This window comes from Amblyomma maculatum, unplaced genomic scaffold (assembly GCF_055883805.1).
Source record: "Amblyomma maculatum isolate TAMU_Amacu unplaced genomic scaffold, ASM5588380v1 scaffold_22, whole genome shotgun sequence".
NCBI lineage: Eukaryota > Metazoa > Arthropoda > Arachnida > Ixodida > Ixodidae > Amblyomma > Amblyomma maculatum.
In genome coordinates, this window is record NW_028146747.1 from 1,709,458 (window position 1) to 1,997,815 (window position 288,358).

Here is a 288,358-nt window from a genome sequence, read left to right on the forward strand (position 1 = left end):
GTCAAGTGGATGCAGCTAGCACAGAACAGGGCTAATTGGAGAAATATGGGAGGGGCCTTCGCCCTGCAGTGGGCATAGTCAGAGTGATAATTATTATGATGATGATGATACTCGAATGTAATGGTATCCATCCGCAAGTCAATGCAGGCGCAGTCACTGTTCCTGAAGCTCTGGGGTATAGAGATCCTAGTGCCCGGGTGAATGAACCTGCGGTGGAAGCTAGCAAAAAAACGATTGGAAGATTGGTGGCTTAAAAGCAGGAAAGTGACATAATGTTTATAATGCAGAAACAAAAAGAAAATAAATCGATTGATGGTATAGTTAACCAATCTAAAGTGAGCATGATAGCAACTGCTACCATCCATCCATCACAGGCCCGACGATTACGCCGCAAGTGTACAGTTGTCCATTGGGACAATTTCCGCGCCATTCTTCAAAATCACTCTGTGGAGTCGGCACCACCGCATAAAAAGCGCACTAAATGAGGCTACAACCATTACCTATGTGGAGGTTGGTCGACCAACACCGGATGTGCCTCTGCTCAACTTGTGGGCTGCTCGTCGACAAGCGGAATTGACTGCAACCAGATACCCAACTTCTGCGCAGGCACGTACAAGACTAAATTACATTACTTCTAAGGCTCGAAGGTATGAGTATGAGCGTGATCTCTCACGACGACAATGACACCCGTGGTGCGAGCAGTTCTCCACTCAGTCATCGAATGCTCATCTTTGGCGAACTTTCCATGCCATGGAGCACGGTTGTCGTCGTCCTGATGCAGCGGCCACAGCATGCTTTGCAGCAAAGTTGTCTCCGAATGATTTCGCAAGAGAAGCAGCACGCAAGTTTTTCCCCAAGTACGACGTGTTGCCTGCACCAGTTACAAGAACACACTTTTGGGGCATGCCAGCCCATGTCGATAAGCTGCCATCTGCTGCCGACACCGAGAGAATCGCGAGCTCATTCTCCATGCCTGAATTGCTTGCAGCTATAGATGAAGCCAACCGAAAGACAGCGCCCGGTCCGGACTCCATTACGTACGAGGTTTACAATAACCTCAGTGGTGATGCACTTCCTCAACTCCTTGACACCATTAACAAGGTATGGCTAGACGGCGATGTCTGGAAATCGGCTATTGTGATCCCTATTCCAAAGCCGGGGAAAGCACCAACAAACCTAAGCAACGTTCGACCTATTTCCTTAACGGCAACAATTTGCAAGCTTGCTGAGAAAATGCTCGCCACACGAATCTCGTGGTGGCTTGAACATCACGGTTTCTACCACCCGGCCCAGATTGGCTTTCGACCATCTATAGGCACAGAAGACGGATTGGCTGTCTTGGCGTCCTCAGTATTATCATCAACACGCAGCCACAATGTACGCACCGTCCTCGCCATGGATGTAGAAAAGGCTTATGATAATATCAGTCATGCTGCCATTCTGGATTCAATTGACATGCTCCATTTACCACTTAGAGTACGCAATTTTGTAAAATCTTTCCTTGAAAGTAGACAATTTGCAATACGCCTCAGTAGTGAGGCCATAGGATCATTTGTCCCTCTTTGCGGCGTACTCCAGGGATCTGTGTTATCACCAACATTATTTAATATTGCGTCTATCTCACTTGCAAGGCGATTACATGAAATTTCTGATGTTAAATTTTTAATATACGCTGATGACATCACGGTGTGGAGCACACACAACGACCTACTGACTCAATCATCGGCCCTGCAATCAGCTTTAGATATTACGTGCACATATGCATCTTCCATTGGCCTTGAACTTTCCGCCAGTAAAACTACGTTCATATCAGTCGCCAACCGCTGGGGCCGCCGTAAACTATCGGCAACACCTATTCGTCTACATCTATCCGGAACCCCACTTCAGGAAAGTTCAACAGTAAAAATATTGGGCTTAACAATTCATGAGTCAGGAACTGGAACTACCTGGCTATCTGGCGCTAAAAAACAGGCGTTACAGACACTGGGTCTGATTAGACGCATTGCTCCAAAAATGGGAGGCGCTCGCTCAGATGTTGCGAGACAGTTGGTGCGGGCAGTTGTGCAACCGCGCCTTGTTTATCAAGCCCAATTTCAGCATTTGACAAGGGCACAATGGGATCGACTTGAGGCTATAAATCGAGAGGCAATGAGGGTCATCACCTGCCTCCCTCGCATTACACCAATCGTGACGCTCCAAGAAAACGCACAACTAAACACAATAGATGAACTGGTGCAGCAACGACTTGATGCACGCAAGTTTAAGGCCACACTCTCTCACGCAACGTGCGCTCTGAAGGCTTATGCTTCGACACATTCACTACTAACACCGCCACTACCAGTTCTTCCTCCTTGGCGTTTTGTACAGCTGAGCGATAACAAGCCAACTGATTTACGCCGATCAAGAACACAGGAAACGGCGTCGTCACTTCGCGACCGGATTACGGAACAAGACGCCCGCTTGTCACATGGTTCCATTATAATTTACGTCGACGCAAGCATCAAAGCCTTTGAAGTGATAACAGCAGTTTACTGTCCTAGCAAATCTTCATGAACAAGACGTCAACATTTCAATTACCGGAACCTCCATTTTCTTTTTGTGCGGAACTGCTTGCAGTGCAAGAGGCGCTTCGCTCTGTGACCGCCATTCCCATGCTTCCCACGGCCCGTATTATCATACGTACAATGCCCTCCAGGTGACAAAGCTACTTAGACGCGTTAGTAGTAGCCCGGAAATCTGCCAGAACATACACAGTCTAGCAACTCGCATACCAAATCCAATTCGTATTGAATGTACCCCGCGTGACCTTTTAAGTGCTCAAAGCCAAGTGGACTCTGCGACCCGCCTTTCAAACTCAACATCGACATCGCCAAACCTCATAAAATGGGACAATGCCACCCTGCTTTTAACAAGAAAGGAGCACCTCCGGCGCCGTACACGTGCTCTTATACCTCCGTGTACGGTAAGCCTCGCCCGCGGTCTAATCCGTGCAGAGGAGGTGGCGCTTCGGAGGAATAGAGTTGGGTGGCCCTAACACCAGCAGTTATCCGAAAGTGGCCACAATTTCGGTATTTATATCCACACCCTGGGTGCCCCATCTGCAAGTCTAGAAATATAGAAGCTGACATCCATCACCTACTGTGGGATTGTCCAGCGTTGAAGCCAACGCGGATCCAGCACCTGGTGGCAGCTGGCCTCTCCTCCCATAATCCGCAGTCATATGCTGTTTGGACACTGGGACCGCATCATCGTTCACTCCTCAATTTCATTGCATCAGCCAACCTTTTTTCATTGATTTGACCACACCCTTCATCCATCATAACATTCCTTTTATGCCCTGAGGCAATAAACTTCGCGAAAAAAAACTGCTACCACTTCGTTTCAAAGGGGACGCTCCTATATATATTGCATCCATCGATGCCACGTACACAGTCCGGCAGGAGCATAACAATGGGTGAAAGCGTGTGTTGCTTGTTTGGATAAGAGAAATGTACATAGCTGTGAAATTTCTCGTTTTTTAAAATTGCTTTAGCCTCTGAATCGAGCAGATGCGAATTATATCGAAAATGTGTAAGCGCGTATGAGTCGTGCTTGTGCAGAAAAAAACCTGCCTATGGCAATACCGCGGAGACGCTGTGGAACGCCAGTCGTGAATAGTGGGAAGCCCTTCAAGTTAACCTAGAATAGGTTGTCGAGCTATGCTAGGAGGATGCCAGGAGGATGTCAGAGAACATGCCTGCAGTTGTTCACTTCACCCGCTATAAATGTACGGGGGACGGTGAAGACACATTTCATCGATGCTATGTTTTTCTGCGTCGCTAATCACTGCTTTTACTGTCCAACCTATGCAAACGTTGATATCTGCAAGCGTTATATTTTTCCTCGTCTTGTAGCTTATTTTATTTAATGTGAGAGGGGCCACTTCGTCTCATCTAATGTGAAGTCGACCTTTTCGGCTTTTCGTTGTCGATCGTTTTGTATTTCAACATCACATGATATTGCTACTGTAAGGAAGAAGATGATACAGCGCCGAAGCTAACGACGATGAAGACGCCGATCAGGTGGCGCGCGCACTGAGAGCTCGGACCGTCTTGTTCGGACAATTATTGTGCCTCGCTCTACGATCGCCTGTGTCACCGGTCGCTGTCGCCAGTCCTCCGAATACATCCCAATACCGTTGTCTACCACCGTCTTAACAAAATTACTCGTAAAGACGTATACCCACTACCCCGCATTGACGACGCCATCGATTGTTCGCAAGTAGCCGAGCTGTTTTCGTCCCTGGACCTGCGTTCTGGCTATTGGCAAGTCCCTATGGCTGAGTTTGACCGACCCAAGACAGCCTTTGTTACCCCTGATGGACCATATGAGTTCACTGTGATGCCGTTTGGTCTTTGCAACGCTCCTGCTACGTTTGAGCGAATGATGGACAACATATTAAGCGGCCTCAAGTGGAACATTTGTCTTTGTTATTTGGATGACATCGTCGTTTTCTCTCCCGATTTTCCGACGCACCTCGTGCGCTTGCACCAAATCCTGAGCTGTCTCACTGACGCCGGTCTCCAACTTAACCTGAAGAAATGTCGTTTTGGCGCCCGCAAGCTGACAATACTCGGTCATGTCGTGTCCAAAGATGGCGTCCTGCCCGATCCGGACAAACTACGTGCGGTCACTAAATTCCCGAGACCGACGTCTGTTAAAGAGCTGCGCAGCTTCGTCGGCCTATGCTCATGTTTTCGCCATTTTGTCCTCAATTTCGCTACCTTCATTGCACCGCTTACAAAATTGCTAAATGGTCCCGCCGACTTGTCTACATGGACCCCACTCTGCGACGATGCTTTCATTACACTCCGACGTCTACTAATTTCACCTCCAATTCTCCGCCATTACGACCCATCCGCTACTACAGAGGTGCACATTGACGCCAGCGGCATCGGCCTCGATGCTGTCCTCGCTCAACGCAAGCAAGGCTTTTCCGAATATGTGGTTACTTACGCTAGCCGAGCACTAACGAAAGCTGAATCTAACTACACCGTCACAGAAAAGGAGTACCTTGCAATCGTGTGGGCCTTAACAAAGTTTCGTCCTTACTTATATGGCCGCCGCTTCAACGTCGTCACCGACCACCATGCCCTCTGCTGATTGGTTTCCCTGAAAGACCCTTCTGGGCGCCTCGGCTGCTGGGCTCTTCGCCTTTAAGGCTTTGATTTTGAAGTGATATATCGATCGGGACGCAAACACTCCGACGCTGACGCCTTGTCGCGCTCGCCGCTGCCTTCTCCTGCACCCTCGCACTCGATATCCGAACCCTCCGTTGCAGCCCTCACCTCCCACGACCTGCCTTTTGAACAACGCCGGGATTCCTGGATATCTTCGCTCCTAGACGTCCTCACCGCGTCCTCAACGTCTTCATTCTCGCGAGCCCTTCGTCGCCAAGCTTCCCATTTTACGATCCGGGGTGTTTTTCTGTATCACAAAAGCTATCGCACCGATGGTCGCAAATGGCTCTTGGTCATTCCCCGCCATCTTCGCGCAGAAATTTGTGCCCATCACCATGCCGACCCGCAAAGCGCACATGCTGGCCTGTTGAAGACATACGAGCGTCTTCGCCAGCGGTACTACTGGCGGGGGATGTACGACTTTGTCCGCCGCTATATTCGGTCCTGTACTGCTTGTCAGCAGCGGAAGTCGTCTCCGCGCCCCTCCGCCGGCCCATTACAGCCATTGCCTTGTCCAGCGCGACCCTTTGATCGTGTCGGCATCGAACTCTATGGCCCCCTTCCATCTTCGACATCAGGCAACCGCTGAATAATAGTCGCCATGGATCACCTCAGTCGCTACGCGGAGACCGCAGCCCTGCCTACGGCTAGTGCTCGTGACGTCGCCTCCTTCATCCTCCGTCACTTCGTTCTACGTCACGGGGCTCCTCGTGAACTTCTCAGTGACCACGGCCGCGTCTTCCTATCTCAAGTGGTCAGCGAGCTGTTGGAAGCTTGCCAAACAATACAAGAACCACCACAGCTTACCATCCTCAAACCAACGGCCTCACAGAAAGGTTAAACCGAACGCTTGGTGACATGCTCGCCATGTACGTTTCTTCTGACTCGCTAATTGCGATCAGGTGCTTCCGTACATCAGTTCAGTTCAGTCGTTCAGTCGTGTCAGACTCTTCGTGACACGCCACGCTTTCCGGTCTCTCACTATCTTCCTAACATCCCGTAACTTCATCTGCAGTGCCTCGAGGATGCCATCTAACCATCGCGTTCGCTGCCTACCCCTTCTCCGGCGACCCTCAACCTTTCCCAACATCAAATCTTTCTCCAGCGACTCCTCTCTTCTCATCAGATGATCAAAGTAGCTGAGCTTTAACTTTAGAATTTGACCCTCCAATGAGCAGTCAGGGTTTATGGTCGACACTATCGACTGATTTGATCTTCTGGCAGTCCGAGGAACTCTCAAGAGTCTTCGCCAGCACCACAATTCAAACGCGTCAATTCTTCGGCGGTCAGTCTTTTTCGCAATCCAACTGTCGCATCCATACATCATAACCGGAAAGACCATAGCACGAGTTATACGGATCTTGGTTGGCAGACTAATATATCTGCTCTTTACTAGGCGGCCAAGGCTAACCATTGCTCTCTTTCCCTGAAGCAGGCCTCTCCTAATTTCATGGCTGCAGTCTCCTTCCGAGGTAATCTTGGGGCCCAAGAACAAAAAATCTGTCACGGCTTCCACTTCTTGTCCATTGATGCTCCAGGACTTGATAGGACAAGACGCCATGATCTTTGTCTTTTTACTGTTCAGTTTAAGCCCAAACTTCTCACTCTCTTCTTGTACGCGCATCAGAAGTCTCTTGAGTTCCACTTCACTTTCTGCCATTAAAGTGGTATCATCCGCATATCTAAGGCTGTTGATACGTTTTCCAGCAATCTTCACTCCAGCTGAAGACTCGTCCAGACCGGCCGTCCCCATGATGCAATCTGCATATAGGTTACATAGGCAGGGCGACACTATGCAGCCTTGCCTCATCACCTATGCCTATAACACAGCGCCTCAGGCAACGACTGGATTTTCCCCATTCTTTCTCCTATACGGTCGTGAGCCTTCCTGTCTACTGGACACCATACTTCCTTACCACCCCGACAGTTCAGAGTACACTTCTCTTTCTACTGTTGCCCGTAATGCTGAGCAGTGCTGTCAGCTGGCGCGCTCATTCACGTCGGACATTCAAGATCTTCGCCGTCATGAGAGCGATCACGGAAAGCCCGCTGCTGACGTTCCTGCCAACACCCTCGTTTGGCTGTGTGTTCCGGCTGATTCAAAATTGTCTGCGAAGTATAATGGCCCTTATCGTGTATTAGAGCATACATCACCAGTTAACTACGTCGTGGAGCCGGCATCGCCTTCTTTAGACCACCGTCGCCGCGGGCGAGAAGTTGTTCACGTCAGTCGACTTAAGCCATACTACGACCCCCTTTTCATACCCTCGCCCTAAGTCGCCAGGATGGCTCCCTCTTTCCGCCGGGGCAATTGTAAGGAAAATGATACAGCGCCGAAGCTAACGACGATGAAGACGCCGATCAGCTGGCGCGCGCACTGACAGCTCGGACCGTCTTGTTCGGACGATATTGTGCCTCGCTCTAGATCGCCTTGTGTCACCGGTCGCCGTCGCGAGTCCTCCGAATAACTCCCAATAAACCCCTCTTCACTACGAAGAAGATCGGCAGTATGTGGGGTTTAAAGGGAGAACGGTCTTCCGCCCCGCTCCTACTCCGCAGGTGCTGCGTCCTCGCTAGCGACCCGCGGAGGGGAACAAAGGGGACAAAGGACGAGGGCGACACAGTGTTACTACTCCAATGCTATTTATTGCACTTGCAAATAATACAGAGCATGCCGGCTAGCTATACATCAAAAGGTTTTCCTTGGAAGGGCAAGGCTACGTAAGAAGGACTTTTGACTCACCGGCTGGGGAATGGGGGTGCGATTTCGGCGGCGGACATTTGAACGTGCCGTGAATATGGCAGCCGGGATCTCCCGCGCGCGCCGCATTCTTCGGACGAAGCCATACCACGGCGTTTGCCGCGGGAGGCGGCGATAGCGTGCGGTATTTACCGGTCGCTTCGCCGTTGGGAACCAGAAGATGGGCGGTCGTGCACAACGGGTCCTCCCGTGTGCGCAGCGTACTCCGTGCCTGCTATCCCCCGGCGTTTGCCGGGTGACGCGGCGGGAGACGACCGCTCTCGTTGCCGGCTGGATCCAGAATCGTCCTCTCGTCTTCTCGCGGGAACCCGCGTAGACGTCTTGGTGGCGCACCCGTCACTGGTCTCCTTCCCCCAAGGGGAGGTATTTACCTCCTCTCCCAGCCGGCGCAGCCATGAAGCTCGTTGGGGTGGTGGTGGTCGGTCGCGGCGAAGGGGGAGGAAACTGGTTTTCCACAAGTGGCGCGAGAGGAGCCCTCGCGCTAGGCCAGCCATAAAATCATCCTTCACCCTATCGCCATGTTGTGCTGTCCTCTTTGCTTGCCACCACGTAACATTTTGGTTGGAGGTGCGACGTACGTCATCCCCATCCTCGCCTTGGAGCATCGACGCCATCTGTAAGCCGGGACTATCGACCAAGGGCCCAGGCACATCGCCGAGCAGCTTCGCCCTTCCTTAGCCCTTCCAGCCCAGACCCCACCAACCACCACCGCCCAGCCCCCAGCCCGAATCTGAGGACAAGGAGAACAGACAGGCCAACCAGAACCGAGACGAAGGACCCGAAAGACCCGAATGACCCGAAGGAACCGATGGACACGAACACGCAACCCCCGCCCAAGCTGCCCGACGCGACCTCGAGGCATCGGTCCTATGGATGCTTTGGTGGCGGATGGTTGAAGAGCTCCAGGACAGGCGGATCACCCACGCATCAGACATCGTGGTGGCAAGCAAGTCATTCATTACTGTCTTTCCTTGAACATCCTCACCGTCACGTCACCATCAACTTCAAGCGAACAGCTCGGTGGCCCCGGGAAGATCATCCTTCACCCTATCGCCATGTTGTGCTGTCCTCTTTGCTTGTCACCACGTAACAATATGATTGAATCAAAAATAGAATTCAATGAAGAGAAACCTTTGTATGTGGAGCAGGTTTGTCAACGGGGCACATAAGATACGCTATCTGTTTAATCAGGCAAAATTGAGCTGCGCACTATTCGCCCTCGCCGTATAGTGAATTAACAAAGCGGCATCTGGCACCAAGAGCCGGATGTAATCAGCTCGTATTTCGGACTGAAAGGACCCGCATGCGCACTGCGCATCTCGAAACCAGAAGTGCAACGTCAGGCAATACAGTTTTATCCTGCCGCACGTCGTGTGCCCCGACGTATTCTGCCGCCGATTGTACGTTTATATAGCTCATGCAGATATTATTGCTTACAAAGAACGTGCATGCACTCTGAAGGAATTCTTCCAAATGGTCGGTGACTCCTTCACTGCTACTGCTACAATTGCCCTGAACTAAATTTCGTCTTAGAACTATCAGTTCAGTTCAGTCGCTCAGTCGTGTCCGGCTCTTCGTGACCCTGTGGACCATATCACGCAATGCTTTCCGGTCTCTGACTTACCCCTTCTCCGGTGACCCTCAACCTTTCCCAACATCAAACCTTTCTCCAGCGACTCCTCTCTTCTTATCAGATGACCAAAGTAGCTGAGCTTTAACTTTAGAATTTGACCCTCCAATGAGGCGTCAGGGTTTACGGTCGACAATATCGACTGATTTGATATTCTGGCAGTCCACGGAACTCTCAAGAGTCTCCGCCAGCACCACAATTCAAACGCGTCAATTCTTCGGCGGTCAGGGTTCTTCACAGTCCAAATCTCGCATCCATACATGACAACTGGAAAGACCGTAGCATGAGTTATACGGATCTTGGTTGGCAGACTAATATCTCTGCTCTTTACTAGGCGGTCAAGGCTAGCCATGGCTCGCTTTCCCAGAAGCAGGCGTCTCCTAATTTCATGGCTGCAGTCTCCTTCCAGGGTAATCTTGGAGCCCAAGAAGAGAAAATCTGTCACAGCTTCCACTTCTTGTCCCTTGATGCTCCAGGACTTGATAGGGCAAGACGCCATGATTTTTGTGTTTGTAATGTTCAGTTCAAGCCCTAACTTCTCACTCTCTTTTTTTACGTGCATCAGAAGTCTCATGAGTTCCACTTCACTTTCTGCCATTAAAGTGGTATCATCCGCATATCTAAGGTTGTTGATACGTTTTCCAGCAATCTTCACTCCAGCAGAAGACTCGTCCAGACCGGCCTTTGTCATGATGCACTCAGCATATAGGTTAAATAGGCAGGGCGACAGTATGCAGCCTTGCCTCACTCCTTTCTCAATCGGAAACCAATCAGTAAGACCATGCCCAGCTCTGACTGTGGCCTCTCGCCCTTCATACAGGTTCCTGAGGAGACAGATGAGGTGAATTGGAACTCCCATCTCTTGGAGAGCTTGCCACAATCTGCTGTAACTATAGTAAACACGAATAGAGGGTTTGGGTCCCACTGTAGCGCTGCTAACATTAGGAGCAAACTGCTAATGTCACAGAAATCTTATGCGTTTGCTCTATTTCTTCCAGGGGCAATTTCATGAGGGTGCACATATATATACAGGAAATGAACTACCTCTCTGTTCGGGATCTTCCGGCATACCCCGTAAGTAGCGACAGCTTCGATGCCTCAGCACTGAACACTTTCTATATCCACGGATCGATGTATCGCCGCTTACGCAAGCCACATCAGTGTCGATGCGTTGAGTGATGTTAGGTGTAATGGCGGAGCCTGTTTAATGTTAAATGTTTCTGTATTGTTACCAAACAAGTTGAGATCTCGTGAAAGGTGCGCTGCACAGTTAGAATATCGTCATTCGCTGTAGCTGGCGAGCCCCATTTAGCGCGCTTCTTTGCGCAGCGAGCGTGCCTTAATGGGGGTAACTCTCTACTCCCAACTTTCCATCACGGAAAGGACGTTGTTCAGGGTCTCCGATCTGGTGGCGACTACGCAAAAAAAAAGAATAAAATAATAAAAGTTTGTATGAACCACGACCTCATCTATAAAAATAGAGGAAGTCGTGGTACGAACGCACACATCCGCTTTTTTAAGCATCCGGAGACTGGAAACGGCGACCGATGAGCTCAGTAGCGGTACCTTGCAGGAAACTGTGACGAACCGGAAATGTGGTCCGCGGCAGAAGAACGCAGTGTTTCTGCACACACTGTGACTGCCGCTTAGGAACATGTTTCTTCCGCCCGCATGCGTTGTGTGCATGCATGAGTCACATATGAACAAGATTTCTTTCAAAGGTGCAGCGGCGTTATAGGCCTGGCGTTGTTAGCAAGGGAAAGCGCTTCATACAGCGGTGTAAGTACTGTGTTATTCGCATCCTGCACTGAAGCGGTGCCTTACAAATGGCTACTTTGAAAACAGGCTTATAACCGTGCTAATACAGTCACGGGTTCTATCGCTACCCGGACGGCAGTCCAGAAGGACAGGGTTCGGGCGCTGAGGCACAGGAAGCAGAGAGCAGGCGCTTGACCAGGCAAAAGCAGCGGCGGCAACCACGCGCACTCCGCACGAACTTCGTCTTCTTCCCCCTCCAGAACTGACGCGGTTAGCGCGAGTTACAATACATTGCTAATACACGAAAAAGCAACCTTTCTCACAGGCGCCTCACGCTACCAATACTGACAGTCTACGAGCGATACCTTTATTTGTTTCCGCCGAATAGCTATATACACTATTCACTAATGTATTTAGCGGGCGGTAGTTATGGCAACCCTGTACTGGGGCAGCCGTCGTCACGTTGCGCGGTTCGAAACTAAAAGAACCCCCCAAAATTATGGTTTTAGACATCGGGGCCGGTTTTCCAGCCGCTTCGAGATTCGAGTAATTCAATTCCTCCCTGCTGCGCTTCGCTCGCTTGTCCGACACCCTAAAGCCTTTGCTATCGCTTTGCGACGCCGTCCAACCGTGCAACCAAAACCCGTATAGGCTTCTCTCTCTCTTGTTGTGTCTTGCATGCCATGATTCACACTAGAGCAGCAATGAAGTGAAGTGAAAAAGCGATCATTTAGAGTGAAATCTTGCTCCAATCCCATTTTTACGAAGCTGTTTCTGGATGCGAAAATCAGAAAAATTGGCCTTTCTGGCCACACCCTCTACGAGCAGGCGCGCTATCACACTCACGGTGCAAAGTTGTCGTATTCGTGTAGTAGTAACACAGCCCCTTCTTTTGGCCGGAGTAGGACAGAGCGTCCTACCCCCCCACACTTGCTCAAAAATTCTGTGCATCCTCCCTGCTACGTCCTGAGAGCTGCAGGAGTGGTATGAGCAGAACTGCTACGTCCCTGCTACGTCCTGCAGGAGTGGTATGAGCAGAACTACTGGAGAACTATGCTTACAAACCAGGCAAAAATTAACTAACAATCGTAAGCTGGTTCCCCCCCCCCCCCAAATAAAAAGGGCGCAGTATTTGTAACAGTTCTCGATGGACACCTGAATCGCGCCGTACGGGAAGGAATGTAGGTTAGAGTGAAAGAATAGATAAAGGAATTCCGTAGCGAATGGCTGCGATGTAATCACTATCTCCCAACACACGGAGAGCTTAGCTTTCCGCCTCCATCGAAACGCGGCCACCGTGATCAGGTTCCCGGTTATTGCGATTGAGTAGACGAGAGTAGTAAGTACAGGTTTTCCCTCTGAAAGCGCCAGCGGAAATAATCTGAGCGCCGACTTATATAATCTAAGCGCCATGTAATTTAATTCGAATGCCGAGCATTTAATCATAGCGCCAGCATATTTAATCCAAGCGCCAACTCGAATAATGTTCGCGCCAACAAATTTAATCCGAGTGCCAACGCAATTAATACAAGCGCCAGCGAATTTAGTCCGGGTGCCAACCAATTTAATCCACATGTCAAAAATGAATGTGGTGGAGGGCTCCAAAGCATGAAGCATGAATTCCAGAAATAAATAGAAATTGAGATCACATTCCAGACCATGCGACGAGTAAGCGAAGCGTTAGCTTATGGGATGACTTTCGTCAATATTATGACAAACGCACAATTTCGGCACTGAAATACTGAAGGGTACCAGAGCTGTGGCTTACTGGCTCTATATTCCAAGAGGACAATTTATCCCACAAATGTGCGCACTGCTGATTACAGAATATATACAGAATTAAAATGTCTTCGATGAAACACAATTATTTTATCACACAATTAAAAAATGTTTTAATCACCCGTATCTAATTTAGCTATATGTAATTTAATCAGCCAAACATTACACAGCCAATGCCAAAAAGGTCCGAAGCAGACGGCAAGTTTGCCGCCTCCGTTTGCTCGGTGCCGAATTGTCGTCTGTTTTTGCGCTATGCTAGGAGAATGGATGAAAGCACAGACATGTGAATTCGCTATTAGAAATAGGTGTACTTTCTTTTGCAAGAAATGGAAATGTTTTCTCAAGAGCATAAAACAAAACCTGCTAGAAACGCAGAAGACAAGAGATTTCAAAGCAGGCGGCAATTATCGCGCTTCCGTTGTGTGTGCCGCGTTGTCGTCTGCATTTGCACGACGGAGTAGAGCCGGACGGTGGTGGTTCGTACTCGTATATTATAGGCAGGTGGTAGTCTGCGTGTTTTCATTAATTTTGCATGAACTTGAAGGCGCATTATTTTCTTCCATGGAAGCTGATGAGCAGTGCCCTGACATCCTAATCGGGCACCGAAAACGGGGACCGCCGTTCAAGCCTCCAGGTGCACCAAAAAGAAAGAACAGCAAAGTCTCCGAGCATGACAGGGCCAGAATTCTCAAAGTGTCGAGGCGTAGAGGAGATGTGAAAAAATTGGCAGACATGCTGGGCATCAATTTAAAGACGGCGAGATGCATTGCAGCGAGCGATAGAGAAGCGTGGAAGAAAGGCGGAACATCGAAGAAATTCGGAAATGAGGTAGTAACGGCTCTAAAGAATATTGTGGATAACAACCCTGCTTTCACGCTAAAGCAAATAAAGCGAGCAGTGCAAGAAGAATGGCCGGGAATCGCCATCAGCACAAGTAGCATTGATCGCCTACAGGATTCGCACGGTTACGCTATGAAGTTGATGACTAAGAGGCCGATTGACCGCAACAGAGACGACGTGAAACGCAGCCGCAAAACATACGTGCAATGGTTGCAGTGTGAAGGACCTCGCTTGTGCAGGTTTTACATCGATGAGACCAACTATAGCATATGGTGTTGAAGGAGCTTCGGCCGTGCAGTGAAGGGACAGCCTGCGGTGCAGACGACGACTGGCACCAAAGGAGCAAAACTTAACATTCTCGCCTGCATGTCCGCAAATGGTTTCATTCATTGGACGGCCATAGACAATGTTCACTGGGTCGTTTTCAATGAATTTTTGAGCGACATATCAGCCCGTGTCGAAAGTGAAGAACCTGGTTCTGGAGCGGTTTTTATTTTTGACAACGCTCCAGCTCACAGCCGTGCGGAACAGGCAAGCCTGGCCAGTCAGACGCACTCGATCAAGCGGCTGCCTCCTTACAGTCCATTTTTCAACCCTATAGAAGAAGTCTTTTCGAAGTTCAAGTCGGAAGTCAAAGCTTTCCTCAGCGAGCGGAAAGACCTGGTGCTAATCACTCCTCTCGGAATGACTAAAAAGGGCCATCGGCGCAGTTTGTTGCTCGACGCTGCCCGACACTCTATGCAGCAAATACAAAGGGTAGAGTGTGCTGCTTTTGACCGCCATAACTTTTCTTTTATACGGGCAGCTTTGCATGAAGACGATATGTAAAACGTTCTGAGTTATACTTAGACCTGCATAATGTCTCCTAGAAAATAAAATTGCATTTCAGTCGGCTACTTCTGTGCTTGTACGTGCTTATAGTTTGTTGGCAACCTACGCTGCTAGGATTGCCGTCCAGGCAAATTAAGTACTGCTGCTAAGGTGACCATAGTGAGAAGCCAGTAGCTATTCCTGGCCTCGGTTGTAAGCTCCGCTGTACATAGTTTCATTCACTCTACCGTGTCGCGGCCAGACTGAAAGCAGGGGCGCGCTCTCTCTATCCGTGGTAGCGTTACTCTAAGTCTTCACGCCGAAACCAACTGTGTGTTACACTGATCCTTTTCTGCTAGTGGTGTTAAATCATGATTAGAAACCCAAACACATTTCTGCACCGATTGCAATTTCTAAGAACACCCGGCTGTTGTGTGAAGACCGCACTTGCCATCAGCATGCAGATTCAGTGCATAAGACAACCCATGATAAGCAGTGCTTAACCAAACAATTAGAAGATGACAGGTATATTTATGCCCTTGCCATGCGTCTAAGCTAAAAGCTGCAAGAGACGTGTCACAAACCGCATCTTTTTTTTTCAGCTGCACATATGGTTCTTCGTTGTTGCAAAAATATAAGAACAACGCGAAATAGTGCATGCAGATGTGACGCTTACTCGTCGCATGGACTGGAATGTGATCTCAATTACTATTTATTTCTGAAATTCATGTTTTGTGCTTTGGAGCCCTCCGCCACATTCATTTTCCACATGTGGATTAAATTGGTTGGCACCCGGATTAAATTCGCTGGCGCTTGTATTAATTGCGTTGACACTCGGATTAAATTGGTTGGCGCGGGCATTATTCGAGTTGGCACTTGGATTAAATATGCTGGCGCTATGATTAAATACTTGGTACTCGAATTATGTTGCATGGCCCTTAGATTATATCAGTCGGCGCTCAGATTATTTCCGCTGGCGCTAGGATTAAATTCAGAGGGAAAACCTGTAGTGCACCACCGCGGCATGTGCATGCGTGCAAATGTGCGCCTTTCTCTATTGTAGCTCCACAACCATAACGGAAGCTCGTTGGAAATACGGCGCCTTACGAATAAGTCCCGCGATGTGCATCCTCTGCCGTCATTATGAAACCAAGTGGCAGCCATAAATACGATATGCAGGTAAGCAACACAGCACACGATGCCGACTACTTTTAGTCGCCGCCACCAAGCTTTTCTATCAAGTCGTGCTTTTACGATTAGACGGACATTCCAGCGACACTTGTGCGGAGCCCGTTCGACCAACGCGCTCCACTGCAGTCACTTAGCTTTACTGGCCGCGTGATGTGTTTCATCAAATCTCAAATCAAACGCTCAAGAAAGCCGTTAGCTACACTGTAAAACGACATTGACTTTGCCTCGCACACGTACGAGACCACATCAAGACGTCGTAGGAATGGGTGCAGAATACCTAGCCAGCTCTTCGTTCTATAACGCCTACATCGCTCTATATTGTAAGGCACTAGCACATCTGATATATACACACACGTCCCCAGTTGCCGCAGTTGTTCGCCGACCTGGGCGGCTGCTTGGGCCTCTACATCGGTGTGTCGGCTATTACCATATTCGAGTTCCTGGAGCACCTGGTGACACTCACCAGGTACCTCTGCGACCGGTACTGCGGCTGCAAGAAGCCGCGTGCCAAGGCCGATGGGACATACCCGCCACAGCGGCAGGAAAATGACAACGTCGGTGGCCGGAAGCCATGGTCCTTCCTCGTGCGCGACCGGGAGTACCCCGTGTTGGGCCGCCCTCCGTCGCGGTCGCCCCTGTTCCGCACAGTGTACTCAAGCCCTGCAGCCGATCCCACGAGACGACCTCTCTACCTCGGATACAGCGTTCCGCAGCACGTTGACGAAGATGGCGGCTTCTTTGGAAGACGTTTCCAAGCGTAAGCTCCGGGACATCTCATTGTACATGTGCGCTGAAAATATTCCGCCAGAAAACCCTTTCGCCGCTCATAAATCACGTTAAACATCAACTTTTTTCTCTACACGACAGCGTTACAGCTCACATATTTCTGTCCGCAGCGGGCAATTGAGAAGTGGTCAATGAGTGGTGTCAATCGCTAGAGCGTGACGTAATGTTGCTGCAGAAAGAATTAGGCCAATAAGTTAAGTATATAATTAGAATACCTGGTTCACAGGAAAGGGAAGGCGCAGTACCTGCCACACTTGTTCTGTGGACACCTGAACCGCGCCGTAAGGGAAGAGAGAAAGGTGGGAGTGAAAGCGGAGACGTCAAGGATGTGACGTCACGCAACCGGAAGTAAAGCCGAAAAAACGGCACAGGAAGGGATTGGCGCGCAATTTGAAAGTACGAAAGACGAAAAGGGGTAAAAAGTGAATTAAGCTACTAGAAGCAACCGAAGCAACCAACAGCAGCATCTGTGCTTTCGCATTACTCCACTGTAGATTCTGCAGTGCTCTTTTAATTTGTTTTTTTTTTTTTTTTTTTAGAATTTGAAGTCCACTTTGCACATACATGAAACAGAGGTTATTTCCAACATCCTTCATTTGATTACGCGAAAAATAGTGGCATTTCGATACCATTTGTGAATCGTAAGTTCGCAACTGAATTATCCACATCTGGTCCGACAATTAACCGCTAGCATATTGCTATCAAAAAAAAAAAAGTCTTTGCTACGCCTGGGTATGCTGTTTATGCGGGAAAATATTCTTTTCACTAGAACCAAACACCATGTGAAAAGTCCGAATAGGAACGAACATCTGTAGCACTCGCAGCAAAAACGTTCGTTATGCTTCCAGCACATATATCCCACTACCAGTTACACCTTAATCAAACAAGCCCTCACTATGAACGCTTCTACATGTTAAATGTATCTTGCCTATACGTATCCTTGGGTAAGTCTTCGCTTTGCCAAAAGTATGTATTAACGTTAAAGCAGTGTGCGGTGTCGGTTATTCTGGGAGAGTATATCGATCTAGGATACCTCAATGAGTGGTAAGTTCTGATACATTGTACTCAACCACCTATCCTTCCTACTTACAGATCTTACATACGATATAGTTGGGTCGCAAATTTATGGGTTCATATCCAATTTGTTGCAATGCTTTGCGCGGAAATTGTCCGATATAACGGCTCTCGAAATCCTCGCCTTTTATGTTAGCAGAGAACGAACGAATGAAAATTCCTGTGCACTTATTTGAAGAAACCAGCGCTGTGAACACATGAGAGATTTATTGTTGAAACATTTGCACAGCTGCTAAGGTAGGCCCAGAAAACGTGGAGACAGAAAGGCAATATTTTGCTTGCTTTCTTTGCAGAAACATGGATTCTGTGCTGGCAGCAGTGAAGAATCATCGCAACAATGATACAAGAGATTACCCTCGGCCCCGTGTACTGTAACACATTTCGAAGTCGCGTTACCACAAAAGATTATATACATAGGTTAGAAGTCTACGATCGCACATAGGATTAACTAGGAAGCACGTCCGCTAAGTCTCTTGAGACAAAAAAAAAAAAAGTTACATTGTCTGCAGTTATAGTGGTCAATGTGCTCTATCCCGTAACCACACGGCAATACCTTTCGTTAAACCTTCCTCGTACCACCTTTATATCGCTCCCCCCCCCCCCTCTAAAGCTAACACGCTCACTTACGGTTAAGAAGAGAAAAGAAGCCTCCTAGCTTAGGCCTACTTACAAAGCACTGCCCGCCGACAAAATCTCTCCACACTCCTCTGCAGTAAAAGCCCACGCTTGAAACTATACAGCCGATAACTATTCGCAGAACGGGAAGAAAGACAGTACAACACAGTTCCGATGTACATTCCAACGTTTTACTTTCGTTCGGAGGATTTTCGATACTATCCGGGCTTACAAACTGCGAAAGGACAGGGGGCTATTTACAAGTGTGATGTGGCGCGCACTCGGGGGCGCTTGTCGTATCGCTAGGAAGCGCCTTGGGAGGAGCCTTCTTCGCGCAGGAGTTCGTTGACCTGCTGGTCGGAGATTCGGAAGGGCAGCGACAGGTCTGCCACAAGCGAGAAGTGGTCGGAAGCGTAGGCCAGCGAGGGCACCCGACCGGGTCCGATCTGATCCTCGGTGGGCAAGTCCAGCCGGGCCTCGAGCTGGAAGTCGTTCCTAGTATAGAAGATGTAGTCTATCGTGTGGCACACCTCGCCCTCGCGCCGGATCTTCCACGTGGTGTACGGGGGCTCCTGCTCACGAACGCCGCTTCCTGGCTTCACGGCGTAGCTGCTCTCGAGCGGCAGGTCCCGCTGCGCAAGCAGAGTCCTGTACACGGGCTCGCTGGGCTCGGCATTGAAGTCGCCTGCAATGATGGTGGGCCTCTGGCCGCGGTTGCTTCGGACGAAGTCGAGCAGGTCCTTGCCCTGCTCGTTTCGCAGACTGGAAAGGAGGCCGCCCTGGCGAGCTTTCAAGTGCGTAGTGACCAGACACAGCTCGGCGTCATCCATCTTCCGGCGGAAGACGCAGAGCAGCGTCACCTGGTTCGACTGGCAGGTGAACACCTCGAGCACGCGCTTCTCGCAGCGGACCAGCTCGAACTTGGCTCGGTCGTAGAAGATGGCGCAACCGTCGGGCCCATTGTTGCCACGCACGTAGCAGCAGGGGGAGTCAGGCTTGGGAAAAAAGGTGCCATCGAAGCCGACGCTGCCGAGGCTGGCACTGAGGAACTTGTAGTGGTCCACCTCCTGCAGGCACACTAGATCCGGCTGGTAGCTGAGGATCTCCTCCAAGATGCGCCACCGACGTTTGCTCCAGTCCAGGGCCGCCTCGGGACAGCAGGCAAATCCGTCTGCCTGCTCGGCCAGGGCTGCGCCCAGCAAAGGCAATATATGTCTACGTTACTACAGCCACGCATGAGGAACCGTGGCGTGATACGGAATGAAAAAAATAAAACACAGATGCTGGTTGCTGCGATTTATTTTAAAAATGCATGCATCTGCTGCAGCTTCGATTGTCATATACTATAGCAAAAAAAAAAAAAAAGAAGAAATACGTATGTGACGTATCGAATTGAGCCCTCGCCGCCAGCATTGCTCACGCACACTAGTAAGGTAGGCAAGGTGAAGCTTTATCTCCCGTTTACAACTTCAGAACGTACAGGTTTGAGGGAAAAAGCTGCAAAAGCAGCCTGACAAGTCCTAAGAACCGTTTACTGGTAGCAGCAGTGCAGCGAGATGATAATGCAAAGAAAAAACTTATAATAAATCACAAACAGAAAAAACAAAACCCAAAAGAGAAAATTCGAAACGCGTAATTCTAACAAGATACACAGGTTACATAACATCACAAAACAGGCCGAATAGAAAATATTCTGCTCAACTTAATCACACAAAATGTACGATTCACAATGGTTTTGAGCAGCGGTTATGCAGCAACAGTATATTTACCCACCAGCACAACTAAACAGCAATATGATCATATTTAGCACCAAAAATAATTTTATAGACTAGATAGCAAAACAACTAAAAATCGACATCATCTGAGATGAGGTAGGGTAAAAGTAGCGATTTGCTTACCGCAATCGGTACGGGGGTGCGCTACATACCAGTATTCCAGACTCCGCGTTTGGTAATTAAGTACATTTTCGTTAAGATTAGCTATTAAACGGAGCAGTAAGAAAATATAGCAGTAAGATGCTTGTTGCGGTCAGCACTATATAGCGCAGTGTAAGCCACCTGTCTAGATGATACATACTTGCCAGATGAAAAAGCGCGAACAAGCAACCAGAGGTAAAATGACGCGCGCTTGTTCTATCGTCCGATGGGCATTAAACATTGTGACAGCGCTGCCAATGTGAGGTCATTTTTAGCGGAGAGAAGTACCCATTTACGATGTGTTCATTACGCGCATCGGTCGCATTTCTTCAGCCCTCTCATCCGCACTACCTAAAGGCTGGGCACAGTTCGTGGCTCACCTTGTGAAAGCAGGTTCCACTGCAGTACTCGCACGGTTTCAGGTCCAGGCTGCTCTTGGTAGCGCCCCGTGAAGCTACGTTTCAACTGAGCCGGCAGCGACTGCAGCTCCTGGCGACATCGGTCAAGCAGCTCCTCGCGCGTTACGGGACGCTGTGGTTCGAGCTCAAGGTCGCAGTCGGCGCGGTCCTCGTTGGCGATCTTGGGAGCCGAAGTAAAGCTGCCCATTCTGCGCACATTGAAACACGGAAGGAACAGTAAGCATGGCCGGCAAACAGCAGGACTTTTTGACGGGTTAGTTGGTACATGATCTTGATTCTTATAGCGCTGACGAAACACCACAGGAAGAAAGACAACAAAAGGACAGAAGCGCTTCTGTCCTTTTGTGTCTTTCTTCCTGTGGTGTTTCGTCAGCGCTATAAGAATCAAGGCAAACAACGAATACCGACTAGCATGCTATTAGTAATCGAGCTTTCTCAATACACGTGCAGTGTACCATCTGTGTGATATTAGACGCCGAGATCAAATGTTGCGGCATATGCGCCCTGTTGCTACTGGGCGAAAAGGGTGCAAATGATGACAGGGTCACCGTAGTGATAGTAGAGATTTATCTTAGCGGAAACGTACTAACGCGTACGTATACTGGTTTGCCGGATCCCTCCTGTGCACGCGCACTGACCGTGATGGTTGCCATCGCGGCCACTGGCCTGCATTGGGACGCTAAACCGGTATACCTTTGCGTTAGTAAATCTCCGGCAGGCTAAATCTCTATAATGGCGTTATCCTGTAGGTTATAGCAGTGCTTGAGAGCACGCTCAAAATGTTGCCGCTCAGGCACGCATGCTTCCGGCAAGAGCCCCAGAATATAGATTTCCCAAGCGGTCGTTTGGCCATTCGATACGTATGAGATCCGCTCGTGGAGTTACATAGGTGTGAATACCTGTCACTGCGGGACCGACGCCAAAACCGCGAAAAAAAAGAAAAAGCCCGAGAACGAATGCAAGCCATCTGATTTAATGGCGTCGGTAAAGCACTTAGGGTTGTTTTGCACAGACACAGCAACAATGTAAGTATTGCTTGCAAGCTTCCGTTCTCTTAGGAGAGAAAAAAACCAAAAAGGAAAGAGAACGGAAAACAGCACCAAACAAGAAAAACCTTCTCTGGCATTAAAGCAAGTGCAGGCACAGAACAGCTTTGAAGATTAATATGCAGGTCGGTAGTGCAAAAATACAGCAATAAATAATGTCAGCGGAGAGTTCACTGACCCGAAGTAAGAACGAACCACATTGGTGTCCGTGGATTTATTTCAGGCGCCGCGCATTTCGGAACAATGGTCGTGCTACCACGACTTTTCGCACGTGTTTGTCATTCTTCAGAACAACGCTATAGGGCGAAAATACCGGAACTTCGTCTGTTTCCACGGCACCGCTCACATACACACAGGGTACTATCTGGAAGTAAGTATTTAGGAAAAGAAAAACGTTTGCAAAATAGGAAAGTCCAGGCTCAAAACTATCATGTCCGGCAAAACCGCCAGTAACGCAGCGTACTGACATTTTCGAACTTTTCGAACTTGAATGAAATTGCACGTATAGAGTTGCAAAAGGCGTACGGTATCACATCATCACAACAATGAATAATCCTTTCTTGGAATGGGAATTCACAGAAACAAATGCAGATATCACGTTTTAACAAGATATACATTGCAAAACTGTCCAACTTTTGACATCAACACTGACGACAAATGAACCAGACCGGCTCACTTGTCATCGACGGCCACTAGGGAGTGTTACTAGGGAACTGTCGCTCGTTACAAATATTATATATATATATATATATATATATATATATATATATATATATATATATATATATATATATATATATTATTTCAAAAATGACATACAAATACGAGCCAATACGACATACAAATATGAAAAAAATAACTGCCACACAGTCATACTTATACCGAAGCACTCAACGCTGTCTCTGATGCGAAACGCGATTAAACGACAACGCCTCGAGCGGTTCGCAGAAATCGCAGATTGTACCAGTTATGCTCGGATGCTAAGCGTTCATGAGTGGCGGACACCGCTAAGGGACATGGAAACTCGTGCCGGCCATAGTACACGAACTGGACCCACTCGAATGACACGCTCTCCGCGTTTATTTTGGGCCCTTATCGCTTTGTGACCCGCTTATAGCTAAGAGCAACGCAGTACACGTCACCAGCGTACTCCACACATTTGCCCCAGGATCACGCTGACGTCAAGTTCCGCGCCGGTCATGTGCCACGGGCAACTCCCGAGGCGTAAGACGATAACACGCAGGCGCAGAAGATGCGATAACGCTCACCGTACGTTCTCGTTTCGTTGCCAGATGAAATGCGTGTTCTTGCCAGGTAAGAAGGAAGAGGTACTATCGCGCTCAGTATGAGCTGCACCGCGGGAGCGCGTGTCCGAGCGCTCTGCAAGGTTGTATACAGTGGCGACGATTTCGCTGCGTTTTCGGGTTATCTGGAGAGGGTGTAGCTGCTGTTGTTGTTGTGGCTGTAGGAAGAAGAAAAAGAAAATGCACGGGCCTGCTACTGGCTCTGTAGCTGAGCCACCTTTGCTGCCTCGTGCGGGCAGAAGAGAAAATAGGCAAGAAAAAAAGGAGGCGCGCGCCGCAACCACAGCCGTCGTCCTCCACCACCGAAGCGGTGGCGGGTGCAATGACGGTCTACAGCAGATAAAACTTCCGTGGTAGGCTAGCCTACCTGTCCCAACCCCATCAGGGCTAAGATCAGCCACCTCTGGGTGTAGCTGTTCCAGCATGCGCGCTAGAAACCCACTGTACAACCTTGCAGAGCGCTCGGACACGCGCGGTGCAGCTCATACTGAGCGCGATAGTACGTATGATTGAAAGTGAAATGCTTCCCATTATTATTTGCGGACTATACAGCATCTGTCCTCCAAATAACGACATATAAGGTTCGGTTTAACGTCCCAAACCTACTGAGGCTATGAGAGACGCCATAGTAGAATACTTCGGAAATTTCGACCACCTCGAGTTCTTTAACGTGCACTGACATCGCACGACACATGAGCATTTTGTTTTGCGCCTTCATCGAAAAGCGCCCGCCGAGGCCGGGACTCGATCCCGCATCCTTGGGCACACAAAAACAACCATTAATGCTCTTGAAAGAATTCAACGCAAGGCTGTCCGGTTTATATTTTCTAAATATCGCACCACTGACTCACCATCTACCCTAATGCTTCAACCTTACATACAATCCCTTGATTCTCGAAGCAGAATACGAAGGTTAAAATGTCTTTTTCTGCTAAAAAATAATTTGTCGATGGCTCCTGATTTGTATCTTATGCCGGCAACGTCTAATGCAAGAAGAAATACACACACCGAATCATTAACACCTTACTTTGCCAGCATTAACATCTTCAAATTCTTTCTTTCGCGCGCACCATAACCGAATGGACCATAACTGAATGAAATAAGCTACCGTTATCATCACATCTAGATATTGATAACTTAGAAAAGGCCGTTCATTGACTTGCTGTTTTGTACTTTGTTTTGCCTTTTGTTTTGCAATATTTGCTCCTCCCGGCATGGCCCTTCACTCGGCCCGCAGTATAAGCTCAAATAAATAAACAGAAGTCGAGCGCCGTAACCACTGCAACATCGCGGCGAGTATAACGACAATGAGATTACATACTATATACTGGATGTGGTCTGTATATCCGAAATTAGGGCCAATAAATAGCCATGGTGCAGACAGATTCAAACTCTTTGAATTTTGTCCGAGTTTGCCGCGCATTGTGTGTCTCGCTTTAAGAATATTCAGCGAAAGCCCAGACGCTAAGGGAAATTTGGTATCCAATAGCAAAGCGCACGCGACCGAACAGTGATATTTGTTTTTGTTTTTAGCCGCATCAAAAAAAAAAACAGTAAATTTCAGTGAGAAAAAAGCAAACGCTGTAACTACCTCAATGAATCCACAGACCCAGTGCACATGAGGTACCACATGACGTCTATACTGTATGATAGTTATTTCTTGCACGATGGCAGTGTGCGTTAAAGGACTCCAGGTGGTAGAAAATTGCGTAGCCCTCCACTACGGCGTCTTTCGTAGTCCGAGTCGCTTTAAGATGTTAAACCCCATGTACCAAACCAACTAGCCAGTTATTTCCTTCCCTTGGCAGAGTGGCGAAATACAGCCAAGCGCCAAAAAGCGCTGGACGCAAGAATTACGCATTTAACGACGCTCTACCTGATCTTGCTCACGAAGCATCAGCGACAGCAACCTCTGGAAGCTCTGGGAAGAATCAGGTTGCCCGTAACGTATAGACTAAAACAACTCCTCTGACAAGACAGGATTGAACGATATCAGTCCCCGCATATGTGATATCAAAGAACCAACATCACCACCCCAGAGAAGTTTTATCTCGCTCGTGGAAATTCTGCTAAAAAAATGTCTACTCGAAAAAAAAAAAAAAGAAAAGAAGAAGCCACGGCTTCCAATAACTTTGTGACACTTAGGTATGAATACAAGTATCGCCGCCCCTAATGTACAGCATGCATCCGTTATTGCACATGAAGGCTCAAGGGCGGCTAAGAGTAGATATCACGCTCTAGTACCGGGGAATCACCATGCCTCCCACGCTTCACTCGACAGAATGGGAAAATCACGAGGCTACTGATCGCGCTGGGCACAAAAAATAAAAGGGCAAAATTCACAAAGATATCCGCCGGGCAGAACACGTTGCCCAACGACTTTGCTCGCCGTGCACCCAGATAAGGAGCCTCTCGCTGCCTTATCGAAGCGCGCTGTCATCCCTCTCAGGCAACGTGTTGCAAGTCACGGGAGCGGATGTTGAAAGGGCAGGGAGGGAGCGGACAGAGTCCGATTAGCACACAAAGCTCAAGAGTATAATGCGGCGAACATCTTGAGCACATGTAGAATGGCTGCGCCCGAGCATTTCTACCGCTCTCGCCAAAAATGGCCGGTTCCATTAAAGTGGATAACCAGAAATATAAACATGGAATAAATATTGAGAAAGGTAATACAAGGAAACAAAAACCAACAAAATCGAAACATTTCCTGTGTATACTTAGTGTGGCTGCAACCAAGCACGCTTACAAGACCTCTCCTTACCTTGGGAAAGAATCGACAACAAATTGTCCTCGGGGTTACAAAACGATGCAACACTCCAGCCACCACCCTCAAATAAAAGTCATTCTTCGTGCATGCAAAAGATTAACTCTGAACGCACTCTGGGGCGCTACTGTCTTCGCAGCGTACGAGAAAACTCTGCCACGAATTCCTATAGCGATTTGCTCTAAAGTAACAGCATTAGGCGTCGTTGCCCGATCCAGTATACCTTGGTGCGAGGCGAAGAGCCGCTCCGAGTTGTAGTGGCTGCCGCATCGTTCCCATCGGACTCAAGCGAACGAGTCAATCAACGACAACCGTCCCAGAGGTGGCACATACAAACGCGAGCCACAACTCTAGCAAATGGACTGTCTGGGCGACTGACGGGCCAACTATGACACGACCCGTTGGTCCACCAGCCCTGGCTAGAACCACGCTGAAAAAGAGGGAGTGTGCGGCAACGCCTGCGACTAAATTTAGAGACGTGAGGTGCGCGGTTATTTCTAGCGGCCCCCTTCTTGAGGAAAGAAGAAATGGATGGAAAGAGGCACAACACGGCTAGAAAGAACAAGCGTGCCATAACGCCTATGCAAATGCACGAAAGTGTTACAGGGTCATGCCGGTGGTAAACAGTGAAATGAACGGAGAATCAGCGGATGTACCGCGAGCAGCTGCGTGAGTTCTGCACAGCCACCTTCAAGTGATATGAGGAAGCTTGAGAAGACTCGATAGGCGGTGCCATTGATATACTTTAATTAGAGAATGGGGTGCGGGATTACGAAGTAAAATGTTATTAAGACGCCGAGCTTTTGGCCACCGATAGAAATAGAGACGTACCTCGTTTTTCCACATAGCAAAGGTCGCACTTGAGATTCAACTTCCATCATTCGTATTAGATACGAAAGACGCCAACTTGATGCCGTTCCACTGGACACAACGGCTGTCACGTAGTGCGCCAGAAGTTCAGGTTCGAGGTTTACCTTAGGCAATGCACCCTGCTTGCCTCGGCGTAGAGCCGTGTACAGCGTGCTGCCGTTGTGCACTGTTTGGACGTCGCAACGCGACTGCGGCGTAGTTGCGCTGGCGGTCTGGCCGAACCCGTTCTCTCCCCGGGGTGTTGACAGCGGCGAGAAAGCCCTGCTACTCATTGAGTACGACGGGAAGTTATTCCCCGCAAGGCGACCTTGCGCCGAATGCATGGCAGCTCTGCGGGGCTTCTCCATCCCGCTGTGACGTCACAGCAGGCACGCACATACACACACCGACAGCGGGGAACGTCGAAGGAAGGCGTGGTGGGTAGGCGACGGCAACTTCCAAGGTTGCGTGCGAGCGCTCCGACGACGTTCCCCGACGCATCCTCTCACTTCGGATATGCGGAGCAGTCACCCATGACGTTTGCAAGGAAACACTGCCGGACCTGTCAGCATCGCGCACTTCGTAAACACTGAGCTGGAGCGGACAGCTCAGACGGGCATATATTGAAAGACCGAGCACGGGTTGAAAGAGGATTTGATGAACGGCCGCTGACTCGCAGTGGCAGAATGTCGTAAGCGGACATCTGGGCTTTTTCACTTTCTTTTTCCGTTTCTGAGGTATCAGGGGAATGAATGCTTTCTTTCTTTTCTTGCCCGATTTCCAGCCTTAGTAAGCTTGCTTACACTGCTCAAGAGAAAGCTGATCGACGCCGATGCTACGTCAAGCGTTATAAAACTAAGTGTGGAGAGAAACTCCCCGACTCGTCATCTTATGAGTCAGCGCTTTCAAAGAAACCAGAACGCGATGTCAGCAGGTTTTGCAAAAGTCTGGTTGCAGAGTTTGGGTCTCAAATGCTTGCTACTCCGATTTCATCGAGTTAGTTCCCTTGCAGCAGTTTACGAAGAAATCGGTGGCACAAGGTTGGCTCGTGCAGATACATAAGGCGAAGCAACTATACGGTCACACAAAATTAGCAAATGTTTATCTGAACCCAGCTGAGCCCAGACCTTCGCAAATAAAGGGAATTCAGACAAACGCTTTAGGGCAACCTGAACACAGTAACTGTACTCAGTAGTTCCTAGCAGCACAGCCATATAGTTGCGATGAGTGCAGAGACGACGTTCTGAGGCTGCGGTATGTAGTTTCAGTATATAATGGCCATATGAGCACGCCGGATAACATGCGAATCGCTATTTCAAATTAAGCCCCAACGCATGGTCGCGTTACATGCGCTGCTGTTCTAGTTTAGCGTTCGTGACTTTTTTGTTCGCTAACATCACATCGCCACCAGGCGCCACGCTTCGAAGCGGGCCGTCTCGTTTCAGAGTGAATACGTCGTTGTTTGTTTTATTTTTCTTTTTTTTTTTAGTTTGTTCACTGATGGTCGCAAAAGGCGCGGCATCAAGTGTTCGTTTGACCTGATCTCACCTACAGAACTTTTTTTGTGTGTGACAATTCTGCCGTTCTTAAGCCTAAATGCAAGGAACATCCATATCGCACTCTCGTAATTGGCTAAAGAGGTCTCCTAGCTTCCACAGTGTTGCAAAGAAGTGATGAGAAATAGCTGTGTACTCGCTGACGGCTATATGCGGCTCCGCAGTAAGTACAGGAAGTGTCCCGCCGCTCATTTTCCGGAATAGGATGCAGGAGGCAGAAGGGGGGGCAGAATAAGGAGAGGCGGCGCGGGATCCGTATAGGGAGACTACATCTCTCCGGGACGCGGGTAAAAGCCCGTCAGCTGTCATTTCCTGCCTAGCCTTAGCTGCAGCCCCATAAAGTAAGTTAAAGCGGGTGGGGGCGCCTAGCTCTTTCCATCTCGTCACCTAAGCTTGCTTTCCCGCATTATGCCAGTTATGGAACTCGGGTTATTTTTTTTCCTTCTGTGATAGCTATACCCATCATTTGAAGACTCGAAAAATTACGCTTTAGTTGGGAGGTGAAACCTTTGCGACCGCTTTTAGAAGCTTCGAAATGTTATGAGCATGCCTGTGATAGACACCAGGTGACAAAAAAAAAATAAGAGTCCATTCCACTATAATCGCACTAAGCGTTTGTCAATTTGTTCATAACGGCAATGCTGTGCTAAACGTGCAGTGACAATTCAACTGTGACGTGAAGGAGGTCAAATAAAATGACTAGAGCCGCTTAGATGCAAAAGGTTCTCTGGCACGAATTTTGGAACATATGGCAAAAACGTGCAATTACTCAAGCAGTGAGCAAGTTCTTTTCTTGTCTGTGATGGACACAGCAGATAATTTGTAACACGGCTGCTGTCACTGTGCTTGACAGTATGGCAGTGACCATCCTTATAGCTTTCAGAATCTCGGTTCGCCAACTTGAATTGTAAACAGCGCGAGAAACGCCGGGGTCACACAAATGTGGGTCAAACGGGGACGACGACATTAGATGCTTTACGCTAACAGAACGAAGAAATGCCTGTTCTGCCTTACAGCCTTGAGCGGCTGCCAAATTGAACTTGCTGTGCGGGCACCCATGCGTCGCCGTTAAACTCGCCACTGCCCAAATACCCAACGGTATTGAAGGGACGACCCGACAAAAAGAAGTATTCAAGAACGACCCATATTTTTTGTGAAGAAAAAAAATGTGACGACCCGACAAAAAGAAGTATTGAAGAACGACCCATATTTTTTGTGAAGACAAAAAATGTGGTTGCTCAAAATACGCCCTTTTGCGTCCAAGTGTATACGCACTCAAAAGGCAGAGGTAGGCTAATTGTTCATAGCCCGAACGCAATTATGAGACATTTACGAACGAAAGCAGATTATTCATACAGACTTGTCGCTTCATGTGAAAACAGATTTTCGCTTCGTTAATTACGAGACTAAACGGAAGACAGCGAGTCAATAAACTGCGTCGACCACAACAAGCTTCTGACAGCGAAGCGCCAGGAAAAATAGTATTCCCGCATCAAAGGCAGCGTTTTTGCCAATGGTAACGATCCTACTTGAAAAAGATATTAACTGGCCAGACACTAACTGTCAAAGTTTCCTGGATGGGTGTTAAAGAATTAGCCCTTGGAAGTAGCTGATGCTCCGAAGCAATGTCATGGCTGTCGCGCATTCAGCACACCAACACACTCTTATCTCTCAATATAGTCTCTTGTTGGTATTCTATCGAGATAGGTACTCGTAGTGCAGATAGAACTATCTAGTACACTGTAATAGAACAGTGTTCGTCTCCTTCAGTCCGCGTCTATTATTTCCCCGTACCGTACTTCTCTGCAAGTCCTGAAAAGTCAGACACGGCGTTTTGGTCCCGAGAAAACGATCTCTGCAAAATATGCAATCACGCCGCAGGTAACTTGGGCGAAAGATGAACTTAGGCGAGAACAAAGCCGCCAAGCAGGCATACGCGTGTTATTCCGCAAGACAGCCACATTTGCAAACCACATTAAGCTGGGAGTAACCGGCAGTGTTTATGAAATAAAAACAAATTATAGGGAAACTCTTACAGACATTATGTTCTCCCCCGTTTTAGAATCATTTGTAGCAAACTTTCTCGGCGCTGCAATGCTTTGTTGCAGCGAAGTTTAGAAATTCTCAACCCGCAAACGGGGAGAAACTTTGGGCGCATGACGTAAATGACCACTCGCTCTGAGTTTGTTGCAGAAAAAAATTTTGCGCTTGCTTTCGGTCATTTCAGACAAATAGTGACCCCAGCTGTCGCATACAATTGTCAAGTGTGCTAATTAACGCGCGAGCAATTCTTTTTGCGACCGTGCCCGTGATGTCATAGCTTGATATGTCGTGACGTCATATGTGGGCCGAAACCTCCTTGCGGTTTAGGTTTCGTCGTTTTTGTTCTTTTAAAATACTTCTACTCGTTCTGAAAATACTTTTTCTTCTGTTCTTTTTTTTTTTTTGTACTGGAGAGCGGGGCTTTTAAACCATGTGTATGAACTCAGAATGTTCAAAAAACTAAGACTTGTCCTTTAACGAATGCCGCAATTATTAGTAACAAGCGTACAGTGGTAAGCAGCCTTGTCTAGAGCGCTCCGACGGCGCTGTACGGAGCAAGTCAGCGACATCTAACGTTAGGCTCTGGGTTTGAGCTATGCGTTCAGTGCGCATGCGCGACCAATCAAAGGGATGCCTGCTCACCGCTTCCTTCTCCAGCCACTCTCTTGCGATTGGCTTTTGTGCCGTTAGGGCCGCGCTGCCTGCATTTGTGAGGCTGTAACGGTCGCCAGCGCGTCGCGACGCTGCAGTGTTCCTAGAGTGTATCAAAACGGCTAGATAAGCAAGCGCTAACAATAGCGGATTAACGCGCGTTTCTGCATACACGGCGCTCGCCGCCCCGGCGATTTTCTCTTGGAGGATGTCAAGTTCCTAGATCTATACGGATGCCAAATGCAGTGTCCCATATGTAGCCAATGCAAAGACGTGATAAAACATAACGCTTGCAACGCATTAAACAACCAACAAGGCCCAATTCTCGAACTCTTAGCCTAGTGCGTGTCTGAAACGCACGATCATCCGTTATCACTCGCCCAGCCGCTTCGTGATTCGCACGAAACGCGTTGGTTTTGCATATCCAGTGCGTACCTGGCGGCATGATGGTGATGAAAGCGGGCTGCGTTGAGCATTCAAAGAATCCTTGACCAAGTCGTCAGAGAAAAACCGGCGCGAGGGGGTGCAACCGCTCATGGGCGGCTGGATAGTTGCACTAATATAGTTTTTCTGTGCATGCAAGGAAGTGTGCTGCACCTCCCCCACACCGCTTCAAGAACAGTCAGACCGGTGAAAGACCTGCGATGGTCAATTCTATCAAGTATACCCTTAAACATTAGAAGGCGACATTAAACACCCCGAGAGGCTTTAGAAACTAGCGCAAAGCGCTTCAAATGCTGTTCATGGCGCATTTAAACTTTACTGCTCAGAACAAAAGTAGATATTGCTGTTTCTTTATGACTAGGAGCTGGTGTCTGGGTGGAGAACTCGGCGGCCACCGGTTTCTTTATGTATTTTCGTTTAGCGGAGAGGTGGTAGGATTCGACAAAACTGATATGCCCAGTGTTAGCAATAGCGCTAACTCATGTTCTTCACTCTGTCACATGCGGGGAAAAAAACCGCCGCTCTCGTTTTTCGTCGGACAATGACAGCATATCACCCGTCGTTTCTGCATAAATAGCCCCGCTCTCCTGCTTTACCTTCACGTCAAGGCAAAGGATATGACCTGGATGTCTACGTCACATTGCACAGACCGCAAAGTAGGTCAAGTCGGCACTGAGCTTATCAGCATCGGAAGGGTTTCACCCGGTAACGCTGACCTTGGTGGTCAGGCTACGCTATTTCTATTAATCTCGTTGGCGGACGGTTAAGCAGGTTAACGGCAAAGTTGCACGGAAAACTCCCAACTGCGGCAAGCAGCTGTGATGGAGGCCTGTGACATTGCGTTCGCTTTCAGCAGAGCGAGAGAAGAAAAAAAAGGCAGAGCTGCAAGCTACGACGATCGAAGACCGATTCTGCACTTGCGCTTCAAGAAAGGTGAAGGGAAACAAACAAGGAGACAAAACGCCTAATCTCCTAGATCGGATACAAATGGGCAGCAAGACCACATCTAACATGACTCCTGCCAATAATTAACTACCGCCAACAAAAGCGAAGATAGACGTGTGCGAAAGAGTAAAACTGCGTGAAAAGACAGGACTGAAAAACACACACAACCACGAACAAGCTCTTGCACTTCAAATATACCAACTAGCGTCTTACAAGCGGAACACGCATGCTTTTGGTTGCTGCAGCACCGGCGCAAATGCAAAACGTTTTCAGAAAGTGAGTTAATGAAACATGGAACTATGCATTGGTCCACAGTGGTGTAGGCCTGTACTTGTACGAATCAAACTGAAGAAAGGGTTCTCAGCAGGCTCTGCGATCAACCTAAAAACCGATATTTATGAACATAACGAGCGGCAGCCAGTTCATTGGACTAAGAACGGGTTTCTGGAGACACAGAATGCCCCGAGGTAAATTGCCCATTGTACTAATGTGATGCTCTAGGATGCTAAACTCCACACACCATATAATACATTTTACCATAAGCTGAGCTAATAAAGCCCCCGAATACATCCTATAGTTGACTGGAACTTAAGCTACGATGACTGACCATCGTGGGGAGCCAAACTTACATCTGTGGAGCCTCGCGAATACCGGATTCGACTTGGCACCGTGATCCAGGGCAATCAGAGCAAGCATCGAGAGACATCACGGAGGTAAAATGCACAGTCCAGATGTTTACGAAGCCGGCCAAAACTGGTCCGTAAATATATGTCGCATGCAGGGGGGAACGAAGTACCCAGAAATGCGGCGCAATGAACACAATCACGTGAATAGAATACACAACACAGGCGCACTCTACAAACTGTAATATGAACTTTCATTTCCTCTTCACCACTCAGCCACGACTTCCTCTTCTACGCCCGCACACCTCTTCTTTGTCAACCAGATGTCTATCCAACAATAAAAGTTAGTAAGTAGCACAAACATCCCAACACAACACTAACATTGTCCAAGCATGACAGTCACAAATTCCACCAGATAGACACACACTAGAAAAAGCCATCACACATCTGCGGCTACCACGTATAACGTTCATTCCTCATCATGTAAGCCAACCTTCCGAAATATCCTCAGTACAAGTACATCCAAAGCACCTCTAATTAATAACCCTTACAAAGCCCCAAAAACTGTGTTGTATGGGCTACTAGACGCGATATCTCCTTTAACTTTTTTTCCCCAACCCACGCAGGGTTTGGTTTAGTTTGTGGGGTTTAACGTCCCAAAGCGACTAAGAAATTTCTCAATAAAAGAAACTTCTTTCCTGCGTAAAGACTGTTCCTGCTGAGCTGATGGAATGATTTGAGTTTATTATCGCCCCTCAAGCTGTTATTCTGAGATACATTTCTTGTATCTTGGGCCCTGTGTTTTGATCCTACCTAAGTATATGTGCTCGCATCGCTTCTTCGACATGCCGGTGCTACTAACGTTTATTGTCGGATATACATTTGGTTGACAAAGAAAAGGTGTGTGAAGAAGGTGTACTTCGGTGTAGAGGAGGAAGTGCGTGTTCGTATTGCAGTTGGTAGTGTGCGCCTGTGTTGTATTTTCTATTAACGTGATTGTGTTCGCTGCGCCGCATTTCTGGGTACTATGCAGCACCAAATCGCCCCTCAAGCTGTTATTCTGGGAGGGGGAACAAAAGTGCGCTGACCTTGTCTCGAAGCGAGACATGGGAACCATAGCAAGGGCGTGATTTTCTGGACCGCTTCCTGGCAACGACCGGTTCACGCAAGACGACGGAAAGCGGAGTTGACGCAAGCGTTACATAAGACATTTGCGAGCGCCTCAAGACGCTGGAACATGAATCCTGCACGCCGGACGCGAGCGTCAGTCCTTTGCCACTAAAACAAGGCAGTTACGATCGCCTAGCGGGAGACAAAGCAGCTTTTCCTGTTTCGTTGCGGCGCAAGCAACTGTTGCTATGGCATTAAGAGGCAAGACTACGTGAGCGAAGCAGCCAGCGGGTGACGTCCAAGGGTGCGGAGAACCTGGAGGCATGCGACAGTGCGCGCAACGAGTACGATGTTCATGCACCTGTGAAAATGAGACTCGGCCACTACTCGCACGTTAAACGAGCATATGCAATGCACGAACAACTCAACTTACGTCCCACCTGTTGTCAATCGCAGAGCGCCCACCGAGGCGAGCCATCGCTACAGTGCTTGCTTGGGTTCACGCCAAAAACTCCAGTAAATGCTTAAAACCAGCCTCATCAGCGGCGTCTGTCCCATGTACAGTAATGCAGAGCATCGACGCCCTTACCTGCGGCCCTGTTGCAGCGGCGCCCTGTACAGTTCCCAGAGCGCGGCAGAGGACGTGGCCTCATCGTCCTCGGAAGATGCTGCGCCGCGCGGATGCTGCAGCGATGGCGCCAAGTCCTGGCTCGGCTTGGACCACAGCTGCTCAGACGAAGACGGCGTAAACGCCGGCTTGGCTGGCCGTCGCAGAAGGTCCACAAGCGACTGTGCTAGCCGCCGGCTGCCCACCACTCTTCGGGTGCCCATTTCCTTTCAAGTATCCGATTGTGGAAGCGAGCTGGTCGAGGGTTCTTCGGCGGCCTCCGTCCTCTACTGCCCAACCCCCTGGGACTAAGGTGGGAGCCGGTGTCACAATCCCATGTCGTTGCTGGCGGACCGCGCTATCCGGGTACCTATCCAGATGGAGGAGGGCGACGTCATCTTCCAGGGCGGCCGCAGTGCAATGGAAGGGATGTAGTAAGCTGGCACTAGTAGGACGACGGCGCTCGAGAGAAGGCAAAAGCCCGACCGGCGCGCCGGCCGCGCTTTTGGCTTCCTCGACGAGCAGCCGAAAGAGAGGAGGAGGGCAGCAGCACACGTGACGCGGCGGCGGTCCTGTTGCGGTGGCGCGCACGTGAACAGCGGCTGCTCGCGGCGCAGGCATATCTGTACCGGCTGCTTCCACTTCTTTCTCTCCCGCCGTCGTACCGGGAAAAGCCAACTTGCCGCAGCAGCCAGCTGCGGCAACTCGACTTCGTGAGCGAGAGAAGAGTGCAGGAAAGAAGAAAGGCCACTCTTTTCCTTCGTACCATTTGAGCCCGGATGCGAGGGAAAGTAGGAGAGGGAGACAATGGGCGTCATCCGCGCACGTGCCAGAGCTCGACCGGCGGCACGAGACTGCCGACGGCAACGCTCACGTGGCGGGAGACGCAACCAACAACAAATGTACCCCCCTCATACACAGGCACTCCCTTTCCTCTCATTCCTTGAACTGAGCCTTCCGCACAAAGACGAGGAGAGGAGTGCCCAGGTTTCAGGTCCAACTCAAGAATTTTCGCGCTATGATATACACAGATACACAAGAAAGCAGTAACCACGTGCACAGGACAAAGTTCTTGAAATGGTAAACCAACTAGCCCCCATTGCTGCTTTGCTTTCAGGTCCAAAGACTGCTAACACCTTTTCTGAAAGTAGAAAACTGCATATTTGTTCAACTGCAAGGTTGGGACTTTTCCCCGAAAGGAACCCGAACTTACTTTTAGAAGGGGCGCAAGTGATCAGTCTATTGTCGAGAGAGAAACGCAAATCAGCTGGAGGTTCCAGGAAGCTGATGTTTTCGGTGGTTACAGGGCCAAGAAAAATGGGCAAGAAGGAAAGCGAGTGTACTGACAGTGCAATAGAAGAAAACAAACTAAGACGATATCCGCAAAACCGTCAGGAAAGCTGCTACGAAAGTTGCAACGCAACGCCATAAGTTCAGTTTGGATGCAGTAGGGGGCTTCGATAGCCGCTTTCAGGGTGCTCTCCCCGGAGGCATCTTGTGTCCAGTTGGCTGCACCCAGCTCAATGAGGCGGCAAGTGATTAGGTAATGCCAGAGATTATTGCAGATGTGAATCAAATATAGTTATGTAGCGTATAGCTCATCTACCCGTCCCCTGCCCCCGTCCCCTGCACGTGAGCAGCTGTATGCTTCCGACCAATGAGAGCAGCAAATTCCTTGGCGATTTTTTGACAGCAGCACTCGAAATTACTAACACTTTTTTGCATCAGCGTGACTTATTTACAGCTGCAACAAAGCCACATCCTTCCGTCGAGGAAAGGCGGAAAATAGAAGAGGGGGTAACAACCTGTTGTTTGCTTCCTATTTTTCTGCTGACGGCAGCGGGGATGGTATTTACTGCCTGACGAATGAATCTCACGAGCGAAGATTTTGCGGTGGAAACTAGGAAGACACGGCCTTTGCAGTCAAAATTTCAGTTGATTTCTTAACGCGCGTGCTCCGAGGAAAGGGAATTCGCGCAGCACGTTCTTCGCGGCTGATTTACGTTGGGGCAAATTGCTGCTAATCACATTTGCTTCGATGCTGATCTTATTTGTTCAGGCGGTCTGAATGTATCAATAAATGCCCGGGAAGACCTAGGGGGACGCGCATTGTAGCTGCCGGAAATTATTTCGCTTTTCTTTGAGCTCGATAGATGCAAACCGCGTTTTTCCCAATATGCCCTCTTTGTGTCGCATAAAGAAACAAATTATCCTACAAAGAGCGACGGCATATTCATGGAAATCGATATGAACGGAATGCAGTAGAGGTACACAAACGTTTCGTAGGAAATGCTCTCTTGCATCTTCGTGAACTGACTTGGTTATAACACGGGCTGCACTTTTCCTATGCCATTTTTGAAAATTGCGTTTTTTTTTTCTTGCGTTTAGTACAGAGAATACCCTTTTTTTTTTTTTTTTCCAAGAAGTATATATTTGGTCATCTGATGAGAAGAGAGGAGTCGCTGGAGAAAGCTTTGATGTTGGGAAAAATTGAGGGTCACCGGAGAAGGGGTAGGCAGTGAACGCGATGGTTAGATGGCATCTTCGAGGCGCTGCAGATGAAGTTATGTGATGTTAGGAAGAGAGTGAGAGACCGGAAAGCGGGGCGTGACATGGTCCATAGGGTCACGAAGAGTCGGACGCGACTGAAGCTGAACTGATATATTTGCGACTAATGAGTTAATGGAGTTTTGGAGAATGAAATGGCAATCATCTTTGGTTCAAATGATATCTGGGCATTTTTAACTTGAACTGTTTGTTTGCCAATAAATAAGGTGCTCATGATACACCTTGAAGCTGCGTTTGTACTACTATCACCAATGTAATGGGTTGTCTTGGTTTCCACGCCGTATTTAGCCAGAGGGCATCACATCACGAGGTCTGTTTTTTTATGGCAGGTAAGTAAAACCTCACTCATCCCACGACAAGATATTTTCCGCAGTACACATTCCTGATTTCGTCTGTCCTACATGCAGCTGATAAAACTACGTAACCGGTGAGCAGCTTGGCTTAATTCTTTTGTTATCAACTTAACTCGCGCTGAACAGTCAATTGGCTATGCTTTGCATGCCAGTAATATTGAGCTGTCTTGGTTAAAGCCGAATATGAAAAATTGAATTCGGGGGAATGGTTTCAACCGAAATTTCCAATTTTTACTTATAAGTTTATACACATCATGCATACATGATGCCGGAAGGCCTGCGGAAAAAGCTGTCATAATGGCAGCTTGACAAGGCCACAGGCCCCTGCACTGGCAATATCAGGCAGTGGTCAGCTAAATGTAGAACTAACGACAGAAATTCGCGTTAGTTAATTTGAACACAGAGAAGGAAAAACATAATACGATGACACTCAACGTTTCAGAAACTTCATTACAGGTCAAGAAGTACAAATTACATGTATTGAAATTCCAACCATACATCGAAAAAAGTCTGCATTCACAATCAACAAAACAAAAGTTATTACAATGAGAGAGATAACCCACACAAAGGCATCACTCGAAAAAGCGAGCATAATACTCCGACAATTGCTTACCGCCGGAAATGATACAATAAAAGAGAACCAGCGATATCATGATATGTTTTTTATATAATTACTAAAATGATTACGAAGTTTGTTGAGAGTAATCATTATCATCATCATTTATTATTCCCCTAAAGATCCCTATCAGGAACATTACATAAGGGGGGGGGGGGGGGGGACAATGGCGAGAAAGAGCCATACATTAGCATAAAAATAAAGGCAAAAAATGCAAAAATGTATAGCATTGACAAATTGGGTTTAAAAAAAATGTTAAGAAAAGAAGAGTCAGGCAATCGAGACAGTGAATAATAAATACGGATAATTATGTAGCAAAGCATAGCAAAGTAGCAAACGGATGGTCAAGTTACTCTCACGAAGAAACCAAAATAAATGTTTTCGTTTTCATTTTCATGCGGTTAGTCACAAGACCAGCGCCGCAAGCACTACATCGAGAGAGACGCAACATGCAAAGGGTGTCGCGACCCTGAAAACAAGGGCGAAGGCACCCTAGGATGCAGATGAACCAAGTGACAAACGCCCCTCAAAGGAAGCTGATTTTAATGACGGTGTGGCTAATCCATGGCTAACAGCCACCAACGACATGAAATGCGGCCGAAGGCATACCAGCAAGAGGAATTGCTTTTAGGGTCATCTGCAGCAGATTTGTTCGCGAATTCACAAGAACGAACTAAGGGGCTATGTTCGCAACAATATTGGAAGCACAGCTGTTGCTGACGATATACCGCGTTTGGCCAATAATAATGTTAGTGGCATATTCCGGTTCGTGATATATGCCATTGTGTTCAACAGCACGAGCAAATATGAAGCGCCAAGCGCGAGGTTAAATAAAATGCGGAGCTAACGTACCGAAGACGAATGTTTTATTTGCATGATGACTTTCGACCACCTGGGGTTTTTTAACTTGTACTTTAATCGCGCATCTTAAGAGGGCTTCTAGACAAGCAAGGAAGTGCACCAGCACCATCAAACACGGCATTCGTAGCGAACATCAGTGGAAGCGTCGCACGGAACGATAGTTTGCTGCTGGTGCTCAACAGAAACAATACTTGACTTGCCAACAAATTAAAAAAAAAAAAAAAAAGAATCGAGATCAGAGCGCTTCCGCCAAAGCCACATGCACCTCTTGCGAAGACAGTGGCCGAGTAAGCAAGAGATCGCTCAATAACTATTCGAGAAAGCGAAATGCACGCAAGAATGCCGAGGCGGGACAGCACGGGACAAACATGCGTCTAATCTAACTCTTCGATCAAAACTAGTTTACATTACTGTGCAAAACGCCCGCTATAGCGTTCCTCGCTTCCTGTATGCGCATGGCACTATTCGCACTTACCGAAAAGCTGGTGCTGTTACTTCTTCCTCAAATTGTCGAGCCAGGGAGAACAAGATGAAGGAAGAAAAACAAACATAATCGCTAATGGTTTGTGTTCAAGACGAGATCACAGAATGGAGCAAATCTTCAGCACTTGGCAAAGTGCAGAGTAATAAGCAAATGCGCACAAGGCATTGGACGAATTCCACCCCCAAATGAACGTCTTGGTTTGGGGTTTAATATAATGTCCAAAGCAGCGCCGGCTATGAAGGACGCCGTATTAGAGGGCCCCGGAAATATTTCTAGTACCTGAGTTATTTAGTTGGCACTAATATCACTCAGTAAAGATCTTTGCATCGATAAGCTAGATGCCATCTACTGTGCGATGTCAGTGCACGTTAAATCACCCTAAAGGCCCAACTCCAACGACATATCCTGGGCGTCGGCGCTCAGCGTCGGCGCTGTTGGCGTATGCAGAAACCGGTTTGTGCATGCGCACAGTACGAGACGCCAGCAAACTTGAGCGGAGCGCCGTGATCTGTCCGTGCTAGATTTCGGCGTCAGCGTCCACGCAGGCGCCGAGCTGCTCACCCGCGTAGGTCTTTCATTGGCGCACGTCTAGGCGACGTACCCCAATGAGAGGACAGGGCCGCGACCTCTGAATTTTGAATTTTCGCTCGCGCAGAGTCTTCGCGTGCTTTTTCTTTTTACTTTTTTTTTTGTCATCGCTTTGCATCGCCGCACGTGGCCGTGATGGCAAAACCCTTCGCCGCCCATCGGTTCAGCCGTGGAGGAACAAAAATCACAAGACTCGTCTCAGCTACGGTCGCGGAAAACGGGACAAATTGATGTTGCGTCGAATGGCGTTGCAGACTGTATTGAAAAGCCGAGAAAAATGCCGAAGATGTATACGTTTATTTCTGCAGAAGTAGAAAATGTCAACTTTAATCAAGTTCCATGTCTAAATTACATCTCTTAACGCTTTAAAAAGCAGAAATTATTGAGTGAATATTAAAACTGCAACAACGCACCAGCGCGAATACAAGCGTCAGCAGTGAGCGCCAACGGCGCCAGCGCCGAGTCCCATGGAGATGCGCACCGCTTGTGACGCCCACTGTGGCACGGCGCTGAGTCTGACAGCGCCGACGCTGAGCGCCGACGCCTAGGATATGTCGTTGGAGTTGGGCCTTAAAGGGCCACTGTCCAGGGAAGGCCCTTTTAGGCAAAGGAGCCCAGTGTTTCAATCAGGTACCGGAGATAGTCTGTGCAAAATTCTACAGCGACACGCGCGCCGCAAAGCATCGAAAATACAATTCAAAGCTCTCTCATGCTCTCCTTTGAGAAGCCAGCTTCACCGCTTCCTGCGCTGGCCCGACGGGCCCCGATAATGACGTACGTACCGTGAACGACGTCCATTGGTCCGTCTCGCTGACTGACGGGAGAAGGATGGGTGTCTACCGCTCGCAGCGCGCTTTTCCCTCGCCACGGCCAGACTGAATCCAGCGGCGCGCGCTCCCTCGACCGTTTTTTTTTTCGCGCTCGCGGAGAGCCACGCCCCACTTCCCGCCAAACGCGGAGGAGGAAGAGGAATTTGTATTGCGGAGGCTAGACGACCTCGAGCAGGAGAGTGAAAAACCTTTGCGAGGGAACGGAAGGAGAGAGGCATGACAGATTCGGGTGATTGCAGTGGCTGTAACTGCGTTATTAGTTACTCTTTTCAAAAACATTTTGCGGCCTTGCGTTCCAGGGGCGAAGTCTCACAGTCACCGGGGAAGAAAATATTTTCGACCGGAGGGTGGACAGTGGGCCTTTAAGAGATCGAAATTTTCGGAGCTCACCACCATGGCGGCTCTCAGTTGTGGGGATTCACAATCTCCTTCCTCCATTATAACGCCCGCGCGTAAGTAACACGCATGATTACGCGCGCTGGTAGAGAGGTCGGCTGAGGAGAGGGCACGCTGGCCACCCCCCGCCGCTTCCCGATCTCCTGCGGCGACGTTACCGCGGGTTTCCCTCTTTCCTGCCGGCGTAACCGGGAGACCTCCTCTCCCGCCGAGGGACGAGCGCGTCTGTCGCAACTCCCCTGGACTCTTCGGCGGTTGATCGCGCACGCGCGCGGTTCATGATTGCTGCCGAGGAGACCCCCGCCGTCACCGAGAATCGCCCACTGACCGCAGGCACTTACCGCAACGGGATGTGAGCGTGAAGCCCTGTCAGGTGAGAAGACTTCCTCTCACCTTCTTGGCGCGCTTCCTATTAGGTGGTTTTTATTTCACCCCCGTATGCGGCGTTCGCTCGCTACACGGCGGTTGTATTTGGGTGCTATTGATTTGCCGTGTGTAATTACACGGACAGATTAACGCTCGTTCGAGTGCGCAACTCGTAATTGTCCCCTCTGGCCCGAACCCGCCGCACTGGCGGTTTCTCGCACCGCGGGTTGGGGGTCACAGCTCTGTCTGTTAGGGCTGGCACGTCGGGGCTAGAAGACGACTGTAGCGTCTAGCCCCCCGTGGCGCATTCTTGCGAGAATTAACTCCCATAGAGTCTGAGTCGATTCGAGATGTTAAACCCTCTAAACCAGCGGTATGCACCGAAATAATATTCGGAGAGGGGGGGGGGGGGGGGGGGCTCTGCACGCAGCCGCTAAAAAATACAAAGAAAGAGCGCCAACGCCCACACTGTATCTCATTCACCTTTTCTGCTCTAACAAAGCCAATGTTTCGTTCACAGCAATCTCTGCACACATAATAAAAATCTACATTACTTCGATATCGTGGACAGAAACATTGCTCTCGATCAGACATGTATGTCAGGCTGCCTGATATTAATGTTCCTTCAATTTTGTTGGAGAGCTTGTGCCACCTTTGTTCGGGTCTCCGCTGAAGCACTTGTAGTGTATTAGGTGTTGAATTATATTTGTTTCGAGAAGAAATTGTAATGTATAAACTTGGTACGTCTCTTTGAGCTCATTTAAAGAGCCAACGTAACCCCCCCCCTACTTTGAGACGAGGCGGGATGGTACATTGAAGATTAATTGTTCAATAATTCGGGTGATAGAAAAATGCTCAGAATATAACCAGCCCTTATACATAGCATGCATTGATTACGAAAAAGCATTTGACTCAGTTGAAACCTCAGCGGTGATGCAGGCATTGCGAAATCAGGGGGTGGACGAGACGTATGTGAAAGTGCTGGAAGATATATATAGTGACTGCACAGCAAAAATAGTTCTGCATAAAGAAAGTAGCAAAATTCTCATAAGGAAAAGTGTTAGGCAAGGAGCTCACACAATCTCCCCAGTACCATTCACAGCTTGCTTAGAGGAAGTATTCAGAGACTTGGAATGGGAGAGTTAGGGATAAGGGTGGATGGAGAATACTTCAGTAATCTGCGATTTGCTTATGGCATTGCCTTGCTGAGCAACTCAGGGGATGAACTGCAAATAATGGTTGATGAGCTAGACAGGAAAAGTAGAAAGGTAGGCTTGAAAATCAATATGCAGAAGACTAAGACTAACCAATGGTCGCTTAGGGTAACAAACTGGATTCCAAGGGAAGGAAAGCGTAGCAGGGGGCGGCAGAAAGTTAGGAGGGTGGATGAGGTAAAGAAGTTCGCAGGGGTCAAGGGTATGTAGCTAGCACAGAAACGGGTTAATTGGAGAAATATGCGAGAGTCCTTCGCTCTTTAATGAGTATAGTCAGGCTGATGATGAAGAATTCGGGCATTTATCGGCATGAATCCATTACCACTGAAAGTTACACTCTTTTCCTTTGTAGGTACTGTATATATATGTATATGTGTGTGTGTGTGTGTGTGTGTGTGTGTGTGTGTGTGTGTGTGTGTGTGTGTGTGTGTGTGTGTGTGTGTGTGTGTGTGTGTGTGTGTGTGTGTGTGTGTGTGTGTGTGTGTGTGTGTGTGTGTGTGTGTGTGTGTGTGTGTGTGTGTGTGTGTGTGTGTGTGTGTGTGTATCGTAATGGTAGAAAAGCGCATGGTGTTTTCGCGCAGCCGCCATTTAAATTGCAGTATAGTATGTACTTCCTTCTACCTGTGAAACTTCACTGATTCATGTCCTAAATCGAAAGTTGTCGGAGAACAATGAGAAGGGTCGTTTGTTTAATGCAGAAAAGATTTGCCTCACCATTTCGAGTGTGCACGAATGAACCTATAGGACCCCCATTTATCCTTTAGTTCATTGGTGGCCTACAGTGATGTACATTCATTTATCATCGCGCTATTATGCTGTACTAATAATACAAATATAAAATTTAATGCGTGTGACCCGAAGTTGAGCGTGCTTCACACCTCTTTTGTCGACACCTCTTGGACATAGGTCTATTCGTGCGGATTAGTTGCAGACTTCGCGTTGTCAGTGCTACAGTGATGGACACTACGATTTGATGGAAATAATATAAAGTAGCATGTTTGTGTGTGATCGTGGGACTCTTTCATAACAAACCCGCAATGTCAAAGGTAGTTGTATGGCATGTGTCTATTTATAACCTGTAAGCGTATAGCAGCACGTAAACGGTATCTGCGGGTTCCTTTCTGCGTCCACTACCGATATGACATTGCCAGGAAATAACTTTCCAAAGCTTCCATTTATCATTGCACTAAGTGTGCCTATCTAGGCAAGCCGCCAGTTCGGCATCACGCTTGGAGTGCTCGCCACGTGAGCGTCCCTTATCTTTTGCGCAGAAAGCAGGTTTGGCTCCCGGAACGCTGCCGAAGACGGGCAAAACAAACGCAGACCAAGCTTCCTTGCTTGTAGCAAGGTGCATGAACAAGGCATAAGCTCGCTTGAATCAAGATACCCAGTTCAGACAGACGGTCCTAGAATGCGCTTCGTAAAGTGGAATTATTCATGTCACAAGGCACATGAAGTGGCCCTACGGGTAGTAGTACAGAGTGGGCGCTTTGCCAGAGAGAAACAATTGGCTGTAGTTTGCCACCCCGAGTAGAGTTGCGCAAGCAACGAATTCAAAGATTTGCTCGCCTAAGGCGGTCAGCCTCTGCTCGACTCAACTTCTGCATGGCTGACTGTGCCGGTACCGGCGCGCATGCGTAGTGGCTTCCGCGTATCGGAAGATAAATGAAGTCACTGAGCATGCGCGGCGAACGCGGCGACGGCACCTCTGAGTCACCGCGCCGCGGAGGAGTTGGCGGTGGCCCCCGCGCTCCAGCTGTGCACGGTGTGACGTCACTCCCTCCTGGCACATGCGCAGCTGGCGCGGAAGTGGCGGCACCTCTGAGTCACCCGCGCAGCGAATGAGTCCGACGCGGCTCTCCAGCTGTGCTCCGTGTGACGTCACTCGCGCCTCGTGCATACGCAGCTTGGTTCATTGGGAGCTCCGAGAAATGGCTCACCGACTAGAGTGGTGTTGCTTCCCCATAAAAATCTTCAGACTTAATACTTAAATGTGGGGATGCGAAATCCGTATATGTCCATATTGAATATGTATTCCATTTATTCATGAGCCATGGCTATGATTGTATATATGCGGTACGAACCTCTGAAGGACGTTGCTTATACATGTTGAGGAATTCTCTGTTTATATATATATATATATATATGTATATATATATATATATATATATATATATATATATATATATATATATATATATATATATATATATATATATATATATATATATATATTGTGGGCGATTCCTCTGCCCGAGGGATGCGCACGACAAACACACAGTGGGCCGTATAACAAACATATTTAATCTCACAGGGATCTTGTCGTCCGGGTGGCTGCGGGTCGTTTCCGTGGAGAGCCGGGAGGGAAGCGGGAGCGACGAGCCAGGGACCAGGAAGCGCCAGGGACCAAGAAGAGAGCGCGACGGCGGCGCGTGCCTTCTTTTATAGCCCCCTCGCGCGGGACCGGTTATCCCCGCGCGAGCGGGGAGAGGGAAACAGGCACGCGCGCAGGGAGCATTGGGAAGTGGCGCGGCCTTCGAATGCGCGGCGCGCCACGAGCCCTACAATATATATATATATATATATATATATATATATATATATATATATATATATATATATATATATATATATATATATATATATATATATATATATATATATATATATATATATATATATATATAAACTTAAAGTAGGTGACACACGGTGGAAAAAACAATACTTTAATCCGACGTTTCGGCCGGGGTCCGGCCTTTGCCAAGGAATGTAGAAAACATTCCTTCTACATTCCTTGACAAAGGCCGGATCCCGGCCGAAACGTCGGATTAAAGTGTTGTTTTGTCCACCGTGTGTCACCTACTTCAAGTTTATGACCTACCGGACCCATTCGAGCTTCAACCCCCTCCCTATATTATATATATATTACTATGAATCATGACTTATCTAGTTAGAGTACGTGATGTTCCATCCTATATACATATTCCTTAGAAGTGTTGTATCATGTTCACATCGGCGTTATGGTGTCATCCGAATTTCATGCCATGGATGGTCGCTGCCGGAAAACACTGCCTTTTATGCAAATTGGACATGTAGTTCTTTGGAATGATTAGATGGAAAAGTAAAAGTGAGGCGGTTAAGCGGGAGATTGTGCCTACTTCCTACCTTGTGTGACTGGGGAAAAAATATGGCGATACATACAAGGGGAAAAGCAAAGAAAGCCGAGTTAGAGTGAAGGGTGTGAATTAAGGAAGCACAGATGTCTTTAGAGCCGAGTGAGGGATGCCTATCAGTGCCTGCGTCTTCGCTTATCGGAGAGGCACTACGCCCTCAAGTTCTGCCGTGCAATAGGACAACCGCATGTCTGGCCTTCTGATCAGCCTTCAGTGGTGCGCCCTGAGAAGTGATCCTCCAGAGCTCCTGTTCGCATATGTTAAGTCGGTAATTAACCATGGCGATATGGCGCGGACGCAGAGCGTGTTTTTAAAGCATCGCACAGGGATCAGGAAACATTCTTGGGGTCGACAGGTGGCAAATATGACGAGACTGCTTACACTACGAAACAGAGTGCATCGGCTTTCTGCGAGCTGTTTACAAGCTCAAACACAGAACGTTTATGAGTAGCTGCGTGAAACTAAGAGAAATACGTATGCGCACCGGCCTATTTCAGCTCCGGCAGCAGTTGCGGAAATACGGCAGTGAGCTAGCAATCTTCGAAGCATGTAATATAGCGTGTGTCCCGGCTAACAGGCAAGAAAAACTAAATATCTGAATTAGGAAAGGGAAACAAGTTTCATACAGCTGCCAACTGTTTAGCGTTCCGCATGAAACTTTCATGTTGCAATTAATTAATTAGTTTTCGCAAATTATTGAATCAATTACTGAAGACAATACATATGATGTGCAACTTTGGACAGGATCCTCAAAAACCCTATTCCATTATTCAGGATAAGGAAAACTTCATGTGTATATTCATGTGTGTATGTGTATTTTTACCTCCCCCCCCCCCCCTTTCGTTGTGCAAAAGAAAAAAAAAAGCAGGTATCACTTGACTAGCGCACATTAGCCCTATACGATTGTCCTGTTCTCAAAAATCGTGATTTGAGGACACGCAATCAGCTGCGGCCGTACGATCCCGTTGCAGCGGCAGGTCGATATATCTGCGACGGTTTCTTCGCTGTCAGCCGGCGCAAGCTGAGTGCAATGTGCATCGTCAACTGGTCCGCCTCCGCTGCAACGGAGCCGTCGACGGCCGCAGCTGAGTTCGTTCCGTCAAACCACGATTGAGAATAGCACAACTGCGGCGCGCGAATGCACTAATCACGTGAGGCTTTCATTATCGCAAATAATGGAAATGAGATTTCGGAAGGAGCTCTCCAAGTTTGAAAATCTCATTTATTTTCTCGGTGCAGGTATATACAAGTGGTTTCCTTCGCCTATCTCAAATATGTTAGTTTTTATCCGTTGACTCAAGTTAGCTGGGACACCCGGTATAACGTCGCGCTGTTACTGCGTTACTGTAATCATACAATCATACACACAATCATACAACTAGGCGACAACTAGGAGTAGGTTTCCTTGTCAATAAGCATATAGCGGGTAATATAGATGAATTCTATAGTATTAATGAGAGGGCTGCAGGCATCGTAATTAGGCTTAATAAGCGGTATAAACTGAAGGTTGTACAGGCCTATGCACCTACATGTAGTTATGATGACCAGGCAGTTGAAAGCTTCTATGAAGATGTAGAATCGGCAATGCGAAAAGTAAAGACGCAGTATACTGTACTAATGGGCGACTTCAATGCCAAGGTAGGGAAAAAACAGGCAGGAGACCAGGCAGTAGGTGACTATGGCATTGGTTCTAGGAATAGCAGGGGGGAGTTACTAGTTGAGTTTGCAGAGCGCAATAACTTACGAATCATGAATACTTTCTTCAGCAAAGGGAAGAACCGGAAATGGACATGGAAAGGTCCTAACGGGGAGACTTAAAACGAAATCGACTTCATAATGTGTTCAACCCCCGCCATTATTCAAGATGTAGAGGTAATCGGGAAAGTGCGATGCAGTGACCACATGTTGGTGAGGTCCTGAATTAGCCTAAATCTGAAGAAGGAACGCAACACATTAGTAAGAAAGAAACCCATCAACGAATTAGCGGTGAGGGGGAGGGCAGAAGAGTTCAGGATCTCGCTACAGAATAGGTATTCAGCTCTAACTGAGGATGGCGACATTACCCTAGAGGCAAGGAACAATAATTTCAGAGATATCATTACTGAGTGCACGGTAGAAATAGGCGGTAGGATAGGTAGAGAGGACACCGGTAAGCTGTCTAAGGAGACGAAAGATTTGATTAAGAAACGCCAGAGTATGAAAGCTTCCAATCCAACAGACCAGATCGAATTGGCCGAGATATCAAAGCTAATCAATAAGCTCAAGGTGGCCGATATAAGGAAGTATAACATGGAGAAAATTGAGCATGCTTTAAAGAACGGGGGAAGCCTTAAAGCGGTAAAGAAGAAATTGTGCATAGGCAAAAACCAGATGTATGCGATAAGGGACAAGGCGGGCAACGTCATCACTAATATGGAAAAGATAGTCAAAGTAGCCGAGGAGTTCTATACAGATCTCTACAGTAGCCAAAATAGTCAGGACCGTAATGAGATTGGCGGTAGGGAAAAACAGTCAGACGTTCCACCAGTGACGAAGGACGAGGTCAAGAAAGCACTAGAAACTATGAAAAGGGGAAATCAGCTGGAGAGGATCAGACAACTACAGATTGGGGGGGGGGGGGGGGGGGGGATATCGTGCTAGAAAAACTGGCCACCCTGTATACGCAGTGCCTGGTGTCATTGACGGTACCGGAACCATGGAAGAATGCAAACATTATTCTCATTCACAAGAAAGGGGACTCTAAGTACCTTAAAAATTACAGACCAATCAGCTTACTGTCTGTTACGTATAAGGTATTTACTAAGGTAATCGCTAATAGAATCAGGACAACCTTAGACTGCAATCAAGCAAAGGATCAAGCAGGGTTTCGGAAACGGTACTCTACTATCGATCATATCCATACCATCAATCAGGTGATAGAAAAATGCTCGGAATATAACCAGCCCTTATAGATAGCATTCATTGATTACGAAAAAGCATTTGACTCAGTTGAAACCTCGGCGGTGATGCAGGAATCGCGAAATCAGGGGGTAGACGAGCCGTACGTGAAAGTGCTGGAAGATATATATAGTGGCTGCACAGCAGCCATAGTTCTGCATAAAGAAAGTAACAAAATTCCCATAAAGAAAGGTGTTCGGCAAGGAGACACAATCTCCCCAGTACTATTCACAGCTTGTTTAGAGGAAGTATTCAGAGACTTGGAATGGGAGCAGTTAGGGATAAGGGTAGATGGAGAATACCTCAATAATCTGCGATTTGCTGATGACATTGCCTTGCTAAGCAACTCGGGGGATGAACTGCAAATAATGATTGATGACCTAGACAGGAAAAGTAGAAAGGTAGGCTTGAAAATCAATATGCAGAAGACTAAGGTAATAATGTTCAACATCTTCGGGAAGGAACAGCAGTTTACATTAGGTAGCGAAATACTGGAAGTAGTAGGCGAATATGTCTACTTAGGACAGGTAGTAACCGCAGATCCGGACCATGAAAAGGAAATAGCAAGAAGAATAAGATTGGGATGGAGTGCATTTGGCAAGCACTCGCAGATTATGTCTAGCAGCTTACCGGTATCGCTCAAGAGGAAAGTATACAACAGTTGCATCTTGCCTGTACTCACCTATGGGGCTGAAACGTGGAGGCTAACCAAGAGAGTTCTACTTAAGTTGAAGACAACTCAGAGGGCTATGGAACGAAAAATGGTAGGAGTAACATTAAGAGATAGAAAGCGTGCAGAGTGGGTCAGAGAAATAACTCAAGTTACCGACATTCTAGTAGAAATTAAGAAGAAGAAATGGACATGGGCAGGACATGTAGGGCGAAGAGAGGATAACCGATGGTCGCTGAGGGTAACAAACTGGATTCCAAGGGAAGGAAAGCGTAGCAGGGGGCGGCAGAAAGTTAGGTGGGCGGATGAGATTAAGAAGTTCGCAGGTGTCAAGTGGATGCAGCTAGCACTGAACCGGGTTAAGTGGAGAAATATGGGAGAGGCCTTCGGCCTTCAGTGGGTATAATCAGGCTGATGATGATGATGATGATGACACACAATCATACTGCGTTACTGCCCATCATAAGCAGCCTTTTTTTTCTTTATTACAAGTCGCGCGCAAAATCACAATCAGAGGAAGAAAACTATTAATTCGTTTTATTAATGCGGCTGATGCTTATATATGGGCAGTGTGCACATGTGCCTAAACAAGGAAGAGGAGGGGAATGTGAAGATAAAGGTTGCTAAGGGGCCTGCGAATACGCCAACAAAGTTATTTTCCGCATTGTATATTGTAAGTGTCGCTGCTACATTGATCGCCTTTTTCTTTGATGAAGTACGCTTCTAAAATATCACGGGTGACTTTGTCTTTGCCCAGAATCTTAATGCTCTTCAGCCGTGGCTCACAACCTTCGCCTGCAATTCAATGAGCGGGCAAGTTCGCTCATCGTTCGAATTGCTCCCCTGCGTGTTTACTTACGCAGCGCCCTGACCGGGTGCTGCGTCAGTGAAAGCATCCACACCTGGGATGGATTTCAGATTTCACAAATGTTTCTGCATGTTTTATATTGCAGCCGTTTTGTTTATCTATTTCACCGCTGATCCTCGGACGTAACCCGGCAAGCTTTCGCGGCGCTTAAAAGCATAGGGACCGACCGACCGACCGACCGACCGACCGACCGACCGACCGACCGACCAACCAGGCTTTGAATGTTTTAGGCAGGTCAGGTGTAGCGCGACCTGACATGAGTGGATGGTGAACTGTTGAGTGGAGATTCTGTCAACCGCTACCGTTTTCGTTTAGATCAGAAGAGGCAGCGGCAAAAATTCATGGCGCGTCTCAGATTCAGAGTAAATAACAAAACTTTACTCATATAGTAAAAATTTCACTTGTGTAGTGGAGTGGCCTGTTCTAGCTACGTTCAAAGCATATCAGTCGGTTGAAAGACCGAAGATGTTTATGTAGTCTCGCGACTATTTTTAATCAAGGAAATGGGCATAAACAGTTAAGCAGAATCGTAAAGAGCGGCAAACAATAAAAACATCCTCCTTCAAAGTTACACATTGCACTTTATATTCATCAATGCATCAAAATGCGACAGGAGTCTAGAAACTTCAGTCTCAAAATCTTGCTGCACGGCTTGTGCACATAAGGAGTTGGCTTCTCGGTCTTCTCTGTCACTTTCCTGGTATAAATAATTGAGGAGAAGAATTCTGGGAAATTTTTCAAATATCAAAGAAGCGCGGACCTAACAACATAGCTGTTGTCACTTACTTTCCGGCAACTCAGTGTTGAATTCTGAAATGCTGACTGAATCAGGATCTTAAGTACTTCGAGAACATTTGTGTGTAGTAGGTGCACGGCAGCTTTTTCGAAAAAAAAAAATGAAGGTTGTCCACTAGGGCAACAAGCTATGGTTTCGGATAATGCAGTCCAGTAGAATATTGTCCTCGTAGACGAGCGAACTACATATTTACATGACAGGGTGTGCGTAGCGGCGCTGCATAAAAAGCGGTTGGTTCGTCGGCGCCGCCGTGTTTGGAGCCACGGAAAGCGAGTTGAAAAGGTCTTCAGGTAGGCGCGCTACACTTTGGCATAATGACGAATTAGAAAAAAAACAAGACAAAACTGGTATGTTTTTTTTTTTCATAATTCCTCCTTGTGCCAAAGTGCAGCGCGCCTACCCGACGATGAAAAACTAACTAGCGACCATTACAGCATTGCAGTCGAAAAATCTTAAACAAGCCAACGTATGCGTTGAAATGAAAACAGGCGAAGGCGACGAGCCGAAGAGGCGAGCCAGGCAACCACACTAACCTGGACGTGCAATCAGAATTAACCAAGGCTAACCAAGCTATGCCTAATTAGCTTTCGCTACGTATATCTTTGCATAGCCGAGCTAAGCCACCACCAATTTTTCAGTTTTCGCGTGATTCATTCGAAACAGTTCAAGATTTAGGTAACCTCCATCCAAGGTGCACAAGGTATTATTAGGAGTCAGTCGGCGTAGCATTTGAGTCTCTTTCATGTCATCATCAAGAATGCGCATGATGTTTCGTGCTGGTGAATTTTTTTAATAAGGATCACTTTCAGGTCATCATGTGTAATTACTTCTCCTTTGCTCAGTCCTGTTCTGTACCTCAATCATCTTCCTTGAGCAGAATAATTTACTTACTTAAGCAATATGCATTTATTTTGTTGCCGTTTTTCGTACCGTTTATATATGACATTCTGACCTTGTTTGGCCCATGTCATCAAACCCTGCTCACAACAGATGTGGACGCCAATGACGACAAAAAAAAATTGCGCGCAGAGGGTACACTTCGGTGATTACGTGCGATAAATGCGATGGAATGGCCGTCATGCATAGACGTACATACATGCATACATGCTATAGACGCCCATAGTGTGATCCGCAGGGGATCCCGAATACTCTCGCATCATAAATGTTTTGTCCTCCTCATCCTCACGACAGCTGACGCAAGTTGCGAGTAGCAAAGGTTTTGCAGGTCTCTCGCAGCCTCGAATGCAGTCAGTCACGCGCCTGTGCGAAAATTGGGTGCCCAGAAGCCACCGCCCTGAGCTATTGTTACAGCGACAGGAAAACATCTCCTTACGTCTAAAAGGCGGCTGACCCCTTCGCTACGTAGTCAGCCGATGTTCCCGCCTTCACGTAGTCTCACCTTTGGTATAACCGCGTCCTGCAGATGAACGAGGCCAAGCTGCTCCAGAAAAATTCGGCCAGTGCCTCGGCCCACGTCTGCGCCATTGGCCGGAGCTCGGCTGGAGACGCCGAACAGAGGAACTTGTGCAGCACTCCCCGTGAGCGTGCATGCCGGCGAGCTGCCGCACGTGTACACGCCGTTGCCGCGTTTCTTGAGACCACAGCGGCGGCGGCGCGGGCGGCTCAGAGGTCGAAGGGCTCATCAATCTGCCGGCGTTTCCTTGAAGCGTGCGGCGGAAAAATCTCGGCGAGCGGCGCTGTTCAGACGACGCTTCTCTTCGGGAAAAACAAAGCGCATGGCGGACGGGGTACTCTGTCCCCCTCTCGCAGATATACTGAAACCCAATAGAGAAAGTGAGCCAGAGATTGTCGAGCAGCGTCTCTCCTTGCGCAACCAAATGCATCTGGTTTGCTGGGACCATAACATGCCACGCCAGCAGCTTGCGCTCTATACCAGACGCTCTGCTGTGGCTCCTTACCTCGGCTTCCATAATGATCTGTCGTCCTTTGCACCAGTCTTGCATTTATTTGTTAAAGCGGTAGCGTTAAGGTCCCCGTGCCGCAGTAAAGCCGGTGTCGGCGTTGGGGTTGTAACGCCATGACCAGAAAAAAGTAAAGAAACAATGAAAGTTTTACGGAAAATCGCGTTGCCGAACACAGATCCTTGCCCCGCCGGGGTGGCGCATTGGTAAGACGCCCGACTACTGTGCCGGAGCTCCCGGGATCGAACCCGACCTCGGCGGCTGCGTTTCGATGGAGGCGAAACGAAGTGGCGTCCGTGTGCTGTGCGATGTCAGCGCACGTTAAAGATCCCCAGGTGGTCGAAATTACTTCGTAGCCCTCCACTACGGCTCCCCTTTCTCTCTTTCCACTTTCACTCCCACCTTCCTCCCTTCCCTTACGGCGCGGTTCAGGTGTCCACAGAGCAAGTGTGACAGATGCTGCGCCTTTCCCTTCCTGTGAACCAACTAACTAACCAACGAACACGGATCCTTCGCAGTGCAAGGTGAGCACGTAACCTCTCCGCCACAGAACCTTTTTTTATTTATTGTCAGTTTTTGACAAATTCAACAGCGCATTCAGGAAAGCATTCGCAAGCCCCCTACCGGAAGCAGCCGGTCCAATCCAAGGGAGGACGACCATCGTCATAACGAACCCCGAAGGCAATTTAATCAACTGCGCACCAGTCCGTACGTCCAACCCCACTCACACAGAGGAGGCAGCCATTGCACAAGTGTTAGCTACCGATCCAAACGCTATTGTACTCACAGACTCCCAAAATTCGTCCAGGCATATTACCAGAGCACAAATCCACCAGTCATGTCTGACACTATCAGCAAAACACTCTCCAAATCAGGCCTCAATCATATGGTTTCGCCCCGTTAGGGCGCTCGACTACTTTGCTCAAGGACGCGGGATCGAATCCCGGCCTCGGCGGCCGCTCTTCGCTGGAGGCGAAAAGCTAGGCGCCCGTGTGCTGTGCGATGTGAGTGCACGTTGAAAAACCCCAGGTGTTCGAAATTTCCGGAGTCCTCCACTACGGCGTCTCTCATAGCCTGAGTCGCTTTGGGACGTTAAACCCCAAAACAAAACCACGCGAAACACACGGGAGGGAATGACACCGCCCACCGGCACACCCGAGCTCTCTTACATCGGGAACGAGGAAAAAGAGCATATTACACCGCCCATAATCACCATTGCTGAACACCTGCAGGCCTACAGACAGGCCAGACAGACATATTCCACACCTCACAGAACTTTAGACAAGGGGGAAGAATACACCCTCCGCCGGCTACAAACAGACTTTCTCGTTACAACATTTAAACTCTACCAATGGTACGCCTCACTTTACACACCAGAGTGCCCATACTGTGGAGAAAAAGCGACCGCTTTTCACATGGTGTGGGCATGCCAATTAAATCCCTTTATTGATAAACTTCCTAATTTTAATTTGGAGCAGTGGGAGGTCATTCTGCACAGCGAGCCTCCCAACCAACGTTCTCAGTCTATATCTAAGAACGTTGACCCCGGCCAACAGCGAGGACTGGTGCGCAGGCCCCACGCAGGCCCCATGACTGGCTATGACGTCATCAGACGATGACGATGACGTCAACGGTTGGGCGTCATAATGACGTCACAATTATGACGCCATGACTGGTGGTGACGTCACCAGGCGAAGTTGACCCCACCGGGCGCTGGATCCAGGTGTCCGCGCGAAGGCTTTCATTTGGCGCTTCCGCGAACGCTGCCCCACACAGCATACAGAAGCAGACGCAGTATATTAAGCATAATAATAATAATAATAATTGGTTCACAGGAAGGGAAAGGCGCAGTATCTGTCACACTTGTGTCTGTGGACATCTGAACCGCGCCGTAAGGGAAGGGAGGAAGGTGGGAGTTAAAGTGGAAATGAGAGAAAGGAGGAGCCGTAGTGGAGGGAGTAATTTCGACCACCTGGGGATCTTTAGCATGCGCTGACATCGCACAGCACACGGGCGCCACTTCGTTTCGCCTCCATCGAAACGCAGCCGCCGAGGTCGGGTTCGAACCCGGGAATTCCGGACAGTAGTCGGGCGTCTTACCACCCCGGCGGGGCGTATATTAGACCTCAGCGCTGTTTTCAATTGGTTTTCAGGAAAGAAAAGGCAACGTTGCGTAGCAACGTTCAGAAAATGTTGCAGGGAGGCGATGGACGCAGTATCTGTCACGAACTTTAGCCAGTGGTGTCCCACTGCGCACGACAAGCGTTCGTGCGGCGTCTTTTATTCGGCGCTTTCTCGAACGCCGCCCCACACAGCATGCCGACGCAGTACAAAAGACATCAGCGGTGTTTCATATTGGTTTACAGAGTAGGCGCAGTATCTGTCACATTTCGCCGCGGACACCTTAACCAAGCCGTAAGGAAAAGGTGGAAGGTGGGAGTGAAAAAAGAGAAAAAGTCGAACGTAAGCGTAGCCATGCAGATGTAGCTGTCCCGTAACTGCAGACTTAACCACAAACTAAACCACAGCTATATTTTTCGTTTTGCTTCTTCCTACAGACGCAAATACAATAGCATCACATCAGCTTAACATACGCCCCGCCGGGGTGGTGCAGTGGTAAGACGCCCGACTACTGTGCCGGAGTACCCGGGTTCGAACCCGATCTCGGCGGCTGCGTCTCGTTGGAGGCGAAACGAAGAGATGTCAGTGTGCTGTGCGATGTCAGCGCACGTTAAAGATCCCCAGGTGGTCCAAATTACTCCGTAGCCGTCCACTGATTGATTGATTTATAGGCGTAGCCCTCAACTACGGCTCCTATTTCAACAGGAGGGAGAGGTGGAGGGGTTCCGCTATCAGCGGATCACGGCGCGTGCATCCCGTTCTCACTCGCCTCACTCGCTAACGGCGTCAGCGGCATCAGTCAGTCGCTGTTCGTCGTGCAACGTTCCTATGGGCCCGCGCGCTGCTTCCCGCAACCTTACGATAACTCAATTGCTCTCTTTATTCCTCCGACCGCAAAGCTTCTTTCATGACAGCCAAGCACTGTTAGTGGAGTGTTTCTTGAAGGAATACGTGTGAAAAAAAAAATAAAAAAAAAGTTGTCTGTAATTGTACATACGTGTCTTGCTCGAAATCTTTGCCTCAATCTATCGAAAAGGTGAAACAGGTGATGAGCTGCGCTCAAATTTCGCATTAGGAAGTAACGTAATCGTGGGTTATTTTTTTTTTTTCATCTCTTCTTTCTCTCTTCTGTCCGCACGAGGCAGCGGAGGTGGCTCAGCTACAGAGCTAGCAGCAGGCCCGTGCATTTTCTGTTCCTTCTTCCTACAGCCACAACAGCAGCAGCAGTGGTTGTTAGGCAACGCTGCAAGGAGCGGTGTGACCACGGCGCGGCCACCGCCACATCGAAAATGCGGCTTGGCGGTTAATGCAGCTCTTGCTATAAAAAGGACCGACGTAATTTGATTGTCCTTTTCATGGCGGGGAGGGGGATGTGACATGATTTCTGTGACAATGTCGCGCACAGGCATGCAGCTATTTTATCCCCATGTAACGCGAGAAATCAGACCTAACGAGATCTCATAGACGAATATGCTTTTGGTTCTACGTCTTGAAACATGACGCTGGTTACAAAATTGTATCACCTGAGCTCGCGTTTGTTGTGAAAGGTCTTGGTAGTCTCATATAATCTTCTGCTATGAAAGCACACAATGAAAAGTGGATCGCAACATTGCGCAAGTAATGTGTGCGATGCCTTACAATCAACTAGCGCGAAACGTACCTTGCCTACCGACTACTGCAAAACAGCTCGTACGTGGAAAGTCCATCCCGCCGCTCATAGTCTGGGCTCCGGCCCATTCTGGGCTAGGAGAAAACGAGGAAGCAGATGCCGCCGCCCGCGCTTTCTAACCGGGCAACCTCGTCTCCTTCCTCCTCAGAATTCACACCAGCCTACACTTTCAGAGAAATTACCTCTACCCGTGTAAAGGGTTAACAAGAGCGGAGGAACGCGTGTTTCTTCGCCTCCTTACGAATACCATGATGTGCCCGGCGTCACTTAAACACTTTGACAGTGCCTTCTCCGGTGAGTGCCCGCACTGCGGGGAAATGTCCTCGCATCTTTTCCACATGGTGTGGGCGTGCCCCTCCAACCCTGACTTTGCACCTAACCAAAACACCACCAGGGAGGACTGGGAGGCGACCCTAATCGCCTGCTCCGACCTGAAAGCCCAAAAGGCCTTGCTCAAACGAGCAATGGCGGCAGCGGAAGCCACTGGGGTCCCGTACTAGGGACTCCACCTAGTATTTGTAAGGGGAAGGGCACTAAGCCTGACTTCAGAGCAACCTTCATGTAACTTTATATTTTATTAAACGTTTTCACCACTACATAAACGCGTATCCATCGCGGTACTTACAAATAGAATAATCCGCATTGAATAAATAGCTTGAAGCCCATTTTATATGCGTCGTCCTCCGTTCGACGAGTGCGGCTCATAAACAGTCTGCTTTCGTTGGAGGTTTTCAACCCTGAGGTGCCTCAGAAGTCCGCCAGCTCTCAGCAACATTGCTGTTAATCCTCACAACACAGAAACGGCGGATATCGGCAGGTCAAGACAGAGCAACGCGTGTGAAGGTCAGAAGCCATAGTTTGCGTTATTAATGCTCACGCTACCTCACACGTATAAACAACGCCACGTAAGCTATTGAAGAGCAGTATATACATAGCCTCAAGGACACCGTAGTCGGGAGTGACCACTCGCGGACCCCTAAAGCAGACATATTTACTGAGCGTACAGGGAACACGATACCATCGCTGCTTTGAATACCAAAATGACGAGAATTAGGCCTGGTTGGTTATTCATAGTGGGTCACCGCGCTAACACCTAGAACAACAATAAACACTACACAGTAGCTGTGTTGTGTTTATTGCCGTTCTAGGTGCTAGCGCGGTGAACCGCTTTGAATGCTGTAACACACTGCCCCCTTTGCTTCTTCAAGCAGGCCTTGGCCTGAAAATAACGAGACTCTTTCGCATACCTTAACAATGAGGCCTGTTTTGTTCTCTTTTCATATTATATTTACTAACTGAACTGGTGATATTTTTAAAATTTTTGATACCTAAGAGTCTCCTGTCCTATACTCCACCAAGTGATCCATAGATACCCACAGACCCATATAGGCCTCAGATAGAAAACACAACGCATTTTCACGCAAACACGGATACGTGTTGTGGACGTATATATTTTATTTATTTATTTTCATACGCTGTGATTGGAAAGCTGTGAAAATGTTACGCGCAATTTGTCAGATACTTGGTGGGAAAGCTCGAGTTTCTAATCTTGTCTCCCCCGTGAACTCTTAGTCCCTCCTTTTGAACTGCGCTTGCTGTCCTGCCTGTACTGTTATATATATCGACGAATGGCTGACCCTTATTTCATTGGCAGAGGAACTCAGAGACAGCCTGTCGCATGACACTATAGCCGGATGTATTTCACGAACAGGCAGCAAATGCCAGCCGTCACGGTGATAAGGCGCGCGGTTACTGACCCGAAGTTCCCAGATTCGAACTTGACGGCGGCGGCGGCCGCGTTTTGATGGAGCTACGCGGAACGCAAATGCGTCTGTGCGATGCCAGTGCACGGTAAAGATTCCCTGGTGGACAAATTACTCCGCAGCCCTCCACTACGGCACCTCTACCTTCTCTTTCACTCGTGCAGAGTCCGACAGAGTCAGTAGCAGGCCCATGCATTTTCTTTTCTTCCTACAGTCTCAACAACAACAGTTCCTCCCTCTTTATGCGGCGCGGTTCATGTGCAGACCAATGAAGTGTGGCAGCTGAAACTGCGTTGTTTTTTTCCCCCTATAAATCATCTGAAAATTGAATTTTGATTTTAAATTGTTCCAAAATCCAAAGACGCCGATCGGTTACCACGACTTCGTGGACAGACCCCTTCCATGTAGCTCTGCATAGCAGATGAAAGGAGAGTTGATATGCCATGAGCGGATAAACTACGGTGTCATGAAGACCGGCCGATATCTTTGGATTAACGGCCTCCTTCGACGTGCGTCTGCCGTTTCATTCTTTAGTTACAACCGATTACATCTGCAGCCTCTGCTCGCAACACTCCTCTGGCCACGCGCGGACAGCCTTCGAGGCAGCTAACAACCGAAGAGGTCAATTTTCTTGGCCCGTGACCTCCCCCTTTTTCATGGTGCGGGAACCCGTTTAGTACAATGAAACATGGATGCGCATGCGCTCTATCTATGCTTGATTTTCTTTTCATCTCGACATCCTTATATTTCTCTTCATACAGGGCAGGGTAACTGTAGAGTCACCAATCTCGATAGAATACCGCAGCAGGCGAAATGCGGGTTCCCGTCTCCGTGCGAACCATGTGTTGTCATGGTCACGTTTTGAGAGCCCCCACCGCGAAGGGCTGGGCATACAGTTCAGTTCAGTTCAGTCGTTCAGTCGTGTCCGACTCTTCGTGACCCTATTAACCATATCACGCCACGCTTTCCGGTCTCTCACTGTCTTCCTAACATCGCATAACTTCATCTGCAGCGCCTCGAGGATGCCATCTAACCATCGCGTTCGCTGCCTACCCCTTCTCCGGCGACCCTCAATCTTTCCCAACATACAGCTGGGCATACAGAATCGGATAAATATATTCGTCCCGGTTGAACGGTGCTTGTTTCTAGGATAAACAGCGACAGTGCGAGAACAATTTTATGGCTGCATTTGCCTTCTTTCTGAACCCTTGCCTGTCGAGGGTGCGCGTTCCACGGAGGCACGAGTGGTAAACGGCACCTCGGGGCCGCGCGAGCGAACCCAGGATTACATACCGCGTTTTGTTAACGTAAACACCGTGCTTTCCAGGTGACCGTTCCTTTTCACCTTTTGAAGCGAAAGCTTCACTGCGCCAGCTTTTAGAGCCGTCAGCGTCACGGAGGTTTTCACCTTCAAGTGACCGTCACAGGTACTGCGCTTTCGTTTTTTATAAACCAATTCACTGTGGAGGTGAAAGCTTCCCTACGTTAGGTATAGCAGGTCTTCGTGTCAGATTAAATTTGCCCTTCATGTGACCTTGACCTAATTAAGAGTGGGAGTCAACTATCACGTGGTGTTTACCCAAATGTATACTCCGCCTACCTTTGACCAAAACCTAATTTGAACCGAGAGGCAGCCCTGGGTTTTGTGCGATGTCCGCGCACGTTAAAGGCTTAGAGGTGGCCAAATTACTCCGCAGCCTTTCTTTTTCTCCGCTTACACTCCATATTCATTCTCCCAAGTCTGACAGATAAAGCGCCTTTCCTTTCTTATAACCAATATACAATATACAAGAAAAATATGAAAACATGGTCTTGACTGGTTGGCTGTAGGTGTCCACAATTCCGTGGCGTTCACTCAAAGTATGTTCCTTACTTTCCCCAAAACATAACATAAAACATACAAATTATAAAAAATACCGCGGCTTGAGCAGCGGATGTTAAAGAGGCTATCACTTCAAAACCCACAACATTCGCTGTATCACTAGATTCAAGCCGTGCTTAAACCCTTCTATAGTACAGGTAGGCAACTTGGTACGGCGGCACTTGCGACAAGATAGAGTCAATGGAAAATGTTCAGAGTAGCGCAAAGGTGCCCGCGGGCGCCATTTCCCTTCCAGACCACCGGGCCGCTGTCTGAACGGCGAGTGACCGCATCCGTAGGTTTGGAACATGTTTTTAAGCTCAGCAAAACGGGAAGGCTCTGGCACGTTTACTCAGACAGTGCCTGATTGTGCGGTCGCTAACTTTAATACCGTAGTCAGCAATCGAGGGAAAAAAATAAGTGTGTGGGTGGATCGGCGAAAACTGCGGTCACCTGCTATTGGAAATCCCTTTGAATCGACTTGTTTTCTACGCGCAGTGCTGGGGTGTTACAACATTATAAAACGACGGAGTGGGAAATAGCATGGTCAGCGAAGGTCGCAGGAACGTGTAGTTAAGTCCTGAAGAATGCAGTCCGTCGGCGCCGGACATGGTAAAACACGGAGCGAGGTGCGGATCGATGAATCGCTTTGTATAAGCAACACAAAGGGAAGTTCGCCGAGACAGCGTAAACAAAATAACATTCAACGTAGTATCGCCAAGAACGGCTTAATCTGTTGGAGCATATTGTTTTGCGCGAACGTTTTCTTTTGTTTTTTTGCGGCGCCGTCATTAGGCGAACGAAAACTAAAGCACTGGCCTCGCCCATTTTCAGCGTGAAAAAAATAACGGCTTTCTATATCATCGCTATCACCGCGCGGTTGTGAATATTGTACTTTCATTGTTTCATGGTATCGCCTGATGTTTCATCGCCGTACACCTTGTGCCGCCAATTTGCCAGAACCTCGCTCATTAACTGCCGTCAAAAATTGAAATGGCATCAACATCGTACATTGTTGGTTAACACACATTGTCCAGAAGTCGCCAGCGGCGAACACACAACAAATATTGTTGGTTGGTTTAGTTTATGGGTTTAGCATCCCGAAGTGACTTAGACTATGAAACACCGTTGTGGAGAGCTCCGAAAATTTCCACCCCCTGGGTTTCTTTAACGTGCCACTATAAATAAATAGCTAATAAATCTGTGCATAAAGCTTTATGTACGTTTACATTAACAATAAAAATAAAAAAACGAAGAGGTGCGCGCGGTCATCGATCCGCCCACGAACACGCGCCCATACGCTTTCATGCACGAGTAGAGTGTGTGATATCGCACAACTGAATATCTGCTGCCAGCTCGTTAGATATTTACCTTACTACGAGGGTAGCTTTTGCAAAATTCCTAAAGTAAAATGGATGCTGCACATTCCTGTGCTGGAAGGTAAACACATGCATATATACTGCGTTGGAAGGTAAACACATGTTGCGATCAGGCGCACCATGTTCACGTTGAGTATTTCCTACGCTTCTTTCGCGGCTAAATGAAAACAATTTGAAGCCAATGAAACAGCGTATCTAGCATAAGAAGGCGTTCCTTGAGGCAGGAATTTTTGCCCGTTGGTGCTGTGAAGCCACACTGATCACCAATGCAAATCACTTTTTCATTCAGGAACAGAGAACACCCCTTTTCTAACGCAGGCCTGGTGCCGCACCCAAAAGCCCAACATAATCTCTCACGTGTACACTGCGAGAAACAATCGAAAAAAGAGGAACTCCAGTACAAGATACGTATTCCGCGCGCGCGCTTGGAAGGGATATGGCGCCGTGAGGTCACGTGACGCGCATCAGCCAGTAGGCGAGCAGGCGGCGCGCGGAAAACGAATGCGGTACTCTGAAATTTTCCAGGGACTCTACGACAAGACAACGGCAGGCCATCGCAGCAGACCGAGCAGTGTTCTGGGATTCTAATCGTTAGTACAGTTTTCGCCCTTAGTGTCACACTCGGAGGCAGAAAAAGTGCAGTGCTTGGTTTCACCATCTTAGCTCGTAAGAGTTTAACTTCTCCATTTCGCCAACTGCGAACCACGCCCACCGAACGGCCCGTATGCAACCAGTGAGCTTGTGATCAACAGTATAACGCACTGAAACAACGCCCCGGTGAGTTAAGTGCCTTTCTGACCGGGCATATATGCTTAGTCTCTGAAGTAAAGTTTCGGTTTTCAGACCACTTTAAAAGTATTTGCGTCACAGTAGTAGACACGATACTGTGCGCAACTCGTTTCTCCTTATCCACTCTATCACTGCATGCACACAGTTTTTATGAAGGACCGCACTGTCGTCGTCTCTCAACCACGTGCACCCATTATATATTGCCTCAACAGCACTTATGTAAGTGAGCCGTCGATTATTCGCTCCAAGGCAAGCCTGGCCGCCACACGTGCAGCTGCCGGGCCCGACCGGCACGCGCCGGAGATCTTGTGAGGCTCGCTTCACGCTGAAGAGCAGCCATCGAACCGGATAAATTACGCAATGTGGGCCAAGAACAAAAGCTACCGGGCAAGATAAGCCGGAAATGATTTCCTATCTGCCTGCTTTCATTTTGTGTATATTTTATTTTGTTACCTTCCGCCTGGCCTTCCGGCGCGCCCACTGAACCAGAAACGAAGCGGTGCCCGCGCAGGAAGGCCATATAGTGTACACGCTGCTCCCCGCTCTTGCCTGCCTTGCCTGCAGCGACGAGTGCACCTATGCAGGCGAGGAAGTGGTCTTGAAGCGCGAAGTGTCCGGTGGATCATGAACCCCTGTTTTGCAGCGACGCGCCCGACCGGAACTGTGATTATGTTGCACGGGTTCGTTATGTAGGCTATTCAGGTGTTTACAAGTATGACCCATCTTCTGTAATTGCGTTTGATACCCCTCTCCTGGTTTCTCCTCCCGGAACGAACACGCGTGAGGCCCCTTCCGCTAGCCTACTGGGGCGGGTTTTTTGCCTCTCTCAATGCGGTGCCTTTTGTTTGCTGGCATATGTGATGTACGATTCGAGAGAAAAAAAAAAAAAAAGATATTATAAATGCAGTGCGCTATACAGTAGTGTTTTGACTGACATCGGCCTGCTGAGCTTGTTCCCTGGGCACTAATTAACACGCGAGTGGGATTGGCGTTAGGTGTTCCATTACATCCACACAGCATTGATGTTATAAAACTATCGTACCAGCATTAAGCGCTTCGACGCCCTTTTCACATGACATGAGCGTAGTTCATTGTCGATACCTTTCGCCACAAGAATGTCTGCGTGCAAGGATATTCAAGATTCGGGTACTGGTGACAGAGTTATTTTACTTTATTATTAGTTATTAGTTGTTTTACTCCTTGAAGGGTATCACAGAAACTAAACGTAATGCAACTTCCACAAGAGGATGGGAGCGTCCTCCTGCATCAGCGGAGCTCGCTGATGCAGGAGGTTGAAAAGAGGAAGGAGGGAGAGGGGGAGTAAATCTTTTTTATAACCATGACCATGCAATGAAGATCTTCTTGAGCTTGAAGACCTCAGAACATGCGCGACAAACAAAATGGTATGCAAGAGAACCGAAATGCAGCAGTAGAGCGCGAAAATAAGGATATATTTGGAGATTATTAATATCAATATTATTATTAATATTACATTAATATTAATATTAATATAATAAGTACCAACTCGCCCAACAAAGTATATTTGGAGAGTCGTGCAAAAGATGAACCGGAAAGGGCGCAGTGAGCATTTCTATTTGAAAACAAAGGAAACCAAAGGACTGCAAAGAAGGCGCGAATAACGCATTTAAATGTAGAACACACAGAAGGACGCTCAAGCTTCGCCTTAAGTAGACACGATACGCCTTTAAAGGGACAGAACACTGGCCAAAATATGTCATGAGATTATGGTGGAGATGAAAAGATCTTGGCTCATATAGTACAAATCGAGGACTACACCGAGTCGGAAAAAACTACAGAACTGTGTCAAAAATATGACAAAATATCCTGTAGTTCTGTCGTAACCATCAAATGTTTATGTAGTTCTGTAGTACTTTTCTGTAGTTCTGTAGTTTTTCTGTAGTATATTTCTGTTGTCTGTAGTTCTGTTGCACTTTTCTGTTGTAACTACAAAAATGTCTGATGTTACTACAGAATGTTCTGTTGTCACTACAGGTTTCCCGTCAAAAACCGCACAGAAATTCTGTCGTATCATCAGAAAATTATCTGTAGTTTTTTCCGACTGGGCAATATCAAAGGAAAGAGGCTTTACAATTTTAATTTGTCATTGAAAATCGCATAAAAACAACCGAGGCGCTAACAGAGAAACACTAGTACTTTCAGTGTAGCCCACCACGTGACTACATGTTAGCAAAATATCGCTGATTTTCGTAACTGCACATTGTTCTCTTTTCTTCTAGGAGTGCTTGCCATAATTTATTATATTTTGCGCTCTCCAGTGCATCCTTAAATAAAAACCACCCCTGCTTTCGCACCGCGAGAGGTATGCTTTCAGGTTTCGCTACTAGATGGCGCCACAGTGTTTGCAATTTCGTGAATAAAGCAATGAGAGTGCCCACTAAACCTTTCGTCGACGAGGGCGTGCGTTATTGTTCCGTAACAGCATTGAGTGTGAAGCTTAAAATGACTTTACGAAAAAAATGTCTGATTACTGTCTGGCGAGTGAAAGTTATATTTGTTTTCGGTGCGTCTTTTTTGTCGACCACCAGTGGTCATCGTGGTCGCTGCTCTTGGTTTCCAGCATCGGACTACATAAAAACGGGCGCACGCATTGATCGAAAAATTCCCAGTAAAAATTTTCTACAGCGTTTCTAACAAAATCGTTACGGAATCGAACATTTTAGACATCAATCTTTCCACTGTGGCGAAAAAAAAATCGAGACCTAAATTTCAGTGTTCTGTCTCTTGAAGATCGCCTTTTCATTCCGCGAATTTCCCTTTTTTTTAAGGCTTTCGGGGAAAGGAAGGCGCAGTATATGTAATCAATTTGGCTTCGTTTATGTCGTTCAACGTTCCACAGCAACTCAGCTATGAGAGACGCCGTAGTGGAGGGCTCCGGAAATTTCAACCACCTGGAATTCTTTAACGAGCACATGTCGCACGTGCACTAATATCGGTAAAGACTATGTCAAGATTGATAACAAAGAACAATGTCTTTAAAAGAATACGCGGGTTCGAATTCAAAATCCTGATCTAGGGGGTCGGAAGCTCGGAAAGCGCGCAGGCGGCGGCGTCGGCTGCCTCATTCGCCTCGAGACCCATATGAGCAGGAGCCCATACTATTTTCCGGTGAGCGGGGTACCCGGCATAGCTGCAATTTTGATGTAGTTAGTAAACTAAGTATGGAGCCCAGCCTTGCTCGACGTTCCGACAGGCCCCTCGCGAGTCGGAGATAGCGAGTAAGGCCTATCTAAGACGGAAGAGTGGCTTATACTCCGTCTCTATACCAACACTCTGCTGTGCCCGGAAACACTAAAACATTTTATACCTTCCTTGTCCGCACTGTGCGGAAAAGTCTTCGGACATCTACCACATGGTGTGGGCTTGCCCATCCAACCCAGCTATTCCTCCTCACCCCAACTACAGTCGGGACGACTGGGAAGCGACCCTGCTCGGCTACTATGACCCGTCGAGCGCGCCCGGGCAGCGGCCGACGCCACTGGGGTCCCGTACTAGGGACCCCACCTAGTATTTGTAAGGGCAGGATCTTCAAAGATCCAGCTCATGCGTACCTCCACCCCTTTTGAGTCATTAAACGTTTTCACCACCAACGCCACCACCACCACCCACAAATCTGGCAAGTACTCGCAGAGTATCACAATCAACTTACCAGCATCGCTAAAGAGGAAAATATATAACAGTTGCATCTTACGTACTCAAGTATATGGGGCTGAAAGGTGGAGACTAAAGAAAAAGGTTCTATTCAGGTTGAGGATAACACAAATCAATTGAACGGAAAATAGTAGGTGCAGCGTTAACGATAGGAAGCGTGCAGAGCTAATAATAGAAATAACTCGAGTCAATGGCATTCTAGTGGAAATCAAGAAGAAGAAATGGGTATGGGCAGGGCATGTAGTGCGAAGAGAGAATAACAGGTGATCGCTAAGGATAACAAATTGGACTCCAATGGAAGGAAATCGATGCAGGAGCGGCAGAAAGTTAGTGGGCAGATGAGCTCAACATGTTCGAAGGGGTCCAGTGGAGGCAAGTAGTACAGGTCGGGTTAATTAGAGGTATATGGGAGAGGCCTTCGCCCTACAGTGGTACACTCCGGCTGCTGCTGCTGCTGATGATGATTATGATACCGCACAACACACGGGATCCTTACTTTTTGCCTCCATCGAAAAGCGGCCGCCGTATACATATATATTAGCCGGAATTCGATTCCACATCCTTGGGCCAGCAGTCGAGCGTTCTAACTACTGCAAATCAGAGGCAGGGTATACAGTCGGTTCGGATACCTAAATAGAAAGTGAAATGGACACCGCTCTGAATGCTGCACAAAGAACAGTGCATCGAATTCCGGCCTCGGTGGCCGTTTTTCGGTGAAGGCGAAGAGCTAGGCGCCCGTGTACTGTGCGTTGCAGTGCACGTTAAAAAACCCCAGGTGGCCGAAATATCCGGAGCGCTCCACTACGGTGTGCCCCATAGCCTGAATCGCTTCGGCCTGTTAAGCTCTATAAACCAAACCAAACCAAATTTTGATACGAAACCATGTACATATTTTCGCGCCCCAAACACAACGCCGGCTTTTCTGCGACACTAAGCACTCACGCTATCCCGTTAAACATTCGATGCTTTGAATTAACATAACAGAGAACGGACGTGAAAAATCGCGGGCTTAACTATCGGCGTTCGAGATTACGACACCAGGCGTTGGGTGACGATCATTCCCGCAGAATGAAAGACGCATTATCCTTTTATTACACCCGGCCAGTGAAGCGCCGCTCCTTTCTCAATGCGAATAGTGGACTCACTTCACCGAGTGTTTTTGTTCCCCTGGCTGCAGGTACCTCGCGTAGTTTCGTCAGTGCGTAACTGCACAAGCAAGGCTGCGTACTGTACGTAATCCCAGGTGAAACGTTTTATGCAACGTAAGGTAAAATGTGTAGTGTGCTCTATCGCAGCTAAGCATGCCTTAAGAGGGTCTAGAAATCGAATTGATGCCCCGCCGGGGTGGTGCAGTGGTAAGACGCCCGACTACTGTGCCGGAGTTCCCGGGTTCGAACCCGACCGCGGAGTGGCGTCCGTGTGCTGTGCGACGTCAGCGCACGTTAAAGATCCCCAGGTGGTCGAAATTACTCCGTAGCCCTCCACTACGGCTCCTCTTTCTCTCTTTCCACTTCCTCCCTTCCCTTACGGCGCGGGTCGGGTGTCCACAGAGCAAGAGTGACAGTTACTGCGCCTTTCCCTTCCTGTGAACCAATTTAACTTAACAACTTTGGGAGGTTGATGTTAGGTGCATTGTAAACATTTGGTACAACGGCCGCACCGGCTCCTATTGCCGACAGGTGGGGAGGGAAGGGGGGGGGGGGTGCAGAGCGAATTTATTCACAGGAAAGGAAAGGCTCAGTATCATTCGCACTCTTAACCGTGTCGTAAGGGAAGCCTAGAAAAGAGGGAGTGAAAATAGAATGGAGTGCCACGAAATTTGCAACATTTTGTCGTTCTTTAAAGAATATTGCCCCGCTCTAACAGTTCATATGTAAGGCCATTCCAGAGTCAAGTCATTATTAGGAGGCACTAGCTGAAATATGCAGTGGGAGCAAATGATGTCAAACGAGATCCTCTAACAACTATTTAGTACCATAAATTGCGTACAGATCAATAGAACAGGCTATGTGTGTCGGAAATTGCGCTTGCCTCTCCATCGAGTATGTCTGTATATATAGCCTTGAAATATTGCTTGCTTGCCTTATTCGTGTGTGCCACGAGCAGTGTAAGCGCGTTGCGCAAATATGGAACATCACGGCGATCCACCGTGACGGCCCCACTAGCGAAGCCCTGACCTTTGGGCCCGCCTTATTTAGGGGACAGAAAGGCTCAGCATTTACAACTAAATTCATTGTTTGCAAGCAGCTGAATGGTGGAGAAGAACGGCGGTTTGTGTTCCTTCAGCATTATGAAAGAGCGCTGCGACGAAGACGAGAACAAGAAAGGATATATCGACGGCGCTGATGTCGAAAAGGCATAATACAAATGATGCCACAATAATGGCTACGCGTGCGAGCATATTCCATCATTCTATAATCCATCAATAAATATTGCTTTTCCTGCCGGCCTTACTCGGTTTGTACCCTCCGTGCATAACGGTGGAAAGCATCGCACCTGAGAGACACACGTACCGAAGTGACGGCCTTTTCCGGCTCCAGCTGTTGTCATCCTGATGAATTCGAAGTGAGCTCCTCAAAGGTTAGAGCAAAAGATTGCTTCTCTTCGCGTTTACAGTGAGTGTATATCTTCGAACATAGATGCCCTGTGGAGGACATGGTGCCTTGCTGGCAGACCCACCAAGAAAAAGGACTTAGGATGACTCGAGGTTCTTCAAAGAAACTGCGGCTAACCACCTTAGATCCCTCTGGTGACTACCAAATCGACCGTTTAGCACCACGGGATTAAACGGTCCTCAAGCCACTCTGCTGCACAGCCTTCGCGAGGGGATGCGTAACAGTATTCCGCCATGCATGGATGTGCACCATGCGGTGTACGTGGGGGTCTGCATTATTAAATTGTGTGGTGTGCAGATTGTAATATCGAGAGAGTGCCCTGCTTACATGCCTTAAGGCGGCAGCACGCTACATGTTAGCGCATCGTTTAGACGCGTGGCTTGAAGAAGGCTCCACGGCGGCTGTAAAGTTTTTCGAGGAACTCATTTATAGCCGGAATGGCGACAGCAGCAGTCATTGTGCTCTTTGTGTACGTGGCAGCACAGCTATTTTAGGTCAGAGTTTGGTGCTGCAAATAATTTTCGAGTACTGTGCACCTCGGTAGGGAAACCGCTGCAGAATTACTGCAAGATGGACTCCACCGTTAGCTAAAAGCAACTCAACTCCACTCTCGCTGACTTTGTCGCTCTGACGAAAAGCGAAAAGAGAGAGAAGCAGACAAGCGCAGGATAAAGTATCGATCCTTTAGGGAAACACGGTCGGAAATATCAAGGGCAACTGAAAAAAACCAACGCTACACGCAAGTACATGCGCTCAAGCATATGCCATTTATCAAAGTACACCAAGGCGCACAACCGTCGGAGGAACTCCATCTCTCCCCGATTTCTTTTTTTTTTCATAATCACTGTATATTATTCTTTCCCAGTCAGTAAAACTACACAATGCAAGAAATTGGCCTAGCTGTAGAACCTCTGCGGGGTCTTGTGCCTGGAGATTACAAAGCAGGATGAGACTGCAGGTCAACGTCGAAAAAGCAAGCCTTGGAACAAGCTGATGAACGGTAATAAACAGATCTAGGTACGTATAAGGAAGAGGACACACGAACGCCTCATCTGCCGAAATCTTTCTACATCACGGCCTGTTATTTCCCTTGGGTGACAGTAAGGTCAGACTTAAGACAAATGATTGGCCTGCGCGTGATCACATTCACCAATCACTGCGACGATGAAGCCAATATTCCTTATAGCGAAACCTTAGTAGGCACGTAGTCACCTTTTTTTCAATACTACAGTGTCTCAATGAAAAGTGTTCCTTATCTTAGATCTGCAGATATCATCGGAGGCTGTCCTTTGTCTCAAAACAAAAAATGGGTTCTCTGTCCGCCGCGAAGGCATTCGTTTTCTTTTAGCCACGTTGTGAAGACAAATGACTTACGTCAGCTCGATCTTTCTGTAGCCCACGCCTCTGTCCGCCCGGGTTTGCTTGGTACCGGCGCCGAAGCAAACGCGATGCGAGGCTATCATTGTCATCATGTTGCCAGACTTCAAGACCAAAAAAACACACGTATTTCAGTATCCTGCGTTCAACAAAAAGGTGCAGTGTTCTAAAAAAACACGAGCAAATCGGAACCACGAGATACAACCTCACACATGCAGGGCCATCAAGGCCGAACCCTGAACTTGCAGTGAGTAGTGTAGCTGAAGAGGAGCAACGCCGGGAGGAAGCTCGGTGCCTCGCGGAAGTGCAGCGACTCGCAAGTCTTTCGCCAACACGCTTCCTACGCGCAAAAGCGCTCACCTGACAAGGTACAGCAGCAGAGACTTGGAGGGCGACAGGGAGCCCGCAGCCAAGTCGATGCGTCCAACACTCTCGCAGCGAGGCATGGTCGACCAGCAGCTGCCGGCGGGATCGATGGCTTCAGTGGCGGCGACGCGGGCCGGAACTGCTTCTTCCGCGCCGGCTCCCGAAGCGGCTGTGCTGCAGAGCGTCGCCCGTGCGCCGCCCGCAGAGCAGCCTCCTTTCCCGGCCAAACCCGCCGCCGGCGTCAGCAGGCCGGTCTCGCCACCACCCGCCCCGCTGTAGCAGCCGAGCATCCTCGCACGAATCTCCACACTGTGTGTACGGCACGACGAACGGGACCAGCTCAAAAGCGCTGCCGAGATTACTGCTCGAGGCGCTTTGGCGCACTCATTCAACACTATACTCGTACACGCCCTAATGCGTTGGCCAATTCTGTGGCACCCAGCTCATATCTGTACCCGACCGACGTTCGGAAAGGCACGTGGAGACGTAGCGTACGTTACGTACGTGAGATGACTTTAATCTGGCGACAACAGTTGACCACGCCCTGCGGGATAAACCCGCGTGTGACCATTCATCGATTCAGCGCCGGATCATCCTCGCCAGCAGCCTAAATTACCGAACAACGGTGTAGCAGCTTAGCCCATGCAGGTATTGCCTCACTTAATAAAAATCGCAGATTGTTACCCAGAAGCTCGTTTACATGGTCGCTACGAAGTTCGTATACGGCAAATCACTTGCACTATAGATCAATATTATTCCCTTAACGCAGTCCGTTAAGCAGCCTGTCACTCCTCTGAGGACCATTGCGTGCGAAATGTGACATACACACAAAAAAGAAATCCCAGAAGCAGCTATCGGGAAAGAAGCGAATTAGCGAGTTGAAATTAATCGTTTAACAAGGGGAACAGTGCTCACCGTTCCTTCAGCCAAAGCGCACAGTGGTATTGTAAATGAGACTCTCCTGCCGTCCGCAGCCACTAGCATAGACGGGTGGACTGTTCGAGTGGTCACCGACTCGAGTAACGACCCATATTCGATGCCGTTCAGCAGCGATTGCTGCGTTCTGCATTTCGCTCCGCTCTGCTCCATTTAGTCATGCTAGGATTAACAGGATCTGGGGCACGATCTTTCTACCGGACGTCAGGCTCCAGATGCTGTCTAGAGCGTTATCGTTAGCTGATGGGAACCCAGAAGAGGTCAGCTGGGCTGTGTTGGAGGGAAATTTGGAGTTCGAGACGTCAACGTGGATATCTGGCGCTGGTGTATCTAGGCAGTATTTAGGGGTACGGGTGGAGGAAAGTATCGGCTCGCGTGGAAGAATTGGGAAAAGGAGATGTCTGATTTCTTCAGATCAGACTTCTATAATTTGAGCGGAAAGAGGGCGAAGTGGGAGGATCTCTTCTCTAGTGAAGTGCAACTCATTCGAATCATTCATGGGGCATGCTAATCTCCATGGACTAGCATTTCCACCGCGATGCTCCTGGTCGATGAATCCTCATTTTGTATTTATTTGTGCCTAAAATTGTTTCTCTTGCCCAACTCAGTACTGTCATTCTTGTATCTATCCACTCTTGCGTGGGTCCGAGCAGGTTTTATAGTGTTTGTAAAAAAAAAAAAAATGTCTGTCTAATGCTAAGCTGTCCCAGAATGTACCCACGCATCGGTTTCCAGCTGAAGCTAGGCAAGTGAGCAAGCACGAGTGCGCACGCTGACAGCAGCTGGGTATCCCCACTCACAGCCCTGCCCACATGCGCCGCAGCATGTTTTACGCCTTCAACAGGATGTGAACTGCGTAGATAAAGATCTCTCCCACGGAATACTACACCGTATAGGAGCGCAGCCAGCATAAGAATGGCGGGGAAAAACTCCTCTGTCGCAGGGTGCGAACTGAGCATGCACGAGTGAGCAGGATTCCCGAAATTTTTGTTCCTGGCCTTTTTGCCTCTGTACAGCACCTTTGCGACAGTTCGGGCATCGCTTGAGGTTCGAGAAGCCGCGAGTCGCTTTTCATCTGATTTACATTATCAAGTGTTCGACCTTTGTTCTAATCACAGCATCTGAAGCGAACGAGGCCTTGTCTATGATATCAATGAACGAAGAGGTCCCGGTTTAAACGCGTCAGCTTTTGTAAAATCCCTTACGATGTACATATCACACCTGCGTCCACATGTTCCTTATCTCTGTGTTGCTAAGGGCTGTTCATTGGAGCGTCGATTTACAGTACGATTAAGACTAACGACCCAAATCGGCGAGTAGTTAGGGAGAAACTAGTCAAGAAAAAGAGAAAAGTGACGCTTACGCATAGAGTAAAAGTATAAGAAGCGTCTAATACGTACGCTCCTTAAGATCGGAGGAGAAAGGCGGATGATGAAATATGAATCGAGTGCTCCGTTATGTTAAAAAAATCAGACACGCAAGCCATGAGCATATATAAAAAAAAGCGCAGAACTCTCAGGCATCCATCTCATTTAGCAGTCCTGTCATGCGGAAATGCGATTTTCTAGGGCTGCCGACGTAATATGCAACGCAACTGGGTGGCAGTGTCTGGCCAGTTCAGTATACGCTCTTGGGCAAGAAAGATTGATATTGCTGTCAAACACTGAGATCGCTCATGCAAACTGGAAGATGCATTGCGACATGCCACCAAGCGCTCTGAATTTGCGTGGGACATCAAGTGATGATCAGTCGTTTATCATCATTGCATCCTTTCGTACGAAGCTGAAACTGTTGCCTAAAAATTATCGAGTCGCGGGTTAGCGAGTACTGAGGTATATTGATCTTTGCTGATGCAGCGGTTGCGCCTGGTGTTACCAATAGGAATGCACGGGCTGGATTCCCTAATATATAGGTATTGTATGTGTAACATATACTTTGTGGAAATGTCACCCGTGGTAATTTCGGCTCCACGTCTTCCACTAACATTGCAAACTATTGTACCGATATCGTATCACCTTCAGCTTAACGTGAGCATTAAATATGATACCACAGCTTTAATCTTTGTATCAACAAATTGTTATCAACAGTTGCTATACTGTACATAGTAGCCAGAGAAACTGCAGCAATAATGATTTGCCCAGCAGTCCATAGCATAAGCATGACTACTTACATAAGCTTCCGATGAAACTTATAAAATGTACAATCATCTGAGGTGCTCTATATTAATTAAATTAGCTCCAACAATACCTACCACGTCTAAATATTGACACCGAGGGCACATAAAATGAATCTAAATTATGCATGTGTGAAATCATCTACTAATCCAGCCCTTGGCTTTTATGACTGGCGCCCGAACAGGGAAACAAAAAAGGATTTTCTGTTTGCACTTATCCGTCAGGCCCATATTTACTCACAGACCGGATAACAGACGCGCGACACTTTAAGCCTGGTCTCATAAGCTTCCAAGAACAGGAGGAGTGATAAAATGCATTTATAATGTCCGTGGCTTGCAGTGGAACTGCATTAGTGGAAATCTTCTCCACTGGCATGCTTTCCCCAAGGTTTATGAGGAAGTGGCAACTAAAGCTTTACACTATAGAATGACGAGTTTGCAAAACAATGTCCCCCTCCCCTCCTCTGTTTTCCTCCGTCTGCATTGTACTTTATTTTTAATCATAGAAATTATATTGGACCCTTCTTTCTCCGGTAAAGTTCAAATTTTTAGATTTTATCGTTCATATAACAACTTTTACTAAGTAGGGTTACACCCATTTCCTACCCCTAGGATGGCTCATGGAAATGTCTATTTATGAAAACAAAGGGAGTGAAATGACGTCTAGAAGCTAAATGCTACACTAAACAATTTAGCCCTGTTTGCAGCGCTATACATTAAGACGAGTATTTACTTGCGGACGTACGTGGCCAGTCTGAGCACAGTCATTACAACGCTTGCATTACAAGGGTCGCCCTTATAGTCATTGCACTGTTATATAGGTATCAGCAACACTGCTGCCAAGATACTGATCAATATACTAAATCTCAGCGGTGATGTTGAAAAACAGAAGTTTTACAAAAATGGTGGGGACAAAACACATAGGTTTTGCATAAGAAGACAGTGTGGACTACATTGAAAGTCGCGACATCATCTTAGATGGAGTAAACAGGACACATTTCTCATTTTTGTTTCTCTTATCTTTCCATCCGTCTGCCAATGTTCAGGTTGGCTCACCCCAAAGGCACCGCTTCAACTAGCTCTAAAAAATAATACAATGAACACGTAGCGCAGGACTGGCGCCAACTACCAACTGACGTTTGTTGTCCCGAGCTTTTGTTCCCCACATGTCTAGACTTCACGACAATGCTGTGCACTGTGCAGAGGATACTAGTAATATATGGCACGCTGCGTATACAAGCAGGTGGCTTCGAGGCACGCTGCGTATACAAGCAGGTGGCTTCGAAAAATGCCCGAGTTGGTAGTTGGCGCCGGTCTTGCGCTGTGTCCTCATCCATTGCACCAAACCTACGGTTATGAACATGTAGAATGCATTTCGCCCAGAATCAATGTATTTGCAGAGCCGAATAAACAGCGCTGGCAATTATATGCGAACGCAAATTATAATGAACCGTGGGTCACGTCATAAGGCTGATCGAAACAAGATGGAGGGAAGTGCGAATGTATTGTTGACCACGTCACTGATAAGACCTAGTTTTTTGATGAGCTTGCTTGTGCATATTAGAAAACCGCAGGATCCATACAGCTATTACTAGTAAATGTTCCCCTCTATAATTATGTTCCCTCACCGCGAAAAAGACATAAAATAACATGTTAGATCAATATGAAAAAATGAAAAAGAAGAAATAGTTTTGATAAGCGTAGAAAATCCTTCCAAATTTCGCCAAATATTAACCCACAAAGTTTACTGCTTTTAAAGGTAACAAATAGTGCGCCTGTGGTGATGCAAATCACTAATCAGGATCTCTTTGGAACTCCACTTCATGCAAGTACCTACGAAGTTCGACTTTATTTTTCTGTTATAGAAAATACAGGTCATAAAGAAACAAATTAAAACAACGCCTCCCAAATATTTTACCTTCTTTAGGCGAACAATCGAACAAGCCACACCCCAAAAGCAACGATCCTTATCAAAAGCGCTCACTTTCCGGTCAACCATAACAACGTGCGTATTAGCCATAGGATGAAAAGCGTTTTCAATCACTGCGTGCGGCTCCAAAAGTGACGCCATTTATCACAGAAAAAACTTCCATACAGCTGTTGATGGCTGTCGTTGCGTTTTCGTAATCCTAAATCCATCATATATGCTTGCAGGGTCAATGAAAGACCAAACGTTTTAGAAATAGCACTTGCTCAAACTGCATGCGGCTAAAGAACAAAGTGAACGAATAACTGAAACTCACGCAGGTTAAATTGTTGAAGAGACCCCTTGACGAATAATGCAGACAGAGCTCGTGCCTTGGAGCACACGTCACATGACAGCGCTTTACGAACTTAGCTGTGTACAGGGCCTCCGGGGCTTTATATACGGCTGCCTGTCCGCGTCGCGAAGGAGGCAAAATAAATGAGCCGACGGCTCGTATACGAGTGCCCTATAACGCACCCAGCCTGCGGCGACCATGTAAATAGACACGAGATTAAAAGAGTGTTCTCGAAGCCCGGCCTAGCCAGAGGCCCCGCGGTCCGTCTGTGTTTCCATTAACGTATCCACAGTGATGGCTTCAGTACTGAAGGGAGAGGGCCGCACCTAGACTACAAGGCTCCAGATCCACCTTTGGCGAGAGTGCCATGCGTATAACGCCCTGCTGTGATGAGAAGAAAAAAAAAAAAACAGTAAAGGTGAGAAAATGAGCCGACGACAGGCGGGATGAGAGCCCTTGGGCGAAAGTGTCTTGCTTCGCGGCAAGGTTCCTTTCCAAGGTCAGAGTGCGGAGCGCGCTGTCCTGGAAGACATTGAACCAGGGCGCCTACTCAAAACAAGCGACGCCAAGCGAAGGTCAACGCGCTACTCTTCCGAGGCCGGAAGTTTACGGTTTTGAGTCGTAAAGACAAGACGAGGAAGGGCTTGTCGTCCGCTCATTTGGTCATGGATTGTTCGCGGTAGTTGATTTGAATTTTAGTATACGGGTGTTATGAGAAAAATGACGTCGCTAGCCTTGACGATATATACATTCGCTGACGGCGAAAAGATTGAGAGTTAATTCGTAATTCTTATGAGTGTGGTCTGTCGGAGTAGAAAAACAAGCAGTGATTTGAGGAGCCGTCACGGAGCTGCGTGTGCTAAATGCTCGGGTTGAGAGACAAGGCTGAATAACAGAGCGCAGCTGAACCTTTACAGGGCATTGTGGTGGATGCAGCGGTGTGACCACGTGTTCTTCGACCGGTGGCACTCGCTTGCATGCACGATGGGAGAAGTCGGAAGTACTCAAAATCCCCGGTCCTGGAATGCAACACCACAAAACAGCCAAGGCATAACAATTCCTGGGTAAATTGCTTCCAATATTGACTTGACGCAGGTAGAGACTGAAAGTACACGCGTAGCAGGCACAGCAAAATCAACGCCGAACGTAGTGTTTCTTGATGCGCGAATCGACAATTATAAAGTGAAAGTTGAAGAGGGTGTGTCTGACGACAAACTGCACGGTTTTTGTTCTGATGACTGCACAAGCTGGATTGCAAAGGGTAAAAGAGAGCGTCATCCATGTAACTGATTTTGATTAAGCGGAGCACAGAAGTATTGTCGACAAGGTATATTTTTCCTTAGACCAATTTAAAAGGGATGATAGCGTCAATATCATGCTTTTAAAGTTTAAAGATATCGTCTTCCTCTGTGTTAACACCTACATTCGAACAAGACAAAAGAGAAGGAACAAACCTAATCCCGGGATTGCTCAATACATTATACAGTTAAAACGGAGAATTAGTCGCGAAGGACAGAAATTGAAAAATAATTGTTGCTTAACTTCTCATTTATCAATCCTCTTCCGAGAAATGCTCAGAAAAGCAAAAACTAAATATTACGAAGACACGTTAGCTAATTAAGTGAAAAATCCTCCTAATCAATTTTGGCGTCATGTACGTGTCAGAGAGGCGACAACTAGGAGTACGTTTCCTTGTCAATAAGTATATAGCGGGTAATATAGATGAATTCTATAGTATTAATGAGAGGGTTGCTGGCATCGTAATTATATAGGCTTAATAAGCGGTATAAACTGAAGGTTGTAAAGGCCTATGAACCTACATGTAGTTATGATGACCAGGCAGCTGAAAGCTTCTATGAAGATGTAGAATCGGCAATGCGAAAAGTAAAGACGCAGTATACTGTACTAATGGCCGACTTCAATGCCAAGGTAGGGAAAAAACAGGCAGGAGACAAGGCAGTAGGCGACTATGGCATTGGCTCTAGGAATAGCAGGGGAGAGTTACTAGTTGAGTTTGCAGAGCGCAATAATTTACGAATCATGAATACCTTCTTCAGCAAACGGAAGAACCGGAAATGGACATGGAAAAGTCCTAACGGAGAGACTAAAAATGAAATCGACTTCATAATGTGTTCAACCCCCGCCATTATGCAAGATGTAGAGGTAATCGGGAAAGTGCGATGCAGTGACCACAGGATGGTGAGGTCCCGAATTAGCCTAAATCTGAAGAAGGAACGCAACAGATTAGTAAGAAAGAAACCCATCAACGAATTAGCGGTGAGGGGGAGGGCAGAAGAGTTCAGGATCTCGCTACAGGATAGGTATTCAGCTCTAAATGAGGATGGCGACATTACCCTAGAGGCAAGGAACAATAATTTCAGACATATCATTATTGAGTGCGCGGTAGAAGTAGGCGGTAGGATAGTTAGAGAGGATACCGGTAAGCTGTCTAAGGAGACGAAATATTTGATTAAGAAACGCCAGAGTATGAAAGCTTCCAATCCAACAGACCAGATCGAATTGGCCGAGATATCAAAGCTAATCAATAAGCGCAAGGTGGCCGATATAAGGAAGTATAACATGGAGAAAATTGAGCATGCCGTAAAGAACGCGGGAAGCCTTAAAGCGGTAAAGAAGAAATTGGGCATAGGCAAAAACCAGATGTATGCGATAAGGGACAAGGCGGGCAACGTCATCACTAATATGGACAAGATAGTCAAAGTAGCCGAGGAGTTCTATACAGATCTCTACAGTAGCCAAAGTAGTCAGGACCGTTGTGAGATTGGCGGTAGGGAAAAACAGTCAGACGTTCCACCAGCGACGAAGGACGAGGTCAAGAAAGCACTAGAAACTATGAAAAGGGGGAAATCAGCTGGAGAGGATCAGATAACTACAGATTTGCTGAAGGACGGGGGGGATATCGTGCTAGAAAAACTGGGCACCCTGTATACGCAGTGCCTGGTGTCATCGACGGTACCGGAACCATGGAAGAATGCAAACATTATCCTTATTCACAAGAAAGGGGACTCTAAGGACCTTAAAAATTACAGACCAATCAGCTTACTGTCTGTTACGTATAAGGTATTTACTAAGGTAATCGCTAATAGAATCAGGACAACCTTAGACTGCAATCAAGCAAAGGATCAAGCAGGGTTTCGGAAACGGTACTCTACTATCGATCATATCCATACCATCAATCAGGTGATAGAAAAATGCTCGGAATATAACCAGCCCTTATAGATAGCATTCATTGATTACGAAAAAGCATTTGACTCAGTTGAAACCTCGGCGGTGATGCAGGAATCGCGAAATCAGGGGGTAGACGAGCCGTACGTGAAAGTGCTGGAAGATATATATAGTGGCTGCACAGCAACCATAGTTCTGCGTAAAGAAAGTAGCAAAATTCCCATAAAGAAAGGTGTTAGGCAAGGAGACACAATCTCCCCAGTACTATTCACAGCTTGTTTAGAGGAAGTATTCATAGACTTGGAATGGGAGCAGTTAGGGATAAGGGTAGATGGAGAATACCTCAGTATACTGCGATTTGCTGATGACATTGCCTTGCTAAGCAGCTCGGGGGATGAACTGCAAATAATGATTGATGACCTAGGCAGAAAAAGTAGAAAGGTAGGCTTGAAAATAAATATGCAGAAGACTAAGATAATGTTCAACAGCCTCGGGAAGGAACAGCAGTTTACAATAGGTATCGAAATACTGGAAGTAGTAGGCGAATATGTCTACTTAGGACAGGTAGTAACCGCAGATCCGGACCGTGAAAAGGAAATAGCAAGAAGAATAAGATTGGGATGGAGCGAATTTGGCAAGCACTCGCAGATTATGACTAGCAGCTTACCGGTATCGTTCAAGAAGAAAGTATACAACAGTTGCATCTTGCCTGTACTCACCTATGGGGCTGAAACGTGGAGGCTAACCAAGAGAGTTCTACTTAAGTTGAGGACAACCCAGAGGGCTATGGAACGAAAAATGGTAGGGGTAACATTAAGAGATAGAAAGCGTGCAGAGTGGGCCAGAGAAATAACTCAAGTTACCGACATTCTAGTGGAAATTAAGAAGAAGAAATGGACATGGGCAGGACATGTAGTGCGAAGAGAGGATAACCGATGGTCGCTGAGGGTAACAAACTGGATTCCAAGGGAAGGAAAGCGTAGCAGGGGGCGGCAGAAAGTTAGGTGGGCGGATAAGGTTAAGAAGTTCGCAGGGGTCAAGTGGATGCAGCTAGCACAGAACCGGGTTAAGTGGAGAAATATGGGAGAGGCCTTCGCCCTGCAGTGGGTATAATCAGGCTGATGATGATGATGATGATGATGATGATGTGTCACAAAGGGATGATAGCTCTTATAACATTGTCGTCAACCATCTGGTGATCACGAATCCTGAAGTGATAATGAACGCTTACAATAGTCCTTTTTTTTTTTTTCAGTTTGTCTTCATCGCCTCATCAACATCTTTGCAATCAGGTTTGTTATCTCAGACACAAGAAACTGCAATGCCATACACTGAAATAACCTAGAAAGGGGGGTTATCGCTTGTTTTAAATGTCAATGAAAAAAGTCTGTTAGGCCGGACAACACTTCAAACCCCTTTTTGTGCTGGTATGCTGAATGAGTCAGTCATTATCTCATAATTATATTTAAAACCTCACTTGAGCATGAATGGGTTCCTAATCACCGGCTCATCGCTGAAGTAATCCCTATATACAAAACTGGAGAACGGAGGGCAGTTGAAAATTGCAGGCCAATCTATTTACCTTGCGTCTGTTGCAGAGTTTGGAGCATCAAAGGCAATCAATACACATCATGAACCACAAACGCTTTTTCTTTTTTTTAAACCAGCATGGGTTTCGACAAAACACTTTCCACTGTAACTCAGCAGTTGAGACAGGCAATGATTTAGCCAAGGCACTGGACAATAAGAAATAAATTGATGCAATATGCCTATTTCCAAGGCTTCCAAGACAGAGTCCATCATAATAACTTAATTAACAAGCTAGCACTAATGAGAATTAACAGCGAGCTAGTGCAATGGATAGCAGCATATTTTACCAGTAGATCCCTGTTTTCCAGCTTCAAACCATTACTACACGGCGTTCCGCAGGGAAGTATTCTCGGGTCGCTGATTTCCAACCTATATATCAACGACCTTGTTAACATAGACTTAACCACTACATTTGTTGTTTATGCCGATGATACAAGCTTATTTTTCTCACATCCCATTTTACCCCTGCTTGTTAAAAAAAGCGAATGAAGTGCTTGATCTACTGAACACTTGAAGTCAAATTATTTGTTTAACTATAAACGTCTCGAAAACAAAATCAGTTCTTTCTCGGCCTAAAAATAAGCCAGTTAATTTAAATATTGTCCTTCGACTTGGTCTTTCGGTCATAGATTTGGTACCAGTAATAAAAACGTTAGGTGTTTTTTTTTTTTCAATAGAATCTGCAGTGGAGCGCGCGTACTGACCTTGTTCACTCCAGCCGAACAGTAGGTATTTTTCCACACTTTCGTTACTTTCTGCGAAAGCACATTAAATTGATCTTATGCAACTTCCTTTTCACGTCCACGTTAACGTATGGTTATTTGGTATCGGAAAGGACGACCTACACAAACCTGTCCAAAATCTATCGACTGCAGAAAAAAGCTGTAAGAATGATTTCTAATGAACCTTATGACGCACACACACAACCTACATTTGATGACCTTAGATTAAAACCATTACCGAACCTATTCAACGCAGTTCTCTTAAAACTTTATTATACTTATAGCCTAAATATGCACCCTTTCCTTGAAACACTTGTGACCCTGCCTCCGGTCGAAAAAAACGTATGGCACACGAAGCAGTCAGGCTTAGAAGATTCTCCATACCCGTACCAACTATGGCCGCCAAATGTCGATATACATGCTATCACAAGATCTTAATTCCTCCGTTAAGACGTCCAAATAATCTATACAACGGTATATGTCCTCAAAATATCGTTAACACGTGCAATTATGTCCCACCCATTATTAGTCCTATCATCTAAATGTACTTTTGTGTATATATAAAGCCGTCGGTATGCTTATTATTGGCTTTTCCTTGTTTTATTGCGTTTTTGTCCACTGCTGCATTGCTCTGTAAGCGGGGTGCTACCCTTCATCAAGTCATCACAGGCTTTTTTCTAGCGCCCTGTAGTATCACGATCATTGTGTAATCAATGTGGCCGCTAAATAAAATTATTCGTATTTGTATTTGTATCTTTGCAAAAGACACACCCACACCTAAAACAGAGCTTCATACTTATGAGAGAGGACAAATCAATATGCAAACAGTGGAGATGAACTAGCAATAAACTATATCTTACTTTCATATGCACCAGACGCGAGAAATTACGAGGAAATTTTTTGTACAGTTTCGCAACACATCCCTTTCCACACCAGCATCATCCTAGGAGAGACTGCACTAGTCCAGATTTCCTGCATTTTTGGTTTCCTAAAGGAAGCAATGTTCCTATACAAGTTACATATATACTAAAGAACGTTTTAGTTATTATGCAAAAAATAAATACATTAAACCTTGTTCTTGGCGCATGGCAGCATTAGTCGCTTATGTGCCATAAAAATCAGCACAACGCTGTTAGGTATACCTTTGTTAGCTGTACTATATGAGAAGCTTTTGGTCTGAGAGAGAGAGAGAGAGAGTGATTTTAATGGTACCAGGAGATGTCTGCCTGGTGCTAATCCTACTCCTGATGTGGGTTACAAAGAAGGGAAGGCGAAGAGAAAAATGAATGAAAAAAAAAAAGTTGGTGACAACTCATACTCGAGTACGCTTTCGGTTTGGTGTGGTCCTTATTCACGTGACAGCTCTGTGATGTGGCTCTAATGCTCCAACAATAGGAAAGTGACCTTTTCAGAATTTTAGAATAATTTTAAGGACTGTGATTGGTTTGTCCTCTTTCATAAGTATGAAGTTCTGTGTCAGGTACGTGCGGATGTCTTTTGCGAAGATTACATAAACTGTCCTCCATGGTGTGTTTCTGATGACTACATAATTTTCTGAACATTCTTTTTTGAATATTTTTGGACATTTAGCGCGTTTCTGAAGGCGTTGCCTTTCATTATGGGGCCCTCAAAAACCATCTGAGGTTAGCTTTCTAACAAGGCAGGGAGGGTGTAGCGTGGAAAATCGCTCCGCCGGTCCTGCGCTGCGCCGCGGACTTGAAAGGCGAACTGTTCGAACTAGCTGCTGATCTGAAACACTGAGTTGTGCATGGTCGAAGCAGAATGTGGCTAACGCTGAGCACTGCAGCAAGTATTTATCAATTTCGCGCCCGGTTAGATGCGCAATATGAAGTGTCGTCCTCGGCACGATTTCGCCAGTGGTACTACGTGTTACGCACCTGTTGCCAGACTAGACACGGTGAAATCCCCTGCTGATCAGTGTTCGATCATTGCTACCGTCCACAGTCGAAGTACATATACATATGGGTACTAAAATATTGTATAAGACAGTATGACATCCTACCTTGTTCCAGTGCGCTGTGGAGTTCTCCATTGCTCCAAGGACTTGTCGCCTTTTATACAGCAAAATTAATCTACTTGGTACTTTTGCAGATTGTCATTCAGATGGCGTTCAGTTTCAGTAGAGTTAGTTGTTGGGCTAGTTGGAATTCTAGATTTAAGGACATAGTTTTCAGCGCAAAGGCACGCGGCCAAAGGAAAGAAAAAGAAGGGAGACTAGGGACGAACACAGCGCTGACTCAGAACTGTTTATTTTTCGACGCACACAAGAGTTATATACAACCAAACGCGCAGGCGCATACCGTGCCAGGGAAAAGATAAACAAAACGAAACGCATCACACCTTTTATCTCAAGAACTTAGAAAGGAAAATCTTTTCTGCGTTGTACAAAACAACTGAGGTATCGCTAACACAATCTGACCCAGCCCTCTGAATATAATATGCTTATATCGTTTCACGGGTGGTTTTTAATTTGCTTTTGCTTAAAATCCTGAAATAGAAAACAGCGGTGTACAATCCTTGCAAGTAGCGCATGCGCGACAAGGTTAGCACCTTTCTTAGTCTTTAGATCTCTTGCGTCCTCCCTGAGCCGGTCGTTGATGCAACGCTTTGTTTGTCCGATGTACGATCCGCCACACGTCAGGGGAATTTCGTACACTACGCCAGTGGCACGTTCCGCGAAGCGGTTCCCATGCCTCTTTTTGCATCCGGGCTTTTTATTATCCCCGGTGATGCGTCGGGCCAATTGGCCAAGCTTCCCAGAGGCTGAAAAGACCAACGGCACGTTGTGCCGCTTTGCCACCCTCTTAAGGCCATGGGATATTTTGTGCACGTCTGGCATCACTTCAGGCCTTACTTTAGCCTGCAGAGGGATTATTGCCTCCTTCTCAGCTCTGGGCTTCAACCTCTTCAAGAGCGTTTCTGCAGCAGAGACAACAACCGATCCAGGGAAACCAGCAGCCTCAAGCCTTTCCAATTGACACCTGAAGCTATCTTGCATATCATGTACACATTATTTTGCGGAGCGCAGAGTCTAAGCAGAGTTTAGCGATCCCTCTCTTAACAATTTTTGAATGGGATGACGTATATGGCAACAGCTCTTTTTGTGCTCTAGGTGAGTACGCTCAGCAAACGTGATCATTATTGAACCTGATTCTTAAATCCCAGAATTGCAGGCAGGCATCAACTGGGAGTTCGTACGTGAAAGTGAGCCCCCTGCTATGCTTTTGAAAACATTTGAAGAAGTTGTAAAAGTTGAACTGTTACGTACTCAGTACGTAAGGGGGGGTTGTTTATTTGTAGCCTGAGCGGTGCGAGTCAGCAAGGCACGCCAGCACACTAGCTCATGTTTCTTCTCCTTCTCACCAGTCTCTTCTTCCTTCTCTTTACGCTCCGAGGCACGTGACAATATTAAAGCAGTGCAAAAAGATGCACATAGCGCTTACAATAACCAAAACAAATTCCGTCGTAACTTTTTCCTCAAAGAAAACTCAGCTATGAAAAACCTGCCTTCCAGGACAGACATCGCGATAAAACTAGCAGGCGCCGTGGCTGTTATAAAACCTATTGCATATATCAGAAGCTGAAAGGCAGCTTGCAGACAACTCGTTTTACCTTCTGGATAGTGGATAGTGACCCGAGCTGCCATTTCAAAACTGTTCTGGAACGGTTGCAGAACTAAAGATGGGTAACAAAGTTCATAACAACACGTTCTAGTCACTCATTTCACCTTGTCCTGACTCCCGCCCTAGGCAGATTTTACTTGCTACCTCAGGTTAACAAACATAACGGACCTGGATGCCCTGTCATCTTTGGAACAGGAACTGTTACCGAAAAAATTTTCAGGCTCCAGCTTCATTACTAGAATTCCCCCCACGTTTCAGTCCTTCATAAATGATGCTACCCATTTCTTGACTGATCTTACTGATATCAACAATCCGAAAGGTGCACTGCTTGTAATATTAGATGTTGCACCAATATACAATCCCCACTGTGACTGCGACGACATCCGAGCAATAGTGCTGCAGGTTTACGAAAGGCGAGGCCTATAGGTACGGACATTAGCTGTCATACGCTTTCTATTTTATTGACACTAATCCTAGAGCTTAATAACTTTGAAATAAATGGCTCGCACTACGTCCAGATTAATGGCACTTCAATGGGGAGGCGAATTGGTCTCAATTGCGCTAACATAATTATAGGTGTGCTGGAAGATTTGTTAGCTAACTACCCGTTAAAACCATTTTATTCTAAGAGGCTCATTGATTCGAATTTCTAATCTGATTAGCAAGGGTGGTCGAACCAAGGCGATTACGTGAGGCCAGATTAGTGGATTTCACTTCTGTAGTTTTCACTGTTACGGGAACAAAATCTTTTCTAATGGCCTGGACTGCTCTCGCTGAAAAGTTATCACTTGAGATAACTACAAAACCGCCCTCTTTATCTGTTTGCAGGAGTCGCAGTTAGTTATTCTTACAGCACAACGGGATGGCTCCAGTCGACACTTCCTGGCGTCACGTGGTATTTGGGTAGCCAGACTTGAGAAGGCGCCCTCCAGTAGACACATGTCTTGCTCCTCTGAAGTGGCTTTTCTTGAAATTCGCCGGTTGGTGGCGAAAAGTTCATGCGGCGGAAGAAGGAAATTCCAGCTTTCAGCAAACTGTGGACAGTGTTTTATCGTTATTCAGAGAGCACGGGGAAGGCCTAGAATTTACACATGACCTGCCTGTCAAGAATTCATTACAGTTTTTAGACCTGACAATTGAGTTCTACGGTTATCGGGTGCTATGCCCCACATGCAACGAAGCAGCTACTGCCATTGGATTCCTCGCATCCTAAGCTTGTAAAAAAAGGGATTGATTCCCTATTCCTTGATTCCGCCCTCAGAAAGTCATGCCCTCACAAAATGCGGGGTAGCTTTAATCAGCAATTGGCTAGGCTTTTGACAGCCGGGTTCTCTCGTTGGCTCGTGAAAGCCATGGCCAAAAGCCTCCTACAAAAAAATAAAAACAAAAGATGCTGGCAGAGCTAGGCCAGACGCCCACCGAGAAGCAATGAGACCTGTAGTGGGGCCGTATATACACCACGTGGCCCAAAGTTTGAAAAAGGTTGCTAACTGCCATGGAATACTAGTGCTTTTTTCAGCACCGAGAAAGCTTGGAGGCCTTTGCTCTCGTACCGAGAAAGAAAGCAGGGAACGAGGCTGCACAGGAGACCCTATGTAAAATGCGCTGAAAGCCTGGTCTATACGAGATGCCCTGTCCTACGGCCACTCTTACATAGGACAGAGGCCAGTGTATAAATGAGCGAACGAGAGAGCATGGACGAAATGTGGAACAAATGAAAGAAGGCACGCGTTTGCTGAAGCACATTACAGAGTGCTCGTCCTGTGATTGTGAGCCATGTTATTCTGACGTGAGCATCCTTAGTAAAAGTAACAGCTAGGGAACTGCATGATCGAAGTATTTTATATCAGAAAAAAAGCCAGCTCGTGCATAAGTGACACATCAATTGCTCTGTACACGGCGGAAGTGACATTCTTGATCGTGGGTTATCACGTTAAATTTGATCTTAGGTGGCGTGTCCACGCATGTGACGATAAAGCCTGTATATGTATGTTTCACGTGTTAAGTAAACTAGCTGGAAGTAGCGCTTCCTTCCGTAGTCTTCACTGTGTGTTATTCGCGCCTTTAAATATTGAGAATGGAATGTAACCAACTCGCCCAGGAACAAGTTCTCTTAAACCAACATTTACTGGAAAATATAGTGACAGGCCTCAATATTTGTCGTTTGAGAACCGACAATATAGGCATTTGAAGTGTCCCTCATGGACAAGCTCTTCGTTTGAAGTGGATTCGCTCTGACAAACGTGAGTTTGACCGTAATTGTGCTGGTCTGCGAAATGCCTTGATTAAGCAAGTGTCCAGCAAAACTTATTGATGACCCAATAGAACGCGCAGGGCATCTTGACCGCAAGGGGCTCCTCCGAAAAGGAAAACCAGCTCGTAAATCACAGGTAAATCTGGTGGTGGTGATGATGGTGATGATTATGTGGCTTTCTCCTTTGCATTGGGTGGGCGCACAAATGCACCCTAGCCGTTGTTGCACGATCCCCACGCTGCACGCTACTAACGCACTCACCGCCGTCTACCACTGTGGAAGAAACCTCTGCGATATTTATAATTTCTTCCAATATTAGTCCTACTTTAATGACTGGATTCCACCCATGCAATAAACAGCGCTGTAAAGTTTGCGCGCTGACGACAACATCTTTAAGGCGGGGGTCCCACGGTGGCCATCTTCGAATTAGTTCAAATTCTGCCACCAGGCTACGCCACTGATTCAGGACTGAGAAAGTGCCTATCGGCCTTGCCCCCAGTTGGCCGAGGGACCCAACCTTTGCTTTGTAGAGAAGCTTTCTTTTGTTGGAGGGTGGGTTTTCAAAGCCCCAATCTTCTCCCCGCCGTGCGCAGGGGGAAGCGTTCACCTGTTCTTAGCTTGACTACAGCGGATAGCAGGACTGCGGAGTGCTAGCTTGCCTTACCATGGCTGAACTTGAGCGGCGACGCGGACCGCCGCCGCTCGACTCGGCCATGACCGAATGTGCGTAACGTAAATGAAAAGTACCAACTCGTTTTGTTGTTGTTCACTGTTCTGGATAGAGTGGAAGCTTGAGCGAGTTGATGATACATCGTCGACATATGTTCACGATAGCTCAAGTGGATACCAAAAATGGAAAGGTGCGATATGATGGAAGATATTTATGTGGCCCTTGTATACTATACTTTGACTCACAAGAGATTTGCACCACTGCTAAAGGCAGGGGCTCCCTGGCCCATTCAAATGCGCACTGTAATAGGTAATTGTGCTCCGACGCACCCCTCGAATCGGCGAGGGCGACAGTGGGAGCACAATTGCCTATTATAGGTGGTGTGGATAGTGGTTATTCAAACAAAAGGAAGGAAAAGAGTGCTGCCGGCCGCTTCAACTGCTATCTAAAATCTGAAGCGCCCAAGCTGCAGCCGGCGGGAAAGCAAAATTATGGGGAGAGGAAAATGAGGGTAAGTGCAGAGGGGAGCTATAGCAAGAAAGTACAGGGGGAGCTTTGTACATTAGTTACAAAGTGCAAAAAAAAAAAAAGGGAAACGCGTTTGCCTCGCTCGCGCGCAAGTGTCGAAGTGCTCTTGGTCCATGGCGCCCGGGCCCTTCGCAGTACTAAAAACATTTTGTGAGACGAAGTATACATCTTTGGTGGTTTCGTCATGAACTCTGGCTGAAATCGACACCTGTATTGTCTTTCCTTTGATACCCATCTTTTGAGCTATTATCACTTTTGAAGTTATAGCATTTATAGTAGGATATTCTTGCGAGCTCTCTGATGCAGAACTACTTTTATCAAACGTTATTGCACATAATAAAATTGCAATAAAGTCGGTTTCACTCAACAGTAATCATTTTCTGCGCCCCCCTGCGCCGTGCGCATGGGGAAGAGTTCACCTGTTCTTAGCTTGACTACAGCAGTGCATCCAGCCTCACTATCCAAATGCGGAGGGACTATACTTTCGATACTAATAACCTCCTTTCCATGGATGCTCAATGCGTAAAACTGAGTATACAACGGCAAAACAGACACAATGTTTAGACACTGCTTTAACAACCACAAAGCTCACTGCATGGCCTCCCCAACCTTCCCATATCCAAGCACGTTAACATAACTAAACATACTATTGAAAAATCTCATGTAACCAGTAAAAATGTCAAGCAAAAAAAATTTCTAGAGGGCACTTTGGACCCTTCGAGTGCGATGAGGCGGAAGCCATTATAGCGCGATGGATCGTAGCTCTCCACTACGACACCTCTATCTGCCTCTTTTCTTTCACTCCCACCTTCCTCCCTTCCTTTACGGTGTGATGCATGTGATGATGATGAAAAACATTTTTTTATATATATACAGAGAGGGTACACGAGCTGTCTTAAGGGGCCGCCCCTTACAATTACCAGGTGGTCTCCCTTTTACGAGTGCCCATTGGCGTCGGCCAGAGCCCGCTCGACCAAGGCTCGTTGCGCCGTCAGGTGAAAGAAGCCGAGCAGGGCCGCCTCCCAGCCCTCCCGGGAAGAGTTGGGTAAGCGGGGTTGATTAGTTTCTTTCTTTTTTTTACATGCCCACACCATGTGGAAAATGTCCGAGGACTTTTCCTGACAGTGCGGGCAAGCGGGGTCAAAGTATTTAATGACTGCCGTGAACAATAAAGTTTGGTGTAAAGGCGAAGAAGAATGCACTCCGCCTTTGTGAGGCCTTTGGAAGGCTTTGGATGGATTGAATGGCTGGATTGTTAGAATTGAATTATTTCTTTGAAAGTATAGGCGGGATTGGGTTCGGAGTCCGGATCGGTGGGAGATCAGGTTGGTGCCCGGAAAGTGAGCTCGCGGGCGGCGGCATCGACCATTTCGTTTCCGTCGAGGCCAGTGTGAGCCGGAGTCCAAATAATCGTTCGATGCGCGGGGGCACCAAGATAATCGCTGTTTTGTAAAATTTTGCTGCCGAACTGCGATATGTACCCCTGCTCGACATTGCTGCAGGCACCCCTCGAGTCGGTCATGATGATCCGTGAGTCCTGATCGGCGGCGGCTAGCGAGATGGCAACCCCTTCCGCGCGTGCTATGTTATGTGCACAGAAAGTGAATCTGTTTATTACAGTGTTTTGATGAACGACTGCGGCCGTGTACGACCCCCCAATGTGCCGGCCGGAGACGTCCACGAAGAAGACTCCATGTTTGTGTCAGTAGTGGCGAGCCAAGGCTTCCGTCCGCGCGAGCTTGTGATCTGTTGGCCGGAAGAGGGCGCACGTGCAAAGCATATCTCCAGATAGCGCGCCTACAACAACAGGTGGCGGAACTCATGCGGTCTGTTGACAGAGTTGACAGTTGACAGCCGTGTGGTGCGGACGCGTGTTCCATCGCTCCTCCGATTGCATGTGGCTACCGGAAACGGACGGACTGGCGACAGCGGGAGCTTCCGAAGCGTCAAATAGATGAGTTCTTTCTTTTATTATCTTATTTCTTTTTCAACTAGTTAGGTTAGGTGCGGCCTAAAGAATAAATTTTAGCTCTTGGTCCTAGCGGCCTGGTTTTTCGTGCCGGCAGCTAGGTTTTCTTGGCGTTCATTGTTTAGCTATCTTGTTTAAATAGATATTTTTCTTTCTAGGCTATTGGAATTCGCAGATTTGGTTTTTAACGCGTGTTTGCTAGTCGTTTCTTGTGTCTTCTTTTGGCAATTTGTATATTCTAAGAATTCGTAACAGTTATAGTTCAGTCGATGAGCGCTTAAGATGGTAAATCAAAAGAAGGTAAGGTGTACTCAGTGTGAGGCGCAGGTTAATCTCAAAGAAACGCGTTTTGATTCTGTAGGTGAAGCGGAAGGCAGCGACTTTTTGTGTCGATGTTGCGTACTGAATGCACGTCTAGATAGATTTGATCAAGAAAGGGGCAGTTTAGTGTCTCGTGTGGAGGATTTAGAACATGAAGTACGTTTGCTAAGGACGGAAAATCAGAAACTGCTTGGACAGCTTACTCAGATTGAAAAGAAAGGGGCCGACTTTGTCCTTGGAACCAACAAGGACGAACATTCCAATGCGGGCCACGTGGCTGGGGCCAGCACTGGCATGGAAGGCATAAGCAAAGTAGGTCAGGCGGATCTGAACCGTCAGAGTTATTTAGAAGCAGATAAGACGCCGGAAAAAAAGGAAGAAGTAAGGAAGAATCAAAATCCCAGAGACAAGGACACAGATAACCGAAAGCAGGAGCCAACAGTTGGGAGAGGGAGAGAGAAGGCCCAGGTGCTTATCGCCGGAGATTCTAACATGAACAGGTGCAAGCGAGATATCTTGGAACGTGTAAGGGGTGATAAGAGAGTGTTGGTTGGAGCCTTCCCAGGGAGAACAATGAGGGATGTACTAAAAGAGAGTAAAAATAGGCTGTTGAAGGATTCCGCCGAGCGCAGTATGGTAATAGTAGCCGCGGGTCTAAACGATGTCCTAAATGGTCACGCTGCAGGAGTGGTGGAAAGTTTAGCTAAGAGAGTTGACGAGATCAGGGAGATAGCACAGCAGACGCAGATAGTTGTATGCACAGTACCAGAGGTGCTAGGATTGAACGGAAAGATGGAAAAGGACGTGGTGACAGGTAATCAGGACATAAGAAAGTTAAGCCTGGAGAAGCGGTTCGAAGTGGTTGAGGTAAACAGGGAGGTACATAAAGCAGGTTTTTGGTAGGGCTTTTCAGCGAGATGGCATTCATTTTAACAGAAGGGTCGGAGCAGAGATTGGCTGGCGCTTGGCAGGCAGGGCTGTAGCTTTTTTAGGGGGTCCGCGAGGACTCCGTGCACAGAGGTAGTTAGAAGGGAAGCAGAAGAAAGTGTAATAATGGAGGCTGAGCCCCCAAAAATGGCAAAGAGTAGGTCGAGAAAGAAAAGTACAAAAAAGAAATTTAACACTAGGATCAGCTACATAAACATGCAAGGAGGTAGAAAAAGAGCGAAATGGCTAGAGATAGAACAGCAGTTGAAGGACGACAAAATAGGTGTGTACGCTCTTTGCGAGACTCATCTCAGGGATCTAGAAGATCCGCCGTTTATAGAAGGCTACGTCTGGAAAGGGTGCAACAGAACGAGAACGGAAAGAAAGGGTGGAGGCGTAGGTATGTTGATACACCAGGGAACAAATTGGCAAAGAATTAAATCATCTTGTAAAGAACATATCTGGGTTTCAGGAACCATTGCCGGCATAAGGACATGGCTAGGGGTAGTTTATTTAGGAACAGGACATCAATGCAGGCAAGAAAACAGGGATCTTGTTGAATGTCTCAGTGACGATATAAGCCAGTTTGGAAACGGGGCCAATATTATTCCGCTGGGGGACATGAACGGCCACATCGACGATCTGGATGGATACACGGATTGTAACGGGAAGCTAATGCTAGATTTCTGCGAGCGACACGATCTAGTTATAGTAAATAGAGAAACAAAATGTGAAGGCCAAATCACGTGGGAATTCCGCAACAAGCAGACGACCATTGGCTATTGTCTAATGTCGCAGGAAATTTATAGCAAGGTCACAAAAATGGAAATAGATGAAGAAGGGGAGTGTAGTCTGGGAAGTGATCATAAACGTATTAGTCTGCAGATGGGGCCCTTGATGAAAAGAGAAATGGAACTTAGACAAAACGTAAACCAAAATTAAACGACGATCAAATAGCGCAGATAGCAGCAGACATAGAGGAAGCAATAGAGAAAAGCCCCATGGAAGACTGGGATTATGAACAGGTAGAACTACTCATAAGGAGTAAAATTCAGGAGGTTAAAGTAGCAAACCGCTGGAATGGAAAGAGGAAGCCACGGAGCTGGTGGAATAAGGAAATCAGGGAAGCTATTGAACAACGACGGGCTGCTTCAAGGGAACACCGAATGGCAAAGAAAGCACAGGCTTCTCAGGAGGAAATCGACCAAAAATGGGAATCATATCGACAAAAGAAACTTCATGTGCAGGCCCTCGTCCAAAGCAAAATAAGACAGTCCACCGATCGCTGGATGGCTGATATACACGATGCCTCTAGAGGCGGAGCAAGAAAATTCTGGAACCATATAAGCTGGCTAGGGAAGAAGAATCAAAGAAAGCAAAATCGGATTCAAGATAACGAGGGAAATTGTTTAAAGGGGGACAACGCAGTGAACTACATTACATCAGTTATAGCCGAGTCATTTAAGACCGACGATAGGGTAATCTCCGCAAATCAGGAAGCAACACAAGGTAGCAGAATACAAAGCACCTTAGAACTAACCAATCTAAACTGGAAAAAGGCAGAAAAAAATATTCCTAAAAACACATCTACAGGAATAGATGGAATTTCGATGAAGCTGATTAATGAACTCGGTCCAAAAAGTAAGGAATCGTTGTTAAAAGCTTTGGAAACAGTCATAGCGATTAAGCAAATTCCGGACAGCTGGCGGCAGAGTAAAATGAATTTGATTTATAAAGGGAAAGGAGAATGGATGCACATAAAATCCTACAGGCCGATTACCATAACATCTGTAATGTACAGGTTAGCCATGCAGGCGGTGAAATTAAAGGTGCAAGCATGGGTTGAAAGTAACAAGATACTCGGAGAACTTCAGAACGGCTTTAGAAATGGTAGGCGCTTAGATGATTGCCTGTTCGTGCTTACCCAATGCATCGAAATATCTAGAGTGGAAAATAGACCTCTGTATTTGGCCTTCCTGGACATAAGCGGGGCGTACGACAACGTAAGCAGGGAACTCCTGTGGAACATATTAAAAGAAGAAGGTAGCGGTTATGAGATAATAGAGTTCCTACAGGAAATATACCGGGATAACAAAGTAGAAATTACGTGGGAAGGGATAAGAAGTACGGAGGATGTCAAAGTATGCAAAGGATTAAGACAAGGCTGTCCTCTATCACCGGTGCTGTTCATGCTTTATATGATAAACCTGGAACGGAGGATACAAGACAGTAACCTAGGTTTTAACCTGTCATACAGATTAGGTGGAAAGGCGGTAGAGCAGCGCCTCCCCGGTTTGATGTATGCAGACGATATTGTGCTGCTAGCTGAGAGCCTGAAAGAATTGCAAACTCTAGTTAAGTATTGCGGAGACGAAGGGGACGCTCTAGGCTTCAGTTTCAGCGCAGTTAAGTCGGGTCTGATGATTTTCAACGGCTCAACTGATCAGGGTCTTAAAATTCAAGGCATTGAAATACCTAGAGTAGCAGAATATAAATATTTGGGGGTATGGATAAACGAAGGATTGGCATACATTGGAAAGCATGAGCAATCACTTAAGGCCAAAGGGCGAAGGAATGCCGGGATAATGAAGCATAACGCATTGTGGGGATACAATAGGTATGAGGTATTGAGGAGTATTTGGAAAGGAATTATGGTGCCCGAACTTACTTTCGGAAATGCGGTTTTGTGCCTAAAATCAGAGGTACAGTCGACATTAGAAACAAATCAGAGATCCGTTGGACGATTAGCACTAGGTGCCTACGGCAAAACTACGAATGAGGCGGTACAGGGAGATATGGGCTGGGCATCGTTCGAAGTACGGGAAGCTCAGAGTAAAATATTATATGAGGAACGCCTGAGGAAATTGGACAGTAACAGATGGGCAGCTAAGGTATTTAAATACCTGTACCTAAAAAGCGTTGACTCACAATGGAGGAAAAGAACTAGGAAACTAACTAGTAAGTATGCTAGTAACAAGGACGGAGAAATAAAGAGCATTAAACTACAGGTGAAAAACACAGAAGGTAAAAATTGGATAAATTCGATGGAAAAAAAACAGAGTGTGGAATTATACCGAAAGTGGAAAATGCAGATCAGGAAGGAAGATTTCTTTGATAACTCAAGAGGCAGTGCCCTACTTTTTGAAGCTAGATCAGGGTGCCTTAGAACACGCAGCTACAAAAAGAAGTTTAACAGTGGAGATGACGCATGTGCTGTATGTGGAAACTCCAGTGAAACAATTGACCATATTATACTCGAATGCAATGGTATCCATCCGGAAGTTGATGCAGCCGCAATCACTGTTCCTGAAGCTCTGGGATTTAGAGATAACAGTGGCCGGGTGAATAAACCGGCGGTGGAAACTAGCAAGAAACGGCTGGAAGATTTGTGGCTTAAAAGCAGAGAAGTGACATAATGTTAGTGATGTAGGAGCAAAGTTTAATAAATAGAGTAATGGTTTAGTTAACAATTCTGAATCAATAATTAAGATATATGGAGAAAAATGAGCATGATAGCTACTGCTACCACTTCGTTTCAAAGGGGACGCTCCTATATTCCATCCATCCATCCATGCCTCCCCACGATTGAAAGGCTTCCGTCGCCGACACGCTGTCGCGGACGAAGACTTGGAATCCTGCCTCGAACCCACCCTCGAACCCATGCGCTCCATTTCCGAAGAATCTTCTCCACCTGTACCATGCCTACCGCCCGGACAGCAACCACCCACAACTTAAGCGTCCTACAGTGGAACTGCCGCAGCTTCCGCCGTAAGAGAGCCTCACTCCAACAATACATTGATTCTCTCCCAAACCAACCAGATGTCATCGCTTTACAGGAGGTTAACAACTCCGCAAAACTCATTAATTACTCCACACACCAACGCACTCAAGCAACTTGAATTATGGTTCACAAGGATTATACTGCACTTGCTTTAGATCTAGAAGAAGATGATGATGTAGTGTACGACTTTGTACAAATCCTACCTAGACACCGCAAAGGTACGGGCACCTACATTCTCAACATTTACAGTAAACCCACCCAAATTGCCTTCCCTTGCGCCTGGGTGTTCACAAAGGCACTCACTGTCGCCCAAGGAGCTCCGCTCCTTATTTTGGGCGATTTCAATGCGCAACACCCATCCGGGGGCTACCCGAAAGCAAACAAGAAAGGCCGCATCCTAGCAGACACCACATCAAACCTCATGCTTACCATGCTGAACGACCCGACCCAACCTACTCGACTTGGCAACAGTGTCACGCGTGACACCAGTCCCGATCTCACACTAACCCACGGCGGTAAAGCTTGCCTATGGGAAAACACACTGGAAATTTTAGGCAGTGACCATTTCATTCTGATCATCCATCTTGCAAGCAAAACGCATCGACATATGCGCGGTACTGCCAAAATCACTGATTGGACCGCGTTTCGAAAAGAGCAAGCTGACCTTGATCACCCAGATATCAGTGATTACGCTTCCTGGACATCGGACCTTAGGCACCTGTCCTCTAAGTACACCCGAACCCTGAAAACATCTTTAGACCGCCCTGCTATTGACTCCCATCTCCTGCACCTGTGGGACGCCCGCAGAGGCCTGGTGAAACATTGGCGTCACCAGCGCCACAACAGAACGCTCAAACGCCGCGTCGCAACCCTAACGCAAGCTGCAGAGGACTATCCATGGAACCTTGCTCAATCAAATTGGCTGACAAGATGTGATTCCCTGAGTGGTAACCTTAGCTCGAAACAAGCTTACTCAGATGCCTCATTGACCCAAACAACTCCAAAAGCGACCAACGCAAGAACCTTGCTAGGGCTCTACATGGTTACCACGGCTCCAATAGAGATCTCGTACAAGCCATCAAACAAAAGTACTTCTGCACCACAGAGTGTAGTTGAGTCTAATTGGAGTAGACTCCCCGCACCACTAATGTATCGCGAGTCGACACGGACCCCCTCCCTCCCTATAATGGGCAGCCAAACGAGGAACTAGATGCAGAATTCACCGTCAAAGAAATACAGGCCGCCATCCTAGCTATGCGCAGAGGCACAGCTCCTGGGAAAGACAAGATCACGGTGGGACTCCTCGCCAATCTCCACGACGCAGCCCTCACGCAGCTCGCGAATTACATTAACAACTGTTGGCGCATGGGCCTGCTGCCAAACGAGTGGAAGACTGCGGAGGTGCACTTCATCCCCAAACCGGGCAAACCCATAAATATTAACAATCTACGGTCCATCTCCCTCACCTCCTGCGTAGGGAAAGTTATGGAGAAGGCGGTACACAGGCTCAACCGATATCTTGAAGAAAACGACCTGTACCCACACACCATGTTCGGATTCCGGCCTGGCCTATCCACCCAAGATATACTCCTCTAGCTTAAGGAAGAAGTCATAAATCCCCCTAACAAGCCTTTCTTCAGGACAATTATCGCTCTTGACCTCAAGGGGGCGTTTGATAACGTAAAGCACCACTCTATTTTGGAAAATATGAGCCACATCAATTCTTGTGCAAGGACCTATGCATATGTAAAAGATTTCCTTCACCGTCGTACCGTCTGCGCCGACCTCGGTCTGGCAGAACCCAGCCAAATACAGCTAGGCACACGCGGCACGCCACAGGGTGCTGTTCTATCACCCTTACTTTTTAATATTGCGTTAATCAAATTCCCAGTCCAGCTAAATCAGGTATCGCATCTACGGTACGCCTTCTACGAGGATGACATCACTATTTGGACCACGGCCTATTCTACCGCGGAAATCAAAGACCGCCTTCAAGAGGCCGTAACCATCGTGCAAGCCTACGCCGCTAACTGCGGCCTTACTTGCTCCCCGAAAAGTCGGAGTTGCTGGTACTACACAGCTCCCGCCAACGCAGACCCACTGTTGAAGTCAACCTCAATGGAAACCCAATACCACAGAAGGACACCATCAGGGTTCTAGGGCTTTGCATCAACGACAAGGGCAGAAATGTGTACGCCCTCACTCGGCTCAAAAACACCAGTCTGCAGGTTGCGCGTATGATAGCCAGGGTCACTACCAACGACAGGGGTATGCTCGAACAAGACGCCCTGCGCCTGGTTCAAGCATTCATCATTAATAGAATTGTGTATTCGACACCGTATCTGCACCTCAAAACGGGAGACTATAAGCAAATCGACTTCATTATACGAAACGCAGTTAAAAAGGCGCTGGGCCTGCCCCATAAGCACTTCCACAGAACGTCTTTTGCAATTAGGGGTGCACAATACAGCCGAACTCCTTGCCGCCCAACGTGCCACCCAGATAAATCGACTAGCAGCAACCCGCACGGGCCAGACCGTTCTTATGGACCTTAACCTGACTAGCCCGCAAGGTCTCGTACAAAAACAGGCTATACCGCCCGGGTGGTCAGACTCGTTCATAGCCAATCCCCTACCCCGCAATATGCATCCTCTGTTCCACCAAGGGCGCCGGAAGGCGCGGGCCAAATACATCCAGGAAAAGTACGGGACGGACACTGAATCCTACTACGTAGACGCAGCAAAGTCAGAAGCGGGGTACACGGTAGCGGTTGTGATTCACCAACAACAACTGGTTGATGCCCTCACCATCTGCGATGACAATATAGAAATGGCGGAGGAGATGGCCATTCCTTTAGCCGCCACGCATATCACCTGCGCCTATATAGTAACAGACTCTATGGCTGCCTACCGCAACTACATCAAAGGGCGAATATGTCCCCAGGCTGCCAGAATATTGAAAAATTATGGACACACCGAACAAGACAAATGCCTCGTCTGGACACCGGGACATCAAGGCGTGGAAGGGAACGAGTGTGCCCATGCCGCTGCCCGAGCTCTCCTCCCCCGGGACTCGACCCCTCCATTCTCCACACCACCCTATCCCGGCCCTCTGGCGACGTATGCGGAGAGGTTACAGCACTGCAGACTCTCTCGCAGAAAATATCCACCCCCAGCCAAGGGGCTCTCCAAAGCGGAGGAAGTTAGATGGCGACGCCTACAGACAGGTACATATAACACACCAGCCCGTTTAAACATAATACACCCGGGTTCTGCGACCCCAAATGCAAATAGTGCGGGGAAAAGGCAGGCCTGCACCACGTGGTGTGGACCTGCCCACACAATCCTCCAGATGATCCGAATGCACTCCCAACAATTGAGGGGTGGGAGGCTGCCCTATCCAGCTCTGGACTAGAGGCCCAACGGGCCCTCGTGACACGTGCGCGGGTAGCAGCGGCAGCCGCTGGAGTCCCGGACTAGGGACCCCACCTACACACCCCCTCCCTTAAATATACTTAATAAAGTTTTTCACACACACACACACTCTGTTGGGATAAGTACGCGCTCTTCAGAATGTAATGAGCAGTGGATGCGTAGTCGGGCAACGAGACGGCGACCCGACAGCGTTTTAGACAGTCTTGTGTATTGGCTGTCTAAAACGCTGTCGGGTTTTGTATTGTAGTGTCTTGTGTATTGGCTCCACAGTCAGAACTCAGCATGGTCTCACTGATTGGTTCCCGATTGAGAAAGGAGTGAGACAAGGCTGCATACTGTCGCCCTGCCTATTTAACCTATATGCTGAGTGTATCATGAGGAAGGCCGGTCTGGACGAGTCTTCAGCTGGAGGGAAGATTGCTGGAAAACGTATCAACAACCTTAGATATGCGGATGATACTACTTTAATGGCAGAAAGTGAAGTGGAACTCAAGAGACATCTGATGCGTGTACAAGAAGAGAGTGAGAAGTTTGGGCTTAAACTGAACATTAAAAAGACAAAGATCATGGCGTCTTGCCCTATCAAGTCCTGGAGCATCAAGGGACAAGAAATGGAAGCCGTGACAGATTTTCTCTTCTTGGGCTCCAAGATTATCCCAGAAAGTGACTGCAGCAATGAAATTAGGAGACGCCTGCTTTTGGGAAAGACAGCGCGGCTAGCATTGACCGCCTAGTAAAGAGCAGAGACATCATACTGCCAACCAAGATCCGTATAACTCGTGCTATGGTCTTTCCAGTTGTGATGTGTGGATGCGAGAGTGGACTGTGAAAAAGGCTGACCGCCGAAGAATTGACGCGTTTGAATTGTGGTGCTGGCGAAGACTCTTGAGAGTTCCTTGGACTGCCAGAAGATCAAATCAGTCGATATTGTCGACCATAAACCTGACCGCTCATTGGAGGGTCAAATTCTAAAGTTAAAGCTTAGGTACTTTGGTGATCTAATGAGAAGAGAGGAGTCGCTGGAGGAAGCTTTGATGTTGGGAAAGGTTGAAGGTTACCGGAGAAGGGGTAGGCAGCGAACGTGATGATTAGATGGCATCCTCGAGGCGCTGTAGATGAAGTTATGTGATGTTAGGAAGATAGTGAGAGACCGGAAAGCGTGGCGTGACATGGTCCATAGGGTCACGAAGAGTCGGACACGACTGAAAGACTGAACTGAACTGAACTGTGTATTGGCTCATCAAGTGTGCTTCTCGCAGTTCATTAAAGGTGTTCACCATCCCCAGGCCAAGTAGGCGCTCGTTGGAGGTGTTGACCAGGAGGCTGAGGGCACGCTTGTGTATTTTACGGAGAATGACTTCTAGTGCATTCTCGTCAACTTTTCGCAGGTGGAGGTATGGAGCCGAGTATAGGACTCGACTGGTTACAAATGCATGCGCCAACCGCAAGGCGTCTTTGCATCGTTACTCCCCGCGCTTGTTCGAAACCAGGCGGCCCATGCGGCCCCCTTACGCAATTTGGCCAGTGTTGTGTCAGCGCTACGTTGTTTGTGAATATAGAGGCCCAGTACTCGGATCTCGTCGTGTTCGGGTATGGGTCCACTGCTAAGGGTGAGGTCGATTTTGGTGGTGCACTTTGATGAGGGGCGTATGTGCACAAATTCCGATCCGGACGGGGAGCACTGAAGGCCGCAACGACGGGCGTAGTTGTCTAGAATGTCCGCCGCTTGCTGCAGGTTGGCCTCCATTCCTCCTACCGTGCCGTGTTTAGCCCAGATAGTGATGTCGACGGCATACAGCGCCTGCTGGATGCAGTCGACCCTCGCCAGCTGAGCGATTGAGATTTCACTTGAATGTGGCGACATCGAAGTTTGCCACCGCGTTCGAACTGGGGGGGGGGGGGGGGGGGGGGGGGGGAATGCAGATGCTGCAAACATAATGGTGCAATTTGCCCGCAGATTCGTTCGTGATGTCATCCTTGAGAAAGCTGGAAAGCAGAAGATAACGTCAGAGGATATTGAACTTGAACCGAAGATACAAATCTTTATCAATGAGCCCTTGAGCCCTTCAATTAAAAAACTGTTTGGTGCAGCAAATGCGAAAAGAAAGAACTGAAGTGGAAGTACGCATGGACTCGAAATGGCAAAATATATGTGCGCAAAACGGACACCTCAAATGTCATTGGGATCACCGAACTGGATGATCTGCTTAAAATTACGTAGTTGTACCTGCTGGCATCCAAACTAAGTGCTAGTTCCATAACATGGGTTATGAACCACGTGAGGTTAAGCATTTGGTTAAACCTAAAAAAACTGCTTGGTCTTTTTTCCACTTAAACATTATATCCTACAAAGAAGATGAATTAACTATTCTACTGGCTCTCTCGAAGTTCCACTCACAGTTATAATGCTGTCTGAAACATGGTACACTTCGTCGTCGAATGTGTGTCACCGTGTGGGATATCAGTGCTTTTATCAAAACCGAAAATATAAATGAGGAGGCGGCGTCGCTTTTCTACTTAAAGATAAAATATCTTGTGAACTGGTCGAGGAATACACGGCAACAACTGCTGATTACGAAGTGCTCACTCTGCGAAGTTCAAACCAACTTTTTTGTGTCACTACAGGCCACCATCCGGCGTCGTCAGTCATTTCTAAGCATTCCTCGGAAATATTTTTAGGTATGCATCATATGAATCTTTAGATATGGTTTTAGGTGGTGACACCAACATAAATATGCTTTCAATTTCACAATCACAAAAAGGAACTCCATTCTTTAATTGCAGTGAATGGTTTCTTTAGCTTAATAACAAAGCCCACACGAGTGACTTTAGAAAGTACATCTTTATTAGATGTGTTCATTACAAGTATTGACACTAATTTAATAACCACAGGCGTTGTTTACACATATATTAGTGATCATCTTGGAATCTTCATCCTAGTAAACAAGCCTGTGCATGTTAACAAAAAGAAAAGGCGAATAATTTATACACAGTCTATAATTAAAAACATTTTGATTGCATTTGTCATGCTATTAGCCAACAAACTTGGAATAATGCTTTTGAGGCGGATAGTAGCGATACTGCTTACTACAATTTCATCACATCATTTAAAACTATATATGACGCGCACTTTCTACTAAAAAAAGGGGACGCGCCATCTAGGGCTAAGAAACCTTGGGTAACGCCTGAGTTGCTCCAAATGATAAAACATAAAAATTGCTTGCACGCACAGTTTGTAAAAACAAAAGATAAAAAATTGTTTAGCCAATTCAAAAAGTACACAAATATTCTTACATCAAAACGGGAGATCGCTCGAGAAGCTTATTTTACAAATATATTTTGGAGCTCGACTGAACAACGATCGGATGTTACCTGGAGGAAATTAAATTCCTTATTACAGCCAACTATCCATGATACTCGTGATAACTTTCAGCATGAGGGAAAGCGTATTTATGACACTGGCCTAGCTGATGCTTTTAACAACTTTTTTATTCAACAAGCTTCTCAGAGTCAAATTAAAAGTAGTCAAGATTGCTTTGCGTTCTTGAAAGGAAGCAACAGGTCACCATCACTTTTCTTTGCTCCGTCAAACTGCGCAGTTTTCTCGTGTATAAGCACAATAGACCGATCCCACCGACCAGTTTCACGACGCCGCCGCTGCCGCGGTGCATGCTGATAGATGTGGCCGCTGCGCTCGCCTGGAGTGCCTGCGTGCCGCGTTTCCGAACCATTTTTAGCCCCTGTGTATGCTCGAGTGCATTGGAAAAATTCACCTGTTACGTTCCTGGATGCCATAACAATAGCACAAGGGAAAAACAACTCCGCTTTTAAGTGTAGCTTGTTCGGTCGAAAAGCCGTCGGCGCCGTCATTGTCATAATTGTAGTCGACAACGCGTGTCGAAAATATTTGGGGGCTGCGGCAAAAAATCGTATCATGGTGATTTTTAGTTGTAGTGATTTATCACATATTGATGTGTGATTGGTGATGATGAGTTAATAAAATCATTGTAATTAATTGAATTTTTGGTGAATTGGATAAAGAAAAAAGTAGAAAAAGGGGTTCAAAGGTGTCAAAATACTTAGAATGAAAAGTCAATGCTTGCTGATGCTATCTAAAACATTTATAAAATGCAATTGATCAATTGTCAATTGAAATAAATGAAAAATGCTAAATACGAAAAAGGACTTGGTAGGTGCAAAAGTGCTCGGAATAGAAAGCCAATGCTTGATGATGCTAATTAATAAACTTTGGAATGCGCAATTGATCAAATAATTAACTTTATTATCATGGTGGTGCGTTAACACCTTATTTTCTTTATCGACGTAACGTGCTACACGGGCACTTGCAACAACTTACCCAGGTCACTCTTGCCAAAACTCAGGTAAACTTTCACAGCTCCACTGTGTCAGCGGTATCTCCGAAATCTCACCGTTTTTGCGCGGACACAAAGGCACGTCAACTAGTCTACTAGAAGTTAGTAGATATTACTGTTGCAAAGGTCTGTTACCAAATATCGGCTTTGTGCAAAATCCAGATGACAATTAAAACACGAAGGACAGGCGCCACAATTCAAAACTGTCGCCAACCTCCATTGCATCCCTATGGCGTTCGTCACTTAGCTAAAATAACGTAACACGCATCGCAAAGCACGCGCGTGCTAAAACAAAACTTCCAGACAATCGTTTTCCATCAAACTATTCATACATGGCTCAAAGATTGGATAGCACTTCGCAATCACTCGGTAACAACAGAAACAAAATTAAGGGATCACTTTAGCTCCGCCGCTATGGCTATGACTCGAAAGCGTTTCACACACATCAATGTTTTTCGCTTTCATTTTTTAGTTTGTCTTATATTTGTTTTTTCAGCTTTTTATTTCAATTTTGTTTTTATTTCTCTTTATACATTAATACTTAGCAAAACAGCTTTCTACATTTGAAAGGATTTTTCATTTTGTTCAATTATTTAAAATAATAAATTCATAACACACATTCTAAAATTTCTTCATTAGCATTTTGACGCATTGACTTTTCATTCTCAGCATTTTTTAACCCTCTTTTACCTTTTTAATTTTTTTCAATTCGTTTTATTCATTATTTGATTAATTACACGCACTAACTTCCCTTAATTAGCATACTCAAGCATTGGATTCTGATTCCTATCATCCTGACACCTTTAGGCTCCATTTTCGCATTTTAATTTTTGCAATTAGTTCAAATTATTGGTTCATCAATTACACAGTCTAAATTTTCTTAATTAGCATCATCAAGCAATGACGTTTCTTTCCGAACAGTTTGACATCTTTGAACCTCCGTTTTTGAAATTTTTCATTTTTGCGACTATTTCAAATAATTGATCAATTACGCACTTTAAATTTTCTTTATTAACATCATAAGGCATTGGCTTTTCATTCTCAGAATTTCAACACCTTCGATCACGTTTTTCCAACTTCCCTTTTTTTTCAGTTCTTTCAAGTAAATAATTGATCAATTGCAGGCTCTATATTTTCTTAATTACAGTAATCAAGAACCGGATTTTAATTCTGAGAACAGCCCCTCCCTTGTCTCTCAATAAAGTTTTTCCGTCAGCCAGTCATCATTCTGAGCATTCCGACATTTTTGAACCCCCTTTCTCCAATTTTTTCATTTTTCAATTACCTAAATTATTTTATAAATTACACTCTGAATTTTCTTAATGAGCATCACCAAGCATTGAATTTCATTCTGATAATTTGACACTTTTCATCGCCCTTATTTCAAATACTTTTGTTCATTTGTCATTGTTTTATTCGTCAATTAATCAGTTAATTACAATTATTTCTTTAACTCGTTATCGCCTATCACACACCAATCGGTTATCAATAACTAGAACCACAAATTGCCATGATATGATATTTTTTGCTCAGCCCCCGATTATTTCCCACATGTGGTGCCGGCTATGCCGACGCCTTTTCAACCATACAAAGCGTATATGCCATCGCTAACAGAACAACAGGATGGTTAGAAAGTTTACTTTGCATAAAACAGCGCAATTTTCTAAAATAATGACTCGACAAATATATTGTCACGTAGTGGTGACGAGGTCGACGACACAAATGAAGGGGTCGATGATTGCACTAAAGAAACTTTATTTGGGCTGACTTGCGCCCGCAAAAGAACTAAGCAACTTGGCGGCGGCGATAGAATCAAACGAGCTCGTCGATCGTCGAACACAGAATGCTCGTCACACTCGTCAACGCTCAATTTAAAGGCTGCACAGAACAACCTAGATAACATCGCAAACAGCTACCAGCACGGGCTGGAACATTGTGGAAAGACACCCGAGTGGCCGGAACCTTCGAGACAGATCTCGGCGCATCTTGCGCTACAACAAAACTGATAAAGGTGTGACTGGCAACATCGACCATTAACAAACAAAGATAACGGAACTGATATGCGGTCCAGAATCAGTGATAAGCCTGCATGCCGGCGGCTGTTAAAAAACAACAAATACTGTTTTGAAGGTTTCGCGGCAATATCTCGGCGGCGAAGTGTGAGAAATGTGCGGTAGGTTCATGTGAAGCGGTGATTCCAGGAGTGCAGTGGCATGTGCACGTGCTGACCAGCGGACTACAAATAACATGGCGGCGGACAAACTTCCGGGAAACCGGCGCATGCGCAGATCGGTCGGTGGGATCGGTCTGTTAAAGATAGTAAGTCAGTGGACACAAGTGGCCTCCAAATAGCGCCCATTAAACACGTTCTTCACCTTATATGCCCAGCCATTGCTCACATTTACAATTTAATATTATATACCGCTGTGTTTCCGAAAAAACTCCGAACAGCTCGAGTGATACCGGTTTTTAAAAGTGGTGACAAATCTTTGATCCAAAATTACCGCCCTATATCTATATTACCGGTATTCTCTAAAGGTATAGAGAAGTTACAGCATGGTAGATTCTTGTCACTTTTTAACAAGCATGATCTCCTTGACTTTCAGCACAGTTTTCAAAATAATTGATCTACAGAAACAGCGCTACTTGCACAAAAAAAATAATAATAGATAATTTTCAAAATAAGGAGCTAGATTCAGGTATTTACATAGATTTCACAAAAGCGTAAGATTTATTAAGTCACAAAAGTCTCCTACCTAAAATGGAAACCGCCGGTATCCGCGGAAAAGCACTAGACTTAATGGAATCATACCTCTCCCATATAACACAGTATGTAGACTTTAAAATAACTTCTTTGTCTTCAGTACAGAATATCTGCGCAGGAGTCCCCCAGAGAAGCATAATGGGTCCGCTTTTATTTTTAATTTATCTAAATGATATTGTGCATTGCGAACCTGATAGTACATTTGTATCCTACGCCGATGATACTTCAGTATTCATTTAAGGGAAGTCAGAAGATGATATTGAAGAAAAAGTAAGTAGAACAATTGATGCATTAAATACATGGACAAAATCAAATTTCCTGAAGGTTAATCCTAAAGGGACTAAAATAGTGTTGCACTTGCCAAAAGGTAAGGTATTGTTTAGGCCACTCAATGTATGTTTAAATCGTTATCCTGTGGAGATAGTGGATTCTGTCAAAATCCTTGGGGTCATGTTTTCAAAGCCCTTGAAATGATCATGTTGATTATATCAGATCTACAATATCCTCAGCTGTCGAAGATATATAGCGCCAGTGCACCATTCTTCCTGTCAAAAGTAGGATGTTGGTGTATAACTCTTTAGTTCTATCTCTCTTACAATACTGTATTATCATTTGGGGTATCACTGGTATCACGAACATGACCAAATTGCATCTTCTCCAAAAAGGAGCTGTGAGATGCATTGCTGGTGTTTCTTATTGTTTACCTACGAGTGACCTGTTTTTAAAATAAGAAATTCTGCCAGTCTTCCCTTTCCACGAATACAGACTTTTAACGAGCTTTAAAAGTGCTTCGCTGAGCAATGAAAATTACTTTGGTAATTTTGCAGAACTTGCTAAAATACCCACATCCCACAAACCAGAAATAAATAAATGTGGTTAATTTCTACACCTAGAGCATATTACTTCGAACAATAAATCTCTTATACGCTGCCCCTGCTATTAAATAAATTAAACAAAGAAATGCCTGACCCTTTCCAGCATTCAAATACTGTTATTAAGAAATTTTTTCTGAACACGTTTGTGTTGACGCTGCACCTATTTTTGTGTTGGTACTTTTTGCTTCTTTTTCTAAGGTACGCTCTCTTGTTTTGTACTGTAATGTATAGGGCAGAATTTATTGCCGCGTGTCTGATGCAATGCAATTGTGAAAAAAGGGGCAGTTCCTCTGTCAAGCATTCAGCTTTTAGTCCTGTCTCCCTCTCTAATATAGCGCTGCAAATCTTCTCCCTCCCTTTTAGCACTGCAAATCTTTTAGTAACTATGAACCAACAAGCCCAGCTTGGAGGATTGATTGATTGATAGATTGATGGATCATAGCTAGATTCAATAGAAGTGGCGAGAGGACCGCTCCTTGCGGGGTCCCACGCGTGCCTAGTTCGTACGGGCCATGTTCGGTGTTCGGTGTCCTGAATCCGGATGTATGATTGTCGATCAGTGAGAAATTGCCTAATATAGTTAAAAGTGGTTTGGTTGCAATCTGTTAGGGAAAGATCAATATTATAATTATCACCATCATCATCAGCCTGACTATACCCACTGCAGGGCGAAGGCTTGTCCTACATTTCTCCAATTAACCCGGTTGTGTGCTAGCTGCATCCACTTGACTCCTGTGAACTTCTTAACCTCACCCGCCCACGTAAATTTCTGCCGCCCCTTGCTACGCTTTCCTTCCCTTGGAATCCCGTTCGTTACCCTACGCGACCATCGGTTATCCTCTCTTCGCACTACATCTCCTGTCCATGCCCATTTCTTCTTCTTGATTTCCACTAGAATGTCAGTAACTTGAGTTATTTCTCTGACCCACTCTGCACGCTTCCTATCTCTTAATGTTACCCCTACCATTTTTCGTTCCAAAGCCCTCTGCGTTGTCCTCAATTTAAGTAGAACCTTCTTGGTTAGCCTCCACGTTTCAGCCCATAAGTGAGTTCAGGTAAGATGCAACTGTTGTATACTTTCCTCTTGAGCGATACCGGTAAGCTGCTAGTCACAACCTGGGAGTGCTCGCTAAATGCGCTCCATCTCGATCTTATTCTTCTTGTTACTTCTTTTTCGTGATCCGGATCTGCGGTTACTACCTATCCTAAGTAGATATATTAGGCTACTACTTCCAGTGCTTCGCTACCTAACGTAAACTGCTGTTCCTTGCCGACGCTGTTGAACATTACCTTAGTCTTCTGCATACTGATTTTCAAGCCTACCTTTCTACTTTTCCTGTCTCCGGAGTTACTTAGCAAGGCAATGTCATCAGCAAATCGCAGATTACTGAGATATTCTCCATCTACGCTTATCCCTAACTGCTCACATTCCAAGTCTCTGAATACTTCCTCTAAGCAAGCTGTGAATAGTACTGTGGATGGAGATCATGTCTCTTTGCCTAACACCTTTCTTTATGGGAATTTATGGGGAAGATGCGTTAAAATAATTTTGTAGATGACATTGTCGAAAGCCCCCTTCAAACCCAAAGCGAATACTAGATTATTCTTGAGGAGATAATCGATCGGGTTGAGAATTTCCCGGTCTAGTTGAAGCAGAACATCCTGTGCGGACCGGTGTGGGCGGAATCCGGACATAGTGCCTGCAAAAACATTTTCTCTGTCTAGAAACTCAGACAGCCTGTCGTGCATCATCGTCTCCATTAATTTTCCCACACAAGAAGTAAGGGAGATAGGGCGGAGGTTGTCTGTGTTAATGGTTTTACCAGCTTTGGGAATGAAGGTGACTAGTGCCATCTTCCAATCAATTGGGAGTGGTGTTTCTCCGAGCCAGATGGAGTTAATGTAAGCGAGAAGTGTGGAGTATGCTGAGTCAGGCAGATTCGTAAGTACTTTGACTGTAATTTGTTCCTCGCTTCATTTTTGCTAGGGCCGCTTTCAGGTCGTGTATCTAGAACAGTTGGTCCAGCTCCGCGCACTCGGAGCCTGCATACGAGTGCGCGGACCCTCGGGGTCCTGTTCTGTACAGATATATTGATCTCGGAGTTTGCATGCCAATTTTGAGGGGTCTCCATCGAAACTGTGAATGGCTCGTTGTAGATGTTTTTGTGTTTCTGCTCGGGTTTGGGTGGGGTCAAAGAGACGCCACGTACTCTGCTTTGACATCTGTCGCACCGCAGTGTTGCATCGATCCATCCAGTTAGAGTCGGCGAGTTGGGCCGCGTACTGTGCCGCTCGTTTGGTGAGATTGGCGAACACAATCGTCCGATTGTGTTTTTGCCGGCACCATCGGCAGACAAGGCTTTGCCGGGCCTCCCAGAGGTAAAGGAGGTGGTTGTCCACCTGGAGGGTTGCCTCTGAGAGTTGAATTTGGGTTTCGGTGGAGCGAAGGGTGGAGATAAATTGCTCTGACCAGGCTGGGTATCCTTGCTCCTTAGTGGGGGTCGACTTCATGTATTTTTAGCAGAATTTGGTCCAGTCAGGTGATTTTGCCTTTGCGAAAAGTTTTGCTAATGGGAGAAAGCGAATGATTGAATTGAGTATGCAGTAATCGCTGCCGAGGGTTTCCTCGGTGTTGACCCAGTCTGCATATTGAATATTTTAGTGAGGGTAAGATCCGGACACGTGTCGCGAGTCAAGGAATTACCCGCTCTAGATGGGTAGGCATGCCAGTGCAAAGAGTAAAGCCCAGCGTGGACATAAGTACCGCCACCTTACATCCAGGCTTCTCTTCCCGCGCGTATTCCCAGAGCGTGCTGGGGGCGTTAAAGTCGCCCACAATTATTAGAGGATCCCTGCCCGCAACCTTTTAAACGCGGCTAAAAAGGTCTGCGAAAGTGTTGTTGGCCAGTCTCCGGGACAGTAAGTGTTGAGAACGTATTGATGCGGGTCCTGTTTTCGTAGCGCGAGGAAGATCACCATTACGTATGAGAATTCTGTTTTGATATCTAGGTAGGTAAACGAGGTTGGCCGTGTAATTTTTATGCACGCAGATACAGGAGAGGGGGTCCTGCAGAAATGTAGTATAATTTGTAAGGATGGCGTCAGTCCCTGGCTTCCGGAGGGCTATCACAGTAGGAAGGTGCTCGAATGTTTTGAGGAAAAGCCGTAGGTCGGCCAGCTTATTTTGGGCTTTAAAACCTTGACAGTTCCACTGGGGGTGGCCAATTTAGATCGAGGGGAATTCCTAGGTTTAGGTGTGCCCGCCGTGATCGGTAGGAGAGGTAGGTTATTGCAAAGAATGCCTGCCATCATGATTTTCTTTTTGACGGGGCGACATAACTACTGAGGGCTGGGAGCCTCAGTAGGCATGATAATCTGAATTGGATATGCACTTGGTTGCTCAATAGCGCAATCTGCTTCAGTGTTTGTCTGACTGCGATTACCAATTTTACGTCGGCGTTGTTCCGACTTCGCAATGTTATAGCTTTGATTCCCTCCAGTTGAGGAGTGAGCCGATTTTGGACAGGCTTAAGAACGCTACCCGTGATGGTCAAAACAGGACTCTGCTTTAGGTCTTGGATAGCCGCCTGAACTGCAAGGTTTACTTGTGGAATAATCTGTTCCAGCATGAGCCCGTTTTGTTCAATTATCATTTTATGCTGTTCTTTAAATTTAGTTTCCAGTCTGTTAAGACGTGAATCTATGTCATCTGAGAGGGGTACTATGGGTTTTAAGGCGCTAGTGCAGCCTAATATTTCCGACCCGGACTCCTGCTCCTTGTCTCAGCTCGCCGAGACCTGCATAGACACCGGCTCTCGTCGTGGCGAAGCGTGCACTTTCAGAGCCTAGTTTTTACCGCTCTAGAATGCCAATCCGTATTCGTAAAATTTCTATCTGTTTTCTCATTTCGGGTTTGGAAGGGGTGGGGGAGGTAATACCGGGAGACTGAGAGGCGAATCGTGTCCCACTGCTCAACTTTTCCTGTTGGCTTATTAGCGGCGGAAAATCCGCTGTGTCGAAGGTTGGGTGCTTCACCACGCCCCGACATGTGTAGTGCTCGGCTTGAGTTGCCCATTACTGTTTTCTTTGGATCCTCGTGGTTTTTTGGCGGAAGTCCTCAAAAGTGGTGGAGGTCCTCCTTGCTTGCGTTGGTCCGGTTGTCCATGCTTCTTCGGCGGTGGAAATGGCTTCTCCGCATTCCTGAATTTTTTTGAACAGTCTGATGAGCCAGTGAGAAGGTGTTCACCGCAGATGAGGCACTCGGGTTGGCAGGTGTGCGCCAGTGGGCCCTCCGGGATGATGTCCACCGTCGCACCACAGGGGATGTACCGCTGATCGTTCGGATTGAGACCCGTATCTACTCTGTGGCCCACCGTACCATACCGGTAGCATGCCAGAATTTTTCTCTTGTAGCGACGCACTGGCACGTTTTCAGAAAAGTAGTGAATGAATCTTGGAACGCGGCGTCCCTTGAAAATCGCCACTGCAACGTTAGATGCTCCCTGTTTCCGCACGTACATGATTTCACCGTCGATTCATTATAGCTTGTGCCGAAGAGATTCCGAAGTTTCCTTGTCTGCAATTGTGATAACCCCCTTGCAGGTTTCACCAGCCGATTTTATATGTCCGACAAGTAGTAGTTTGCGGTCCCTGATCGTTAGCGTTATATCCTCGATGAGCTTCGAGGCCAGCGTTTCTGTCTTCACTCCAAGTACAACGATATTCTAATCCCACACCGGCCAAACGGACACGCTGGCGTTCGCGGCACTACAAGTAAGACCTTGTACTGCAGCGCCGATCGCACCTGTGCCTAACGCAGCACGGAGAGTCATAGTAATTCTTAGCTTCAGCACAATCACGAACTCCCCCGGCCGGATCTGAGGCGTTTGTGTCGGCTTCCATGGCGGCAGCTTCTCTCCTAACTTCTGTGAGTTGGGGGGGGCGGCAGCTGGAGCCAATCCTGCTTTGGAAGCCTGTTGCTGGGTGGCGGCCACCAAGCCTCGCGGCTTCATTTTAGCAAGCTTCTATCTCATTTGGCGAACCATAATCTGGAGATATTCATCTTCTCCAGGTAAAAGATCTTGCCGTGCTTCCCCAGCCTCGAGGTCCACCCACTGCATTGTAGTGAGATCATAGCGTGTCTTCGCGTTCCCTGCCCTGGTTAACGAGCCTCTGGCGTCGGCCTAGCCCCGCCTCGTAGGCGTTAGGCTTACGTAGGCACGGGCGAGGTGTGAGCTTCAGTTAGTCATAAATTTCCGAAACAATTGGCCTACCTGGACAAAATATGGTATCCAGAGGTTCTTGATGGTTTCGCGGAAACGCTGGGAGCTATTTCGGGTGAATATCCTGTGAATTTCTTGAACACGCGTCAACTTTGTTCAACAGAGCCGACCTAACATGCGTCCGAGCGCCACGAGCGCAGAACACGATCTCCCCTGGTACATGCGTCCGCGGACAATTGTGACATATACTGCGCCTTTTCTATCCTGTACATCAATTTCAAACGCCGCTGATGCCTGCTGTACTAAGGCCTCCTAGACATCTGGGTCTGTTTCTGTTTGCCGCGTGGTGCGGCGTCCGAGGAAGCGGCAAATGAAAGGTGCCGAACGGATGCCTGGATCGGATGCCCGGCGGGGTCAGCTTCGTATATGCATGTGAGGTGATGTGATAACAACTTCATTATTCCACCAGATAAGGAGGCCCCTTGTTCCTGCCCCCGGAACGCAGTCCTAAAGGACGAGAGCCGGACCTACGCGATCGGAAGCAGGCGAAAAGGCCTTGGTTCTTCGCGGCTTCTTCCGTCAGGCGGATGGCTTTTTGCTGTGAAGCAGGGACCTCGCTCCGCAGCAGGGATTCCCAGGGTTTTCTACAACTTATATTTGTTTTAGCCCACCTCCGCGATCGGAAGCAGGCGAAAAGGCCTTGGTTCTTCGTGGCTTCTTCCGTCAGGCGGATGGCTTTTTGCTGTGAAGCAGGGACCTCGCTCCGCAGCAGGGATTCCCAGACTTATCTACAACTTACATTTGTTTTAGCCCCTGTGGAGCTAGCACATTTCCAGATTATGTGGTCGAGGGTCGCTCTCTCCCCACAGTGCTTGCACTTATCGCTTTTCCTATCGTCCATCTGGACATACTATGCCCAGACCGGTTTTGCGAAGTTCCCAGCTCGCAGGCCTTATTGTTTCGGCTTTTATCCGGTGGTGGCACCACTCACTTGCTTAACCATAAACATGCAAGGAGGTAGAAAAAGAGCGAAATGGCTGGAGATAGAACAGCAGTTGAAGGAAGACAAAATAGGTGTGTACGCTCTTTGCGAGACTCATCTCAGGGATCTAGAAGATCCGCCGTTTATAGAAGGCTACGTCTGGGAAGGGTGCAACAGAACGAGAACGGAAAAAAAAAGGGTGGAGGGGTAGGTATGTTGATACACCAGGGAACAAATTAGCAAAGAATTAAATCATCCTGTAAAGAGCATATCTGGGTTTCAGGAACAATTGCCGGCATAAGGACATGGCTAGGGGTAGTTTATTTAGGAATAGGACATCAATGCAGGCAAGAAAACAGGGATCTTGTTGAATGTCTCAGTGACGATATAAGCCAGTTTGGAAACGGGGCCAATATTATTCTGCTGGGGGACATGAACGGCCACATCGACGATCTGGATGGATACACGGATTGTAACGGGAAGCTAATGCTAGATTTCTGCGAGCGACACGATCTAGTTATAGTAAATAGAGAAACAAAATGTGAAGGCCAAATCACGTGGGAATTCCGCAACAAGCAGACGACCATTGCCTATTGTCGAATGTCGCAGGAAATTTATAGCAAGGTCACAAAAATGGAAATAGATGAAGAAGGGGAGTGTAGTCTGGGAAGTGATCATAAACGTATTAGTCTGCAGATGGGGCCCTTGATGAAAAGAGAAATGGAACTTAGACAAAACGTAAACGCAAAATTAAACGACGATCAAATAGCGCAGATAGCAGCAGACATAGAGGAAGCAATAGAGAAAAGCCCCATGGAAGACTGCGATTATGAACAAGTAGAACTACTCATAAGGAGGAAAATTCAGGAGGTTAAAGTAGCAAACAGCTGGAATGGAAAGAGGAAGCCGCGGAGCTGGTGGCATAAGGAAATCAGGGAAGGTATTGAACAACGATGGGCTGCTTCAAGGGAACACCGAGTGGCAAAGAAAGCACAGGTATCCTAGGAGGAAATCGACAAAAAACGGGAATCATATCGACAAAAGAAACTTGAGGTACAGGCCCTATTCCAAAGTAAAATAAGACAGTCCACCGATCGCTGGATGGCTAATATACACGATGCTAATTCTAGAGGCGGAGCAAGAAAATTCTGGAACCATATAAGCTGGCTAGGGAAAAAGAATCAAAGAAAGCAGGATCGGATTCAAGATAACGAGGGAAATTGTTTAAAGGGAGATAACGCAGTGAACTACATTACATCAGTAATAGCCGAGTCATTTAAGAGCGGCGATAGGGTAATCTCCGGAAATCAGGAAACAACAGAAGGCAGCAGAATACAAAGCAGCTTAGAACTGACCAATCTAAAATGGAAAAAGGCAGAAAAAAATATTCCTAAAAACACATCTACAGGAATAGATGGAATTCCAATCAAGCTGATTAATGAACTCGGTCTAAAAATAAGGAAACCTTGGTAAAAACTCTGGAAACAGTCATAACGAATAAGCAAATTCCGGACAGCTGGCGGCAGAGTAAAATGAATTTGATTTATAAAGGGAAAGGAGACAGGATGCACATAAAATCCTACAGGCCGATTACCATAACATCTGTTATGTACAGGTTAGCCATGCAGGCGGTGAAATTAAAGGTGCAAGCATGGGTTGAAAGTAACAAGATACTCGGAGAACTTCAGAACGGCTTTAGAAATGGTAGGCGCTTAGATGATAGCCTGTTCGTGCTTACCCAATGCATCGAAATATCTAGAGTGGAAAATTGACCTTTGTATTTGGCCTTTCTGGACATAATCGGGGCGTACGACAACGTAAGCAGGGAACTCCTGTGGAACATATTAAAAGAAGGTATCGGGTATGAGATTATAGAGTTCCTACAGGAAATATACCGGGATAACAAGGTAGAAATTACGTGGGAAGGGATAAGAAGTACGGAGGATGTCAAAGTATGCAAAGGATTAAGACAAGGCTGTCCTCTATCACCGGTGCTGTTTATGCTTTATATGATAAACCTGGAACGGAGGATACAAGACAGTAACCTAAGTTTTAACCTGTCATATAGATTAGGTGGAAAGGCGGTAGAGCATCGCCTCCCTGGTTTGATGTATGCAACGACATTGTGCTGCTAGCTGAGAGTTTGGAAGAATTTCAAACTCTAGTTAAGTATTGCGGAGACGAAGGGGACGATCTAGGCTTCAGTTTCAGCGCAGTTAAGTCGGGTCTGATGATTTTCAACGGCGCAACTGATCAGGGTCTTAAAATACAAGGCCTTGAAATACCTACAGTAGCAGAATATAAGTATCTGGGGGTATGGGTAAACGAAGGATTGGCATACATTGGAAAGCATGAGCAATCACTTAAGGCCTAAGGGCGAAGGAATGCCGGGATAATGAAGCATAAGATATCATGGGGATATAATAGTTATGAGGTTTTGAGGGGTATTTGGAAAGGAATTATGGTGCCCGGACTTACTTTTGGAAATGCGGTTTTGTGCCTAAAATCAGAGGTACAGTCGACATTAGAAACAAATCAGAGATCCGTTGGACGATTAGCACTAGGTGCCCACGGCAAAAGTACAAATGAGGTGGTACAGGGAGATATGGGCTGGGTATCTTTCGAAGTACGGGAAGCTCAGAGTAAAATATTATATGAGGAACGCCTGAGGAAATTGGACAGTAACAGATGGGCAGCTAAGGTATTTAAATACCTGTACCTAAAAAGCGTTGACTCACAATGGAGGAAAAGAACTAGGAAACTAACTAGTAAGTATGCTAGTAACAAGGACGGAGAAATAAAGAGCATTAAGCAACAGGTGAAAAACACAGGAGGTAAAAATTGGATAAATTCGATGGAAAAGAAACAGGGTGTGGAATTATACCGAAAGTGGAAAATGCAGATCAGGAAGGAAGATTTCTTTGATAACTCAAGAGGCAGTGCCCTACTTTTTGAAGCTAGATCAGGGTGCCTTAGAACACGCAGCTACAAAAAGAAATTTAACAATGGAGATGACGAATGTGCTGTATGTGGAAACTCCAGTGAAACAATTGCCCATATTATATTCGAATGTAATGGTGTCCATCCGGAAGTTGGTGCAGGCGCAATCACTGTTCCTGAAGCTCTGGGGTTTAGAGATAACAGTGGCTGGGTGAATAAACCGGCGGTGGAAACTAGCAAAAAAACGACTGGAAGATTGGTGTCTCAAAAGCAGAGAAGTGACATAATGTTAGTAATGTAGGAACAAAATTTAATAAATAGAATGGTGGTTTAGTTAACCATTCTAAATCAATAATTAAGATAAATGGAGTAAAATGAGCATGATAGCTACTGCTATACCACCCCATTTCAAAGGGGACGCTCCTATATTCCATCCATCCATCCACCTGTAATTATCGAGAATTGATTGCTTGAACGTCCTTTATTGAATGAGAAGGCTCATGGCCATGGATGGGGGTAAAGGGTAGTAATCAGAATCTTCATTGTTTAGGTCGTCACTCAAATGATCCATACTTGGCAAATATAATCTGTGTGTTAGCATCAGTTTGTAGAAGGGAACGCTAGTTCAGGCGGTAGGGTTTGATCTCGGAGCGTCCACTAGAAAAAGCAGGGCAATACCAGAGTAGATGAGATATGCCGCCGCGCGTTAGAGTCGTACAGTGGGGGCACATAATAATTTCCTCTGTATACCGACGCCAGCAGGCCATAATACGTGGCGTGTAAGCCACATGGGCGATGAGCTTATTCAAATTGACTTCTTGACTTCAGGTGAGGTGGGTTTTTCGCGTAAAAGGTGGGTCTGGTGTGGCCACCTGGATGCGATGCTGACTGAGGCTACGAAGACTGGACCGAGTATAGTGCATAAGGGCTAGAGAAGGGGTGTGTCGCCCGCCCAAGGTCGAGTAAGGATGAAGTAAGGGGGGTGGGGAAGTAAATGTGGACATCCCACCTGCCAAGGTAGCCGCGGCGTGTACCGCCGCATTGCCTCCTGATGCGTCCGAGTGACCTGGAGTCCCCTGAATAACGACAGCTCTGGTCGCGAGTTGGTGGCGTTTATGGAGGCGCTGCATGGCCGTAGCAGTTGCATCTTGTGAACCCGGAGTAGCGCTTTCCTTGTAAGCTTCATAAGAATCAGTAAGAATACGTATTGAACCAGTTTCGGTGCAAGGCACTCTTGACAAAGCTCCCCAAATGGCGAGGAGTTCAGCATGAAGAGGGGTACCTTGAAGTAGGTGGCAGGCATAAGCACCTGAAAGGGAAGGGTTGTCATCGCATACCCAGCCCATAGATGCAAATTCACTTGTAGTCGAAGCGTCGGTGTATATGTCAGTCGTATCAGGGATTCGCTCTTGTCGGTGATGGGCAGCGAGAAGCTCCCGGGGAATGACAAAATCGCGGTTTATAGGTCGGCGATGGAGGCGTGTGACCACTGGCATCTCCCAAGGGGGGAGAGATGCATATAGGGCTGATGTTTTATCGTTACGCTGTTCATCCCAGGTCAGCAGGCGACGCCCTTGGACAGTGTTCTCTAGACGTATTCGATAACGCGTCTGTGACTCCGAAACGATGGTAGCGAGCGGTGGAAGAGCGGCCAAGCGCTCAAGTTCAGCTATAGGAGTGTGCTTAGGTAGACCGGTAATAGTGCGTAGTGTTACGCGATGAAGGCGTTAGACCTTAGCGAAGTCAGTCGTCGACAGTTGGAGGACAAGTGTGCCATAGAGGATTTTTCCGACCGCCGCTGCTCGGGCCATCGCACGGGAGGCATGTTGCCGCGCACCGCCGTGCCGGATGGACAGGCGACGAATAGTGTGTAGCAGTGCTGGCCTAAGGCGCTGTTTCTGATGAACCCATTTATGGGGACTGTTGTAGTTGCATACTGGGGTTGGTTTTTGTTTTCTGTCGATACTAATCAATTCTGTTTGATGTGGAGCGAGTTCGAGGCCAATTTTCGTTAGTGTATCTTCAAGACAAAGAAGGGCCGCCTGAAGTTCAGTCTGTATAGAATATTTCTCGACGTAATCCGCTGCCTCTGTCTAGACGTTAATATCATCGGCATATATAGCGAATTTTGTACTTGTGCCGAGTTCCTAATTCTCGGCGACGCGTGTCACGGACAAGTTGAACAATATGGGTCCGAGAATGGAGCCCTGAGATACACCCCTATCCAAGTAATAGGTTTCGGGCACCCATCCCGGAGCTTTGCCATGTAGCTGAATAGGTCTAGATGTCAAAACATTGCAGATCCAGATTTGGGCACGAGTACTAGGAAAGCGTTTGGCGAGTTCCTCCAGGATAACCTCACGGCGAACATTGTCAAAGGCATTGTGTATTGTATATCGACCGCCAGGAGATAGGTAGCGCTTTACGATGAGCTCTATTCAGAACTCTTCGCAAAAGCCAAAGGCAGTCATGAGTTCCGAGGTTAGGGCGGAAGCCGGCTTGAGCTGGATGAAATCCAGGACTGACGTATTCAATGTAGTGACTAATTCGGGTATGCAGCAGGCGCTCGATGAGTTTACAGAGATTTGAAGTCAGGGCGATTGGACGCAAATTACTAGGAAGTCGAGGGCTTTTGCCAGTTCTCCGTAGAATTTTGCAGACGCTCGTCCATGTTCCGGCAGTCAGGCGGCTCCACAGTTACCCGAAAGTAGAGATCTCGGGCTAACTCGTTGACTGCTTCGTTGCCAGGAACAGACACGTGTGCAGGGGTCCAAATTAGACTTATTTTCCTGTTTGGTAGTCTACTGGCCAGAATCCTTGCCGCTCTCGGTGAGACCCTTCCCTTTCCAAAATTCCAGATGGCTTTCTTGCTATCGCTGATTATGAATTTGGCTTGCGTTCTGACGCAAGCAAGCGCTATTGCGACTTCTTCAGCCGTTTCCGTGTTGCGGCTTCTAATGGTGGCGGCCGATACCGAGGCACCTGGGCCGTCGACCACTAAGGCGACCACCGCCCTCGTTTTGCCAGTGGCCGCGTTCACGTACGCAACCGATTTGCTGTCTATCGAATCGAAGCGTCTGATTGGTGCTTCTGCTCCTTCTCCTTCCTCTCTATGTTAAATATTGGATGCATGTTGCGAGGGAGGGGAGAATGATTAGAGTTTCTCTACAGTCCTGCGGGATGCTTGATTTTGCTCGTAGTCCTCTATCTGTCTGCAGGCCTATACCATTTCGAGTATAGTTCTGCCCGTGGTCGTTAGACTTAATCTTTTCAGCTGCGAAATTCTGACGGCCTCCGCTATTTCGTCCCAGCTAGCTCTTTTTTATAGCAGTGCACAATAGCTGGGACGTATATGCATGAATCGCCTGGTGACGTGATGACCGGTCGTGATAGTACATCGCGCGCCCCTTGTCGAACACAACGAGCATTTCATTCAACGCATCAAAGTTCACCGGCGTTCTTTAAAATTGAGGTTGAGGGTGGAGCGGTGGCTGCTCCTTGCCTTACGGGGCTGGGACTGGTAGGTCACTATACCGCTTGCGGTAAGGGCTAGCCTGCCACTATATTTTATCTGTTGTAGGCCATCATTGCTCTCGCTACCCTTTCGGGGGGGGGGGGGGGGGGGGATGACGGCTGTTGCGACGCGCCTTTTTCTCCCTCTTCTTTTTCTTTCTTTATTTTCTCTTCTGTCCGCATGAGGCCACGGCGTGCATTTTCTTTAACTTCTTCCTTCAGTCGAAACAACAACAACGTTCTATAATTCGTTTACATGGAAAGAAAGGCGCAGTATCTGTTACTCGCGGAATCCCGCTATCGTCCTCACGGAAGACAAGGGGAGTTATGAAGAGCGTATCACGATCCGGGGCGTGGCGCGACTCAATATGCTGCGACGCTATCAAGTCGCGCTACGCCCCGCATCGTGATACGCTCTTTGCTACCCTTAACATCAGGGGTATGCTTAATCCTCGGAGGCAGCAGCAGTTAAGGCATCTGTTAAAGAAATGGGGCGTGTCTGTAGCAGCAGTTCAGGAAACAAAGTGTTCCTCCGAAGAAGAGACGGAAGCAGCTCTCGAGCCGTTTTTGTCGGAATATAACATTACTGTTGGCCACGCTAGAGGCTTGTCCGGAGGGTGTATGCTATTTCTGGTCAAAACGCTAGAGATGACAGCCATGGCTTATTGCATAGATGACGATCGGGCGACTTATACGCTGTGACCTTACAATTTCAGGTGTGCAGTGGCGAATTATTTGTGTTTACGCCCCCGTAAAGCAGCGATATCGACGGCTTTTTTTTCTGTCATTAGTTAACCATGTGTGTACAGATCGCAAAATTATATTGGGAGATTTTGGTGTTTGTAGGGATGAGGACCGAACAGTGTTATGTAAAGGCCCGTTTACACTAGGCCAATAATCGGCCGATTTCCGTCGGCCGATGGTCGTGAGCGACGATATTCGTGCCGTCGGCGAGTTCGTCACACTGCACAGACGCCGACCGACCGCCGATCGTCGGCCGACAAGCGAATCGGTGTCGCGTCGGCGTCTCGGCAGCCATCGGCCGATCCGCGTGTCACATACGGCGACAACAGCGCCGACCGCACGCGCTCATAGAGAAAGAGATTGGTAAAGAGCGGACACTCCCATAGGGCCCAGCGGCCCATTTGACTGTAGTGCACCAAGCGGCCGGCGGCAACTGCATCCGGTCTTGCTGAGGGGCGCGCGATTTGAATGCTAGCCATGCGCTGCGCCCTTCCCTGCCCTTTTGGCGCATCATTTTGGTTTTAAATGGTCTGCTATAACAGGAAAAATAGATTCCCAGTCCTCTAAACTGCCCATCAACGCAGCTCCGCCACAGCCTTTGCAAAAAAAGAAGTGCAGAAAACACGCCAAGTGCTTCGTGAAATGAATTTATTTTGCTGCATACAAAACACGAGATGCAACAGATGTAGACGGATGCATTGACAATACTTGACACACATTAGGCGATGTGCACAATACAGAAAAATAAAAATACACAAGGTGAGAAACAGCACTTAGGTAGAGACAAAAAATAGCACAACTGATTTCCGAAATATTTCAAATGATATGTAACAAAACAGGCATTATACATAAACTACGCAGTCCCAGTCGCGGCAACCTTAGCAAGGGTAACTTGTATTGTCCAGGGCAGAGAGGAGAACTGACGCCTGAGGAAAGGCCACACCATTCACTCGTCGCATCTGCCGCGCTTCGGCTGCAGTCCGTGGGTCCACGCAGTGCTGTTGGAAAAGGAATGAACATGGTGCAGAAGGTTGCAATGAAATGTAAGGCCACTGCACCGCGCACACATCTGTGCATGTGGGTGGGTACTGAAAACTTGGTGAGCAGCAGTTATGGTCCAGAACAGAAAAGCTGTCATTCGTAAAATTGATACAAAAGCTACTCTTGCAACGTAGAGGTCAGGAAATGCAGGCTAACCGAACCTATCTGAAAATGCATTTCTACAGAGCTTGAAATAACAGCCACTAAACTAACAATATTCTTCAAGAGCACTGAACAGCTGAAGCAATGAAGCTTGCCACATAATAAAACATTTTTCACTTTAACGTTGTCCTGTTAAATCTAACGCGACACCACGCAAAACTAGCCGTTCGCAAAACAGCGGCCTGGCCTCACCGCGGCCGGCGAGCACGCCATGTTGGCTTGCCTTTCATACGCGACTTTGTGAAGCGCAGACCACCGCGCTGAGCTAAACTGCCCGAAATGCCTCGCAGTTTTACAAGAATGCAACATTTCTCACCTTGCGGTTGCCCTGTTAAACGCGACACCACGTAAAACTAGCCGTTCGCAAAACATCGCGCCATGTCACATGTCATCGCGGCCGGCGAGCCATATTGGCGAGCGCCTTGTCATGCCTGTTGGCTGCCCTTCATGTGCGACTTTGTGAAGCGCAGACCGCCGTACTGAGCTAAACTGCCTGAAATACTGCGTAGTCTGACAAGAAAGTCAAGAATGAAACGTTTCTCACTTTACCGTTGCTCTGCTAAACGCGACACTTAGCAAAACTAGCCGTTAGGCAAACTGCGTCACCATGGCCGCACCGGCCGGCAAACACGCCATTTTGGCGCAACGGCGTGCCTTGGTGCCTTCACATGCCACTTTGTCAAGCGTTACGAGCTAAACTGTTCGAAATGAAGCTGTTTCCCCAGAACACAACATATTACACCTCGGCGTGGTTGGCAACCGCCAGAGTTACGGCGTAACGAACTGCGCCTTAACAGCCGGCGCGCCTGTTCACGAGCTGTTCACCGGCCGGCATGGTCAGCGTAAACTGCTTGAAAAGCAGCGTAGTTAAGCAAAGAACGTTGCTCCCTTGCCGTCGTTTTAAACCGCTGTCGTTCCGCGCAGCAGCCCACGAGAGGTCTGTGCCGCACAAGCGCGGCGAGGCACGAGCACACAACCGCTCCCTTCGACAACTTCTTGTCGTCTGCTCCGGCGGGTTACCGCTGCAGCGAGTGCAGTCGCGCGCGCGTCCGCGCATGCGCACGTTGGTGCCGCCATCCATCAATCGGCGGCAGCGCAAAAAGTCGCGCGTCATTTCCTGGGGCCAGTTTTCGCCGAGTGACCGCTCTTCACCAATCTCTTTGTCTATGACGCGCCGACGGAACCCTCTCCAGCGCGCGCGGGAAAACAAACCGTGCGGAAAGCGGCCGGCAAAGCATCAAGCTGTCATCGCAGTCGCCTTTTCGGCAGGTACAATGAATGAAGTGCAAGCAGCGACCATTGTTGCAGCAGCCGTGCTGCTGCTAGAAGCGATCGAGCCGCCCTAGAAAAAGCCAAGGACGTGCTGGGTGCAGCCATTGCTACTACAGCGCAAGCAACAGGGCGCATACGAAAATTTGATGCGCGAACTGGCACTTGAAGACAGCGAATCATACAGACGATGGATTCGTATGGACACCAGCGCATTTGAGACCATCCTCGCGAAGATCCGGCCCCGCATACAAAAAGAAAATACCTTCTTTCGAGAGGCGATTCAGGCAGGGGAGCGGTTGGCTATCACCCTGCGGTATCTTGCAACTGGGGAGTGAGCTCCTATGTACTACTTGCGCTCCAAGTTGGGGGCATTGAACAGCTTTGATATGCAACGTATTTTGACAATGCAACCAAATTCAGTGATTACCTCAGAACCGCCGATCCTACTGTTTCTGTGTATGCCTATTTTCATTTATTCATTCTGCAATCACGTGCAGGGGTTTTAGCACAGCGGGAACACATAAAAAAGAATGCAGTTCAAGGCAGAGGGATAAATGAAAACAACACCGTGTTTCAACAATAGAAACATGGTAACAAAGAGCACCAAGCACGATAAAACGTCTAATTACAAAACATATAGACAATCTAGAGGTCGCATTCAAATAATTTCAAGGACCGCTGGAGAACTGGATTGTTGGTGAATAGGCTTATTCAGCGACAGTTTTGAGCAGAAGTGCGTATTTAAAGGTGTTATTTGGGCAAAAAAGTGGTTATTGTCAGATTATGGTGATGACTTGTGACATGCCCATGTGAAAAGAAAGTAATGTTTACAAAAATTCATGTTTTATTGTCAGTAATTACTTGGTACAAAAGTTAGTACACGACGCACAATTTGTGTTAAGTAATGAAACTAAAGCTGCTTGTGCTTTTTGGTAATGCGCTGCCCCATGCTTTCCATAAGGTGTTAAAGCAAACAGCTGTCCTTGCACACTTCCAAATTTGTTTGTTGATTTTTGTTTTTGTGTATGGGTGCCAAATTATGGCAGCATAATCTATTACGGGAAGTAAGATGAAGGATAGAAGCCAACAGTTGGCGAGGTCAAGGAAAACAAACTGTGGGTTGTTTTTTTTTTTACTTTAGTATGGACCTCGGTTAGTAATATAATCCGTGAGGGGGAAAGATAATTAAACACAATGTAGAAGGAAAAATAATGCGCTTAAGGTGGGAACTGAACCCACTACCTGTTTTCATTTATGTATTATAACGAGCCCCTCGTTTCTTCTTCATTTATCTAAAAATAGGATGGACTTTTATGCAATAGACGGGCACTAAGAGTTTAAAGTATAAGGGCCCTTCGAATAAAAACCAATTTCACGTTAAGCATTAGCTATCACATAATATAGTTTTTTATTATTTGCTTTTGCCTCAGGGCATAAAGGAATATATAAAAATGAAAAGGCTATAAATTGAAAGAAAAAAGTTGGCAGTTCTAATAAAGCACAAGAGGGAACGATGATGAGGCCTCTGCGTCCATGCAGTGGAAGACAGGTTGTTTAGCGAAAGACCCCCTACTGTCAGGTGCCAAATTCTCATCAGATTCAGTACCGGGCAAACCCACAACAGGTTATATCTACCTCACTATTGTGTTAGTTACAGACAGGACACCCGGGATGTGGATATAAATATCAATATTGAGGCCATGCTCGAGTTACAGCAGGTTTATTTCAGTTAAGATTGTTCGTAATCCAAAGTTCTATATACTTAATTTGGTACACCTTCTTGAATGTTTTGGTTTGGTACTGGTATTTGAAAGGTACTTTCTTTCGAGTTAGTTCCATTAAAAATTTAAGGCATTTGGCAAGAGTCACTTATTACTGAATTCATTATTTAAAACTATTTGGTCAGTAGCATTTTTAACCTCAGAATAAAGAGCACAGTCATCAGCATGCATATTAACCTTAGCAGGAATGTGTTGTAGAAAACCGTTAATATAGAAAAGAAATAATAGGCGTCCAAGCACAGAGCCCCAAGAACGTCGGAGTCAACCAAAACTTCATTGAACCCGAATAAAAGAGGCAGAATTGAAGTAATGATATTATTGAAATTCACACAGGCAAACCAAACTGTCACCCACCTAACTGCATTAGCACACAGTATGTAATCACATAGAAAAGTGTCCTATAGCTGTGCATAGTGCAACCTTTTCAGCATTCTTTATAAAAAGAAATGTATAGTTGGTGTAAGAAGTTTAAAGTCACACAACACTCAAATGTCATATTTACCTCCACAGGTGACAACCAGATGTCATTGCAGTTTGCATTTTACGTTGCCCACAGCACCATTTCGGGCATAGCATTTGAAGTTTGCAAAACCTTGTACCACGTTCTCGCACCAGAGGTCGTGAAGGTAAATAATTTTCACATTTATTTTCAGCTAAGGCTCTGATGTACAGCTGCTTGAGGTGCGCAAGTTCATCGCACAGTGTAAGGAATTGTAATGGCCCTGGAGGTTGTGCGATAGCCATACATACCTTTATGGGGCATGGTTTGCGGGATAAAGTAAACAGTAAGTAAATCTCTGTTGCAGCAATGTGCGTCTGTGTCATTTCATACAGAACGTAATTTAAGCAAGCATCCTTTGCATGCTTATATTTTTGCCCATGACAGGCTACTTTATTGACAGATGTTAGGGTGGGCAGACAAAAAGATTAAAGGCCAGCCCTACCATACTGAAAAGGGACCTTAAATTACCTGCACAAGTACGCACTGAGGTGAACGTAATGTGTGTACAGCATGGTAGATCCACGGAATCTTGTCAGTGTGCAATGTGCACATTTTATTCTGTCACAGTACTGCTTGACTGATTTTTCTAAAAAAATTACAAGTCTTCTTTTAGCCTCCCACAGTCGAAAAATACATTAGCATGCCATATTTTGAACCTATGAATTGGCTGCACTCAAATTAGGTTGGACGCCAAATTTGACCATATCTAATTCTACACAGTGCCGTTTAGTGTGTCCAGAGTGTAAGTTCCGGGCATGCAAACAGACGCTTTCTCCACACACTTTCTGCAGACACTTCTTCTGCATATGAGGCTAATAACTGTTATGCACTAATAAAGATATTTCTGTTCCAGACTCCGGAAACACACAAGGAATGTAAAAAAGTGGCTCGTGGCTTCGAAGACTTATGGCAATTCCCAAATTGCTTTGGTGCTCTGGATGGCAAGTATGTTGTCATACGACAACCCCCTAAAAGTGGAGCTCAGTTCCGCAACTACAAGGGCACTTTCAGCATTGTGCTGATGACCCTTATTGATGCGGAGCTAAACTTCATCTTTGCAGATGTAGGCGAAAATGGACGGGTTAATGACAGAGGAGTATGGTTAGCCGCAGACCTTCGCAAGAAGATTGAACACAATGTGGAATTTCTACCACCACCCACAGTTCTCCCACACTCGTTTACTCCAGCACCATACGTGATTGTGGGAGATGAAGGCTTCGGCCTAAAGCCATATTTAATGAGGCCGTACCCTGCTGCACAGCTGCAGCATGAGAAGCGAATTTTCAACTACAGGTAGCAACCTTCTGTACTAAAGATCAGTTTTCATTTCTTGTATACATTTTTATTTTTCTTCTTCAGGGTGTGTTGAAGAATTTAATTGCAGCATGAAATTGCAAAGGCAGGAAGCAAACAACTATGTGAAGCTGCACTGTTATGGGGAAATTTTACAAAACTACATCTAATGCATTTTAGGCACACCAAGATCTATGTGCAGGGTTGATAAATTTTTTCCGCCCAAATGTACTTTTACCTTCCTACCGCAATGATATAAGATGGGGAAGTCTTAACAGCGCTTGCTCACTCATCCGTTAAGCACAGCTGTGCAGCCACATCTTTTGCTACGATGTTCTTGCTTCTATTAAAGGGTACACAGCAATCCCTTTCACAAGCTGAGATAAGTATTATGCTATTAATTTATTTTTTACAGACTGTCTAGAGCCAGACGTACAGCAGAGACTGCTTTTGGCATCCTTGCCAACTCGTGGGAAATGTGCAGGGTGCCATTACGGCACAGCCCCACAAGATCGAAGTACCTTGTACTAGCCACAATTGTCCTCCACAACTTCCTACGACTAAGGAGAGGAACTCGGCAGCTCTACATGCCTCCTGAGAGCTTAGATGTTGAAGACATATTGACTGGTAAGGCATTCTTTTTACTATTACAAATATGTTTGATCAAGAGAATCAGCATGCCCATTAAGTGCTACATGACGTCCTACTCTGTTCAGGAGGGGGGGGGGGGGGGGGGAATTGGTAAATAAATATAGAAGAAGGGTTCGAAAAGAGTGTTGTCATTGAATATGATTGTAGCATATTAGTCCTTTATTGTAAAAGTATCAAGCTGGCACTGAAACAGAGGTTATAGCAAATAAAAGCAATTGCAAATAAAAGAAAATGGGAAACTTCAAAGAGAAAATTTAAGGAAAGCGAATTAGCAGCAAAGGAAAACCATGGCACAACTGTCCGGGGGGGGGGGGGGGGGGGTAAAAGTGGTCTTTAGGGCGGAAATGACCCTCGACAAAATGACTCATTATAGAGACGAAAAAATAAACACAAGGCTGCATCCAGCGTGCCAGGAAACTTCCGATGTGCTCGCAAGTGGCCATGATGAAGGAAGGTGCGGAGAACTGTGGGAAGGAAGATAAGTCAAGAAAAGAAGACGAGGGGAATAAAAAAAAAGGGAGAGAGGGGGCAGCTCAGTGGGTTAAAGAAGTCGCAAGAAAAAAAAATGTCATCTTAAAGTGTGTTAAAGATAAATGATTTGTGTGATGGACCTGGCCCACCCCCAACCCTTACAACATGCTGCATTTTGAGAACCAAAATATGAAAATTCAATTGACCAAGTTCAAAAGAGCCTTCACACAGTTCACAAATTGTGTGTTTACCACTGCCACCAGAATTGGCTTGCAAATTCTTTAAATACCAATGGACAGTCAAGATTTGGATGCTTTTATCATGGTAATATGTTGGTTCACAGTATTCTAACATCTATCTTTTTTTTTTGTAATATCCAGAAACATGATTTGCCTTTATGAAGGCGAAGCAGGCAACTTGATTGCTGCTGCATGTTCCATTATGTATATTCATACAGTGATAGAATGACAGAGCAATAAGGGCTGCTGCACTTGGCACATATATAAAGCGTACTGTCAGCAGGTAAGGAAAATATTCAGGCTTTGCAATCAGCTGGAGCCTTTGCAATCAGCAATCAGCCTTTCTGCCTTTGACCTTTAGTGGTTGAAACATGCATTATAACGTAAAGCCACATAATCTGTTTGAATATTACTGTCACGCATGCCCGTGCATCATAGATTACTTGTATGACTGCAACAAAAATGGAGTATGAGTACTGGTTTTCACATTGTTTCAGTCATTTCCTTTCTCATGTTTGAATACTAATAAATTTTGCATTCTATATTTCATAATCAGTGCATTTCCAATTGCAGGTGTCTTTGCACAGCTGCAAACCATGGAAAACATATTCTCATTATTTAAGGATGCACATGTAGCCGTACGAAGAGGCAATAATGAAATTATTGGCTTTTACCGTCTAGTGCAGAAAAGGTCATCAAAATAATTAATTTACAAGACCATGCTAATCGGGGCAGACAATAAAAGAGCCTATGTCATTAGAACACTCTTTGCTTATTTAAAAAGCCATAATAAACACACCTTTCCTGGGTGCATGGGAGCTTTAGTTGCCTGCAAGCAAAGAAGTAAATAAAACCTAACACACGAAGCTTTGCAGAATTGTGCCTTGGCTGGGATTTGAAATTCACTGGCTACAGGTTCTATCCGAGCGGTTGCTCAAAGGTGGCTTCACAGGCTCTCCAGCAAGATCTACGAATGCAGGTAGTGATGCTGCTGCATTTAAAAATGTGTACTACTTCTGAGCAGGTGATGGGACCTGTGGAGACCTTATATGTGGTTCAGCAGGCTGAGTAGATGTTATTAATCTGTAAGAAACTTAGCGTGCACTATTGAGCTCGAGTTATGAACTGATGTACTCCATAAATATCTGAAACCCAATATCCATATTATTCGTCTTGTGAGACATTTCTGGTGCTGGTGAACAAGTATTGTAACCCAGCTGCATACAAAACAATAATATAAGTGACCATTCAGTAAAAGGCTTCACTGCTTTCTACAGGTGATGTTCGAAGGGGAACATGGCGAGAGACAGACAGCAGAGCAAGTGCCATGCAGCCACTTAAGAAGACTGGGAGCAATTCTTGCATAACATGCTCAGAAAGTCAGAGAAGACTTCAAGGAATATTTTAACAAAGAGGGACAAGTCAGCTGGCAGTCGAATTGTGTGGCTAAGTATGTCTTGTATGTTTTCAAACATTTATTATAGATCAATGACACTCACGTCGGTAGTGGTCCAGTGAAGGGACATGCTGTACTTCACTAGCGACTGATACGTCTGAAGCATTGCCAGCTGCCTTTGAGGCCCCGCTGGTATTTGTCGTAAGGTGTGGGCTAAGAGTGGGCCAAAAGCATCGCACTCATCCCTTTCAGCCAGGCTCTGGCTCCTTTCAAGCACACCCACAGCTGAATTTAGCAGCCGTTTCCGCTGCTCTGCCTCATTGTCTTCATTCGTTCTTTTTCCCCCTGCCCGCGATAGACTTGGAAGCCTGATTGCTGTTTCCTCGTCTTGAGTGGCCTCTCCTTCTGAGGTGCCTCCATTCGGATCAGCGTGACGCCTTGGTGTGACAGCCTCATCGGTCTCCAAAGGGTGCTGTGGGCTCAGCTCTAGCTGGCTATCCACATGCTGAAATGAAAGCAAAGTTTGAAAACAGGGTCTTTCCTTCATGCATGTTTCCTGCCCACTTAAATATACAGCAGTGCAGGTTGCATATCATTCCTACTTAATGTTTACAGAGTAATGAGTGGCTTCCAGATTTATATTTGAAGAAACACAGGTCCAATGAAACACTTAAGATTTTGAACGTCGAGACTCCTATGGGTAGACATATCTACATTTATTTTAACCTCGCATCAGTAGGTGAAAAGAACATATCAGCATTCATTGAGGCCACGAACGCCATGTAAAATTCTAGCAATATAATGGCAGTAATAAATGAAACTTGCATCTTAACCCCAAACAGTCTGCTATACTGCATTCAAGTAAAGAAAAAAATGTGCTAAATGATTCAGCATTAAAGTATAATTATGAACAGTTTATGGATCTCTCTTTTATTCTTCATGTAAATAAAAACAGTTTGCGGGATGAAGGTTCGTGCAAAACATTTTTGCACAACTAGACAAAGAAGGCTAATAAAAAACATAGAAACTTGAGAACATATATGTGCTGTAAATTGACTGAAGATAAAGCGCACGGGAAGACGCACACAAAAGAAGAAGACACAGGACACGCGCTAACTCACATCTGGTTTATTGCAGCAATAACAGCAAATATATGCTGAAAAGGGGTCATGCGCAGTGCATAAAAATCCCATAAAGACAGAGGAAAAAAATATAAGGAATATTACAAAACATTATCAAGGAATATCACAAAACCCGATCAAGAAAACTGATCTCTGCCTTCCAGAGCCGCACCGACGTATCGCTGACACACCTATCTCTCCTTTTCCCGATATGGAATGCCTCCAAAAGCTCACGCGCTGTCTTGTCTCGGCCTCTGCCCAGAATCTTAATGTCAGCCAGTCGCGGCTCGCACGCAGTGCAGTTCGCGCAATGCGCTGCCAAATTTGACCCTCCACTCCTTAAAGCCCGCAAATGATCCCCTGCTCGATCATTAATACAGCGCCCGGTCTGGCCAATGTAGGCCTTCCCACAGGTCAGCGGGATCTCATAAACGACCCCCATGCAGCAGTCGACAAACCGCTTGGCATGTTTTTTCTCACAACCGCTCGGTTTTCCAGCACGCGAAATGCGTGAGCAAAGCTCCGCCATCTTCTTCGGAGCGGAGAACACCACCGGCACGCCATGTCTGTTCGCCACTTTCTTCACGTGGTGCGCAACCTTATGCATATACGGTACCACAACAGGTTTAGCCGTATTTCTCACCGGAGCAGTTTTCTTTCCAAACATGGCTCGCTTGGTTTCCCGGAGCAGGGCTTCCGTCACTGACATAATGACCGCGCAGGGGTACCCAGCAGACAGCAACCGCTGTATTTGCCTATTAAAACTCGACTGCACAGCATGCGGGCACGACTTCGTGAGGGCAGACCCTAAGCATTGGCTAGCGATAGCTCTTTTAACAGTTTTGGAATGTGCCGAAGAGTAGGGCAAAAGTTGTTTCTGTGCCCGCGGAGCGTACAACCAACAAACATGATCATTCCCTAAAGTAACGTTAATATCTAAAAACTGCAATGAACCCTGTGAAGGAAGTTCATGAGTGAAAACCAGACCTCTCCCATTCTGCCGAAAGTTGTCCAAAATCCCACCCACCGCGTCAGTGTACATCGAGTTTGGTAGCTTGTTAAGAACAATCAGAAAATCATCCACGTACCGGAATACCTTTAGAACACCTTTCCCATTAAAGCTCTGCTCAAGGGCGCGGTCAACAAAAGCTAAAAACACATTACAAAGAACCGGGGCAACACAAGAACCAATACATATCCCTTGTTTCTGGCGATAAAATCTGTTCTCAAAAGAGATAAACGTAACACTAATATAAAACTCAAGCAAACGCATAAAATTATCCACTGTTAGACCACTAGAGTTCTGAAATCGCACAACCCCACTTTCTTCAATAGCATCTCTAACAGCAACGAACAGCATCTCTAACAGCAACGAATGTGCTGTATCTTCACAAACCATGACTGGCAAGAGAGGCAACGCTTCATATATGCCTGTCTCCATCCTGTTTCTGCCCATATGTCTACATGCTTTTTTTTTTTCGATTTTTGTTCACTGCCAGCAGCAATGCCCTGTACACAATGTATAAAAAATACTTCTCCCCAACAACCATAAAAATGTAAAAACTTGCCTCAATTTCCTCTTCCATTTGCATAGTAGCTGTGCTCGGTTCTGTCGGGCATCCACTTGTTAAATACAAAAGCCGTCTAAAGTGTACCCAGCGCGGCTCGTACACATCGTCAGCGCTCCCTCCTGAACGAATTTCAATTTTGCGCTTTTCACGAAAGAACGTTGTTCGCATGTTAGCGAACTTTGTGCTTACTTGTGCAGCTGAATAAGAAGTAAAAATAATGTAGCATAAATTCGGTCCAACGTACCTGGGCGACGAAAATGCTGAATCTGTTGGAATATTTCATTTTTCTAGTAGGACTCGATCGCTGGGCTAACTGCATGTCATAATTAGGCTGAACAAAGTTGAAGACATGTATAACAGCGGTAACGTTATGCAAAGTGAATATATCAGCACTAGGAGCATACTCAACAGGACAGAAGCGGCAACACCATATGACAAGGTAGAAAAATACCTACACGTAAACTTGTCTCCAAACGCTCTTTTAATTCTCTTCGATGGTAGTGCCGGTGCCGAACATCCCAGATTATGCGGCGTTCTTCTATCAGCGATATTAGCTCGGCCTCTTCTTCCAGCGTGAAAGGCGCCGGCTGTGGCATCGTTGCGACAAAGCTCAGGAAACGAGATAACCCTCGCCAAACGCACAGTGAAATTGCCTGCACGCTCGCAAGTGCGCTGGTACATGTGCACATGTAAGCTAGTGTCGATGCCCATAGGGAACTGTATCTGTGTTTTACTTGCTGCTCGTGCATTTTTAATACAATTTGGGCCGGAGCTTGGTTCGGTCGGCGGCTGCTTTCACTCGGTCGCCGATTTGGCACAGAAGCGTCGGACGACGGGTCTCATCGGTGTCCTCGGTCGGCGACACTGTCACACAACGATATCTTCAGTCGTCGGAGGCGTCGCCGTCGTCGTCGGTGTAGTATGACTAGCTCGTCTGGCAACGACGCCGTCGGCCGATTCGTCGGCCGATAATCGGCGTCGCTGTCGCGTCGGCGTCGGCCTAGTGTAAACGGGCCTTAAGAGATATGACCCTAGTGCTGCATTACTTAACGATTGGGCTTGTGAATATAATCTTGTGGATGTGGGGCAGGAAAAAGGCGACAGTATTAATTTCACTCATTTTCAATTTTTCTTTAGTACCCGCCTTGACAGAATTTGTTTCTGCAGACACGCTAGCAAATGTGCTTGGTTACTGGGTGTGGCCCATCTTCTGTGACCACTGCATGGTTTCTCTTCAGGTAGGGAGGTAGAGTCGGCACATACTTCACTCTCGGTGGGAACTGTGGAAGATGAATAACTGTCTGCTCTCAGATGAAATTTTTAAGCGGCTATACCTACTTGTTTGAAAGACATGTGGCCACGTTATGGGACTGTCAGGTTTTCAAAAATGGGACTTGTTTAAACAGGAGACTAAAAACTTGGCAATTGAAGCCTCTGCAAGAATCAAGTTCCTGAAGAGACGTGAGCTTGGGCGCACTCTAACTGAACTACATGAGGCAGATAGGGTTAAGCCGGGTGCCTATACTGAAGAAATTGATAACATAAAGGCAGAGCTTCAACAATTTGCGACGGAAAGATACAAGGGGGCCCTGATAAGATCAAGGACCTGAAGGTCTCTTGACGAGCAATGTTCACGTCGGGCCCTGAGTGATGAAAGAATGCTCTTACGAAGGAAATATTGGAAATTCAGTATGGTGATTGCACATACAGGGATGCTCCTAGTATACTCGCTGCTTTCTATGACAAATATCGAAAGCTGTTCGGCAGTTGTGAAGATCCAAATCAGGGTTCCGATTATAATTCCTTACTTGAGAACTCTTCTCGACTAGCCAATGAGAAGTGTACTGTAGTAGAGGGACCCATTACTTTGTACGAAATTAAATCGGCCATTTCAGGCCTTCACAGCGAAAACCCCGCTGGCCCAAATGGTATTATTAGCGAATTCTATAAAACATTTTCGCCTTGCCTAACGCCTGTTTTGATTAAAGTTTTCCAAGCATCTTATTATGTGGGTTTCCAGCCTCCCAGTTTCTATTCGGGCCTAACAATATTAATTCCCTAAGCATATATACTAATCGGTTGAAAACAGTTGAAGGATATCGTCAAATTTTCCTCTGTAATGTTGATTACAAACTTTTTGCCAAAGTTCTTTGTTGTCATCTCCATCTGGCCATTATAGATTTCATAGGTTCGCATCAGGTATATGGCATCAGAGGATGCAGTATTCAAAAACACACATCGATATTGCACATTCAGTAATTGAGACAGTATCAGTGGAGACGGGCCAATTAGCTCTGATTCAAATTGACCTGGCGAAGGCGTTTGATAAAGTTCGGCACGATTTCTTGTTCGCGGTCTTGGAGCATGCAAACATTGGTGACGTTTTGCTCAAAGGCAAAAGGCTGTGCTATATGAACTCGTATATAAGACTAATTGTTAATCAGGAGCTAACGAACCCAATACCACAGGAATCATCTGTTCGTCCAGGATGTTCACTGTCTTCGCTGTTTTTTGTCTTATATCTGGAACCCTTCTGTCTTAGTATAATTAACAGTGCAGCCATCAGTGGTTTCTCTCAGGCTCAATTTGAAGTTAAGATTTTAGCCTACGCGGACAATATCGCCCTCTTTTGTTCTGATAAAAAGAGTGTACTTGAGGCTTTACAATTGATTAAACAGTTTTGCGATGTATCAGGCGCGGCTCTTAATTTAGATAAATCCAAAGGCTTTTGGTTGGGCAATTTGGACACTAGACCAAGCCTGTTTGGAGGCATATGCTGGGACTGTAGTCCTCTTCAGTAGCCAGGGGTTCCGCTGCAAGAAGTTCGCAACAGCGCATCCTACTGGGATTCACAAATCATACCTATGCGACGACAACACAGGCTTGGATGGGTAGAGAACTTTCAGTGTTTGCTAGGGCACAGGTCCGTAACATATTTTTGTTTGCAAAGCTTATGTATGTCCTTCAAGTCCTGCATTCTGCGAGGAGGAAGGTACAAGGTATACACAGAATGTTTGCAACATTTGTGTGGCGCTCTCAATGGGAGCCCATGCGGCGTGACAACTTGTTCCTTCCCTTAGAGTTTGGCGGAGTGGGCCTTGTTCACTTGTTTGTGCATCAACTTGTTTCCCGTTTTTCCTTTTTCAAATCGGCAAACCACCCGTTTCTTGTAGCTGTGTTTATTAAGCGTCTTAGTCCTCATTTGCTTACTTATTCGCACCGACTGGGCACAATCGTGAGGGGCCTTTGTGGGGATTTCTTAAAGGGTCACTGTCCAGGGAAAAACCTTTCAAGCAAAGGAGCCCAGGGCTTCGATCAGGCACCGGAAATAGTCTGTGCAAAATGCTACAGTGACACGCGCTCCGCAAAGCAACGAAAATACAAATCAAAGCTCTCTCATGTTCTCCTTCGGAAAGCCAGCTTCCCCGTTCGCTGCGCTGGCCCGTCGAGCCGCAGCAATGACGTATTAGTCGAAAACGACGTCCATTGGTCCGTCTCGCTGTCTGAGGGTGAAGGATGGGTGTCTATCGCTCGCTGCGTGCTTTTTCCTCGCCACGGCCGGACTGAATCCAGCCTAGGTGGTGTTGATCCGGCTACGCGCTCCCTCGCCCATCTTTTTTTTTTTTTTTTTGCGCTCGCGGAGTGCCACACCCCACCTCTCGCCGAACGCGGAGGAGGAAGGGGAATTTGTCTTGCGGAGGCTAGACGACCGGGCAGAAGAGTGAAAACCCTTTGCGAGGGAACGGGAGGAGAGCAGCACGACAGAATCGGGTGATTGGGGTGACCGTAGCTGTGTTATTAGTTACTCTTTTCAAAAATATTTTGCGGCTTTGCGTTCTGGGGGCGAAGTCTCACAGTCAAGGGTGGAAGAGCGGGCTAGTTGGTAATTCATCTTGGAAATCAAACTAGCGCACTTCAAAACAAAGACACAGGGTGAGAACGACAACACAGCGCTGACTTCAACTGGTGTTTATTAGAGAGTGACACAATATATATATACGAAAAGTGGGCGTGAAAGAATTGATAACTGCTGAGTTTGCACGTGGCGTAAAACACCGAACGCAAAGTTAAAAGGCGCACGATAACAATATAGGTGAAAGCAAGGCAGAACGGCAGGGCTATAAAAAATAAAGAAGCGAAAAACGGGGAGGCATGCATGCCTCCCCGTTTTTCGCTTCTTTATGCCTCCCCGTTTTTCGCTTCTTTATTTTTTATAGCCCTGCCGTTCTGCCTTGCTTTCACCTATATTGTTATCGTGCGCCTTTTAACTTTGCGTTCGGTGTTTTACGCCACGTGCAAACTCAGCAGTTATCAATTCTTTCACGCCCACTTTTCGTATATATATATATATTGTGTCACTCTCTAATAAACACCAGTTGAAGTCAGCGCTGTGTTGTCGTTCTCTCCCTGTGTCTTTGTTTTGAAGTGCGCTAGTTTGATTTCCAAGTCTCACAGTCACCGGGGGAGAAAATATTTTCGACCGGAGGGTGGGTGTCACGAAATCGGCGCACATTTTTATTCAGCCGGCACGGCGCGAGGTCCGCGAGGCGTCGCTTGGAAAGGTCGAGAAAAGCCTCCTTCCCCGCGCGAGAGAGCGCGTAGCTTTGTACGCATCGCCGCCGCCCTCTTTCCCATCACCCGGCGATCACGCGGGCTCATCAAGCTGGAATATGCCAGAAAAATCGAGAACCTTCTATGGGACCTAGCCAATGACGACGCGCGGCTCGACGGGAGGAGAAGGGAGCGCTCTAACGAGCGAAGCTAAGTGTGCGTGCGCGCTAGCTTTGGCGCGTTTTAACAGACAGACGCGGCGCGCCCTATTTAAAGAGACCGCGCCGCTTGTGTAGTCAGTCAGTCAGTCAGTGTTTGCGACGTGGTCGTTACTGCTTCGACTGGACTCCCGGGGATTACCCGCTGCTAGCAAGCCCACGGACCTACAAGGGAGCGGCGCTCGTGTGGCGGCCGCATCGTGACTCTTGAGGCGTCGGACTGCAACAGTGCCTGGTGAACAATTTGGTGTTTTTTATGTAACTCTCGTGTTTCATTTGTGTTGTAAAGCCTCTGTGTTATTGAATAGCTCTGTAGTTGCATGCTTAGCGTTTGTTTTCCTGTGAACCTCTCGTCTGTGCAATTTTAGTGTTTGTGTATTCCTCTGTATCGTCTCTTGCTATGTATAAAGTTTGTTTTCTTTGTTACTTGTGACTCCGATCCTTACTCTGGCTTGAACCGGCGACAGCTGGGCACCAAACAGCCACCCCCTTCTGTCACTACAAGGTAGTTGAATTCCGGCGGAGCTTGTCACGCAGGTCGAGGGCATCTCCTTTGCGACCGGAACAGCTACCCCCACTCACTCTAAGGGTGTCTGGGAGTGTGCGCACCGTTAAGGGCGCATCGTTAATAATACCCCTAATTATTAACGGGCGAAAGTGGGCAGTGGGCCTTTAAGGATGTTGCTGAGACTTTCAATTTTCTCACTGCACGTTTCTCTGTAGATTACCTGTATAGCCTCTCGAGAAAGCAGATGACCCAGGTTCACACTGAGTCTTTGTTCCCTACACCGTTGTATCGGCAGCCTTATCTGGGGTTTTCAGACACTACTGTTCTAAAGCGTATTAGGCAAATGTGCATTCAGGCAGCTGCAAAAACGTTCTTTTTCCAACTATGCACAGCGACGTTGCCTCTCATGACATTTCTTAGATAAGGAGATGTGTGGGCCCTGGACAGATAATTGCCGTATCTGTAACGTGCCTGAGACAATTGATTGTTGCTTCATTCTGTGCAGTGATGCTATGCTCTTTTGGGACATACTACAAAGAACTCTTAAAAAGGACATTGAAATTACACCATATACTATTAGGTTTTTGCCTCCTGACAAAAACTCTGTCGTGTCTTACGATCTATTTGTGTTGATGTGAATATTCAGTGTTTGGAAAAGCCGTATGATGGACAGGCATGCCGAGCCACCAAGATCGTCCAAATCCGTGTTTCGGGAGCAGTGTGCTTTGGTGAGGAGTGTATATGCCGCACGTGAAGAACGTCCAAACTGGATACCCTATCATGATGTATGTGTTTGCCTCTCCGAATTTTGATGTTTTGATGATGGTGCATTGTCGGGCTAGAGATATGGTGGGCTCGTATTCAGCAGCCCGGCAACTTTAGACATGGTCAAGTTTAAGTAAGTGGGGTTTGTCCTTTTTTTGTTTTACGAAAGTTTTCCATGCAATAAAAGAAAAAAATCCGGAGCGCGGCGCAGTTGGTAAAGCGCTGGGCTGGGAATACAGGGGATGGAGGTTCGATTCCCGTTAGAGACAAGGTTTAATAATTTATTTTTAACCCTCGCTCTCAAAAGCATGACACCTCTGCTGACAACGTTCTGTCGACAACGATGAGGCATTAAAGACTTTCGCCTTAATATCAGCAAAAAAAAAAAAAAATCCCCTACGCTTTCCTTGGCCTAACTGACGGTTGGTTTGCTCTTTCGTGTATTATAACGCGCCCCTCATTTTCACTTCGTTTTCTGTTTTTTAGCTTACAATGGTCTCGGTTCTGGCCGTCATGAAGCCATAGGCAGCGCAAGAGGGTTCTCGCACAGGGCGTGCGACGTTCCACGTGACTTTCGAGGTAACACAGAACAATCAACCTCCGCCGCTTTGTACCAGGCGCTGCTGGTGAACACTGTCAAGGTTCGGTTATAGACAAAATTAATTCCAAAGAAAGCAGAATGCTGTAAACCGTCGATATAGCTCAGTTGGTAAGAACACCGCATGCGATATTCGGAGGTCGTGCGTTCGGTTCCTACCATCAGCGCATTGTTTTTCCTCCTACTTTGTATTTAATTATCGTCCTAACAAAAATAATTACACTATCTTCAGGGCTGCAAAGATTCGTTATCTTAGTTGCTGTCCTTTCAGCTAACGAAGGCCCATAGTATTATTTTTACTCAGCGTGGAACCTCCCGAAGCAAAACGTGGGCTATGACTATGAGAGATGCCTTATAAAAGACGGCTCCGGATTAATTAATTTCGACCACTTGGTGGTTAATAACAAGCTCTTTTATTGCATAGAACGCGCTTGTTTTTCTTTTAATTTTGCCTGCAACAAAATTCGACAGCCGCAATCGGGTTCGATCACTCGGCTTTGGGATCAGCAGCCGACAGCAGCCGCGGCTGGTTCGTCGGTTATGAGTTTGCGCTATGCAGCGAAGTAGGAAGAGAATAGAGAAACCATGAAGTTGTCTGGGAACGCCAGAAAATAGCGCTGTGGGCACCGAAACACCAGAATTCGCGGGACGGCAGATAGGCGAAGTAGCCATATTATTGTGGGTCCTGAACAGGCAGCTTGAAAATAAACTGCCCGCCCGCTATGGCATATGTACACTCAAACACGGCCGTCGTCTACTGGGAGGACATCCCGAATCAGGGGAATTTGCCTTCTTCGCGGATCCACCAATCTGCACAATTTTTTTCACTGTTCGTGCATGGCTTACTACGCCTTACGTCTATGTCACATGGCGTAAAACACGGCCATTAAACTATATCCCCAAGAATTGTTTTAAGCCCTGCAGCTAGGCGACAGCTGGAGAAAGGCAAGGAGCGAAAAGGCAGCACACGATCTCAGCAGAGGATCACTTTATCTCCTTAAAGGTGGTTTTAAACAGTTTCAAACGAACAAAAAACTAAGCTCGCTTGAATGGCGTAAAGGCTAAATTATAACTTCCCTGAAGCCCACACGCAGTGATGGGTCACAACGTGGATAGTCAAAGTCATCATCGCAAGGACTTCTTATCCACTATCGTACGGCCGGTCGATGGAAGCGTACTATATGCAGCCTGCAATGAAGTCAGTTGCAGGAGCCATAAAACAAAGCGAGCGTTCTTTAGGTTGTAAGGCTTTTCCGCAGCTGCCTGCATCTGCATCGCGCTCTTCCGAAGTTACGCGTGGCCCGCGTCAGCTGCTGAGCCACGTTGAGATCACCTAGACATGAAATGTTGTGGATCAGACACAAGCCTCTCTGCTCGATTAAATGAGCTCTCGCACTTGCGACATTCGAAATGACTGGCGTGAGCAGTTTTCAGTCGCATATTGCAACAATTGCAGCGCCATCCAGGCACTGCTGGTTGCCTTTGAGCACGAGGTAAGGCTAATATGTGATTGTAGCGTTTGATTCTCCTTTTCGATATTGCCCTGTTCAAGTCAAATATCGGTAATTAGTTCTGTGCGCGTTTAACAAGGTATACGTTTGTGCTTGGAATGTTTAACGACGAATAGATTTTGGAATGAAAGAGGCGTATTTTCAAGTCATGTCGCAACATTTTTTTTCTCTCCCTCATGAAGCAAAGTAGCAATTAATGTGGAAATGAGTGTTCCGTTCTTTGATAGTGGAACCACGGCCGCTCGATGGAAGCGCACTGGGTGCGGCCTGCTGCGTCGCGCCGCCGTCAATGGGCAAGCGCGTCCTTGGAGAGTTTACAGTTGCGCCCGCTATTTCTGCTGAGGGCGCCACTGTTCGGGGACACGTCGCCGCCGGGGTCGCCGGCTCTGAGCGCGCGGTTTGCTTCCTTTCTGGGCGCGTTCGCCTCGCGTCTGCGTGGTAAACGCAAACGTTTTTGTGTGCGCGTGTGCAAGCACGTTAACGTTGTGTCTGGATGCGTTTTTTTTAAGGCGAAAGCCGTTCTAGGCTCTTGGAGCGAAAATCTATGCGCAGAAGCTGTGCCTGTTATCTGTGCGTCGCATCTGTGCACTGGTGTGCCAGCCGCAAAAGCGGACGTGCAAGGAGGGAGATTAAGAATGAAAATGATTGATAGTGATAGGTAATCAATAAAAGTTATAAATCGACATTGATAGAGGTAATGGCTAATGCTAATGACTAATAATGGTTAATAATGACTAAAATGATTTGTAATGACCAGTATATCAAATATACGACATGTAATGACCGCAATTGATTAGAAATGAGAAAGTGCTTAGCGATGTGTGGTAATGACTAATAGCTAGGCATGACTCATTATTACTGTTAATGACTACGAAATGACCAATATATGAAACGACGACATGTATTGACCACTGCTGTTTCTAAATGAGTAACCTGCTTAGTTATGTGTAATAAGGACTACAATGACTACGCAGGCAGACTCATGATGACTGAGAAACGACCAATATATCAAACGACGACTTGAAATGACGAACTGTGGCAAACAATGAGAGGCAAATGATAGGAGAAGAGTAGGCTTTCGCCGTCCTCCGCTTAACAGACATCTAAGAGACCCTCTAATTTTATCTGCTGAGCTCGCTTCAGGCAAAGATAGCAGCAAGGAGTGGAAATGCACTCGCTTCCTCTGAAATGAAAGCGGCGCTGAGGTTAAAAAGTCCAGATGCTGAAGCATAATTCCCTATCAGCTGCCATTGAATTTGCTACAAGGGACAGAGTAGATTGAGATCCTAAGTGGGATCTCTCCCGCATCACTAATGTATCGCGGGTTGCTACAAGGGACAGCAGATTGGACTTGTTGGGGATTAATTATAGGTTAACCGTGCAAACAACGTGACGGGAACACAGGAGAAGAAGACGGCACAACCGCGCTAGTTGTGTCGTCCTCTTTTCCTGTGTTCCCGTCACGTTGTTTAACCTATTTAGCTATCAGGGAGCTGGCCAGTGAACTAAGATTTTTAACGATGTGTTGTGAAGCAGATGAACGCGATGAGGTAGCACCAGAAGCTTTTCTCGCAGGTTCTGTTGTGAGAGCATATAAGAAAAAGCTTCGAAGGTTTTTTTTTATATAAACATGCAATTTGTTCTAAATTTTGCCGCGCTAGTCTGCGTGGCCTTGCAAGTAAAGGAGCCTGTGCATACAACATTTGTTTATACTGCTGAGACTATTTGAGCGGATGCGATAAAATGAAAAGCCATGTTCCACAGAAAATACGGCGCCCGCTCTGTCGGCGGAAAGTCGGAAAAAAACCTCTCTGGTAAGAGGAGAGGTGATATAGCCAGAAACCTTTGGCGCAATGAGAACACGACATGTTCAATGTGGCAGGAGCTGCCAAACCAGACAGAGTCAATAAGATGTAAGGGTGAAATGGGAATTATTGAAAACAGGACTCTTATATCCCAAGTCAGGCACACTATACTCCTATAGGGCACGTTCGTACGGCTTCGGTAAACAGGGGTTTTATATAGCTATGTGTAGGGTGCTATTTCATATAATGCGGTGGCTTAAGGCTGCATTCTAATGATATGCGACAGAGGCAGTAATTACGGAATACGGTGAATAAGCAAGTAGCAAAGTGCGGTCACTCTAACGATGCTCCTTAAGGAGACTTAAGAACCCCAAGTTTTGTTTATCACTACCAGGTTGTTGCTTAATTTCTGCGATATTTAGTAATGGTTTTGAGGCGACATGCCAGTCGAGCAAAAGCCTGTTGCAGGAAATATGAGTCAACTGGACCAGTTACAGGTTAATGAAAATCAAGGACAATGGAGGCTTGATGTACCCCGCAAAGGAAGTAATCAAGCTTTGTTAGCTTACGAGCACCTTCATTAGCAGGATGATGAAGTCTGGAGAAGTCCGGCGAAGTAGCAAGCTGTGGAAACGTTTGGTTTCAGCATTGGTTTCGCACTGTACACAGTACCTGCAGCTAATCTATAAAAACAATGATTGTGCCCATGCTGAGGCCCTATGCAAGATATCGTTAAATTGCTGCCCCCACTGATAGCGATCTGGGCTGGAAATGTCAACAGTGGAGCGATGTTTATGGCTATGGGATAAACGTCTCTCAAGAAAGGTTTTCCGTATGCAATTGGTACTTCCTTTTTTTGTGTGGCCATTAAATAAGCGTACTCGGCTGCTCGCTGAATCTCGGCTGCAGTTGCACTCTGACGCGTGAACTTTCTTGTGATCAAAGCTAATAGTTTCACAACAGCAACACTCGATGCGCGTTCTTCCATTGAAAATTACGAACCAGCAAAATTGTATGGGTTTGCGAGCAGGCAATAAAAATAGTAATAAAAACTTTCGGCGCATATACGTGGCCCCTTGAGGCAGACCGGCTCTATCAAGCGCGCTTACTTTGTCCGGTCATTGAAAATGCGGGAAGCCATGACGGATAGCGTTCTGGCGTACAAAGTTTAAGGTCTCCAACTGAGTCGAAGATCCCAGGTTATCATCTAGATTTAACCTAATAAACGTCTTCATATTTCCATTGTAAAATTTGTCACAATGAGATAGAAAGGTTGGTTGCCTGTCGCATTTTCGCAGAGGTTGCTCATAATAGGACATCTTTTTTATTGGATAGCGCTGGCAGCTTAGAACAGGTTGACATCAATTTGTGTATAAAAGTTATATGCAGGAATGTGTAAATGGTATGAAAATGACACACGGAATTCGCGACATAGTTAATTAAGTGGTTATGCATTAGGCTAGCATGGCAGCTGAACAGCTTCGAATTGTTCACAGCCGGGTCACATTTTCATGTGACAAACTGGATCCGAATGTAACATCACGGTAATGCGAGCTCTCCAATCGAGTGGCCTTGAACCACCGTCCCTATATGTTTTTCGGGGTACACTCCAGTATACACCATTGCCGAGCAAGCGCTAAGTGCTGACATGGTCACACTGGACATGACAGTATATACTAATTCTTGTGGCCAAATTGTGTGAAGCGGAGCTCTTATATCCTTAAAATAAAAGGCTTCTTTCACGCCGACGCCTCCCTCAAAGCGCAGCCAGGCGCTGCTCTCCGCGCGCGGCTGTCCCCGAACGGTGGCGCCGCGGCGGTGGCGACTGGAAGTAGGCGCCTCCCGCCGGTTTCGGGCGACGTAGCAGGCCGCACCTAGTGCGCTTCCATCGAGCGGCCGTAGTGGAACTCAGTACGTCTTCAAGGTTTGTTTTGCTTCTAAAGAATAACACCTCAACACCATTATTGAATTACGTCAAGGGGTATTCGTATTCCAATTAACACACCTAAGCTTATTTAGTTTTGAGCTTCCGCATTGGAGTATGCACCTGAGACGCCAGTTTTGACGCAAGGTTTACTACCAGGGCCTTGAAGTGTGTGATGTTTGTAAATTGTTAATTTGTAGTGTAATTATTGTTTTTATTTTTAATAACAATGAATTTCACCATGTGAAAGAACTTTTACACACTTGACAAAATTTAGGACCATCAGACATTAATTTTCAGTAACGTTAAAGTACAAGCTACGAATCAGTAGCTGCGAAGACATCGTAAAAATTGCGCTTAGTCGCTGTCATGTTCTGGCAAGAAAATTTGAAGGCTGAATATTTATTTATCATTGTAATTATTGTTGAGAAGTGCCTTGGGCGGATCCGTAAGTTTACTTCCAAAACAGGTCCAGAATATAATACTATTCTCAAGGAAATTGAGTTCATCTTATCATGCGACTATAAATATGTATTTATTCTTGAACTAAACACCGATGGTTAAGCCCGTATGAAGCTATTTTACTCCCCTTGTCAGAAACAAGTTTGCTCGAAAGACAGCGGAGGCGAAAAAGAGAACTAATAACTCTATGGGCTACCAGTATACACTGATCTATGTGTATTATGTAATATTTAGTGTAACAGGCGGTGCGAAGACTTGTTTCTCAAACGTTTGAGCATTTCTCTAAAGCGAAATGTGCTCATTACCACTGTTGCGGATGCGCAGAATCCTTCAACAGAAAAAAAGAAAGAAATGAAATGCATATATGGGTTTAACGCGTCATACGACATCGGCTATGTAGGACGAATGAAGTAGGGATGGGCCTCGGTATTGTTGACCAAGTGGAATTGTTTAACGTGCAGTCAAATCTCCCAGCCAAGCAGCGCCTTTCGAAACGGCCGGGATCGAACCCCCCGTTCTCGAAATCATCAGTCGACCACCCTACCACTGAGACCGTGAAAGAGGTTTAACAGCAAAACATATTAATAATAATATAATAGTAACAAATAAATAAATACAAAAAAGTACTCAGACAACTCTATCTTGGATACAGAAGGCATATAGTGGGTTGTTCAAACTGGATTTTGCTATCCAGGAGTCTGTGGTCGCAAGTTCCTGTAGTTGCAGTATTCCAAACAGAAACGAGAATATAAGATTTTTGAGCGCTCCCATTAAGTTGTATTGATTGCAGCACGAAAGCAGCGCTTCGTTTGAGACACCGCTTGTTAAAGAATCTCAAGCGCCGAAGACCGCGACTGATGATGCTCTTTCCAGCGTGAAATACTCGACATGGACAAGTATTTTTTTTTAATGGAGTGTGGGGTAATAGCCTGCTCATATTTCTTTTGCAAGAGGCAGATAGGTAAGCAAAAGCACACAGGAACCGCGAAACACAAAAAAAACACTCTTGTACACGCCGCATGCGCGCACTTAAATCACTGCGGGCTGACACGTGACGCGAACACGTATCCACACAGGGTAGGTTTCGCCGCTATGCCGCTAGGTGGCGACTCTGCTCGATCTCGATGGAGGAAAAGAACTAGGAAACTAACCAGTAAGTATGATGGTCACAGGATGAGGAAATAAAGAGTATTAAGCAAAATGTGAAAAATACAGAAGGTAAAAATTTGATAAATTCTATGGAAAAGAAACAGAGTGTGGAACTATACCGAAAGGGGAAAAGGCAGGAAGGAAGCTTTCTTTGATAACTCAAGAGGCAGTGCCCTACCTTTTGAAGCTAGATCAGGGTGCCTTAGTACATGCAGCTACAAAATGAATTTAACCATGAAGATGACACATGTGCAGTATGTGGTAAATCCAGAAACAATTAACCATCTTATACTCGAGTGGGATGGTATTCGGAAGTCGACGCAGGCACAGTCACCCTTCCTGAGGCCCTGGGGTTTAGTAATGCCAGTGGCCTGGGGAATGAACCTGCGATGGAAGCTAGCAAAAAATGACTGGAAGATTGCTGGCTTAAAAGCAGGAAAGTAACATAATGATAGTAATGAAGAAACAAAAATTCAATAAATAGAATGACGGTATAGTTAACTGATCTAAACCAATAATTAAGATATAGAGGAAAACATGAGCATGATAGGAACTGCTACCACCCCGTTTCAAAGAGGATGCTCCTATATTCCATCCATCCACCCATCCGAGGCCAACAGCTGATAGCAGCGGCAGCCGTTGGAGTCCCGGACTAGGGACCCCGCCTAAACGTCACCCTCCCTTATCTGTACTCAATAAAGTTTTTCGCTCACTCACTCAATAGCTGTCAATCAACCTGATAGCCACACCGGGACGTCAGAAATGTATTTAATTATCCTCGTTTAGCGTCATGCCGGCGTGTTTGCCACGGAGAAGGCCACCGCTAGTTAGAGATACATAGTGATCGATAATGATAGTGGTAGTGATAGCGGCAGTGAATATGATAATGACAGAAATGACTAATTATGACGCCTTCACCTGGTGAGGTAGTGACGTCATGACCGCAGTGCATCATGATGACGTTATATCTGGTTATGTCTAGTAACCAGACCTGACTTCATTATGACATCACAGTTCAAGCAGAGAGATCTGTGATAGGAGCAGAGGAAGAAGGGGAGACAAGTAAAGGCAAAGCGGTTCCAGTCAACTACCTCGGTCAGACGAGTGGAGGATCGACTAGGGAGGAGAATGGGAAAGCGGTACATATGATGTAGTGATTGTTTCCAAGGGAAACCCCTGCATTAGTCCAGGCTGGATCGGAGGCATTTTTGAAGAGGCAAAGGTTTCGAGTAGTATCTTGTTTGACACTAGATCCGATTCGAATCGGTCGAAAGAAGCCATTAGGAACTGATATGCATTCGGTCTGGATGAAAGACAAGAGTGAGTTGCCTTTGCGGGTGTATTGGAAGTAACCCCAGTAGATTGGGGGGGGGGGGGGGGGCATTGGATTCGCTTAAACTACCAAGGAGTTGCGGCCAGCGCAATAGAGCTCTTTAAGGTGTATCCACAGGACGGACCACGAACCTGTTTTAGTCCGCGGACCAAGCGTCACGGGACGATCAACTTCCGGTTTATGAGGTCCGCGCCAGGTCCGCGGACCGCAGCGGGCGAAATTGGCTGGATGTTTTTCTCGCACCGCGGACCAAGGACCTGAAGGCATCTGCGAACGGAGGAGGCGCGTTTGAGCCCGATTAAAGCGCATGAGCTAGCCCGTATCAACAAAGTGCACTTTGGGCACATTTTGAAGAGCACCAAGCAACATAGGCAGTGTATAGAGTGGCGAACGACGGTGTTTTTATGCAGCCTTCGAGTACGGCATACTACGGTAAGTGCAGCACTACGTACTGCTGCCCTGTCTTGTCCCGGACGAGTGTTTTACAGCGGCGTGTTCAGTGACAAGTGTCAAAAAACATCGGTCCCCAGCTACATCATGAAAGAGAAGTTCTCGAATGAACACGCGCTACGCTGAATGTCGCGAGTTTGCCGGAGCAGTGTCACCGCAAGCGCGGTGGACGACGGCGCACTGGCCGCGCCTATGCTCCCTCGTCACTAGGCCCAGATTTTTTAGCATTGAAGCCACCGCGAACGGTGCTTTCGATCTCACCAGCCCTGTTGTAAATGGCCTGCTCAGTGAAAAAAAAAAAAAAAAAAGATGTGGACATATATGGGCGAGGCCTTAGCAGCGGAGATAGCGTAAAAAAAAGGCTTGGTGAGCCGGCGCTGCACATGCGGCAGCTGTTATGCAGAAACATGCTTGTTATCACAGTGATCCTCGCGAAACGGTCAGTTTGGTTGGTTGGTTTGTGGGGTTTAACGTCCCAAAGCAACTCAGGCTATGAGAGACGCCGTAGTGGAGGACTCCGGAAATTTCGACCACCTGGGGTTCTTTAGCGTGCACTGACATCGCACAGCACACGGACGCCTTGCTTTTCACCTCCACCGAAAAGCTGCCGCCGAGGCCGGGATTCGATCCCGCGTCCTTGGGAACAGTAGTAGAGCGTCGTAACCACTGCGCCACCCCGGCGGGTTAAACGGTCAGTTTGGATACGCCTTTATGTGAGGCTTGCTAGGAAAGACTATTTCACTACGCAAGCTGGCGCAAGAGATATCCGCCGCTGCCATAGCACGCCTCGACGCGCGATGCATGAGCGCGCTATTGCCGCCCGAGTCAGAAGCAGCTCCACGCACGGTGTTATATATAATTAGGATATTTGTAACCGCAGCTTCGTTATGCTGATCGCCTAAAAAGTAACGGTTGCACGCTGGGCAACAGTGGTGAGCTGCTATTCGCGTTAACTGCGGCTAAGTTCGGTACACAGTTAAGGCGCCCGCGTATGTTGATGTGGTCCTTATCACCTTCATCTTTGCGTCCGGAATTAAACGGATGAAGTGGAACTCTCGTTGTTAGGTCTGCACATGTGCGTCAATGTTTATATGAAGCCCCTATAGACGAATGCCGTACCTGAGCATTGCTCAAATGCACGCCAAATTCGGCACTGTGAAATAATGTAAAAAAATCGGAGGCAGTGTCCAACGAGCGCATCGCGAAACGGCGACGTAAATAATGTATACCTTCGGCCGCCCCGTGGTCCGGCTTGTCGGCTGCTATTTTGGCCCGCCATGTGGATGCTGTCGCGGGCCGGCCCTAGCCGGACCGTGCGCGATCGACACCACGTGACCGGTCCGCGGACTAGACCGTGGTCCGTCGTGTGGATACCTATTTAGGAAAGACGAGGAGAAAAGCGGATGAAGGGGCTTTTGGAGGTCTGTACACTTTGAAAACAAATACCCTTGTCTCAATACGACGACGGGGAAGGATTTCGAGGAGGAGATGGGCACAGTCGGAAACGCCCAGCTGGTGCAGCACGGCAGCAAGATTGCGGTGCACCAGGGAGGCAAAGTTTGGGTGGGCGTCAGATGAAGGATGAAAGGCGGCGTAGTCGCGCAGCTTCATAGGGTGCAAGGATGGAGGGCAGAGTGTCGGGAGGGGTGTTCTGGAGTTGGAGCTGCAGGGTTCTTCGTTTGCAAGGGAACCCCCGACAGTTCGACTGCCCGAGATTAAGAAGCGGGGGTTGTCTGTCCATGACGAATGGCGAGGTAATCGGAAGGAGTTATGAGAAATCCCGGAATGGGTGGGACAGAAAGTGTGAGATGAGCGAGGGCGACTTCAGTAGCACTCTGGTGGGCCTCTAGTGCCGTGACCCTAGGGCGATATTCGATAGCAGCCAAACGGATGTCGATACTGGCGATGCGTTCCTAAAGTTCCGCGAAGCACGTCATGATGCGCTGCTCAAACACCTGTAAGGAGGCTCGCGAACAGGGTCGATCGAAGGAGGTCGGCGTTTGTGTGGAGCTACGGGTGGGAGAGAAGGCGCACGATGGCACAGCAGAGGGTGCCGTACTCATAAGGTCTATTCACACTTGCGACTAGAAGGTCGCGCGACTACCAGTCGCGCGACCAGAGGAGAGGAGCTCACCACTACCGATGTTCACACTTGCGACTGTCGCATTCTCGTTTGTCAGGCACAGTTGGGAGCGATGACAGCGAACGTCGGTAGCGGCCGTTTGCCAGACACTTCAGCTTTTTCAGGCGAGCCCGTACGCATGCCGCGTTCTCGTGTTTCCAGGAGAACGCCGACGACGAATAGACTGTGTCGATCACCGTGCCCAGTAAACACCAACCCATCTATGAGACGGCTATAAACTGTCTTGCCAAGACAAGCAAGATGCCCGATAGATGTCTCAGTAGACCTCTGAGATGGCTACTAAACGTATATAATATGTCTCGACAAGATATGCAAGACATTGCCAGATGTCTTGATATTTCTTGTAGTGATCTTGTAGCTCAGCTAATGCACCCACTTTTTTAGGCTACAAGATGTCTTGCAAGATATCTCCTAGAAATCTGGAAGACAAATAACTTACTAAACGTAAGTCAGTCTAGCAGATAGCTATAAGGCATCTTGCCCAAGATAAACAAGTCACCTTATAGACATCTGAAGTGGCACCCAAGACAGCTGATAGACATTTAAAAGATGCTCTGACAAGATATGAAAGATGTTTTTATATGTCTTGGTACCTCTTGTAGCTGCCTTCTAGCTCAGCTAATGCACCCACTTTTTTAAGCTGCAAGACATCTTGCAAGTCATCATCTAGAGATCATTAAAAGAGATTGTGAATGTCTAAAATGAGCTCTAGAATCCCCTGCAATGCTCTAAATTATTTATTCCCTGCTATTTCTCGCAAAACTGTCTGAAATGCTTATGTATTTGCAGAGGTTTTCAACACCACAGCCAGACAAAAAATATAATCTCATCAGATACTACTACAACTAAAGCTGCATTGCCGTCACACACCCGCAGTGCTCTTTCACACATTCAGTTATGATGCAAGCTAAACTGATGTACAATTGTAAATCATTAATTCTCACGCACTAAAACTGTTGTCTAGTAATGAGAACTGTATGTTTTTATGACAAAGCGTGCCACATTTCACTGTTAATGGCCATCAGGTGCTCTTTAGAAAGTTTGGTAGTAACTGCACCCAATGCTAGAAAATGAGATGAGTAAACTACAGAACTCTTTAATTTCCTCAACATTATACATTGCAAATAGGCAACTTAAACAATCTCATGCATGTTAAAACCCACGAAACACAAAAAGAGCTAATTGACATCTAGAATATGTCTAGGCCAAGAAATGGGCACTTCTAAAAGAAGATTCATTTGAGACGTTCTGTAGACCCAAGAGCTACAAGCCTTCCTGTAGCTCCGATTTAGCTCTGCTAACGCTACGCCACTAGAAGTCTTGAAAACTTCTCGCCTAGAAAAGTTTTATACTTGTTCTAGACATTGCTTCTAGCTGTAGCTCTGCTATAGCTGTGCTAGTAGACATCTTTAAACCCTCTTGGCTAGAATGTTTCTATTCTTTTTTTAGATGTGTAACGATTTGCAGTTTGTGCTCATTGTCCTCAATTCTGCATGTGAGGTCACAGTGCTCTGCTTTGATAGCATTTTTTTCTAAATTTAATGAAATGACACAGTTAACTGGGGAGAAGGCGAATTGATGAAGGCTTGCACTTTGTACAACACAATAAGACACAGCTAGAGATGGCGAAAAGTCAGTTGGGCTAAAGAGAATTGAAATTTTAATTTTTTTATAGAATTTTCAATTTTACTCCTTTAACACCCCACCGATTATGTGCCATCTCTAGCTGTTTCTTATTGTGCTGTAGAAAATGCAAGCCTTCAACTATTCACCCTCTCTCCAGTTAACTGTAATTTAAAATTTAGAAAAAAATGCTCTCAAACCAGACTATTGTGTGATCTCACATACAGAATTGAGGACAATGAGCACAAACTGCAAATCGCTACACTCAATAGGGAATGCACATGCTGAATGTATAAAGAACACATGCTTCTCCAGTCCGAATGTTTATTGCACTCCATCTACAAAAGTAAAAGCAATCAGCAAATAAACTTGTTGACAATATGGATTTGAGAAGCCTTTTTTGAAGGTTCTTCTGCAAAAGTAAATTCCAAACAACCTGCACTGGCAAAGAAAAAACAGTTAAGTTACAGGCATGCATGCAAATGCACTGGTGTAATTTCACTGGAACCATCCACCCAGAAAGTTGTGCATAAAAATATTTTTTTTTTATAACTTGCATAGATATATAAAATTAATGCACACTCAAGGCATTTGGCTGATGAGCTAAATTCAATGGCTTATCGTAAGCTCCAGGTTCTGCCTTTTCCAGGGGTCTTTAAGACAGACAAGATTCCAGCAACCTGCAAAGACACACAAAAAGCTCAAAATAATCAAACGAGCCAAAGGCAGTGGCAGTTGAGCTACGTGCCTGAGTTTTGTGGGGTTTTTAAAGAAAAATATGCACGGAGAAAGGAAACACCAAAATACGGTGATACCACTAGCATCTATTCAAAATGCCCGGACCTACCATGAACGCCATTGAAATCATTCACCTAGTAGCCCCCCCCCCCCCCCTTCCCATGGATGAAAAAAAAATCCCTCATAGCTCGCACCACAAAACGAGGTCGAGGCAGTGGCCTTATGCCTCGGGCATTGACCTACTGTGAACTGAAAGAACAGTCTTTTCTAGTGTGTTTTAAGAGAAGAAAGTTTTATTCACCCTGTACACACACAGAAAACCTTGTGAGCTGAGGTTACTGATTTGAAAACGCTATGGTGCAAAGATGACAACAAAAACGAATAGGACACCATATGCGCACAATTACCAACTATTTATTGGAGGAAAACACGAATATTCTACATCTGATGCCAGTGAAGTGCCGGAATTTTTTTCAAACAGACTCATATAGTTCCACATCTTCAACACAACCATTAGCAACAAAATAACTCAAGTTGTATTACTTGAGTTCTACATTTGCTACCGCACATACTTAGCACGCATCAGTAAAGTTAACAAAGTCAATAAAATACAGCTAAGTTGCTTGTTGGGCGAGTTGGTTGGACAGTACGTTAAAACAGCGCTAGAAACATGGACAGATAGAAAGACAAACGTGCATTGCTATCTACCCTTGTTTCTAGCGCGCTAGTCAGACGCATCTGCGGTTCAACTTCGGCGCGCTGCATTCACCATACAAGAGAAGTGGAAAGTTACTGTTGAGAAATATGAGCTCCATATCACAGCGCAGCAGTGGTTGTAAAATACAGCGCGGGAAAGCTGCAAAATCAGCGTAAATGTCCAAGCGCGGGAAACAAAGACAGCACACCCAACACACACCATCGAGAGCACGTTGAGCAACCGTTGAGCATGTCGAAAGACGAGAAAAGATGAGTTGAACGATCGGTGCGCGCGGGTAGCAAGCAGTCGCTAGCGGCTGCAATGCCAAAATGCTAATAAAGGAATAACTGCCTACAAAACCCAACTATTACAAAAACAGCTATGAGTTTAATTTTATTTTGTTTTTCAATTTAACCTTCTTTGCAAAAAAAGCAAGAAAAAAAACCCTAAAATAATAAAGCAATGTTGACAAATTGTAAATTGCATCGGCATCGAGCAGAGCGCCACCACGCAGCAGGCTTCAGCGCGCAGAACGATATTTGAGCATACGATCGGCTCTCCTGCTGACTGTTCTCTTGCCCAAGCAACAAATTTCCAGCAGTGCGGTGGTTTTCTCGAATCTCGTGCTCCCAAGCAAGCCGGAGTTAGCCACCCTACCGGAGTAGAAGCAGTAGAAGCATGTCATTCGCGTGCCTCCCGTCTTCTTTCAGGACCCGTATGCTACCCCAGTGCGGCCTTACGAGCGGCAATACGGTGGTTTTCTTGTGTTGGCCAGGCAAGCTGGAATGAAGAGGAATTCGTAGCATAAAAAAGTGTTGTCATTCGTGTGCCTCCCCTCGTCTTTCCGGACCGGTGTGCAACCCAGTGCAGCCTTACGAGCGGTAGGTTAGCTGGACCGTAAATGACGGGGCTTTGGTTCCCGCTAGGACGAACCGCAGTTTCAAAGTTCGAGGTTATTTTAAAGCGGTCTCTTACCTTCTGTTCCTGATTATCAAATAATCAAGTTGAGACATTGGAGTAATGCAAAGCTGCCTAACAATTTGTGCCGTAATTATTGCTTAATTCCGTGGCTGCAATAAACCATGCGTAGAAAATGTTCGCTGTGATTCGTGAACATTCTTTGAATAGGGATTCAACATTCTGAACAGGGGAAACATGGAGTATTTTTTGTGGACTTTTAGAAGTTAGTAAACTCTTTCTACAATAGTAATTTGTGAAACGTTTCTGAATAAACATCGCTGAGAGGTCTTTGGAAAAATATCTAATTGATGTCTCTAAAAAACATATCTGAGACGTCTTTGAAAAGGCGTCTTAGTATAGACGTACTAAGGAAGTTTTCCAGGAAACTTCTTTCCGTCGAAGTCTGTGAGAGGTTTTGTTCCAGAACAAGATGTTTGTAGCCTTCCGGAGCTGTTTAAAGAAGTTTATTAGACGTTATGTGTTTCGTGGGAAGCAAGGAAAGCCACAAGCAACAGTATGCAAATGAAAAAATGTGGTTCTCTGAAGCCTAATATTGTACCAAGGAAGAAAACACCAGAAAGAGCCAACTCATGAACACATGACATGTAAAGAATGATGCACATTGTCATTCATTCTCACAGACATTAAAACTGCAAACAGTAAAGAGAACTGTACACATTCTTTGTTACAAAACATGCCACACTGTACGGTGGACAGCCATGGTTGGGTGCTCTTTGGGAGATTCGGCAATAACTACAAAAGGTGCTAGGAAACAAAATGTGTAAATCATTTATTTGATTTTTTTTCAACAATGCACTACGAAGTTACAAGCACAGAAACTAGACACTACAAGTGGTATGAAAATGACAAAATAATAATGCAGTTCTCTCCAAGCTTAAAATGACTGTTTACAAAAGAATGACAACATCCATACTCCAAACAAGAACAGGAAATGACTAGAAATAAACAGGGATAGGTATGCAAAAGTGTACAAAACTGGTTGAGTGGTTGAACGAACTATCTGCATAATGTTTGTACAAAATAAAACAAAGCAACAAATTTGAATGAAAAAGCTTCAGTATACAGAAAAAGGCGCTTTCACAAAGGACCATCATCACGTGTTGCATTTCATACTATATGTGCATGCATGTCACCAACTGAATGCTGGTCATACATACATCTTGTAGAAACTGCACAAACACTTGAGCAATAGGCACGACATCAAATCCATTAAAAAATCTACACTGCAAAAAAAGCAGCCAAGACTGCTTCACTGCTGCTGTTCCTGTTAGCATGACTAGAATGCACTGAAAAAAAAATGCAATGGCTGCATGCCTGTCATAGTTACATTATACTATCATAACTAAAAAGTACTAAGGAAAAGGTAGCAGGTAAGGGTCATACATCATTCTACAAGAAACACTAGAAGGCACCATAAGGAAAAAAAAAAGGAAGGAGCAAAAGGTTTGCATCCCTGTCATTGTACATACCAACCACTTTATTCCATATCAAAAGCTGTTTGCAGCACTACAAAAGATAAGGTCAGCATGAACCAGCCATGATGGCACCAACTGCCCTTACCTTTTGTAGTGCAGCAAACAGCTTGCGAGTACAGAAGGCACAGCAAAAAAAAAAGAGAGAGAATAAAATTCAGTGTTGCACACGGTGCTGCTCTTCACATTCTGCTGGTATAAAAAGAAGGAAGTTAACTGCTGAGATAGTTGGTTTTCAGAAATAAAAAAGGTATTTAGCATAACACAGACACACACAAGAACACCATGTGTACTTACTACAACTGTTTATTTAGGGGAAAGCAGTCGATGCATAGCTTTCACTGCTGATGTGCACATGTACGAGGCAACAGGAAAACAGCACCAATCTTATCAAAGCAGATATGAGAAATATCTGTTCAGCCTCAAAGAAAAGCTGGAGTGTCACTGACACAGCTCAAACCTGTTCAATGTATAGATGGTATCCTCTGCTCCCTGAAAGCTTGCTCAGCTAAGCCATCACATAAGCTACGAAAGCAAACAGGTCGGCTGTCAGAAGAGACATGGCCAGCATTTCGTAAAGTGCACCACTGTCTATAAAATTCTACTGTCATGTAGAAAAATCTTATTTTGCACAAGCAGGATTCTGCGTCAATGGCCAACTTAGGGAACATGCAAAAGACATTAACAATGAAGGTGAGCGACTTCTCTTGCACCGTAGGGTTTGCACCAATTGTGAAAACTATGGGTAACGGCTCATGAAACACTAGAAGCCCTTCATATAAAAAAGCAGGTTACAGCTGTGTCAGCAGCAAACTGGTTTTTCTTATGAGACTGAAGAAAAATTTCTCACGCATAGTTTGACAAAATGGTGCTGTTTTCATGTTGCCTTGTACCCGTGCGCATCACCTGAGTAGGCTATGTATATCGGCTGCTTTCCGCTGAACAGTTGTAAGTGCTGATGGTGTCCTCTGTCTTGTGTGCGACTGTGTTACGCTGAATAGCCAGTTATTATGCATGGAGAAAAGGCATTGAAAAAAAAAAACAAGGTCTGAATACCACTGCCAACATTCTGGCATGAAAGCATCGTAAAATGAGGGAGCTGGCATGGGTTGTGCATCTGTTATTCTGTACAACCCTTTGAAAAAAAAGAAAGAAAACTTCCGGGGCTATCAGATCCACTGCAGTCAGTTACAAATTAAGAATGAAGGGGCGAATATCCCTCAAAGGAGGCTTTTCTGCCAATCAGATCGTTCTCAACACTGGTACCACTCCAGTCCTTGTCCACAGCTAACTAGGCTGGGCAGCTTTTTCTTTCTCGGTACTGAACACCAGCTGCACTGCCTCTTTTTGTCACCTACTGACATGAAAGGGGGAATTCCTTTGTGGCTCAATTGATTGGGAGGCTCCTCTCTGTCAATTGTTGGAGGCCTACCTTTGCAAAATTACAAAGCCTCAAACTTGAGTTGTAAATGAGCACAGAAGGTGCCTTGATCCCAGCTGCTTGCTATTGTGGCACTGTTCATGGTGGCTGTGCAGCGCCTTTAGATGTGGACTTGGTCTTTGTCACAAGGCAAACACCAACCACTCTTTTGTGACATCGGCAAAACTAAGTTTCATTGGTGTTGAAGGCTTTCCATGTCACACCTGCCAGGATTAAAATCAAAAGCACGATTTAGATATATGAGCTCCCAAACAGAAGGAAAAAGTCCCACTGTTGGCACAGTCAAACCATACCTGTGTATTCAGCCAGTAGCCCGCGACTGCCCAGTGAGATGTCAGTCCTGTGGCGCTCATTGCTAAGTTGTGTTTGCAGCACAGACAGGAAAAGGATAGTTGCTAGGCAGCCGTGGAGGTGGTGGCAACCTGCAAGGTGTTCCAATGCTTTAAAGATTTCTTGTGAAGTTTAATAAAGCAAATCACTGACTACAAAACATAGGATAAGAATTTAACCTCAAAATATGTCACATAAGGTTGAGAGTACTGAGTACACAATAGAAATATGTTTAACCAAGACACGCACTAGCAGCACAAAATAGTGCTGAGTATAATATATGTATATTAATAACTCCTTGATGACCTCGAAGGCTAAAACATTTTCTTGTCTTCACCAACAGACACACCTGAAGAGAACCACCATTTTCCTAATTTATACATTCCTTTTTTTTTATCGAGAGTCACTTTCTATGTTGGGCAAGGTTTCTGCCTCTGAGTTTGCTAAGCGTTTCATTCGACATATGTAGAGAAGAAATAAATCTATGTATCATGTATCTATGTATGGATGCATTACCTATGTATGTATCTATGCATGTATATATGTAGGTACCTATGTATGTATGCATCACCAGTCTTTCCTAGAACAAATGAAAGCAATATTTTAAACAGTGAGCATGCACCCAGAGCAAAAAAAAAAAAAAGAATGCATAGCTCACTTGCTTGAGCTGTTGGGTAAGTGTTTTGTTTACATGAAAATTCGCGCAGACACAAAAAAACAAGAGCACCAAACACAGACACAACAGCACAATGTGAAAAAGAGCATTAAATTAAATGAAGGCATTTCACCTTTGATGCCAAATACCTTCACTTTGGGAGGAGTCCATATGCTATTAAATAGTTTGCGTGGAGTCACAGCTTTGTTGTTGGGGACAGCCAGAAGGCATACACTGAACCCATATTATAACATGGCTACATTCTATACGCCTTAAAAGTAAGTTAAGATTCAGTACTCTCTTTTCTTTTCCCAGTTCTTGACAGGAAGACTCTATTGGCCCTGAAGCAAGAAAACAAATGAAATTGATATGTTTTTGTGTATCAATAATAGGCTTTTCGTTATATGAGGTCCGTCCGAAAGATTTGCTTTCGATTTCTTTCTGTACCAATTCAACTGAAGCTTAATTTCTTAAAACATTTCCGCCAATAAAAAAAAAAAAAAACCTGAGGACCAAAGCAAATAGAGCACCAGCACATCACACAGCAAGCAGTTCAGGAACTTAAAAAGAACTAAATTGTGCTTTCTGACTATATGAAAATGTAAAATCACTTAATCACGGCAATGTAATGGCTGACTGTAAACATTTTATGAACTATTAAAATTAAATCACTGCAGAATGTTTGTACGCCGTTCCTATCTCACTATGTGTTTCAACTTGTGCCTGTGAACAGGCCGAGAGTATTTTGCTAGCAGTTGGGAGAGTCGCTGTGGCCAGAATGCACCTTACCCTCCCCTCTAAGGCGGCTTATTGAGATCGTTCTCTTTCTTTTTCGCAACCGCGGCATAACTTAGCGCGTATAGAGCTCTGCAGGCTGACAAACAATGCACGGCTTCCACTCGACGGTGCGTATTTTCTGTATCTTGCTGCAGAGTGAAGGCCACACTAAGCATGCAGACTTTCGTGCTCAGTTGTGTTTCCTGGGAAATTGTTAGAACCAGCGGCAACCAACGAAAGACGTCGGATCGCCAAGCTCATTTTGAAGAATTACATCGCGAGGTTCCGCCGCCAATGGCAGTTCACGAAACGCGGCGAGTGGAATTACAAGCGAAAAACCTTCCTGCATGCACAAAACTGTAGATGCGCCATAAAACACCGCCTTTCGTACTGACTAAACGGTCCGCGCGCGCTATCTTGCTCGCCCATACAGCCTGCGCCGGCGGATGCAAACAACGGTCCTTGCAGCATTTTTATCGGAAAAAGAAAACACTCAGTCACTTTACTGCTCCATTAAGTGACTCATTTAGAAGAAACAATTTCTTACTCACCCAGCGAAGCTTGCCTTGCAGCCAGAAGTAGCAGCCGCTGTGCGGGGTACATTTTCAACGCAGTCACAAACCAACGGCCTAACGTGCAGACACGACTAGACACGACGAAAATTTGAAATGGCCAGCCGCCGAGCAGCGCATTGATACAATAACTTTAAAAACAATAGAAATCTGAAATATATTTCATAAAACAAGCTATACAAGTAAAATGTAACTGTTGCTTATGACGTATTTGTTTCAAAACGGTAAATACAACCTGCGTCTTGCGTAATTATTTTGGCGCACTATTTTCTATCTCGTTGTAAAGGAGGGGTGCGAAAAGGCCACGGCGCGCGAAGTTTGGGAATGGCGGATCGTGCATAGCTGGCGTTCCTTATTAACATCGGCGCAGCAAATCTTTCCTCTGTGCGAACTACTGGCTTTTATCACACAGGGATACATCGCTAGCTTGCTTTGTCGTTGTGAACACTCGGAGTTTGGAGCCTTCCGGCGGACTGGACTGCGCCCAGCGAGGTCGAACACAGTACGCGTGTAGCTATCGGCTGCAGAAATGAAGGTGTCAGCGGCTTTTGTACATTATGTTCAGATACCCATCGCCTAAACAGCATTTTTTGGTGCCATATTGGTCCTGCATGCTGGAAACAGCCCAAATTGCATGCTTAATTCAAAAGCGCAGGCACTTTGGATACAGTATTTTGCAAGCTGAAAAATTGCTGGAACAAACCTTCGACAATTTATACTTAGAATATGCAGAACAGTGTCGTCCAGTTAAATTGTGTACATATTGCACTATAGGCGCATATGTGACCCTGAAACGTCTTGTTAGGTAGTATGGTAGACTTCTGAAGCAGAACTCTAGAAGACATCTGTCGTAAGCCGGCTAATAACTGTCTTGCGTAGCTGAAGATATAAAAATTCTTCACTAGACAGATTCCAGACATCTTGCCGATGATGTCTTCTAGTCTAGCACCAAGCGACGTCTTGTAGATGTCTTTGATAGCTCAAGATATATGTGACCAATATAGACATATCAAGACAGCTACAAGATATTCTGTGCTCAGTGGGTGGTGTCAGTATAAAATGTGGCGCGTGCGTGAAAATCCCATTTCTCAAAAGTTCATCGTGCTTACCGGATAGTCCGAATATCTTTCCAATCTCCTCCCAGGCCATATGATGAAACGATGAAACGCACACCTGGACTCGGAAATCGTCTCACTGAAGCCATTAGAGACTTGAAATCAAAGATAAACTCAGCTAAAACCAACTATTTCACAAATACTTTACCTAATTTTCTCAAAAGCTCCCCCCCAAAATTTTGGAACTTTCTCAAACCCAAAAAACAAAACAAGAACCAGAACTCCCAAGAACAAGATCTTAACTGTGCTAATGGCATGAATAAGAACTTCAAATCTGTTTTTACAATTGATGATGATGAGCTCGCTTCTATAGCCCCTTTATATAGGTTACCTCTAGCCTCTTTAAATATAAGTGAATCAGGTATACTGAATCTTTTACTTAAACTAGACACAAAAAAAGCTCCTGGCCCGGACAACATACCAAACATATTTCTCAAACGATATGCCGAATGGATCGCCAAATATTTATTCATACTATTTAATAAATCGCTATCAACAAGCGCCTTACCCCAAGAATGGAAAATCGCCAAAATTATTCCTGTCCATAAAAGTGGAAGCAAGAGTGAACCCTCTAACTTCAGACCCATCTCCTTAACTTGCACATTATGTAAACTTCTTGAACACATCTTGACCAAGCATATAACCACATTTCTCGAACAACAGCACATCCTGACATCATCCCAGCATGGGTTTCGGAAAGGCCTTTCCACTGTTACTCAGCTCTTGGAACTAATTCATGACCTATCATTGAGCATCGACAATCAGAAACAAGTAGATATGATTTTTTTTTATTTCTCAAAGGCATTTGACCGCGTTTCACACAGAAGACTTATTAATAAATTAGAATGCACACTAGGCAGCAGCCACGTTGTTAAATGGATTAAAGACTATTTGACAGATCGGTCACAATATGTTGAGATTAACAATCAGTGCTCTGAAATTGAACGAGTAACATCAGGAGTGCCTCAGGGCAGCGTCCTGGCTCCAATTTTATTTCTAATTTTTATTAATGATCTACCCTCTTATGTCAATGTAAATATTAAACTTTTTGCAGATGATTGTATAATTTACCAGGAAATTAATACTCCCGATGACCATATTGCCCTAAACCGCGCTGCAGAAGCCGTATCCAAGTGGTGTGTTGACTGGAAAATGAACCTTAATATTAGCAAGTCTGCTCTTCTAACAATAACGAGAAAAAAAAGTCAGTCTTCATATTCCTATAAGGTGAATAATACCCCCCTGACGCGAGTTAACAATTATAAATACCTCGGTGTTATAATATCCCATGATCTCAGATGGGAGTCGCATGTCAACTATGTGACATCAGCCGCATTAAAACGGCTCCTCTTTCTCAGAAGACACCTCCGTCAAGCCCCGCCTTCAACAAAACAACTTGCATATAACGCTTTTGTTCGGTCGGTTCTGGAGTATGCGACTGTCGCTTGGTTTCCTCACACGAAATGTCTCATAAGTAAATTAGAATCCATCCAAAGAAAGGCAGTTAGGTTTGTGTTTAACAGGTACAGGTATACTGACTCACCGACTCAACTACTAATTGACGCCGGCATTCTCACTCTGGAAAATAGAGCCAAACTTGCACGTCTTAAGCTGCTTTATCAATTGCTGCATAATCAACCTAATCTTGATAAAACAAAGTACGTCACGACCTCAGAGGCGAGACCAACTAGGCATAAACATAGCCAAACACTAAAAGAATATTCTTTCCGCACTGACTGCCTGAAATATTCCTTTTTCGCCCTTGCAGTAAGAGAGTGGAATAACCTTCATCATCACATCACTAATAGTGCATCACTAGATACTTTTGCAAAACTTGTTGAAAATCACCTCCTGTCATTATCACATATCCAAATGTCATCCTAAATAGTTGACTTCATGTTTAGTGCTACATTTTTCGTTCATATTGTTTCTGTGTGATGCTATGTGGGCCATTCCTAACCTATTAGTGTGATCATGTTTGCCAGGCGTCAGTGATCTTGTTGTATAACAGTGATCTTCCCTGTATAACTGTATAATGAAATGTGACACTGTATTCCCATCGTTTCACCTTTTAAGATCCTTTTAAGACTACGCACTCTGCATCTGACATTTTTAGCCATGTAGTCCTCTTCACCCTGATATGCTTTGTACTAAATGCTCTTCCTGTTAAAATCCCTAGCGGATTGACAGTATGTCTAAATAAATAAATAAATAAAATATCCTTCTCCCTGCCTTTGAATTCCGGGTGCCGTTTGTTGAAAAGGTAGGGGTATTCTTTAATTGCATTGAGAAGGTGCTCGATCGAGTACTCCGGGACCTCGCTGATTGGTGAAATGGTTTGCGACTAGTAGTCGCGCGACTGGAAATTCGAGCAGGGCCCGATCGGCCCGCGGCAGTCGCTTTTCGACCGATGCGACCATTTGCGACTGTCGCTTTTCGTCCCGCTGCTAGTCGCAAGTGTGAACGGGCCTATAGGCTCCTCAGTTGGCGCCGCCGCTGAAGAGGTATGGAGGAGGAGGAGCGGGGGAGAACAGACGCTCTAGTGCGACCTCCAGCTGATGCGAACTCTTCTTCATTTGGAGCTGCTGGGCAGCGATACTCGAAGGCCGCCATTTTAAGGCCTGGCGTGTGAGGCTGCGATTTCTAGCTTACGGGTGTGGTCTAGGTGGAGCTGGAGATGGTGGAGGCAGGAAAGATGGGCCCGGTGGGAGCTGCTTGCGGGGAAGGCTGATGCTTGGAGGTAGCCGGGAGAGGCGACGGGCCTTTCCGGTCGAACCGCAGCCTGTACGGGTGCGACTCCGTGATGTGGGCCTCCTTAAGCAGGATGCAGCACAGGACGCGGAAAGGGGAGGGGCTCGACTTCCTTGTGGGCCTGGCCACACCGGTAGCAGAGCCCAGACTTAGGCTTCATGCAGACGTCCGCACGGTTGCCACGAGCCCAGCCGTTCGTGCAGCCTCCGCTTTGGAGCAGAATGCGAGGCAGCGGTAGATACCACAGTTGAAGAAGATGGCCCAAAGGAGCGTGGTGGTGCCGACGGAGGGGACGATAATGAATTTCGCGCGCCCTATCTAGTGCGCGTCCGCGATGGCGTAAGGGATATTGATGTTCATGTATTGCAGCTCATGGATGATCTCGTCCTGGGTTTGGGAGTCAATGGCGTTATAATTGTGCCGCAGTAGGATGTGTTGTCGGGCTGGTTGGTGCAATACGTCAGACATTATATATGCCATGCAATTGCTGATTCCTGATGCTGGCGGGGTTGCGAGCGATTAAGCTATGAACACGTGCGTGGTCGAGGATTTAATATGGTCCCTTTTTCTTCCAATGAACAGTTAGTAGTTGGCGCTCGTCCTGTACCCTCTCTTGTGGGGGTCTTTTTCGCGCAACTATATCATGCCTGAAATATAATGCCGCGCAGGGCGTTCTCGGAAGCGGCGATATAAACACGCAGGGTGTAAGAGCGGTCCGCGATGCAGAGTTCCGAGATCCGGAGATAGAGACCAGCGCGCGGCTTAGAAGGTACTGATTGTTATGGAATTTTTGTACGCGTTTATCCGTTAATCTATGTTGACATGGGTGAAGAGAATATTGTTTGGTTTGGTTTGGTTTGGATTGCGGGCTTTAACGTCGCAAAGCGACTCAGGCTGTGAGAGACGCGTAGTGGAGGATTCCGGAAATTTCGACCACCTGGGGTTCTTTACCATGCACAGACATCGCACAACACACGGGCGCCTTGCCTTTCGCCTCCATCGGAAAGCGGCCGCCGAGGCCGGGATTCGATCCCGCACTGGAATAGTAGACTAGTGTTGTAGGCAAGGAGGCGTGTGCCAGAGGTCGCTAACTACTGTGAGCGTCCTAAGAAAAAAAGCTTTCGGGGAGCGTTTGCTAAAATATAGTCGATATGCTTTGCCCAAGAGAGGTTATTAGAAATCCATAGGTCTATGGGTACTCACATTCTTTACCTTCATGAAAAAATTATTAGCTGTGTAGCGATGCAAAAAGGGTTCTTTTTAAGTGTTATTGCCTTAAACACGGTTTTCTCAAAATTAATTGACATTTGCCACTTCTCACACCAATAAACTATTTTTTGCAAAATCATTATTCAACGTAATTTGATCTTCAATCGAACTTATTTTCTCATACAGCACGCAGTCGTCCGCATATAACTTCATACGTACTGACATGTTTTTAGCAATACTATTAACAAATTTTAAGAACAATAGGGGCTGTGTACGGATCCCTAGGGAACGCTAGAATCGACAGGAACGTGACTAGCGCAGGTTTGAAAGTAGTTCGACAAACTGACGGCGATCAGATAGGTACGATCATATCCATGTTAATATATATGTATTATTTATAGCATAATTCAGTTTATGAAGTAGTTTCTTGTACGAAACTTTGTCAAAAGCTCTTCGAAAGTCCATGAATATAGCATCTGTTTGTTTTCCTTCATTGATTCCTGTTGCAAAATCATTAATTGTTTCGACCATCTGAGTTCATGTTGAATACTCTCGCCTGAACCCATATTGAACATCTGCTAGTACATTATGCTCATTGAGGAAATTAATTGTATGCTTATGAATGATATTGAAAAATAGGCTCTCGAGAATAGAAGTTGAGGAAGAAGAAGCTCACCATCTGTTGGTCATCGCTCCAGGCTAAGGTTAAGACGTGCGCTGTATATAAACCTTAACAGTGTGGTGGCAGGTGCTGCAACAATCACCACGGATTCTTCTCTACCTCGTTCGAGCCGACGACTCGCTGGACTCCCCCCTTTGACCGTGAAAATGATCCAAGAAAGCGACGCACGGCAGCCAGGCCCAGCGGCACCCGCTTGGCAGCATTAACGTGAGCCGTGAACCTTTTCTGGCTAGGCTGGCGAAGATTTGGATGAGTAGCTCACCAATTACCAGCGGGTGAGCAATTACAATCGTTGGGATGCCACAGTCGAGCTGGCTAATGTAGATTTCTTCTTGGCCTCCACAGCACTAACATGGTTTGAGAATCATGAAGCATCTTTAACTAGCTGGGACCGCTTCGAAGAGGAGATTCGCAGTTGTTTTGGGGATACCATGGCAAAAATGAAAATGCGCTGAGCAGACTTTGCTCCAGCGCGCAAGTGCCTGGGTAAACGTGCACGACGTACATTGAAGAGGTCCTAAAGCTTTGAAAAGCGGTGGATCCACGCATGTCTGAGGAAGACAGGGTTGGTCACCTCTAAAGCGCATCGCTGTAGACGTATATAGTTTTTTGATCACAAAAGATACCTTGGATTCACAAACGGCCGTCATCAAGCACCGTCGCACATTCGAGGCTCTAAAGCTGTGTCGCATAACCCCGAAATTCGGCCGTTTGCCTAATGTGACCACTGTTGCAAGCGTGGATGGTCACGAGTATTCTCAGGAGCCTCCGAATTTAGCCGACATGATTCGCAACATCGTCCATGATGAACTCTCTCGCCATCAAGATGTTGTGAGCCGCAATGCAGTCTCCTGTGACAGCTGTTCCCTGTAGGCAGCTCCAATACAGCGCTCCACTTCTTGGGGTACTACCGCTCACACTCATCCTGTCCACGGATCCCGGAACGACTCATACGGTCCTGCTCTACACCCTTGTTCCAACCACAGCGCGTCACTGCCTCCGCAACAATACCAGCGGTCGGACTTTGCTGATCGCTTCGATTCTTCCTCCGAGGACTATTATTTGGACCGTACTCGCGAACCACCAGTATGTTATCGCTGTGGTATGCTCGGCCACGTATCTAGATTCTGCCGCCGACGGAAACAGGTTCCACTTTACCAGCGCCAATGGTCGAACCGTCGATATAATATGAGGCCAGAAGTCCGTGACCAGACCTTTCTACCCTCTTCGGGCTCCTACCGCTATACACCATCACGAAATTACTCTCCAGCTTCTGACCGCAGCCTGACTCCCCCTGATAGCCGCTCCCGACTTTCGCCATCTCCCCGCCGCCTCTCGTCGTCACCGGGAAACTAGCGTGTGCGGCCGATGGAGGTGCGTTCGCCAAGTCATCGATGCTGCTAATTCCTCTACCTGTCGTTATGCTAGAGAACCGCCTGGAAGTGTTAGTGGGTGGTGTTTGTGTTATGGCCTTAGTGGATACGGGTGCTACAGTTTCCGTGATGTGCTTAGATTTTAAGAGTCGCCTCGGCCGTAAAATTATGTTTGGTTGGGACAGAACTGTCATATTTCGTGGCGTAGGGGGAGAATCGTTGATTCCAATTGGTAATTGTTATGTAAATGTATCGAGCGCTGGCCGCGTGTTTAGAACTGAATTTATGGTGCTTCCTCGCTCTACGCATGACGTTATTCTAGGTGTTGACGTTTTACAACAGTGTGATGCAACTCTCGAATTTAACAGCGGCGGGATATCAATCAGCCCTAGCCTTCGATCGGCCCTCATAGAAGAATCGCTACTGACTCCTCAAGCATTTTCTGTCTTGGACCATCGTTCCGGCGATGTCCGCCATTTTCGTCCCAGTTGTATCCTCGGGAGTGGTTCCCAATGCCTTCGACGCTCTGGTGGAACCCGCTTTTCTTGCTGGCGCGAAAAAGAATGTGTTTGTGCCCCGCAGCGTTGTTCGAGTGAACGGGGGCTGTGCCACGGTCTGGACTGTCAACCATTCCAACAAACCTGCCGTATTGCCGCGTGGTTTGAAGCTCGCCGACTTCTATGCACATCGCCGCGTTCAGTGACGGCGTTACTCGTTCAACTAGACAGCCAGATCTTACTGATTTCCAGTTCCAGTTCATGATAAACGTATCGATACCCAAGAGCGACCGCCGGATGTTGATGGAGGTTCTTAAGAAGCATGTGGACGTGTTCGACTTTGTTCGAGATCAGCGACAACCGATTCCACCTTCCCGCACCAATCACATGATCGACACTGGGTCTGCACACCCGATTAGACAGACGCCATGCCGTCTCATCGGCAAGATAATTGACGAACAGGTCCGTGCGATGATGCAACGGGGAATTATTCAGCAATCATCTAGCCCGTGGGCCGCCCCTGTGATTCTCGTCAAAAAGAAAGATGGCACATGGCGATTTTGTGTCGACTATATCCGCCTCAACACTGTCACATGAAGGATGTTTATCCGCTCCCACGCGTTGATGATGCCATTGACTGCCTCCATTCAGCTTCCTACTTTTCCTCTGTTGATTTACGGTCCGGAAACTGGCAGATCCCGATGCATCCGAAAGACAAAGACAAGACTGCGTTCGTGACTCCAGATTGGTTATATGAATATAATGGGATGCCTTTCGGGCTATGCAATGCTCCGGCTACCTTTGAAAGATTTATGGATACCCTTTTGCGTGGACTGAAGTGACAAATTTGCATGTGCTACCTAGATGACGTGGTGATTTTCGGGAGGACATTCGCCGAGCATAACAGCCGTTTAGCTGTTGTACTTAACTGCATGGAGAAAGCCGGTCTCGTGCTGAACTCTAAGAAGTGCCGCTTATGTGAACACCAGATAATTGTACTTAGGCACCTGGTTGACAAAGACGGTGTTAGGCCCGACCCACGAATGATTGAAGCTCTCAGCTGCATCAAAGAGCCGAAGTCTGTGAAAGAACTCAGGAGCTTCTTGGGACTTTGCTCGTACTTTCGGCGCTTCATCCCCAAGTTTGCTGACGTAGTCTACCCGCTCACATACCTCTTGCAGAAAGATATTCCTTTCAAATGAACTCCCGAATGTGATTCTGCGTTTCGCCAGCTGAAGCTTCTTCTTATCTCGCGGCCAATACTACGTTATTTCAGCCCGACAGCTCCCACTGAACACCACACTGACGCCAGAGGCATCGGCGGAGATGCTGTGCTCATACAAAGGCAAGGAGAGAATCAACACGTTGGCGCTTATCCCAGTTGCACCCTCAGCAAGTCTGAACGAAATTATACCATGACGGATCAAGAGTGCCTTGCCATCGCTTTCGGCGTACAGTGGTTTCACTCGTACCTTTATGGACATGCTTTTACAGTCCTCACTGATCATCATTTGCTTTGCTGGCTGGTGAATCTGCGCGACCCCGGCGGTCGGTTGGCCCGCTGGACATTACGCCTTCAGGAGTTCAACTTTACAGTGTCTTACAAAAGTGGTTGCCAACATGCCGATGCTGATTGCCTCTCGCGGCTACCTCTCGCTACTAACCTTTGCGAGGACAACTTTGACGACTATCTTGCCGCCGTTTCCGTCCAATTTCCGGACCTTGGCACTTTCCAGCAAGAATAACGAAAAGATCAAGACTTGGTACCGCTTTTTCAAAAGCTCGTGATCCGGCACCTGCGAACCCTTTCTGCATTCGCGATGGTTTGCTGTATCGAAAAAATTACTCGTCTGACAGGGCGCGCTTTCTGCTAGTCGTTCCGGCTAGCCACTACTCTGTTCTACACGCTATGCACGATGACGTTATAGCGGGGCACTTGGGGTTTGCCAGGACCCTTACCCGCATTAAGGAACGTTTCTACTGGCGTCGAACGACTCAGCGTTACTTGAACTCTTGTGTGCAGCGCCAGCGGTTCAAGCTCCCCACGACGTCTCCGCCGGGTCGCTTATATCCGGTGACACCACCGACCACACCATATGAGCAAGTAGGTGTTGACCTCATAGGCCCATTTCCCCGGTCGTCCAAAGGCAATCGTTGGGTCATCGTGTGCGTTGATCATCTCACGGGTTATTGTGAAACAGTCGCCATTCCTTCTGCCACCACCGCTGACGTCTCTTTCTTTCTTCTTCACGCTGTCGTCCTCCGTCATGGGCCTCCTCGTGTTATTATCAGTGACCGAGGCCGTCAGTTTACGGCAGATGTGGAACAGCTTCTGCGCTATTGTACTTGCCAGTTGCGTCACTCTGCACCGTACCAACCCCAGACAAATGGCCTCGTTGAACGTACAAACCGGACACTGACGAACATGCTTGCGATGTATGTCGACTCTCAGCACAAGAACTGGGATGACGTGCTTCGCTTTATTACATATGCCTATAACACTGTGAGGTTCTTTTCTTTAAATCTTCTGGCCACCTTGTTCGGTGGCTTATTCAGAGAAAACAATCTAAATAGATGACCAGACCGACCAATCTAACGACGAATAATTTTATGTATACACATGGACGGGACGAGAGTCGGACAAGCAAGTAGGACGAAGACTAAACACTAAATTGTCTACAGTCACCCATTCGTTGGGTGGAGAAGCCGGTGCAGACACTCCGGGTGGTCAGAGTTTTGCAGGGTCGGTGCAGCAAGGCCTCAGTAAGCCCAGCGGAAGGATAGGCCACCGGACGGGGCCTAGTAGAGGCAAGAGGCCTCGGGTTGCATCGTATTCAGATATGTGGCGCAACAAACACAAACACAAGAGAAGATACACAACACACGCGCACACTACCAACTGTAATAAGAATCTGAAAACACTTCCTCTTCACCACTCCTCCTCTTCTACGCTCAGGCACTTCTCATCTTCCTCTTCTTCTCATCTTCCTCTTCTTTGCCAAGGGGATAATGGCACTCTCTTCCTCGCAGACCATAACATCCAAACATGACAGTGACCAATCTCATCTTCCTCTTCTTCTCTTCTTCCTCTTCTTTACCAAGGGGATAGTGGCACTTTCTTCCTCTCAGACCATAAACATCGTCCAAACATGAGTCACAAATTCTACACTGTCTTGTTACTCCACACCTCTGCTTTGCCCAGTAACTCATACCATGCTGGACAAGCAAATATCACCACATAGTCACATAGTCATACACTAAAAACCACCGCCACACATATACAGTAGGACATGTCCATCCACACCACATAACTTGTGTAGTCCCTATGCCTCGGGTTGCCTTTCCACGTCCGATGCGTCAGGCCTCCGCGACGTGCCTGGGCTCAGCACGGCTCCGAACGCTCGTGCCAGTGAAGAGCTGGCGCTGTGGCACTCCCGGGCCCGACCACCGTTCCGAGTTTCGTGAACAACAGGAGAACTGGACAGGATACGGCCGGCAGGCCCCAGGTCTGGATCCCCGGGTTAGGCCTGGCAGAAGACGCACCGCTCCGAGCTCCTTGGACAGCCGATCGGCTCCGCTGCTCGCCTGTTCTCCCCTGCTCGTGCCTCGCGCTCTTCGAGCCAACCTCCACGTTTTCCTCTTCCTCCTTCTCCAAACGTGGTTTTCTTTCTTCATCTTTTATCAAATTATCACATGTTCTTCACAATATATGCCCCCCCCCCCCTTTGAGAAATTTTTTTTTCGAAAAAAAAAAAAACTTGGGGCCATGACACTGATGCACTAGGATCGCACACCACAACACTGCTGCACCCATCACTGCACACCCCACAGAGTGGCCACACCAGTGCTATTGTCTGCGGAGAGTCTGAGTCACTGGCACACACAAAATAAAAAAACATTCGTACTAATACAAGTAACATTAACACTCAACACATGTCAGAAGAAATAAACTCCTAGAAACATACTATGAACAGCACGACGACACCTCCAGAAGCTTTGTATGAAATGTGCTCTAAGACGATATATCTGCAACAGCGTTGGAAGGCAGCACAGATATTAACATTGTCTCCCGTATCATTCTCGATTCACCAGTTCACTATTCTGTATCGAGTCTCAGTTCTCCACTCCACTCTGGGACCAAGGTTCTTTACTGAACGTTGACAACGGAGTTTTCGACTCGACGTTATCAAGAACTACAAAGGATGAAGCTTGTAGGGCATTCACTGGCTGGCGCTCTTCGTAGCTTTTTCTGTTAATGGACATGCGTCCTAATGGAGCGTTCCTCAGGTTTCCTTTCGGGACAGTCCTCTGACATGCATCGCACGACCTCACAAACCGCTTAATGTCAGCTTGCACCCCTGGCCAGTAAAAATCATCAAGCACTCTTGTGGTAGTTTTTCTGACACCCTGGTGGCCGACAAGTGCACTCCCATGTGCCTGCACGAGGACCTGACGGCGCAAAACCTTCGGAACGACCGCTTGTTCAATTGTTTTTCCTGGACAAAGTTGATAGGTCCGGTACAAAATGCCGTCAACTAGATGGAAGGTGTAGGCCGTCTGCCCTTTTCCGTGATAGGTTTTCTTAAGCTTGCGACGACACACGTCTAAGCTGGCGTCCTCTTCTTGTTTCTTGCGAAAAACAGACCGAGATAAGTGGAGTACGGTTTGAGTGGCATCCAAACCAGTCCCTGAAACTTTCGCCGCCAGAACCTGGAAAGAAGCACTGGACCCATCATCACTGGCAGGTATGCTTCTCTGGCCCGTCAAGACTGTTGGAGCGTCGGCGAATGGGGCGCTTGCACCCGGAACGTTGCCGATAATTACGTCATATTGTCATGTAGTGGTGACGAGGTCGACGACACAAATGAAGGGGTTCGATAATTGCACTAAAGAAACTCTTTATTTGGGCTGACTTGCGCCCGCAAAAGAACTAAGCAACTCGGCGGCGGCGATAGAAACAAACGTGCTCGTCGATCGTCGAACAAAGGATGCCCGTCATACTCGGCAACGCTCAATTTAAAGGCTGCACAGAACAATCTTGATAACGTCGCAAACAGCTACCAGCACGGGCTGGAACATTGGGGAAAGACACCCGAGTGGCCGGAACCTTCGAGACAGATCTCGGTGCATCTTGCGCTACAACAAAACTGATAAAGGTGTGACTCGCGACATCGAGCATTAACAGACAAAGATTACGGAACTGATACGCGGTCCAGAATCAGACTGATAAGCCTGTATGCCGGCGGCTGTTAAAAAAACAACAAATACTGTTTTGAAGGTTTCGCGGCATTACTCCCCCCATAAAAAAACATCGCCTCGATGTTGCAAAACAAAGAAACTTAAACATAAACACTGCAAAGTTTAAACACCACAGATTCTTTAACGCGCGTAATATGGCTTCAGTCGTACAACATGTACAATTTCTGGGCGTGCGCGTCGCCGTTGTGATGCTGACGTTCCGTCGGGAATGACTTCATAGTCCAGTGGTCCGACGCGGCGAAGGATTTTGTATGGCCCAAAGTATCGACGCAAACACTTTTCACTTAATCGCGACGGCGAATTGGTGTCCAAACCCACACTTGGTCTCCTGGATTGTGCTCTGCGTGGCGTCGTCGTAAGTTGTATCGTCGGCTGTTGGTGCGCTGTTGGTTTTTAATACGTAGCCGTGCGAATCGTCGGGCTTCCTCTGCATGCTGCAGGTAGGCGGTGACGTCAAGGTTGTCTTCGCTGGTTACGTGCGGCAGCATTGCGTCGAGCGTTGTCGTGGGCTCCCTGCCGTACACAAGCTTAAACGGGGTCGCTCTGGTCGTCTCCTGGACTGCCGTGTTATACGCGAAGATCACGTACTGCAAGATGGCGTCCCAGGTCTTGTGTTCAGCGTCGACGTACATAGCGATCATGTCCGCGATCGTTTTGTTCAGGCGCTCCGTAAGGCCATTGGTCTGGGGATGGTACGCAGTTGTTCGTGTATGGCTTGTGTGACTATATTCCAGGATGGCTTGCGTCAACTCTGCCGTAAACGCCGTTCCCCTGTCCGTGATGAGCACTTCTGGGGCGCCGTGTCGCAAGAGAATTTGTTCGACAAAAAATTTGGCGACTTCTGCCGCGGTACCATTTGGTAGTGCTCTTGCTTCGGCGTAACGGGTAAGGTAGTCAGTGGCCACGATGATCCACTTGTTACCCATAGACGAAGATGGAAAGGGGCCGAGGAGATCCATCCCAATTTGTTGAAAGGGCAGGATTGGGGGCGGAATCGGGTTTAGTAGTCCTGCTGGTCTGATCGGCGGCGTCTTGCGTCGTTTGCACTCACGACACGTCTTCACGTAGTGGGCAACTTCGGCAGGCAGTCGCGGCCAGTAATACTTCTCCTGGATTCGACGCAACGTGCGCGCAAATCCGAGGTGGCCTGCTGTGGGCTCATCGTGCAACGCCTGCAGAATTTCTTGCCGAAGGGTTTTAGTCACTACGAGAAGCTGCGCGGTCTTGTTGGGTGCAAAGTTCTTCACGAGGAGGCCATTGCTTAACGTGAAGGATGATAAATGTCGCCGGAACACACCAGGAGGGGAAGTGGTCTTTCCTTCCAAGTAATCGGCTAGCGCTTTCAGCTCAGGGTCTGATCGCTGTTGTTCTGCGAAACTGCTGGCGCTTACCGGTCCCAAAAGCGTCGTTGTCATCGTCCTTCGGGGGAGCATCGACGGGAGCGCGGGATAAGCAGTCTGCGTCGGAATGCTTCAGGCCCGACTTAGACTACAGTCATGTCAAATTCTTGAAGTCGTAGGCTCCATCTGGCAAGGCAGCCGGAAGGATCTTTCAAATTAGCCAGCCAGCAGAGCGCGTGATGGTCGCTTACCACCTTGAATGGTCGGCTGTATAGGTATGGACGAAACTTAAAAGTGGCCCAGATGATTGCAAGGCACTCCTTCTCGGTCGTCGAGTAATTGACTTCGGCTTTTGTGAGGGACCTGCTAGCGTAGGCGATTACTTTCTACTGTCCGGCACTCTTCTGGACGAGAACGGCTCCTAGGCCCACACTGCTCGCGTCGGTGGGAATTTCGGTCTCGGCGTTTTCATCAAAGTGGCCAAGTACAGGAGGGCATTGCAGGCGGCCCTTAAGTTCGTCGAAGGCTTCTCCTTGCGGCGCTTCCCATTTAAAAGGTACGTCAGCTTTTGTAAGCTGCGTCAACGGTTCGGCGATCCGCGAAAAGTTTTTAACAAATCTTCGATAATAAGCGCACAGCCCAAGGAATCGGCGCACAGCTTTCTTGTCGGCAGGCGGTGGGAATTGTGCGATTGCAGCTGTTTTCTCCGGGTCTGGGCGAATACCGTCCTTGCTAACGATGTGACCTAGGAACCGGAGTTCTTCGTAGGCGAAGTGACACTTCTCTGCTTTTAGCGTTAGTCCCGATGACTTGATGGCTTCCAGCACTGTCTGTAGTCGTTTTAGGTGGTCTTCAAAGTTTGACGAGAAGACAACAACGTCGTCCAAATATACCAAACAAATTTGCCACTTCAAGCCTGCGAGGACTGTGTCCATTACTCGTTGAAACGTGGCTTGTGCGGAGCAGAGGCCAAATGGCATCACCTTGAACTCATAAAGGCGTCCGGTGTGATGAATGCGGTCTTCTCGCAATCTCTTTCGTCGACCTCAATTTGCCAATATCCGCTCTTCAGGTCCATCGATGAGAAGTACCTTGCATTGCAGAGCCGGTCGAGAGTATCGTCGATGCGGGGAAGCGGGTAGACATCCTTCTTCGTTATGCTATTCAAGCGGCGGTAATCAACGCAGAAGCGAAGTGTGCTGTCTTTCTTCTTGACCAAAACGACTGGTGCCGCCCAGGGGCTGTTAGATGGCTGGATTACGTCATCACGTAGCATTTCCTCAACTTGATCGCGAATGGCCTGGCGTTCTCGCGGCGATATACGATAAGGGCTTTGGCGCAGAGGTCGGGCGTGTTCGTCCGTTATTATGCGGTGCTTGGCCAGTGGTGTTTGTCGTACCTTCGATGAGGATGAGAAGCACTCCCCATAGCTTCGAAGCAGACTGAGAATCTGGTCTTTCCTGTTGTGGGTCAATGCCGGGTTGATGTCAAATGTGGGCTGACGGAATAGGTCCGGTGCATCTTCCAGCGTTTGGTCGTGGAGGGCGAATACATCTTTAGGTCCGCTAATTCGTCGAGAAAAGCGATCGTCGTGCCCTTGTTGAGATGCCGGTATTCTTCGGTGAAGTTTGTTACCAGCACCTGAGCTTCACCTCTCCAGAATTTCGCGATGCCTCTTGCGATGCCGACACCTCGTTCTAAGAGCAATTGGATATTTCTTTCGACGATGCCTTCAGCGGTTTCGATGTTTGCGCTACCTACGCAGACTGCGATGCTTGATCGGGGCGGGACTGTCAATTCATCGAGGACGTTTAGAGCGATGTGTTGCATCGACGTCGTCGTAGCAGGAATGGCTTTGTCTGCAGAGAGCTTGATGAGCTTGGATCGCAGGTCGATCATAGCCCTATGTTCATTTAGGAAGTCCATGCCTAAAATCACGTCGCGGGAGCACTGCTGCAAGACCACAAAGCTGGTGGGGTAATTGCGCCCATTTACGGTTATTCTTGCAGTGCATCGTCCCGATGGAGTAATCAGGTTGCCACCTGCTGTGCGAATCAGCGGGCCATCCCAAGCGGTGGTAACTTTTCTTAGCCGAGAGGCTAACGGTCCACTAATGACTGAATAGTCAGCTCCGGTATCTACTAGGGCAGTGACTCTGCGACCGTCGACATCAACTTCGAGGTCACTTGTTCGCGTCCTCGCATTGCACGTGGGCCTTAGTGTCCGATCTCGGCTCCGTCGTTTCTTCAGGTCATGGCCGGGGCATACCGTTGTTACTTCGCTGGGTGGCGTTGTTTGCTTGCAGTATGGTCGTGTTGTCGTCGATGACGTCGTGTGGAGCGGCGGTGAAATGGCTGCGTCGTCGTTAGTGGTCGTCGGCGGCGGAGGATGTTCCGTCTTTTCGCCGTTGAGCAACCTCACCTCCAAAGGTTGCTCTGTTCAGTTTCCCCTGCGCGGGCTTCGGGACCTTCCGCGCATACTCTCATCATAGGTACGGCCTGGCGACGCAAAGCGGGCCCTGTACGGCGATGGAGATCTGAACCGACGGCTTGGTGGCGCAATCTCACCGCTGCGCAGATAGTTGTCAATTTCTTGTGGTCGTTCACCTGGGCGTGGTCGTGGAGCTTCGACTGCAAATCCGCGGAGACCGATTCGTCGGTACGGGCAGTGTCGCAGAATGTGGCCGGCCTCACCGCAGCGGAAACATAACGGCCGGTTGTTTGCAGTCCTCCAGGCGTCGCACTTCCTGGGGCTTGGGGGTCGTTGGTAGGCTTGGCGGGCGGGGGCCAAGGGGCGGCTTTCAGGAACAGGACGGTAGCGGCGAGGGCTCGGAAAGTCATCACGTCGGGGCGCAGGGCGACATAATGCACCAGCGTAGTTCATTGCTGTTGCCTCTTGAGCTGGAACAGTCGCAGCTGTCGCTTGAGGAACGCCCAACGCCTGCTGAACTTCTTCACGGACGACGTCCGTGAGCGTCGCCACCTGGGGTTGTTGCGATGATGGCAGCATTCGGCGGAGCTCCTTTCGCACGATCTCCCGGATGATGTCCCGAAGGTTCTCTCCGCTTGTAGATGCGCTGGGGTAGTGGCATGAGTAGTCTGTTTGAAGTGGTCGCTCGTAGTGGTGCATCCGGGTGTTCAACGTCTTCTCGATGGTCGATGCTTCACTTTCAAATTCTTCCACAGTTTTCGGCGGGTTCCGGACAAGCCCAGCAAAAAGCGACTCTTTAACTCCTCGCATTAGGAATTTCACTCTCTCACCTTCGGTCATGTTAGGGTCGGCGCGGCGAAACAGGCCTTTCATCTCCTCTACGTAGACCAGGACGGGCTCGTTTGGTAGTTGAATTCTTGATTGGAGGAGGGCCTGAGCTCTTTCTTTTCGGACAGAACTTGTAAAGGCCGTCAAGAACTGTGTTTTGAATGTCTCCCAATCCTTGAAAGAAGTCTCGTGATTTTCAAACCAAATTCGGGCATGTCCTTGAAGAACAAAGTAGACCTGCCTGAGTTTCGCAGTGTCGTTCCAGCCGTTGAAATCTGCCACACGGTCGAAAAGGTCCATCCAATCTCCCGCATCTTCATCCGGTAGTCCATGGAAGCAGGGGGGCTCACGGGGTTGGATGAAAACAACCTGTGCTGTAGGCTGGGCCATTGTCAGCGTCGATGCCTTCCGAGATCGAATGGGGTCAGGCAGCAGACCGTGTTCGGGTTGTAGGCCTTGAAGTCGGCGGCTGGCTCGGTGACCTGTAGGCTGGTCTTCCAGGGCGTCAGGAACACGGCTCGGGTCTTCGCTTGAAGGATCAATGGCAGCACCTCCACCAGATGTCACGTAGTGGTGACGAGGTCGACGACACTAAATAAACTCTTAATTGGGCTGACTTGCGCCCGCAAAAGAACTAAGCAACTCGGCGGCGGCGATAGAAACAAACGTGCTCGTCGATCGTCGAACAAAGGATGCCCGTCACACTCGGCAACGCTCAATTTAAAGGCTGCACAGAACAATCTAGATAACGTCGCAAACAGCTACCAGCACCGGGCTGGAACATTGTGGAAAGACACCCGAGTGGCCGGAACCTTCGAGACAGATCTCGGTGCATCTTGCGCTACAACAAAACTGATAAAGGTGTGACTCGCGACATCGAGCATTAACAGACAAAGATTACGGAACTGATACGCGGTCCAGAATCAGAGTGATAAGCCTGTATGCCGGCGGCTGTTAAAAAAACAACAAATACTGTTTTGAAGGTTTCGCGGCAATATAATGGCGTCGGCAGGCACCTAGCAATAGCTTTGCTTGTGAAGTACGGCGACTTGATAATAGCCTCCGCCTCAGGCGCTTCGATGTCAGAACCATCAGCTAAACGTAAAAATTCTCGTTCACCGGTATATGCAGCCTCGGGCACCAAAGCCTGACGCACCACGATGCTATTAGAACCAGTGTCGCGCAGCACCGACACTGCTTGTCCGAACACTTCTCCATGCTCCACTGGCATGTTGTTAATAATCTGAGATGGACTAAGAGCCGAATCGTCCCTTAGAACATCTAGGCATGTTCTTCCCAGCTGACGACCAGGGCGGGAATCTCGAGGGGACGTGCAGCAAGCAGACGGCTCCCAGTCATTTGACTTTCCGTATCGACACAACTGGGTTTTATGCCCAGAGTTGCGACATAATGTGCAATATGGGGCTGCGTCCTGCGGTTTCGCAGAATTCTGCTCAGCTCTATCTTTAAAAACCGCGAGGTTATTCTGTCGCTGAGCCTCAAGAAAGTGATCGGCGGCCTCAGCAATCTCGTCCACCGTTTTACAATCACGTTCTCGCAAGAAGAGAACAAAACGATTGTGACAGCTGTTTAAAAACTGCTCAGCTACTATCATGTCCCGAACCACTTCAAACGTGCGACCTTGTCCTCGCATCTCAACCCAGCGGTCAAAAAAACTTAACAGCCTTGTGGTGTACTGGGAAGCTGTCTCACAATTTGGCGGCTAGCTTCCACGAAACTTCTCTCTGTAGCCCTCAGCCGTGAACCGAAACCTTCGAAGTAAGGCAAGTTTCGCTACGTCGTAATTGACTGAGTCCTCAGGTGAGAGTCGTCCAGAGACTCTAGAGCTTCTCCGCCGAGGCACAGACTCAAATCCGTGGCCCACTTCTCTTTCGGCCAGCCTTGGCCAATGGCGACATGTTCAAAACGCTTCAAATACGCGTCCAAATCGTCCCTTTCCTCATTAAACAGTGGAATCAATCCATGAGGACTAATGGAGAAAGACGGAGCTGGTGCGGTACCGTGCTTAGCGCTTCCAGCACTAGGGGCGTTTTCTCCCAATTCCGCAAGTCGTACTCGGAGCTGCAAATTCTGGTTTTCTTGCTCCAAGCGCTGCTTCGCTCTTTCATGTTCTGCAGCTTTCGCTTCGCGTTCTGCAGCTCTCTCTTCGCGTTCGGCAGCTTTGTCTTCCCTTGCCTTTTGCAATTCTTTCTCAACCCACTCGCGCAACTCGAATCCCTGCAAACCTATACGTTCCCCTACCGCGAGCAACTCTAGTGCACTCATTTTTCTCCAATCTCTAGCCGCGGGAAAATGCTGCTTGGCCGGTCTGGTCCTGCCGTGGACGCCAAAATTGTGAGGTTCTTTTCTTTAAATCTTCTGGCCACCTTGTTCGGTGGCTTATTCAGAGAAAACAATCTAAATAGATGACCAGACCGACCAATCTAACGACGAATAATTTTATGTATACACATGGACGGGACGAGAGTCGGACAAGTAAGTAGGACGAAGACTAAACACTAAATTGTCTACAGTCACCAGTTCGTTGGGTGGAGAAGCCGGTGCAGACGCTCCAAGTGGTCAGAGTTTTGCATGGCAGGTGCAGCAAGGCCTCGGTAAGCCCAGCGGAAGGCTAGGCCACCGGACGGGGCCCAGTAGAGGCAAGAGGCCTCGGGTTGCCTTTCCACGGCCGATGCGTCAGGCCTCCGCGACGTGCCTGGGCTCAGCACGGCGCCGAACGCTCGTGCCAGTGAAGAGCTGGCACTGTGGCACTCCCGGGCCCGACCACCGTTCCGAGTTTCGTGAACAACAGGAAAACTGGACAGGATACGGCCGGCAGGCCCCAGGTCTGGATCCCCGGGTCAGGCCTGGCAGAAGACGCACCGCTCCGAGCTCCTTGGACAGCCGATCGGCTCCGCTGCTCGCCTGTTCTCCCCTTCTCGTGCCTCGCGCTCTTCGAGCCAACCTCCACGTTTTCCTCGTCCTCTTTCTCCAAACGTGGTTTTCTTTCTTCGTCTTTTATCAAATTATCACATGTTCTTCACAAACACTTCGAAGCGTGAGACAACTTCTTATAGTCCATTTTTCCTCCTTTACGCCCGTCCGCCTCGAGGTTCTCTCGACGCAATTTTGCCATTCTTTCTCGACACCGAGCCTTCTGTTTCAAGCATCCTCTGCCGCGCTGAAGAGGATTGTCGGGTCGCCCGATTACGCACTCTAGCCTCGCTGGACCGCTCTAAGCAGCGCTATTATTCTCGGCATCAGGATGTATTCTACCTCCCTGGCCACTTAGCATGGTTTGTCCCAGAAGCCGTTGTCGCACTACACAGGCCCATGTATTGTGCTCACACGCATCAATGAGCTGAATTACGTCGTGTCTCGCCAATGTTCCCAAAGCCGCCCATCTCGGAAAACACAAGTAGTTCATGTTGCAAGAATGAAGCGCTGCAACTCTCGGGACTCTGACTGACAGCACGAGGGCTTCGTCTGCGAAGGGGGCAATGTCAGGCATGCGCACACAAGAAGACAAGGGAGTGAAAAAGAGGCTCTCGAGAATAGAGGTTGAGTAAGAAGAAGCTCACCATCTGTTGGTCAGCGCAGCAGGCTAAGGTGAAAAAGTACTCTGTAAATAAACCCTAACAATATGTTATTATAATTTACATGTTGTTTAAGTTAATCAAGTAGGGCGATAACTTCCAATACACATCATATCTCCACTTTTATACAAAGGCTTAATTCTACCAGTTTTCCAATCACATGGCAAAGCACCCTCTTGCAGAGATCGAGAGAAGAACGCACAAAAGCGTGGAACACAACTCTGCATACCGTTTAAAAAAGGCATTTGGAATATCTTCTGGTCCAGGAGATTTCTTAAAATCGAGTTTTAACAATAAATTTAAAGCACCTCCTCAGATATAACATCAACCATAGAAGGAAGGGACATGCTAAAGGATGGTAGGCGCCCGTAATCTTTTGTGAAAAACCTTTCAAAAATTGCAAATACGCGGGCACGACACCGGTCAGCGCACTATGCTCACCGCACTCCTGATGTTTCAGGTACTGATATACTGGCCACCTGCTTGTACGTGCTCTTTCCTGGACTATCCATCATCCGAAATTTCGACTGCACCCGCCTGGAACTTTGGACCCGAAGATGCAACTCACGCCACGCTCGGGATGCCGGTCTCAGCGATAATTAGCGACCCCATCTGGCAACCACCGCTATCCGTAACGTCACCAATCACGGGACGCAACGCTACCCTATTTAACCAGCAAAGCCGCTCGGTCCACACGGGGCACGACACCGGTCAACGCACTATGCTCACCGCACTCCTGATGTTTCAGGTCAGTTACCTAAACCATTGTAAAACATTCCGAAGTAGCAACCCTTTTTTGTGTGAGGTGTCGTGCCCCTACGACTTTGAGTGGCGTAGTGCTTTTCGCGTATTAATTGATGTGCTAGCATTCAACTACATGTCGCAACTGCTGCTGTTGATATCAGGCGATGTTGAACTCAACCCTGGCCTCGTTGAAACGCGCGTGCAGCGACTAGAAGAAAGTCTTGAAGCACTGCGTCCTGAAATAGATCACCCCACCGCCACTCAAGCTTCACAGGAAAAAGAGATACAGTTCTTTAGTAATCGTATAGCCAAATTAGAGTCATCAGAGTCAATACCTAACATCGACACAGCCCCCAACGAAACAGACAACATCCAACGAGAAATAGCAGGCTCAGAAGCTGCCAGCATTGATACAAAAAACCGAATGCGTCGTAACAACTTGCTTTTTTTAGGCCTCGATGACACAAGCACAGAATCATGGTCGGAATCAGAAAACAAGATTGTGGCACTTTGTGCCGATCACCTCGATTTTCATCTTGACCAAAACAGCATTGAACGTGCCCACCGCATTGGAAATTACTGCAACGACAAAAAGCGCCCCATAATTGTAAAATTCATGCAGTTTAAGACCAAAGAGAGCATTCTGTCCTGTGGGCGGAAACTTAAAGGGACCAACTACGCAATAACAGGAGATTTTAAATTTCCAACCCGGCAGGCACGTTCCGAACTGCTTCAGTTCATTCGCCTACGGAAATGTGCCTTTAAACTGGCTTTTGACAAGCTTTACGTAGGCAATAAATGCTATATTTACCACCCGACCAGTGAAAGCGTAATAGAAAACACCAACTCGGCAACCAGCACGCGAAGAAGCGCAGAACCTTCATCTGCAAGCACTTCTGAAAGCAAAACATGACGCTCCAAAAAGCAGATACTATCTTCTCTCACCATCCGGCGCCCTTCGCCATGCCTTGACCTAAATATCGCGTTCACGAACTTCACAAGCGTAATCCCAAAACGTGATCATCTTGAAAGTTTCATAACGGATATTGATGCTGATGCTGTGCTATTAACGGCTGAAAGCAGATATCGGAGATTCCGAAATTTTTTCCCCTAATCTTAACTACCGGCATGACAGGAAAAACAAAAGAAGGTGGGGGCGTCCTCATAGCTATCAAGAACACCCTATCATCATCTCACGACGACACTCTTGAACTCACACGATCATGCTTGAACGACAAGGCCAGAAAAATTGTTGTTGGCATTTGCTTCAGGCCACCGGATAGCGATTCAACATTCTGTGATGCTCTATATTGTTACTTAGCTGTATTCGCTGTTCGAGATGAGGATGAAGAAGTGCAACAGACTCCGAGAAGACGACGACGCTGAGTGTTGTGAAATCGGTGCCCTCATCAACGTTAGTTGTGCGGACAGCTTCGCACTTTGCAGCTTCCCGAAACGAACGTTGCAGCTTCCCTGCAACTTTCGAACGGATGATGGACTCATTGCTGCGCGGCTTCAAGTGGACGACTTGTCTTTGTTACTTAGACGACGTCATTGTTTTCTCGTCCACTTTTGACAGCCACCTCTCTCGCCTTTCTACCATTCTCGAGTTATTCCGCCGCGCCGGCCTTCAACTCAACTCAAAGAAATGCAGTTTCGGCCATCGGGAAATCAAAGTGCTTGGTCACTTGGTTAATGCTTCCGGTGTTCAGCCTGACCCTGGCAAGATACGTGCCGTCACAGATTTTCCCACTCCGCGTTCATCCAGCGATGTCCGAAGCTTTATTGGCCTATGTTCCTATTTCCGACGATTCGTCCCGAACTTCGCAGTCCTTGCTCGTCCGCTCACCCAACTCCTCAAGAAAGACGTTTCATTCTATTGGGGGCCTGAACAAGTTACAGCTTTCTCAAAGCTTATTGCTGCTCTTACTACTCCACCAGTCTTGGCCCACTTCAACCCTTTCGCCAATACTGAACTCCGTACCGACGCAAGTGGCCATGGAATAGGAGCTATTCTCGCTCAGCAACAACACGGCCGTATGTCGTGACGCTGGGGCTACGTCGACCCGGCCTTCACTTGGTAGCGTGCAGAGACTCGGGGTTGAAGAAGGACTGAATCTTCGAAGTTGGTAAAATTTATACAAGCAGGTTTAATGGCACTTTGAGAAAACTTATTTACAAGATTATTTACACGAAAAAGAAGGGTACATCAGCAATATGGCAAGCGTTAAGAGTTCATAGCGAGAAGCGACTGGATGAGCCGTTTACCCAGGGCCCAGAGCGACATTTCGTGCTCTGCAGCGTCCTTAAAACCCCCTATGTCCAGCCCCTCTCTGAAGATGCTGACCAACCAAATCCAGGGCACGCCCCTCAGATATCGGCATCCAATCGAACACATCACTGCACTGATGGTCTGAAGCACTGACTGGCCCGGCATTGTTTCGTTGAGTCTGGTCACTTGTTGGCGGGAAAAGCTTGGGAACGGCGAGGAGGTACATTTCTATTCTTCAGCCAAGAATCGATAGGCAGCTGGTTCCGGCAAGTGGATTTACTTCTCAGAAACCCAAGTGCACGTGGGCGCCGCATACGCTCCCAGCATTGTCCGTTTTCGACAATTGCAAATCTTTCCTGCATTCCCGGGAAATCATTTAATGGCCGTATGCGTCATGCTCCTTTCTTGTCCTGCACGTCAGCGGACATGTCACTCTGTCGTCTCCTTTGGATAGGAGGCATTCATCACTGGAGGATAGCACTTCTCGACTGGAAGGGTGAACAAAAGAAAGAAAGCACTTCCTGCTATTTCCCGCAGGGGGACGTTTCTTTGTGTTTTTCCAGAAGTTCTCTTGACAGGGTCAATTTGGCATTTGCAGGTTGTCCACAAAGCAAAACAGGCTTACAAAACAGGATTCCTGGAAACAGGCTCACTTAGAGCCATTGGACCATCACCACATATCCACAGCACTTATCCATGCCCACAGGCGAACAATAGAGCGCGCAAATGGGGATGCACGGTCGTAACAGCCTCCTCCCCCGCCAGAAGAGTCTCGGAGGGCAGCAGTCGCAGCTGCTGCATGAAGAGACGACTTAATTGGCCTGCACGTGAACGCTTGAAGCTCGCTGTTGCTTGTCGCGTTGTCTTGATTGTCGTAGGCCAAATTGCTCGAGCTGTCTGAAACTCAACCACATGTCGAAGCAAGCACTCGGCTCCCGTCTGAAGAGACCAGGTCAAAAGAAAACTGCCATTGTTGTTCGAGAAAAGCCCACTCTCAAGACGTTCAGGACCCACGTATTCCTAGAAAACCAAACGTGCTGCTTTACATAGTCACACATATACAAACGCACGAGAAAAAAAAATAACCTGATTATCAATTTGGATACATGGTGAGGAACATCTCGGATCGCTTAGAAAGAGCGGCTAAGCGCGTCCGCATTCCCATTTAATTTCCCCTTTTTGTATCTTATTTCAAAATTGTACTGCTGTAAAATCAGGCTCCACCTAAGAAGGCGACTGTTCTTCGATGTCGCAGTTTGCAGCCAAGCCAGGGGACAATGGTCCGTCTCTACGGTGAATTTGGCCCCTCCAAGATAGCACTGCAATTTTTGAATGGCCCATACAATGCAAGCGCACTCTTTCTCTGACGCGCAATAAGCCCTCTCTCTAGAACTCAGTTTTCTGCTCAGGTAGAGCACGGGGTGCTCATTACCGTCGTCATCTCTCTGGCAGAGCACAGCACCTAACCCTCGATCACTGGCATCACACTGGACCGTGAATTCTCGGGCATAGTCTGGAGCTCGCAATACCGGACGACTAATCAGCACAGCCTTCAGGTTTACGAAGGAGGCTTCCTTTTGTTCGTCCCAGACTACATTTGTCGGTTCTGTCTTGCGGAGAGCGTCGGTCAGAGGGCTAGTCAAAGCTGAATAGTTAGGGATGTAGTGATTGTAGTACCCAGTCAGACCCAGGAATGCTCGAATTTCCGTCTTCGTGCTCGGCTGCGGGTAGTCTGCTACCGCAGAAATCTTAATCTCGCTGGGTTTCCTGAAACCTTGACCTACATTGTGACCCAAGTATTCCACGGTCGCCCTTGCCAGGCAACATTTCTCGGCCTTTACGGTTAGTCCAGCTTGACGCAAAAGGCTCAGTACAGCTCTTAGATGTACCATATGGTCCGCCCATGAGTCGGAAAAAACCGCAATGTCGTCTAAATAAGGCACCGCGAATGTTTCACACCCCTTTAAAACCCTATCCATGAGTCGGGAAAAACAAAATGGAGCATTTTTGAGCCCGAAACTCATCATTGTTGGCTGGTAGCTGCCCGTCGGAGTGACGAAAGCCGCGTATCTGCTGGCGCGTTCAGTGAGCGGTACTTGCCAGTATCCTCGAGTAAGGTCCAGCGTAGTCACATATGCCGCTCTACTGACCTGTTCTACTCTCTCCTCAATATTCGGAATAGGATACACTTGATCCCTGGTGAGAGAATTTAGCTTTCGGTAGTCTACCACAGGCCTAGGGTCTTTACCTGGAGCTTCTACTAAGATCATAGGCGAAGCATAATCGCTTTCCGAGGGTTTTATTACTCCCAATTCCAGCATGCGAGTTACTTCCCTATCCAGAATTTCTCTTTGCCTTGGAGAGAATCGGTAGCACCTTGATCGCACTGGCACGTCTGAAGTCAGCTCAATATCGTGCTCAGTCAAATCAGTCCTGCCTGGCCTGTCCACGAAGCAGGCCTCAAACTCTGTTATTATTTCGCCCAGATCGGACAGCTGGGATTTCTTTAGTTCTCCTCTCTGCTCCTTCTTTTTGAGAAGCTCCTGAGCGTTGCTTCCTTTTCCGCTGATGCAAATCAAGTTGTCCCCCATCTCCTCGGGAAGGTTTAACGTTAGATTTACCACGGCTTCCCTCTGCACATAAGGCTTCATAGCTAAGTCCTCTCGGGTTCCACTTAAAAGTCTCGTGAGATTACTAGACACTGGCGGCAAGAGGTTACTCTCAAGAACGTCCTCATTCCGCGTCTCATCAAGCTCACTTTCAAGTAGACTTAGCTGAGATGCCTCGCTCTCAAAGTTTTCTGACCCGCTATCTTCCACATAGACCACTGTTTTAACTGCCGTTTCCTCCGCTGTGGAATTTTCTGGTATGAGCAGTGTAGCTAGTTCTCGCGCCTTTGAACGTGTTAAGGCTTGCACAACTCTGTCTCCGAAAAGGATGCCCCTCTTTCGCAGCAGCATGTCCGATTTGTTGGAAAACAAATACGGATAGCACTTAGGAAGCTTTCCTGAAACGGCAGCCTCGGTTGTTAATTCGCCGAAAGGGCCCTCGATGACCACGTTCGCGTTCGGCAAGCACACACTCTGTTCCTCAACTACCTGTCGGATCCATGCACACTGTCCTGTATAGTCGGAAGGCGACACATACACCGGATGGACAACATCCATCGTTGCGGCCGAATCGCGCAGTACCTTGCAAGGCTTCCCGTTGACTACTAGGTCATGCAGGTAGGGTTCCAAAAGCTGCATATTTTCATCGCAGTCACTGACATACGAGAAAGCAAACTTTTCTTTCCGGCAGTTGACGGCAATGTGACCCTGCTCATTACACCTAAAGCATGTGAGCGGCTTCCTAGCCCCAAGCTTGTTCTTTGTGTTCTGCGCGTTGGTCACTTCCCCACTTTTCTCACTGCCGTCCTTTCTAGGGCGTTTGCCTGAAGAAGCCTTCCTTTCTTCGTTTGCAAATCTAGCAAAGTGCCTTTCCTGACGGTTTTTCACACTGAAGTTGGGATTGCGGGGCCTATCCACTGCTGGGTTGCTGAATTGTCGGCGCGAAGCATACTCCTCAATAAGTTCGGCAGCTTCAGTTGCCGACTTAATTTCGCCTCGGTCCTGTAACCAATTTCTTTCTTTTTCTGGGAGGCAGTTATAAAACTGCTCCAAAAGAATTCGCTCGACTACAGCGTCCCTATCACTGTAGGAATCAGTGCTCTTTAGCCACTCGCCCAAATTAACTCTTAAATTGTACAGGAATTCAGGGTAACTCTCGTCCCTGGACTTAGTAGCGTTCCGAAAACGTTGTCTGAACGCCTCGGCGCTAAGCCTATACTTTCTCAGAAGGCAAGCTTTGACCTTCTCGTAGTTGTCCGCGTCCTCCTTGCTTAGCCGCGCGACAACCTCCGCTGCCTCGCAGGGCAGAACCGTTAATAATCTCTGAGACCAAGTGTCTCGCTGGAAGGACAGTTTTTCGCAGGTTCGCTCAAAGTTAGCCAGATACAGACCGATATCCCCTGATATCACATATGGCTGCATGTACTTTGACATCTTGAAATCTGCCTCCTTGTTGAGAAGAGGTACCGCTAGCTGGGGACAATTGCCCGACCTCTTGCTCAACTCTAGTTCTAATTTCCGGAGCTCAATTTCTTGGTCCAGCTTTTTTGCTTCTCTTTCACGCTTCTTTTCCTCTTTTTCCCACTCTTTCTGCTGACTGAGCTGTTCCTTTTTTTGACCGACGAGGTTCCATGCTTCACTGAGCTCCTCATCATCGGTTCCCAGATCAGTGATTGCCTTTATAATCAAGGGTTTTCGTGCCAAACCACTTGTATCAATTCCCAATTCCTCACACAATAGCAACAGGTCCGGTTTCTGCAGCTTTTGTAGGTCCATGATCGCTCCGAGTGTCGGCTACTTCCAAAACAACTGTGCAAACTACCAAACCTAAAGGCGTTTCCACACTCTCTTTACCAGTTCTAAAATCTAATCCTGTTCTAGAACCTGGTCCACATCAGAAGAAAAGCCAAGCACTCACCCACACATGCGATCGATCTTCCGAGCTGCTCTCTTGTTGGCCGATTGTTGCGCCTGCTTGTTGCTTGAGATGCCACCTCCGATCACAAGATGTTGTGGCTTGTAGATTCTAATCCACCTCGAATCACCAGATGTTGTAGCTTGTAGATCCAGATCCCACCGCTGGTCACCAGTTGTCGAGACGCTGGGGCTACGTCGACCCGGCCTTCACTTGGTAGCGTGCAGAGACTCGGGGTTGAAGAAGGACTGAATCTTCGAAGTTGGTAAAATATATACAAGCAGGTTTAATGGCACTTTGAGAAAACTTATTTACAAGATTATTTACATGAAAAAGAAGGGTACATCAGCAATATGGCAAGCGTTAAGAGTTCATAGCGAGAAGCGACTGGATGAGCCGTTTATCCAGGGCCCAGAGCGACATTTCGTGCTCTGCAGCGTCCTTAAAACCCCCTATGTCCAGCCCCTCTCTGAAGATGCTGACCAACCAAATCCAGGGCACGCCCCTCAGATATCGGCATCCAATCGAACACATCACTGCACTGATGGTCTGAAGCACTGACTGGCCCGGCATTGTTTCGTTGAGTCTGGTCACTTGTTGGCGGGAAAAGCTTGGGAACGGCGAGGAGGTACATTTCTATTCTTCAGCCAAGAATCGATAGGCAGCTGGTTCCGGCAAGTGGATTTACTTCTCAGAAACCCAAGTGCACGTGGGCGCCGCATACGCTCCCAGCATTGTCCGTTTTCGACAATTGCAAATCTTTCCTGCATTCCCGGGAAATCATTTAATGGCCGTATGCGTCATGCTCCTTTCTTGTCCTGCACGTCAGCGGACATGTCACTCTGTCGTCTCCTTTGGATAGGAGGCATTCATCACTGGAGGATAGCACTTCTCGACTGGAAGGGTGAACAAAAGAAAGAAAGCACTTCCTGCTATTTCCCGCAGGGGGACGTTTCTTTGTGTTTTTCCAGAAGTTCTCTTGACAGGGTCAATTTGGCATTTGCAGGTTGTCCACAAAGCAAAACAGGCTTACAAAACAGGATTCCTGGAAACAGGCTCACTTAGAGCCATTGGACCATCACCACATATCCACAGCACTTATCCATGCCCACAGGCGAACAATAGAGCGCGCAAATGCGGATGCACGGTCGTAACACGTACAAGGGTGATTGCGTATGCCAGCCGCCTCCTGTCAACGCCCGAACAAAATTATTCTATTACAGAGCGAGAGTGCCTGGCGCTTGTCTGGGCTATTACGAAATTCCGCCCTTATTTGTTTGGCCGCCATTTTACTGTGATAACAGACCATCATGCCTTGTGCTGGCTTTCCTCTCTCAAAGATCCTACTGGCCGTCTGGGGCGCTGGGCGCTACGATTACAAGAATACACCTTTTCCGTCGTCTACAAGTCCGGCCGGCTTCACCAAGATGCCGACTGTTTGTCACGTCATCCCGTCGACTCCCCTAGTCCTACAGACTCTGACGATGATGCATATGTCTTATCTGTCTCCGCCTTTGCCAACATTGCCAAGGAACAGCACTTAGATCCTTCTCTGCATTCCATTATCCTCCGTCTTACCTCCGACCGCCCTGACCCATCTCTCGCCTTATTTGTGCTCCACGAGAACACCCTATACCGACGTAATATGCCACCAGATGGCACAGACCTTTTGCTCGTCGTTCCACAACACCTGCGTTCCACCCTCCTTGAACAGTTCCATGATGCTCCCACGGCTGGCCACTTGGGTGTCTCTCGAACATACGACAGCCTGCGCCGACGTTTCTACTGGCCGGGGCTCTACCGCTCTGTCCAGCAGTACATTGCCGCGTGTGAACTGTGTCAGCGTCGGAAGAAGCCCACAATTTTGCCTTCAGGTCATATGCAGCCAATACCCATACCAACTGACCCATTTTCCCGTATAGGCGTTGACCTCCTTGGCCCCTTTCCAGTTTCCACCTCGGGGAACAAATGGATCGCCGTCGCCACCGATTACGCTACTCGGTACGCTATTACCCGAGCCATCCCGACCAGCTGCGCCACAGACGTCGCTGACTTCCTTCTAGAAAACGTAATTCTTCATCATGGTGCTCCTCGCGAACTACTAACTGACCGTGGCCGCTGTTTCCTGTCGCGAGTGGTTGACGAAATTCTCCGTTCGTGCTCCGTCCGCCACAAATTCACCACCGCATATCACCCCCAAACCAACGTCCTCACGGAACGTCTAAACCGTACCCTCACAGACATGCTGGCCATGTATGTGTCTGACGACCATCGAGATTGGGACGTTCATCTCCCCTTTGTCACATTCGCCTACAATTCTTCTGTCCATTCTACCGCTGGATACTCCCCATTTTATTTATTATTTGGCCGACACCCGTTACTGCCCTTCGACACCTCTCTACCCGCGGCACACGCCACCAGTACTTACACAAGTGATGCCGTCACCCGTGCTCATGATGCCCGCCGGTTAGCTCATGCCAGGCTCTCTGCATCCCAAGACTCTCAAAAGATCCGGTACGACAGCCGCCACCGTGATGTCCACTACACTCCTGGATCTCTCGTTTTGCTGTGGCTCCCGTGCCGTCGAGTGGGCTTGTGTGAAAAACTTTTGCCCCGTTACACTGGCCCTTACCGTGTTTTGCGCCCCGTGACCGACGTCACCTACGAAGTTGAATCTGTGGTTCCGAAGTCCACGTCCACAGCTCCAACCTCCGAAATAGTGCATGTGTCCCGTCTGAAGCCCTATCATCAACGTTCTATTTCGCTAACATAGACCGCACCGGGACAGTGCTTTTCCCGCGGGGGGGGGGGGGGGGGGGGATAGTGTTACTTAGCTGTATTCGCTGTTCGAGATGAGGATGAAGAAGTGCAACAGACTCCGAGAAGACGACGACGCTGAGTGTTGTGAAATCGGTGCCCTCATCAACGTTAGTTGTGCGGACAGCTTTGGGACTGTAAATCTTCCACGTAACAATATTGCTCTTTAACCAATATCAGAAATAACGTTTCAAACTCCCCCATATATTTATTTGGCGATTTCAACTTCCCGAACATTAGCTGACCCCTACTCTCAGTGCTTAATAGAACACCTTCCACCGACGCAAAAGATTTCCTCCACCTAACACTTGACTTTAACCTACGACAAGTCATCACAAGCCCAACAAGAGGAAACAACATTCTCGACCTACTCCTTACTACCTCCCCCGACTGTGTAAAAGGTATAACCACGTTACCAGGCATTAACGACCATAACTTACTTCACATCCGCCTCTCATTAACCATTAAAAAACGATCCCCAACGCAAAAGGTAATAACCGACTACAAAAGGGCCAATTTTGACGCTATCAACCGTGCACTATTAGAATTCTACAGCTCTTTCCAGAATATTTATCATTCTCACATGGTCAATGCCAACTGGGAATATTTTAAGACCACTATGCTAACCCTGAAAAACATGCACATTCAGTCCTTCATTGTAAAATCCGATTCTAACAACGAATGGTTCAATTGAGAACTTAAAAGGCTTCTGAATAGGAAAAAACGACTGTATCGAACAGCTAACTTGCGTAAGCATCCCGAAGCATAGGAACGGTACCATCAGTGCGCCAAAATATATACCGAAAAATTGACCTCGGCCAAGGAAAAGTTTTTTTCCTCCGATTTACATTCAATCCTCTTAACAAACCCCAATAAATTTTGGCGCATTCTCTCCCCTAAAACACGACCCAATAGAATTGAGCTTCTAGACGTAACCGTGAACCGATAGACAGTGATACGAGCGCGACAATCTTAAATGTCTATTTCTGTTCAGTGTTCTCCCCAGCAGCTGGCAGTCCAAATCCTTTTCCAGCCATCTCAACAGTAGCCATGCCCCAAATCACAGTCACTCCGGCAGGCATAGCTAATCTGATCAGTTCACTCAAGACTTCTTCATCTGCTGGTTGCGACCAGATCAACAGTAAACTACTAAAAAACACCTGTGCAGTATCATACCAGGTACTGCATCTAATATTTGCCCAATCATTAGAATTCAGAGACGTCCCTGACGACTGGAAAATAGCAGAAATTGTCCCGATCTTCAAAAAAGGTTACCGCACAAATCTTTCCAACTACCGCCCTATTTCTTAAACCAGCATCCCTTCCAAATTACTTGAACATGTTATATCATCCTGCCTAATGAGCCACCTTGATTCCATAAAGTTCTTTTATCCCCATCAACACGGTTTTCGAAAACACTACTCCTGCGAAACTCAACTGGCTGAATTCACTCATGACATCCTTCACTTTATGGACGAAAACTTTCAAATTGACGCCATAATTTTAGATTTCTCCAAGGCCTTCGACCGTGTTCTGCACTCATACTTGCTCGCAAAACTTTCCTCTCTAGGTATCCCTGATAACATAATAACCTGGATTAATCAGTTTCTTCTTGGACGCAGACAATTCACATCAACCAATGGCTACCGCTCATCCCTTTCTGACGTTACATCAGGTGTCCCCCAGGGCGCCGGCTTATCCCCGCTACTCTTCCTCACTTACATCAATGATCTCCCAGCTAATATAGATAATAAACTAAGACTATTTGCGGACGACTGTGTCATCTACAGTCCCATTCGTCACCTCGCCGATAGCCACCTACTACAAAAAAACATTGATGCATTAGCCACATGGTGTGACACTTGGCTCATGCCTTTGAACGTGGACAAATGCCAACTCTTGTCGTTCTCTCGCAAACGAAGAGTAATTCAGCATTCATACACCATCAACGCTACCCTGGTTGCCGAAACATCATCCTACAAGTACCTTGGATTACATCTTTCATCTTCGTTATCTTGGGTCAATCACGTCCAAACAATATGCTCTGATGCCTCACGTGTTGTAGGTTATTTACGGCGAAACCTCAAATCAGCATCCCCGAAAGTGAAAAAACTGGCTTATCAAACTTTCGTCCGTCTCAAACTAGAATTTGCATCATCAATCTGGCACCCATCTCAAGCCTACCTCACCGCCGAACTCGAAGCCATCCAAAATCGTGCAACCCGCTTCATCACTTCTGAATACACCAAAGAAATCAGCATTACTGCACTTAAACGCTCTATCTCCCTGCCCACTCTAAAGTCGCGCTGCATCATCTTTGCCTACTGCACAGCTTCTTGTACCACCCTGCTTCCAGACACCCTTTGTTGCAACCACCGCTCAGAACACCCAATCGCCTAAGCCACAGCCTCCCCATAGCAAGTATCAGGAGCGGAACTTCAGCAATGAACAGTTCTTTTTACCCCAACGCGATTACTCTCTGGAATGCCCTACCTAACGACATAGTTACATGCGAAGATCGCAAATCATTTCGCACAAAACTCGCTAGTCATTTCCAAGATGTGTAAGCATTTCATCTGTGTTACCATCAATCATTCATTGGCTTTCAACTTTACCTGCCGCCGCACGTGCATTTGTTGCTTTTCTGCATGATCCCACGGATACCTTGATGCTCTTTATTTATTTTATTTTTCCTGCCTTTTACAATTTGTAGTTTTTGTGTGAACTGTGCCTGCCTTCATCAAGATTGTATTTACCCCAACTGTAGCCCCTCCTTATGTAATGCCCTCGGGCCCTTAAGGATGAAATAAATGAAATTAATTGAAATAAGCAGACGAAACATGGGTATTCCGACTTACATGCTGCCCATTTATAATAAATGTATCGGTTGATCGAGAAACTGGTGCAATTGATCGCAAAAACTTTTCAGGTGAAGTTTTTATAAAATCCGGAAGCTACGTGTTGTAGTATTTTTCTTTAAATTTTTGAATACCATTCTTTAATTTCTCTGAAACTTCATAAATTACTGCCTCTGAACTGGCTGAGCTTGTCTTTTTTCTTCTTTTCTTTCGTCGCTTTAGCTTGCGCTGCAATTGCAAAGTTTCTCGCGTAATCCAGGGATTGTGACTGTCTGACTTCTTACATATCACTGGTACAGAACTCTGAATGATATCACAAACAATGTTTTTGAAAACAAGCCACAGGTCATCGACGCTACAAGGGCTGTGCATAAAACTATCATAATGAAGATCTAAGACATCAATTACTGATTCATTGTGAGCATGGGGAAAATTGGTAAAGTGTTGAATATCACCCTTTTGATTAAATAATATGTCTTCTATTACCAAATTTGCTTCTTGATGATCAGATATTCCGGGCACTACACTACATGAAAGTTTTTCGTTTTTTTTTTTTTATATTGCCGTACACCAATAAAAATCCAGAATTGATGCACAATCTTGTTGGCCTCTAGTAGGATGCGAAAGATCAAAATGAAACATAATATCAGGCAGTCCACCTCCCACTGCGTGCGGAGATAGAACTAAAAAAGTAGCCCAGTTTATGTTTGGTATGTTGAATTTTCCAACTAAACATAACTTGTCTGGTTTCGGGCAGCAATGAAGGTATTACTTAATTTCATGCAATGCGGCGACAGAGGAACCGGGAGGTCTATAAATAGCTCCAAGGATATATCGCACATTGTTGGCGTATACTTTAAAAAAGACAGCTTCAACTCCAGCGATATCAAGCATTTTAAAAATTTGAAATGCGTTTTTGAACAATATAGCCACTCCACCCCCTCTTCTGTCGCAGTCTTTCCGAAATACTTTATAGTTTCTTGGCAAAAACTCAGAATCAAACATTTCTTCATGTAACCACGTCTCTGTAAGCACAGCTTTGTCCGGGTTATGCGATAACAGCATACCTTCTAAATGGGCGGCTTTGTTCACAACGCTACGGCAATTGATAATAATTATTGTGAATTCCCTTCTATTTTCTTTTTGTGGTCATTTCTTTCTTTCAGAAATCTTGTATGGAGCATTATTCGCCGAGTCCTAAGTAAATATTTTCCCATCCACGCACAGCTTATTAAAAACAAGCTTGGCCTTAGCTCCTTTCGATTTTTTTTTCTCTGAGCTTTCCCATAACTTTTTTTATAATATTTCTAACGGCAAAAAAAAAGACTTTTGTGATCGAAAATTCTGTTCTCTTGAGCTGTAGAACGCTTTTAGGACGTAATTTTTTTTCGTGCTAGTCCAAGAACTTTCGATTACCGGGAGACCATTTTCGCTCTTTATTCCAAAGTCTATGCTTTTAACAGCAACAAGTAATTTTTCTCGGAAAACCGTTTTTTCCACCTTCGTGATAAGAGATTCAGAAGTTTCATCGCTCCCTTCTTTTATTCCGAGCACAATCAAGTTATTCCTCAGGCTCCTGTTTTGTAGTTCATCAACGTTGTATTGCAGGTGCGTCACTTTATCTCTCAGCTCAGCTGTTGTTGATTTTAAGTGACAAATTCGCTCTCTTAGTTCATTCAAGGACGCCACCTAACCTTCTAAGAGTTTCATCTTTTCATTCAGTCCTGCGAAATCTGCTTTAATCTTTCCTTGATTGGTCGAAATGATGTTGATGAAAGCTGTCATTTTCCTCTGGTCCGAAAGAAACTTCTCCAATAGTTCCTGGTCAGTAGGACCTGGATTTGACTCAACGTCGCCACAGTTCAAAAGACTCTGCTTGAATGAACACGCATTCAAAAGTAAATTCCTTCTACCAATTGGCCAAGGCAGCAGTAGTAAGAATCGATAATCACTGCGATAAATAAAGGGTGGTGTCCGTGATACGCTGAAAGAGCTAAGAGAGCCGAGCGCTACTGGATTTCCAGAGCGCGAACTTTAGCGAAGAGAGCCACACGGGGGGGGGGGGGGGGGGGGGGGCTTTATGCCAACGTTACACGACTAAGCTTGAAAGTGCTCCTGTTGCACCTACTTTGAGTCACTGTTTTTCTTCACGAAACCGATTCGAAGTCATCGACATTGGTTTTGCGGGACTGCTCTTTGTATCCTCGCCCAACAAAGTAGCCAAATGCTGCATTGTGCTATTCACGTGTCACATCCCGTGCCATGCATTTGTAGTAGGTCTCCAACATGACTGCCGCAGCGTTTATGATGTGCTTACGCCGTTTCGTCGCCCGAAGAGGCCTGCCTCATATCGTCTACTCGAAAATGCCTAGGCGTTTAAAAAGATATCTTGCGATCTCCTCCGGCTGTACCAATTACGGTCCAACGAAGAAGTGGCTGGACACCTCAGCAACACTGTAATCGCATGGACGTTCATCGCGCCTGAAGCCCCATGGTGGGTCGGCTGGTGGGATGAAGGGCTATGCGATTGATTTGAACCGTAAAACTCTGGGCAAAGCACGACTTAACTTTGAAGAGTTGATGACAGCGTTAACACAAGTAGAAGCCGTGGTGAACTCTAGACCAATCACCTACATCGGAGTCAGATTTCGGGGAGCCATGTGCTTTGTCACTCTGTGATATACTGCTGGGCTGCCGGCTGACTACGATGCCGAAAGATTCTCAAGTCGAAGTAACAGCGACCAAGACAATAGCAGAAGCAGTGCGCAGATGGATGAACGAGTATGACCTGCAGCTTCGTTCCGGGCACCACGTAATGAACAAGACCTGCCATTGAACGCAACGTCTGTGACGTAGTGCTTGTATGCCAGTTGTGGAAAGTGGCGCGAGTGATAGAAGTTTTTAAGGGTGTTGATAGTCACATCCGCTCCTGCAAGGTTAAGTTTGGCGACGGATTGGCACTAGGCGATCAATACAGGAGCTTATGTCCTTGGAGATCAACGCCTGAAATTTCGCGGCCTGGAGTGTGTTAAAACTTTAGCACCGTTCTCCTTACTGCGTCAGGGAGGAGGAAGACGACGACCGCCATGAAACGGGAGCTCGTGGGCGAGGAAGTTTAGGGTCGTCACCATGAGATAAAGCGCACGCATTAGATGCACTTTTTCTAGATATTGTCCCAGACCTCGGTCTTTGAATAAGTGCTCGTGGCCCATTTTAAGCAAGCCACTCTGCATGCGGGTGTGGATGTGGTGTAGACTCATGCCCGGGATATAGGATTGAGCTGCTCCTCGGCCATATCAGAGCTCTAGCTTTTTCTGCCTGGAGGCGTAGCTCCCCACTTTCTCCCGTCACTGTCTACCTTAACGGCAAACCGGTTCATCTCGTCTCTACTGTCCGAATTCTTGAAAGCTTTCCTCAGTCCAAAGCACTGCCCTCATTGACTCGACTCACGGACAATACAACTACCCACACACCTCATACCCCACATTGGAAACCGCTACCATGACATGCGCGAACACGACCTTCGCCGCCTCGTCCAGACATTTGTTCTCAGCCGTTTCATGTATTCTCTTCCGTATCTCTTTCTGTTTCGTACCTACGAGGACAACTTCGATGTCCTCAATCGCAATGCTTATATGTGTGCCCTGTCCCTTCCCCCATCAACATCGACTGCTCGGCTACTTTCTGTGGGCATTCATAACTCGCTTTCAGAGCTTACAGAAGCCCGTAGCATGACTCAGCTCCCCCGCCTCTCCCGCACCCGTCCGGGTCACGCACGTCTGTCCACCCTTAAGCCCTCCCGTCTTATCCATCGTCCCTGTCAATCCTTTCTCTTAACATGTAATTTCCTGCCTAAGAATGTGCGCCCCGAACACCACCCCTCCAGCAAAGAAGCGAGTGGTTCCGCGCTTTGGCCTCAGTACGAACGGAGACGAGCCGTTGCTTACTTATTTATTCCTCAAAGATCCGGGGACATTACATAAGGGGTGGGCTGTGAAATTTAACATGAATACAAGATATTGTCGCCCGTGCCGCTGCTACCGAACCCCTGTCCTAGTAACCACTGACAATTCCCTCAGACCTGTTCAAACTGTATGAATCTGCATTTCGACTTCTGCCGAAGTCGGGGAGGCAGCTGTTACTGAAACCTTCCCCGAATGCATTTTAATTGACTAGAAGCGTGAGATCTACAACTACGCGATTGGAATGGGTGGCACACACGGCCATCGGTATCTTGCGTTCCGGTATTATTCACTCTCCGCCAATCCAAATAATCTGGGGGCCCGCTCACGCGACCCATCCTGGCAAAGAGGCGGCCATTTCCATCGATCGCAATTCGACTGACCGAGCAAGCCCGGCCCCGCTGGGAATAGATACGCGCGACGCGCTTGTCACGTACCACGATTTCACCTTGCACTACCGCATTTCTCGTCTCACTATACCCGCACACGTCTCATTCCCAGCACCATCAACACTTGTGGCGCCAAAACGTTTCTTATTCCAGCTCGTCTTAGCATTCTCCACCCACTCGCCGGCCTGCAGATTATGTGACTGCTCCCTATTACTTATATCCTATACACCTGCCTGGCACACTTACCCTTCCCCCTGGCACCTTACTCTGCCTCTTCATACCGTAGCAGTCTACAGCAATGGGAGCTGCTTTGTCCAGCACCGAGCCGGATTTGCAACTTCGGCTGTAACCTGGGCAGAGGAAGTCGCGACTAGGCACTAGTCTCGGATTAGGTAGGCCGATGGCCACCCGCAAGGCTGCTATATAATTTCGTTTTATTTTAGCCTTCATAATAAATCTTTTCACCATCACCATCCGTGTTATGTGTGATGGCAAAGCAGGCTAAAGATCTCCAAGACGTTCGCCAGGTGGCGCCGAGGAGTGAAGACGCTGCCACGTCGAGATCTGCTGTTAATGGCCTTTTTCGGCGGCGTTTGGGTACACCCAGCAACATCTCACTTCGGACCGATTTTCGGAAGTCCCGAGGATCAAATGGAACCAACTCCCTAAAAGGTGGGACCACCAATTTGGTTTTTACGATACTTTGAAGTTCGGAGCAACCACGCCGCCAAGTTAAGCCTAGCGTCCGAGCCTAGCATCCGGCCTAGCCGCCCTCGAGGGAAGACCCTCGGAGCGTGGGCGGCATGGACTGGCAGGACGAGGAACATCAGAGCTGCCAGCAAAACTCTGACACTAGTAAGGATGGAAATATGAAGGCGATTGAGGCCTTAGAAGAAAATTCATGGTTACGCCAGCAAGGAGGCAGATATGTGAAGGAATGCGACGCAGCGTCCCAAGCGAAGAAGGAGGCACCCGTGAAGGGGAGCGAAGGGACCGAGGCCGCCAAATCGCGGCAAAGAGCGATAGGAAGGTCACTCGCCGAGAGATCCGTAGGCACGGTCAGATCGAAAATACCGAAGGAGATGTTCCGCGTAGTGCTGCGACTGCACGGCGGCGCCGATCAACTGACGAGGAAAGCGGGACCGAAGCTGCGCCAGGTCCTGGGTACGGCTGCAGGCCTCAACCTGAACGGGGAAGACAGATTCATCGCCAACCCGAAGAATCAGTTCCTACTAATTATGACCCCGGAGCTCGACAGGGCGAAGCGGTACGAGCAAATTACGACCATAAATATCGGGCCAGTTGAGATAGACGCAACTGCTCACGCGGCCATGCCGGAGGGCGGCAAGGGCGTCATATACGACGTTCCGCTGGACGTCACGGAGCAGGAAATTCGGCAGGGACTCAGAGATAACCCTGGCTACGTTGGAGCGAGGAGGCTCGGGAAAAAGTCCAAAACCGTGCTCATCATTTTCGAAGACAAAGAAGTCCCGCGAGAGGTGTGGTTCAACGGATTGCTATACCGGTGCAACCTCTGTAAAAAGAAATTCGACGTGTGCTACGCATGCGGAAACCTAGGACATCGGTCGGACGTCTGCCCGGACCCCACCAGCCCTGGATTCCGAGGGTGCCGAATGCTTAATCCACCGGAAGGGCACGAACAAGATTGCGAGCCGCAATGCCTACTGATGAAAGACCGGAGAATATATCCGCCATCGGATAGATCCCTGAGTAAAAAGGAATCATACGACTGGACAAGACTCCAAGCTCGAAATTTCTTTTCGCCCCTGTGGAGGAGTTGGACGGGTGCCAGAGGGCGGAAGAGGGACGGTGCTGAAACCGGAATTTGTAAATTTTGTGGCCACGTGGCAACATTAGATCACATAATATGGAGATGCGTTCGTGCCCCAGGGCGCAACGCGATTAAAACTAGCGATGAATGGGAGACCACGCTAAGAAGCTCCGACGAAAAAACACAGCGATTCGCCGTCCGCCTGGCGGCCGAGGCTGCAGACCTCTTCTCCTAAACGGGGCCGGGTGTCCTCCGGCCGCGGTGGGACAGACTGCCTCCCCGGACGCCTGCGCGCGGACCCGGAGGTGGCTGCCGCGCCATTATCGGCGGAAATAAATGTTCTTCCCCCTCCTCCTCTTCAAGACGTCGCATTACTTCGTAACCCTCCACTACGGGTCTTGTTTCTCACCTTCCACTTTCACTCCCACCTTTCTTCCTTCCCTTGCAAAGTGATTCAGGTGTCCACAGATAAAGTGTGGAATATACTGCATCTTTCTTTTCCTGCAAACTAATTGTTTATTTATCATGAGTGACGACAGTTCGAACTACCTGGAGTGTTTGCGCGATGCAGATAGAGACCGATGTATTGAAAAGAAGTGTGCGGCACCTTCCTGTTTATAGTCGATGTGCGCGACTGCAAGGCACGCGTCGACCTGTGGCCGCGCATATGTGCGACCTTAGCTTCGTGACAAGAAACCAAATGAAAGCCGACACATCCCTGGAAGGACGCAACTGTATTGCTAGCGGTTGAGTTAAAGATGCGCGCGCGGGAGGACGTCAAGAGCGTCGCTCGCCGGTTATCGAGGGTGGTTCGTTCTTCGCGGAGGTCGCTTGCCGGGGATGCCCTGGCTTCGCTGTCGATCTGACCAACACTGCGTACGCCTTCCGCCACGAGTATGCCTCTCCGCGGCGGGCTCTTCGGAGCAGCGCGTCCTTGCGCCCCCTCACCGCCTGGCTACTACCCGTTGTCATGTCCTGATCTTATATCCATCGGTGCTTCCCGCTTCCTATCAGGGCCCCGGGGATTCCTGCAGCTGTCATTCTCCACTAAGGCCACCAAGTGATCACGGTCGAGAGGAAGGCTCCCACGTGGGGAACATGGGGTGACAGTCACGCTGCCTTTTTGTGCCATGACAAGTGTATACCCGCCTATACGTGTTCGCTCGATGGGAGGTGCTGGCAGCGCACTACATGTGCGTAGCTGGAAACACTAAAGCATGTCGTCACGTTGCTGCGCTGCTCTTTTACCTGGAGTAAGGCGTGCAAGTGCGTGAAGAACAGTCGAGCACGGATCGTGGCAGCAACTGGCTGCCACTGCACACTCGGAAGGTTCCAGTGCGGCCCAATGTTTACATAGATTTCTTATCTTCTCTGATACTCGCGCGGTTGAGCCGTGCCAACCATACGTGCATTCGGTCGCAGTCGATCGTGGGTACTTTCGTACTTTAAAAAAGGCGAGGTCCTTCGTTCCCAGCTTTTAGCTTGCATTGCTTGCTCTGTGTATGGCTATTAGTTTACGACAGCGCAATAAACCCTAGCGGCGAATGCCGCTGTAGTGGGACACACGAAAGCATTTGATAACGACTTTCGCCCTGTCCTTTCGGTGAATACAAAAATGGCTGACTGCGCCACAATTACCCACAATGCACTTTGCATGGCGCGTCAATGAATACACCTATTAGCACGGCTGGAGAGACTTCTGTAGTCTTTCACTAGGTGCAGTTATATACTTCAACTTTAACCGCGGCGACTTGTTTAAATTCCGACTGGAAGCAACTACTTCCAATCTCGCTGATTGACTCCTGCAAAGACGACGTATGGCTTCGTTGCACAACTTGATTGCATATGCGGCCCCTCCGCGTGACTCTGGAAAATGCTGTGTACTACCTCTGTCGATGTTAATTCCAAGTGCCATCTATATCGGAACCACCAAGCTTTTTCCTATGTAGCAAAATTACGCCTTTCCCAACAACGGAGTCGGCGCTCCTCTCTATTGTCTGTGGCAAATAATACAAGAGGTGTCAGAAGAATCGATATAATGCGAAAGATTTTGCGCCCTACTTTGCCAGTGATGAATTGAAAATGACGTCAAAAAATTATTTTGTTTAGTGTCGGGCAGACAATAACAGGATACATCGTCATTTACATCGAACACCACGATATTAGAATCTGCAATTTGCCCTTGATCAATGATGACGAGTTAACGTCCATTATTTTCAGTCTTAAGCGCAATAATTCGTGGGGATTGATGAAATTTCCATTGTTGACCTGCGAAATGATTTCGGCATTCTAAATGATGCTTTATTGTTGCTGTTTAATAGCCTCATATCAAGTGCATTAATACTTTAAAAATAAAAACTACCATCATTCTCATGATTCTTTAAAGATAAAAACTATCATCATTCTCTTATTATAAAGCCTGTACTCTCAAAAGATACGATAACTGTCACCCTATTTCACTCTTGCTTACTTGGCACAGATGTTAGAAAAATATCTACTGTGTGCCCCCATGATGGCCTTCAGCCTTTCTCAGTGCATTTAAAAGGGATAGACACATACGCTGCAATCAGTGTTGTCACGTTTCGAACTTCACGAGTAACGAGACGATCGATGCACGTGTCGAAATGAGCGTCCGTTTCTCTAAGAAGACTGCATGCGACCACCTCGGAGTTCGCGGACCAGAACCACCCAGGACGCAGCAACGCGATGTCGCATGTCGGCAGCGATGGCAGCAGTTGCCCCAGTTTGTTTCCGGAGGATGTGCACAGAGGCGCTAACGAATTCGCCGAAGACCGGGCGCGCCTGTGTTTGGAAACAAAGCGCCGCGGCGCCTGCGTGTTAGCACCGAGGAGAGAGAGCGGGTCATCTCCCCCCCGTGGAGAAGAGCGGTCACCGCATTCCTTTCCCGCGGAGTGCTCCCGCCTGAGGGGTCCGCGTGGGTGGCGCGCGGTTCCGACCTTGGACAGCCAGCAAGCCTCCTGGGACCCCCATGCCTGTCTTCCCCCGGCGGAGTTGGCATCGTGCCGCTATAGAGTGGAAAGAGTGCGCTGAGAGGAAGTTTCTAGTGGGCGGTTCTCGAATTTGTGCATATTAGGAATTCAAATGTGATTGGACTTTGACCAAATAGAAAAATTCCCTAACTAGGTACTAGGGGACAAGAAAGTTGTTAAAAACGAGAGTCCGAGTGCTCTCTGGTGTGTACCTTCTGAGACGTTCACCATGTAAATAATCTTTCGTTAAGTTCTCTCTAACTCTCGGCCAGTCTCTGCTTGGGTGACCACCGCCCAATGTTCAAGTGCCTGTAGCCCGACGTCTGACTCGGCTTTTCGCTACCCGTTGGTCCGCTACTGGAACAGAACCAACGCAACAGCTGGTTGGCAGCGTCGGGATGGATTCCCGGATCCCGGAATACTAAAGAAATCGATGGTGCCCCTTAGTGGGCTCAAAAAATTTACTCTGGCGCACATCTGGTCAGAATATCCCAATTATTCACGTATACACCGATGGATCTGTGTCAGCACAGGCGTCCGCTGCAGCTGTGGTCATACCAGCTCAGAAAACGACTCTATATTTCCTTTTGGGACATACTTAAACCTCAACCGTTGCTGAACTTTTAGCCATTCGGGAATCTATTCTCTACATATTTGGGGAACCACCTCAACAATGGTATATATTCACGGACTCAAAAACTGCATTGCAAATTTTGGATAACTTCTTACGTCACACTGCCTACCAGTCCCTGGCACTAAACATTATGGAGCTTCTCACATCTGCCCAGCTCAAAGGTCACAGGATAATGTTTCAATGGATCCCTGCCCACTGCGGGCTCCATGGGAATAAACAGGCCGATGTTAAAGCGAAAAGCGCACTCTGCAATGGCCTACAAACAGCTGTGCCTTTTTCAAGAGCGGGTACGACATGCCTTCTTACGAGTTGTATGAAGAATGCTACAGCAGCTTACTGGGCCCAGCCAGAAACCCGACACATTCGTCTAAAAAGGCTCGATCGAACATTGAAATTTTATGTTCCGCGAGATATTCCGCGCCATCAGGCATGCTTGCTACATAGACTTCTTTTAAACGTGGCTTTCCCGCGCAAGTACTTGCATTTAATTGGACAGGTGGACTCACCGGAATGTTCAACTTCTGGCATCCCAGAGACTGTGGACCATATATTATTGGTATGCCCAGTGTATGCGGGCGAAAGAAGTGTGCTAGCCGCTTCCTTGAAGCGTTTGGACAAGAGGCCTTTTTCGGAAGAACAGCTGCTGGGTGTTTGGAAGGACAAGGGGAAGGGTATCCAGGCAGTGCGTGCTCTTTGCCGTTTTTGTGCGCCAGCGGGCTTGATTCGCGCTTGTGTGGCAAGCTACTGTACCTGTATATATATTTCATATGCCTTCTCCCACATCGTTACCAATCATGATCTTCTTTCTTCTCCCCTTCCTCAGTGCAGAGTAGCAGGCCAGATTTGAATTATTCCGGCCAACCTCTCTGCTTTTCCTTTCAATAAATCCATCTCTCTATGGTTGCAAGGTTCGGTGAGTGCTTGGCTTTTCTTCACTGAGCTTTTACCAGGCTTTGTAGTAAGTAAATTTACAAAGGTGGTGGGAATTGTTTACCGTTAGCACGGGACTTGGAAGTGCGTGACGATAAGTGATTTCTGAAAGGAAGAAATTGCAGCACTCGGGATAACCATGAATTTGAAAGTGTTGAAAAAGCCGCTTTTACTGGAATTGGCCAAAAGTCTGGGTTCGGATCTTCAGGACCAAACGAGAAAGCCAGATATCATTGCGGCTATTGAGGCACTTGGGGCAGATGACAATGAGCTCTCGGAATGCCTGAAGCTGATTGCTGAGAGAAAGAAATCAAAGAGGGAAGCAGAAGGAAAAAATGAGAAACGCACGGCTGAACAGAGTCAGCGCTTAGAGCAGGAACTTGAGCTGAAGCATCTGGAACTGCAGGTGCTAAACGCTCGAAATGAAAGTGATGAGAGCGTAGCATCGGACACAGTATAACGCAAGTCGTTCCGTGTGAAAGACCTTATGCAACCTTATAGGAAAGGAGAGGACATAGGTCTGTTCTTGGTAAATTTCGAGCGCACGGGCGAAAAGGTAGGGTTTAGCAAAGCAACTTGGCCGCAGTGCTTACTGACACGGTTGCCTTGTGAGGCGGCAGGTGTGATAGCCCGCTTGACTAAAGAAGATGCAGACGATTACGATAAGGTTAAATCTAGTCTGCTCAAAAAGTATGGAATGTCAGCGGAAGCTTTCCGGCAAAAATTTCGCAAAGCTAAAAAGGAGAATGATGAGTCGTACCCGGAGTTCGCGTATAAGATCATGGCTAACTTGGGGGAATGGCTCAAAGAAGCTAAAGCTTATGACGAACGCCAAAGAATGTTGCAGTGTTTCGGACTGGAGCAGTTCTACTCTTGCTTGCCTGATGATGTAAGGCATTGGGTGCAAGACAGGCTGAAAGTTACGACTGTTTCGAAGGCAGTAGAACTGGCAGAAGAGTTTGTGTCGCGCCGTGCGCTGGACAGGAAGGAAAGCCCTATAGAACACCAGAATAGGAAAGCAGCTGGATGGAGAGGGCAACCTTTAAAAGAGAAACAGTAAGCACGAGGCGTAGATGTCGCAGAGAAAAAGGCGATTGTAAGAGAAACACCTAAAGCAGAAGACAGCCAAAAGAATGCTTTTGAAAAGAGACGGCCATTGGTGTGCTATAATTGCCAAAAGCCCGGACATGTAGCGGCGGCCTGCAAAAGCCCAAAGATTGTTTGCTTGTCAATGGACAGGAACGATGTAAGTATGCAGCTTCTAGAGCCATACTTACGAGATCTCGTCGTGAACGGAAAACCGTGTCGCGTGCTTCGAGATTCGGCGGCTACAATGGATGTAGTTCATCCCTCGTATGTAGAGCCAGAAAACTTCACTGGAGAGTGCACATGGATTAAACAAGCGATGGAAGCAAATAGCGTGTGCCTTCCAATCGCTAATGTCAGTATTGAAAGTCCATTTGGCGTACTTCGCACAGAGGCTGCCATGTCAGCCAGTCTGTCGAAGCAGTACTCCTATCTTTTCTCGAACAGATCTAACGAACTGTTGCAGCAGAAGGGACTAGTGTTCGTAGAAGGGGCTGTCCAAGGGTTGACTCGCTCGAAAGCACGAAAGCGGGCTGCTAAAGCCGGCACACTGGACTCGTCAGGTGACGTTGATACGGCAGAACATGAGCCGTTAGACACGACAGAGGCAGTCCACGCGCCGGCTAGCGAGGAAGTAAACATCTCAGACACGTCAGAAGGTAGCGAGGATAGTATTCAGTTTAAAGAGGCCTGTCGGGAGCTTCTAATAACGCCGCCATCTGACAGCTTGCAAAGATTGCTGGGGGTGGACCGATCGTCCCTGATAGCCGAGCAAAGAGCCGATTCCACATTGCAGAATCTTAAGCACATGAAGAGTGAAGGTATCGCGAAGAAAAATGTGGCATTCTTAGAAAAGTCCGAGATACTTTATCGAAAGTATCTTGATCTCAAAGGAGTGCAGGTCGACCAATTGGACGTACCAAAACGCTACCGCGGTGATCTTTTGCACTTGGTCCACAAAAACTCGCAGTCAAGTCATTTAGGGCTCAAGAAAACAAAGAATCGGTTGTTACAGGAATTTTACTGGCCGGGATGTTTTCGGGAGGTGGAAAATTTTGTAAAGACCTGCGACAGTGTCAACGGGTGGGCAAGCCGGGAGATAAGGCGAGAGCCCCAATGAAGCCAGTGCCTGTGATTACGGAGCCATTTCAACGACTCGTGATCAACACTCTTGGTCCTCTTCCAAAGACTAAGACTGGTTACAGCCACATTTTGACAGTAATCTGTCCTGCCACCAAGTTTGCTGAGGCAGTGGAACTGAAAGAGTTAAGCTCAGTGGAAACTGTGAACGCACTCATGTCCATTTTCGCACGGGTTGGGTTTCCCGCTGAAATACAGTCATATCAGCGGACTGTTTTTACCAGCGCACTGACTACAACTTTCCTGGAGAAATATGGGATTAAATTAATCCATAGTTCAGTGTCCCACCAGTAGTCCAACCCGGTAGAAAAGATGCACTCGGTAATGAAACGCGTACTGAGAGCCCTGTGTTTTGATCGCAAAACCGACTGGGATGCCTGTTTGCATGCAACAATGTTTGCGCTGAGAACCGTGCCTCATGAGGCAACGGGGTTCTTGCCAGCCGAAATGATCGACGGCCGCTCCCTGCGATCGCTACTCCGCTTTCTTCAGGAATCGTGTGAAGGCAGGAAAGAGAACCCTACGGTGGTCGAATACGTGCTCGCGCTGCTTGAAAGGTTGCTCAAGGGGCAGGAGCTCGTGCGATTAGAAATGAGTAAAGCGCAGGTGAGGGCCAAACAGTACAATGACAGAACAGCGAGATCACGCTGTCTTGAAGCAAGAGACACGGTAATGGTGCTGCCACTTTCCCAGAAAACTAAATTGGAAGTTCAATGGGAGATCCCAGCGGAAGTCATTCAGAGACAGTCAGACTCGCGCTGTCTAACTAGCCTGCCCGGAAAGCGAGAGAGAGACACAGTAAACCTAACAGCAATGCCGATAACTTAAGTCGATGCTTTTGGTGTTATTGATAGCATCGGTGAATCTGGCTTGGGTATGTTTTTTCCAGGCATACGTTTGCATTAACCATTTTTATTTTAATCTTGAACATTGTGTTTGTGTGAATGAATAATGTTCTGGTTGTTTCAAGTGCTGAAGTAATAGTAAAAGGCAGAGGTGGGCATTTGACCTCAAAAAGTGCAACCTCACCTCAACCTCAATAAAAATTTTCTGACCTCACTCAACCTCAACCTCACGCTTTGAGGTTGAGGTTTGACCAGGTGACCTCACCTCAATTTTTCTGATGCCACCACCGACCTCGCTCAACCTCACCTCACCTCAAACTCAAACTGTGAGTTTGAGGTCGGTCGCTCGACCTCAAAAAAAAGGAAAAGAAGAAAAGGTTTTTCACTTGAGAGCATTAACTATAAAACGTCATGGCACAAGTCCTAAGCGGTGACACGCCAGAATGACGACATAAATTTTGAACAACATTGAATATGATGAGGCTTATTTGTAAAGTAAAAAAATTGAAATGAACATTTGCCAGCAGGGCTACTAATTCATAGCAGGCTGACCTAATAACGGCAGTATAATTGGTCAGCTCCAACTCTTCAAATTTTATTGTTATTTGTTTTGATATGGTGACCTTTGACCTAATTCCCGCTGTAATGTTTGTGTGTCCTTGGCGCCGCTGGATGCGAACCCCCGAAGGTCTGCAGTGAAACGTCGCACATATCTGGGACCGTCAAATAGTGTTTCCTCATGACAAGCAAGTCATAATTTCTTGGTGAAGACATTGTCCTGCGATTTGAAATCGAATCGGATGACAAAATCACAAGCAATGTAATGTTTCTTCAGTGTTACGTCTCTGTTACAAAGAAAAAAAGAAAGTAGATCGACCACTTACGTATATATGGAAGTTGTAGTACCATAACATTCTTTTATCAAATTAACTTCTGACGTGGGACTTATCACAAGAGGCGGACAGAACAAAATGTTGCCATATGCAGAGACGCTTAGTTACGAAAAGGTAAAGCGTGTTTGACTTTTGACATTGCGCTACTCTCGATAACCCTGACGAGGGGGTTGTGCTGTATAGAACAAACGCCGTGACAAATTATTGGAAAGGTTACCTTCCCTTCTACTTATAATAACTAACGGTGAATTTACAGCCCCAACACATTCCTTTTATCATTGATGTAAGTTAAAAAATAATACGTTGGATGAGGGATAACGCGCACATTACCTTGAGATGCTGAGAGAAGCTCAAAAGCTGGTTTCCTTGTCCCCACAGTTTCTTGTCGCAGTGAATGCATTCCAAGTTTACAGTGCTTTTCGTTTCTTTTGCGTAGCTATTGTAACGGAAATGGCCTTAGATATCTTCTTCAATTCGACAACTGCGCGCGCGCACATCATCGTCGGTATATTTAGATTTTTTCGCTATATCTGCCATAACCACACCTGCCATAACCGCAACCATGTCATGCATCTCGACGCAGAACGCAACAATGCCATAGACCTCGAAGAAGAAGGGCAGACCTCAGCTGGAAAGGGCGGAAACTTCCGTCATAAATTACGGCAAGTCGCCGACCACGGCATGGTTGCGTGTCTTCGCTTGAAAAAGACGGCCACGGTAAATGACGAAGAACACAGCATGTTGTTTAGATGCTGCCCTTTCTTTTTTGACGATTTCGGGTGGCTCACCGACGCCGTTCGGGGGCGACTTCCTAGCAGACGTTCCAGGAACGATTGGTGTCGATGAGAACGTGGAGCTGAGACACCAGCTTCTAGTCGCCACGAGAGAACCACGCCCACTGGGAGAATGAAGCGCGAACACGTAACCCATGCTACGGGCGTTGTTTCGTTTTTCTTCGACTGCACAATATCCGTCAAGAGAGGAAGACTAGCGGGTGGTGAGCAGGGTGGCAACGCGTCTACGAGGAAGAGCAGAGTTTGAACACTGACTAGCGTGTCCCTCCTGCGAAACGATGAGATGGCTGCATGGTCAGCGACAAAAGTCCGCGCAGCCGCCGCGGTGTTCCGATAAGCGAGAAGGGCCTGTCTTTATATTTCTTTAGACCAACAGGAATACGCCAGTCGGAGATAAAGCGCAAAACCAAAAGCTAAAGAAGCAAAGAAAAAAGAAAAGAATGTTGCGAGAGGAAAAATCTGAGAATTGTCTCTTCTGATTTTTTTCTTTTTTTTTCTCTTAGGCGGAGGGGGGGGGGGGGGGGGAATGGGAGACGATTGGCCGTACCGCAGAAAAGCGGCCGGTTGTGAGTAAATGCGGGTGCACAAACGCGAGAGGGGGCACTGGTAAGTGACCACACAAAACGAAAATAAGAAGTGAGTAAAAATAGGGGTGGTACAAGTGTACTGAAAAACTAAAGCGAAGAGGAGACGCAGATCTTCACTCGCGCATTCAAACGAGCACCGCGCACACATCTCGCTCTCTCGCCCACACTGCCACTGTCCTTGTAACTCGCAGCCCCGTTGACAGAAACGCACTTAAAAATACCTAAAACTCACAAACTCCCAGAGGCGCGCGTATGTGCAGTGGCTTACTTTCCAAGAAATGCCGAGGGGTTCCCGGGTCCGCGCTTTGTCCGCTAGTTGAGATCGGACACCGGCTGCGGAACCGAAAGAGCAGAAGCCAGCTTACAAACAAAGGGCGCGCCCGCCACTAGCTGCAAGCTGTAAAACGGAAGGAGGCTCTCGATAAACAAACATGCAAATGAAAAAGGCGCAAGCTCATGTAGGGCATGAGAAAGGAATGACTGCAAGCAGTCGTCAGTCACATGTCTGTTCTTCAATCATTCTTCGAGAAGGGCACATTAAATTTATCTTTTTATGTAAGGGTTAATTTCATGTCTGGTGACTAATAATAATAATAATAATAATAATAATAATAATAAAGGAGTGGATTGCACTGATACAACTACGATCTACCGTCCTATTGCTTTCTTTCGTTTTAACTCGTACCATATACAAAGCAAAAGCAGATTTTATTTACTAAAATACAGTCTTCGTGGGGTGACTTCTCGTCAAGCCATTTATCTCTCGTCTCTTCTGAATCCTTGTTCTTTCCATATGCCTCTCTGAAAACTCCTCTCTCGTGCCATCCTTACCAAGCAATTCCTTGGTTGCTGGATCTTGCACTTCCCTCTTTTCTACTATTCTAGCTTTTTTTGCCGAGAAGCCGACACACCCACGTAGGTCTGGAAACCCTTAGAGTTTGCGCAGACTTTCTTTACTTCCCAAACTCGCTCGGAATGGTGGCGGGATCTTGTTTCACCTTCTTTCGAGTCTGTAGCCGTCGTCCGACCCCACTCGTTTGCCGCGCTGCACTTTACGCCCCCCCCCCCCCCCCTCCCCTTTTTTTTTCTTGTCGAACGCAAACGCACAGACGCAAACTCTTAGTTACGTGTGCGTTGGTAGCCAAAAGAGTGTACACGACAGGCATTATGAAAGGTGTTTTGCCGACTATTTTATCGCTGTGGGAAACAATAATTTCGACCTCACAAGCCGACCTGACCAAGTTACGACCTCACTCAACCTCAAACTCACGCATGAGGTAGAGGTCTCATTTGCTGACCTCACTCAAAAATATTTCAGGTATTGCCGACCTCACCTCAACCTCACCTCACTCCGTGAGGTTGAGGTCATTTTGAGGTTGAGGTGACCTCATGAGGTTGCCCACCTCTGGTAAAAGGATTAAAATAATATTGGTATTAAAGCCTGGTGGATCTCGTGGAGAGAGTCCTGGCGCTCGCCGTCTTTGCGGCTGTGATTTTCGTGTTGTTCAAACTGATTCTGTCTTTCCTGTGAATGAGCTGGCCTGCAGAGAGCAAGAAGCCCTCCACAGTCTTGACAAGAAGCAGCGAGGAGCTTCAGAGACCGCCGGAGGCAGCAGAGCATCAGCAACAGTGAACCGAACCAGAACGACATCGTGTATCCCTCTGGACAATGGTTGCTGACCTTTGTGCATCGGGATCTTCAACCGCCGCCGGAGAAGTTGTTACGTTGCAAACTTCACGCCTTACGAGACGATCGATGCACGTGTCGAAATGAGCGTCCGTTTTTCTAAGAAGACTGCACGCGACCACCTCGGAGTTCGCGAACCAGAACCACCCAGGACGCAGCAACGGCAGCAGTTGCCCCAGCTTGTGTCCGGAGAACTGTGCACAGAGGCGCTAACGAATTCGCCGAAGAGCGGACGCGCCTGTGTTTGGAAACAGCGCCGCGGCGCCTGCGTGTTAGCAGCGAGGAGAGAGAGCGGATCATCCCCCCCCCCCCCCCCCCCATGTAGAAGAGCGGTCACCGCATTCCTTTCCCGCGGAGTGCTCCAGCGCGAGGGGTGCGCGTGGGTGGCGCGCGGTTCCGACCTTGGACAGCCAGCAAGCCTCCTTGGGACCCCCATGCCTGTCTTACCCCGGCGGAGTCGCCATCGTGCCGCTATAGAGTGGAAAGAGTGCGCTGGAGAACGTTTCTACTGGGCGGTTCCCGAATGTGCGCATATCAGGAACTCGAATGTGATTGGACTTTGACTAAATAGAAAAATTCCCTAACTAGGTACTTGAGGACACGAAAGTTGTTATAAGCGAGAGCCCGAGTGCTATCTGGTGTGTACCTTCTGAGATGTTCACCATGCAAATAAACCTTCGTTAAGTTCTCTCTAACTCTCGGCCAGTCTCTGCTTGGGTGATCACCGCCCATTGTTCAAGTGCCTGCAGCCCGACGTCTGACTCGGCTTTTCGCTACCCGTTGGTCCGCTACTGGAGCAGACGCAACGCAACAGTGTGAATTCAAGCCTTATTGCGTTGACTATCAAATAAGCGTACTGATACTAATTGTCAGGTGGAACTGGACAATAAACGTGCCTCATGTAAGGGCGAATGTATATCAAGAATTTTGCTGCGCCCCTCTCGTTTAGACGCAAAGAAAGATTAGTACCCGGAGATCCTGATTCCTTCAGATAAGTAGGCTCGCAGAATACCAATATCGGGTAGCAGTTAAGACGTGTTGCTACAAATGTGAGATTCGCGACTTCGGGCATCTTGCGTTTTGCTTTAAGACGCGGCGCCTCTGACGTCCTTAGTAAACGTGGGAAGTTGACCAGCTATAGCGGTTTAAAAATTCCGTAGCGCTGAACCCAGGCAGTCCAGCACCATGCAGGAACAAACATAGGGCACTTGAGGATCGCAGGGTATGTAGGAGAGATCGAATGGCTTGTAAGACTGCTGCTAGAACCTACTATTAACATTCCTCTTGTTCCACGTCGCCCCAGTGTGACTCGTCCGCGCTGTACTGACAGGGACGGCCAGATGAGTTTGGGTTCTTTGGTTGGCCACCATTCCCTCCATTGTGTTCTCCTGGAGCGCATGAGCATAAGCTCCCATCACTGAGCAGATCGGCAGCTCCGGACACACTCCAGGAGCAAGACCGCCAAACCCTCGTGACCTTAAGAACGGTAGTCACGGCCATTCGAAAATTGATATGAACAAACATGAACTAATCTTGAAAAGTCCCAGAAGGGCGGAAGTGTCAAAAGAGCAGAAGTGTCAGCGAATACACCTAATTAGTATGGTTAGATAGCGCCAGTGAAGATTATGGGAGTGAAACAACCAGGAAAATAGCAATAAGGCGAAAATAATCTTCGGCATGCATCCTTGTATAATGAATATCAGTTTAGCAACATCCGTAAAGGGCATATACCAGGTGTATATTACCAGCACTAATCTACAGGGCCGAAATATGCAAGAGGAGGAGGAAAACATTTTATTAGCAATGGGGTTTAAATGACTTCCCTCAAAAGTGGAACCCTCAGTCCAGTGCCTCATTTGCTGGTGCGATATCGCAGGCCCGCTTTATTCATATAGCAGCACGACAACCATAAACACACAAGGGAAGAACACCTACAGAAAGTCGTGCTGGAAGCTTCGCTACTGTCGCTGCAATCTTGCAGCGACTTTCTGCATGCAGGAGCGTATGCATTCATTCAGCAAGCTAACGCAGCTGGCCTACAGAGCCTCGCGCCATCTACCACCTCCACCCCTACCTAAACAACAAACACGCGCACTATCCCCTATTCCAATACCCTATCCCTCTACCATACCTCCGTCCCCACTTCCGCCTGTACCTTATACACGGAACCCTTTGCTTTTCATTTCCACATTGTCGCCTTCTTCCCGGTGGACCCATACTGGAATGACTAAGACACAGCTGCGCTGGGAAGAACAGTTCGTGCAGACCATCGCCTCCGGCGGGCTTCCAGTGTTGTGAAACTTAAGGACACACACTTTAGTGCAGCGGGGTCATGCGGAGACCAGTGGGCCTGCGTGCCTGGATTCCTTCATCTTAACAAAGTTGATCTGCCTATGTCTGTAGGGCTTTGTCCCTTATGTGGTCATGGTTGTCACGCTACTCTTATGAATCAAGTAAGTCACCACTTGCCCAAATGGTATATATTTATTGAAGCAAGAAGTGCTTGAGATTGAGCTAGTTGGAACATCTTCTCACAAATGCTGCGCTGATTAGTTTTGCAAGCTGCATCCGAAGCTAACTGAGTTGGGTGTTACAGGGGGTATGTCGACGATTTCCTCATTTGCCTTCCATATGATTTGTACTCGGAGACCAGAACTGAAGAAATCTTATCCCCACGTGCCCATCTCCAATTCACGCCCCTCAGATTCCCAGCTCCAATTTCTGGATATCAGTCTGGTGTTCTCAAGCGACCACACGTGTTGGTTTTATAAAACGAGAGGAGATAAGGGCATACTCCCTTTTGCATCCGGGCACACCAAGCTTTTAACAGCGGCATCGCGCTGTCCTGCGTGAAGCAGGCCCTCACTAAGTCATGTGACCATAAAATGGAAGACAGCTTGCTTATCCAAATGGGCCGGCTTGGGTCTTCTGGATACCGCTTAAGGCTTCTAATTGACGTTGCTGAAACTTGCCTAAGAAACTTAAGAATGCACCAAGAGCTTTCGCTTCCGAAGAAAAGTGACGAAAACAAGCTTTTCGCGGTCCTTCCTTATGTGTACGGTATTTCGCACCGGCTGAAGAAGATTGGGCAAAGGTTTGATGGGAAGGTTGTTTTTTCAGCCCCTTTAAAGTTTAAAGGGATCTGCAAAAAAGTTAACCAGGAAGAATCTGCAGATGAGAAAAGTGCGTGCGGCGTCAAGCATGTTTCGCCTTTTGTTCCATGCTTGGCTAGTTTACAAAATTCCCCTCTCTTGCGGCAAGGGCTACGTGGGGCAAACTGGGCGATGCCTGAATGAAAGGCTTTTGGCGCACAGCAGGAAATGTAGTTCCTTGCAGTGTGCAGAAAATTTGGCTAACCATTGCCTGAAACACGAGTGCAGCCCATATTTCCAAAACACTGTTATTTTGGCAACAGAAAAGAAAAAGCGTGAGGTAATTGAGGCCTCTCGGATGGTTTTGGCAAAGAAGGCGATTACGTTAGCGCTCCTTCCGTAGCTCTTTCCCGCCGGGAAATAGATATTTTGAGAAAAGACAAAGGACTTGCATGAGGTCATCCGCGCGTGTCTGTTAGATGCGCGGGGGGAGGGGGGGGGGTTGAGTGCGATTTCATCCCTGGCTTAGATAAGGTGTTTAATTTTCACATTTTCATGGTTTCATTCCTTAGTTGTTCTTGCTATTACAGTGCACTGTTATGATTTTTGTGTATTCACAATCCTCAGATTTCGTCGCGTGCTTGTGTTTCCTTTTTCCTTTTCTATGAAATAAAACTGCAGTTGGTAGATTGCGCTTAACCTCAGCGTTTGTCTAGTTCCTTTGTTCGTGTAAAACTAATCAGCGCAGCATTTGTGAGATTATTGAAGCAGCCCACCCTGGTTGGCCGCCTAGGTATTGCAGGTTGGGGCTAGTCAGAACAATGTCCCAAGAAGAAGTCTGGGAGGTTGAATGGCAGCCAAGAGAAATAGGTTCAACTCCCCGCCGCGATGGCTCCGTAGTTAGGGCGCTCGGCTGCTGAGCCAAGAGACAGTATTCATTTCTATCCGCGGCTACCGTATTTACATGGCGGCGAAACGCAAGTCGCCCGTGTAGTGTGCGGTGGAAGGTGATGTTAGAATCCCCCAAAGTCGAAATTATTCGGATACCTATACTAGGGTGTTCCTTATAGCCTGAGCCATCTTGACACATTAAACGCCGAACACCAACCAACCAAAATTTAAATTGAACAGGGCTGGCTGACCCACAGCTGGCCCTGGACTTCGTTAAGTGAAGGAATATAGTGTCCGCCTTTGGTCTGCATTATCTAACAGCGCGAAAAAACGAGGCCGTTAACACACACACCACGAGCGCTGACTTTCAACGGAATATTTATTATCACAAACGACATTTATACATAATCCAGCCAAAATACACACACAAAACAACTACTTATCCCATCTTAAACCCCCTGCAACGATTTCTCACTTTCTGCAATGCTTTCTGTTCTTTTTGGTCTGCAGTACGCGTAGGTCGAATTAGCAGCTATATCAAAGCTAAGCAATGAACGCAGTGTGGCCTATATAAGGAAGTATAACATGGAGAAAATTGAGCATGCTGTAAAGAACGGGGGAAGCCTTCAAGCGGTGAAGAAAAAATTGGACATAGGCAAAAATCAGATGTATGCGCTAAGGAACAATGTGGGCAAACGTCATCACGTGTATGGACACGATACTCAAAACAGCCAAGGAGTTCTATACTGATCTTTACAGTAGCCAATGAGTCAGAAAAATAATGAGATTGGCGGTAGGGAAAAGCAGTCAGAAGTTCAGCCAGTGACGAAGGACGAGGTAAAGAAAGCGTTAGAAACTATGAAAAGGGACAAATCAGCAGTAGATGACCAGGTACCTGTAATTTGTTGAAGGACGGAGGGATATAGTGACGTAAAACTCACCACCCTGTATACGCAGTGCCTGGTGTCATCGATGGTACGGGAACTATGAAGGAATGCAAATATTACCCTAATTTATAAGAAAGAGGACGCTAAAGACCTGAAAAATTAGACCAATCAGCTTACCGTCTTTTACGTACAAGCAATTTGTTAAGGTAATCGCTAATAGAATCAAGAGAACCTCAGACTGCAATCAAGCAAAAGACCAAGCAGGTTTTCGGAAAGGTTACTCTAATATCGGTCATAGTCATACCATCAACCAGGTGATAGAAAAATTCTCGAAATATAACCAGATGTTATTATAGCATTCATTGATTACGAAAAAACATTTGATTCAGTAGAAACATTGGTGGTAATGCACGCATTACGAAGTCAGGGTGTAGACGAGCCGTGCGTGAAAGTACTAGAAGACGCATATAGTGGCTGCACAGCATCCATAGTTCTGCATAAAAGAAGTAACGAAATTCCTCTAATAAAAGGTGTTAGACAAGGAGACACGATCTCTCCAGTACAATTCACAGCTTGATTAGAGGAAGTATTCAGAGACTTGGAATGGGAGCAGTTAGGGATAATGGTAGATGAAGAATACCTCAGTAATCTGCGATTTGCTGATGACATTGCCTCTCTAAGTAACTCAATGTATGAACTGCAAATAATGATTGATGACATAGACAGGAAAGTAGAAAGGTAGGCTTGAAAACCAATATGGAGAAGACTAAGGTAATGTTCAACAGCCTCGGGAAGGCTCAGCAGTTTACGTTAGGTAGCGAAGCACTGGAAGTAGTAGGCGAATATGTCCACTTAGGACAGGTAGTAACTGCCGATCCGGTCTATAAAAGGGAAATAACAAGGAGAATAAGATTGGGATGGAGCGCATTTGGCAAGCACTCGCAGATTATGACTAGCAGCTTACCGGCACCGCTCAAGTGGAAAGTATACCCCAGTTGCATCTTATTCGTACTCCCCTATGGTGCTGAAACGTGGAGGCTAACAAAGAGGGTTCTACTTAAGTTGAGGAGAACGCATAGGGCTATGGAACGAAAAATACTCGGGCTAACGTTAAGAGATAGGAAACTTGCAGAGCGGGTCAGAGAAATAACTCAAGTCACTGACATTCTAGGGGAAATCAAGAAGAAGAGATGGGCATGGGCAGGACATGTAGTGCGAAGAGAGGATAATCGATGGTCTCTTAGGGTAACAAACTGGATTCCAAGGGAAGGAAAGCATAGCAGGGGACGGCAGAAAGTTAGATGGGCGGATGAGGTTAAGAAGTTCGCAGGGGTCAAGTGGATGCAGCTAGCACAAAACTGGGTTAATTGGAGAAATATGGGAGAGGATTTTGCCCTGCAGGGGGCGCTTCGGACCACTGATCTGCAAAAAAAAAAAAAAAACGATTGGAAGATTGGTGGATTAAAAGCAGAAAAGTAACATAAATAATTAAGATATAGTTGGAAAAATTGAGCATGATGGCAATTGCTACCTCCCCGTTTCAAAGGGGACGCTCCTATATTCCATCCATCCATCCTGTAAGGCTGCCTTATAAAACTGCGACGAGGCGGAAGCTGCTGTTGCGTGGTGGGCCGAAGCCCTCCACTACATCGCCTTTCTTTTTAGGGCGAAAGCCTTTTTAGGGACGGTAAGCGCTCATGCTCACAGTGACCGTCCGCCCGTTACATCCAAAGGCTGACAGAAGAAGAACCGCTGGTGATAATAACTAGACGGTAGGATAGGATAGGAAATACGTTAATTTCTCTAGGAAGGTCTTGTACTAGTAGCAGAAGAGGTCCATATTAAAACCCATTCGCAGCACGAATAAAACAACGACAGGAAGAAAACACACACGACAGGACGAAGCAGCATTCGTCCTGTCGTGTGTGTTTTCTTCCTGTCGTTGTTTGATTCGTGCTGCGAATGGGTTTTAATATGGATCATTACCAACTGGCCCAAACATCGATGTTATTGGAAGAGGTCCATCTTCCGTCTTCGCACAGGGTCGGTGCCAAGCGCAGGGTATCCCCCTCTGGCATACCGCTCCGCTTCTGCGACATACGCGTGATCATCCTGGCGACCTGAGTGGTCGATTGCTTGAGAAGGCCGAGCGTATGGCCGCATCGCTGATTGCTCTGGAGCCACATTCCTAAGACTCGTATCTTGTCTCGTTCGGGAAGTAGCTGTCCTTCGAGGGAGACATTGAGGGTCCCTTCTTTGTGTTTCCCTTTGTGAACTCGCAGGAGTTCAGATTTTTCTGTGGAGCAGGCGAGACCTCGTGCACGGACATATTCTCACACGCAGGTAGCCGCTGCTTGCAGTCGTTCTTCTTTCTGGCCGAGCGACCGGGAGGTAACGCAAACCGTGAAGTGGTTAGCGTACATGGCGTGCTGTATGCCTTCGATCTTCTCAAGTTGTCTAGCGAGTCCGATCATAGCCACGTTGAAAAGTAGCGGTGAGATGACGGACCCTTGAGGTGTGCCTTTATTGGGGGTCGAGAAGTTATCGCTGCGAAGGTCTCCGAGCCCAACCGTTGCAGTTCGGTTGGAGAGAAAGGCCTTCACATAGCTGCGAATCTTCTCGCCACAGTGGAGGTTGTCGAGTCCTTTCATTACAGCCGCATGGCTAACGTTGTCAAAGGCCCCTTTAATATCGAGGGTCATGACCGCGTTCTCGCCAACGCTCGGAACATTGGTGAGGACTTCCTCTTTGAGTTGTATGAGCACGTCCTGAGAGGAGTGGTGAGCTCGGAAGCCGAACATGCTGTGGGGGTACAGGTTTTCGTCCTCCATGTAATTTTGGAGCCTCCGAGTAACGACACGCTCGTAGAGCTTACCTAGGCAGGTGGTGAGTGAGATAGGTCGGAGGTTTTCGATCTGGAATTCCTTACCCAGTTTTGGGATCATTACGACCTCTGCATGCTTCCACTCTTCAGGAACCGTTCCTGCGGCCCAGTGCCCGTTGAGGAAGGTGGTCAATTGGTCGACCGCCCCATCGCTGAGGTTGCGTATGAGTGCCTTATGGATCTTGTCTGCATCCACCGCAGTGCTGCGCGTGCATACCTTTATGGCAGCGAACACTTCTTCCGTAGTGGTCGGCCTGTCCAGGTGGGTGTTCGGTCTTCCCAGGTATGGTTTCGTGTATGCTGCAGGCAAGGTCGTGTCGTAGCATTTCCCTTTTACTTTATCTAGCAGTTCCTCCTCCGTACCCTCGAAGGTGTGGATGAATCTGCTGATAGCTTTCCCGCTTTCGGCCCTGGTTTGGATAGAGTCGAGGAGGGTCTTGAGTATACGCCACGTTTTGGCCGTGCTGAGGGTGCCGTCCAGCGAGCTACTGAACTGCTGCAAGCTCTTCCTGGCCAGTTGGGCTGCGTACTCCTCCGCTATCTTGGTGACTTCTGCAATCTTCAGCTTGAGTGTCCTGTTAAAGCGCTGCTTCTTCCAGCGCTTGGTGAGCCCTCGGCGTGCCTCCCATAGCCTGAGGAGCCGAGGGTCCACCTCTGGTGTTTGCTCGGTGCGATCCACTTCCTGAGTGTACTGCTTCTGGGTGTCTTTGAGTTGTTGACACCAATCATATATGGAAGTAATCCCCCCTTCCAGGTCCGTGCATGCCTTGCGGAAGGCCGGCTAGTTGGTGATCTTGGCCAGGCGAGCTTGCGCTTGATGTTGGTGGCTGTTATCATGATCTTCAAGATATAATGGTCACTGCCCAGATTCTCCAGCAGATTCTCCCACGTTGCATATTTCGCCCCCCTGGCAAAAGTTAAGTCCGGACACGTATCCTGGCAGACAGAATTGCCAAGGCGCGTGGGTTGAGTTTCGTCTGTTAAGAGGGTACATTGGATCGCTTCCGCCGCATCCTCGACCTCATTACCTTTCTGATTATTTGTGGGGTATTCCCATTGCTTTCCGCGAGCGTTAAACTCACCTACAATGAGCAGCGTGTTGCTTTTAGCAAGTTTGCTGCCCCTAAAAAGAGTTTATGAAAATTCGCGTCCCGCTGGAGAGGCGGGCTATAGAGGTTTACGAGAAAGACGCTCTTTTCCTTGTGCTTCTTTTTGGGAATAATTTCCGTCACTAAGTGCTCAATTTTTGTGTTGGGAATCGGGTCATGGGCTATGGTTACCAACTTTTTGCTCACCAGGGTTGCCGTGCGTCCGGTATCGTAGCACGTATATCCCCTGAGTGTCGGTGTCGTGTTAGTTTCCTCTAAAGCTATTATATCGGGTGTGGAGTCTTGCGTGAGTAGAAACTGCACGAGTCCCTGTTTTTGGCGGTACTCCCTGCAGTTCCATTGCCAGATTTCTAGTGGTGTTTGTTTAGCCATGGCTTTAGGCGTTGTTTAGCAACACAGTAGTTGCCGCCCTGGTAGGGAGGAACGACAACAGCGAGTTGGTAGGCAAACGGCTCACACCCTTCTCGCTTCTCGGCGACAGGTGGCGGCACCGAAGCGCATGAGCAGCAGCGCATAGCAGCAGTGACGTCACCTGCACCGGCAGGTGGAGCGAGTACGCGCTGCGACGGCACTCCTTCCCCAGACGCGCCGAGCCGTTGCAGTCGAGTCAGTGAGTCGGATGGCTCCCAAGCGGCCCAGTTATTGCGCACTGAGCGGTACGGATAAGCGCACGAAGGCGGATTCCCCAACATCAAACGACAGAAGATCAATGAACTAATGCGTCAAGCGTGACTCCAGGCTTCTCCTGGGACAAAGGCAAGGATGAGAAGCAGGAAAAACTATTTTTTTTTCGAAGAATTCGAGGCACGCAGGCCTCCTGTATCTCCGCACGACACCACTCGCGATCTAAACGTTCATGTCATTTTGATTCATGACGTATGCGGCCCAACTGACGACGACCTTCTGCCTGGCCAGGTCCGCTGATCGCAGTGAGGTCTCCCAGTCCTTGCATGTTCTGAGAGGCACCGGCTCGGCAGAGGGAGGGGGCACCGGGCAGAATAAAAGATTGTGGGCGAGGGGGTAAGGGCGGCCTTGGGGCGGGAGCACAAAGTGCATGTGGGGGATACCGGCTTAAATTTTGAAAGTAGAGCTGATGTAGGCAGCGTTCGTGTCTGCAGGCGACGCCAGATTGACTGTTTTCTGGTAGTGAGGGATAAGTGGGTTGGCGGGTAAATGATGCGCTCAGCGCGGGAGTTTGTGGTGAACTAGCAAACGAGTGCATATGCTCCTTCGGGAAATCCCCCACGAGGTCCCCCTGTGCCTAGTTTCTAGGGCTTTAGTTTCTAGACCCTCGGGCTAAGGGGTCGGCGGCCTCGTGACCGGGATTTCCCAAGTGCGCAGATACCCGCGCTCAAACGGTCGGGAGAAGAGGGGGTGGGCATGTGCAGCAGGCGGCGGCCGTGGGGATGAACCCGGCCCCTGGCAAAATTTAGAATGGCGGTTCTAAACTAAGTACGTAACTGGCATCTGTGTATACCAGAGCAATAGCTATAGCGGTATCATGGGCTTCCTCAGAGGTAGTGCCAGAAGGAAGCTCAAAAGTTATGGGGGAAATGTGGGGGTTATGGACATCCGCAGTTGCTTCGTTCTCATCGCAGGCGGCATTCACCCAAACTGCATCGGGCTCATTCCCGTACCATTTGTGGAGCTCCGCCGCGCACGCCTTCCTGCTACCTTATCATGGTGGGGATGCATATTCCTCGGTAATCGTTTGGCACAGATTAAGTGTAAATCTGGGCAGGTAGTGTTTATTTTATTTTTATTTTATTTGCAAGTACTGTTAGCCCTTCGGGGCTGTTACAGGGTTGGCAATGTACATTTAAGCGGCACAACAAATTTCCAACTCTTTTTAAAAAGTTTCTGAAGAACAAGTTTTTTCAAATACGCTTCGGTCAAGGTTGTTCCATTCAATGATTATTTTAGGCAGAAACGAAAATTTAAATACATCAACTCTTGGCACATACGACATCACTGCAAAGGAATGATTAGTGCGAGATGACGAGATGGCTGCCGCAAGTACAAGCCGGAATCCATATTGAGTTTATTGTTATAGAGTTGATAAAGGAACTTGAGAATAGCAATTTTTCTACGAATAGCCAAGGTTTGTAGCTCAGCAAGTGAAATAAGTTCGGTTGCGGACTGTGTTCCTCGATAGCGAGAAAACACGAACCTCACTGCTAATCTCTGAATCCGTTCAAGCTTATCTATGAGATATTTCTGGTTTGGATCCCAAATTAAGCTCGCGTATTCCAGACTTGGCCTTACCAATGATTTAGAAGCTTTTAGTTTGACAGCCGGTGGCGCATCTCTTAACTTACGCTGTAATCCAAGCTTTCGTTGGGTTGCTCCACAAATATTCTTTACATGATCACTCCAGTTCAAATCATGAGAAATCGTAACACCTAAATATTTTAAACTATTCGAACGTTTTATTTCAATGTTATTAATTATATACGGAAACACTAATGGGGTTTTCTTGTTCGACACAATCATAGTAACTGACTTTTCAAAATTGATTTCCATGTCCCACTTAACACACCATTCATACACAACTTTTAAAGAGTCATTCAAAAGGACTTGGTCTTGCAGGCTTTTTATGCGACAGAATAATACGATGTCATCAGCAAATAATCGAACTTCAACGAGAGGGTGTATGTCCTTTACAATGTCATTTATGTACAACGAAAATAATATGAGACCAAGAACGGTCCCCTGCGGAACACCGGATGCTCGAAATCTTTGCCTCAATCTATCGAAAAGGTAAAACAGCTGATAATCTGCGCTCAAGTTTCGCATTCGGAAGCAACGTAATCGTGGGCAATTCTTTTTTTCCCCATCCTGTTTCAGGTGTAGTCCTAGATTGCGAATGGTACAGACCTGTGGCACCTGCCTGCCCTGAAATCACATTTCTGTGGGGCTTTGGTTGGCCCTTACTTAAAAGGACACTGCAGCACTTTTTGCAAAAATTGGAATTTCAGCATAAACCCACAGCTTGTCATGATGCGAACTCGAATATCTGATTCAAACGTTTTTCAGCTTTTTTCAGCTTTCAGCTTTTTTCAGCTTTCAGCTTTCAGCTTTTTTTTTACCATGTCTTATTTCAATACCACAACATTTAACGACTTACTCAGAAATGCTAGCTGCTCTTTAGACAAGTCTTTATCTATTTTTTCATTTAAATGCTCCAAAGTTTGAAAAATAAAATCGAACGCATTGAAGGCGAAATTAAATCACTCGTGCACGAATTTGATTTTTTGGCCTTTACGGAAACTTGGTTCAGCTGTCCGGAAGATGTTATGCCAATCGTAGGATATATGAAGACGTATCACAGTTCAGGGTAAACAAACGAGGAGGGGGAGTATCTCTGTTCATAAAGAACCGCCTACGTTGTGACATAATGAACAATTATTCACTTGTGACTGACCATTTTGAAGTTGTTACTATCCTGTATCATAATAAAGCTATCATGGTAGTGTATCGTCCTTCTCATAGCGACGTGTCAGTGTTTTTTAAGTTTGTTGAGTCTTTTTTGGAATATACCAGCCAACAAAAAATGCATGTAGTACTGCTAGGTGACCTGAATATTGATATTATGAGTGTTAACCAAACACAAATCAGATTATTGAAAATAATGTCATCTTTTGGTTGCGAAAATATTGTTGATATGCCTACACGAATAGGATATCAGACGGAAACCCTACTCGATGTATGTTTTACAAACTTTTTACCTAACAACACCATGTCTGGTGTTTTCTCTTCGGGAATGAGCGATCATCTTCCCTTTTTTGCACTTTTTTCGAATGTGAAGGCAGCGGATGCTCCTGTTTACATACGGAAAACCTATGACCAAAAGAACATCGCTAAATTTTGTTTAATTATGTCTGAAATTAGCTGGGTCGATGTATTCAAAGCGGAGAACTCATCTGCCGCTTACAACGTATTCATAGAGAAAACACTGGTTGCGTTTAACAAGGCGTTTCCAATTGAAGAATTTAAGAAATGCAGGAAGGCAAGGAAAGAGTGGATCTCTCGGGACCTTCTAAAACGTATTAAACAAAAGAAATAAGTTGTTTGCACGATTTCTTGGAACACGTAATCAAGAACATTTGTTAGAGTTTAAGAGGTTTCGGAACAAATTAAATCAGGATCTAAAAAAGGCAAAATCGTTTTTTTATCGACAAAAGTTTTCATCCATGCATAATGCTAGATCCCTTTGGGAAGGCATCAATAAACTTATTGGAAGAAAGCAACATGTTCTTCCTTCGGAAATGCAAATCGATGGAGTTCTTTATAGCGGTGCCTCACTCGCTAATAAACTTAACGACTATTTTTTAAATGCAGGAAATCCCACTTCATATACTCTTCCCTCAGCTGTAACATCTGTCGATTCCTTTTTGTTTCCGGCATGTCAGAGTTCAATATTCTTATCTCCGACATCAGAAGATGAAATTCTCTCAATTATAAACTCAATGCGCAATACATGCTCTTCTGGCCCAGACGGCATTACTGCACTAGCCGTAAAAGCTGCTGCTACATTTATTACCTTTCCTCTCGTACATATCTGTAATCTAATGCTTCTTACAGGTGAATTCCCAGAAAAAAATGAAATACGCCCCTGTTCAGTAATTTTCAAAGGAGGCAATAAAAATGACCCCAGTAACTATCGTCCTATTTCCGTTTCTGCCATTGTTTTCGAAAGTTGCAGAGCGAGTTATCTTTACGAGGGTATACAAATTCCTGAATTCTAATAATATAATTTGTAAGCAGCAGTATGGATTTCAGCCTGGAAAATCCACGCAGGCAGCACTGCTCGAAATCAAAAATAGTTTGATTAATAACATTGAACATAGGCTTTTCACTGTCGGTGTATTTCTTGACTTTTCCAAAGCCTTCGATTCGGTTAAGCACGACATTCTACTTCATAAATTACACAGATATGGTATTCGTGGAATGCCCCCACAGGTTACTACAAAGCTAATTATCCAATCGCACTCAGTACACACGACTAAACAATGCCGTATCTGAATCAGAAATAATAAACTTTGGTGTTCCTCAGGGATTCATACTGGGGCCCCTTCTTTTTATATTATATATCAATGACATAGTAAATATTTCAAGGTATTCTAACATTGTTTTATACGCAGATGACGCGAACATTTTTTTTTCTGGTTGTGATCTTCGCGAACTAGAGCGTCGCACCAACTCCTGGCTACATGAACTGATGCTTTGGCTTGCTGTGAATAAATTGAAATTGAATGTTAAGAAAACTAGATTCATATTATTCCGACCTAAAAATAAGCCTATAGATTATCCCATTCAACTCCGGTTTAACGATACCCTGATTGAATCTATAACCTCCTGTAAATTCCTGGGCATATTTTTCCGTAGTGACCTAGGCTGGGGTGACCATGTAAATCATGTTCGCCTGCAGGTAGCTCGATCAATTGGTGTGATCAATCGCATCAGACACCTGTTGCCCTTGCAGATAAAAAAATAGTTGTATTTTGCCCTAATCCATTCTCAACTGGTGTACTGTAATCTAATCTGGGGGACTTGCAACAAAACTTGTTCAGACAGACTATTTTCTTTGCAAAAAAGAGGTTTACGCGCTTCCACAAACCCTTCAAACGGCGACCACTCATTTCACTCCCTACATATCCCTCCATTCCCTGTGTGCCATAAGCATTTTGTTGCTGTACATATCTTTCATAAAATTAAGCAAGACATCACATCATTTAGAAATACATATCTGAACAGAAATACCGGCTACAGTCTGCGTGTTACCTCTCTTGTTTCCACTCGCGCCCGGCCTAACTACGGCACCCAACATATAGGTAACCAAATTAGTATAGTATGCAATGCCTATCCTTCAATAATTGATTATGCTATAAACAGTAAAACTATTTTTCAATTTAAAAAGAAAATGAAGTTGCTTTTTTCCACTTCTTAGGAATGCACCAAATCTATGTGACTTGTAGTGCTTGTCGTATATTATTTTGTTTACATTTTGTGCCGCGAATTGTAGCGTTACTGATGTACTTTCCTTGTTTACGATGCCATGGTTCTTATATAATTCCTTAAATGCCAAATATAATCTATGAATTTTTTTTTTTCATTGGTTATGTTTTGTTTTGTTTTGTCTTGGTGAAACTTACCATGACCTTGTCCATCCTTCTGCAATTGATGTGTGACCCGGGGTGAGGCCTTGTCAGGAAGAATGCCATCAGCTTCTTCCTTTTGCCTCTTCCCGTGGGCGTGTTCTGTGTACATGTTTCATGTCCGAATAAACTTATTATTATTATTATTATTATTATTATTATTATTATTATTATTATTATTATTATTATTATTATTATTATTATTATTATTAGAAACTAGGCAGAAAAAAAACAGAAATAGATTTTTTTTTTCAGCAGAAATATGCAGCCCGAGCGACGGGGCTCACCGCGGGTCGCGCCGCCGCCTGTGATTTGCCCAGACGTCGCGTGACGACTTCGTGAGGACTGGGGAAGCTGCCGATGCGGCTCCTTCGTTGCGCTGTGTGCTGATTGCCAATGTCTACGGCTTTGCGAATGTCATTATAGCACGCCATTTCCACACGAATGACCATCGGGATTTTCACTGCATGTATCCGTACCAGATGCTCCCACAAACGATGCAGCACTTCCGTTGTGGAGAGCGTGGATTTTGCATGAAAACTTGCTTTGGTTATAGTAAGGCATTTTAAAAAGTGGTGTGTGTTATTATTAGCAGAAGCTCTACTTCGTCTCACGAGATGTTTGCAGCCCAGCGAAAGGTAGAGGCACCCCGGTCCAATCAGGATCACGCGCACTACAAATAGGCAATTGTGCTCCTACGCGCCTATCGCCCCCCAACATGGTGGGGGTGCCAGAAGTACGATTCTTTATTATTCTGCGCAGGGGCGAGAGGAACTTAGGAGCACAATTTCAAGGGCGTCTCTGCCTTTCGCAGTGCTGCAGATATATCTTGTGAGACGAAGTATACATGGCCCTCCACGCGTATATTCCTAATGGAACTAATGGAAAGGGTGCAGCGGTGGCGTAGCGGTAGAACATCCGCCTCGCATGCAAGAGGACCGGGGTTCAAATCCCGGTGCCGCGCAATTCTCCACCGGATGAAAAAAAAAAAATCCGCGTGTCGATGGAATTGCATAAACAGGTTTGGGGTGCGACCTGATGCCGGTGAACACCTCCGGCAACGCACTCCCTCACCAGAACAGGAGTTGGCCACCCTGGTGCAGTAATTGGCCGCAACCTCCTATGATAAGCTCCATTAAAACCCCGGCCCTCAGTCACCAGCGGCTGCGGAACAACTGACTACGGCGGCGGTCAGAGCTGTGACGCAGCAGGGGGTGCTAAGAAAGCCTGGCTCCGCTGGACAGGCCGCCATTGGAAACTGACCCTGGCTACGTATAACGCTAGAACCCTAGCTAGTGAAGCTAGTTTAGCAGTGCTGTTAGAGGAACTAGAGGGCATGAAATGGGATGTCTTAGGGCTTAGTGAGGTTAGGAGGCCGAATGAGGCATATACTGTACTGAAGGATGGGCATGTACTGTGTTATCGAGGCTTACCAGAGAGGCGACAACTAGGAGTAGGTTTCCTTGTCAATACGTATATAGCGGGTAATATAGATGAATTCTATAGTATTAATGAGAGGGTTGCAGGCATCGTAATTAGACTTAATAAGCGGTATAAACTGAAGGTTGTACAGGCCTATGCACCTACATGTAGTTATGATGACCAGGCAGTTGAAAGCTTCTACGAAGATATAGAATCGGCAATGCGAAATCTAAAGACGCAGTATACTGTACTAATGGGCAATTTCAAAGCCAAGGTGGGGAAAAAATAGGCAGGAGACAAGGCAGTAGGTGACTATGGCATTGGTTCTAGGAATAGCAGGGGGGAGTTACTAGTTGGGTTTGCAGAGTGCAATAACTTGCGAATCATTAATACCTTCTTCAGTAAACGGAAGAACCGGAAATGGACCTGGAAAGGTCCTAACGGAGAGACTAAAAATGAAATCGACTTCATAATGTGTTCAACCCCCGCCATTATGCAAGATGTAGAGGTAATCAGGAAAGTGCGATGCAGTGACCACAGGATGGTGAGGTCCCGAATTAGCCTAAATCTGAAGAAGGAACGCAACATATTAGTAAGAAAGAAACCCATCAACGAATTAGCGGTGAGGGGGAGGGCAGAAGAGTTCAGGATCTCACTACAGAATAGGTTTTCAGCTCTAACTGAGGATGGCGACATTACCTTAGAGGCAAGGAACAATAATTTCAGAGATATCATTATCTGAGTGCGCGGTAGAAGTAGGCGGTAGGATAGTTAGAGAGGATACCAGCAAGCTGTCTAAGGAGACGAAAGATTTGATTAAGAAACGCCAGAGTATGAAAGCTTCCAATCCAACAGACCAGATCGAATTGGCCGAGATATCAAAGCTAATCAATAAGCGCAAGGTGGCCGATATAAGGAAGTATAACATGGAGAAAATTGAGCATGCTGTAAAGAACGGGGGAAGCCTTAAAGCGGTAAAGAAGAAATTGGGCATAGGCAAAAACCAGATGTATGCGATAAGGGACAAGGCGGGCAACGTCATCACTAATATGGAAAAGATAGTCAAAGTAGCCGAGGAGTTCTATACAGATCTGTACAGTAGCCAAAGTAGTCAGGACCGTAATGAGATTGGCGGTAGGGAAAAACAGCCAGACGTTCCACCAGTGACGAAGGACGAGGTCAAGAAAGCACTAGAAACGATGAAAAGGGGGAAATCAGCTGGAGAGGATCAGATAACTACAAATTTGTTAAAGGACGGGGGGGATATCGTGCTAGAAAAACTGGCCACCCTGTATACGCAGTGCCTGGTGTCATCGACGGAACCGGAACAATGGAAGAATGCAAACATTATCCTCATTCACAAGAAAGGGGACCCTGAGGACCTTAAAAATACAGACCAATCAGCTTACTGTCTGTTACGTATAAGGTATTTGCTAAGGTAATCGCTAATAGAATCAGGACAACCTTAGACTGCAATCAAGCAAAGGATCAAGCAGGGTTTCGGAAACGGTACTCTACTATCGATCATATCCAAGCCATCAATCAGGTGATAGAAAAATGCTCGGAATATAACCAGCCCTTATACATAGCATTCATTGATTACGAAAAAGCATTTGACTCAGTTGAAACCTCGGCGGTGATGCAGGCATTGCGAAATCAGGGGGTAGACGAGCCGTACGTGAAAGTGCTGGAAGATATATATAGTGGCTGCACAGCAACCATAGTTCTGCATAAAGAAAGTAACAAAATTCCCATAAAGAAAGGTGTTAGGCAAGGAGACACAATCTCCCCAGTACTATTCACAGCTTGTTTAGAGGAAGTATTCAGAGACTTGGAATGGGAGCAGTTAGGGATAAGGGTAGATGGAGAATACCTCAGTAATCTGCGATTTGCTGATGACATTGCCTTGCTAAGCAACTCGGGGGATGAACTGCAAATAATGATTGATGATCTAGACAGGAAAAGTAGAAAGGTAGGCTTGAAAATCAATATGCAGAAGACTAAGGTAATGTTGAACAGCCTCGGAAGGAACAGCAATTTACATTAGGTAGCGAAATACTGGAAGTAGCAGGCGAATATGTCTACTTAGGACAGGTAGTAACCGCAGATCCGGACCACGAAAAGGAAATAACAAGAAGAATACGATTGGGATGGAGCGCATTTGGCAAGCACTCGCAGATTATGACTAGCAGCTTACCGGTATCGCTCAAGAGGAAAGTATACAACAGTTGCATCTTGCCTGTACTCACCTATGGGGCTGAAACGTGGAGGCTAACCAAGAGAGTTGTACTTAAGTTGAGGACAACCCAGAGGGCTATGGAACGAAAAACGGTAGGGGTAACATTAAGAGATAGAAAGCGTGCAGAGTGGGTCAGAGAAATAACTCAAGTTACCGACATTCTAGTGGAAATTAAGAAGAAGAAATGGACATGGGCAGGACATGTAGTGCGAAGAGAGGATAACCGATGGTCGCTCAGGGTAACAAACTGGATTCCAAGGGAAGGAAAGCGTAGCAGGGGGCGGCAGAAAGTTAGGTGGGCGGATAAGATTAAGAAGCTCGCAGGGTTCAAGTGGATGCAGCTAGCACAGAACCGGGTTAAGTGGAGAAATATGGGAGAGGCCTTCGCCCTGCAGTGGGTATAATCAGGCTGATGATGATGATGATGATGATGATGATGAATGGAACTACGAAATGCAAGCCTTACGTTCCTTTTCTTCCTTTAATAACCGCTGTTCTTGGAAATGGTGTCTGGCCCGAGTCGTTTGTACAAGGAAATTGAAGGAACCGCTAAATGGTTCAGCCATGCCTTTTTGACAAAGCCCTATAGAAATCTCATTCGGAACAAACTACATGTAGTGACAGTCACGAAAATGCTACGGATAGAATTTTTCTTTTGGTCGGCTAGAATTTATCTCTCTTCTCACAACACCGCATTGCGCCGCGAGGTTTTCACTCGATGGAAGACTGCATCGTCGCGTCCACAGATTTTCGTGCATCCGAAAACATGCAGAGGTCTGTTGCAACAGGTGCACAACTCTAAGTTAACGTGTTTTGAACATCCGCAACGCACGCAAGAGGAGGAACAGCGTTCGCCGAAAGCTCGCTCTGTTGGCTCTGAATGCCTGCGGCTCCTCACAGTGACGTCACGACGGGCGGAGAAGCGAGGTTTCTCTCTCCGCTTTCCTCCTCTGTACCAGTCGCGCGGGGCGCGGGAAATTTGATCTGTGCGCATTCATTCAGCGATTGCGCAAGTGCTTTATGCATAATCGAAAAAATGATCTCACAGATATGATCAACAAATAACCTACTTCAACAATCTATAATATTGGCAGATTTAAAAACCGCTGCAGTGTCCCTTTAAGGGGGTATGACTAGTAATTCTGATTTTCGAGAGATGCGGAACGAAGGCGTTTGGGACGGCGCAATGGGATTTCAGTCCCTGCCCAGCATGGGTGAGAGGAAGAGGAAGGTTGCCGTCGTACCGTATGTGCACAGGATTTCGCATGGCCTCAAAAATGTAGGCAAGAGGTATAATGTGGACGTCGCACTGACCGCCCCGCTCAAGATGAAGAGGATCTGCCAGGCTGTTCAAAGGGAAAGAGAAGAGAAGAAGCAAGAATGTGGGGTGAAACATAGAAACCCCTATGTTGGATGCAAGACAGGTGTTGTGTATAGGCTTCCACTCTCTTGTGGAGCCAGTTATATAGGACAAACCGGACGGTGTATAAATAAGAGACTACAGGAACACTGTAACAACTTGGAAATTGGAAAGGACAAAACGTTTCTAGTATCCCATTGCCAGTCATGTGAAATAATGAAGAAGGAGAAGAAGAAGTGCACTCCTAAGTTTGACAGTGTTAAGATTTTATATCGCCACAGAGAAGATAACGAGAGAGATAGTGGAAGCGTATTTTATTTCAACGGACAATAAGTGTGTCAGCAAGACGTCTCTTGCGCTTTCAAGCAAAGAAGTGTCTTTTTTAAGCGATTTTTTTTTTTTAAGTCGATATTTATTGCCTCAGGGCATCAGTAGGTTATGAGATGAAGGATGAATAAATGATTAAATGAATGGAAATAGGTTGGCTGATTTTATGAAGTCCAGAAGTGAGCGATGATGAGGTCCCTGCGTCCAAGTGACGTATGAGGCAGGATTGGTTGCTGAAAGGCCAGCTATTCTCAGGTGCCGGATTCGTGTTGGCTTGAGTGCTGGGCAGTCCCACAGCAAGTGGTGGATGTCGGCCTCGACATCTTCGTTGTTACAGATCGGGCATCCTGGGCGTGGATATAAGTGTTGGAAGTATGACCACGTCCTAGTTACAGCTGGTGTAAGGGCAACACCGACCCGGATCCTCCTAAGCGCAACCTCCTCTGCACGGGTGAGACCGCGGGGAAGGGATATCGCACACGGAGGGATAAGTGCACGTGTGCGGCGCCGGAGGTGCTCCTTTCTTGACAAAAGGAGGGTAGCGTCGTCGACTTCGAGACGCCGTGGGATTGATGCGTCTTGGTTCACGAGGCGGGTTGCAAAATCAGCTTGACTTTGGGAAGGCAGCAGATCCCGTGGGACCCACTCAATGCGTATTGACTGTGGGATGCGCGCCGCAAGCTGGTGGATGTCCTGGCAAATTTTAGGGCAGCGGCTGACACGTCGGAGCTGACGTACTGCATGTAGTGCGTCAGTGCGGATGACAATGTGGGCTGTAGGGAGCATGGTTATAGAAGTCAAGGAGCAGAGTGCCTCTTGAACTGCCACAAGCTCAACGCAGAAAGATGTAAGTGGTTCTGAAAGCTGAAACGTAGTTGTCTGATTCAGGATAGGTCTCCGTGGACAGTGGATTGCCGTTTTGGCTTCACAGCCTTGCAGGCTTCCATCTACGTACACTACTATGGAATCTTGAGGCAGGTTAGTATCTTGCTCTTCAAATCTCTGGCGTAGCAACGATGCAGAGTTGGCAGACGTCGGTCTGCGGATGTCAGTTGGCTTGTTGTCTCCTAACTGTATAAATTTCCAGGGAGGGAGAACTGGCGCAGGTGGCTGAAGAATAATGTGTGACGTTGCATACGCCTTCAGTGCTTGCGTTGAATGTGACAAAGTGGCCTTGAGTCTGCGAGCATCTCGGCGCTGCTGCACCAGTTCATCGATGGTGTTGAGCTGCGCATTCTCCTGTAAAGCTACGACCGGTGTGATTCGTGGAAGGCATGTTATGGTCCTCATAGCTTCTCGATTTACGGCTTCAAGGCGATCCCATTGTGTCCTTGTAAGATGCTGGAACTGGGCCTGATAAACAATACGGGGCTGCAGAACCGCCCTCACTAACTGGCGTGCAACAGACGAGCCAGCGCCACCCGTTTTAGGTGCAATTCTTCTTATTAAACTTATAGTTTGAAGTGCTTGCTTTTTTGCCTGAGAGAGCCAAGCAGTCGCTGATCCTGATTGGTGAATTGTTAAGCCCAGAATTTTCAGGCTCGAACTTTCTTGTATTGGGGTGCCTGATAGAGAGAGACGAATTGGATTTGAGGCAAGTTTACGGCGTCCCCAGCGGTTGGCGACTGACGTGTATGAAGTTTTACACACAGAAAGTTGAAGGCCAATGGAGGATGCGTAATCAGAGGTTACGTCTAATGCTGACTGAAGGGCGGCCTCTTGAGTGAGAAGATCATGGTGAGTGCTCCATACCGTGATATCATCTGCGTACTGCAAAAACTTGATTTCAGGGATATCATGTAAGCGCCACGCCAATGGGATGAAAGTAATATTGAATAACGTCGGAGACAATACTGATCCCTGGGGCACGCCACGTAGTGAAACGAATGAACCAACAGTGTCACCGCTGAGGCGTATTGCAAATTTTCGTCCGTCCAAAAATGATGCGACAAAAGTGCGTACTCTCGGAGGGAGATGGAGCATGTCAATGGCATTCAGGATTGCAGCATGACTGATGTTGTCATATGCCTTTTCAACATCCATTGCTAATATGGTACGTACATCGCGGCTGCGGGTAGATGACAGAACTGCTGAGGCCAAGACAGCCAACCCGTCCTCTGTACCTATGTATGGACGAAATCCAATTTGAGCAGGGTGATAAAAACCGTGCTGTTCAAGCCACCAAGAAAGTCGTGTGGCTAGCATTTTCTCTGCGAGCTTGCAAAGCGTTGATGTTAAGGAGATTGGTCGCAAGTTGGCGAGGTCCGTTGGAGGCTTCCCAGGTTTGGGAATAGGGATCACGACAGCGGTTTTCCAGCTCTCGGGTACGACACCATCAAGCCACACTTTGTTTATGGTGTCTAGTAGTTGAGGAAGTGCAGCAGTACTGAGGTTTTTGTAAACCTCATACTGAATTTTGTCCAGGCCGGGCGCTGTTTTCCGTTTCGCATCGTCAATTGCAGCCAGCAGCTCGCACATCGAAAAGGGGCTCGCAATTCCATCTGTGTCGGCAGCAGCTGGTAATTTCCATGCGTCTGCAGGGATACCTGCCAAATTAAGGTTTACAGCTGAAGGAGGCAGTATATCGTATTTTGGGAAAAATTTTCGAGCAGCTTCTTTGGCGAAATCACCCGGCGACAGATTAGCCGCAAAGCATGCTGTTGCTGCTGCGTCAGTAGAACGACGACCATGTTCCATTGCACGAAACGTTCGCCATAGTGAGGCATTCGATGATTTATCAGAAAATTGTTCACACCATGCATGCCACTGGCGTCGCGATAGATCGCGTTCATATCTCCGAGCCTTCGCGGTAAGATAATTCAGTCGTGTACGCGCCTGCCCCGAAGTAGGGTCTCGCGTAGCAGCCAGCTCAGCTTGACGGCGGGCTGCCCACAAGTTAAGCAGGCCGAGATCTGGTGCCGGTCGACCTACATCAATCCAGGTAGTAGTCGTAGCGCTGTTTAGTGCTCTCTGTATACGGTCAACAAGGAGTGACGGCGAATCTGAAGACATACTGTCGAGACATGAGCGAAAGCTGTCCCAGTTTATCACAGAACATTTGCGGCGTAAAGGGCGGAGGCGGGAGGGATGGAGACCGATGAGGATAGGGTGGTGATCACTTCCCCAGCAGTCCGGCTCCATGTGCCATGAGGGAGTTCCTGCGCCCAACCACCACGTCAAGTCTGGAGCATAGGCAGCACTATGTATGTGACGCACAGGCCGTGTTGCTGTCCCAGGGTGATTAAGCAGAACAAACAGGGCATCAGTGAAGGCGTCCCGCACACGCCTACCACGAGGGCTTGCAGTCGGATACCCCCAATCTGGGTGAGGGGCGTTAAAGTCGCCTCCGACTAAAATTGGACACCCGGGGTATTGCCGACGAACACTTAATAACCAGCCAAGATTAATACGGGAAGAAGCGCCTCCAGCTGGTCTAACGTAATAAGAAACAAGAACAACGGTTCCTTTCAGAAATTTCGCAGCAACTGCTACTACCTCTTGGTATGATGTGCACCAGTTTTCGAGAGAAAGGCGTACATGAGGAATACTCGTTTCAACATATATCGCCGCCTTTCCCGGGGGAGAAGCAGTCTGCACGCGACGGTCGGTCATTGAAGGAGACACGTAGCCGCTGAAGCCAGGAATAGATGGTAAGGCGTTCGTTTCCTGAAGTAACATAGCCCACACCCGAAGCTTGTTAAATCGCAGTCGGGTCCTGAGCTCGGCAACCTTCGTGGAAATGCCTCTACAGTTCCACTGTAGTACACCAGGACGACCGGATTTCGCCATTTTTGTGTGCTAGTCCAAGCGCTGTAGTATCACAGATGTCAGGTTGGATAACTGGTTGACCATATAGCGGAGCAGCGATGTTGTAGAGTTATCATTGGGCGTTGTGGTACACTGGGAAGAGGCAGCAAATGGCCCTGTTGTGCGGAATGAAGGCGGTTGTGTTGGGCAATTACTAGATTTGGCGGTTACTTCTGTAACTCGCCGACGTCGAGCAAGCATTTCGCGGTGTTGTCGGAGCTTTGAGACCTCTGCTAAGAGACGATTGATTTGCTCATCCACTACAGCCATATCGTCGTCTGGTAGATCAGTACACTGCTGTATTGGCTGTTGTCGACGGCGTTTCTTGAGCACCGTATCATTAGACTTTGTCTTAGCTGGAGGTGCATTCGAAGCGGGCTCAGGAAGCTCTGGCCACTCGTCATCATCCCACTGAAGAGCTGCAAAGCGATTGGATGTCTGCACCGGTGTCATGTCCTCTATTGGCCAACGCTTAGTGTTCCGAAGACGAGCCTTCTGCGTTGCCTTTTGCTTTGTCGGACAACTTGGAGATGTTATCTCGTGGTCATCCGATTTGCAGAGGCCGCATCGGTACGTAACTTTTCCTTCAGACGCACCTTCATCAGCAGTAGCAAAGGGGCAAGATTTGCGCATGTGCCCTGCCCGAAAACAGTTATAACAGTAAACCACACTCGGTTTATACGGCCGTGGCCTTAATATGCAGCCGTAGTAGTACAGACAAGCTGGGAGTGTCGGAGGGCCTTGCAAGGTGATCATGCAGGAACGCCCCTTTCCTATGTGTCGGGCCTGTATGACTCGGTGCGTTGGGCAGTACAGCTCACGTTGAAGGGTGGTTTGATCATCGTTTATGTCGACGTTGTAAACAACGCAACGCTGCAAGTCGGAGCCTTCAACTAGATACACTTGCACAGGCACTGAGATCTCACTTGTGACTGAAATATAACTAAGCGTTTGGACACGTTCCACCGCAGTAAGTGTCGGGAGCCACACAGCTATAGTGTTTGACTTCTTCCTTGCCGTGAAGCCCCGAAAACCTCTGGTTCCGAGACACGCGTCCAAGTTGGCCTGAATGATCCTGTTTGGTATATCGGTGAGGCTTTTGTTGGCTAGAGATTTAATCGCCACTTTATAAGATGACGATCCCGGTGTAGGTGCAACCTGGTTTTCGATAGTTAAACAGGAGCGCTTTCCTTGATAGCCACCACTTGCCGAGGACGAATTCGGTTGATTATCTTCCGAAGGACGCTTGTGAGGCGCACGGGTGCTCGTTGATACGGATGGTGGAGCCGATAGGTCCATTGAAGAGCTTGTCTCCTCAGGACGCACTGTTGGATGTGCATCTCGTCGTGTTAGCTGAGTGGCCATAGCCGTGCTCCGCCCAGAGAACAGTTCACTTACGGGCTGTTGTCCATTTTGGGAAGGCTGAATGGGCGCTGGTGCTGAAGAACCGGGAGCACCAAGCTGGACCTGAGGCCGATGGTCAGGTAGAGGTGTCGACGGCAGGGCAGGAGTTGCAGCGAGCAACTCCGGCGAAGCTGCCTCTGCCAGCGTGGCAGCGGCAGCACTAGGCCTAGCCTCCGTGCCGACCTGAGCTACAATCATGCATGAGTAGCATGCGCCGGAGGTCTCGCAACCTGACGCGGAGAGGACGTCTGGAGCTTCCTCGGAAATAGAAGATCCACTTCTCTGGAGACAGGACAGGAGCTTACAGGAACGGCAAGAATTTTCAGAGGAGCGATGAAGCCACCTTAGCAGGAAGATACTTCTTCTTCGACTTCCAAGTGATTTTTTAAAGTAATTTTTATGCTGCAGGTGAACCCAGGGGTTTTTCACGTGACTGTATCGTTTTCTTCGTGTTTGTTTTTCTGGGCCTTGGAGTAAACGGCTTAGGCTTAGTTGTGAGTCAGCGCATGTACTGTGGCTTTCTTGTTTCTTGTCCCTTGTTTTCGTGTTCGCGCTGTTTATATCAATAATGAATAAGTACCAACTCGCCCAACAAAGTATCTTCGCAGCTTGCAGGCGCCACCAAGCGACGGCCTCCTTGTTATTTAGCGTTCGGTCCGGTGGTGGCAGGGACCTTCTGCTCAGTCTGTAATGTTTTAAGATTTTCTTATACGTTTGCAGCCTCTCGTCCATCCCATCGCAATCAAGCGGCTCTACGGCTGCCCGGAAGTAGAGAGCTCGGGCCAGCTCGTGCACCGCCTTGTTGCCAGGGGCGGATTCGTGCGCGGGGTCCAAATAATTCGAATCCTTCTTTCAAGTTTTCCTTTCTCTGAAATTTTGGCTGCCTCCTTTGAGACCCTCTTTTTTTTTTTTTTCAAAGTTCAAGACAGCCGTTTTGCTGTCACTAACAACTATGCTGGCTTCCGTTCCAACGCAAGCAAGTACTATCACACCTTCTTCAGCCGTGTCTACATTTCGGCTTCTAACGGACGCAGCGGTGGCGGGTATGCCGCGGCCATTGACGACCGCAGCCAGCGCCGCCCCCGACTCCCCGCTAGCCGCGTCCACGTAGGCAACCTCCCCTGGCTTCATTTTCTCCGCTTTCTTTGCGACCGTCTCAGCCCTCTTTTGTCTCATCTCCTTGTTGTACGTAGGGTGCATGTTTTTAGGTATATAGGGGGGGGAGGGGGGGCACTATTGTATATTCGCGACACTTTCGTGGAATGTCCTCTTTGTCGCTTATTCCTCTATCTGACTGCAGTCCCACCCAGCCGAGGATGGCTATGCCCGTGGTGGTTCTGATCAATATTTCTAGTTGCGCCGTGCGCACAGCCTCCGCTAGTTCTGTCTAATTGTTGTGCACTCCCATTTCGAGGAGGCGTTCAGTCGAGGTCGAGATGGGTAGTCCCAGAGCCCTCTTCGAGCATCGTCTGGTGAGTGCGTCTATTCTCTGCTTTTCGCCTGATGTGATGTTTATGAATGGTGTGGTGTAACATATGCGGCTAGTGATGTAAGCCTGAATTAGTTATAGGAGGCTTCGTTCCTTAAGGCCCCGACCCTTGAGTGCGATTCTCCTGAACAGACCCGTGACTTGCGTGGCGTATGCGTTCAGTTTTTACCGTTGTATCGTACCCATCTGCTTGTAGAAACAGCCCCAGGATCCTAATTTGTTCTACTTTCGGCACTGTTTGGCCGTCTACTGTTATGTTGATGTTTATGTGGCGTTTGCACCTGAGCGCCTTGGGGTTGTAGATAAACAGTTCCGATGTTTGAGGAGAGCACGAGAGGCCCCTTTCGGCCGCGTAGGACACTACGGTGTCCGCTGCCGCCTGCAAGCGCTCCTCGATGCTCGCGTCGCTCCTCTGGGTGGCCCACAGGTTGACGTCGTCCGCGTGCATGCTGAATTTTAAGTTTTCCATCTTCCTCAGTTCTGCTGGGAGGTTTCGCATGACAACATTAAAGAGGAACGGGGGCAGCACCGAGCCTAGCGACGTACCCCTGCTTCCTAGTTTGACGGTGAAGGATTCAATGTCCTGAAACTTTATCGTTCTACCCGACAGGAAGTCTTTTACGTAGTCGTACGATCTCTTTCTGACCCCCCAATTCTTGAAGGCCAGAAATAATCGCCGCGTGTTTTACGTTATCGAACGCCTTTGTCAGGTCAAGACATAGTAGTACCCTCGCATCCCTGGTTTCGCTTTCCATGATGTCGTGCCTTAAGCGGAACATTACGTCCTGTGTGCACAGGCCGGGCCGGAACCCAACCATTTCGTGCGGCCACAGGTCGTTAAGCTTCATAAAACGCGTTAGTCGTGTTTGGACTACACCTTCCACCAATTTCCCTATACATGATGTGAGATTGGTCGTAAGTTCTCTAGTTTCGGGGGTTTGCCTGGCTTCGGTATCAAATTTGCGTTAGGCCGCCTCCCAGTGTTGTGGGAGGCGGCCTCTGTCCCATACGACGCACATGCATTTCGTGAGCGTGCGGATGGAGTTATCGTCCAAATTTCGGAGAACCTTGTTTGTAATTCCGTCTGGGCCGGGAGCCGATTTTGTTTCTAGGCGCGAACCTCCGCCTCCGTGATCGGCGCGTCTCGGGCCTCGTTTGAGGTGAATCGCCTGGTGAAGTCATGACTGGATGTCCACGATCTACTCTAACGTCAGTTCCGGTCATGACGTCCCGGCATGCAATGGCGTCACCAGGTGAAGACATCATAGTCAGTTCTCTATCATCACTGCCACTATCACTAACTGCCATTATCATTATAGATTACTATCTACCATTAACTAGCGGTGGTGCCCTCCGTGGCAACCACGCTAGACAAGAACTAAGATATTTCTCACAGGCCCGGCATGGCTGTAAGGATGATTGACAGCTATTGTGGGACAGGACAGACGCGGCACTCCATGACGCATTAAAGTCTTTCGCCTTAATATTGGGGTGTTTAAGCATGGCTTGAACCTAGTGATAAGAGTGAAAGCTGCAAGTTTTGCAGCGATAGCCTCTAACATAAGGCTCCTCCTTTCCCCAAAACCTTATTTAAATAAGAATCCTGAAAAAAACCGCGGATTCAAAAGGGAGCATTAAACTATCTATCGCTGTAACACTCTCAGCTTTGACTCCATAACTAGGTTCAAGCCATATGCCTAAACCCCACAATTTTTTTACAAACAAGTCACGGTTGGCATGCTGCAACTCAATGAGTTCAATGTTAATCTGGATGCTTCCTGGATATTTTCGTGGTTGATAGCATTCAACTCGGTATGTAGTTGTTAGTTATATTGTGTGAGCTTTGCTTTTTTTTAGAGAAACTAGTAGGACTTTTGCATATATGTCATTATGCTTTCATCAGTATAACATTGAATACATTACTTAGCATCATGGTCTTCTTGCCATCTGGTAAACTTTCTTCGCTGTCGCCCAGTTGCAAAGCTGAAATTGCAAAAATACTAAACCGGTAGGTTAGAGTTCAACACCGTTAACCTTTAATGAAAAAAAGACAACGAAAGTCAACCATCCTTCAGTTTTCTTCGGCGTTCTCAGTCGGCTCTTGCCTCATATCGAAGGGACGCATGTCAACTTTCAGTACTGTGTGGAGGTTCGATTCTTGGTTGGTTTTGAAGGCCTCCAGTTTGTCGAGCTCACTACTTGTCACCGATGCATGATACTTCTGCAGTGCTGCTTCAAAATCTTCCAAGGTCACCTCGGGTTCCAAGAGAGCCTCTTTAGGAATGTCCTTCCAGGACAACTTGATGGCCCCGATGGCATCTGGTGGACATGGGGTGAGAAAGTCGCCAGTCTTCGACGTTACAGTAGACCTCCGGTAGCCTTCCACTTTGATGAAATGCGTCGCCGATTTCAGCTTCTGCTTCACGTTAATCTTAGCTTCCCGCTGCAGCAGAGTGAGGTCTTCGCACGTGTAGCCATCCATCTTTTTTACCAGGTAACATACGTCCGCATCGGACAGCTGATGACGAATGTCCTTGAGCCCGCTGACCAGCATGAGCTCTCGCGTCTCGTCTGAAGGAAGCGGAACGTAGACCCACTTGCGGAAAACACGGGCGAGCGCTGGATCAACTGCCCACGGCGACTTTGTGGCTGCAATGACAGTAACTTTCTCTTTGATCAGTATTCCCTCCAGGAGGCTCAGGAAGTCGGCCTTCACTCGGTACAGGAAGCCCGAATTCTCGCCACTCACTGCCGTTCCACTGAGGGCGTCCAGTTCGTCCAGGAAGAGGACACTAGGCGCGTGGTTGAGAACCATCTCGAAAAGGGTCCTTACGGTGAGGTTCTCGTTTCCCACAAGGCACTTGGAGGCGAAGTGCTGGCACATGACGTAAAAGAAGGTCGAGTCATTGAACTCTGTAGCCAGAGCCTTGCCGACGTGCGACTTTCCGCATCCCGTGGGCCCGTACAGCATCAGGCTTGAGAGCGGCTTGGCGTTCTCGAAGAGTGTCGGGTGCTTGACTGGGTACACGACGTTGAGCATAAGGGCTCGCTTGAGCACCTCGAGACCGAAGACGTCGCACCAGCGCACCTGAGCTTCGCCCAATATCACCACGCCGCTGGTGTGGAAGGCCTTGTGCTCCTCGTGACCGTGGGGCCTGCGGCGCCACACTCGTGAGAGGTCCCATCTGTGGCGACAGCTTCTCGTGTGCGGGATGCAAATCAGTGTTGGCCACAAATAGATACATCATACAATACGTTAATTCAAGACCTCCTTGTACCTCAGAAATGCAAGAAAATAGTGGCAGAACCGGGGCTATGTGAACATGTGCATAAGGCTGGCCTGCTAAGTAAGTCATGCACTCTACAGCCCGTGATTTTTTATTTGCTCCTAAACAGAGAGAATATCTGCATAAAAACGCCCTAAACATGAAATCATTAAATAAGACCACCGAATTGCAAAACCCCGTATGCGCTGTGCCTGAAAAGGAAAAGGTTCATAGATGAAGTGAGTTCAACACGTACGAAGGAGGTCGAGTTTAATACGCGTACCGCTAATATCAATAACTGAAAATTATTCTTGGGCAAATCCTGCATGTTGTAAAGCAGTAGTGTTTTGTTTTAATTCTTTGACTGATAGATCATATCTATCGATACTAACATCATCGTTTAGATATTAGAAATAAGTGTGGCAAAGAAGGAAGACAAGCTAAATTTTATTTCTTACCCTTTCCCGAATGTCCATGCTAAGCCGCTTTTAAAGGCAGCAAGTGAAAATTTATTTTACGGAAACATCATTACAGCGGCGGTATACAAATATGAGCGCTAACTTAACACTTGCGTTTATCGAAAGACCGTGAGCTAGATATATACACTGAAAGCCAAGAATAAAGTAGAAATTAAAAACTGATGTAAACGCAGCCAAAAGGATATCTATGCCAGGTGGGAGGCCAGATATATAATTTCTTTGTCCTCCTATTTGACATGTTTACCGCCTTTTTGTCTGCGTTTTCAATATCTGTTTAAGGTATATGTTACGTCTAACCTACTGTCCTTCAATGACCCCAGTTGTTATTCAGTGAGCGCTTTTCTTGTCTATGTCTGTCTACTGTGTCGCTGTTCGCTTGCAATGAACGCAATACCAACCCCGCCTAAAGTTCAGCTTTATTAAAAACGAAATTAAATCCATTCGCGGTTTCACAGTAAGTAGGACGTTCGACTATTTCATGCAAGGATGCGAGATCGAATCGTGGCAGAGGCGGCCGCTTTTCAATGCAAGCGAAAAGCCAGGCGCCCGCGTTCTGAGCGATGTCTGTGCACATAAAAGACCCCCAAGTGGTCGACATTTTAGATGTTTAACGTCCCAAAGTGTCTCAGACTTTGGGAGAAGCCGTAGCAGAGGGCTGCGGAAATTTCGACCGCCTAGGGCTCGTTAACGTGCGCTGACAACGCACAGCACACAGGCGCCTTGCTTTTCGTCTCAATCGAAAAGCGACCGCCGCGGCAGGGATTCGATCCCGCATCCTTATGCACCGCTGTCGAGCGCCCTAAAACCACTGCGTCACTACGGCGGGCTGAGAATTGCGCTCGCGATTTCCTGAAGACTGGTTTATACCAGCAGTGCGTATTCGCTCTCGGATAGGGCCTTACGCCGGGAAGAGGCTCAGGCTGCTCCCGCTACCGGGCGCCGGGCTCGAGCTGGCCGTCGAGAACTCGCTGTCTGCACGCGCGCCCAGGAAGCGGATGAACTCGTGTGTTCGCTGCAGGTAACCGCTGCTCTCCGCGCGGATCTCCCTGGCAGCCACGAAGTAGAGAAAGAGCGCTTGCTTGTATAGCCGGAAGGCCTCGGTCAAGTTGCGCGCCTCCTCCTCAGCAGCCGCACGGCGACTGTGCTCCACCGCAAGGCGCACGGCCTCCTCGGCATTCATCGATGCGGATCCTCGGATGCGGCTAAACTCTGCGAGGAAGGCTTGTGCTATTTGTTTGGGCTAGTTGGTGTGAAATAATTTAAGCATTAAGTTCTCGACATACCGGCATCGTAGATGAACTGACATAGTCCACCTCAGAGCTGTTTTTAACTTTTGTGTCCCATTTGCTCTCCTTGCTTTTTTCTGCTTAGAGTATGCCTACCTTGGTCCTGAGTTTGATTTATGCTGCTTTTTGTATAAGTGCAGATGACTTGGACATCAAATTTTATACAAGTTGCTGCTTGCTGTCGAGGTTTCTTTTTGCAGTATTACCGGCCCTTGTCATTTTTTTGTAACACCATTAGCCTGTACGTCCAAGGTTTCTGCATTTCATAAACCGTAGAAAACATTTATTATTTTTATTACTAAAGGCGTTATTGGCTTAGATCGGCCAGTTTTGCCTGGATGTTCAATAAGGATTAATATTTTTTCTATTTTTTTTTCTTATACCAGATGTCACCCGGCCGGTTTTTCCCGTTCAACCCCGAACGGCGAACATGGCGGGGAGTTTGCTCGCTACGGCCTCTCCTCCTCGACGCGCTTGAGGGAATCTCTTTTCTCAACGATGAAGTTGCCCAACTGCGGGAAGAGGACGAGCGCCTTCGTGGGGGAGAACTCGCGGGCCTTCGCAGTTAAGCCGATGTAATTGCCTCTCTGCGTGCCGACGTTCGCGACCTACGCCAGGAGCTTGTGCGGCGCACTGCTTCGCAGTATGAGATTCTTTTTGCCGAGTCCGTTTTCGTGGAAAATCTTACCCGTGATGAGCAGCCACCTGCGACTACTTCGCCGCTCTTTATCGAGGGATGACTCCCGGCGATATTACCTGTCCATCTTCAGCCTCTGCTCCTCCCCGTGCGGTAACCCACCTAGTGCGATGAAAAAGCACTGAAGCCCAGCTATCCCCGGCGCATCTAACTAACCCGTTCTTAACGTTGCCAACCAAAATAAGCATCCGAAGAATATTTTGGTCTCTAAGCCCAATCCCGAAACAACATCGGTAGACCTTACTAACCATCTAAAGTCAATTATTGTTTTCCCCATTTCTTGCCGGGAGCTGACAAGGTATGATTCCTACTTGTCCTTCCATATTGCAATTGGTGAAGAATTGCACAGTAAGCATGCCGATCCTTCGATCTGGCCGATAGGCTGCATTTAGAAGGATGTTCGTGGAAAGCTTCATGACGCTATCCTGCATCCCTCTCAACTGACATTAAAGTGCAGTGGCCGGCCCTAATCTGAATATCTGTTATCAAAACGCCCGAGGTCTTCGGACTAAGGGATTTGAAATTTTTCTAGCGTTTTGGCCTGTTGTTACAACGGTTTTGTAGTTACTAAAACCTGGCTGTCAAGCAATATCCCTTTCACTTATTTTTTTCTTAATAATTGCTCTGTTTTTCGAAACGACCGCCCTGAAACCGGAACCAAACAAAGAGGAGGGGGAGTGGTGCAGTGTGTTCGACATTTCGATCTGGAAACTGTTGAAGAATGTGTGTGGCTTGAGTTCACTTTAAATCGACATGAAAAATGTTTACTGGCTGCTTTCATCATTCCTCCTAATGATCCTCCTCCTGCATACGATGATATTTTGCTCTCAATCGAACATGTTATAACTTATCATGGCAAACGCAAACTACTCACTTCAAGCGATTTTAATACTCCAGGTATAAACTAGGACTCATTTACTTCTCACAACAATTATTATATATTAAGAAAGTGTAACATGCTATTTGATTTTATAGTTTTAAACTTTTTGCAGTCTGTTACGTTTCGTCACCGGCAAGTGTGACAGCTGACGCGGCCACGGCAGTTTGCCAATAGCCAAAGGGCTTATTGAGGGACCTTTCGGGGCACTTGAGACAGAAGCGGCGGTGCAATCGGTGCTTCCTCCTCAGTACCCGTACCTATTTTCAAACACGTCCGATCACCTCTTGCGCGAAAAGGGGCCTGTGTTTGGAGAGGGTAGCGCACTAGCCTTAACCAGATCTAGAGCTCGGGAGATCGCTGCAAAGGTGGTAGTACCGGAGAGGTGGTCAAGCAATGAGAAAGGGTCGGAGGCACAGCACGCTGAGATTAAGACCACGTACTACGAGTAGACACAAGTGAGCCTGAAAAGTCAAAGGTACCAGAAAGTGAACCACAGCTTGGGGAAGCGGCCGAGCAACGTGACCGCAGTAGCGAGACGACCGAGCCTCGAACAGAAGAGTCCCGTGTTACCTTGGTCGAGCCACTATCTGAGACGGTTAGCGCCGGCTCCAACGGCGAGAAGTCCGAAGGGATGCCATCCAGCGAGGTGAACTGCACGCCGACCCAGGTAGCTGTAGGAGATACAGTTCCATCAGATGAGAGTGGGGAACTGGCAATAACTGAACCGCCTCTCGAGTTAAAGACAGAAGCTTGGGTAGAGCGTGGCGGAGATAAAAACGAGCTAGAAGATGAGAAAATTTTGGTTTCCGAAATCAGCTGTGGGTTAGAGCAGAGCACGCCGAAAAACAAAGTGCCGATCAGGGAAACTGCGCAGCTCGCGAGTTGTGATCCACCAGGGCAGACCGACGAGGAGTGCGCGTCCGCTGTAGAGAGCGAAACTTGCGAAGGCGACAGCGAACGACCAGAACCAGTCAGAATCGTTCGTGCCCAGATACCACGCTAGGTTGTACTCGCGAAAGCAACCCCAGTGATAACGCGGACGTGGCACACATGGCCCTCACGCAATCCGAAGCGCCCCATCTGTCGAAGGAGCTTGATCGTGCGCCGGTTAGCGCTGAGCGATGCGGCTCATCCGAGGACCCGGGTAACGTGAGTGGCGAGCCGCCAGAGGAAATGCCTAGCTTAGAGGCTGGCATGAGCGGTTGTTGTTCGAACTTGACTGAAAGTGAGTCATGCGCTGCTGGCCGTGGCGCAGACGCGGCGCTGCACTACGAGGACACCGGTGTCCTTCTAGCTCCAATTACCGCTAGCTTGCCAGAGCTCGCGCCGAAAGAACGTAGAACTAGAGTATTCAAGTGCTGCCACCGAAAAACGCGTAAAAGGCAGGCGCGAGAGAGAATGCTATCATCGTAAGGAGAGAAAACGCAAACGATTGCGAAAGGAAAACAAGCGACTATCCCTGCGGCACAAATGCGCCCGTGCCGAGAAAATGCGTGACTGGTGCGCAACCCGTAAGGAGAGGGATAGGTTGTTCAGAAAAGTGAGCGATTCATGCTCATGTGTTTCTTTGTACAGAAACAGGAAGGTAAGGTTGTTATGTGAAACTGACAGCCGAAGCTTTAGTGAAAAGGGTGATCTCAATGGAAACGCCGATGGCTTAAGTCGGAGCCCATGACGTGAGAAGAAGCCTTAGTTTTCACTTGGTGTTTTTCTTCCCGACATAGGATTTTGAACATTTGTATTGATTATCTTTGTTTGAAGTAACGTTTTTGAAACCGCAATTTTCAAATTTGTGGACGCTTTCCAAGTGCTGCTGAGCTGCCCTTTAGTATAGATGGGGGCATAAGAGGGGAATAGTCTGGCATAACTTAGTGAAGATTGTGCCGTGTTTGCTGGCTGACCGGTTGAGTTTTTAGCGTGGTTGTGACGTTGTGGGTTGTCAGAAAACTCTCCCGAAGACACGTTGCAGAGTGCTTTGGAAACCAGGAGTTGCCAAGGAAGTCTTCGGGCTGTTTGGGCTCAAGAGAAGCAGAGTCGGACGACCCCGGCTAGCAGCAACATCCCGATCCCTCCGGCCAGCGGATGCAGTCCCCTGCCCTTCGGGATCTCCCTTCCCCGGCGGGGCAGTCTGTTACGTTTCGCCACCGATAAGTGTGACAGCGGATGCGGCCACCGCATAGCAAAAGGCAGAACAGCGAGCGGTTCGGCCATTTCGGCGCCGTCCAGTCGGCCGCCCAACGCTTTCTCCTGTGGGCATGTCTCGGCGTGATCTTGCCACGCGCCAAATGTGTGTGCGTGCGTGTGTGTTATTACGTTTGTGAGGCTCGCGTATTCAGCCCACCGCTGACGCCATTTATTAGGTTTGGGTCGCGCGCCTGCGTATCCTACCGCTGCCAGCAGTTATTACATGCGGTTGGGCCACCCGCGATTGAGTCATCCCGTCTTGTCCAAACTTGTTGGGCTCTTTCTTTCCCTGTGAACTGGAAGTTGTTGGACGACGGTATCGCCTGGCTTGTCCCTCCGACCACGGTTACGGCTTGGTCGTACTACCGCTGCCTACCATTTGCTATGCGGTGGCCGCGTCAGCTGTCACACTTGTCGGTGGCGAAACGTACAGTGTACAAACGCTGGCCAAGCCCGGCGCTCGAGGGATAGTGCGTAGCCCTCGCCCGTCTGCAGAAAGTGGAGGAGATGCGGTCGCGCCACCTGCGATTGAGTCATCTCTTGTCTGAACTTGTAGGGCTCTCCCTTTCCCTGTGAAATGGCAAGCCTATAAAAAGCAGCGGCAGACTCCGCTGCGACAGACTACGTTGGCGCGCCGTAGAGACGACGCTAGACACCAGCTGTGTGAGAGTGTCTGTATTCTCTCCGGGTCGCCTTCTGTGCCCGTTCCTTCATGATGTTGTAGTAAAGGTTGTTTTGTTAAAAGATGTATGTCTTTGCTGGGACCGTCGATGCTGTCCGCCGAGTCACGGAGCCGCCAGGCCAACGCTACCGAGGGGCCACGAGCCGCATGTAATAACTGGCGTCAGCGGTGCGATACTCAGGCGCGCGACCCAAACCTAATAGCAGCAACACAATTTCATTGAAAACTGCTGTGGTAATATTCTTGAAATCTCTCCATCAAATTTTGAAAGTGTTCGAGCCTCGAGTTCCGACATACCACTGACTCGCTATGACAAATTTTACCCTCCACTTTCAGTTACTACGTCTGTCTCTACCTCACCTTCTACTAATTCACATCGGGCGGGGAATTCGCCCCGTTTCGCGTATGCAAGTGGCGACTCTGTCGGTCTAAATTTCTTCTCTTCTGTCGACTTGTCCTTTTTAAATGACATTAGTGGTGCCGACGGACAAGTAAGTCGCTTCGCTGACATAGTCCTTGACGGCATGCGTCAGCCCAGCCGCGGTGGCGCAGCGGTAAGACGCCCGACCACTGTGCCTGAGTACCCGGCTTCGATCCCGACCGCCAGTGGCTGCGTTTTGATAGAGGAGAAACGAAGTGGTGTCCATGTACTGTGCAATGTCAGTGCACGGTAAAGATCCCCAGGTGGTCGAAATTACCCCGCAGCCCTCCACTACGGCTCCCCTCTCTCTATTTCCGCTTTCTCTCACCTTCCTCCTCTTCCCTTACGGCGTGGTTGAGGCATCCGATTAATATTCAGGTTCAGGTAACCAATTAATATTATGGTATTATGGTATACCTCTGCACACCCCTTCTTGTTGTAAGTTTCCTTTCTGGTTTTCAGGGGAACAAAGAACGTCGTTAAAACTTAAGGAACGGGCCCATCCTAAACCGAAACGCTCTGGGTTTCACAATTGGGCAGATGAGTTTTGCCGCTTGAGTTCTCTTCGCAACCGCTTATACAAGCGGGCCGACAACTCTTATATTTAGCCTTTAGAGAGGAGCGCCTCAAATCGTCCTAGTAAGTTCTGGTGATAAACTCGGAAACGTTCTATTAAATCAGATTTGAGTATCAATTTAATCCACTCTCAGGGCTCGGAAATTCGAGATGTTGCCGACAGTTTTGCCCAACATTTTTCCTCCCTATACAAAAATCCACATTGCGATTACGTATGCCTACGACCTGGTACATCACCTAATTCCGTTCTCTTTGACGAGAAGTTAGCGAGTCTTTAGAGTCATAGACCATCTTTGTCTCCTGGACCTGATGCGATTCCAGTCGCATAATAAAAGCCTTCAGTAGTGTCTTTGCAGCAGTATTGACTGCTATAATTTATACCTGTTTAAACAAATGTTGCTTTTGCTCTCGCGTGGAAAATAGCATGCATGTTTCCTGTCTTCAAGTCAGGAAACAAATCTGATGTTTCCAATTATCGTCCGATTTCTCTTCTATGTGCAGCCTCTAAACTTTTCGAATTAGCTTTGCACAACATACTTTCCCTCCATCTCAAACTTGTCATCATATTCAATACATGGCTTCATATCGGGTCGTTCTACTTCAACCAAACTAGTCGCATTTATGACGTATGCCTCTGCAGCAGTCCTTCAGAGAGGTCTGGTTGGCACTGTGTACTGTGATTTGAGCAAAGCTTTCGACGTTGTAACTCACTCATTACTTCTTGAAAAGCTTCTACTCTCTAGCGTTGAAGTCTTAATCACAGCCCTCCTACGTAGCTATCTCCTTGACCGCTCCTGCTTTGTCAGTGTCAATGGACAGACCTCCTTCGTTTACCCTGCAACCAGTGGACTTTCTCAAGGTTCCTATATTAGGCCAGCTTCTCTACTCCGTTTTTATTAATGACGTTTCCTCCGTGATCAAGAACTCCTCATTTCTCATTTATGCTGATGATATAAATATATTCATGACTACTTGTCACTGCAATTGGACATATCTGCTTTCTCTATTGGTGCGCGAAGAATGGCTTACCCTTAATGCTTCCAAAACTAGAGTTGTCTCATTTACTCGTAAAACGCATATTATTCTCTACCATTATTCTGTGAATTATGTCTGCTGGACAAGCTTGATGAAATAAATGACTTTGGTGTAATTTTTTTACCGTACACCTCAGCTTCTCCTCTCATACTAAACAAATCGCTCAGCGGTCAATGCGCACACTCGGTTTCATCTGCCGACTTTCGAGAGAATTCCGGGCCCTACTTCCGTTCCCAAAGCTTTACCTGTCTATATGCTTGCCGCTTTTGGTGTACGCTAGGTTGTTTGGAATGACACTTGCAAACCCCAACTGTGATGAGGTCGACAGAGTAAAGCAAACGTTTTTACGAACATTTCAATACCGTTTTCCTTGCGCAACTTCCTCCTTTCGCTCTACAGAGAGTAATCCATCGCATCCTCCTTCTCTTAACTGCCGTCGTGTCAGGGAAGATCTAATTTTTTTGTACAAACTACTTCATGGCCACATTTTGTGTCCTCAGCTCATAGAGTACATCCTACTGTGCATTTTGCGAATGAGCATGAGGGATTTCAAACCGTATCAAGTTTCTTCGCTTTTGCTTTCGCACTCCCCTCTGGACAAAATACAGAGGTTGTTCCCTTTTCATTTATATCAGATGTTCGTATAGTTGCATTCTAAACACTATTTTATCACATATACCTTCCTCTTTCCCGTCTATATATAGTATTTACTTCACTTTTGCCGTTTCTCCTGTTCAAAACTGTCTGTACCTTTAGCTGATTTTTATCCGTTTCTTATATTTATATTTAACTTTAAAACTATTTTTTGTATCTTACTGCCCCACGTTCAATTGTATTTCTTTTTTGTATGTCCCTGTATTTATAGCTTGTGTTTTAGGTACCACACCTTCGTTGGGCCTGGGAGGGCTGTTTATTTTATGTATATTTCTATATTACTATAGTCAGCGACTGTTCTGTGCTCTTTTTCTCTATTTATTGTTTTTTGTGACGTGCACTACAAGACATGCTACTCACCGATTTTATTCTGTCCGTGACTCTTTTTGTCTAAATTTCATTTCATGTGTTATTTGTTTTCGCTGTTTTTAATTTCTCTTCTATCTGTGTGTGTAAAAGGTTCATGTGCATTATTTTTTCTTATTTGTGCTACAGCACAAACACCCCATGGTTGTTCCAGCCCACATTAAATAAATATTGATTATTATATTATTATTATTATTATTATTATTATTATTATTATTATTATTATTATTATTATTATTATTATTATTATTATTATTATTATTATTATTATTATTATTATTATTATTATTATTATTATTTATTACTATTATTATTATTTTTTCCAAGACGCATGTGCGCTGTGCACTCGCTAGTTTTTTGGCAAGCAGCAGTTTTTACGCTGTCCCGACTGTGCGAAACGTGTTCACACAAGGTGCGTCACTTGGGCGGATGATGGGCTGCAACTCTTAAGTCCGGCTCTCGGCCATTCGTGTGCAATTTGTGTGCGTCGTCGTCGTCAGACGGTGTTAGGCTTAGCGACGGTGGTGCGTCGGCAGCTACGTTCCTTTCTCCCATCGCCCCGCTCCTGTCTAGCCACCAGACCGGTGTTCCCCCTTCAACCGCGACCGGCGAACATGGCGGTGAGTTTGCCTCGCTACGGGCTCTCCTCCTCGACGCGCTTGAGGGAATCTCTTTTCTGAGCTATGAGGTTGCCCAGCTACGGGAGGAGAACGAGCGCCTTCGTGGGGAGAACGAGCGGGCTTTCGTACAACAAGCCGAGGTCATTGCCTCTCTACGTGCCGATGTTCGCGGCCTACGCCAAGAGCTTGTGCGGCGCGCTGCTTCGCAGTGTGAGCGTCTCCTCGTCGAGCATCCTCTCGTCGTTTCTGTGGGCAATCCTACCCGTGAGGAGCAGCCGTCTGTGGACTACTCCGTCGCTCTTCATCGAGGGATGACTCCCGGCGAAATTACCTGTTCATCCTCTGCCTCTGCTCCTCCCCGTGCAGTTAACCCACCTAGAGCGATGAAGAAGCACCGTAGTCCAGCCATCACTGGGGTATCGAGCTCATCTGTCCTGAACGTTGCCAATTAACAAAAGAAGCGTCCGAAGACTATTTTCGTCTCTAAGCTCAATCCCGAAACAACATCGGTAGACCTTACCGACCATCTAAATCAATGAATATTACCCCCATTTCCCGCCGGGAGCTGAAAACAAGGTACCACTCCTACTCGTCCTTCCATATTGGAATTGATGAAGAATCTTACAGTAAGCTTGTCGAGCCTTCGATGTGGCCGATGGGCTGCATTTACAAGGACTTTCGTGGGAAACTTCATGACAACATGCTGCATTCCTCCGAACTGACGCTAAATTGCAGTCGCCCCTAATTTGCATTTTAGGAAAACGTAGCGCAAAGAAGACAAGGACAAAAAGAGAAGGAAACACAAGCGCTCGTGTGTGTTTCCTTCTCTTTTTGTCCTTGTCTTCTTTGCGCTACGTTTTCCTAAAATGCGAATGCACCAACTCGCCCAATTTAGCATTCTTGTGCCCCTAATTTGGACATCTGTTATCAAAACGCCCGAGGTCTTCGGACTAAGGGATCTGAATTCTTTTCTAGCGTTTTGGCCAATTGTTACACCACTGTTGTAGTCACCGAAACCTGGCTGTCAAGCGATAACCCTTCCAGTGATTTCTTTAATAATGATTACTCTGTTTTTAGAAGCGACCGCCCTGAAACAGGACCCAAACAAAGAGGAGGGGAATGCTCATTGCTATTGACAGTTCTGTACAGTGTGTTCGACATTACGATCTGGAAACTGAAAATGAATGTGTGTGGCTTGAGCTCTCTTTAAATCGACATGAAAAACGTTTACCTGCACTTTTCAACATTCTTCCGAGTCTTCCTCCTCGAGCCTATGGTGATGTTCTGCTCTCAATCGAACATGCTATAACTCGTCATAGCAAACACAAACTTCCCATTTTAGGCGATTTTAATACTCCAGGTATCAACTGGAACTCATTTACTTCTTCTCACAATAATCATTATATATTAAGTAAATGTAGCATGCTACTTGATTTTGTAGCCTTTAACTCTTTGCAGCAACACAATTGCATTGAAAACTGCTGTGGTAATATCCTCCATATCTGTCTATCGAATTTAAAAAGTATTCGAGTCTCGAGTTCCGACATACCGCTTACCCGCTGTGACAAATTTCACCCTCCACTTCTTGTGACTACTTCTGTCTCTGCCTCACCCTTCACTAATTCAGATCGGGCGGGGAATTCCTCTTTTTTACGTATGCACGTGGTGACTATGTCGGTCCCTTCAATTTCTTCTCTTCTGTCGACTGGTCCCTTTTAAACGACATTAGTGATGCCGACGGACAAGTCAGTCGCTTAACTGAAATAGTTTTTGATGGTATGCATCAGTACATACCTCTGCATACTCCTACTCGTAGGAAGTTTCCTTTCTGGTTCTCCAGAGAACTGAGAACGGCGTTAAACCCTTAAGAACGGGCCCATTGCAAAGTGAAACGCCCCGGGTTTCACAATTGGGCAGATGAGTTTCGCCGCTTGCGTTCTCTTTGCTAACGCTTATACAAGCGGGACCATGACTCTTGAGTCTTTAGAAAGGGGTGCCACTAATCGTCCTAGTCAGTTCTGGCGGTACGTTGGAAAGCGTTCCATTAAATCGGATTCCAGTATTAGCTTAATTGACTCTCAGGGTTCGGAAATTCGGGATGTTGCTGACAGTTTTGCCCAACATTTTTCCTCCGTATACGAACCTCCACTCTGCGATTGCGTATGCCTCCCGTCTGGTGTACCATATAATTCCTTTCTCTTTGACGAGAAGTTAATAATTGCGAGTCTTATGTGTCTGAGACCATCTTTGTCTCCTGGACCTGATGGCATTCCAGCCGCCATAATAGAAACCTTGAATTGTATCTTTGTACCAGTACTTTGTACCAGTACGGGGGGGATATCGTGCTAGAAAAACTGGCCACCCTGTATACGCAGTGCCTGGTGTCATCGACGGTACCGGAACCATGGAAGAATGCAAACATTATCCTCATTCACAAGAAAGGGGACTCTAAGGACCTTAAAAATTACAGACCAATCAGCTTACTGTCTGTTACGTATAAGGTATTTACTAAAGTAATCGCTAATAGAATCAGGACAACCTTAGACTGCAATCAAGCAAAGGATCAAGCAGGGTTTCGGAAACGGTACTCTACTATCGATCATATACATACCATCAATCAGGTGATAGAAAAATGCTCGGAATATAACCAGCCCTTATACATAGCATTCATTGATTACGAAAAAGCATTTGACTCAGTTGAAACCTCGGCGGTGATGCAGGCATTGCGAGATCAGGGTGTAGACGAGCCGTACGTGAAAGTGCTGGAAGATATATGTAGTGGCCGCACAGCAACTATAGTTCTGCATAAAGAAAGTAACAAAATTCCCATAAAGAAAGGTGTTAGGCAAGGAGACACAATCTGCCCAGTACTATTCACAGCTTGTTTAGAGGAAGTATTCAGAGACTTGGAATGGGAGCAGTTAGGGATAAGGGTAGATGGAGAATACCTCAGTAATCTGTGATTTGCTGATGACATTGTCTTGCTAAGCAACTCGGGGGATGAACTGCAAATAATGATTGATGACCTAGACATAAAAAGTAGAAAGGTAGGCTTGAAAATCAATATGCAGAAGACTAAGGTAATGTTCAACAGCCTCGGGAAGGAACAGCACTTTACATTAGGTAGCGAAATACTGGAAGCAGTAGGCGAATATGTCTACTTAGGACAGGTAGTAACCGCAGATCCGGACCATGAAAAGGAAATAACAAGAAGAATAAGATTGGGATGGAGCGCATTTGGCAAGCACTCGCAGATTATGACTAGCAGCTTACCGGTATCGCTCAAGAGGAAAGTATACAACAGTTGCATCTTGCCTGTACTCACCTATGGGGCTGAAACGTGGAGGCTAACCAAGAGAGTTCTAGTTAAGTTGAGGACAACCCAGAGGGCCATGGAACGAAAAATAGTAGGGGTAACATTAAGAGACCGAAAGCGCGCAGAGTGGGTCAGAGAAATAACTCAAGTTACCGACATTCTAGTGGAAATCAAGAAAAAGAAATGGACATGGGCAGGACATGTAGTGCGAAGAGAGGATAACAGATGGTCGCTGAGGGTAACAAACTGGATTCCAAGGGAAAGAAAGCGTAGCAGGGGGCGGCAGAAAGTTAGGTGGGCGGATGAGATTAAGAAGTTCGCAGGGGTCAAGTGGATGCAGCTAGCACAGAACCGGGTTAAGTGGAGAAATATGGGAGAGGCCTTCGCCCTGCAGTGGGTATAATCAGGCTGCTGCTGCTGCTGCTGCTGCTGATGATGATGATGATGACTGCTATAATTAATAACTGGTTAAAAATGCTGCATTTCCTCGCGTGTGGAAAATGGCACGCGTGTTTCCTGTCTTCAAGTCTGGAAACCAATCTGATGTTTCTAATTATCGTCCGATTTCTCTTCTATGTGAAACCGCTAAGCTTTTCGAATTAGCTATGCATGATGTACTTTCCTTCCATCTCAAACATGTCATCATACCGGATCAACATGGCTTCATATCGGGTCGCTCTACTTCAACCAACCTAGTCACGTTTATGACATATGCCTCTACAGCAGTCCTTCAGAGAGGTCAGGTTGACACTGCGTACTGTGATTTGAGCAAAGCTTTCGACGTTGTTACTCACTCATTACTACTTGAAAAGCTTCTACTCTCTTGTGTCGAAGCCTCACTCGTAGCCCTCCTACGTAACTCTCTCATTTATCGCTCCTGCTTTGTCAGTGTGAACGGGCAGACGTCCTTCGTTTATCCTGCAACCAGTGGAGTTCCTCAAGGTTCTGTATTAGGCCCGCTTCTCTTCTCCGTTTTTATTAACGATGTTTCCTCCGTCGTTTCTTCTTTATGCTGATAATATAAAAATATTCAAGGTCATACATTCTTTTCAAGATTGCTTGTTGTTGCAATCAGACATATCTGCTTTTTCTGATTGGTGTGCGAAGAATCGACTTACCCTCAATTCTTCCAAAACTAGGCTTGACTCATTTACTCGTAAAACGCACAGCTTTCTCTTCCATTATTCTGTGAATTATGTGCTGTTGGACAGAGTTGATGAAATTATTGACCTTGGTGTACTTTTTTACCGCACCGTCAGCTTTTCCTCTCATACTAAACACATTGCTCAGCGGGCTATGCGGACACTCAGATTCGTCTGCAGACTTTCAAGAGAGTTTCGTACTCCACTTCCATTCTTAAAGCTGTACCAGTCCATATGCTTGCCGCTCTTGGAGTACACGTTGGTTGTTTGGAGTGGCACTTGTAAATCGCACTGGAATAAAGTTGACAGAGTACAGCAAAATATTTTACGGATATTTCGATATCGCTTTCCTTGCTCAACTTCCTCCTCTCGCTCCACCAAGAGTACCCCACTGAATCTTCCTTCTCTTCACTGCCGTCGTGTCAGAGTTGATAACATTTTCCTGTAAAAACTCCTTCATGGCCACATTATGTGCCCTCAGCTCTTAGAGTACATCCTTCTGCGCGTTCCGCGAAAGAGCATGAGGGAATTCAGACCGTTTCAAGTTTTTCTGTTTCTTCATGCCCATTCTCCTTTTAACAGAATGCAGATGTTGTTTAACTCTTTTTGTCTTCACCTTGACAACTTCCAAAACTCGCTCTCTTCATTTATGTTGGACGTTCGTAGCTTTGTATTCTAAACAGTATTTAACACATATCACTTCCACTTTCTAGCCTTAGTATTGTATTAAATTTACTTCACGTTTTGCTTTTTCTCCTGTTCAGTGCTGTTTAAATATCTTGTACTGCTTTTTATCCGTTTCTAATTTATTTTTTAACTTTAAACTTTACTTTCGAATCTGACTGGCCCGCGTTCAATTCTATTTGTTTATTGTATTTTCCTGTATTTCTAGCCTGTGTTTTAAGTACCACGCACTTGTTGCGCCTGGAATGGTTGTTTATTTTATGTATATATCTATTACTATAATCAATGTCAGTTATTTGTTGTTGTTTTTCCTCCATCGTTTTTTTCTTTCGTGATGTGCTCTACAATTATCTGACTGTGTATATAAGGCATGCTACTCATTGATTTCTTTCTTTCCGTGACACTTTTCGTCTCAGTTTCATTTCATGTTTTATTTGTTTCTTCTTTTGTGTTCTATCTGTGTGTGTAAAACTTGTGTGTGCATTTTCATTTTTTTTGTGTGTGCTACAGCACGAAGACCACATGGTTGTTCCTGCCCTCATTGAATGAAGATTGATTGATTGATTGATTTATTGATTGGTTATTACTATTTATTATTAATATTGTCACATTAGGCGGTGCAACGCATAAGGAAAGAAGAACGCATATGCATAAGGAAAGAAGAAGAAGACTCTCGTGAGTTTTTGAGAGAAGACGACGTTCAACAGCGTCGGCTGGTGCCTACAGAGAACGTCTGTTTGAAAGCCTTGTCTTCGGTGTCCGCCCTCTGCTACAAGCTGAACTACCCCGTAACACCTTGGTGGAGGTACTTTCGATTCCCCTTGCCACAGCTCCTCGTACTTTCAAGCCAGAAACCTGGATTTGCGCAGTGGACGTCATCTCCCTGAGCTCACCCCACCGACTACCACAGTAAGCATGGCATCCCAGGACGCATCACCCGCTACGGAAACTCCAACTGCCCTCATGGTTTTAACCAAAATCCGTTATCCGCCTATATTTAACGGCGAAGACAACAAGGACGTTGAAGACTGGCTCGACGAGTATGAAAGGTGCAGCAAGAATAACCGCTGCGATGCTAGCATAATGCTTGCAAACATCATCTTCTATCTGGCGGGAACGGCGAATACCTGGTTTACCAATCACGAACAGGAGATGCCTACGTGGGACATCTGCAAACAAAAACTGCAGGACTTATTCGGCAAACCATTTGGGCGAGCTCTGACAGCCAAAAAAGATCTGGCTACTCGGGCTCAATCATCAACCGAGTCATACCTGGCCTACATACAGGACGTTCTCGCATTGTGTCGAAAGGTGAATACCTCCATGACCGAAGATGATAAAGTGGGCCATATACTTAAGGGTATCGCTGATGACGCATTCAATATACTTCTCTGCAAAGACTGCTCTACGGTGGACTCAGTCCTGCAAGTCTGTCGCCGTTTCGAACAGGCGAAGCAGCGCCGCATCGTCCATCGTTTTCAGCGCCTTCCCAACACGGCGACTACATCCTTATGTGACGACTTGCCCACGTTACAGCAGCCTTCAAGTCAGAATAACCTCACTACCTTCGTCCGCAGAGAAATCGGGGCCTTGACTCCTGTTACACATACGTCACCTCCTGCACAGGCAACAATAGCTATGATACAGGCTGTTGTCCGCCAGGAATTCGCTAATGTGGGCCTCGTTTCAAGTCCTGCCCCACCACCCCCTGCACCACAGCCAATCCCAGTGGTTGCTGCTGCTGCCACAACCCCGCCCTACACACCGCGCTACCCTACCCGCAATCCTGTGGAGTGGCGCACATCTGACGATAGGCCTATTTGCTTCGTCTGCTGTCGAGCTGGCCATACGTCCCGCTATTGCCGCAGCCGTCTGGCTCCCCCCTCTCAACCCTATTACAGCCCTGTCCGCCATAACTATTATGCACCACGACGCGTTTCTGTCACCCAGCACATCTTCGTATTGAGAACACAGAGCAAGACCGTCGTCCTAGCCGTTCTCCATCGCCTCAAGCCCACCATTCTCGATCACCTACTCTTCGCCGCAGCTTGTCCCCAACGTACCAAGGCACCGACTCGGGAAACTAGGCAACGCAGCGCCCGGACGTGACGCTGCGTTACCAACCCGGACCGCCAACTGTGTTTCAACCATCGCACCACGCCGCAACCTGATCAATGTCCTCGTAAATCGAGTCCCTGTGCCCGCTCTCATTGACACTGGAGCCCATATTTCAGTTCTTAGTTCGTCGTTCCGCCAGCGCCTCAAAAAAGTTCTTACGCCCGCTAACACCTCTACAGTTCGTGTTGCTGATGGAACAACTGCTTCCATCATCGGAATGTGCACTGCACGCGTTAGCATCGCCGGCCACCACGTCCCTGTGCTCTTCGCCGTCCTTACTACTTGTCCTCAAGACGTGATTTTAGGCCTAGACTTTTTAACAGCCCATTCCGCTCTCATTGACTGTTCCTCCGGACTTCTGCGCCTAGCCCTGCCCTATTGTGTTCACGACCCCAGTGCTGACCAATCCCAGCCTCGCCTCCGCTCCAGTACATTTACTCTCCTACCTCCCGAGGCGGCAGTATAGGTGCCCATGTCACCTTTTCCCTCCATTCCTGACGGCGACTACGTTGTCAACCCCATCACCGACGTCACTACAGCGCAACATCGTCCTACCTCATAACATTGTACACGTCGAGAATAACCTCACCTACATTCCCGTACTCAACTTCAGCATGTCTTCACAAGTTCTCCCGGAGGGCATTTTCCTTGCCGAGCTGTTGCCTTTGTCCAGCTTTACCATTTCTGCAGTGCTGTCCGACCGTCACGCCGACGTACCTGCACAACCTGTCCCATCACATAGTCCGGAGGACCGCATCTCAGCCATGGTTGCCTCTGACCTGCGTCCCGAATATGCCAGCGCCCTTGCCGGCCTTTTGCGGTCATTCAGCGACATTTTTGATTTCGGTCACGGATCCCTGGGCAAAACGTCCGTCGTCACACATCGTATTGATACTGGAGATGCCCGACCTATTCATCGACGGCCTTACAGAGTTGCTTTCCGAACGCAGGACCATTCAGGAAGAAGTAGAGAAAATGTTGGCAAGCAACATTATTGAGCCGTCGAGCAGCCCCTGGGCGTCTCCGGTAGTACTCGTCAAAAAGAAAGACAACAGTTGGAGGTTTTGCGTTGATTATCGACACCTAAACAAGATAACAAAGAAAGACGTGTACCCTCTTCCAAGGATCGATGAAGCTCTCGACTGACTGCATGGTGCTAACTACTTCTCCTCCATCGATCTCCGTTCTGGATATTGGCAGATCTCTGTTGATGAAAGAGATCGTGAAAAGACGGCTTTTGTCACCCCGGATGGCCTCTACCAATTCAAGGTGATGCCTTTCGGCTTATGTAATGCCCCTGCGACATTCGAGCGTATGATGGACTCCCTATTACGCGGGCTCAAATGGACCACATGTCTGTGCTACCTCGATGACGTCATCGTATTTTCATCAACCTTTGAAGGCCACCTCTATCGTGTTTCGGCCATTCTTGGCGTCTTCCGACGAGCTGGCCGTCAGTTGAACTCCAAGAAGTGTACCTTTGGTCGCCGGGAACTCAAGGTCCTAGGACGTTTAGTCAACACCCATGGCATCCAGCCGGATCCCGACAAAATTTGCGCTGTAGGGGATTTCCCTAAACCAAACTCTAGCAGCGACGTGCGTAGCTTCCTCGGACTTTGCTCATATTTCCGGCGATTTGTACCAAACTTCGCAGAAATAACCCGTCCGCTCACGCAGCTTCTGAAAAAAGAGGTCTCCTTTACCTGGGGCCACGAACAATCGGCCGCCTTCGTCGCTCTTATTGCCCACCTCACCGGTCCGCCAGTGTTGGCTTACTTCAATCCGTCAGCGCCCACAGAAGTACGCACCGACGCAAGTGGTCATGGAATTGGTGCCGTTCTCGCACGACGTCAGCTCTGGTTACCCCGCGTCATCGCCTATGCCAGCCGACTCCTCTCTGCGGCCGAACAAAATTATTCCATCACTGAACGTGAGTGCTTAGCCCTAGTTTGGGTCATTACAAAGTTCCGCCCTTACTTGTATGGGCGGCCATTCACAGTAGTCACTGACCAGCACGCACTGTGTTGGCTTTCTACACTCAAAGACCCTACTGGCCGCCTTGGACGTTGGGCCTTGCGCCTTCAGGAGTACAATTTTTCAGTAGTTTATAAGTCTGGCCAGTTGCATCGAGACGCCGATTGCCTGTCCCGTCATCCAGTCGACCCGCCAAGTCAACCTGAATGTGACAATGACGCTAGCGTGCTCTCTATTTCTGATTTCTCCAACATTCGCCATGAGCAACGCCAGGACCCTCAGCTTCGCGAAATTATCAATCGCCTCAGCGCCGATCGCGATGACCCTTCCCTTCGTTTGTTTGTGCTCCACGACGGCACCTTATACCGGCACAATATGCGACCTGATGGCCCCGACTTGCTACTAGTAGTCCCTCAGCACCTACGCTCAGCCGTCCTTCAACAGCTTCACGACGTTCCTACAGCGAGTCATTTAGGCGTCTCTCGCACATACGACAGTGTGCGTCGTCGGTTCTTTTGGCCAGGCCTATATCGCGCAGTCCGCCGTTACGTAGCTGCTTGTGACCGCTGTCAACGCCGGAAAAAGCCATCACTTTTACCAGCTGGACTTCTGCAGCCAATCGACATCCCCATAGACCCATTTTCTTGAGTGGCTCTGGATCTTCTAGGGCCTTTTCCACTGTCCGCATCCGGGAACAAATGAATTGCGGTGGCCACTGATTACACCACACGCTACGCGGTCACACGAGCAATATCAACCAGTTGTGCAACTGATGTCGCTGCTTTCCTCCTCAACGACGTTATACTCGTCCATCGAGCTCCCCGCCAACTGCTCACCGACCGTGGCCGTTGCTTTCTGGCTCGTATAGTCGACGAGATCCTACGGCTGTGCAACGTTCGCCATTCTTTCACGACTGCCTACCATCCACAGACGAACGGGCTTACCGAACGCCTTAACCGGACACTGACTGACATGTTGTCTATGTACGTTTCTGATGACCACCGCGACTGGGACATAACGCTGCCATTTGTGACATTCGCTTACAATTCGTCGCGTCACGACACTACCTGCTACTCTCCCTTCTATCTTCTATACGGCCGTGAACCTCTGCTTCCTTTTGACAGCCTGCTCCCGTCTGTCACCACTGCCAGCTCATATGCTCGTGACGCCATAGCCAGAGCTGATGCTGCCCGCATTGTTGCTCGCAACCGACTCGCAGCCTCTCAGCACTCCCAGAAACGTCGCTATGATTCCTGTCATTGCAACACCGAGTATTCTTGCGGCTCTCTCGTGCTGCTTTGGACTCAAGCTCGCCGCGTTGGCCTTTCGGAAAAACTTTTGCCCCGGTATACAGGACCCTACCGTATTTTACGACAAGTGACACCAGTGACATACGAAATTGCGCCCTTGCATCCCGTCCGCCATGCCTCTACACCACGCACCGAGACGGTCCATGTTGCACGCCTAAAACCGTACTACATGGACCCTAGTTTGGACGCTAGTACGCACCGGGACGGTGTTTTTGAGCCGGCGGGGTAGTGTCACATTAGGCGGTGCAACGCATAAGGAAAGAAGGAGAACGCATACGCATAAGGAAAGAAGGAGAAGACTCTCGTGAGTTTTTGAGAGAAGACGACGTTCAACAGCGTCGGCTGGTGCCTACAGAGAACGTCTGTTTGAAAGCCTTGTCTTCGGTGTCCGCCCTCTGCTACAAGGTGAACTACCCCGTAACAATATTAATACTATTCCGGCATTTTTTTTCTTGTTATATTGAGTAGGTTTACTAACACGGTAAAAGTTCCACCTGATGTAAAGACTGTCATAGTTAAACATATTGCTGCGTATATGCCACTGAAAAGGACGACGATAAACTACAGTGATAGACGATGAAGCTGAAGAAACGGTTGGTGCTTGCCTGAACACCTACATCTCTCATCACCTGTTGTTGTTCCCCCTGTTGTGGTACTAGCCTTCTGCCACGTATCACCTTGGTGGAAGTGAATCAAGATCCCCGTACGCGCCAATTAGCCCATTTAAGCTGTCAAAAGCTGGATTTACGAAGAGGCCGCCACCTACCTGGGATCACAACCACGTCTCAAACAGCCACAATGACCTCCGAAGCAGCACCTACCACCGCCGGAACATCGCTTCAGCCAGCTGTCCTCACAAAAATTCGCCACCCTCCCATCTTTAATGGCGACGACAACCCAGACGTTGACGATTGGCTAGATGAGTATGAGCGCTGCAGCCGAAACAACCACTGGGACGCCACCATCATGCTGGCTAACATCATCTTTTATTTGGCAGGAACAGCTCGACCATGGTTTCAAAACCACGAACAAGAGCTCGTTACATGGGATATCTGCAAGCGAAAGCTACAGGACTTGTTCGGGAAACCAATTGGACGGGCTCTGGCTGCTAAAACGGAACTTCCTTCTCGTGTTCAATCCCCCACGGAGTCCTACCTCGCCTACATTAAGGACATGCTTGCGTTGTGTCGCAAGATCAACACCTTCATGCCGGAAAGTGACAAGTTAGGGCATATCTTCAAGGGTATCACGGATGACGCGTTTCACATCCTATTCTGCATGTATTGCTCTACTGTCGACTCGGTGCTTTATGTCTGCCGGAAATTCTAGCACGCAAAACAAAGACGTATAGTACATCGCTTTGAGCGTCTTGCGAACACGGCGGCTACCACATCCTGCGATGACCTGGCCCCTTTGCACCAGCCCTCCCATCCCACGACCGTGACTCGGATCGTCCGGAGAGAACTCGAGGCCTTAACTCTGCACTCCCGTCTCCGCTGCCCGACACCGTGGCAATGATACAGGCCGTTTTCCGCCAGGAACTTGCAAACAACGGCCTCTTCTCTAGCTCCATGCAGCCGCCGCCACCATCGCACCCTGTTTCTTTAGTGGCTGCTACAACCACCAGCACAGTCTCCCCACGTCGCTACTTTGGTCACAATCGTGCAGAGTGGCACCCCTCAGACGACAGGCCAATCTGCTTCATTTGCTGTAGAGCAGGCCACACTTCGCGGTATTGCCGTATTACCTTCCCCACCCCTCGCTCCTATTACAACGCTGACCGTCGGTATTACTATGGACCTCGACGCTTCGCTGCCCCACCAGAGGAGCCCCGCTCCGCCTATTATCGACCTGGACACTTTCCTCCTCAACCAGATGAGCCTCGCACTGAAACCGTCCCAACTGCTCGTCGCTCCAGCCGATCTCCATCTCCCCGGGCTCGTCGGTCCCGTTCACCGGTACCTAGTCGCGGCTCCTCCCCATCATACGCCGGCACCTACTTGGGAAACTAGCGAATGCAGCGCCCGGGAGCGAAGCTGCATTACCGATCCGGACTGCCAACTCGGTTCTGAACCCCGCACTTAGACGTAATCTCATTGATATTCTTGTGGATGGAGTCCCAATTTCTGCACTTATTGACACTGGCGCCCCAATTTCTGTCCTAATTTCCTCGCTCCGCCGACGCCTCAAGAAAGTCCTAACACCCGCTGCCTCATCTACCGTTCGTATTGGGGGTGGCAACACAGCTACTGTGATTGGTATATGTGCTGCATGCATTAGCATTGCCGGCCGCAACATCCCTGTGTTATTTACAATCCTCGCCAGTCGCCCTCAAGACGTTATATTAGGCCTCGACTTTTTAACTGCACACTCCGCTCTCATTGACTGTTCTTCTGGACTGCTTCATTTAGACCTGCCGTTTTGTCCCGATGAACAAGCTCATTCAACTTCAACGCTCCGTCTTCGCTCCGCTGAATTTACTCGCCTGCCACCTGAAGCCGCTATGTATGTGCTGATGACGCCTTTTCCATCCATTCCTGATGGCGACTACGTTGTTTTCCCATTAACCGATGTGACTCTGCAACGTAGCATAACCCTCCCTCCCAATATCATGCATGTAGCGAATAACCACACTTATCTTCCAGTCCTGAACTTCAGCTTTTTTGTACAAGTTCTTCCTGAGGGCCTTTTTCTCACTGAACGTACCCCGCTGTCTGACTTCAAAGTGCGTGCACTTTTACCTGACCCTACTGCTCGAGTATCGACACGACATGCGCCTTCCCCGCCTACAGATGCCTGCATATCAGGAATGGTAGCTCCTGAGTTGTGTCCTGATCGTGCTCAAGCCCTTACGAGCCTTCTGACCTCGCACGGTGCTATTTTAGATTTTGGTAACCGGCCCTTGGGACAAACGTCCCTCGTTACTCATCGTATCGATACCGGAGATGCCAGCACAATTCACAGAAGCCCTTACCGAGTCGCCATTTCTGAACGTCGTGTCATACAAGATGAAGTGGACAAGATGTTGGCAAGAAGCACTATAGAGCCCTCGAGCAGCCCCTGGGCGTCACCAGTGGTGCTTGGTAAAAAGGACAACACCTGGAGGTTCTGCGTTCATTGCCAGCACCTCAACAAAGTTACAAAGAAGGACGTTAACCCACTCCCCAGTATAGATGATGCCCTCGACTGCTTGCACGGTGCCAGTTATTTTTCTTCGATTGATCTTCGTTCCGGTTATTGGCAGATCGCGGTTGACGACCGGGACCGAGAGAAGACCACCTTCGTGACTCCCGATGGCCTGTACAAGTTCAAGGTGATGTCTTTTGGCCTGTCTAATGCGCCCGCTACATTCTAGCGTATGACGGACTCTCTTCTACGTGGTTTCAAATGGACGACGTGCTTATGTTATGTCAGTGACGTCACTGTCTTTTCTTTGACCTTCGAGAGCCATCTTCACCGCCTTGATGCCATTCTTGGAGTCTTCCGAAGAGCTGGCCTTCAGCTTAATTCAAAGAAGTGTAACCTATTGCAAAAACCAGTGCCACTGGGAGCCAGCGCACCAGCGCCATACCTGATTATGGTCCCAGTATGACGCTGGACACTGGGCGCACTGGGACGCGGCATACTGGGACGCTCCGCGCTGGCGGCACTGTTCGCCCGAAAAAAAAGGCGTGGGATAAAAATTAAAAAGTAAGAAGTAACAAAACAAGTTAGGTACATAAAGAAACCTAAAAAAAGTAAAGAAAAAATTAGTGCACCAAGCGTGCCTCGAACGAAGTCCCTAGGCACATACCAATCACTAGCTCAGCACGCCAACCACTCGGCCACGCCAAGAACTGGCGTTTCTATAAACATTTTTGCATTTTATGTCACGACCCGCATTTATAAGGTTGGGACTTCATGTTTCGCAGTCTACAGGCCATTGCTACCGCTCTAACAATTGCAACTTCTTGACCATTTTAGCTTGCTGTCTGCTTTCACGACTTGCAACTAATGTTCTGGGTGCCTATGCGTGCTATTTTGTGCACTGGAATCATTTTAACATGTGCAGTTTGACATCGCTGGCAAATTTACCAACGGCGGCTCTTGGGTGGTGCTCTGCTACCGTGGGCGTAATTTTTGGTGATCACGGAGCTTTAGTAGAAGCCTTCAAGGAAAAACGTGCGACCAAGCTTCAACACCGGCAAGCGCCGCAGCGATGACCCTAATTGCGTGTAACTAAACCTTATTTGTATGTAAACATTGCGGGAAGCGTTGCGATGACCGAGGGCTCGGCTGCTTGATACGCAGAGTAAGAAGGAGCGCAAAAGCTTGAGAAACACGCCAAATATTATGTATTACAAGCGCTGTATGTTGTTGCTTTTTCTCTCATGGACCCATCGCTCGGTAAACTACTCTCTTCCTCGTTTTAGTTTTTCTTTCTGCTGTTGATACTGGGCCGTGGTGCAGGCTACGCTCGCCTGCGATTGAGCCCGCATTGAACATTTTGGCAGTAATCATTGTGTTAAAGTGCCCTTAAGATCAGCTGTGAAGTTGGTTATGCATGGTAGCCCACATTATTCAATTCCAGCTTTAGTAGTGCGTTAATCGTCAGTCTGTCATGAGATCGAGGCGCGGCGATCGTTGTCGCTCTCGAAACGCTTGAAACGACCTATCGAAACATGGAAACTCTAGAAAAAAGATACTGCCTTTGTTTTCTTACAAATGCGCAACGACTTCGCAGCAGAAAGCGCTTGCTTGAACCATATTTTTCATATGCCCCCCGATGGTCGATTGAAAGTACGCTGTTGCCCTGTTGGCCCCTGAGGGATGCTACTCCGGCTGACGCCGCAGGCCGCACCGGCTATACTGGGGCACTGGGACCAGTGCGGCCCCAGCGCACATACAGCGCTTCTCCCAGTGCATCGCGACACACCCAGCGTCAAAAGTCTAATCCCAGCGTTTTTCTCCCATCGCACCAGTGCAGCCAGTGTCTTCCCGTTACTGCTCCAGTGAATATCGCAGACCTCCAGCGTGCCCAGCAGATCCAGTGCAAAACCAGCGCGAAAATCTTACTGGTTTCGCACTGGAGACGCTGGTTTTTGCAATTCGGCCGACGTCAACTCACGGTACTCGGACACTTGGTCGATGCCCGCGGCGTTCAACCCGACCTCGACGAAATTCGTGCTGTAAGGGCATTTTCTACACCCCGCTAGTGACGTTCGTAGTTTTCTTGGCCTTTGCTTGTATTTTTGGCGGTTTGTCCCCAACTTTGCGGAAACGGCTCGTCCACTCACCAAGCTTCTGAAGAATGACGCTCCAATTTGCTGGGACCTAGAACAATCTCAGGCCTTTTCTGCGCTCATTGCGGTCCGCACCAACCCACCCATCCTGGCACACTTCAATCTCTCGGCACCAACAGAGCTACGCACCGACGCTAGTGGCCACGGTATTGGTGCCATACTCGCCCAGCAGGAGATGGGTCGCACTCGCGTCATTGCTTATGCCAGTCTCCTCCTTCCAGCGGCTAACTGAAATTATGCGATCACAGAACGTGAGTGTTTAGCCCTCGTGTGGGCCATTACAAAGTTTCGCCCTTACTTGCTTGGCCACCCGCTCTCCGTCATCACCGACCACCACGCCTTATGTTGGCTTTCTTGGCTGAAGGACCCTACTGGTCGTCTCGGGCGTTGGGCGCTGCGTCTTCAGCAATACACTTTTTCTGCCATCCACAGGCCCTGCCGGCTACACAATGATGCCGATTTCCTGTCCCGCAACCCGGCAGATCCGCTGTCTGAAAGCGAGTGTGACGATGACCCCTGTGTGTTGTCGATCTCTGACCTTTCAAACATTCGTCATGAGCAGCACTTAGATCCCAAGCTTTGCGGCATTATCAACCGCCTCAGCACTGATCACCCTGACGCTACCCTTGCTTTGTATGTGCTCCACAACGGCACTTTATGCGCAATATGCGACCAGAAAGCGCTGAGCTTCTGCTCACAGTCCCCGACCACCTACGTTCCACTGTTCCTCAGCAGCTGCACGACGCGCCCACTGCTGGTCATCTTGGCGTATCTCGTACGTGTGACAGCGTCCGCCGGCGCTTCTTTTGGCCAGGCCTCTACCGCTCTGTTCGTAGTTACGTGGCTTCTTGTGACAGGTGTCAGCGACGGAAGAAGCCCTCGGTTGTGCCTGCTGGATCCCTACAGACGATCGACATCCCAATAGACCCGTTTTTCCGAGTTGGCCTTGATCTCCTCGGGCCTTTTCCTCTGATTCGGGGAATAAATGGATTGCGGTGGCTACGCGCTACGCAGTTACACGAGCGATGCCCACCAGCTGTGCAACTGAGGTGGCAGCGTTTCTCCTCCACGACGTTATCCTGCTCCCCAGTGCTCCACGCCAGCTGCTCACTGACCATGGTCGCTGCTTTCTTGCTCGAGTAGTCGAAGAAATTCTCCGATACTGCTCCATTAAGCACTACTTCACCACCGCTTATTATCCACAAACAAACGGCCTCACCGATCACCCCAATCGCACACTCACGGACATGCTGTCAATGTATGTATCGGCTGATCACCGTGACTGGGATATTACCTTGCTGTTTGTGACCTTTGCGTACAATTCCTCCCGTCACGATACAATGGGCTACTCGCCCTTCTATCTTTTGTTCGGCCGGGACCCTTCTATTTCATTTGACAACGTACTGACTCCCACCTCTAATACAAGTTCCTATGTTCGTGACGCCATATCCCGAGCTGACACCGCCCGTATTATTGCTTGCCGCCGAGTGGCTTCCGCCCAAAACTCTCAAAAACGTCGCCATGATTCTCGTCATCGGGATATCCAGTACTCTCCGCACTCTCTTGTCTTGCTCTGGACTCCCGCTCGTAGAATTGGGCTCTGTGTGAAGCTCTTGCCGCGCTACACAGGCCCCTACCGTGTTTTACGGCCAGTCACTTCCGTGACATACGTGGTCACCCCTGTGCACCCACATCGACATTTCGATACGATCCGTACAGAAATCGTTCATGTCGCTCGCATGAAGCCGTACCAATCCAGCTGTAGTTCCTAGACATAGTACACACCGCGACTGTGCTTTTCGTGCCGGGGTAATGTTATGTATATGCCACTGAAGAGGACGATGATAGACTACAGAGGGATAGACGACGAAGCTGAAGAAACGGCTGGTGCTTGCCTGAACACCTAAGTCTCTCATCACCTGTTGTGGTTCCCCCTGTTGTGGTACTAGCCTTCTGCCACGTATAAATATTTTCAAAGGTAGACTAAGAGATAACATTGGTGCTATAGACCTATTTCTATTTTACCAGCCATTAGCCAAATACTCCAGGATCACTTGCTAATTACTGCGCCGTACTTTCTTGATCAGCCTCCGATCATATGTATTTGTAACTGGCCAAAGCACGGTGTCCCTTCCGGAGGAATTTTCTGACCTCCTCCTTTGAAGATAGCCTGTTTACGTGTTGGACGTTGCCAAGGCATTCGACTCGGTGAACCCCATCATACTTCTTAGAAATGTCGGTCTATTTGGTTTTCGCGGTCTATTTTACCCCTGGAGCATGGTCAGGTGGGACTAAGGAGTCCCACTTGGCCAAGCTCTGATTCTTTGTCGGGTCGCTCACAAGTCGCACTGTGGGAAACTGACTCAGCAGGAAAGTCTGTGCGAAGTGGAGTGCCGCATGGCTTTCTTGTCTGCTCTCCTCTTTACTCTATTTCTTAATGACCAGTTTCTTTCAATTGGCAGGAATTTTCAATGTGCTGATGGCACTGTTCTTCTCACCCAACATATCAAATACAGGTTAGCGAGAACCGCACTTGTCTCAATGCCTTAACACAAAGATATGTGCTTTAAATCAACCTGTAAGCAGGCCGTAGAGGCCTGCTGATATTTTTACATATTCGATGAGTCTTCACCTCGCTGTAGCCCTGAGTAACATGTTTAAGCTTTGAAATACCTGGGAGTGTATTTTGACAGCGATCTGACCTCGCGAACTCCTATCACGCATGTTTGTACAAAGCTTCGTGACGTATCGTGGCTGCTATTCAATATCAAACCTTTAGCTCCTTTTTCTTTTCGTAAAACTAGGCCTTTCCCGCTCGCATACAACACTCCACGTTGATCTATAACCACTTTATTTGTAAACTGTTTTGTGCATCTTCAAAAATGCATTGATACCGCGCTGGAGAATATACTAAAGACCGTTGCATACAATTGCACGGTTCCAAATTATGTATCCTTATTTGACTTCCTTGGTATGCCTTCATTTCATCTTCTTTCTATGGAGGCTGTCATCTCACGCTACTTTAAGAATGTCAACATTACACGCCGTAAACTAAGAAAATCCAAGCGATATCTTGTGCGTCACTCTACGCATTTTGCGAAAGGAACCCGTGCGATATATATACTGAGTGATTTCAATCTCCTACTAGACGACCAGTCAATTAGAAGTCCAATCTCAAGCGATTTGTTAAAAACTTCAAACAAAAAGTTTTGCAATAGTAGAGTATAGCTACCCAATCTGCCGGAATGAAATCTTTCCTTTATACTTTTATTTTATTTAGTATTTTATTTGTCTTCTTTTCTTTGATATAACTTGTACCTTTTTTTTCGTGCTTTCCTTTTTTTTTCCTTTTTTATGCCTTGTATTCCTCGTCAGTGAATCTCCTACAAATTTGTGTTTTGTTGATATGCCTCTCAAATCGCACTTGAATCAATTTCTATCATGCTGCATCTGTATCTGCATATATTCTACCTGAACTGTTTTTATTTTGGGCCAGCTCGAACAAGCGTCACGCTGGCTTTGACGGGCCCGTATTATTGTGAAGTTGTGTCCGAATGTTGTGCAATAAACATTATTATTATCATTAACGCTGACAGAGTACAAGAAAAGTTTTTACTGATATGTCAATAACGTTTTTCTTGTGCAACGTACTGCTCTCGCTCCAGACGGAGTAAATCGGCACATCTTCCTTATGTTAAATGCCGTGATGTCAAGACAGATATACTTTTCTTGTGCCAATTCCCTTATGGTTACATTCTGGGCCCCGAGCTCATAGAATACATCCTACTTCGTATTCCGCAAAAACGTATGAGGGGATTCTTACCGTTTTAGTTCGTTTTTGCATCCCCACTCCTCTGTGCATAGAATATAACTTCCACTTTCTAGCCTATTTTATTGATTTCATTTGTGCTTTCCTCGAGTATAGTTCTGTCGGTCTGTTTAACTGTTTTTTGCTTGTTCTTACTGACATTTTACCTTAAAGCTGTATATTGGTTTCTTATTGTACCGCGTTATTATTGCACTTTATTACATTTGACTACACTCCAAGCTTGTATTTTTAGGCACTGTATAAGGTGAACCGGGGATGGTTCAATATTTTCTGCACATTTCTGTATGATTAGAGTCACCTTTGTTTTTTGTTCGTTAACTCTGTTTATTCATTTTGTGATGTGTTCTGCAAGACGTGTTCCTCATTGAAATCATTGTCCCTGAGAGTACTTTCAATATTAATTCCACTTTTTTTTAGTTATTCGTCCTTCATTTGTCCTCTATCTTGGTATGCGAAGTTTTTGTGCATTTTATGCTTATTTGTGCTGCGGTAGTAAGACCCCATGGTTGTTCCTGCATACGTTCAAATACAGAATTTATTTATTTATTTATTTATTTATTTATTTATTTATTTATTTATTTATTTATTTATTTATTTATTTATTTATTTATTTATTTATTTATTTATTTATTTATTTATTTATTTATTTATTTATTTATTTATTTATTTATTTATTTATTTATTTATTTATCGATTAGTGTGAGATACAGCGTAACAAAGGAAACAAGTGACGCCAACAGCGCTCCTTAGCGGCTCTCGTCGCGGCCTGTTCCTTCGCCGCTGCTTAAAACCTGTTACCTAAGAGCGCTGCTCGAAGCTTGCTCATGTTGGTTGCCTTCATCACATTGTCATGTCTCGCTATCTAAACCTCTTTCTTCCTCCTCTAGTCTTGCCTCTTACCTCTCTTAAAATGAGGGCCTTCTCAAGAAATTCTGCAGTTCGGTTATGTGGCCAAAATACTAAAAGTTCAATCATCTTCTAGATTTAGGATTGCAAAACAAAACCAAAACAATCAGCTTAAATCTGTACATAGGCTGGTTTACACTCATTACTGTCCAGGAGCTTTGAAGAATCTTCTCCGGCACCACTATTAGGCATCATTAATAAAAAGACTAGCGCAAATAACACAGACACAGACATACGTCAGGTACTATTAGGCAGCCCTTTCGAAATCAGTCATGCACTACTTGCCAAAGAAGCGAAAAATTATAGCTGCTCGCCCTCGCCACTAACGTACAGGAGCGCCGACAAACGTAAACGGATTACGCTATTCTCTTCTGACATTCTTACGGCTTGCCTGGCTGCAAAACAAGGTAAATAACATTCTCAAATTCCTGGAAAGGAACGCGCAATACCACTTGAACGATATGCCCTCTTCCGTTTAGTTATGTCCGCCCCTGTACAGATCGGCATCGCAATAATCTGCGTGGCTTGAGAATTTTCCTCGCGAAAAGCGTGCGCGATGCTTAACGCGTCAGCTGTGAGCTGTTTAAGGGAGTGTTTAGCCTGGTACGTCGGATGAACAACAGGTAAAAAGAAGGGCACTAATCAGATATGATAACTGAAGCTCAGAGCCCGTGCTCAGACTAGCTACTAAGTTTTATTGAAGAAACTGGCTATGCAACGGCAGGATGTACTACTTATGGAATACAACAAACAGACAATAAAAATTTTGGTAAAGGTTGGTAAAAATTTGTGAACACACACTCGGTATGTAAGTGTGCAGTCTAATCTCTCCGATTTTATTTCGAATGGATGAAATATCCGCAGTTCAGTTTTAAGGTAGCCTTCTTCATTCTCTTTACCTCGGGACCAACTCTGAGGGTGAATACGTGAGTGTCCATGAACATGAGCCGACAGCATATCTTATCTGCTATCACATATCAACGCTTGTGTTGTAAAGCCTTCAGCAATGAATTAAAATTAGGAGTCCATGCCATTTTTTGTATTTTTCCTCGACAATGTTATTTGAAAGACTTACGGTTCAGTCAGAACGTTGCCGATACAGGACCAGAGAGGTTGAAAACATGGATCCCAGCTCAGTTCATTGGTTGAGTGACCGGTTAGCAGTGACGAATGTTTCCTTTGGGAGAAGTATTAAATGTCTGTCAAAAACCTGCAGGACGTCGAAAATGATATTTCACCCCCGGCGAGATAACAGCGTTGCATCTTTTTTTCTCCTCCCCTACATCTCCGCTGTTTTATGGCTAGCAGCGTACGTTAATAAGACAAACTTACAAGCAGCATTTTTGTCAAGCACAAGGGTGAACTACTCGGCTGCGTCATTGGAGGCCTGATCGTAAAAAGGCTGCGACTCGTTTGCAAGCTGTCACTTTGCTTTGCCACCCCCCTCCCCCCCGAAAGTTCTATTTTTTTTTCCTTCACGTTGGATAACTGCATTTCAACTATCAGTAAATTCGCGCATCCTCCCTTGGTAGGTTTGTGGAATTTTTCGATTTCTTTTCAAAAAGCGACATAATTTATTTTCTACGGCAGGATTAATTGCTTGTTTTGAGCGCAGGGAAAGTTTCGGAAACAAAATTTTCCCACGCATCGCAAGCCTAGACCATCAAAATGTTTGTGAGAGTAAATTAGAGCAGTCTGCAGCCGGATTACAATGATATTGTCACGTGAAAAAAAAAACTCAGCCAATCGGTTTTCTTTTGTAGCTTTAACTAATCGGTGTGAGCTCAGAGTAAGCTTTAAAAGCAAATTTTGCTCCACACGTGGGAAGCTTAAAGAATTCCCATGCTCTGGTGGGTCACCCAGTTGACTGGATATGAAAAGGTGCCCTCGGAAGCTCGACTTGTGTCTGCATAGAGGCGTATTCTCCTGCGTTCCACAGGTTTAAATCGTGTTTGCAGCTGCTAATGCGCATACGTAATGTTACAGTACGTTCTAGATGCATGGTGTTGCGGAAAGTATCATTGTCAGCAACCTTTCATTCACTAACGGTCTTTTGCAGCGCACTATCACCTACGAAGCATGGCATAGTGTACAATGTCAGGTAAATTTTGAGCTGTCGCGATTCCTTTATGTGCACTGACGTGGCAGCGCAGGAGTAGTTTTACACTGCTGGTTCTTCACATTCCGCTTCGCGTTATCAGGTGGCTAACGGTCAGATGTCGTTAACATTTTTCTATTGCGAAGTAAACTTAATAATATAGGCAAATATCGCCACACCGTTGACAACCGTTACAATATGAAAGATTGCGCGAGCGCCCGTGATAGAAGATGCGCGAGTACGAAATGCCATTAAGGAACATTCTCCGATACATGTGACCGATACCTATAAGAGCAGTGAAAGTTGAATAAACATGTTGCAGATTAGTTTGCTCCATCATTAACATAATTTGGGTTTGAATATTGGTCAAAGAATGAGATAATTCTGCGGTAAATAGCTCAAAATATATTTTTCTGCGCGTGTGCATTCGCGCTGATAGGCCTTTCAGGGCATCAACGACGCATCTTATAGAATGCTGAAGATTGATATTTTGCAACCTCAAATCTTCCTATTACGTCCGCGTCAGCTCAGTCAGCCCTATCGGACCATTGTGAAGCGACCGCAACGAAAGATTTAGAGCTACCTTTTCAGCAATCTCGGGAAAGTGGATAATTAAATTCAGTACAAAGCTGTCGCTGCAGCAACTTGCACATTGAGCTAGATAACTGCACACCTGATACTTACGTAAAATACCATAAGCATGCTCTACTTTTCCCGGAATGTGGGCATTCACGCCGGCATGGAAAATGGAAAAAGCTGTGTACAAAGCGAAGTCGCACTAAAAAGCGTCGATCAGATCACAGAAAAAGACGATCCTCGGCAAATAAATGAGAGCAGGGCATAGCACTATCGTGTTCATGCCAAGTCAAGATATGTTTTTTCTTCCACTTATCGCGGTCTTTCTTCCATTTTCCTTCGCCCTTAAGCAAAAAATGCAAACTCATGAGTAGTTATTGCGCGCTGCATACACCAAGCGCAAGACGACGGACCAAGGCTCATGCTTTGTACCGAAGCTCGAATATCTTAGCGACATTAAAAGCTACCTCCACTGACTAATCAAGCCCCACAGGCAAAGGCGCAGGTAGCGGCAAGAGTTCGGTAGGGGACAGGCAACCCCAATTCCTTCTGGTTTCACTACCCCCTGTGTATGAGCCCCGCTTGTGCAATTTCATCGTTCGCACGCTAGCCACACACATTGAGCGAACAGGAGCACCAGGAAACACCCTGGCTTGATACCGCCTTGAAATTACTACCAAATGATATCTCAAACGGCGTCAACGTTACCGTGGCTGAACTAGCGTTGATCCTCCTCTTCCTCGTAGCCTCGTGAAAAAGGACCGTGTAGTCTATGGCGGCATCCTCTCTCTCTTCCTCTAATTATTTCAAAGACGACAGAGTATGCGTAAAATAATAATAATAAGGATATATATATATATACTTTTCGTGTACCACTCCGTAAGTTATGGTAATGAGAGTTTTTAGCTTAGTAGGCATTGCGGCACCTTACGTAGCAGGTATCAAAGTAGAATCCCGCAATATCCTTGCTTTGCTGTGACCGCTGTGCGCCTGCTGACGGCAAATGCACGAGGCAGAGTTACTGTGATGTTGGTTGGTTGGTGACGGCTCTAGTCCACGGAAACGTCGACCTCGCAGCAGTATTTTGGGGCCATAAGCAGGCTTTTTCCCTAGTCGATTACTAAGCATCAAAAGCTTCCAACTTTCAAAGCCAGCAAACATATATCGTCAGGAAACCGTGCTGAAACTGGGAAATGAAACCTGACCCGAAGCCAAACATTCCTGAAATGTATTACGTCCGCAAGGCGGTAAACCACTAGAAAACCACTCTGACATACTATGGCACGCGACAAAGTTCTAACCGGTATCGCTGCAGGGAACTTTTGTTTCCTAGAGCCGCAGACTACGCGTTGTATTCTCTACCACGAAATTACAATTAAGCTACACTGGTTGGCCCATCTCAGGTAGCCAGCGGAACAGAGGGCATACTAGGCGCTTAATATTTCATTACCCAAAGGCCTCCTGCAGCTGCTGAAAAGGCAGTTCTGTCTTTTTCTTTGGAATGTACTAAGTTGAGATTTTTATTCACTGGTAAAATTAGCAGAGAAAGCCAGCTCGGACACACCCCTACTGAGATGTGCTGCAACTGTGTGCATCTATATTCGCGCAAAAGTTGTCTACAGAGATATTATTTCTTTGTCATTTCGGATTCGTTTGATCTGCTTGCACTGGTCCCTGTCGTTTTGGGACGAACCCACCGCTTTCTGTGGGAATCGACTGAAACCCCTGCTCATTGGTGACCGAACGTAGGTTAGATGACGCAGCCACTGGTTGGCTCATGAAGACATAGTAGAAGGATCACGCTAGCAAAAATCCTATAGGCGCCTGCGGGACGACTGAGTGGCACACCCCGCGAGCTGCGAAGCCAGGAAATTCCGTCCCGTCACGTGACGGTAATAAAGTCGCATGAACACATGACATCGCAGAGACGCACATTCAGTGGGGAATTTAATTGTTTGTTTTCGACGAAATACAAGGCCAGCACCGACGGTGGCAAAACGACGCTCGGATAAGGCGGCAAAATGGGCACCGCAACTGTTCAGCCAACTTTACTTGGTATGAATTTCCATGTCCAGTTTTACGTTAACTGAAATGTTACGGCGCCCACAACCACCTAATCATAGCATCGTTCTGGCTACGTCGTCATTGGCCTTGTCTTTCGTGGCTCGTCACATAAACGCATTCTGTGGCTTTTTCTGCACGCTCCTCTCTGAATGAAAAGACCCTTGAAGTGAATTCTGCAAGTACATAAATATTAATCGCACGTCTTTAGAGATTTCATTTAAGAGCACAAATGAGTGAAGTTGTGTTACACCGAAAGCCAGGCTTCATTAACTCACGATCGGATACGGAGATGCGTCACAATGCAAATGGAACTGTAGGAAGCGGCCACATGGTCATGGTCTTGTTCATGGTCTTCATGTAATCCTCGCGATTACATCGTCGCATCCTCGCATGTATGAATGCTGCTAGATGTTCACAAGAAACACTGTAAAGACAGGAGCCGATTTAGGGAGAGGGTAGTGGAGGCCCCTGAACTGCCCCTGTCGTAGGATGGCCCATAAATTTGGCCCTATATACAAGCTATCACTTGGGTAAAATATTAGTAATAAGTGTATAAAAGGCATGAGTGCTGTACCACAGCCATAGCTATAGACCCTATTCACTATCAGGTTTAGCGGTGGCAGTTGTGCCAAACCTGTATTGTGCAGACACCATAACGTTGGGCGGATTGAAACTAAAAGCACACAAAAAAATGTTTCCGACGCGTCGTTGCCGGTCTACCGACGTCCTCCCTTCTGCGCGCCGTTCATTTTTCGGACACTTGAAAAGCCGTTTGCAACACCGTCCAACCAGAGCTCGCATGGATGGATGGAAACAACTTTATTTAATAAAAACAAAAAAAATTCTTCCAGGGTGGTCCCCTACTAGTCCAGGAGTCCACGAGCTTTTGCTTCACATAGAGCCCGATCGACCAGCCATTTCTGACCGGCGGGTTGAGCTTTCCGCAAAGCAGCCTCCCAGGAAGAAAAGGTGGGATGGGGGATGGGGGGCACTGCCTGGGGGGAAGGACATTCCCACAGGTAGTGGAAAAGTGAGGATTTTGGCTTGCCACAGGTGTCGCAGTGAGGGGGCAAGCCAGGGTGAAGGCATGAGAGACGGTAGGGGGAAATGAAACAATCCGTCTGCAATTCTCGCCATGTAGCACTGGATAAGGGTGACAAGGTGCTGTGGGGTGGTGGCAGTGTCATGCGCTTGTGTTTGTAGAATGTGGTGATTTGGTGGTATGTAGAAAGGACCGATGCGGCCTCCTGCGCGGAGTTGGGTGCCTGATCATCCGGGGCTCGGGTAGGGAGTTCTCGAGCCAGCGCATGAACGCGCTCATTACCGGGGATCGAGGCATGCCCTGGGATCCGCGTTAGATTAACCGTTCGGTCGAGAGAGGTGGCGGTGGTAAGAATATGATGCGCGGCCGGTGTCGGCACGCCGTTTCGGTAGTGGCGGTATGCCGCCTGAGAATCTGTACAAATTTAGGTAATGGCTTCGTCAATGGCTGAATGGGCAAGCGCGAGTGCGATAGCGGCTCCTTCCGCTTCTGCAGGCGAATTAGTTCGAATAGTGGCGGCGGCCCCCACTCTACCATCTTCGTAGGCAGCGACTGCAGTGAAAAATCCTACTTTAGAATTCCCTGCCGCGTCGACATAGAGGATATCAGAGCGGTTCCGGTATCTTTTGGTGTAATAGCTGGCTCTAACTTTCCGCCTTCCCTGATAAAGGCAAGCGCCCATGTTGCGTGGTAGGGGCTTCTGGTATATGTGATCCTGCGTGCCCGGAGAGATCATGAAAGGTGTAGCACTTGCTGGGGTGGCGATGGGTGGATTGAGACGGAGTTGTCGCAGTAGGCATCGTCCTGTTTCCTTGCGACTCAGGCGGTCTAATTGGTTGGTGCGTTGTGCTTCTATTAATTCGTTCACTGTATTGTGAGTACCAGTGGCCAGCAGACGTTCTGTGCTAACCGTCCGTGGAAGACGCAGGGCGGAGGTTACGGCCATGCGTATTAGGATGTCCGCCTGCTCTGTTTGGCGCTGAGTGAGTATATGATATGGGAGGTGGTATGTGATTCGGCTAATGATTAACGCATTGGTCATATTGAGGGTTTCGCGTTCCGACAGCCTATGGTTGCGCGCAGCCACACGCCTGCATAGTCCAGCAACCTGCTTAGTCTGTCTTTGCAAGAGTTGAAGGGTGGCGGTTGCATCAAGTGCGTTGTTAATGAGAAGGCCGAGAATCTTCATCTGAGACACAATGGGCACTGGGTTTCCGCACATGTGAAGTTCAATGGGGGGATAACCGGGTATGGGTTTAAGCTGCATTAGTTCCGATTTAGTTGGGGAGCATCGGAGGCCTGTGTTTTCTAGATAGGTGGTGGTGATGTCTATGGCAGACTGCAACATATCCTGGGCTGTTCCAAGGGATCCGCTTGTTGTCCAGAGGGTTATATCATCTGCATATAAGGCTGTGTGGATCTCTGGGATAGCAGCAAGGGCCTTTGCTAATGGCGCTAGGGCCACGTTAAAAAGTAGCGGTGATAGGACCGCCCCTTGAGGTGTTCCGCGATTAGGCAGGGGGAAAGGCTGGGCGGCAATATCCCCAAGGTAAAGTTGTGCCGTGCGTCCCTGAAGAAAGGCCCGAACATACTGCCATATGCGCGTGCCGCTGCCCGTGGTGGCTAATGTCGTCAGGATATGGTCATGGCTTATCGTGTCGAATGCCTTGTGAATATCCAGGGCCAGTATGGCGCACGTAGAGGCTGTACGGCGCTTAGTGTGTAAGAGAGACTCTTTAAGGGCGAGAAGTACGTCTTGTGCCGAGAGGTTTGGGCGGAATCCAAATTGAACATGGGAGAGAAAGCCTGTTGCTTCTAGGAACGGTTGCAGACGATTGAGAATGACATGCTCGAAGAGCTTGCCGACACAACTCGTTAAGGATAAAGGGCGCAGGTTTTGAAGAGTGAGGGATTTGCCCGGTTTGGGTATAAATCGCATGGTGGCGTGGGTCCAGGTTGATGGGAGCGTCCCAGCGTGCCAGTGGTTATTAAAGAGTTCCGTGAGTTCCTGGAGAGAGACTTCGTCCAGATTGAGTAATGCCTTGTACGTTATGCCGTCCGGTCCTGGCGCCGTGGAGCGGCGAATCTTAAGGAGTGCTCGACGAACTTCACTTAAGGTGATGTCAGCATCAAGTTCGGAGTTAGGCGGAGGTGGATCTAGTGGATCTGCTGACTGAAGGGATATGGGTATATAGGTGTCCCGTAGTTGACCAATTACGTCGGTGCCTTTTTGGAGTTCTAGCTGTATCAGATGTTGTGTGTTTACTTGTGTCTGTGCTTTAGTGGTTGTTGGATCTAAAAGAGCGCGTAGGAGGGCCCACGTGCGTTTAGTGCTTAATGCACCCTTGAGGTCGTTACAAAAGGTTGCCCAGTTTGCACGGGCTAAGGCGTTGGCGTATTCTTCTGCCTCACGAGTGAGAGCGGCTATGCGGAGTCTCAATTTACGATTGTGTCGGTGGTGACGCCAGCGTTTGAGAAGTCCCTGTCGGGCCTCCCATAGATGAGCCAGGTGCGGATCAACCTGCGGTGCAGTAGGAGTATTTTTAATGCCTTTGCTGTTCACCCGGATGGCCTCCACCAGGCGGTCTGTCCAGTCGGTGACAGTAGGGACTTCGATAGAGTCAGTTGCCAAGTATGGATGGATGGATGGACTAAACTTTAATGTCCAACAGATAAGGTGATCTACCCACCCCCGACGAGCGCAATTTATCCCAGTCGGTGAGAAGGTGTGTGCGAGGGCTGAAAATCTTGGAATCGTAAGCGATGGTAGTGGACACTGGGAAGTGGTCACTCCCAAGGCTGTCTTGTAGCACCATATGAGATTTAACAATTAAATTTGGTGAGGCCCATGTGAGGTCCGGTGTGGTATCACGAGTGACATTTGTGCCGATGCGAGTGGGTACAGTGGGGTTTGTGATCAGGCCGAGGTTATGATCAGCCATTGCGGTAGATATTAGGTTACCTTTGGGTGCGTCTGAGGTGTATCCCCATTGCGTGTGGCGTGCATTAAAGTCCCCCACCACAAGGAGTTGTGAGGTGCGAAAGGAGCCCAGGATTCCCGGAATAGATCTGCCTTTATCTTTAGGGTTGCTGTATATGTTAATAATTGTGAGGCTGCTTGTTTGCCCGCGTGAGCTGAGCTCTATCGCGGTATATTGAGTGTCTTTACTGTCGGGCGTGCTTGTCGGTGCGCGGTCTAGCACCGGCATTGATGCGAGTGTGAGGATTGCCGTACGTGACGTAAGGGCTGCCGTTCGATAACCACGGATATGAATGCGATTTGTTTCCGTCTCTTGCAGAGCGATGACATGCGGGGGATTAGGAGACTTTGCGATATATGCTGCTAGTTGCGCTTGTTTTCTGCGTATGCTGCGGCAGTTCCATTGCCAAATTATTGTTTCTGTTTGCGTAGTGGATTGGCGTCGCTGCCGACGTTTTCGCATGCTATTGTTCTGTGCCATGTTGCTGAGCTGCAGACGCTGAATGAGAGCAGGCTTCGGGTTGAACTACGCGCTGCTTGCGAGGCAATTCCTGATGGGGTACAAGTTCGAAAAGCTTGTTGATGCCGGCTTCATGTTTGTCCAAGCCTGTGTTGATCGTGGCTTCTACCATCTCGGTCATGGATTGTATGAGCTGTGCCTGGGCTTGTATGAGCTGTTTCTGCACCGTTCCGATTTGTTCGGCAGCTATGGTGTTGATCATACTAGTAACTTCTGACCGAAATTCGGCGGAACGTATATATTGTTTAACTGCCTCTTGAGGTGTAATGGGAAGAATGGGAGGGTTAGGTGTTGGATGGGGTGAAGTAGCGGAGGCTGCTTGGACGGACAACTCACCTTTTTTAGCAGGGCCGGCTCCTTTCTCGGGTGTGGCTTGCCGTGCCGACAGCGCCTCCTGGATCTCCTTGATGCGAGCTGAGGACTCACTGGCTTTCGACGTAGATGCCTCAGACTCGGGGTCTCGAACGCCAGACACAATGTCACGAACGCCGGATGAGGGACCACGGACGCTAGCTTCTTTACTGCGAACGCTGAACGCGGGGTCATTGTCTGGCCTGGCAAACACAGGGCGCGTCTTGAAACGGCGCTTGCATTGCGGAGCGCCAGTTTGATGGTTTTCTTTAAAAATAACGCAGGAGGGCTCACAGTCATGGTCCATGCCTGGATTATGTGCTCCACATCGCGGGCACAGCGAAAGGCCTGTACCGGGGCAGACGTCCGGACGATGGCCGAGCTTGCGACAAAGGTTGCAGGCTTCAACCTTGCGTCTGAAGGGAACGCAGCGGGTTACACATCCTTGATAAAGTATGTAATAGGGGACTCTGATGCCACGGAATGTGATCAGAACAGACTCAGTAGAGCCCATACGCCGACCCATAATGATGGTATCGTGCCGGTCAAAGTCAAGAAGACTAGAAGTGATTTCCTCTGCGGAATGGTCCAAGGGAATTCCGTGGATGATGCCTCTGCACGAATTCAGGGAATCAGCGACGTGCGTGGCAACGTCGTTTGTTAAACTGGAGGGCTTTAATTTTGTGATAAGCTCCAGTATGATGCATGTTAGGCGTGCTGATAAGGAGGATGTTATTGACGTGATTAGGTTGAAATATATTACTTGCTTCAGCAGTTGAGATTTTCGAGGCTTGCAGAACGGCTTGGCGAAGAGCGTGAGCAGGAATCTTGGAGCAGTCAAGGCCCCCGCGAAGACGAATAAAATTTGGAGGACGCTTAAGCTTCGCCTTCAAGAGTGGAACGCGATAACGTTATTACATCGCAGGGGACGCTTTCCCAGCAGAAGCGCTACGGCGCAGCGATCACGTCAGAGGCGTCCGGCATCAGACGCTGCAATTAGCAATCGCGCTGTGAGCGGAAAGAGGAGCCGCGTCGCCTAAACACCACTGGTCGAGTGACGCACGCTGGATGTTGGAAGGGGAGAGAGCGAGAAAACTTATTAAACGCAAGGGTATTGGGGCATCCTCGCACCGGTACCCGCGCGGCCCGAAGGGGAGAAGCGGGTGAGCGAAGATAGTGATCTAAAGAAAGGAAAGACGCTTGATTTTACAACCCATGAGGGGGCACGGCGAAACGTCAGGGGCGAGTGGCGCGCCACGTGTTGGGGCAGCGCCGCACATGGAAGTTGCTTTTTATTTATGAAGTGCATGCCGGGATTTATCGCTCACGGCCAACGCCGCCGATGCCGACGACACCGGTTTTTCTGCGACACGAGCTCCTTAACGCTGCCGCGTTAATAACCTTGTAGTCGCTGGCTGGTAATGGCGGTGGGCGAGGCGTGCGCCTGCGAGGCACTTGCGAGGTAGTTTCCTTCATCTCCTACTGGAGGGTGATGGATTTCTTGAGTGAAGGATTTCTTGAGTTTCGGGCGCATCTGTCGTGCACTACACGCCACCTGCTGTCGGTGGCTTCTTCCGGGGAGATCTCTTCTCCATCGACCGTGTATGCGTTGAGCATAGTGGGAGGGTAGGCCTAGGACGCTAGGCCTAGCAATGATGTCGGGGCCGAAGTCCCAATATCGGCCTGATTCCAGGGGAACGGCGCACAGTAACCAGATGATGGTGGTCCAGGGTAGTCTTGAGACACTCACGATGATCTCAAAAAATCTGGAAGCGCTTTAGAGAACTTCTGAAGCCACTAATTTTCACTGACGACGTGTCATGATTCGCCGTAGGCCCTCTCTCTCTTGCTTTCCCCCTCTCCGACGTTGCGCTGTGCGTGCCATGGTTGCCAGTGAAGCTACAATGACGTCACGTGAATAATCTCTATACAAATGGTACTGACATTGAAGTACTGCCTCAGGGCAGTACCCAGGCCATTACAGATGGAAGAGTTAGGGTCCACTGGGCCTCATTTGAACAAAAATGTGGGCCAATATAAAGCTACATTAACAGTCTGTATTACATGTTTTTGTGGTATCAAGCCTCAGATAGCAATAAACATATCATACAGCTTAGTCAAACATTTGGGAGCCTAATATAAATGAAGTTAACTCTAACACTTGGACGAGGACACACAAAACGATGGACAAGCGCTTGTCAATCGTCATGTGTTTTCTTGCCTCTGTCGTCGGCCAAGTGCTAGCTGTAACTGTAAAGGACACACAAGACGATGGACAAGCGCTTGTCAATCGTCATGTGTTTTCTTGCCTCTGTCGTCGGCCAAGTGCTAGCCATAACTGTATATTTATTGTGCAGAACCAACTAGCCCGACAAAACGCACTCTAAAGCCCTCTAAGAGTTATATACAAAAGATAATCAATAAAGGAATGAAAACAACACATAAAATAATGTTATGTTTCTATGTGCAAAGTCCACCACTGCAAGTGATATAAGTATGTGTACATCTGCACATCAACTAGAGAGAAACAATCACGAGTAAATTATTAATTCAGTGTCTGGTAACACTATTATAAGGGAATACGGTTATGTTGTTAGTACCATTTTGCCTTTAAACTGCAATATTGGTTGCAAACTTAAAATTGCGAGGTTCATTTATGTCCAACCCATATAATATAATACAGATCTGACTCAAGTCTGCAATTAAAGAGAAAGACCAAGCGAGGCTCTTACAGATGGTCCTTTGGTTATATTTTTCTTGCATTTCTGACGGTGATGAACCTGACCTATTAATAATATGTAATGAATAATAAGAGTCATATGACAGTGAACGCATCTGATTTTCTGGAGTGGCTTTTCTTTGCTGGCCACGTATGATGTGCACTATAAGTTATTCAACTTGACCTAGCTTCATGCTATGCATATCAGAGCTATAGCATGTACATGGTAGTCGACACGTAGGTTGAACAAGCGAACGCGGGGCTTCGAAATGCCATTGCATCCATCGCAGCCGCGCACCGTAGCGAAGAGGCTGAAGACATGAAATAGCAGCTCCTGATCCCTCTGCGCACAAGCTACTTTGCCTCGATGCGCGTCTGCGCACCGTAAGGAAGAGGCAGGCTATGTCAAGCGGCAGCTCCTAGTATCTTAACGCATAGGCCACTTTGCCTCGATTCGCGTCTGCGCTCCGCAACGAAGAGGCAGACGATGTGAAGCAGCAGCTTTTGGTCCCTCTGCGCATAAGCAACCTTGCCTCAATGCGCGGCTGCGTATCATAGCAAAGAGGCAGAAGACGTCTATGCGATCGATGTATGCAATGGCATATCGAAAAGCGCACATTTGCTTATTCAAACTAAACTTGGATGACCACGTACACCTAAAATACTAGCTGTTTCTTTCAAGGGACAATGGCGAAAAGAATGCGCTCTATAAGTATTGTTTAAACTAGTGCCGCATCCTAAATGTAAACAAGCTAGAAACATTTCTTTTCAAGGGAAGTATTTTAAACTTTATGATGCTCAAAAAACTTTAATAGTGAAAACCATGATTCAATATTAACAATATACGTAATTTACAATACTCACCTTTAGTCTTGCCAAAGAAATGAGCATGTAAAGGGATGTTGCTTTTTTTCACCATGGATGACAATTTGATCAGCGGAACTTCTGCACACATGCTCACAGTGCTGCTTCATGTTGTCCTACGAAATCGGCCTTGCAAATAGGTTCTGAAACAATTTATAGAAGCCACATGTGAGTCCTAAATGAGAAAAGTATTGCCATACAGAAGTAGAACACAAGCACATTGCAAAATAAATATGAACAGTCTATAACCCCACGCTTCATTAAAAAAATATATACTTGTCCGTATCGAGCATGTCATGCTTGGATAAGGACATCATCCATCGCGGTCTTCGGCGCTTGAGATCCTTTGACATGCAATGTCTCAAACGAAGGGGTACTGTCGTTACCGCCGTGTCAAAGCAAAACAGGTCGCTGCCGTCAATAAAAGTTAATGCAAACGCTCAGAAATCGCATATTCCCGTTTCTGTTTGGAATACCGCAGCTACTAAAACATATGCCACCGCACACTGCTTCATATAGCAGAATGCAGTTTGAACAGACCACTCTATGCCTACTATGCCTTCTGCATTCACGATAGAGTTGTGTGAGTACTTATTTTTTTTTGCTTTTAAACCTCTGTCGCGGTGTCTCAATGGTAAGGGCGTTCGACTGCTGATTTCAAGAACGGGGGATTCAATCACAACCGTTTCGAAAGGCGCTCCTCTGCTGTGGGATTTGACTGCACAATAAACAATCCCACGTGGTAAATGTGGTGTTAATATTGAAACAAAAAATAACGACGCCAAAACCAGCCTCTGCAATCATCCGTCATAGCCGATGCCGCTTTCATGCGTTAAACCCTTAAGCCCGGGCCAATATGCATTTCTTTTCTCTTTTTTATTGTTGTTGAAGGCTCCTGTGCATCCGTAAAAGTTTCAGTGAGCACATTTTGCTTTAGGGAAATGCTCGAATGTTTGGGAAACATATTCCCTGCACCTAATTGTTACCCGAAATATTACATAATACACCTACATTAATGTACTTTACTGGTAGCCTATTATAATCATTATAATCCCTTTTCGCCCAAGTGCTGTCTTCCGAGCAAACTCGTCGTTTCTGACAAGGGGAGTAAAACAGCTTCATGCGGGCTTAAATATCAGTGTTTAGTTCGGGAATAAATGCATATTTATAGTCGCATGATAAGATGAGCTCCATTTCATTCGGAATAGTTTTATATCCGGCATCTGTTTTGGAAGCAACCCAAATATTTTACTTCGCATAAGATTTAGTCACTGCTAAATAATTAGTGATAAAGAAATTTTCAGCCTGTAAAATTGCTTCCCAGAACATGACAGTGCCCATGCGCAGTTTATAACGATGTCTTCGCAGGCGAGTAATTTGTAGCTTGCACTTTAACGTTACTGAAAATTAATCGCTGATTATTGTAAATTCTGTCAAGTGTGTAAAAGTTCTCTCACACGTTGAAATTTATTGGCATTGCAGAACAAAATAATTACAGTACTAATTTACCGTTATATATTAACATCACACACATCAGAAATCCCTTATACTTCCCTCGGTTTCAGGAAATCATTTACAGTTAGTGGCGCATTCAGTAATACACTATCACATTCTATGACAGTGGCCGCAAAAAGCATATCTCGGCAAATTCAATCCACTCAGCGCTGTACACGTGAACAATCAGCTTTCCTGTGCGGCGAGGTTTCGTGTATAGTGTCGGCGCGATCTCATTTTCGGGGAATACTTGTGCGTGGTTGTCTGGGCCAGAGTTGATGTGCACTCAATCTAAAGCAACTCGCCATGCAGTGCGCTGCCAGTTCTACATTTAACCTGCTTAATCCTCGAGTCAAGTACGATATAATGAACCAGCTTTCTCGATTCTATCTAAAGCACTGCAGGTATCTGCGTGGGCTTGACACTAAATTCGCCAGTCTCACTCGCATGAGACACGCGCAAACTGTTTAAAAGTCGATAAGAAAAACAAAGCTGTCATTAGGCAGGCCCAAGCATTAGGCGCGTGAGCGCGGTACAGCGCCAGAAACGTGCAAAGTAAGCCTAGAAGTCTGGTGACTGCGTGCATTGTTTTCCTAAAATCCGCTCTTCTTCTGCTGCATTGGCGAAATCCTTAAATTTTTTCCGCAATATTGCAGAAATACTGCAGAAGACACGTTTTCATCGCCAACAAACCCGCCGCAAACTCGGCAGCAGACCTACGCAGCGTGCGTTTCTGCGAGCGCCGCCGGCTGCCGATCCACACTACCGAAGTGACGGTGGCGCCACCTCTAGGGCAATCTCGCGGCGAATAGGTAGTGGCGGTCTATGGTGTGTGAACACTGTAACAGAAGATACGTGAACATGTCATGCGGCTACTACATACACGTGTCTAATAAGCCTCCAGGCGTGTCAAAGTTCAACGCGCAGTTTTTTTTAGATAGAGTGCGATTGATGAAAAAGAAAATAGCAAAGCCCGAGGTTTTTGTCTAATCTTCGATGCACTGTCAAGTGCAATGAATAGAAGCTGATCTTGAGGCCAATATAAGTGTGTTTTTTCTTTTTCGAAAAGAGCCAAATCCACGTTGGCCGTAACAAAGCAGAAGGCAGACTCTTTTTTTATCCACAGCAACACATTGGAAGGTTATAAGTGATAGCTTTGAAGATCTTTGAGCAAATTAAAAATTGCAGCTGAACTTCACCTAATTCAGTGCCCAGGTTTGGCTCTTTTCGGGGAAAAATGTGTGTTCTTAGCAGGGTCTTTTTACTTTTTCTTTGCTTTTCTTCGCGATTTAAAATGATAGACAACTTGCTTTGCGAACGCTTTTACTTGGGAACAGAACTGTGTATGTTAAGAAATGACAATTATATACGAATCGCATAATTGACGATTCATATTTCTTGAATATTGGGTTAAAGCGCTTTTTGAAAAGTAGCTGCCGTTTTCTTGAGTGTGACATGGACACCACGCCATCAAACAGCCGCACGATTGGGCGCTCCCAGCGCTCCTTATCTCCTCCGCGAGTGGTCTACGCCCGCATAGTCGAAAGCAAACTAACCAACACTAACAAAAAGCAAAAGAGCGTAGCACGTCCCCTCCCCCCCCTACCCCCCTCCCTCGCCTCCATCCTTCTCCCCTTCTCTACCCCCTCCAATATTCCAAAGCGTGAGGAGGGGGCGTCGTCAAGAGGGGTTGTCGGCAGTGACAAAAGGACAAAGGGATTCTGAAAGCGCGGGGACTCGAAGGCGGGGAATATAATGCATTTGCAATACTGCATGGGAATAGCGACCTGCGTTTCGACACTGTCTTGTTTCGTGCACACCCCTAC

The 288,358-nt window shown here is 47.2% G+C and overlaps 2 protein-coding genes, 2 long non-coding RNA genes and 2 pseudogenes across 6 annotated transcripts; 2 read left to right on the plus strand and 4 right to left on the minus strand.

The window, feature by feature from the left end:
* Nucleotides 1-9,074: 9,074 nt before the first annotated feature.
* LOC146171471 (uncharacterized) lies at nt 9,075-14,815 on the plus strand (annotated as a pseudogene).
* A 3,817-nt stretch (nt 14,816-18,632) lies between these two features.
* Nucleotides 18,633-71,317, minus strand: cu (NADP/NADPH phosphatase nocturnin). 3 transcript variants are annotated; one of them, XM_084586502.1, is made up of 3 exons: nt 71,007-71,317; nt 20,760-20,986; nt 18,633-19,652 (listed from the first exon to the last, which is right to left on the minus strand). In XM_084586502.1, exons 1-3 carry the CDS (start codon nt 71,300-71,302, stop codon nt 18,766-18,768), a joined length of 1,410 nt encoding a protein of 469 aa, XP_084442628.1. In that variant the 5' UTR covers nt 71,303-71,317; the 3' UTR covers nt 18,633-18,765. The 3 variants fall into 3 exon arrangements, with proteins under 3 accessions (XP_084442628.1, XP_084442629.1, XP_084442627.1); XM_084586503.1 differs by lacking the exon at nt 71,007-71,317 and adding an exon at nt 34,723-35,278; XM_084586501.1 differs by lacking the exon at nt 71,007-71,317 and adding an exon at nt 26,744-27,144.
* A 9,524-nt stretch (nt 71,318-80,841) lies between these two features.
* Nucleotides 80,842-129,646, plus strand: LOC146171473 (uncharacterized). The gene is made up of 4 exons (XR_014702867.1): nt 80,842-80,860; nt 125,588-125,703; nt 127,288-127,499; nt 129,511-129,646. It is a non-coding gene; the product is annotated as an uncharacterized LOC146171473 (long non-coding RNA).
* LOC146171474 (uncharacterized) lies at nt 89,912-90,756 on the minus strand (annotated as a pseudogene).
* A 25,723-nt stretch (nt 129,647-155,369) lies between the features above and the next one.
* On the minus strand, nt 155,370-159,274 carry LOC146171475 (uncharacterized). The gene is made up of 3 exons (XR_014702876.1): nt 159,004-159,274; nt 156,984-157,112; nt 155,370-156,893 (listed from the first exon to the last, which is right to left on the minus strand). It is a non-coding gene; the product is annotated as an uncharacterized LOC146171475 (long non-coding RNA).
* An 80,914-nt stretch (nt 159,275-240,188) lies between these two features.
* On the minus strand, nt 240,189-243,042 carry LOC146171476 (vacuolar protein sorting-associated protein 4-like). The gene is made up of 2 exons (XM_084586520.1): nt 242,765-243,042; nt 240,189-241,272 (listed from the first exon to the last, which is right to left on the minus strand). Exons 1-2 carry the CDS (start codon nt 243,040-243,042, stop codon nt 240,189-240,191), a joined length of 1,362 nt encoding a protein of 453 aa, XP_084442646.1.
* Between the last annotated feature and the right edge of the window lie 45,316 nt (nt 243,043-288,358).

What these genes read in the sequence shown, in the direction of transcription:
- cu (XM_084586501.1), bottom strand. Translation starts at nt 27,129, where the DNA reads ATGGAGAAGCCCCGCAGAGCTGCCATGCATTCGGCGCAAGGTCGCCTT. An exon ending in TTGCTATGTGGAAAAACGAG is followed by an intron (nt 20,987 to 26,743) that starts GTACGTCTCTAT and finishes CAATGTGCGCAG; the next exon opens with AATGGGCAGCTTTACTTCGG. An exon ending in GTGGAACCTGCTTTCACAAG is followed by an intron (nt 19,653 to 20,759) that starts GTGAGCCACGAA and finishes TGCTGGGCGCAG; the next exon opens with CCCTGGCCGAGCAGGCAGAC.
- LOC146171476 (XM_084586520.1), bottom strand. Translation starts at nt 243,042, where the DNA reads ATGAATGCCGAGGAGGCCGTGCGCCTTGCGGTGGAGCACAGTCGCCGT. An exon ending in AGCCTGAGCCTCTTCCCGGC is followed by an intron (nt 241,273 to 242,764) that starts GTAAGGCCCTAT and finishes GTGGCGCCGCAG; the next exon opens with GCCCCACGGTCACGAGGAGC.